Genomic DNA, 243,205 nt, shown 5'->3' on the forward strand with positions numbered 1-243,205 from the left:
GTAACCGATGACAAAACGAATAAATCGTAAAATATCTGAAAACTTATTTCTACTTATTTGTTTGTAAGCCTTTTAGTAATTTTTACCTGATAGCTTAATCTGCAGAAACTACAATTCACTAGTGAATAATATATTTTTGCGAGTAATTTATATATTTATTAAGTAATTCTCCTTTATATAATATTTTATCAAGTAATTCACCTTCATTGTCATAAAATGTATTGTTATTATTGTTGAGAGATTATAAAATAGATTGCATATAATATAGGGGCGATTTTTGCCTTCTTAGCGAAAATGGTAATAAATTGTAGTTTGGCGACAAATGGTGATGGGTGGCAATTAAAAAAAGATTAAGCCGCTGCAGTAGTATTTTATTGAAGATTTATTAGGTTTACAAGTTTTTGAAATAGTAATTTACGGTGCTGCAAGTCCGCCAAGATAATGTGCTGCCGTCAAGTTAGTATGGCCAGAGTGCCGGCAAGTTTTGCCTTTAATAAAACCTATATATTTATTTATATTTAATGTTAACCCTACGCATATTGCTCGTCAAATTTTAAATCTATTTGATCCATAAGGTTTTTATTAGTTTTACGAACAAAAATATTGGCAAGAAAGGCAAAATAATCGTTTTTTGTTGTTTTGCAATTCCGATGCGACTTTATATTTATTGAATTTCCACACCTGCGATAGTTTTTGGTCTTAATACATAGCCGAATATACCTCGCCTTCCACCGCGGAAGAACTCGCAGTCGTTCGTTATTGATCGTTTGGATCTGACGTATGGCAACCCCGGGAGCGCGTCATTACAGAGGTTCCGGTCGAAGAAATTTCTATTCCCCCAACATGTACGGAAGAAGTGAGTTTATTTGATCATATTTTTACTCTTTTCATTCACAATAGTATAGTAAAAGCGTAAAGCATATTCACAACGTATTTACCTGTTGTCGCAATTCGCCCATTGCTTCTGGACGTATGTACATAAATTCTATAAATAAACTGGATTCCGTTCATCTCTTGCATACTTGTTGGTGTTTTCCCATCATATTTAAGGTTAAACGGGAGAACCGGCGTCAAAAAAAAACGATGCGTCAAAAAAGCAATGCACATGCGCAAATAGTCGGCGTCTTCGTAAACACCTGAGTATCGAATAGTTAGGCTTTCCGAAGCTACGGCCCGCGGTCTTATTTCGTAATACAACCTGTGTCGATCTTAACATTTTTGGTTTAATTGAACCCAAACATATTAGGTCGTTATGTGTATGTTAATGGTCGGTGTGATATTAAAAAAACGTTTAATAAACCTTTTTGCACTTGGAAATAATAAAACTTGCGAGTACTGCTGGTTGACTACCACTGGCTGCGTTATTGAAAATACGCAAATAAAATAAGGTAACCACTTCTTATTATTTTTGTACTTTGAAACTAATTGTGAGCAATTCACTGGTTTTTGCTTTTGTAGTTAAAACAGGGGTTAGCAAACTACGGCCGACAAGCTAAGATTAGATTTAACATTTATATTTAAATATGCGCTGTAACGGAGCTCCCAAATATAAATATTATACGACATAAAAACTTTGTGGAACTCCTATTGCTTCACATTTCACTGTGTTATAATTCAATAGCAGTAACACTCTTCGCAATTGCATTCTCATTTTATTACCCGTGGATGCTCATGATTTTAAAGCAGAGTGGAGTGTAAATTATTTTGTTATTGAATTAGATGACAAAGCATTATTCTCATTGTTTGTATTAAATCATTACCAGACTGAGCACTCGACACAGTGCATATATTCATTAAAATGGATTTTTTCATTCAAACGCCAAAATAAAAAAATAAAATAAGGCTATGAGCAGTTACTGCAGGTATAGCTAGATAGTAAATTTATTGTTTTATTGTCCTAGCCGAAGAAATGTCTCCGAGAAAAATAGATTTATTTGTCTTTTAGCGAAAACAATTGCTAGAAGGTTTGAGCACATTGTGAGTAACATCAATAGCCAATTAAATAGCAAAGCAAATGATTTTAAGTATTTTTTCAAACAACTTAGACTCTCAATTTTTGTTAAATACAAGTTTTTCAAGACGTCTTATGTCATATAATAACAAGTGCACTGCGAATATGTCGTATAATTAAAGGGTTATGTAAAAATTGTGCCAGTAAATAAGTTAAGTGTGAATGAAACAGCTACATATGAAAATATCATAGATTAACTAAGTACATTCTGAAGTAAAATCTATTAAAATGTATTATATCCGATGCTTGTAAAAATATACGTAGAACAGGTTAAGACTTAGTTGTAAAAAATATAAGGTTTCCAAAAATGCAAGCCTCTTATAATTCATTGTATTGGTTCACCAGCAGGTATTTAATAGGAAAATCTCAATTTATCATGTTTATTATTGAACCAAATGTGTCAGCAGTGAATTAATCCGCTTAATCTGCTCTCCTGAACTTAACCGTCGTCAGTTCTGTGACTTTATCAGAAATGGAAGCCGGATATCCTGACATTCTCTACCACACAATGATCCTGTTTTGAATATGTTTATGTATGTAACTTAGTCAATTATTTATGTCTAATATAATATATGTTACATATTAAAGTTTTATTAACCGTTAACTTCGTTCTACCATTTTATCAGCCAACCTTTATCTAGCGACCCAAAAGGCCGGCGTCAATTTGTAAAAAATTCAAGATTAAATTATCAGTTTTGAGATTTCTTGTTTTTATTTCCATTTAATGAAAGTATTTTAATTAGTTTATCAAGATAAATTGTAAATTCCTCAATTTTGTTTACAAATTTAAAGAAATATTTTTTTACATCATTTTTGCAAATGCTGCTTCTTATTTTTTTTATCTATTTAACCGTTTGGCTGCAATAGTCGCCATATGGCGCAAACGCCCAAGCGCGCCAATTGGCGCATATATTTCCATATCAATTAAAAATATATATATAAAAGGATACTTTGACTTATTAATTTTTAAATAAGGTCTGACATCTGTTAGCAATAGTATTCTTCATTATAACCCGAGAAAAGAACTACCAGTTTAAATATAAAGGATTCTATACAAAATATGAAGGCCCGGGGCTACCAGCATGCAAAAAATCTCCCACACGTGTGGAACATGTGTATTATTTTTTGCGTTGGAAGTAAACATCTTGTATTCTTTCGTATTTAGTTCGTATTTTGTTGTTCTCGAGAGTGCTAGTGTTTATGTTATAATATTTTAATAATAAAAGTTGCATTTATAAAAAATATTGTAATTTCGTGACTTATATTTTTAATAATAATGGCTTCTGAAGATACAGAAGAGATTTATTATATCGTAACTGCCGAATCTGAAGACGAAAGCGATAACGACGATTTGGATTCGTTCGTCGAACCTGACAACTAATACAATTTGATACTCCTGATGATACTCCTTCTACCAGCCAAGTAAATGTGCAGCCAACTTTTGAATGGAAGCACGATATATTTGTCCCGCAAATGCATCTATTTGATCCTAGCCAATCTGGATCACAATATCATATAAATAACTGCAAAGAAGCTGATTATTTCAAAAAGTTAATGAATGATGAAGTTATGAATTTGATTGTTTCGAAACAAACAAACATTATAATTTGTAACAAAGAACGGGACAAATTTATCACATCGATTGTAAAGGTGGGCAAATATTACAATCGATGAAATGTATGTATTTTTTGCTATATGCATGCTCATGTCACGCAATTCCAGAAATAAAATAGCAGAACATTGGTCAACACACTGCGTTTTACATTCAGATGCATTCAGTAATACAATGCCACGAAATAGATTTGAAATTATCCTACGTATGCTTCATTTGTCTGAAAACGAACACATTTTGGATTTTAATAAAAAATGCTTACAGAGAAATCTTGGTGAGATTCATTAGAAGACAATAACTATCTTATTCGTTACCATTTTTTGTGGTTTATGTCCATAAACCACATAAAAAAAATATTTATTACTATAAACGCGCGATAAATAAATTTTAATTACCTGAGTCACTATCTGATGACATAATGGAAAATCAAATTCAGGTTTGCAAGTACAACAGAGGTAAAAACAACGATACAAGCACTGCGTCACAAAAGCTGACACGCAACAAACTGACTATCAGAATAAACATTAGTGGAATACCGTTGAGCGTTGTAACAATACACTGCATAAAACGCTTCAAATTCTTAATTTTTGCATAATATATTAATTTAAAACAGTGTGACACGAAATAATTAATATAATTTTTTCGATTTCTTGATTTAGATCACTTTCATAATTATGGGCTCAGATAAGTCTGCACATTCCATACAACAGTTGTTTGATTTTTAAAATAGTATATTTATTTTAGTCTACAGCTATATTTTTGTAACGGTTATGTTATAAATGTTAAAAAAACTGGGGGACATATATTAGAAGTTAAAATTTCTTCGATTAAATTATGTTTAATCAATTTTTTATTTATTAATTTACAGACACTCGCAGCCAAACAACAGGGCAAGTCAAACGATACAATACGCCAGGAACATTTGTTGCACCACAGGTATGTATGCGATGTTTAGGGAAAAGATTTATTTTTAGTATAATTTAAATTACTAGTATATTTTGAAACGATTGCTTATGATAGTTAGTATTGTCTGGAAATTAATCACATAACATGGCATAAATCGGTAAGAACATCGTACGAAAGATGCTGAAGAAACATACTAATAACATTTTTTATGCTTTCTTTTAAAGACCAGATTTTTTTTCTTAATTAATAACCTCAAAATGTTAATAAACTCTTGGGTTGTCTTATAAATTATTATTTTTATTAAATCTGTGATATTCAAAACAGTAAATAATGTGCAAATGTTATAAGACAACCCATACAAAATTCATTGAGAATAAATTCTGAAGTTTACGATTCATTTTATGGTTTTTATTGTTTTTTTCTCTGTAAAAATATTATAAGGGATATTTTCTCAATGAATTACAAAGATGAAAGTAAAGGCAATTTATGTGTAAAATTCAAATTTATGATAAACTTCAACGATGAAACTGAATGTTTGATCCCACACAAATAAATTGCCTCTAATTTTTGATTTACACATGTACATTATTTTTGGCGTTAGTGAAGGTTTCCGAGCGTGAACAAACATTTGATAATTTTACTACAATTACAGCTTTCGCCGGCCAGAGTCCGCAACAGAGCCGTGGATGTTCCTTTTCTTCCCACACCTGGTCATGTAGCGTGCTTCATGTCTGCGTTGTCACTGCACAGCATTGAAGCCGTCTCAAGTTGACACCCTAACTGAGTCGCTCGCTCTCTTTTAGCGTGCTCAACAGAGGACGGCGCACTACAGCATAATTTCTAATTAAAAAAATCGGAGTCGTTGTTTCTCTGTATGCAGTTTTGGCGTTCTGTGCTATGCCACGCAGAGTGAACCACCTATGGGAAGGACACTGTTTGTTATTATGGAATGACAGGATCCTTAATCGACATTCGGTGTCGTCTCTCTTGGACTCTGCATTGCCAATTATGTCCGGGTACACCGCGTTTTCTTCCTCAGTCGCAAATATAATGATGTTGTGTATTATTTGCGGCGTGGTCAAAGGAAACGTTGCGTAAGCGTGCATATATCGGTCGCGCGAGGCGTTCCCTTCAAGTCGAACTTTGTATGTCTGAAACGAGTAGTTTAAAACGAGTGATCGTATTCAATATCTTGTACTACATTGGGAATCAAAATAAAAAAAAAACAATTATACACGTTGCTGTTGGGAAAAGCTTATACTTTACTATTATGGACCTCGTTTATTTATATACTCCTCATGAAAGCTTCAGAATCATTTTACAACTGTTCGTCTTGAGGGTTGCGTCGTCGATTCCCTTCACCGTCCGATCGATTGAGGACGCGGCTGCATCGTCAATGCTCGCAGAAGGGATAGCGTGACATATCGTTCTATCAGGTAGGTTGACGTTGATAGAGTATGCGACGGTGACTTGAAATAAAAAATGTTTTCAAAATTTTAAGCTATGCAGGAGTTGTCTTGTATGATCTTCAATGTATTACATGTATTTTTACTCCATTTAAAAATTACTTGCTTTATTATTTCAATTTTTTTTAATTTATCTGAATAATAATGTAATAACTATCATTTAAAAATCATTTAATATGATTCACTATAGGTGCCGCAACCGTATCCGAACCAACAGCTATCCCCGCAAGTGTGGTCACAACCTCATTCTCCACCTCAACTGAACATGACATCTATTCCGCTTTTATCCGAGCCAGAGGAAAACATGAATTTGACATCTGGATCTGACGAAAATGGAAAGAGAGAGGGGAAGTGGCTCAAGAAAGGTAATTAAATGATTTTATGTTGCAATTCTTAACAATTCATTTAAAGTGTCAGTTGGTGCAGCACCCACTGCAGACACAATAAATGAAGCTATTGCATTCACTATTACTTTTACGATGACATCAATCTCATTGCAGTATGCCTAACCTGGTCGATAAGAGTGCTACATAATTTACGATGTTTTGAAACTTTCTAGTCCATTCGTACACTTGCTGTTCTGATAAAACACGCATCACCGTACCAAAATATTATTTAGTAATAAATTTCAATGCAAGTGTGGTGGCACCTCATGAGCTCCTAATTTGTTTCTTCAATTTCTACGTGTACATATGTTAGTCTGAGCAATTTCAATTAAAGACTTTGCTGCCAAAAAAGCACCCTCACTATTTTAAATTTTGTCTAGTTGCACTTTAGGACCCTGAATAGAATATAGACAAATTTGCCAAACAACTTTTTATTTATTTGTTATTTCGCAAACGCTCGAATTAATAAGTTATGAATTTAATTTATTTTAGGTTTTAAATTGAGCATGAAGGAAAAGCGCCGTCGTCAAAATAAAACCTTACGGAAACTAATCGCTCCCAAGAATGCACTAATGGTATTAAACGAACTGGCAGCTGGCTCCCAACAAGAATGCACAGTCGTCCCTGATGGAGAAGGCTTCGGTTGCGACACCGTCAACCGTCAATACGTTGCCATCCTAAACATGGGTGGAAAAGAGTACAGTGGAAAAGGTACATAATACACAACATTTAATTTTTTAAATTCCAGTCATCAAAAATGATTATCTAACGCTGCGCAAATCTGAACGCCCTTTATTAAATTGTCGATAATTATATAATTATCATTCAATAATAAAAAAGGGGCAAATGTTCTCTAGCTAATATGATTTAGATATCTGATTTAAGTATAATATAATGTAAATGTAAGTCGTTTATATATGATTCGATTTTAAAGGTTCGACAAAGCTGATGGCAAAAAATCAAGCGGCCGAGTGTGTCATCCGAGATATGATCCTCAAGCAGATGCAGGATTTGCCTACTGCAGATGGTACAAACGGTACCGAAGTTGGTATGATTGATTTTATTTATTTGTCATTATTTGCGTCATGATATAGTATTGATTCGATCGAATATTACAGAAGAAAAGGAGGACACTTCATTCCCGATGATACAATTGGCTTCATACGCTCTTCATAAACTGTTCACCGAGTGGACAACCGAAGGTTATAAAGTGCCGTTGTTTGGAAACAACACACAGCCAAAGACAGACTCTCCTACTGGAACTCCCGCAGGATCCATTACCGGTGGGCCAACTAAGCCAAAGAAAGCACCACAATTGCCGCCTAATCCGCAATCTTTGCATCCTTGCTCATTGTTAAGCCAAATGTTTGGAATGCTGGAGTACACCATGACCAACGCTGATTGCAATCCAGTCAAAATGGGACAAGTTTTCTCGATGAACGTCACCGTCAACGGAAAAACTTACACTGGCACAGGTTCGTTTTATTATTTTTCATGATTAGTAATTATAAATGCTAATTATAATGGATTTTTTTAGCCAATAGTAAGAAGGAAGCCCGCAAAGAAGCGGCCAAGAATGCGTGTATCGATCTATATGAGGTCAATTATAGTGACGAGGATGAAAAAATGGATACTGCAGTAGTACCTAAGGTTGAATAATTTAATAATTTAGAATGATAGCTTTGTTTTGATTTATGAAGCAGGAAGAAATTTTTAATAATTTTATGTGTAGTGTAATCGATCTTAATTGTTTTATAACAATTGTATTTATTTACAACTATGAATTGTATCTCAAATAGATTTATTTACAACTAAAAAATGTATCACAATTTTATATATAAAATTGTTTTGCCCTATCCCAGTGATTGTGTTTCATTAAAACTCCTGAGAATATCTCCAATAAAAATATATAAATTAGACCACAAGGTAAATGAATATTGTGAGAAAAAAATATAGACGAACTGCGCAAGATACTTACAGGAGTGATAAATTTCAGTAAACACATTGAATACCTTATTCACAAATTTGTGCGTTTCGTCATTTCAACTTCATATAGCAAAATCACACGTTAACAGATTTTTTTTCTATGAAAATATCCCAAATATACAGTAGACATTTGGGTGCCCGTTACTTTATATGTGAACGAGCCAAAGAGAGGATATCTCACCACAAGCGCCTGATCCGTAATAATGATATCAGTTCCATAACACTAAATGCAAAAAAATGCATCACTTCTCGAAATCGTAAAGAAATAAGATATTTTTGTTATCGCTTGTTGGAATTCTCGGATTTTTTTTTGTGTTCATTAATGGGTAAGTCTCCATTGTTTTCTACTAGTTACCTAGTCAGTTGACTGACAGCTTTCGCGAAGAAAATATTTTTAAAAGTTGTAATGCCGGATCGCTCGCAATTAAGTGAATATAAAAAAGCTAATGGAGTTATCGACAAGACAAATTTAGCAGTCTGTTAGTTGTCATCAATCAACAGTTCAAAGAATTAACAAAAAACACGGAAACAGGTTCAATAAATCGAGTGAAAGGTAGTGGGCGTATAAAATTTACCTCACCTGGTGAAGATCGGCTGATATGTAGAATCTGCTGAATACGCGTTGGTATAAAAAAATTTGCAATAAATTAATTGAATCCTTGATTAATTCTATGCCGTTGCATGTTTTAGCAGTGTTAAAGGCTAAAGGGGGTATAACAAAATGTTAATAAAGACATTAGTAATCATGCAAGTTGTCTTTCTAAGTTTCTTTCTTTAAAAATAGTTTTTGAATATAATAATGAATTTCAAAGTATTTTAATTATGGATTTAAATCAGGCGCATACGGTGAGATACATTCCCTTTCGTTCGCTCGCGTATTAAGTAACGAGAGTGAGTGAGAGATAAGGGCGTGCGCTACATGCGTTCCGCACACCCTTATCTCTCACTCACTCTTGTCACTTAACACTAGTCTCCAATTACTCGAACCATCAACTACTCGAGTATCGAATATTAAAATTTTAAAATACTCGAGTACTCGAGTACTTTCGAGTATTTACTAAATGTACCAAAATAGCTATTATTCAAACTCGTGCACATATAAATAAATAAATAAAATACTTAGTATGTTAATTTTTACAATTATTTTAACTTCACGAACATACTTTTTAAAAACAATAATGCAAAAAGTGTCTCGAATTTAATATTACTGCTAACCTTTGGTTTTATTATTCCCGTTATGGAAAAAACCCTTTCCGTTGCTGTTGATGTTGGTCTTATTGTCATTAACGCGTTGGATAAGGCTTCTAATTTATATCTGTTCGCTTTTTATAGATATAAAATTTTTTGAACTCTCTTTTTATGTTCTCTTCTTTCATTCCCTTCTCTGCTTTTCTCTTATTTCCTTCGACTATTGACAAAATAGTATTTTGTTATTCTTCTTGAATAGATTTTTTTTCTTAACAATATACAATATTCTACTCCTTCTGATTAATGCGAAGAATTTAAATCTATATCCTTCGAAGATGTATTTGGGTGAATCCCTTTCACTCTAGAGCTAAACGGTTCGCAAAGAACTGACTACTTTAAATGCCTTTAAAACACACAATTGTTTTGATTTATATTTTAAGCTGAGGGATCAGTATAAACAATTTACAACACTTTACGCTACAACTGCATAGTCATAAAACCTAAAATTTTTTTGTTGTTGATATTTCATATTGTTCATTGCCATAAATTAGATAAGTCGGGACTGTCGAACAGAAAACACAAAATAAATTTCTCCGTCGTACCCACTAACATAGCCGACGACCGGAACTATGCAACTATGGAACTATGAAAAAATTATACCTGATAGTAACCGCTCTAACTCGGGACTTCGGGCATAAACGCCAAATAAAAGCAAGACGTTAACCTTTACCGGACCGAGTTAAAGTTATTTTTGTTTCTGAAATATTTCAAAATTTTTTAATTTCGAGTATTAATCGAGTAATTTTCAAAATACTCGATTATCAAGTACTTGAAAAATAGACAAAAATACTCGAGTATCGAGTACTCGATTACTCAAATTGGAGACTCTACTTAACACGCGAGCGAGCGAAAAGAAATGTATCTCACAGTACGAACCTGAATATTTGGTGATTCTTAAAACAATTTTATTTCTTGTTACCTAATTTACAGTTTGACATTTACTGATTTTGGCATTGTGAATATATAAAAACAATCATTACGAAACTGTATTTTAAATTTAATATTAAATCGTTTATTAATTAAAAGTTTTGATAGTTTAAAAAAATTAAGTTTAGGTTCTAATTTTCACAAATAAGTCTCGCCATTTTTAGGAATAATGACTGGTATGCAATGTGTTAAGAATTACAGGCTGCTGATACACATATGCTTCGTTAGTAAAACTATCGCTTGAAGTTGTTAACTCACTTATGCGTTTCTGTAATTGTATTGTAAAAACAAGGATAGAGATATAATAAAAATAACCTAAAACAATATATATTAACAACTGTTTTAATGCATATCTTGATTTATTTACATCAGGGGATACAATTTTAAAATCTATTCGTTTCTATTTAAAATATGGCAAACATTATCATCAGCATTAATAATAAAAGTAAAATTATTGTATCGTTTCTTTAAACTAGCATCTATGTGTGACGTGAATTTTCGATTTAATTTTTATGTATTTTAAATATTTATTATTGCAATTATATTTATAGTATTAAATTAATTTTTGGCTATAAAACAAATACGCTAAAAACGTCCTTAATTCACAAATTAACAATATTATAGTATATAGGAAAATAATCAATTTACATAAATACATCAATTCAATTTATCTAAATAACAAGATTGAAATTATATTGATTTTTTTTATACAAATATTATATACAGAAATATTGAAATGTAAATTCTTGTGATAATGGAATGCTTCAAGAAATCGTATTTCAATCCTCTCAAGGCAATTTGAGATGTTATTTTATAATAAGTTATGTACGTTAATTGTATAAAATGAAACTTGTATTCTTTTTTATTAACTATTGACCAAAATTCACCCTAACGAGTTATCGTCGATTATGGAAAAGCTTCGAATGCTCATATTATATATAAAAATTGGTTATAAATTTTGTACGGTGAACTAATCTGGCGTGTGCGGCACCTCTGTGCTGAAGTAAGGCGCCGTATCGCGGACGAGGATCGTGTAGCAGACGTCGCACACGTGAGACGGACGTGCACGCGGCCCCGAGTTGACCGTGTGCGAAAGGCACCCATTGCAGAATATCTGGCCGCAGTGACGGCAGTGTTGCTGTGAAAATAAAACCAGATGTATTTTTATAATATAAGGAATGTGCACTTGTTAAGCCGAGCCAAAATTCCATTTATAAAAAATAAAGTTTGAATATCGACTATATACTATTGGAACATATATTTATTAAAATAAATAAAAATTTTTTTTTACATAATGGAGCATGTCATTAAGCTCATTATTACGTTAGCGCCCGAGAACGGATATATACGTCATTCGTTGTTCGAACCATATCTTCTTAAAAATGTAACTAGCTAGCACTAATTAAGTGGTGATGAAATTAATGGCTAATTACACGATTTAAGATGTTTAACTTTTTTCATTTCTACCATTATTGTTTGTTTTTAATATAATTAATAGGTTTTTATTATTATCTTAAAATAAAGTTTGATAATTTATATTTAGTTTGTATTATTTATTCATTGTAAGCTTATGCATTTTAAAAAGATAACTAAAAAACTGTTGCGTTTGACTCCCCTGGCACTCGCAAAATCAAGGACATTCTTCGCGCGCGTTTCACAATAAGAACATAGGGCACATGCTCTTATTTACAAACTAAATACAAGGTCATTTAATACATAAAAACAGTTGAAAGAACCTAACCTCAAATTTTGTATGGGTGCCTAGTCCCCTATAACGAAGTCCCAATCTCTACGTGAAGAGAAATAACAGGCGACTCACTAAAAAGTCACTGGCGTTAAAGGCTTAAATAAATTATTTGTTTGATAGTCTGACTGATCTTTAGTGACTGCTTAGCTCTAAATTGGATCAGATCTGAGGCTATTTATATCTAAAAATCTCTACCGGAAGAGGAACCTCTCTGATTCATTAATATCTCCAACCAAATGAATCTGATGGAGGCTTTTGAAAATCTACCTAAAGAAGATATTTTAGTTTCCTCAACATATTGGCTGAAGAGAGTAACTAGTTATGATTAGAGACATCAATACTAGTTTTTTCTAAATAATTTATTAACACACTACCTTTTTCTTAGCATTTGTAAAGTTGGAGCGGCACGACGAACACTCGTCAACGTCCTCGTCATGCTGCCATCGGACTTCATTATCTGACGCTCTAATTCGCTCCAATTGCACCTGAAGCGTCTGAGACAATTTAACAAAATCCTTCTGCACTGTTTCACTAGTGTTCAAATCTCGTTGTAACGAAAGCACTTTTCCGTGCATCTCCATCACTTTTTTATCCAGCAGCTCCTAAAATCCCATTTCGATATTATTTATAAAGCATTTTAATCTAAAATCACAAACGTTAGACACTGACCTTCTTCTCTAAAGTTTCATTGAGCTGAATGTAAGTATTTCTAGCTTGCTCTTTAATAACATTTATCTTCTCTCTTTCTTCATCAAAGTTTTCAATCTCTTTCCTAAAACAAGCATTACGTTGATCTGCCTTCTTAAAGTAAAATAAATTAAATAAATCAATACCTCAATTGATCGTTAGCCATCATGAGATCTTTATTGTGTGCTTCTAATTCTTCCGCGTCTCTCTGTAACAAAGCCAAAGTTTGCTCGGTCTCTTGCGCTCTTTCTCTCTCCATAACCGCAATTATAAGTTCTTCGCGTTGCCTCAATGCATATTCTTGTAAATCCTAAAAATAACAATACAAATCTATAAACAATGCACTATAACATAAATCAAACAATCATAATACCGGCAAGTTATTCGGTAAGTTAATATCCTCGGTTTGAAGCATTTTAGCGCACGCCGAATATTTACCCATGAGCTTTTCATTTTCAGTTTGTAAGCTAAAAATATTTATCGTCATTTTTTATACACACACAACATTTTCAATTTGATACGTACCTATTGAGCCTCTCTTGAAGAGTCTCTCTGTCTACTGTGAGTTTAGTTATTTTATCCAAAAGTTCCATATGCGCTCTCTTCATCTCTCCTTTGACGGTTCCGAATTGAGTTTCTGAAGTAGTAATTCTAGATATAACACTCTCCATCTGCTTTTGGACTTCCTCGCGCGCAGTTTGCCACTCTGCTAAAGTATCTCTTCTCAAACTGGTCTCTCGGTCTAATTCTTCAAAAGCCTGAATATACAATGTAAAATTCACTTTTTCTACTTTAAAAATTCAAAAATCACTTAACGCACCCTTTTCAAAGACACTTCCAGCTTCATTGCCTTGTCGAGGTTCTCTTTCGACTTTGCTTGCTCGGAAACTAATTGAGCTTCATAATTTGTACACATATCACAAGTAGCTTCTATTACATTTTCTAAAAAAATAATAAATAAATACATTCATAGATAAATTTAAAATCTACAATATTTAAATATCACTTACCTCTACTAGTACTCATCGAATCTGAAGTTCTAGATTTATCGTTACTCTATAAAATGCAAGATTAAATTAACAATATATATATTTTCCTCATACAAAATTTAAGAATATGAAATAGCAGTATATGATTTTTAATTACATACATACCTGAGTTGCTTGTTGCAATTGAAAATCAGTGTCTCTTAATTTATCTTTTAAAGCTGATATTTCTTCTTCTAGCGGAACGACTAAAGATCTTAAAACTTCCGCATCTTCTTGAGCCTATAAAAATCATTACAATTTATTTTATTTTATTTATATATCTAATAAGTTCATTATTGTTAATGTTTAACACACACATACACAAATATTATTAAAAATATTTAAATAATATTACCGTTCATTCACAATTATTATCAAACCTAATAAACGTTTGGTAAAAACAGACACCACATTAACATAAATACAAAGAATAGAAAAAAAAATAGCTACTGACATATTTAGTTACCTTCTTCATCGAGTCCTCTAGAGATTCTTGACTTTGATTAGGATCGGCACCCAATTTTCTAGCGATACGTTTTGTGACCGATTGTACGATTGCCGACGGCGCCAGAGGAATGTCCTGAAAGCGTGATATCTTAAATAAATAAAAATAAAACAATTTAACTAGAAGCGATAATAACAAACCGGCGACGAAGTCGATTGCCTATTTAACATATTAATTTGTTGTTCGTATTCTGTACATTTAACTTGTAACCTTTTAATTTCAACGTTCGAACTATTGCTGGACTCTTCGACAGTCTCTAAAAAATAAATTATTAGTATTAAATAAAAAAACATACATTAATTATAGCTCTGTAATAAAATAAATTTTATATTTGCTTATACATATCGCCAGTTTGAAATGAAATGGTCAAAAATTTTAAGTTGTAGAGAGTAACAACTTATAGATTGATAGTTATTGTCAGCTATTTCACGCAGTTGTTGATAATATATATTAGTAAATTATAGTGGAGATGAAAACATTCGTTAGCAGAAAAAATAAAATGGCTTTCAGAAGCCTCAAATTATCACAAAAACTCATTAAACTCTTTTATTCAATTTTGCTACATAAATACGTTTTAAAATTTAACGAACAAGCGGCAGCGACTGAGCGTTGGTCAGAACAGTGAGCACCCAATGAATAACTCTGCAATGAAACTACTTAAAAAAATCGCATTTATAGTTGTATATAAATAAATAAAATATATAAACAAATTTTAGAATAAATTCGACCCCCGATAACAGGAAAGTACCTTTATTTTAATAACTGATCACCTTTTTATTTTTTAACTGATCATTTATGGAATCATTTACTTATCAAATGATTAGTTGTCAATATAAAATTTATTATAAATCTATATTATATTTTTTTCTAATTCGATATGTTATAAATATAATATTTTTTTAGAATATGAAAATTACTGATTTGTTTTTATATTTAAAACAAGTGTTTATTGTTGGCATTATTTGTAATAAAACGTTATTTATTCCAATCAGTGAGCTCTTATTTTTCTTTATATTTTTAATTCCCTAAATTCAATTTGATAATGAAATTACTCACATATCTGATGTTATAACTACACTTTACACCATTAGTACCGCATGTGACAGGTGCAGGTGTCTCAAACATTAAAATTTGTAGGAAATCAACTTGATTGTTCTTGATGAAAAATTAATCCCAAAATTTTCGGGTTTATTTTTTTGTCGAGAACAATAGGGAGCTGGTATTAGAAATTTAAAAAAATGCACCATTATCATTTGATATTGTAGACTTTCAAAGCATTAGAATGTTCGCTTCGAATTTTTTACATCAACTAAACATATTGAGAATTGTGAAAAATATGTCATATATGAAGAAAGATTACATGTTTTTTTTTACTTTTTTAACACTGTTATAAAAATTGTCCATATAAAGATGGTACCACTTGTATTCATTGTCTGATGTAATATTGATTCTTGTAACGAAATTCCGGGTCTTGAATATATTTTAAATTTCGATATACACTACCAGTAAAAAATTTAAGACTAAAACCTGCAACAACCTTCATAGTCACAAATCCACCTTTATTTATTATATATTAAAAATATTGTTACCCAATTATAGAATAGACTATTTTCTATATTATCCATAATAATAATATTATGGCATATATTTTAGTCTCGCCCTTCTTATTCTACGCAAAGGGTCGTAAAAGGGAGAAGCGTAATTAATCCGGTCCAGCTGTTAAATATACAATGGCGAGAGCTTAACTACTCTTTTATTTTTTTTATCTATATGTATTCTAGACTAAAGAAATCACAATCTGAAAAAAAAATGTTTCTAAAACACTTAACATCTATTTTGAATTTGAGAGAAAACATCATATTCATAAGACGCAGATTGGCGTCGACGGTCTTTAACGTTTGGCAAGCTCAGGATGCCAATTAATAATGTGTTATGTAATCTCAAAAGGCTTGGCAATCCAAGGGTTAACTGTCAATGACTATTAACATTAAAAATACAATACCTCCAGAAACATGTCCGGTGCTTATTCTGAAATTCAGGCTCGAATTTAACAACGTAATCAGCAAGCGAATCATATTTTTCTTACAGCATATGCTGTAAATTTTGATCAAGATGCAGCATAATTTTTAAATTTGTTGCAAGAATTAGATAACTTTTATGTTGGTCTGTGTCATCATGTTTCTATTAAAAAACGTCAAACTACCTACAAAATATCCTCGAGTATGCCTTTTAAAAAAATCTAAAAATTTCAGTATAAATTGCTTCTAATCTCGGGACTTTTAAGACAAAAAACCACTGGAATATCATATTCCAGGATTGTAATACCTTATTGTGACAGTTTCCTTTCAATCTGATGATATGTACATTGAGTATGTATAAATAATGTAACAGATAAAATTCACCTTGCACTAATAATTGTAACGATTCTATTTCGCCTTTTTGCGCGTTGTTATCTAATTCTAGACGTTGCAAATGCTTTCTCAATACATCTAATTCTTCCTGTAGCGAGTATTTCTCTTGCATCGCGTGCTTCACTTCGTCTGAAATAGACATGTATATATTATTAAATAGAACAAGGGACCACACAACGTAAAGAGAAGCAATTCACCTTCTTTTTGTAAATATAGCTCCTTCATCTTGGCTCTTTGGCTGTTGAATTCGTCCCTGAGCTGTTGGTTCTCAGACTCCCTAATCGCCAGACGCTGCTCCGCGGTCTGACCTGGGCTCGGATCAAACGATAACAAATCGAAGATAAATTATCGAAACATATTTTCGAATCACAGAGACACTCACTCGCGTCTGGCGTGTCTGTAGAGTTTGACTGGTCCATTTCGTAGCCGGTTCAAGAGTTACGCCCGTTTTGAAGGGAAAGGGCGAGATCCAAAGCCCTTAGGGACATTCCGCCGTGCGACACCCGTACAAACGTCACCCACTCGGAGCAGGCGACTGCTTTACCGACGCGCGTCATTCGGTGATGCCATTGTGCAATAATTAATCGAATAAGTTAATGGCCGAAAAACAAACTTTTCGTAAAAATATATATTCAAATTTTCCTGTACAACCATGTAATCAACAATAGTAGGTTTTAACAAAAATAATTAGGACATAATAATAAGTTGTTTTAAATATAAACAACTAATTAAATAAAGAAGCAAAATTTTAATCTGAATGCATCCAGGGCGCACTACAAAGGCAAACAAATATTAGTATGCCATTTTTGTACTCTCTCACATGATTGATTCTATATAATTAATGCGGTTTTCTTTAATTATATAGTATCTAATGTATTTTGCAGTTTCTAGATTACCTGTCTATCTATTTTTGCTGGATAATTGTACTTTTGCCGCTGGGCTTGCTGCTCATGCCCGCTTCCTCGGGTCGTGTGTAAGGTCTTACCTATTGACTCATTAGCGACCATTCCCCACGTAAAAATCACATTTAAATGTTTCCCTCCCCCCCCCCTTTTTCCCTTTTTTATTTACACATACATACACACAGGGCCAATCAAATGGGGGGGGGGGGACAGGAGGGGCAGCTGCCCGGAGTTCGCAATATTAGGGGCCTCAACTTGGTAACTCAATTGACTAAATCCGTTCAAAAGAATCTTTATAAAATGTAATTCGTGTCTGGAATAATCCTCTCTGGAAAAATATGAGCACCACAGGACAGGATAACTATCATTTTTTGGATCAGATGCACGCATTGGAAGTCCACATAATAGTAATTTTCCTGGATTAGTTGAACCGTGGAGTAAATATTATCCAATATTAGCGGAGCATGTTTTAAAAGTTCGAGCTGCACAAGAAGACAAAGAAAGAAAGCAGGTTTATTATCGTTCAACGAGAATACAAAACGAGTTTATTAATATTTGCGGCTCGTTTATTCAAAACGCGATAATTGAGGAAATTAAGAATACTTAATATTTTGATGTTGCAACTAACGACGTTAATTATTCGTTACGTCAAGTTTAGCAAAATGGAATTTTCAATTGAAGAACGTTTATTATGCTTTGATCATTTTTCTGATAAAACGGGTCAGGAAATTACTAGCCGACTTTTAAATTTGCTACAGGAATTAAAATAAAACTTTAAAAACTGTGTGGGACAAAGCTAAAATAATGGTGACAATGGCAGGAAAGTATAATGGTGTGCAAGCAATTCTTTTGCGTGAAAATAACAATTGTACATACTCTGGATGTGGAAACCATACTTTTAATCTTGGAGTGGATTCAACAGAATCTTGCAAAAAAGCAAAAAAAATTTTTTGGTACTGTCAAATTTTTAATTTCTGTAGTGGAAGTACAAAAAGATGAGAGGATATTATTACCATTTTTCAATCTAAAATCTAGCAAGTTGACAAAATTTAAACGGTGGTGATTTTTCTTTGCTGTCTTCAAATGTTAGTTTGATATTCAACGTTAAAATCATCTTTATTGGTTAAAAATCTGGCAGAATATATATTTTCTCTAATAATTTTATCACACTTTGTCAGGATTGTGTAAAAATATAAAAAAAAATACATTTTTTAATTTAATATATTTTAAAACTTTTATATAATATAAATATGTTTGAGATAATTTAAATTAAAATCTTTAAAATTAAAAATAATTTCAATTATCCTTTCAAAAATATTATATAATAATTTGTTTGCCGTTGCTGTCATTTTCTCAGTTTTTAATATCGGTGAGGAATCAGGTTTATAACTAAATAAACTTTTATTACCTCCAACAGCAAAACAAATTTTTAAAAATCAAAATTATGCTATTAAAAAAATACTAGTTTCAGTAGTTATTTGTATATAAGAAATAATTAGCAATTAATAACAAAAATAAAAACAGATTTCTACAATATTGATATACTCTATATATTTATCTGAGATATTGTTAAATGTTAGAACTCCCGTTACGTTTGCAGGTTGCAAGCAGGTTGTCTTTTTTGTAATAATTGTTGAAGCAATATTTTTATATTAATACATTTATTATGACACATAATAACATTACCAGTGACAATTTTCAATAAATACATAAATATAAAATACTCTTTACAAGTTTTTACAAACTAATTTAGTTTTTACATTTAAAGTCGGCAGAATCACGATGAGTATTCATGTGGTATACAAGATAATTTTTAGTTTTGAATACTTTTTTACAATAGTTACACTTAAAATTATAGGATTTGAGATGAAAATAATTCATATGTGTTGAGAGATTAGTCTTGAATGCGTTATCACATTTGTTACATTTAAAGTCGCGGGATTCACAATGGATATTCATATGGCTCATGTAATTTTGAACTTTTTATCGCATACACTACATTTAAAACTATATGAAGAACTATGAATTTTCTTATGCTGTGTAAGGTATCTCTTGGTTTTAAATGCTTTTCCACATTTGACTCATTTGAAATTGCAAGAATCGTTATGAATTTGCATATGAAGAAAAAGGCTTCTTTCAGTTTTCATCGCCTTTCCACATTTGTAACATTAAAAATCATAAGATTCTCTATGAATCTTCATATGCAATGCAAGGTAATGTTTACTTTTGAATGCTTCTCACATTTTCCACAAACAAAATCAAAGGATTCACGATGAACATTCATATGGTGTGAAAGGTTATTCTTTGATTTTAATGCTTTATGACATTTATCACAGTTAAAACTATAGGAATTGTTATGGGAAAAATTGATATGTATTGAAAGATTACCTTTAGTCTTGTACCACATAAGTCACATTCAAAGTTGCGAGTATCATTATGCCTATTCATATGACTCATAAGACCAGTTTAAGTTTTGAACACTTTTTCACAATTTGTAAATTTATAATTGTAGCTTCATCATGATTTTTTAAATGCTGTGAAAGATATAAGTTTTAGTGTTTCAAAATAAAACTAATTTATTTGTTACATAAGTACATACATATATAACATCATAATTATTTATTAATTAACTACCGGTTTTTAATAAATGGAAGATATGACATGGCGTCAATTTGTGTTGACAGCTTGGTAGCTGTCAAAAATGACAACAAACACCATAGACAGTTTTGGTTTAAAAACTATAAATTATCGTCCATGGCTAATCAATAATATTGTAAATAAAATTGTGATTAAGGGATGTATTTCTTATGAATCAAATAGTAGTGTAATTAAAAAAATATATGCGATTTTATTAATCACAACAAAAAATAGATAAAGGATTCAATGGTTTATTAAACATTAATAAGCCAAACAAGCATTTTAGTTTTTGATGACTTTTTATGTCAGGGTTGTTAAGTTTTTATATTTCAGGAGATTTAAAATAGTTTATTTGAGAGAGAAAATATTATTAATAATTCTTAATTGTGCGAAGGGGTCAACTGTATCAACAATAATTTACATTGCTAATAAATTATATATTAATTTATAGGCATTCAATACACTTAAGATGATTTAGTTCAAAAATTATATTAATTAAAATTAACCTTGAACTATTTTTTATTCATATAAATAAAATATTCAGTAAACAATAAAAGAAATACATAGTATGTTTAAGGAATTCTAAAAGAATGGAGTGCCTATACGGCGTATTAAACTCACACACATCAGGAACTTCATCAAAAACTACCACTTCGCTTGCGACTTGGAACAGATGGGAGCTCAATCGTACTCACACCAAGTGGAGCTACCCCAAGTATCAATCAGGACGACTTGTAGAATACCGAAAAAGCAGCCAGACAAGGTCTATCAAATAAGTTGCCGTAATTCAAAGGTTGCAGAAATCTATAAAAAAAACGTGCAAGCCGTAAGGTACGCACAATAAAAATTGAGTTTTGCAAAGTTTAGAATGAATGCCATTTTTTATTTTATTTACTGTTCGTGAGAACAAAAATCAACATTAAAATATAGATTTTATTTGTTTATTTTCGAATACACTGTGCCAAATCGCACAATAGTGAAGTCATGGTACCTCACATAATAACACCTGAGGTTGCCAGGGCAAAAAATTATCAAAAATATTCTCACTACGCGATTAATTTTTTTTAAAACAAAATAACTAATTAAAGTTTTCAAAAAAATTAAACGTGGCTCTGCACTTACAATATGTATAAAATACATTAAAAATCTGTGCGTTCAACAAATTATTGCTAATTTTTACAAATAAAAACAAAAGTAAATATGTATAACATATTTTATTTTGCGCTGCCTAGCTAATTTCCGTTTAAAGTTTATTATAAGGAAAAAAGAGATTTATAAATAAAATATCCTGAACTTTCAAGGTAAGCGAATAATTATATAAAATTTTCGGTATTCCCCTAAAAAAATCTCACTACATACAATATTATTTATAATACTTTTTTAATTCAATTAAAATCTCAATATTTTGAAATATATATATGTTAATTTTTTTGAGTTTTTTTAAACTTTATCCTCTTAGAAAATGTAAAGTAGTAACAGTTGTTATTAACAATTTTCTTTACGATTCAGATATAATTATGTATGGTTGCAGTCGTCGATCATGACAGATTAGGTCGAGAACAGAGGTGGAGCACTTCGTTGGCGCTAGGCATTCTGGTTTTTCGATGTTTTAACTTCTTGATAAATAAGAATTTGCATTTTTACTTCTCGAAATTTTTTTCGAATTCGACAATGCCCATCAAGCGAACGTCGCTTTCTAAGGGCGTATACCTATTTTGCCGTTCTAAGAAGCAACTGCAGTGATTGGCGGGATGATCGCTGCAGAAGTGCGACTGGTCAGCAAACTTTGCAGCCCTGGATACTTAAGCCTGGACTCCGATGAGAAGAAGGCAGTTACCAGCAGCCACTCGAAGACTCAAACAGACGCCCGCCGCCCACGGACAACTTACGATCATGGACTCACACATCTCGCCGCCAGCTTCTCTACCACCGCTCGGAGAATATACAGTCTTTGCCAATTTATTGCAAGTCTTTCGTTCAACACCATACTTTGTAAATTAATTACATCATTATTACAGGTGACAATTAATTGATGTCACTTTTCAAAAGCTAGCTCGATTTTATTTTAATTATTCATTACGATATTCATCCCCTGAGATAAGGAAAGTGTAAAAAAATCTTATCTTTAATTATCGATCGGTTTTATAATTATATAATAATCACCAATTGCAAATCTCCCAGACACGATATAAATCGAGACAAAAATATCTATATATGGGATTCGAACCAAGGTCTTTCGGGTAATAGTTACTGTCTTATTTACTGGTTGGACAATTAGGTATTTTAATCGTATGACTCAAGCAGAATATAAACAATATGAAATAATTTTAGAAGACATGTAAGTCGAATGTAAATACGATTTGTGCTTCAATACAAAAATTAACTCTTTTCGATCTGCTGCATTGCTTTTTTATTACTCTTATCAAGATTAAAACAAAATTATTTTTAAGCACCCATCTATAAAATCATATCCAATTTGATCAAAGCTTCTCTATACGCTCGCTATTAGCAATTCACGACAGCAGACGGCTCATAAATCCAAATTATCACAGATTAGATTAGCTTTCGCGCACGAAAGGTCAAAATCTTGATTTGAGAACAACCCCCTCGGGAACGTAGCTTAATATACGTTGCCCAAATATCATACATAGTAATGAAAGTTAATTTTGTAAAAAATATTTTATTATAAATATTAACAATTAAAACGCATACATCAGCGATTAAAAATAAACGGCATGGTGTATTTGTTTGTATGTTGCATTTCATAAATGAATTAGCACATTAGCTGCTCATATTATAGACTCCGTTTATTATCTAATAAAAAGAAGAATCACAGAAAAATTGGTGCAAATATGCCCGAGTGTAAAACGTTCGTTTACATTTTATGTATTTACAAATAATTTTATTTATCATTTTGCGTATTAGTTTAAACGTGCAATGTTTTTTTTAAAGCGTGTGAAGACTCAGATTCGTTCAATAATTACCTAAAAACTATGCTTTATTTTTCTTATCTTATTTTAATAATCTTACCGTGTATCGCTTTGACATAAGAACGGAACAATACAGTCGCATACGAAAAATATATATAATTATATAATACATAGGCACGTAATATACACTTTAAAAAGAAAACGCACACACAATAATGTAAATGAATCATACGTATAAAAATAAATAATTAAAAATAAAAACATTTTTTGTATAATATCTACAATTTATCTCATAAAACTAGCATTAAATAACGTTTTTTTATTATTGTTTATTAAAATTTACAATAATCAATAACAAAGTATTAGAACAACGCTCTTGATATACGCACCGATATGTGCATATAAAAAGTATTTATAATACATATAATATTCAATAACAATTTTATCAATTTGTATAGCTTAAATTCTTTATTGTCGTAATAACAATAATACGCGAATAATACTTTTCATCAATAAAGTTGAACATCTCTGGAATGTGATAGTGATTCATCGTTTGACGATATGTTACATGTAATTATTTTTATTCATTATTTATAATCACATCGTTAAGGCGACATAATAAATAATCTGAATGCATATTTTACAATTATTTATTTTTCGCTTCTTGCGCCAATGTTAAAAAACATAAATTAAATTTTTAGCGCTTCATAATTTTAATAAATTTATTTAATATTATTTTTCTTCCCTATTATCCTTTAAATTTATACACAACACAAACCACTACGACGCAGTTTGGACCCGTCAACTTAAATTAAAAAAAAACGACGCTTCACATTCAAATACATCCAGTGACTATGTTTTTAATTGATTGCTTTTCGAACACTGGCAACACTGACGCGCTATTGAAGCGCTTTGTAAAGTTTCGTTTCAAAATGACGTCACAAAAATGGCGTCACACTTCAATGTATGCTGGAATTCAATAATCAATAGGTACTTAATATTAAACTGGACACTAATCTGTTGTGTGTTGACTGTTTGATAAATATTAAACTTATTTAAAGTTGTTTATGTATTAGTTTGTATAGTATGTCTGGTCACAGTTATTTTTTAAAATTATTTAAAGCGTCTGGTTCTGACCCATATTTTTTATGCAGCGATATAAAAAACCCGCAGTCATTGTAAGATATTTCAAAATATTCGAACAATTTATTTTTTAACAAAAAAATCTGCTGATTATTTAGATGAGAATTCACAAAATACAAATTTTTGAGTCAACTCGGGCATGACCAATAAGGGGTTAAAAGTTTTTACATATTTTAACGTGAGTTTCTACAAAATAATTATTACTCCATTTTTATTTAAATATCAATGATAATGGTTCTGAAATAAAAAAAGATTTAAAATAGTTATGCAAACGGAAAGGTGAAAAAGCTGTATATTTGGGTACCGCATGGTTATAAGCTAAGACGCTCAAAGATTTATTGATATTCTTAATGATTAATTTCAGAATGATAACAAAAATGTTCTGGGGAATCAATTGAATCTAATTATTGTGAATGATAAATTAGAAAAAAAACAGTCAATATTTAATATAAACAGTTCACTTTTACTTTTTACATATTTTGCAAAAAATAAGCTCAATTAGCGTTAAGCTGTTTAATTAATTTAGTAATAAGATACCAATTGTGAACTAAAAATAAAACAACATAAAAACGTGGGCGGATTGAGCCCAGACATTTTTATGAAAACCAGTCAAATTATCGATTTTCAAATTTTCTTTGATGTAAATATTAATGTACAAGTAACCTCGCTCTTCGTAATTAAAAAAATGTTTCATTTAGATAATTAAAATTAAACTAATATTTTTAGATATTTCATAAAGGCATTTTACAAACGAACCCTAATCAATGACCATCACAGACTTTTAACTGAACTTTTTAAACTAAAGTTAGACTCACGTTAAAATATTTTTTTAGCATTTTTTTATTCAGCGAAAGTTGTGTTTATAGAAGCCACCCGGGAGGCATACTAATGCTTTATTAGAGCAGTGAAGTATTCATGTTAAAATAAGCCTTTTCTAAATTTGTCCAAGCTTCTTTGAGAAATTTGCTCACTTGTTCAGCTTTACTCCAATGGACCTGGGTACTTTTGCATTCGACATCGCCGCCCGATACTGACATCCGAATCAAAATAAGATTAAGCAGAACATCCAATATGTGACGGACTGATGAAGTCACATAAATTAACTAATAATCGGTTTTTCACAATTCATTTTAATATCAAGTTTCATTAAAATGTGCAGCAAAATATATATTATTACACATCGCACAAATATGAAAAAAACTGTCCTATAGAACAATTCAGAGTATGGCGTAATGAATGCATTTTGGACCATACGATCTGTGGTTGTTGGTTGGTTGATTCATTAAACAGCAATCACACAACAGATAAATGCTTCAAACAGTCCTAAAGCGTCAGTTTTTATTTACAGCGGCTCGCAACATTGCTCATAATTCGCGTACGATTTTAATTTACTAGGTCCTCTTTGCTGTGCACACAAGAAGAGGTCAGTTTCGTAGTCGCACTTAAACCTAACAAGAAACAATGGACAGCGACCGGTCGCGTTATTGCTACTATTTACATCAGAAATCGCTCGTCATGTGCTCCTGGCGTTAACCCTCGGCAGGAACCACTCGGAAATGTCTCAGGTGACTTGTATGATGAGATTGTTCCAAGCGAACTGTACCAGCTCGCGCCACTTATCGGCGAATATCGCCATCAGGTCCATGGATCAGAAGCCCTGCTTGGCGTCCCTGAAGTACCTGCCTTCGGAGTCGTCCTCTAGGCAGGGCACTCTGACCAAGTTAAAGTAGATGTTGCCCATGAGCTGCGACGCTGAAGTATTGGTAGCCTTCAGGCAGGAGAAAAGCTCGTCGTCGCAGCGACAGTGCGACTTGCTGTAGATGGAGTTGTTGGTGAGATTGTACCTCTGGGAGAAGGCCCTGACCTTAACCGGACAGAGATCGTGAGTTCTGCAGCACCTGTCCATCGGCCTCTCTGGTCCTAAGTCGTGGTACGTTTCGGCAATGTCTCCAGTGCCGCACCATCTGGTACCTGCAATTTAAAAAAGAGTTATTTTCAAACATGTTTTCAGCTTCCTAGCAACCGCTCGGTCTTACTATCTTGAATCTTTACAATGGCGTGCGCGAAAATCCCGTTCAACATTTACATACATGCAAGCAATCTTATTTGTTATACTGTGAGTGGTTTAAGAGTTCGACGACTTTTAAACATATACAATCGTAATCATTGTCTTACTAAAACTGTTGTTATGCATCTAAAGTTAGATGATAGAATAGTGATTATTATTCCGAAAAAGGCGCTGTATTATGCAAATACAGATGCATTGTGCGTCACCCATATCGATTCGCAGTATGCAGTTGACTAGGGTTCACAGTTGCATAACTGAATTACATTAGATTCAACACAAACTTGTTAATTGGATTAAACTAGTTCACGTAACAAACGTGGTCTATCGTGTAATCATAACTTCACAATCATTTTTATTTGCCATTAAGGAGATTATGAATATCAAATCGCTGTTTGGGTTTAAAGTTATAATGAATACATAACTAAATAGTATATAGATAGAAATTAGATAAAGCATCTAGTAATTAATTTTAACGCTCGAATTCCGTGTATTCCAAAACACATAATAAAAGTAAATTTTAGTTTGAAAAAATATTTTTAGAAACATATCATACATTTACATTAATATCGTAGCATTTTAAAAGACAGTGTAACACAAAAGTAATATAGATTAACTTAAGATAAAAGAGAGAGTAGAAAAAAATACAGTGCTACTGTTTAAGTGTCGTTAGTTATCTTTTTTGCGCGTGCGACCTTAATCTACGTGGGAAACCCGTCTTAATGTGGATCGAAGGACCAGTAAAATACTTCTATATATAACAAATTTAATGCTATCTTCGATTTTTTTCGACGTCAGACGTCCCTGGTAATGGTCTCTCGTGAATTACATGAGGACTATCCTTGTCCTATATGCGGCAATTTTACTTATGTGCCTCATCAGAGAAGAAGATTTTCTATGAAAAATTAGCATCAACTTTTTGTTGCTCTCACACTTAAATTGTGTAAATTTTTCTCTGTCAAAATGCGCCAAAGGGAGCCATAAGAAAAGTACAAAAGCTGCGAACGCTGGCGAATCAACAATTCTGGGTTTTCGGCCACACTTTCACTTATACCAGCAATATTCTCGGTTGAACGGGCGCCATAGACCTTACGCTAACTCTTCCAATCTCTTCAATTTGTTTTACTACGTTACGAATTGTTCGCTCAGTAGGACGATGAAATTACCGATAATCTTTCCGTAAATTTGTAGAGCAATTGAACAATTTTAATGTTGAGTAGTGGTTAAGCGATCCTTTTTGTAAAAGTTCCACTTTGAACTTTGATTATCAGCAGCTGTCTGATTTACAGCGCTGAAAAAATAAAAAAAACTCGAACTGGATCACTATATACAAGCCCTCGCGTTCACAGATATTTATATTACTAATTCAATATAAATATTCTGGTATGCGCGATCGGTTTCTAATCAAATCAATAAAGAGTTGTATTTACTTTATATTTATATATTGTTTTTCTTTGCTTTAGAGGTGCCTTTAATATTAAATATATATTTTCATAATGGGTTTTTCAATTTGGTAATAAATTTTCAAGGTCGCTTAGGGAAACGGAAAAAAGGGAGACACGAAGAGAATTTATTAGCCGCAACGTGGTAAGGGTGGTTACCTAGAGAGGGGGTGAAATACTACTACTCGCCTGGTATGATGCCACTGAGGAGAGTGAAGGGGCTGTTGTCCAGGAGCCCCTTGTTGGTCCTGGCCGTCTGCCACGATCGATTCTTCCTGCCGACCCTGCGACCTTCCAGCTCCAAGCCTCCCATGCCGTCGACCTGTAACGAGCGATGAGTTAAACTTTCGGTATAAAATATGTTGCGCTGACCGCAAAGTTTCAAAACCGAACATTGTTCCGAATTGAACCGAAAGTTCGAACGTGTCGGAAAATCAAGAAAACCGGTTCGAACTATTTAATTAAAAAAATATTGCTTATTTTCGCCTTTCTGCATAACACCCATTAAATTAATTAAACTATTATAGATTAACCGCCCTTTTGTTTTTCGCAGCATCCGCAGTGGCGCTTCGATCGCTTTGTTTCGGCCAAAATTTGCGCATAGTCTGCAAACACGTTTTATATAATAATCGTTATAACAGCGTCGTGCGTTTACATTTTATGTTATTGTATAAGTATATACATTCAAGTCAATTAAATTTATTATTATAATGATCACCTTGAGTCAATACTTATTTTTTTTAAATAAACACACATTAAAAATCTTCCTTCGTACATGTTTGCAATCCTTGCGCAACTCTAGTCTATGTGTTTGAATCCTAAATGAAATCGAACGTCATTATTGTTACTGATGCAACGATAAATAATATAATGTGTTTAATTTAATACTAACTAAATGGAATTGAGAAACGATTATAATGTTGGTTATTCTGCCGAATCTGTTTTTTTATATGGCAACAATTTTTAAAGCTTGCCTATTTGATTAAACTTGTATATCATGAAGACAAATTATTGTTTTTTACAGTACGAATAATTTAGGAAGAAGCGTGAGTTTTAGAGCTAAAATCTCCCTTTGTGTTTTGTGTGTTCCTTATAAATACTACAAAAAAAATACCATATAATCAACATTTTTTTGCATTTTTTCTCGGCCTTTTATTATACTTTATTATCGACAGTGTTGCAAGTTTAAGAAAGTTGACCTCCTGTGCAGAAGGTAAAGACAAATATAGACTATTGATCCATAATCAATTTGAATGCCATATAAATAATTTTCTTATTCAAACTTGAGAGCTAAATAATGTCATCTAAATATAGACATTTCTATATAAATCGATTTATATAAATTTGGTAGCAGATATTTTTTTGATATTTTATTATAACTTACATTTTCATTATTTATAATTTGAATAAGAAAGTATGTTGGTATATTTAGCCGCACCAGGGCCGGCTTTAAAATATTCAGCGCCCCGGGTTTTAAAAAAGGTCATCTCGGATTTTTTTCATGTGGGAGTTAAAACAAAAAATCATCTTAGACATTTTTAACTAAACAAAAATTTTCGAGATGACCTTCTTTCAGTGCACGGGGGCGCTCAATATTTTCGGGCCGGCCCTAATTTTATTTGAAATTTAATAAAAATTAGGTACTTAAGTCTTTTTACAGTTAAAAAATCAGATTGGCGCAAAAGTTATGACCGTGGCAAAAGCAAATTGCGCAAAAGTTATGAAAATCTTATGAACATGGATATATCACATTTCATAAGTAGCGTCTTTTAATGTGCGAGTTAAACGAGTTAAGATTAAAACGTGTAATACCTATACTAAATTACATATATATACTTAATCTGTATCTACAAGTATTCTTCACATGTTATTTAATTTTTTTATAATTATTAATAATGTATTTTTGAAATCAATAATCATAGTTTATATCCGTTTCGAAATCATAAATTATTGATATATTAAGATTCACTATGAGAGGACAATTGATGAGATACCTATATTCTGCAAATTAATAACTTTCCTAATTTTTAAAATGTCTGTCAAGTAAGTAAGTTATGTAAGCGTATCGTTAATCTCATACCAGCTTTGATGGCAGCCCAAATATCTTCACTAACAATCACTAAGGACTACCCCCATTATGTGGATATTTAATATTAAAATTCACGGAATGCAATTTTTAAAAACACATTTGACACTTATCTGTTATGCCCTCCCATAGCATTACATATATATTAAAGACTAGCCGCCATTACGTGGATATTTAATGTCAAAATTCCCGGAACGAAATTCATAGAAATTTTATAAGTTGGTTTAACAATTATTTAAAAAATAAAATGCAAAACGGTAAAATAAATTATGCGCTTTTCAAAAAAATAATAATAATTCATAGTGTACTACAGGGGTCAAATTAGGCCCATTGCTGTTTATACTATCTATTAATGATATAATTAATAATATAAGACAAATTAAAATACATCTGATAATAATGTTAAAGAAGTTGTAGATTAATTATAAAATAATATGTTACCAGAGTATTTTATTTAATAATAAATATTTATTAAAAAATAAAGATGTACATAGATTTAATACTAGAAAGAGAGACAATTTAAGGATAGTTAGGTAAAAGAAAACGAGTACGGCCAGGGGAATAATGTACGAGGGTGTGAATAAATTAAAATATTAAGTATTTTTTGTTTATATTTATATATTATCTTAAATATTTATGTTTTGATTAAATTTGTTTAGTGTATAAAAAATTGTCTATATATATATTAATAAAATATATAACCAATCTCTACTGCCATTGTTGATTTAGGGTTGAAAACAACGACACAAAAAATATCTCGTTACCTAAAAGGATCATTGATATGACTACTTTTAACAAACACCGAAAGAATAGTTAATTTATCGTTAATTCATAAAAAGACTGAGGGGACAATCTGATATTTTATTTAAATTAAATATTAAGATGTGCCTACCTGTTTTTAATATATTTTGCTGCGAATTTAAATACGCAGAAAAATATATTAAAAACGGATGGTGGTGAATGTAAAACAATATGCTGCATTCAGTCTATAGGCAGCGTTTTTGCCAACTAAGCATTAAATATAGTAAAAAAATATTTCTCTATGTCGCAATGCAGAATTTGATGTAAAGCGCAAACACGTAGGAGATTATAGTTTTATTAATTGCCGTTCATACGTTCAACTATAGCTAAACATTTCGCCTCTAGTTATATTTTAAAATGATAAAACAATCGCTTTGTGGGTAATCAATCAAAGCGCACGTTTTTTAGTTGGCCAGCCTGCGCGTCCCGCATATTTAGGCCAAAAGCGACCCACTCATTTTAATTGCCCTTTTTTGAAGTTACAACATAAACTGAGCTTGTTTGTGTTACGTGATTAAATCGCAAAACAGGGATATTTTATTTTCCGAACGAGAAACGCGTGTGGGCGTTGCTGCTGGCTGACAAACAAACTGTTTTGGTCGTAACGACTAAATTTGTCGCCATGAACCGTTTGACATTTGAATATTGTGATTGTACAACAAATCCCCAAATACATTTAGTTAAATATCATACATATAATTAGCGATGTATGATTCACTAACTAACTCAATCCCCCTATTATTTAAAAAAATGTATTTTTTAATAATATAATATATTTACCTGCTGACACTGCGACATCAACTTCATCATCTTGTGGAACGATATCTGCAAAGGTCTATTCATCCGCGAGAGCTCGTTAAGCAGATTTGTACGATCTTCGTCATCACTGCAAATTATGAAAAAACACACACATTAACAAAAGGATGAAGTTTTAATATAATAATAACTACATACAGCAAAACTTTTTTAATAGCATTAAAATGTATACAATTTAGAAGCCTTCAGGTAAAACCATAATGACATAGGTAACACAAATAGCCATTCAAAGAATCGTCGACAATTTGTTTTTAATTTACAATACTCAAAAGATGTAATAATAAAAAATAAGGACAATGTATTTTAAAAGGAGAACATTTAAAAAAAAAAATTTTAATTGGAGTTTTTGTTATGAAATAAAATCATATGGCATAGTTGGCATCTTTTTGAGAACTTCACGTCCTTGGTTTCTAAAATAATATTAAAATTATATTGTATTAGAGCTGTTCTTTATTTAAAACATAGCTAGTAAAATTGTTGTTATGGCCAAGATGATTGTATTAATTCGAACATGTGTTTGGCGTATGCAGCTGTGCAAGCTGAATAGGGGCAAGAGCCTACTTATTTTAAAATTTGTAGAGGAACAAATAAATCAGACAAGAGTTTTGCTGGTCTTTCTATGTTCCGCTAAAAGAATTTTCACAAGGTCGCAGATGAAATATTGCAACTTCTATTTGTAAGGAGAAGTTAAATCATTAGGTTTTTTGCACCATCAAATATTAATAACATTAATTATATTGCACTCTGATCCACTGATCATTTTCCCAAAATAAAATTGACATATTTTATTTTGATTAATTAATATTGTGGCAAGATTAAAAATATATAATATGTTTTTGTTACCAGTATCACCATTACTTATGCTATTATCCTCTAAAACTAAATATAAACTCCCATATTATCGTAAATGATGAGTAAAACTATGTTGCAAAATTCAAGTCAAAATATGGAAACAAATCCTCATATTTGTAATATTCATATTAATTAAGAATCATATATTTAAAACACTAATAGTTAATATGGCTGCAAAAGCTACATTCATATTTTGACAAAATTTAAAAAATAATTGGGAATTGTTACATTACAATTTATTATTAAATGTGATAGAAAGAGTATTCCAAAGGTGGATGATTCAAAATTTTGTAGTTGAAAAGTAGGCGATAAATCAATTAAGTTTGAGAATCTATGATTTAGACTGACGATTTGAAAATAGTTTATTATTTTCCTTGTATTTCATGATGCAACATTTTATAGAAAGTACAATCTCGCAGGTATTTTTCTCAAAAGAGGAAACTCTATAAAAGATTTTGTTAAATGATAACTTGAATTTAAATTCTCACGTGGTGTAATATTTTTACCAAAGCATCTTACTTTGGATTGTAAATAAAACGTAAGTGCTTAGCTTATTAGAAATAATTTATTATATCGATACAAATAAAATTCCCATTATAGTTGTATCAAAATAAATATTAATCTAAGGAGCAATTGGAAATGATTTAACGAGTTTTACAAATTTGCATGTTTTGATGACAAATGGCGTGACTTGATCAGCTAGTGAGATTTAGGTGTCAGTATTGGGAAAGAGTCTAGGTTAACGAAAAGAGATTAAAGCTGATGTTCGTGCCTCTAAACTATTTTAATTTAGTTGCTTTGATGCAATATATAAGGGTTAATCAAAGTAAATTCAAACCGAATTTTGATCAATAGGAGAGTGCAAAAACAATTATCACTTCTCAGAAGTCAAAAATTCACGTCAAAAGCAATAAAATCGTGTCGGCGCCGTCGCAGTGGGAATGCTCGGTAACGAGCGTTCCCACTGCGACGGCGACGGCACGATTTTATTGCTTTTGACGTGGATTTTTTACTTCTGAGAAGGGATAATTGATTTTTGCGCTCTCCTATTGGGCATAATTCGGTTTAGATGTGCTTTACTCGATTCTCATTCGTAATATTGATATAAAATGTCTTAATATAAACGCTTAATAATCGAGCGTTTTTACCGCGATTGCACGATTTTATTACTTTTGAGCTGGACTGGAAATTCACTATATGTCAACACCAAGCAGCAATGAAAATACGACTAATTATCAAGTTAATATTATGAGTAAATATTTTTAATATTTTTTAATGCTTATTAAAATATTTCGCATAAAATATGATTTTAAAAAATATGTCGCAAGGGTGGCTAATTTTTATATTTATTTGTAGCATAGAAAGGGTTAACTCATACCTATTATTATTTAAAAAAAGAAATAATATTACTATGTAAAAAATATATAAAATGCAATTTTTGTCATGAGGCCCGGAATCGTTGTTTTTCCAGGGTCTGGAATACTACAAAGCATTGATATGATAAAAGTCTAAGACTGAACGCGTTAAATGTTTTATTACCCATCGAAATCACATTTATTGATTTTCACGTATATTTTGTACTAAATATAAAACTATTAAATTATATATAGACCATAGTCTAGGTATAGACATTATGAGAATTCGTTTCGGTTCAGCATCGGCTCAATTAAAGATGCTCGTGATGATCGTAATCATCATCAGACGTTAGAGAAAGTTGCCAGACGCGAAGAAAGTGCACGAGGGCAGCGTCTAGAAGAGGAACTCGGCTTTCGGGTCAAGGAAGCCAGCTGGAAGCGCTGTTCCGGCACCGTCGGATTTATGATCAGAAAATAAGAAAAGAAACTAGTTTTCACGCGAATCGAAACGTGCGAATTCAATTCTGTGCGTTGCGGTACTTTTTATCAATGAAGCACATCGTGAGAGTGTTAATGGACGAAAATACAGTTTTAAACAACGGATACATCAAATCCGAATTTTATATTAGTGATACTAGAATATTTGACACGTGTCGTCGAAAACCTTGACTCGGAGCCCTTTCCAACGAACATATTATGGAATATTTTAAAGCATCAAGCCAATTCTCTTACATCGAACAGGTTTCTTATAATGCAAGTCAGGTTTTGAAATTAACGTAAGCTTGTCGTTAACTTCATATTACATCATTTGCAATAGAAAAATTATAATATAAGAATAATTATAGCTATATATGTACTGGGAGACATATTTAATAAATATATTTTTATATTAATTCTAAATTTTTACTTCATCTTGTATTAAATTTGCGACGTAGAAACAGCATATTATGTTTCAATATATGATAATACTTACTGATCCTGTTGAGATACTTTTTACAGAGAAGTAAAGAAATACATTTTTGATTTTGACCAAAATGTAATCATTGCAATATCAATCGTCTATAAAAATGAAATAAAAGTAAATAGATTTCATACAGATTTTATATTTTCATATAAAAAGAAAAGCATTTTTTAGATTTATTTAAAAACATTTGATCTATTTCTTTAATTCCCTAAATATATATCACTCATTAATAATTGGTTATTGCATAAAAATCTCTAAAAAGGTAAAGACAAAACTGTTTCAAAATGTGGATTACTTTCCGGGATGAATAACTCAAATCTGGGACAGTCAAAGACAACTGATCATTTTAAGGGTAAAATAAATATGTTTTTCTTGTTTGAAGTTAAAATGATCAAACGCATCAATTTGTGCGCACGGTAGTCAATGTGTTAAACATTTTATCACACTATCTTAAAAATTTGCTTTCTGTTTATCAGAATAAAGCATCACATGTTTGATACTATTTAATGAAGTGTCAAAAAGAATGCTCAAAATATTATAAATAAAGCTTTCCTTTTACGAATATATAATTAATTTAATCTAAAGTTAAAAAAAACATTGCCTCAAGAATAATGTGGAAGTTGGTAAAAAAACTATTATTATTAAAAATATTTTACTGTGAATTTCAAATAATAATATCTCTCTCTTTTGATTAATATATTCAGAAGTAATATAACCCAAATACCTAGAAATTACCTTTGAAATTATACAAAGACGCATTTGTACAGACAACAGAACTGGTATAATAATATAATAAATATTATTAAGATTTAACATAAAGCAGTAAGATAAATAAAATTGATCAATTCTCAGAAAATATTTTGTTATCTTTAATATTGTAGAATAACAACGTAAAAAGTCCTTTGTAATGCAAATTAGTCCGCACGAGGGATTCAGATTCTTGGCACTGATACATCCTAAGCTTTTTTATATGATAGTCGCAAAAAAACTTTTTTTATGTTATTTCAATCATACTTGTTTGATATGCTATGTAAAAAAATGAAAACAATGTAATACACACAATCTGAAAATGAACATTCGTATAAATAAAATAATTATTGCAACAATCACTTCCTAAATCAAACATAACCATCGACAATTAACAAATAGAAAGTGTCACATAGCATAAATACTTGGGTACATGGGTGAGTGAGAAATGGGACTTATCTCAAGAAGTAAGAGCTTGAACAAAAATGGCAAGTAGTGCATATCTGAAAATTGGAACTCTATTCTCTAATCGTAACCTAAGCTATGAATGCACATGGTTCGTTGTTTTCGTATTATTTTCACCATTCTCCTATACGAAGTGGAGGTGTCGACCCTAAATGTGTTTTTTTAAGTGTTATTTCAGGAATAATGTGTAATACAATATTTTATTGTATTACATACAATTTATCATTCTTCAAAATTTTAGAGAAATTTGAGAAGTGAATTTTCATCTAGAGCATTACGGAAACACATCACGACAGATCCCAACTGCTCCACCGAAATCACAGCCGACAATAATACAACTCGACACGCCAGCGAAAATTTATCGACTTCCTATACCTGCCACTTCAACTCCACCGCATTTAAATTTATCAACGTTAATATGGCTGCAAATTCAAAACTCTTATTCCTCAAAACCAAAAAGAGTAATATTAAAAATGTACATACACACAATTATTTTATTTATCCCGAATTAAAATATAAATGAACATTGTCCTATAAACGCTATCAAATTTTCAACCACAATAAATCAAAATATATTTTTAATTATCACACATCGTTTTGAGGCCAAATCACTTGTCATTTCGTTACACCGAGTCATCTATGGCGCACACAGCAAACCGGATGTCCTTGATAACGAGAAAAATCAAATTTAATTGCAGGTTCGCATATAGAATTTTCCCTCCCAGAATGCGCATGTGCAATTCCATTTTCACTCGCAATTGGGTCGAACGCTATTAAGCACGCTATCTTTATTCTTAATTTTCTCTCTAATAGTCGTGTGTGTGCATTCGAAGAAGAAGTAAATGATGGACGAAATCGAAAGTGCGAGGTGGAAAAAATCTCATCTTGATAAGTGATGGCGTGACAGGTGCGACGATTGCGTGGATCGTTGTTTTTTTTATCGAACATTTATATTGACAAAGTGAAAAGAGATTGAAAATGGATAGACGTCTTACTGTTTATATTAATTAAGTGTTTAGTTTGAAAAGCGAAATTATTTACGGGGCAAAAACCTCAATCTAGAATGTCTTCTCTTTTATTTAGACCGCAGAAAGAAATATAAAAAGAAGTCAATACAATTAATATGTATAATAATCAAAAATATATGACCCCCTTATGGTTTTGTCTATACGACTAACTAGGTACATGTCCAGATTTTACTGGACATGTACCCTATTTTAGAGCGTCCAGAAACTTCAATAAATGGCTGTTATATCAGCGAAATGCATTTATGATTTTTTAATTTGCGTTTATGTGACAATTTGACTAACCGTTTAATGTTATTTCCTCGTTGGTCGCTCGTCGTTTACTTTGTTATAAATAATAAAAATCGAGTTAAAAAATAATATTAAATCTTCCTTCATTTGTCTCTTTTTTTGTTTAGTAATTTTAATATTTCTAACTGTAATACAAACGAACAAATAAATATTTAAAAAAATGATGCAATGAATGTTTAATAAGATCTGTTTTAAAAATTAAATATATATTCAATCAATTAAAATCTTTTAAGAATGGTGTCTCACTATTTAGCATATATTAATTGTGTTTATTCCATTTTAACGCCTTTCATGTTGCAATTGAAGATGGTTATAAATATATTATATCTGACTTGTGTGTTGAAATCTTAATATAACTCCCTAATCTGCAAAATGGCATACTCGCTATTGTTACAGATTAACCAAATATTAAATATTGGTAAAAGTTAAGAAGCTTTTAGACGCTCTTAAACTTTTCTTTGCACATGATATCCATTTAGCTGTTTGTTATATGCTTAATAATAAGAAAGCAGCAAATTGAATCGAATGATATCGCTGACGATAATTTAGAGAGTTTTGGTTATTTAGATTCAGGTTTTACTTTGATTTTGCATATTCATCTAACTGACATATCACAAGAAGTTTTTGATCTTTCTGACGCTTTTTTAAAAATAAACTAATCTATAGAACAATTAATTAAATAGCCTCTTTACTTACAATGTTAGAGCGTTTCATAATTTTAAGAATCAGCATTCATAAATACTTCTTATAAATCAATTAGATGAGAAAAAAAATCAATATTTGCCAATTAAATGATATTTTTATGACATCAAAGCAAAGGCGAATTTTAGAATTATCTTGTGTTTAAAATGATATCTAAACTCTTTTATATTGTATCAGGTTGTTCCATAAGTCTTTGCGTTTTTAAGGTATGGGTTAAATGAGATAATTTTACTGAACCTTTATATGGATATGGAAGATTTACTAAAAGAATTGTAAAGTGATATTGTGAAATATTGTATCTATTATAAGGAGTGTTTTTTCCATTACTCAAAATATATATTACTGAATTATTAGGTAAGAATTAATTTTTAAGCTTATAAGTATTGTAACCACAAAAGCAGTTATAAGATAATTAAATTTGACCGCACAAGTAAATCTCTATATATCAAAAAACATTTTTATTTCCAATAATAATTGGATTTTATTTTTATGTTAAAATTAACTTTTGACTTTTAAAGTATTACCGATTTGTATTAACTTATTCGCTACCATATAAGTTAGGTATGCCTTGCTATTTATAAAACCTATTTATTATGCTGCGCTGAATTTCCATATATAACATTATGCGCAACTTTTGACAGATTCTAGTCCATACAACCACGACCAGAATAAATTCGATCACTTAAAAGCTCTCTAAAATATTCAGCATTTCTGTATGTGCACTATTTCACATGAACAGATTTATTATTGCATTATACACTAATCGTGCAATTTAAACTCTGTCAACCAATATATTTTTAACAAAAGCGTTTAAATGAACTCTTTGAATTGAACGGAAATTTGTTCGGAAGCATTGAACCGAACACGTTATCTATTTCGGTTTAATAACAATGCCTGTTTTTATAACCATTGTGAAAAAAATATTTAAATTAAAATAATTGAAAGTCACGTTGAGGAATCCCACCCCAGCAATAAATTTAATATTCGGTGTTGGTAGCAATCTCGCAATAGGTGTGAAAAGACAGTTATTATTATTCTGGCGAAACAACAATTATAATTTTAATGGCCCTCGAGCTCAACGCCACTCGAATTATTATGCGATGCGGCAAAGCTTTTCATCTAAAACATGTGTATCAATTACATACGGAAATTATATATCGATTGAGAGAAGCGTGTATGCGCGCTCATAAATCGCTCGCAAAGTGATGCCAATAAATATTCAAAACGGATGGCATCCCTCTGAAAATGTTGCTATAAAATAATCGCATGCGAAGGGTTATAATGGCAAACGACGGCTTATGAATTATTAATGTCTTAAACGGATTGATACGGTAAAATTGCTAAAATTCTACATAAATGGATGTATGGAAACTGGGTGAACTAGTCTTGTTCTGTTAGCGATGGATTAATTTGAACTAAGTGAATTCGTTATGACCTAAACGATATATCTGTGTGGCAATTACACAATTAAAAGTTTATTTTTTTCTGTGCTGTGCGATATATAAATCCGTGGAAACCATAGGGTGACACCACTACATGTAACGATGAATTGTTTTTGCTATGGCTCTGCGTCATAAATATATAAGTTGCCTCAAGTATCAAGTTTTCAGGATTTTAGCATCCGGAAGTTGTTATTTAATTTAATATGTTGTGCTACAATTTAAAAGTGTTGTCCGTGTGTGCTTCCGTAGGCTGCAGGTGTGTCCAAAGTGGGTTTGCTCTGGATTCCGGACGTCGAGCTGAACCAGTGGATAGCGGTTTTGCGATTTTCGCTGGTCTGAATTTAAGTAGGCCTACTCTTGGTACTAGTCCAATATGAAGAGCTCTTGAAGTTCGGGTGCCTTGAACTCGAAAGCGCAAGTTCAAGTGTGAACGTCGGTAGAAGTCTCCCAGACGAAGTGTTGGAGAGAAAGTCTTTGTACGAAATGTTTGAGGGGGCAATTACAGAAAAGTGGCGAGTTTTTTTATAAATTGCCGGCTAATGGTTAAGGCAGATTAGAAATGGCTGCGCACGTTATCTTTTTTTCAGGGCGACGTATAAAAATTATGGGGTATACCTTGTGACTTTAGCTGTAAAAATGTCCCCCACGGTTATGTCGTATTTTAAAAACAACAAAAAAACATTTTAACAGCATGAGTTAATCCCTTAATTTTAAATAAAATAGTGATGCAATTAATGTACCCGACAGGATTAACTCTCGACGATTCAATATACTTGGCTTAACCAGATCTGACGATCGTAGTGGAAATGGCGAATTTTCTTATGAAGATATTTAAGTGGGAATAGAAATTAATTTTTAACGACAGAGATTATATACAATAAGAGAAATGGGAGGAGATCAACGATCTCTGATAGGTGATATGAGACAGAACTAAAATATATGTTTTTAATGTATGTCTCTGAGTTAAATATATGGTAATACTAATAGTTATTGGCAGGTGCATTGTGTCTATCTATCAAAATAAATATCTGTTAAATAGCACCATTTCTTGTCATAAAATCTAATTAAATAAGTTTGACGAATCTTAATTAAGAAAAAAATCTCAAGAATCTTTCACAAAAACATACAGAATTCACGTCAATGAAATAATAATAAAAATATTTAAATTAATAAAACAGTAATAATTAAGGAAATAAATAAAATTTAAAAAATACGGGTATAGTAGGTCAAGGATTTTAATAAATAATACATATATAAATATAACAATATTCCAACAACCGTGCCACACGAATCAAAAAGCAATACTGTCTTATGTACATACACATACCGGTACTGCTCCTCAAAGCGACCGACGAATCGCAGAGCAGAGATTTAAAAGCACGTGATAATGGCGCGATAAATAATGTTATTGTGCATGACTTAAAAACAAATAGACTGATTTATTATCTTCTGTAATTTATTGAGAAAACAGTTTTTCATGCTTAAATGTATTTGTAATAATATATTTTTTATTTTAGTTATGTGTCGATTATTTCATCACATTATTAAATGCTGTAAATAAATAAAAAAAATAAAAATGCCCATTTAAATTTAAAATTGAAGCAATGGCTATAAATATAATGTCTAAAAAATAGTTTTTAATATTATTCTATTTTATAAAATATTGAAACATATTTATAAATTATTAAATTGTGGTGTAAATACAGTGCTTATATAATTTAAAAAAAATGATTTTAGAAAAAGATTTGTAAAATTTATATACTATATGTTACGCCAAATTTGTAAAATTGCATATTACATGAAATCGGCAAAAAATTGCCTAATACACGAATTATGCTAATGCTTTTTACTATACTTCTTGTTAATAAAATTGTTAAGCTGTGTATATTTCTTGGCGTGCAAATTTAATTTATTCCCTACTGATTTAGAGTAACGTCGTGTATGTATATCCACATAGATTACTAGTGCTTGTTTTTCAAAGCTTTTTTTTAATTTATAATAACATGCGTATTAGAGAACCTCTACAAAGCAAAGTTCTGACTTTAAAACTGTCGGTTATTATTGATTTGTTCTCATTTATGTGCTCAAAGTAGGCGCACGCAATATGGTGCAGCCATCTCATTCATGTTTATACGTATTTTTTATTTTATAATATGACTTTCGAATTCAAATACACTTTTCTTAAGTAATAATTAACTGTATTAATCAAAATAAATACCATTATAATTGACACATTATTAGCAACTAATTTGATAAGATCTCGATATGGCGCCACTTTCGACAGTACTTTGGTTGTTGAAGACATTCATTCCAACATAAACAGCATCAAAATAACACATAACAACAGATTCCAACCCAAAATCACAGCCGCAATAATACAACTCGACTCGCCAGCGAAAACTCTCCGACTACCAAGATCTACTAATTTAACTCCACCGCCTGATATGGTATTTTATATGTTTATAAAATTAACTTTTACTAGCTTTTCCGGCGTGTATTTGACTGTAATACTCTACACCAGAATTGTTGGATTATTAACGCTCAACTTTATTTTGAGCGAATTTTGATTTAACATCAGCAACTGAAGAAAGATGCCCATAACCTCCCTTATCTTCATGACTCTCGTCACCAACACTATTTTTTTAGTACTGCCATTTACACAGCTCAATTAAAAGCAAAAGCAATAATAAAAATATTTTTATATTGTAAATACAGATCGGAGATGTATTTAGATATGACATAATATTAACTTAAAAATGATGAAATATTGACGTAATTTTTTATTATATACAAATTAAATAAATAAAAAACTCGAAATTCAATTTAATTATATAAAAAGAATAAATAGCTTATAGTAGACATACGTTCTTTCATTTAATGGATCTATATGTATTTTTGTAGTAAACTCTGAAAATAATAATTGATCATCTCTTGACAGCACAAACATTGTCCGTTGTCGTTCGCTTCTGCAAACATACGTGTATATGTAAGTACGAAAGCAACGATATTTCAAATGTCCCACGTACATATGTATATGACAAAGCATTGTATTATGTATATAAGTAGTTGAAAATAAATATTTGATTATAAATAAAAATGTATATTATACATAGGCAATGATATTAAAGCAGATATATAATAATAGAAAAATTCGTAAATGTAATTGGTCAGATTTTATATTCTGTTTTATAAATAGGATGTAGGTTTATATTGTAACTGTATGAATTATATACTGCTAGCATTAATGGGAAACGTTTCCTAGAAATGTTATTTCATTGCATGGTTACCTCTCATATACGCTTAGTCTGATTATTCCATTAGATAATAGAGCAACTCAAAAGCAAATATAAACAACAATGTATACTAAGCCTGAATTGAATTTTTCGATGTAAGCTAGATACATATATATATCGATTTGATTTTTTTTAATATAGTACAGTTTTTAATTTTTTAATTTGCTCTGAAAAAAAATTAAAATCTTTATTTAAATAAAAAATAAGAACAAGACTAATACTGTTATGTGCGAATATCTATCGTTGTTTTCTCATTTACAGTCTTATCGTTTAAACTCACTAAATAATGCAACCAACAGGAAGCAATTTCTTTCTCTCCTCTTTTTTTGTCCTTCGTACCAAACATAATCAACTTCTCTACACGAAAACATTAAATTTTGATACATAAATATTATAGTGAGTGGATTCATTTCGCGCTGGATAAATTGTGTTAAAGCTATTTTTCTTAGCTATATCTTTTTTTATCTTCAGATGCATTTTACAAATCGCATATGTATATACATAATATGGATTTATAGAGGTTCGCGAGTATTAATCAAGTATGTTGCATGCACTACACTCTCTGAAAGTTGTCAGAACCGAAGTTACAACTGAAGTCGGTCGAGACCTACGACTTCGAGTAAGCGACCACACTGCCCCAAATTTCATATGCCGTCCGGAGGGCGGCCGTGAATGACATCCGGACGGCGGCTTTTCATGTACAGCTGGCATATTTACGCGCGATCGAAAAATGTGCCAAATAATCACAATTTTTAAATTGTCATATTATTAAAATTACGCAACTGATAATTATAAAAGTTTGTGTGGGCACTCACCAATACAATATCAGTGAAAACTTTTCGGTCGTAAATATTCAATTTATGCAAAATCTTTGTCGGCCTTTGCAAAATGCCATAAGGCATAAAAATGATACTTCAGAATACGAACACCACATCTGTGACTATCCTAGAATTTGTCGCTATCGATTCTAAATAAGAATTCGTTATGGTGTGACATTTATATAAACCGATCTAGGAAATACATAAGAATTCGAAACGATTTTTTTTAACAAAATCAAATACCACTAATTATTTTTTAATTATTTAATTTTATATGAAAAAAAATATAATAACGATATCTGTTGGAAGAATATACTATCAAAAATATAATTAGTCCCTTTTGGTGCCCTAAAATACTCAAAGATGTCAGTAAGAGTCTGTTGAAGTCCCCGATAAGCATGTGGTATTATAACTTGACCACGTAACCACGATGCAGCGCTCGACATGCGTGTTGACCATAGGACGCCTACGCGCATACTGAAAAAACCATATCATTATCTTTCTCACTGTCGTCACTTAACACGCGAGAGAGCGAAAGGGGAAGTATCTCACCGCTCGCGCTTGAAAGAGCAGCTCCGACTTCGGTTCCTTTGACTTCGGTCCGTTTGCCGACAATGTTCGGAAGCGCTCGAAGCTGGCCAAGTCGACTGAAGTACCCCCACTTTACCTCCCGTTCTCGGTAACCTCGGACAACTTCCGAGAGATTTTAGAGCGGGCATAACTGAACTCGACCGAATTAACCCCGAAGTAACCCACTATATTCTCCGTCCTTGGCCAGAGAGTGTAGTGCAGGCATGTGAAATCAAGAGAGACAAGTGATCTGGGGGGTGCTTCTCATAATATTGAATGGAAGGTATGCACATCGACGGAACAGTAAAGGCGGTGGATACATATTTTCATACACCCTGTCATATTTTATCATTTTTATTAAGATTTAGTAAATAAAATAAAATTGATACTTTATTAAAATATTTTAGAATATAAGGAAAAGTGTGGAGTATCTCTGGAATAGTCAAAGTCAGAAGAATACAGTTTATTTTTTAAGATGTGATAGTCTTCTTCCAAACCGACGAAGAATTCATAGTTCTAACTTGTACGCTTTCAATGAAAACTTTATCATAACAAAGCTGATAGAATGCCCGAAAAACACAAAAGCATTGATTTTCTCTATAAAACCGTGACGTATGTGGGTCGCTTTATTGCGGCATACCCAAAAAAATATTTTTCTTCTTCGTCTCAACTCACTCCCATATACAAACCATGGTTTCTGAGAATATAATTGCGGAATAGAACCGAACTAAAAAGTATTACGATGGACTGAAACGTACTCCTCTACATATATATGTATATGGATGTGTAATATATAACATACTTGCACAAAAAGAACTATCACGCCATTTTAACGCTTGGAGTGACTCTAGGGTGAGCTAGAAACTGTTTCTATATATGAAAAGCGTCACATAGAATAGAAACACAAGAGTGCTCTCCGTCCTAATGTACGTGTATAATTATATATAATTACGTAGAGCATATTGTATGTAAATCTTGTGTATGTTATAAAAACGAGACGTAGAGATCTTATGGAAAATAGAGATCACGCAATGTTTTTAAGAGTAACTCATCATAATTAACAGGAAAAATCCAATGTTGTTATGATTACGTAAATATCGAATATTTGCATACTAACGAAAATATTAATAATATATTATATTATTACATTAATTTTACAATTACAATAATACCTTTTACGTGTATGTAATATGTATTATAAATATGTTTATTATTCATGTTTATAATAATAAAATATATACATATAGATTAACATGATACAAACATAAATAACATGAGCATTGCGTTATTTAAAATATTAATTTTTAAGGAAATCTACAGTATTTTTTTTTTCCATCTCGATTACAAAGACATATTTGTGAAATTTTTCATTGGATATGAAATATATTTTGCATTTTTTAATCATATTATTTATGATCATCAAATGGCAAGGATGCATTATGTATCAACTTTCCATCATGAATATTCATAATGGGACATTTAAAATAAAAAAAGTTATGTGAAATATTGTGAATCTGATATGTGAAATCTATTGCATTTTATGGAGCGCTAGACAATCGTGAATTTCATATAACCTTTCATTAAAATCAATGGAAGAAAACTTCTAGCAAATGAAGACGAAGAAAAAACTCTTACACCGAAAGCAATCCGATCAGAAGGTATGGTATATAAGCCTTGGATAATGATGTAATCAATTCACAAGGTTTAGCGACATAATGATCGATTGTCCTTTAAGATAGCTGATAAAACTAATGAGTATTTTTGCTCTCATTATGTAGTATATCATTTTATTTTATGGATACGAAATTAATTATTTTTATTAAAAGACAACAATATATATCTAGATTTACTAACGTGTTTTTTACGTATATATTTAAAACGAATAGCTTAAAAACAATTAATATTTTATTCAAGGGATGATGCCTTTTACAGCATATTTATTTTTCTCAATCAGTAATGTTATTAGATTACTACAACACAAACTACTATGCTATTAATAAATGCAGATACACTAAAACTGTATATTAAAATGCAAAAAAATCCGTGTATTCCGGTGATGTACACTCAGTGTACGTGGCAAAAACGAGTAGAAAAATATTTATCTATTCAGTTCAAAATCAATACTACTAAACCAAAAAATGCCAAAAAATAGTTTAATATTTTTTTGTAAAACCTTTGGAAAAAATTGCCCTAGTAACAAAACATAAACTATAAAATAATATTCAGTGAATTTATAATCGTAAAGCTCACTCATTTAATTTATTTTTAATCAAACCTTAAGCATTCTTGCACTGATTGCCATCTAAATACTTTTTCAATATCTCAACTTGTTTATTTCTTCATTATATTCTTCCAACTTGGAAGCAAGCAGAGTTTAGCCTAGTTTTTTGTAAACTAGGTACGGACTAAAAATTACGTAAAGTAATGAAATAAAAAAACTCGAACTTTGCATTCTTATCCCACCACTGAAAAAGTACATTTTCGTCATTTTTCAGGGTATATTTCTTTGTTCATTCTAACACATAAAAATAAATACCATCATTCTTAGATCATTCTAACAGATAAAAATAAATACCATCTCTTTTCTAAAGTACGGATAGAGAGATGCCTTACAACAATTGAAAGAGAGAGGGGTAAAGTAAATAGTAAACAATTGCGTTAATAATTGTGGACCATTGATATGCACATTCATCCTGAGACATACTCACTCATTTTCACCTATAGGTATCAATAAAAACTACCTATTTGTGTGAAAAGTATGCGCGATAAATAATGCCCATCACAAATGTAACTATTGTTACTTTTACCAGTTTTTTAATATTTAATAAGCAGCAAGAACCGGTATATCGGATTTCGTCAAACAAAGGGTTAAGGATATAAATAGGATCAATTTAAATTGCGGACGATACTTAAATATAATGTATGGTGATAAAATGAATGATATAGTTAACTTGAGTAACACTTTATAGTGGTTTAAACTTGATACATTAAAGTTAAACGCGCAAAAAACAAAAGTAATCAAGATAAACTATAAATCTGTAAGTGATGTGAAAACAAACATGGAAGATTGCAATTTAGATTATTTATTTATTTTAGTTAAAAAAATATGTATAATAGTTTTTTATGTTAATTGTATGTATTTTTAATTAATACTGATATTTTAAATGTTATAAGAATAGAAGTTAGAAAATATGTTATTACTTTATTATTTCAGTAAATATTATATTGAATGTATAGATATATTAGAAGTAAAGAGGAGTAACAATCGAAAACTTACGAAAGTAATTTTATATAGGGGTATTATACTTTATGAAATAATAAATTATTTGAAAGCAAATTAAGCAGTACCTATGTATGTACCAAATAATTAAATTTAAGTGGAAAAGCATTACTTTGTAGCTACAGTAATAAATAATATATTTATATACGTCTTTCCACGGTCTTATTCCATTCCATCGCGAAAACTTTGAAGCAGGAGATTTAATATAATTTATCACTGCCCTTCAGCAAACGAAATGTACACCGAGTGTACTTAAATTCCAACATTGGCTACCCACGCTCGATGCCATCACTGTTTTAATTAGTCGAAACGTCAAAGCATAAGCGACGATAGAACTTTGCTACCGTACACTACACCTTTATCACTGTCGTGATTTATTAATAATTTCAACCGCGGCCTTCCGAGCTTTCATACCCTACGCCATCGCATTTATAAAAGGAAGTTTCCATATGTATTAACTGTAGACAGCTTGAGGCTTTCTATCTCATGTGGATGTGTGTTCTGAAGATGTTCTAGCGACGAGGGATCTTGTCGCTTACGTAACGAATATGTATTCTAATGTTGTATAGTTCATTCGAGGTTTATGAGCTTTTTAAAAATATCTGGGATGTTGTAGTTTTGCAACTCTTTAAACTAGTCGCACCTCTGCTAATGTTTAACAAATAATAGTAATTTTTGTATATAATTAGCAAACACAGGTTTAACAATACAAACGTAAATGTTTAAGTACGAGCATTTAGATATAAAGTCTAGAATGCAATATGATTGCTTAAGAATATTTCTTAAATATATATTTTTTACAACGCAAAGCTTTCTACAATATTTACAAATCTTACAGTAAACGTTTAATCAATTAAAACCACTTCTTTATTCATCATGAACGTTTTAAAATTTTATCATTGCCATATACATAACAATATTACTGCTTATTGAATATCATAGACTGGAAAATTTCCATTCAAGTTTTTTAATATGTATTATATACATACATTATTGATTAAATATACACATACAGGTATCATTAATCAGAACACAGTCAGATTATGTGTAATTTGTTGAACATATCCGCAACACATTATTCAGTAGATAATAGCTGCATCACAAATTCTGATTCACAATAATAAATGTAACGTTGAATATACAATTACTTGTATATATAAAAACACGACTATAACAATTTAATCTGTACGTATTTATATAATACTCACATTGTTACACATAATATAATAAGTAATATTAAGATTCCGAACGCTGCTCGAGCGTATATATTTTATGTACAATAGTTATATTATAAAGAACGAAGCACACGCTTCGAATATTAAAGTCAGATCCTCGAATCAATACAAGAACATGGAAATAATAATGATATAACCATTTACATAAATGTATGATATAACAATATTTAACAATTTAACTCTCAAAGAGTTTACATTTATATTATTAGTGCTTTTTTATTATTCCTTCATTTTTGTTAGGAGCAATCGATTAAATTTGTGTTATGCTTTGTGACTTACGTTAAAGTGAAAGCAATATATCATAATGCAAAATTTAAGAAATCAAATAAGAAATAATTTACAAAACTTTTTTTTCATTAATTTATATATCTAAAACAAATTTGGCTATGAGGTATGTTATCCCGAGCCTAATTTTTAAACAAGGCTATAATTAAGAATATTTTATATTTTTCTAACGAAAAACAATATACTAGCGCTATGACGCTAAAAATCATTTTCGGCGCAATTAACACCTTTAACTGCTTAAGGACAAGTTTCGCACATATGCAAGATGAAATTATGAATTATGAGTCATTATTTATATTATTATGTTATTTATAACATAATAATTATAAAACCGTGGTTTCGTTCGGTCTCTTTCGTTATTTCCACTGTGAAAATATTTTTCAAAAGTTGCTTATAAAAAAACGATATTAATTTATTGTTAGCACGTTTTTAAAAATACGTGTTTTTTCGAGTAAATGTTCTAAAAAAATATTTTTTGTTGAATATTTATTATTTACACAAAAAAGAGAGAAGAAAATAATATCGGTTTTTATTATTAACAACTTTTGAAAAATATTTCCACGGTAGACCGAAAAACCACATAATAAAAATTGAACAATAGAAATTATAGCTCATAATTCATAATTGTATCTTTGAAAATGTGCGGGACCTGTAGAGCACATATAAGAGCTAAAATAAGATAAAACAGAGATAATATTACCGCTAAAATCCCACATAATTAGATAAGTTAGACGGTTGTTGATCTCCTTCCATTTCTCCGATAGTATATATATATATATATATACCAATTCGCTGCTGTATAAAATCATTTCCCACTATATTTTTAACCTATTTAATCACTACAATTGCTCATCATTTTCGACTTAAAAGTACTCGAGAGTCAGATTTGTACAAATCGTTTTCAATAATAATGTATATAACAAGAACTGTAGACCAGTTAAATACGTGTGTGTCTAAGCCCTGAAAGACCTGGGCTTAAATCCCAAATGAACACTAGTGTATTTAAATTTGTACTGCGTCGGTGAGAACGGAATTAGTAATTATTATATAAATATCTGATCGATTATTACAGATTCGGTTTTCCTAGATATTCATAATTTCACGGATGAATAATTAAATAAAATCTGATTTTAAGCTTTAATGCTAGTTTATTATTAATTATATATCATTGATTTACAGACTGATTTCAGTCCAATGTCTCAACACTCACTTAGTATTTAATGATTGTGATTACCCCGTAGTAGTGCATTGGGTTAATGCTAAAGATTTAAAACAAAAAAAATATTTTAGAAAATATATTTAACACAAAATCAGAGTAATTAAATTACTCGCTTAATGTTCGTTTAGCATACGTTTCCACCATTTCAAAATTTAGTTAAGCACAGTAAGAGAAGTAATAAATCTCAATAGGGGTTGACTGGCGATTTTCCGCCGGCTAAGCTTTACGTAACTTGTCGCCGTCCTGACCCTGACTCCAAGACCTGTGTTAATCCTGAACCCAATAGAGGGTCAGTCATTCTGTCTTATTTGCAACCTCTTGGGCAGACGACCGTCCGAATATTGGTCAATCGATATTTGGAGTTTTGTCGCAATGCCGACCGCTCATCGTAAATTACACTGTGGTAAAAAGGTTATCTACCGCTTTATCGTTTCGGCACCGACTGTGAGACTGCGTTTCTTTTCATTATTAAGTTTCAATGTTTGTATTGGGTATGAAATAATCAACAGCTCAAGGCTTTTCGTTTGGTGATTACGATCCTAATCAATAAAAATGTACTACCGGTTGCTCAAGCAAAACCATTTTCATTAAATAACTGCCGATATGACATAACAGAAATAACTTTAAATCCTGTTTAGTACATCGATTCTTTAAATATATTTTAATTTGCATTATTTTCCTCGCTGCTTTAATGGTAATGTATTCCATAAATTATCTCATTACATGAACTTTGCTCAATATAAGGTTTTATAAATAAGAAAAACAAGACACGAAAACTATAGCTCAAGTTCTTAAATTTAAATAAGATAAAACAAGCTTTGCGTACTCAGCGAAACAGATGCATATGTATGAGTATTGATCAAAGAAAAGCATACTAGATATAATATTGTATGAATATTTTTGTATGTATGTAATTTGTAATAATATGTAATGACCATGAATAACCAGAAACTCAAAACTTAGATTATTATTACAACCTTGTCATCGATTCAATTCAATGAATATTTAAAAATATAATAATTATATATATTGAAATTGTAAATATTTTTTTCATGTCAAAATTGTTTGCACACCTTTCATGCTTAACAAGAAATTCGCGTGTTACGTACATTTCGAGCTAATTTCCTCATTGCTATAAACTTGTTTTTGGGATATTTCAGAATGTTTGGTGATTTATGTACCCGTATGTTCAATTAAAGCGACCATTTATTTTTTATATAACGTGTAAAGTAAATTTCTTAAATTTTTTAGTGTCAGTCAATAAACATTATTAACACTAGTTTCAAAATATTTGTTGTTTGTAACCACTCAAAAATACTTTAAATAATATACGGAATAAGAAAATCAAGACTATTTATTTTAAATATAAAAATATTAAATGGTTAAGTATTTAAAATTTTTAATCAGAACTAATTTTCATTATAAAAATTCCTGCTTTTAAAAATATGAATATAATAAATAATTTTATTCACAGACAGATTACTCATATTGATTTAAAAAATCAATACTAAGCATTGAGAAAGTTCACACATACATATTATCAACTCGGAAATATGAGTAATATCTGGAATTTCGGCAATTAAAGTGTTTTTTTACGGTTATTAATTGTTATTTTATGAAGATAAATAACACAAAATAAAAAAGGCATAATTCAGAAACAAAAAATAGCTTAAAAATAATAGAAACTTGTATTTCTAGAATTATTTTTGAATATTCCTGTAAAAATATAAACAAATGTTTTACGAAAAGTGAAAAAAAAATATTTAAATTGAAGTCTCTATATAATATTGACGCAATCATCAAATTTGAATTAGGCTTCAAGACAAAAAATCAATGACGTTAACTGAATTTTATGTCGAACATGACTATGCTATCTACTATTTTTTAAATAAATATAACATATAGTTCAATACTCAAAATATATATTTTCGTTTCATCAATTAAATATTTATTTGGTTCCATAAAAGCTTAGAATCTTAAGTGAGACTTTTTTGCCTTTCACATTACTTGTAACTAATTTTTCGGAAAAAATATTACTGTTATTGTTTATTTATTGTTGCTTTACAACGAGGTAAACACAATCAACAACTACTCAATAGTGAGACACCAGTCAGTGCTATCTATTTTATTTTTTAAAAACTATTATTACACCTTACAATCAATGTCACTATTATGCGTGAGTTTTATTTATTTTATTCATCCATGAGATAATGAAAATCTATGAAAACCGGATCTTCGTTGTTCGATCAGAATTATATTTATATAATAATCAATAAATCTGATTTCCCAAATACGATAAAAATTAAAAGGCACTAAGATTCGAATCCAGCTCTTTTAAGTATTAGTATATTGTGCTGTTATATTGATCATATCTCTTATCAGCATTATTTTATTTTATTCATATAAATATATTGTACAGTAAAAATGAAAATAAAATTACGCGTCAAACGTATTTTTTACTAACGCGAACATTAATTTTATCACAGCGATCTACAGTTCTAATTTGACAAATAATGTAAATATATTTTATGCTATGGCTCCTTTATTACGTCAATATCTATTATGATGTAATATTTTTATTTGTATCAAAAGTTTCGATTGAAACCTGTACTGCAAATTTTTGTAATAAAAATAGTTACTCTCACATTATTTACAAATGTGTTTACTGCATTGTATTGTTAAAAAAATAAATTCATTTACGGAGAAATATGTTAAAACACGTTTGGTTTTTTAAAGTGCTACATTTTATGCTGTAAATGCTATATGAAATACACATTAAATAACACAGCTGTTGAATAATAAATTCCGAGGCACAGCTGCAACACTGAAAAATAAATCTCGTCCTAAATTGAGACAAATCACAGGTACATTCCACATTTCGTCGCTTTTTGAGTCAGGATAGATAAAAGCACACGTTTTTATAGTTAGAAAGCGCCTTTTTATGACTACAATTGGTACTGACCATCTTAGATGAGAAGCGAATATATTTTCTCGTCATACAATGAATCATGACATAATCAGGCAGATAATCAGTAACAGTACCACGAAAATGTTTGTGTTAGTGCAGGAATTAGATCTTCAGACAGATATCGACAGCCAGTTGAGTTACTACTAGTGTTTTGCCACTTGGTCTGTACCGGTACACACAGAGACTGCGCTAACACTGAGCAACCCCCAGATACTGCGTAAATCAGAAAAACGGTTACACTAACAAATTACTATATGCATTCATAATTTAGTAATAAACAAGTTGTGCAATATTAAAACATAATCCATAAGATACGAATTGCGTTAGCGCAAATCTCTATTTTATAAACTTTAAGGAGGTAAAAGCCTACCGGTACAGTTTCATGTTTCTGCGTAATAATTAGCTATGATAGGAATTAATTTACTTCGAATCTCATTTCACTGAGAAAGATTTAATACATATATTTACTTATATGTATATAACACACGTACATCATAAAACTATCATTACCTATTTATACTTGTATATGTTTTTTTATCAGAAATTGCTTAAAAGCTTGAATTTGCCATAAACAGAAATTGATTACAAAACGATTTAACTGTAATTTTGAAATTAAAAATCATAAGCATAGTACATAGCTATTACACAAAGATGAAACTTTGTATTTTTATGATAATTGAAGTTTACATATATATTATATTTAAGTCTGTTATTAAAAATACATTTGCATTGAATCGTGTAAATATCAAAAATACCGGTTATTCCAAAGTTCAATGTCCATGAACACTAAAATTAAACTGCATCAATATTTGTATTGCCCCTGAACTTACAATGCTGTCAAACCTTTGATTAATTTCAGTATAAGTAAAAGAACCTTGCTTAATAATTTCACTTGATTATTTATTGTAAGGTCTTGGCATTGTATAACATTTTAGTTATATTTTATTTCTCATAGAAATATACCTTAAATTATAGAAAATTGGTAAACGATACTTTTCCTGTTGTAATTTTCAGCAAAAAATTAATAAAGCATAATAATGATAGCTTTCACTTCCGAGTGTATAAATATTATATATTTAAAGGTGCATGATGAATGATTATTTCAGTACTTGTCGTTTATGTTACATAACGTTTAGAAGAAAGCGGTTTTCTGCATTAATCATCTAAAGCTTAATCACTCGTGTCATTATATAATATTAATTTAAAATAAATTAACTTGTTCAGGTTTATTCGTAATTTTAAGCTTTCATCATATCTGTAAGAATATTATAATGATGTAACGTAACCAACATAATGTAATTATTTGCCTGTTGATATTATTTAAGTTGAAATATAGTATTGAATTATATAATTGTATACGTTGTATAGGGTAAAGGTGAACCTTTTCAACCATTTTCTAGATTGTTTGGTAGCAATAATCACAATTAATCCTCATTGATCACTGAGAGTCACGTAAAGAAAATATTTGGTTTGTTTCGTGGTAAATTTTGGTTCATTGTCCGAAATTGAAGTATTATGAAATCTAGAATGTAATAAAATTATATGTATATATGATTATTATTACAATTAAAATTATATTCGTTTAACCCTGGATTTTTTTTAATACTTTAAAAAAGACAGTGCTCTGTGTTTTAGGTTGTTAAAAATAATGACCATAAAAATAAAAAATGGCTATTGTTTTTCAATAGATTCATTGTTATTGCTAAAGGTTAAACGAAATATACTTAAAGTGCTATAATTATTTGGCAGTCAAATATAATTTAGAATAACATTATAGATCCAATAAATTATTATATAAGAAAGTATCAAGTATTTATAATTATTGTTTTGAATAGTCAACTATAAAATTTTTTTATAATATCATTAAAAACCAAATTTATAACAAATCATTACTGACTATTGACAAGCCACGAATTATTGTTGTGTGTTATAAAATACGTTACCGTTCGCATATACTATATTTTTAAACAAATCAAACAGGGCAAAAACAATTAACATTTATAAGTAGTGAGACACATTTAAATCAGTCTGTATATCAATGACATATATTTTAATAATTATAAACTATAAGTACAGCTTATACTATATAGATGTCACTATGCTTGACCTAGCTCGATTTTATTTTAATTATTCATCATAATATTTAACAGTGAGATTAGGAAAATCTAATCTGTTAAGTACATCGCAATTAAGATCATATAATATTTATCTCCCAGAGACGATAGCAATTAAAAAACAGGATCAGGACTCTCAGTCTCTTAAATATCAACATACATCACTAATATATTAGTTTTTTTAATACAACACCTATAACTGTTCATTATAATTCATTAAAAATTATGCAGCTTATTAATTTAAAAATATGTTTTAGGTAAATTTATGTAATAAATTCTCAAGTGATTATTGTAATATGAATCGTTAAATTTAAATAATTAATAAATCGTTAAAACAATGTTCTGTTTTAAATATTGCCGAAGAAATGGGAAGAGATCAACAACCGTCTGGCCCTTCTGAGTGTGATTTGGGCGATATTAATTTTTGTTTCCATTGCATTCGAATAAATGCGTGATATACGCAACTGTGATTTTCTTGTCAATTATTTTTTAAAAACGCATACCTTCGATATTTCAACCGTATTAGGAAACAATAAATACCAGTTTTAAAAGCGTTAATTAATAACATACAAAGGAATTATTTTTTATTTAACATACATTAATATCAGAGATAAATAGAGGAACGGATCATAATGTTTTGAGCAAGGTCCTAGAGAGTAACTATGCAAGATTAAATCAATATTACTTATAAAATCTAATGATTATTAAAAATATGCTCTATGTAGTAGAAAATTTTACATCTGACGTTTTATACCAGCACGATAGACCAGTGGTATAAAGTCGAAGACTAATACCTGTTTCTCATAAATCGAAAGGCGATTCTTCAGAATTAGTATTTTGAATCAGAAAAATTGGTTACAGACAGAAAAGTGATATTTGTATAATTAACATACCAAGTGTTTTTACATTTTATCGTATCTGGGAGATCAGAATTAGCGATTATTATGTAATTATAATTCTGATCGATCATCACGAAATTATGTTTTCCTATATTTTCATAATCTTACGTACATATACATATATAATTAAAATTGTGTATAGTGACATATATTAATTATGAGCTGAAATTTGGAGAAGCTCATTTAATTAATAGTTCAGATCATCAGACTAGTAATACAATTCAAAGAATAAATATTTCAAGCAATTATGTGTAATTATTAAAACGTGTAGACAATTAGTTTTTAAACAAATATACAACTTTCCTCTATTTTAAACTTCCTAACTCGACAACTACAAATTAATAGAAAATTACAGTAAACGCCCGTGACACGTAACAACCCTGAGAAGTATTTATTTATTAATCGATGGCCTTGTCCAGTGACCGTTCTGTGAAAAAATCGATTACTAACCGTGTCCAATATTTTTTCTATGTCTGTTTTTTATGCTACAATGACAGAATTATTCGCAAAATTGTGAAAAATACAAAGGATGGAATTATTTACGTAATAAGATCGTGTAAAGTTCTTTGGTGTAATTATGTAAAATGTTAAAGTAATAAATTAGGGCGACGTTAAAATAGACTTTCATGCGTGATTTTTATTACAGTTCAGTTTATGGTGGAAGAGAGTATTGGGAAAGAAAAAGGCCAAATTGCTACCTTACACGCTCAGCAACGAAATTCGACGAACGTGACGGTCTTGTTAAATTTCCGAAATTAACTGATCACACTAATACGTATCCGTGATGCGTTACATAAAGTCGAATAGCCCCATTTATCTATACTTGATTTGTTATATCAGCATATGTAGGAAGGTTATTTAATTTATAAATAGTTTAGTATGACATAATGGCAAGAAGTCAATCGTAAATTAATTTTATGTAGGTAGCTCACGTGAGTAACACTCGAATAGTCATATTCTTGTTTCATCTCCTATCAGAGATTAGCGATTTTGATTTTGATGTTTCAGTAGAATTGAACATAAACCATCTCAAATTGCGTAACCATGGGTACGGCGCCTGTCTATATTTATTCTTCCGCTTATTTTCCCCTCATCTCATAATATGGCAAGGATATTAAAGCTGTTCCGCGGCAGTTCTTGATCTTGTGCCGTGTGTCAAAAGACTTAAATATTCGTAAATCTATCCACCTAATAATTTTTTAGTATACATCTATTGATCCACATCTCAATGGTCTCTACTTTTCGAATTAATTATTGATTTAAGGTATATACCTCCATTACGATAATATACAAACGCACTATACGCATTCTTAGCTGAAGGTTTAAAGTCACGGTTAGAGAATATAGTTCGCAATCTGAGAAATGCACTCCATGCCATTTATATTCAAGCTCTTACTTCTTGAGATGAATTTCTTATTCACACATGTACTAAAGTATTTTAGTGTTACGAATGTCGCCTCATTCACTATTTTTATCAGTGTTTGAAATTCGCTAGTATTATCTCCAAATCTTATATTAAATATTATTTCTTGGTTAACCATTCATCAGTATCTTCAGATCAATCTCATCTAGAGCTTCTTGAAATAATGATTCTGAGTACATCTTAAATAACAAAGGTAATTAGATGCATCCTTGTCGTACACAGCGTTTAATTTGTCATCTTCGCTGAATTTATTTACAACTTTCTCTGTTTAATTTCAGTACATGTGTATGTCATTTTCCTCAATCAAGTTATACTTTATTATTTGTATAAATTTCGGATATTAAACTTTATCAAAATCTACAAAGCACACATATGTATTAACATCTTTGAACAATAACATTTACATTAATTGAACTTATTATGTGTTCAAATCGTTTCTGAATGCAAACTGAGTATTGCTCGTGCCTTTCTACACTAATTGCATATTATTATATATTGTAAATGATTTTGATAAATAGTTTAATCATGTAACTGATTTATTATCAGTAGTCTTTTTTATTCATTTCGCTTTTTAGGCAAAGTAATGAAGGTAGATTTAGGCAAGACAATTTTACTAGTTAGGCGTATACATTATCTGGATTAACCGTATTTTTCTTCTTTCATGATCACTGGTCCTTTCTACATATATTCTCTATCATAATCGAAGAGCTCTTCAATGTATTTATGTTAACATATCAATTTATCTTTTATATACAGAATAATTATACGGTTTGAAAAATGTATTTGAAAATCTTCGCGACTAGTTTAATAATTTAACTTATTTTATAACCTAATAGGATGAACTGTTATGAGTATATACATATTATCAACAGGCCTGCCGAAAGAGGGGGGAGAGGGGACAAATTCCCCTCAACTTCCTGACTGTGGAAAAAATCGTAGCAAGAATATATGTATGTATAAAAAAAGTAAAAACCGACCTCAAATATGATGAATATGAACTAAACTACATTTGTTTGAGATGTATGTATGTACTGATGTATGTATTTCAGGTAAAAGTTCCTTCAGAAATAAAAGGAGCGGAACATTGCCTTCAAAAGGGGACAGATTGTAGTTTTTTTAACGCGGCTCCGTTTGTGTTAAAATTTTTTTGCAAATTATTGTTGACTTTATTGCTTTATAAACGTAGACATGAGAAAAAATATTCAACGAATGTAAATTAGTTCAGTTAATTTAGGTATTCGATCTGAATTTTCAGATTAGGTCCTTCTTTTTTTTTTATTAAAAATCAACAACAGCACCAGCTGAATTATATAAATTTAATGTCTTTATAGATTGTATTATCGGTAATTTGACAACTAGATTTAATGCAGAAAAATAAATAAATAATATGTGATTATTCCTAAAGGAAAATCTAAAAAAACAGTCTCGAATCTATCCACAAAATATTTTTTAAGACATGTCATTTCAGTAAAATCATATTGGAATACATTTTCACCAGTAGATATATATTTTTACCAGTGAAAATATGAATTTTCTGGCAGGTGAACTTTTCTATATATACTAATACATATATTTAAATACTTATTATTATTTATTTACATCCGATGAACAAATGTTACAGTGAATGTGTATTTTTTGGTAAAGTCCAAATATATTTTCACCAGTAGATATATATTTCTATTAGCGAAAATATAATTTACCTAATAGGCACTAATATGTTGCTCTAAAATGTCTATGAAACTCAATTTGCCAGTTGCGAAACGTCCATTTGCTGTTCAAACCCAAACCTAACCTAATGAAAGTTCTAAAACTAAGATCAAGTCCAAAGTACAAACTAAGCCAACTCATCTCTCAGAAGAAAATAAGCGGAAGAATAAGTCCAGACAGACATCGCATCTCCCATATTGCTCCATAGTTTGTCTGCATTTCGATATTGCACTATGTTTTAAAAATATGATGGCTATCCTTACCGACATTACTATGGACTTCTAATATAAGAGGACTGATCAAAGTATATTCAAACCGAAATTTGGTTAATGGGAGAGCGCAAAAAACAATTATCCCTTCTCAGAAGGCAAAAATTCACGTCAAAAGCAATAAAATCGTGTCGGCGCCGCCGCAGTGGGAACGCTCGGTAACGAGCGTTCCCACTGCGGCGACGACGGCACGATTTTATTGCTTTTGACGTGGATTTTTGACTTCTGAGAAGGGATAATTGTTTTTTGCGTTCTTCTATTGATCAAAATTCGGTTTAGATATGATTAATTTGATTCTCACTTATTGTAATTATATATTTTAACTATCCTTTCAGTTCTTTATGTTAATAGTATAACAGTATTTTAATGTTAACACACTAACTGTACTGGTTTCAAGCAGCGTAACATACCAAAACTTATTTTAGAACTATTCGTAATATATAAAATGATTTATTTAATATTCATCCATAAATTAATAAATAAATCAGTGTATTATTTTAATTTATACATAACTGTTATGCTACCGTTTCGTTACAATTACGTTTGAAATTTTAGGTAAAAATATTCATAAAAAAATCACCGTTTTATTTATGCACATTTACACTGAATAAAATCTGTGCAAATTAATTATAAATGTGTATTGGAATAAATGTTCGAAATATATGCGTTACTCATTCTTAAGAAGGCAACTTTAAATAACCACTTGAGATGTGTTTTGTAACCTCAAGCGCATTCTGCACATTATCGCATGTTTTGGAGAAAACCCAACAATAAATACCATCCAAGACATATTGCGCAATGCCTCTTAGCAAATAATCGCTTGACATATTTGCACAATTAAAGAAGCAAATATTGTATCGACAGTTTTCACTCCGACACTAAATGTGAAACAGTTGCTAAACCTGTCGTATTCCACAACTGCACTAAACCTGTGCATGTCTGGATCGTAATGCAGTTTGCGTGACATATTTTATGTCCACAACTGATATACATCTACTTTGTCCAACATTAAATTGTAAACTTTCACTGTAAAGCCATATTTGTCAAAACTTTTAAATCCTCCTCTTTTCGCATCACGTGTGTATAAAATTTGCGAAACAAGGATTGCAAGCGTTATTAAGTGCATTAAAATGCTCTCACGTAACATAATCTCAACTAACCATAGCGTACGTGACAAAATGGTTAGATTCCACTTACTCAATAATATGACATAAAACATGAACATATCTAACAATGTATGTATAATAGGCTCGTTTTTTTCAGATCAGAATTTTAATATGGTTGTGATCAGAATTTATATTACATTAGTCAGAATTTATATTAAAAGGTCAGAATAAAAGCAGCCAGAATAAATATTAGATAATCAAAATTTATATTAAATGATTAAAATTTATTGGAATTGGACTGGTCAGAACTTATATTAAATGGTAAGTTATTTTGACAGATAGTCAGATGATCATTTTTTTCTGTTCAATGGACAATAATTATTTTATTTTGTTTTTTATTTATCTTTTCGTTGTAACCTAACAGGCGTAAGCCCAATGCGTTACAATGGGGTAAACCTGTACCAACTGAGTAAGTCAATCAGATATTCATATCGAAAATACTTCGTCGCATGATTTCGCCTACTGATTATGTCATTACAGTAAACCAATCACAAGTCACGGTTGATTATGGATGAGATAAGAAAAGAGTAATCCATTCTTAAAATAACCAGATTATATACTTGGTAATGGGATTTATTATTTTGGATTCGATAAAACAAGTAGTATGGAGTTTGCGAATATTCGTTGCTTTCAACTATTGAAATATCAAAATATACGAATATATTCCTAAATGTTTATATACACATAGTCTAATGTTATTAAAAAACAGTTTAGAATATAAAAAAAATATATTAATTCAAACAAATAGAGCATTAAGGGTTTCTTTAATACATTTACAATTTACATATATTTCCTGTCGAATAGACTACAACTTGGTATGCCCAAAAATATATTACCATTTTAATAAATTACTTAAGACAGACCTTAATGAATTAAACTTTATTCGCACTAATTTAAAAGAGATAAAAAATCAAATACCGCTGAGAAAGTTCACAGCTGCACAACATTGACATGGAAATATGAGTAATTTCTGGAATTTTATCAATTACAAAGTGTTTTTTTTAATACATTTTGTCGGCTATTAGTTCTTATGAGCATCCATGGCTGTTATAAATAACATGTAAATCGTAAGATAAATTTAATGAAACACAAAATTGGGCTGTGTATAATGCAGTGATACATTACTTGAATGATTCAACTCATTTGGATACTGCTAACATATAAATATAAACTATTGTCCATTTGATAACATGAAAAACAGCTTTTGTTTAGTTAAATTATTGTTAAGGTCTCTATTTGTGTTCATGTATATTTTTAAAAAAAGCAATTATAATGCTAGTTAAAACTCGTTTTCCCATCGCTCACTAAACAATCATTAATCTGGCAACAACAATGCCTAATCACCATTTGTTAACAACTAAACGCCACTGACATTGACATTGAATTTTTACACAAAGACAATGAACTTGTAATTATTCCCTTTTTTATAAGTAGACTCACACGCAATGCGCGTTTGTTTTGGTTCAGTGCCCTACATTTATGTTGCAGAACCGGTTTTGCGAAACAATCTCTCTTATGGTCAGTAGCTCATTTTTTAACTAGGATTTGCATACCATATTTTGATAAAAAAGATAATTCTTAACAAGTATCAAATAGCTTTTGAATCTCACGAGCACACTAACAATTGAGATTGATTCCACGGCTATTAAGTTTAACATTTTAGTTAATCAAGAAAAATGGATGTAACGGTTGAAAAAAATGGTGTCATTCATTAACATATGTATGTGACGTCTAGAATCAATATAAAATATTTTTTTAGATATTTTACATACATGTAGAAATGTAGAGCTGTTTTTATCCATAAGAAATTTAGATATACAAATTTTATCTCGTTTTAGGTATCAAGAATAAAAAAGAGTTTTTGAAGATCTAAGATATTAAATGCTTATTTTATTTAAGCAATTTAAGTGCTTATTCGTAAGAAAATAACACTTTATGTTTCTAGACTATACATATGTATGTATATGCAGAAAAGCTCATTTATTTCATTTCATTCCATTCATAAGATTAGTATATTAATTATGTTATTAAAACTATGATAAAACATTAGAGACCTGAGTTTTATCACATGCGTATTTATGGCATCAATGGTTTTTAATAAAGCATAGCATATAAATAAAATATACACGCTCTCCGAACAGGGGGATGTCTGGACCCCAGTCTTATTTTAAAGTAACATCGTTTTTGGTATACAATTGTTTAGCCGTTAATAATAAAATAGTCGTTTACAATGTATTATGTTTTCATTTAAATAAAAACATATTTTCTATTGATTATAGGTGTATACCTTACATATGTATATTAAAAAATGAATGATATTATAAGCTCTCTAGTTACTGCATTGGTTATTAGTGAAATAAACTATTTTTGGCCGTGACTAAAAGAAAATTACATTATTGTGAAATAATTGCACGTTCCAATAATAATGCACAAATCGATTATTACAAAACCGCGACGACTGCAATTGTTATTGCTTATTTAACATTTATTACACAATTTGATTCTATATGAATTATATTTGCCCTCGATTTAATCATAAGCTATACTCCTTGTCGATAAATATAATATTAACCTGTTTCTAATTTTGTAACTATTACACAACACTGTAAATATTAAATGTTTCAGCGTATACTTTTAAGTCTATGTTTTATTCTGAACTAGTCTAATAAACAGTAATATAGTAAATATACAAAATTGCAACATTTAATATCATATTATAATGATTTAATAATTGACATGTTAACTAGCATTTTAATATATTTAGACATTTGTCAATTAGCTAATATTATTTTAAGCATTTTTTAGTCTCGGTACATTGATATTTAAAATATTAATATAACATGGAAATCTTTTCTGAAGATTTTTGGCATGAAAACTATAGTTAAATATCAAATTGCAGCTTAATCATTATATAATATATTTTATTCAATAGTTCATAGACTGTAAATTTAAATAGAAAAGTCATAAATATTAACTCAAGTCAATCCAATATTTGCTTGTAAAAAAGAAGCACACTATTACGTATAAAAGTAAGTATATTATAACTTTATTTTTTACAATTAAAATTATATTTGTAATTAGATGAACGTACTAATTAAAGGTATTAATTTACCTTCATAACAAACACTATAAATAATTGGAACTTTATTTCATTATACGTTATACGTAGCAATATCACCTAGCATGTAATTTGATAGCCCGACATATACGTTTCATATATGATATACGAATACACTAAAACTAATAATATTTATAAAATTATCTAATTTATCTACCATTAAATTGTAAAATTAAGTTATTGTGTAAAAACATAAGCGAATTATATGTAATTTCCCTTTACTTATTTAAATATGTAAATATTATATACTAAATAAACGGTTATTGATTTCCTATTATAAAGTTAATTTGTCAAGTGTTTTTGTTTATTTTCGGCTCAGTTATTTTTGCGTAAACGTCGTTATTCCAAGTTAAACTCTTGTGTAGATAGTATCAATGTACAATCAATACCTTTTTAACGTCGACCCTTATTTCGGTATTCAACAATTTTGACCCTAAAATGTACTATAGTTCTACAACCAAAAGATAAACAAATAAGCTGTTGATCCCTAATATGTACTGTCGTTTTATATCCGAATTATATATTTTGTACCGAATGAACGTAAATTGATATTATTAATAATGTTATATTTTTCTTCGAATTTAATCAAAATAATAACGAGCTTTTCTTTTCAATATTAAACTACTATTAATGTACATTATTACTACATGGCTTACCGACCGTAAAAACGTCGATACTTATCCCCCGAAATAATTTATTGCCACCCAATCGAACAGATTCAATATGTCTAAAGCGGCTATAAGGTTAAAGGCGTGGAATATTTTATTATGTTGTTAAATAATATGTACTTTAATAATAATAATAAGAAATAAATATATATTTTTAAAATAAATATATGAAAAATATAGCAGCTGTCATGGTTTTGACACTATTTAAAGCAACAAAATAGATTTTGAAAAATGTGACATATATCGTAACCTTTAGAAAGTAAACTATGTAAACAGTAATTTTTTCTTTGTTCCCGCTTTATAAAAAATAGTTAAGCGCTTATTCTAACTAGAAATGAGTTTTTTTATCTAATACAATAAGATTACTGTACAAAATCGCAATGCTAAGTAATAAAAAAATCATTTCAAATTCGTAATTCAATGGATCTTTCGTTAAACTCTACAATTGGTCGGTCGGCGAGTGAATTATTATTTGCCGGCCGACCCAGAAACACGCTGAGCACGACGGTTAATATATTAATATTAATTATGACTAGACTTTTAATTGTTAATCACTATACTGTATTCAATAAATAGTAAAAAAATATATAGTAGATTGAATAAAGACATGTTTCACGTGCCTGAGAAAAGTCAAAATAAATAATGCTGTAAAGTATTTTAATCATACAATTTTAGTATCACATGTAATTTTTCGTAAATATCGAGAAGCAAATCAAATGGTTTCGTTTATAAAGAGTCACCCGGAAGATATACATGAGGCTAAATTCAACAATACAACCTGACTGAATTAAATAAGCATTAATTTTTCTTAATAGTATTGACATTTGGTTACTTAAGCAGAGAGAGGAGAGAGAGAGAGAGAGAGAGAGTTCAAGGACTATGTCTACTGATAATTAGCGCTACCCTTATACTATTACATACCACAAAGTACTTTTTACCACATACTGTTTTGTCATTCATAACACAAAAAACACCAAAAAGATCATAATATATTAAGTTTTTTAGATTTTTCTTATATCATGGATGAATATCGTGAATAATAATAATTATAGTAAAGTCGAGCTAGGTCGTGCAAAGTGACATGCGTTGATTTTAAACTGTACTACACTATATTTGCGTTAACACAGTCAGTTCGAGAGCTATCCATTTCATCATTATTCCTAGTTTAGAAAAAAATGCCATGTTGGGGTTTACGCCACTACTATTAGCTCTAAAGCTAAAGCATACGATACTGATATACGTTCGATATACTTATCATTACTCCTGTTTATATGTATTTTGAACAAATTTATAGAAATTAAAATCATTACTATATTTTTCAATCGAAGTATATTCGTATCGTGTGCTTTAAATCTAATAGTAGGGGCACAAACCCAAACTTGTCATCTCTTTCTAAATTATAAATAATGATGAAATGGATAGCTCTCAAACTGACCTCGTCAACACAAATAGTGTATAGATAATGGTTATTATCATATATATTTTTAATCTTTCATCGTAACCTGCTACGCGTAAGACCAATGCGTTTTAATTAAAAGCAAACCAACTAGTGACTGTGCGTAAGACTAATGCGTTATAATTAAAAGCAATACCAACTAGTGGTATTTTAATTTACAATTAATAAATGCCAATTTGCAGTTGAGGTCGGATTTTAATAATAGTGCATTTTTATAAATTAAAATTTGACCTCCTTTTTTATGAATTTTAGTATGGTGTCTCACTATTTTAATATTCATTTTTATTGTGTTTATTATAATGCATTATAATGCATTGGGATAACGCTAGTCATTTCGCAAATAGAGATTTACAAAATATAGCAAATATTTTTTTAACATTTCTAATGTCAATCGATTATTAAACGCATTTTGCACGATTTTTTTAACCAGTTCATCCCTAACAACGAATGGCTTTTCACTTTTATGGTAATTTTTAACGGTGTACTTTATCTTTGCGACAACATATTTCTACTTTTATAGCGTAATTAGCATGAATATAAACAGTTTTACAGCATAAACAAAAAAATAGCACATGGCCATTTGAAACACACACTCCAAACAGAACACACAACATTATTGCTAGCTTTGTATCCTTACTTTCCATACATTTTTAATTAACATTTCTTGTAAAAGTTATAAACCTGCTATTTCCCCTAATATATACATATATACGCACATGCTTAAAATAATACCACATAAGATAAACCATCATATTAAATTACATTTTCCGACTGTTTTCCACGTTTCCCCACCCCGCCAATTATACAACACGTGCAAGTCGTTACGAACATTGCGCCATAAGCCTTATTATTCTTCAATCTCTATCTCCCTCTGCTTGTGTATGTGTGTGTATTGAATTTTTCCCCTGTTTCTCGTTTCTTCCGCCGCTGTGGAATTTACAGCTCGCGAAAATCCGCACACGTTCACAGCGTTGTCGAAAATGTTTATGTGTGCTCGCCGCGTCTCCGAAGGGCGACTAGTCGGCGCTTATCGATCAGGCGTGTCCTTGAAACGTGGGGCCTCGCCCGAGAACTTCCTTGTGAACCCTCCCAGTCAGGATCGCACTCTATCCACATCATGGGATCCGCAATCGTAAAATTGAAATGGAATGTGGAACCTTTTCGCCGATCGACATTTTTATGACGATTTATGCATCTCTATTAACTTTTTATGACAGTAAGTTCCTGTACTATCACTTATTATAAAGCAATTTAATTAATATATTATGGTGAGATTGATGAGTTTGAAAATTATTCAAATAGTCAAGGAGATAAAAAAGGATAATATAATACAATAAACCCACTGAAGAGTATCATTGATATATAAGATTGTCCCATTATTATTTGTGTTTTTTCTTACATTTGGAAAAATGTATAACCTTTATAAATTAATGAAAATTTTATGAGTTTCAACCCGGTTATACAATAGTAGTTAAAAACATTTGTAATGCAAGTGTCAAATGTGGTTCTTAAGATTTCGTTCCGGGAATTTTGACATTAAATATCTACGTAAAGGCGGGGGTAGCCTTAGGTGTTGTTAGTGAGGATATTAAGCCAGCCATCAAGCAGGTCCGGGATGCATCATAAGATTCCCTATCGAGCTCGACGGTTTACCGTTACATTCTAATTAGAATCCACTACTATTTGCCTCTCAGCCATACACCGTGGGGGTACACCCTGCGCTTCTAAAGAAATATTCACCATTTTATTTTTATTATATAATAATGCTCTTTTCTTATAATAAATACAAATATTTTATTTTTTTTGTAAACAACAATAGTAGAAATACAGTTAATAATGACTGTAATAATTATATTTATTTAAAATATCGTTAAAATTCTGTGCAAAATTAAAAAAATCAGATACATAAGTAGCAAAATTATAGAATGAAGTTAGTGGTATTGTAGGTTAATCAAATTTAATCATTTAACACTCCAGGACTGACGCCGAACCCTTAGAAATAAAAGTGGGAGCGGTGTCGCATGCAACGAAGAAAGAGATAAAGCATGCTATTTCGTGTAACGGTACTTCGTCCAGATGACATGGGAATCTTATGAAGCGTCCGGGATTAACGATACAGAAGCTCAACGTGTCGCATGTAATAAATTCAAATGTCGCCGCAAGCAGATGCATTTTAAATTTATTTATATTATTAATATATATTATAAACAGCAATGGTTCTAATGTGGACCCCTGTGGTACATAAGGTTATTATTTATTTTAACTTTTTTTTCTCTTTCTAAAATAATTAATAAACCATCTTAAAACCATAAAAAAAATCTAAAATTACGTTCTGGGAATTTTGTCATTGATAGTCCTTATGGGTTGTCAGTGAGGATATTAGTGCTGCTATCTAAGCAGGTCTGAGATTAACGATACAAAATCTCAACGTGTCGCATACATCAGTTCACAAACATATAAAAAATAAGAAAATGTGTTAATTTTCAGAATATGAGTACCGCATAAATTGTATGCGAAAAATTTCGCGCAGCGAATCTCAGTATGCTAATAATTCATAATTCTAGAACAGAAAGATTTAATTTTGAGCCGAATTATTACTGAAGATAAGAAGTAGATCCTTTACAATGATTACACACCAATAATATAATGTTATGCATTTGGTGGAATATGAAAGGCATAATTCATTATGAGTTATTGGATTATAGGCATACAATTCCGACAGACACATAGTGTGCTCAGATAATTCGTTTAAACGTGATTCAGAGCATAAAAAGACCCTTCCTTATAAATTAAAAAGGGTAATTTTACACCAAGACAGCGATCGCCCTCATGTACCCAAAAAAAAAACGATAAAAAAATCATTAAATATTCTTTGGAACTCCTTTATCCTCCAACCTTATTCTTCAAACTTCAGACATAGTCTTATATACTATATATAAGTTCCGAAAGTTCTAACATTTATGTTTCCAAGCCAAGTTTAATTTTTGTATGTTTAACAATTCATTTTTTGCGCAAAAATCGTTTTTTTTTTATCTAATGACCAGCAATCGACCAATCATTTCAAGTTCGGTCTTGCTCCTCAAGATCAGCTTGAAATGATTCAGAATCATGAGCTCACTAATATTTCCATGTTTTTTGTCGACGTTTCTGTGATTGTTTTAGACTTTTTTTAATGTGACCGGCAGTTGAGAAGTAACGGGGATTTTCTTTTATTTAACTTGGGGTTAAACTTTTACATTTAAAAATAAGGAATATGAAAATCATGACGTAATATATACGTAAAAATAAATAAATAAAATGTTCCGCACGTGTATACAGTAACAATTGCTTCTGAAACATTAAAAATACCGTATAAAAACAACAGAACGCCGTTCCACCACGTTACATGACAAAAAAGCCCAGTCTATTTATATCTCTGCAGCAGTTTTTAGGTAGAAAAAATATTTTACAAAATCGAATATAAAAAACGACATAAAATAATTTATTGCTTCCAAAAATACATTATTTTTCGAATCAGATTAATTAACATGTGCAGAATAATTGCAGGAAAAGATAGAGAATATATCATTCAGTGAAAGTATTATACGTTTTAATTTTTAACTTATTTAACCCGCACCTTAAAAACGCAGACTTATGGAACAACCTGATACAAATATAAGAGCTTAAAGATCACTTCAAACACAAGATAAGTCAAAGAATCTACTTTGCATTGATGTCATAATAGATATTATTTAATTACTAAATATAGAATTTTTCTCATCTAATATGATTTATAAGAACTATTTATTAATGCATATTCAATAAGCGCTTTATGAATGCTGATTCCTAAAAGTATGAAACTTTCTAGCAAAGTAAGAGACTATTCCACGTTGTTCTTTTTATAAATGCTTTAGAAAGATTGAAAACTTCTTGTGATATGTCAGTTAGGTGAATATGCAAAATCAAAGTAAAACCTGAATCCAAACAAACAAAACTCTCTAAATTTTCGATAGCAATATCATTCGATTCAATGGGGCTGCTTTCTTATTATTAAGCACATAACAAACAGTTAAATGGTTATCATTTGTAAAGAAAAGTTTAAGAGGCGTTTAAGAGCGTCTAATGGCCTCTTAACTTTTACGAATACATAAAATTTGATTCATCTGTAACAATAGCGAGTTTGTCATTTTGCAGATTCGCATAAAGAGTTCGATTTTGCATAAAGAGTTCGATTAAGATTTCAATACACAACTTAGCTATAATATATTTATGACTTTAATATTCATATTTATTGTACATTTTTTAATTAACGTAGGCATTAATCATTTATTAATATAAAATAAACAACTATGTTATTTGTCAATTAAATCATATAACTACTTAAAAGCAATCAATCAAAAATAATTAGTAAGGACTCAAGATTTGAACTATGGGTATTCAATAGTACCTAACAAGCAAAATATATTTAAAAATCATAGCAGTATATTAGGAATAATCATCATAAGTCAGTGATTACACATTTTTTATAAATAAAAATTAGAGTCTGCTGCCGTGGCTTAAGCCCGCGGCCTCTTGGTTACTAGTCTAGACCTTGCGGTGCAAACACCGAACTATTTTTTTGAAAAATAGTTCGGTGTCAAGTATCTAAGTACTTTCTATTCGGAAATAAACACAATAGTTTCGTTTATAGAGGGTCACCCGGAAGTCATACTTATATTTAAATAACAATACGACCTAATTTATCATAGCATATAAAAGGGTATAAAATTTGCTCTCTTAACCCCAGAGAGAGAGAGAGAGAGAGAGAGAGAGAGAGAGAGAGAGAGAGAGAGAGAGAGAGAGAGAGAGAGAGTAGGATAATATTCAAGGATTATTTATACTATTACTATACATTGGACTCTTTCGATTTTGACATCATCACTCAATATTAACCCATGTATTGTTTTAAACAATCCATTGAGCGTCTCACTATCTAATAAAGTCACACCACTCGAAAGTTAAATAAAGTAACAATTATTAACTCATACACAATTAATAATGTATAAAACTTGGCTTAATACAATGCTGACTTACGGTTTAGAAAATTGTGCCCTTACCAGGGCTGACGAGTACTCATTATAAAAAATATGAGCCAATAAAAATATCTAGTTAATACGGTTTGCCTTTAATGCTTTAGTTTTGAAAAATAAGCAATATATTTAAAAAATGAATGGACTACCAATTCCTAAGTAAATATCTTGCTACATGGCTTGTTATTATTTTAATATTGTATAACGACATAATTAATAGTATGTATATTTTTTTTAATGTCACCATTAAAAAAATATTATCATTAATAATTCATTTTTGTTTATAATTTGTTTGTAATCATTTCCGTGACAGTGTTTCGTGACCGATTAGATTTTCTTTAAATTCTTGAAGTGACATCATGCATGGTTATTGGCATGAGCTTGCATCACTCATCAATGTAATAGATTTTTTTGTTAAAATTCATATACTCCCATGCGTGACGATTTTCACCTTTCGTACACAGGTTGCCCACCTCTGACATAACGTATTCAGATCACGCGTACGCACTGTCACACTTTCGCCTCAAGAAGTTGGTCTTTCGTCTATCTGTTGAACGCGAACCGGTGACCGACAAAAATGTGTAATGTGTGCTCTCTCATAGAAATCGAAGAGCACGTAGAGTACTTCCGTTCTCTATGTATAAACAGGTAGGTCCAAAAGTTTCCGGACCGACAAGAAATATTATTTTCTCAATAGTCATATCGAGTTTGAATATTGATAGTACAACTCTTCTCATTCATATTCAGCAATGAAAGAAATTTCTAAATAGTTTCCATTGAATATATAATCCAATCTAAAAAATATGTTAATTTCGGATACAATCGCTTTTGTAGATAGACGATTAAATGTTGTATCATTGACTAAATTAATGCTAAATGTTAAATGAACTGCAAAGATAGCATCGAATAACTAGTTTTTTTTATATACAATTGACCCCCCAATAACACGGTAAACTGGGGATGCGCTATTTAGGTGAACGTTACTTTATGAGTGAACGAGTCAAAAGGAGGATATCTCACCACACGCGGCTTATTTGTACGTACGTATTACAAAAAATGTACGAGTATTTTCTAGTCCCCCAAATAGCACGTCGCAAATTTACCGTGTTATTGGGGGGTCTAGTGTATTACAGTCAACACCTGACAAAAAAGAATTATTAAAAACAATAATTTGAAACATTTGAGATGCTTACTACTTCATATATTATCAATAACTGTCAATAAATATAAATGTTACGGTAAATATGTATTACCACTAAAGTTATATTTTCACTATCGTTTCAGTGAAATCATATCCGAATACATTTTAACCGATAGATACATATTTCTACTGATACTAATTGCTTGATACATTTTAATTAGTTGAGATAGCGAAATTATATGTATACTAGTAAAAATATAAATTCACTGTAACATATACACAAAATGATTTTTATTTATTGTGTAATATAACATATACTTATGCCAGATACTTTTGGACCTACTGGCAGTAAGTGGAATATTCGCAGCGCTTGCCAAAAGTACCACCACTTGACGAGATAGCAAAGGGTTTACTGTATTGTTTCAAAAAATCTTGTCCATGTACACTCATGAATACGAACACTCCTTCGGGAATATTGGGACGTGTCGGAAGTGTTCCTGAGGAAAAATTAGGACACCGCATTGCGCTAACGTGGAGGATACTATGCTGCATACTCATTGTGGCAACGAACTCACAGGATCGGGTGGATTTAGAGTTTCAAGTATCGATTTATTGCAGACTGCAATTAAATGGTACATGAACTAACAGAATTGTTTTTTATGTGAGACTATTTTTAGTTTTAAAGGCTGTTTTAACCGGTCTTTAAAACCTTGACTTGAAAAATGCAGTTAAAGTCCTTGTTATAGCATTTTTGAATAGCGCTTTTTTTATGATGATTTTTGTTTTAGAAGATCATTTACTGTCATATGTTATTAATGCAATAATTAATAATACGCCATCATAAAATAAATGCTTATATTTACACATCCATAGCATAATTAAAATGCCATTAGTAAATACTGTTTTTTTTCAAATTGTACAATGTATGAGAATTTCATCATTTTGTTAATAATTATTGATATTTAATGTAGTTTATATTTTTCCGGAAATAACGCTGTAAAAAATGTTACGTTTATGGTTCGAGAATCTCAGGTGTAATACTGGATTTCCTAGTGAAATCTAAGTTAAATAAATAACTAACTTAAACCTAAGAATTCCCGGCTTATATGTAAATTAAAAAAATATATTTAAAAATTCCTGATTTTTTACTGAAAAATTTTGAAATTAACTTCACTAAAAATTTTAAAAAAAACAAGTAGATAATTGGTTTAATATATTTTTTTTACAAAATCTAAATTATTATGGCAATGAAAACTATTTTTTCAGTTACTCCCAAAAATATATTTAAATAATGGGGAAGATTGATTAGAACGACTATTTTCTTATTTAGATGTTATAGTTTGTAATAGGATACTGAAACAATTAATGAATATTTCATTAATATGACGTTGGCAATTGAAAAAGAATTAAACAGACAACTAATAAACCACCAGAATATTTATTCGGTAAAAAATATTAAAATCAGTCGACGAATTAAAAAGATTTTAAAGCAACCTCAGAAAGAAGTATTTTATATGAATCTTTGCTCACAATTAAGTCAACATCAACGGAAAGCGAGTGAGTATTCTCGACGGCAGGAACATTTACTACGAAAATTAGATTTGTTCTAAATACCTTATTCTTTCTAAAAAATTTATATTAAAATTTTACAATTACTGTTTTCTATATATTTATATATTGTGTTTTTATTATTCAATGTATGTATATGTATATTTTTTAACATATCTGCATAGATATTTATCATAAATATATTTTTTTACTATGATTTTACCGATATACAAACAAAAATCTATTTTCCAGAAACACCTAAGATCTTCCCGGGATTTGATTATTATGCCTCGCTCTACCTAAAAAGTCGAGATTTGAGAAGTACTACTTAGTACTCGTTGAAAAGTCGACAGACAGCTGTAATTTGACGCGTGTTGATTAAAGAACGCGATGACTCAGTGCCAGTATGTACACGACTTAGTTATAATATTTAAATAATTCCGGTGTGAAAAAGTACGGAACATCACTACCCAAAAAATGCTTATTATTAGCACCCAAGAAAAAACAATTATACTAAACAAAACAATAACAAGCTAGATGATGTATGGTTTCGTTTTTCGTAACGATGACGTCATCGCGTTTTCAAACGGTTTGCAGGTATTTTCAAGTAAACAAATTCGTGTATTATTCACGTTATCGTGAATGTAATTAAATCCAAATTTAAATATTTATTTGATGTAATAAAAACATATAACAAAATATAAATAGCTTTCTATTTTTGTGCTTACAATATTTTTATTATAATGCCTTCAACATTCGAGTGATTCGATATCATATTATTTATCGATAAATATTTGCCTAATAAATAAAAATTTCTACTGTGAAATTTTGTGAAGGTAAAAACCATACTATCCAGTGATAACATATAAGTCAAAAACCTACATCACAAATTTATTCTGGAATGCTGTTTTTTGGGGGGGGGGGGGTTCATATAAATGCTAAGATCCGCTTTGCATTATATGCTGCCCTAAAATCCCTATGAAACCCAATTTGACAGTTGCGAAACGTCCATTTGCTGTTGTTCAAAACCAAACCTAAGCTAATGAAAGTTCAAAGCCGAATTATAGCTTTAAAACTCTGATTAGGTCAAGTTAAAAATACAAACTAAGCCAATTAAACTCTCAGGGGGAAATAACTGGAAGAAGAAGGACAGACAGACGTCACATTTTTCATATTGCTTCATAGTTGTCTGCACTCCGACATTGAACTATGTTTTAAAAATATGATAGCTATCCTTACCGATATTACTACGAACTTTTGATATGAAAGTATTGGTCAAAGTGTATTCAAACCGAATTTTGGTCAATAGAAGGGCGGCTTCTTAGAAGTCGTTGAACGCTCGTTGAGCGTTCCCATTGGAACGGCAACAACACAATTGTATTGCTTTTGACGTGGATTTTTGACTTCTGAGAAGAGATACTTGTTTTTTACCCTCTCCTATTAGTCAAATTTCTGTTTAGATATGCTTCATTCGATTTTTACGTATTTTAAATCGTAATATGGTTATGAAAAGTCTGAATATGAACACTATAGTCTATTTATTTTCAAGAGTCAGTGCGCAAGAACATTGTTTAACGCGTAATCATAACATGCTTTTAAATTTCTGCCCTGTGATTGGTCGTTCGCCGTAAGATCAATCGTTTCATTGTGAACGACCAAGCACAAGGCAGAAATTTAAGAGCACATTTTGATTACGCGTTAAACAATGTTCTTGCGCACTGACTCTTGAAAATAAATAGACTATAGATAACCGATCGTTTCCACGGCGACGGCACGATTTTATTGCTTTTGACTTGGATTCTAAACAGGGTCATTTGTTCTCCCAAAAAAATGCACTACATATAATGAAATACTATGGATTCTAATAAAATCTAAATTACAACAAAACGACTATTGACAGGCTAACTTTTATCCCCATTGGAAAAATCTGAAATGACGCCCCTGATTTTGCTAGTGTTTCTTAAGCTTTGTTTATGTAACATGTTACATTTATTATTATATTTTAGGCTTTTATCAAATGTTATGGTATATTTTTATTGCTAATTAAGATAATATATTTGCTATATTTACATACAAGCTATATTCTTGATACTTTTTTGATAAAAATAAAATAACCAAAATACAAATTTTATATTTGTAAACCTATGTGAAGAAAATTAGAATGAAAAAATATATAATTGTCTATAAGCATGTTTTTTTATAGCTTTTTATACTAACATCATAAAATTTAACGCATAAAATCAGCGCTAATTTGACCTTCGAGAAGGGAGAGAAAATATATAGAACCAAAGCCAATAAAACTGCAATGGAAAACCGAAGTAAATTTCGTCGATAACTGATCGTGTGCCAATTTTTCGCACAAATAAATTTCAGAAAAGCATTGTACGCCATTTTCCATCTCGTCAAATATAATATATGTCTTATTTTTATTGGAGTGTGATAAAAATAAATGATCCAGCTTCGTACTAATTAATTTTTACGTTAACTGAGATAGAGACCTTCTGCTGTACCTTAATATAATTTGATTAATAAATGGATTTACGCGAATATCTCTATAAAGCTGGAGGAACAAAATATTATTTTTTTTCGTTCTTATTGTATCTACTTTTGATATCAAGAATATTATTTACATATAAATCGAGCTGTGGCAAAAATCATAATATTAATTATGTATTACCGAAAAAATATAGCATTTAAATTTATAAACACAAATATGGTATAAGCCATAAACATCATTAGTAATAAATTACGAACAGTTTTCTTCATGCAACTAATCAAAAATCAAACAATGTAAACTAACATAGGTAATTTTCGGAGATAACTTCCTTAATACGAACTCCGATAAATTTATTTTTATATATTTCAAGGTGAATAAATATTTAATTTAATAGGCTTACAAAAAAAATTTTACTCACTAGACCTCGATGAGTTCACAGCTGAGCAGTAGCTTCTTGGGCCCCAGTTCGGCGATGGCTACAGTCTGATCATACCAGTAGATCATGATCAGAGAGTTGTTGACCATTCTCATGCCGGTATAGGGTTTCACTTCTGGAGTTTTCTGAATGCCAACTTCGTTTCCGGCTCCGACGAACCTGGCCAGAGAAAACCCTCCTGGGATACCGAAGGAGAAGGTCGGCTTGGCTGTGGCCTGAGGCGGGGGAGCTAGCATGGACAGCAGGATGACCAGTACGACGGAGAGGACCGATTTCCTCATCCCGAAGTGGAAAAATCTTAAAAGGGACGACCAAGGCCTTCGCGCGTGCATCTTGTTTTGTTTTATTGTAGATTGGTATGTTTAGTTATCTTCTCAGAATCCGATCATTTTGTTTATTTAATCATTTTGTGTTGTAAAATCTAAAAATCAAAATAAATATCTGCACTTAACTGAAATGTTATTTTCTACAAAGATACTATAATCTGATTTATATGTAATATATCGCGCTGATTTTTCTTAGCACGTAAAAGTTACATCAGCAATTTGAGAAATAAAATATTAATAATCTTTGCCACCAGTTTATATTCAAAATTTTGTTTAAAAATTAGTAAAACTTTTTAATATTTTTTTTGTGTTTAATTTTATTATTACAACATCGTAAAATTTTGCATTGTGCTGTTTACAGCACAATGCAAACCATTTGATCGTTATTAAACCATTTTCTTAAAAAAAAGTAAGATTAAAAAATTTTAAATTCTCATTTTTTTTTGTTAATTTATGTAGATATTTGAGGACACGATTGATACTGGCGTATTTTAAATCATATCGACATGAAACTCGTTTTAAAAAATGGACCTTGTAAATATCTCAGCTAATTTTGTTAGCCAGTCTGAACCGCCATTTTATTTCAAAATATCGACTTAAATTTGTTTTTAAGTAAAAATACCAAAGAAAAAAAGAGCAAAAATGTTATTTAATAGAAATTTTAATTAAATAAAAACATTTTTTCAAAAATTACGAAAATCGTATCTCTGGTATAAAAGGTAAAGAGGTAAAACCGTTGAAAAGCAGAAGAAATAATATAATTTTATTTTTTTACATTTAAGTGGGTTTTCAGGTGCACGAAAATCGCGATAGATTTACTGAAAGCATTATGAAACCTTTTATAAAAATAAATCTTGTAAATATCTCGGCTAGGTTTGTTTGTTTGACAGCCAGATCCGCCACTATGTTTCAAAATGGCGACTAAATTAAAAAAATTAAAAAGTATAAAGGGCAAAAATATTTAATAAAAAGAAGTATTTATATTTTTTAATAAGAAATATGTCATAGAAAAGAGGTCAAAAATGTTTTATAATATAATAAAATAATAAAACAAACTAATTTTTATTAATTTACAATATTATAATGTATTTTATATTGTCGCTTATATTCCAAAATTTTGTATGATGTACACATATTATTATATGATTAATATTACAAAAATAATTAATGAGTAGTCCTAATGACAAATAACCAATAAATAAATCAGCGCAATACTTTGTATATAAATCAGGTTATTGTTGTTTATAGAAAGACATATTATAAAGTGGTAATTATATAAATGAATCGAATGATTCCTTTGCATAATAATTAATACAGAACATTTAAATTGGCTAACATAGCTTCTCGGTGAAAATTACTTATTAATAATTATTTTCTTTTACCATTCTATAATAATTCATATTCTACGAAAATCTAACAGTTATTAAATTCAGCCAAAAAATCAGTAACGCGAGCTAATCACTTATTAGCAAAAAAAAATGTTTGTGGATCTAATTATTAGTATTTTAAACCACGTAGTTTTTTTTATTCATGTTGTAATGTTTGAAACTGAGAATGTATAATACAATTGATCTATGAAATATCCGCCATTTGTATCAAAGTAGCGACTATTATAAAAATACGTAACTCCGTTCTTTAATAGATAAACTAAAATTGCAAAAGCTTTTTTGTCACGCTACAGTTATAAGTTCCGCAGTTTTATCAGAATTCCATTAAATTTAAAAATTGGCATTAAAAAAATAATGCCCAAGTACGTTACAGATTAGAGGGCAAACATATACTGAATTAGAAATTTAAATAAAATTTAATTTATATCATATAGTTTTGACCACATTTTAAATGAACTCTTATTTATAATTTATATTACAAATATCTTGGCTAATTTCGTTAGCTAGTCTGATCCGCCATTTTGTTTCAAAATAGCGACTTCAGCAAAAATTTAAAAAAATGATAATTTTGAGAAAAAAATAGTAAGCAATATATTTTAAAATTTTAATTTTAAAGTTTAAATCAGATTTCTTTATCGTAAATACCTCTTATAATCTCGAAAATTAGTATATTAAAATGGTGGTTATGATATATAAAAAATGTGTAACTTCGTTAAAAACTATCCTAGTGAAAATTAAGTGAGTATATAAAATATATAACGTAATATAAATAAAAATATATAATTAAAAAGTGAAACACTTTTTTATACACATAAATTAACTTAAATTTTGCAGCCTTTTTCTGGGAAATTTTTAGTTAACACATATTTAAAACCATAGAGAACTAGCGGAAAAATTAAGATATTTATACGTTTTATTAACATAGTACAATAATAAATGTATTATTACCGTAGAACAATTCAAGTGTTTTCTGGTCCCTGATCTAATAATAAACAAGTAAAAAATAACAATAATAATAATAACTAATTCAAATTCAAATTTTCCATGGCCAAGGATGGATACATATGTCAAAGCCAAAACTAGTTTTAAAAATCGCGACCAGTGTGAATAATTAAAAAATCGGAAATGTATAATTTAAATTTTTCATGGCCGTCGTTTTTCGCGTTAAGTTCAATATTTAACAATACAACTAAGATATGCATCTTGTGGAGTTTTTAGACGCCATTTTTTCATATGCTTTCAATGCCCAATATCAAGTATCGATATAATTATTTTTTAAAAACAATTAAAAAAAAGCGGAAGCGTATAATTTTCATTTCTAATGGCCCTCATTTTCCGCGATAGGTCCAAAATTATTGTGAAAAAATCAATGGTCCGAAGCCGGCGAAAATTACGGCCATTAAAACGCCGGCTTCAGTTATTATATTATAGTACTCGACGTACATTATTTACACAGATCTTCTAAATTGATTGCAACTGCAATCATAAATTGGCGTTGAATGCGCGTAGGGTTTGTCGAATATCGCGGTTTTTAATTCACAAAATTGGCATTTCGATTGATTGAGTTCGGGCGAAATCAACGACGTACCAAAGACACATGCTCACCCCGCGGCGGCCGGCGGCTGACTGGTCTCAGCGGGGAAATCGCGAAACTTTTTAGCTTTTATTATATGTTCGTGCCTTTTCGACGTTATTATGTATCAGTGTTCTTCTTACTGATCTCTGCGACCTCAACAGGCCTTTGCTTAACTTACAATTATTTTCCATCTTTCAGTTTTTATCTTCAATTTGTACAAATCATTATTCCATATTTTTTTAATCGTCCCCTAGTCCTGAATGCTTGCATTCTTTCCACTTGCACTGTCCATATTAATTCATGACTCGAAATAATTTTCTTTAGAATGGATGTCTTCTTTTTAGGCCAGACTCCAGACTAGAGCTTCCAACCCGGGTACCCGGTTACCTCCGCGTTTTAAATAGTACCCTGTTATTTTTACGGGTATCTGGTTATTTTAATTTCAATATAATACTTCTTTCTCCATATGAAAAATATATCTCACACAATTTTTAAGATGACAAAATTCTTCTGTTATTCTTCTATTTTCCAAAACCCATTTAGAGATTAAGTGGGTAGTAAGAGCGGTGTATCGAAAAGGGATAGGAAATATTTAGCAATCCGATAGTGCTATTTCACAATATAAGTTTCGTTTCAGCATCCTCAAACATTTGCCGTTTAACAAAAAAAAAAACCGGGAGTATATGCTTAAAAAACACACGGTATAATCGGGGGACGATCGTACACAGAAAACGGCATTTAAAAAAAATAACAGCATAATAATAAGTAATGAAAATATATCCGAGATCCGGGTTATGAATTTGGCCGGGTATTTTATGCCCTACTCCAGACCTCACATCCGTATGTAACTACTAGCCTTATGATGATTTTATATATACTAAGCATTTTAAGCACCTGTTTATTAATCAGGATCAGATGTATTATACACATATATGTATGGAATGCCCTGTATCCAGCTAATTTGCATCTTTCAATTTCTTTTGCCATTTTATTTTAAGAATTTAGATATTTAACGTTGAAATTAATTCCAATAAATATTTATAAATACAATATATTTATCATTGCTCGATTTGTAGCAAAATACATATCTCAAAACACTACGCAAAATTATTATAATCACATTTCTGACAAACTAATTTTCCGATATTTTGTGGTTGAAAAATCTGCAAGACGACGACTCAAGATGAGGATTTGGTTGCGCCAAATCTGACGACCCAACTGAAAAGGTCGTTTTCTCTCCAATCTGTTTCACCATACAATTACCAAAAGTAAGGGAGGGGGCAAACATAGACAAGTCAATAGTGACTTTTTCAATATTTCGATTTCATTGAACGACATGCATTTTTATGGCCAAATTCAAGGAAGGGGGGTAAATTCCCTCACCTGCCCCCCAAAATTATCGAGTGCAATCGATACCCACATATCGACGTGTATTTATCCGGCTTGGTATTATTATAAAATTAACTTAACAGCCAGAAGTGAATCATTCATTAAATGACATGCATTTTTCTGAACATTCATTAAATGACATGCTTTTCCCTCTACTTCCCCTAAACGCCGTCCCTGTTTAGAATCAACGTCAAAAGCAATAAAATCATGCCATCGCTGTCGTAGTGGAAACGCTCGGTTATCTAACTTTCATCTTAAAACTTTTTATAACAATATTACGACTTACAGTAAGTCAAAATGGAATGAAGCATATCTAAGCCGAATTTTGACCAATAGGAAAGAACAAAAAAAAATTATCCCTTTTCAGAAGTCAAAAATCCATATCAAAAGCAATAAAATCGTGTCGGCACAACAATTCTGAAACTCACATAATGGGATGTTTTTTAACCCCTCCAGCGATTTTTGTTTTACCTCTTCCACAGTGCCAAAACATTTTCCTTTCATGTGCCCTTTGCGTCTAGTGAACAAAAAATGTCACAAGAAGCCAGGTCAGGTGAGTAGGCCGAGTGAATAATTGGTGTCATTCCATTTTTGCTCAAAAACTGCCTCACATACAACTCGGTGTGAGCCGATGCGTTGTCATGATGGAAGAACCAATCTCGAAGTTATATTTTCACTAGTGAAATCTGTAAGGTACTGGAAAGTACCGGAATTTTACCATTGGTTAATATGTTATAGTATATATAAATGTAATCAAATTTCAATACAAACTACTTTATATTTAAAAAAATACTCTATTAATCAAATAAAACAACAATTTGCAAAAAAAGTTTTATGTATTTTTCCTTGAATTTTACTATACTTACTGATAATTTTTTTTAATATTGTATAACTTTACCAATTGTAAACAATGGAAATGGTTATGAACCAGTATTGTGATATTAATGTGTCTGTATGCTATTTACATTTTTGAAATAAATTTATATAAAAAAATAACGCAATTGAATTAAAAAATTAAAGATCTCTTTTTAAAAAAAAATTATCTACCCAGTTATAGACGTAAAATTCCATGAATTCACTATATGGCAAAATATTGTTCAAATTAAAATATAATAATAATAATACCAAAAAAAATATTTTATTAAAACTTATTTTTAATTACTATAGTTCATATTATAGCAAGTTTTAAAACATTTTTTTAAGTCATTGTAGATCATTTGACATGTATAAGTATATAACTAAATAAAATTACATCTATACATATATTTAAATTATATATTTTTAAAATTGTTTATATACTCAAGTTAAGTTTAAATCAACATCAAACATATGTTTATAATTTTTTTCTTTTTATAAAACAAGTGGATAAAATCATATAATCACATAAAAATAAATATAATATGTATATATGAACAAACGGAATAATAATCGCAATTATAAATATATACAACCTACGATTCATATTATATTTAATTAATTCACATTTTATCTACGAAGAAAATACATTTAGTTAGTACATATTATAAACTATCTTTTAGATATAATTAGCACTTTTTTTAAACATGATTCCAAAACATTGGCATAATTTTTTTTAGTCGATTCTTGTATAAATTATAACAAAAAAAAACACTTATGTTTCATAAAATGTAAATAAAAACATTAACGCACCAAGTATTCCTCAGTCAATGGTATTTTTATATATATATATATATATATTTTTTATTGTGCTTTCTCTATGAAAACTTAAAATGATAAATTTAATACATACTAAACAGATATATTTTAATGTGCGAATTTCATATTTTTACCCTATTAAAACAGCACAGTCGAGAATAATATTTATTTACATTAACGGCGTTGCATTCATTGAAGCTTTGGAAGTGCCGCTCACATGAAATTATTTAATTTACTTTTACTAGTAAAATAATATAGCTGGGAAATATTAGCAACCAACGGTAGGCACACCGACTATGATTTACACATATATGTCTAAATTGTATAATATTCAGCTACATGTATAGGTTCTAAATTAAAAAATAATGTAAATGCAGGGAACACTGACTAAATAAATATTTGATTAAACAAACCTTAGTTACAAAGCTTGGATTATAATACTAAAAATAGTCTATAAAACATATCGTTACTCTGAATGACGATGATGAGATTCAAAATATGAGACTCAACTTCATTACAAACAATAATTATAAATCATTGGAACACTCGCTGCAGGAATGATGATTCATATAATTAGATATACCCACATGAAATACCAACATTGCAATACACTCCAAGTATAAAATAGTCTAATAATAAAATCCAAGTCAGTCACGTTAATGGCTTTTGCGAATTTTTTTAATGAGTATCTTCTTCGTCTCCTAATATATCGTTTTTGATCTCGTAGATTGGCATCTCGACCTCTTGGCCAAAATCAAGATGCTGTTCAGACGCCGAATACTCTCTGGCTCCTGTATGCAATAAAAAAGAAAATCATTGAAATGGATCATATATTATACAGTTATATTTTCACTGGTATAAATATAATTTTACTAACTAAGCTAAAGATGTATCAGACAATTGATTAATAATTTCACCGGTCAATATTAGTGAAACTGTATTTTTTTGCTCCGTGAATGTTTTGATTAATTAAATTATAGATTGCTCTTAACTGTCATTGAGACTTGCAGTATGCAGCTTGACACAATTAAGCTGGGTTTGGTTTGAACACCAAATGAACATTTCGCAACTGATAAATTGAGCTACAATGATAGTTTAGCACAGCATATAATTTCACTAGCGCCTTTAAGTTAATTATATTTTTGCTAGTAAAAATATACTCAGATATATTTTCACTGAAACGCCAGTGAAAATATTACTTCACTGGTAATACACATTTACTGTAACATATGTCTACTAAAAATCTATGAAAAAAAGTAGTATAAAGCAACCGTATTTTATATAAACAGACAATTCAGATTTGAATTTAAATTAAAAGCTATTTTACTTTCAGATAGTTATCAATACTTTAAGCTTTTACAAAAACAAGATCACATTTATTCTTTTTCAGGTTAAAAATAATTAAAATAAAACACTTTTAGTTAAAACAAAAAAAAAGTATAAACGAGTTATAACTTGCAGTTCTCCTTAATAATTAATTCATATAAGAAACTCAATCGATTAAGTATTAAATTAAGATATAAAACTCACGTTTCCAGTTCTCCAACAAACGTGTATAAATTTCTACCCTGTCAGGCCTCTTCAGTTCATTATTGACGTGTATTAATCCTATATAGTCGTACTCGAGTCCAGAATATTCGTCTCCGAATGATTTCAAACTAATTGATATAGAACGAAAGTAAAGTTCTTCGGCCGATGTGAACTTCTTCATGTGATAATTGTAAAGTGACGCCAGGTGACCCAGAGACAGTCCAACTTCATAGTCGTCGTCTCCCAAGATCTTCTTCTTGATGTTGATAGCGCGGAGCTGCATCGATTCCGCTTCCTGTAATTTTAAGTTATATTTTTAACGAACGTTCTTTATGTATTAATATAAAGATAAAATGAGCATACCTGAAATCGTTTCATGCTTTGATAAAGCCTCCCCAAGTTGCCGTAATGCTTAGCAGTCTGGACGTTCATTTCACCAAACGCATGCAATGACAAAGATAAGGCACTCTTGTGCAGCAGTTCAGATTCTTTCAGTAAATCTGTTCATGAAATAAGATTTATATAAGAAACGCTTAGCAAATATAAAAAAATGTATATAACGGTGAATTCTATCAATCAAACTGAATGACAAGTTGATAGAAAAAACTCATATCATGACACATATTTTTAATTTTTCGATTGACTGTGTCTCAATTATTGACATATTTTTATTTACTCTTTTTTTAGATGTATTGACATTTTGAACTGACATTATATAAATTATTTACAAAGACGATTTATTGACATTTTGTAAATATAAACAATTTAAATATGCATTTTTCGCTCTATAGATTGTTTAAATATACGTACGTACTTTCATTGTCAATTGTGTAAATAAAGTCAAATGTACATACATAGATATGCAAATGCTGATAGAATTATTTAAAACCTCGTAAAGGTTAACAACACAGTTCTGTGATACACTTTCTCGTTAAGGTCAATTTTGTGTTCTTTCAATTATAATCAATTATTAAGAATGCATTACCTCCGAAGGTTTGGCCGGGCGGACTATCCAATGCTATTTCTTCGAGAATCAAGGCTTTCACTCTCCTGGTCGTTGCTAACATTAAGTGGTCTGAAGGTAATAGGGCCTGTAACAACATAGAACTTAATTACAAAATGCTATAGTAATTTACTGAAAAATGAAGTTGAATAATAATGAAAAATCTCAAGCCGTTTACAATCTAATCACATATGAATTTTGTATCTCTTTTTCAACCTATTCTAGACCATGTATTAGAACTGGTCTGATCAATGTTGTATTCATGTATAATTTTATGTTACAGTGAATGTGTATTATATACAGTAAACCCCCCCTATAGCGAAGTTTCCTACAACGTATGCGGCAGTCCCTCCTATAGCGTTCCCCAATATAGTTTCAGTGAAATCATATCCGAATACATTTCCACCGGTAGATACATATTTCTACTAGCGAAAATATATTTTAACTGATAAGCGCTAGTGAGATTATAAGCTGCTCTAAAATATTTATGAATTCAATTTATCAGTTGCGAAACTTCCACTGTTCAAAGTTCTAAAACTAATTGTAGTTTTTAGACTTTCATTGGCTTAGCTCGTTTTGGTTAGGTTTGGTTTAAATTAGTGATGGGACGATTTATCGGAATCGGAAATATTAGAACTTTTTTGGGTATCACAATTGGAGAATTTTTGACCTAATTTCCGATTCTAAAAACAATTCTTTGGATTTTTTCGGTTGAAAGGCGAAACTAGAGATAATGTTTTTACATTAAAATTTAGGAATTTTAGGACTGAAATATGAATTGCTAAGTAGTACCTTTTGGGGTATTAAAATGGGAGATGGCACAAAATAGGTTGAGAAACTCTGGTTTAAACTTTTACACCAGTTTTTTTTAATAAACATTATATCCTACTATATTTTATAAGCTTTTGTTTGGATTATTCTACTAAATGTTAATGCACATTTTTCTTATTAAGTTTAGATGAAAAAAAAATATTTTTTGTCTTGCATATATTCATCTAAATTCATTATTTTTAATTAAAATTGCAAAAATAATAAATTTTATATTGTAATTTTATATGTAATTTTGGAATCGTCCTATCAATATTGTAGTATTTTGTCGAACAATGTGACGATACAATTCTGTGCATTTCTGATCATCTGTTTGTGATCAAATACAGTTTTACCGATACTGAGCAGTGAAATTATATTAATTATCATTTTTTTGATACATTTTAAATGACTGAATTAGTGAAATTATATTTTTACTAGTGAAAATATGAATTCACTGGAAATACATCATCACTGTATTAAATTCACTGGTAGTAATATAAATGTACTGGTAATTTTGTAATCGTCCCATCACTATTTTGAATATTGTAGTATTTTGTTGAATAATGAGATGTTACGATTCTGTGAATTATAAATCAATTGAGTAAATTATAAATCAATTGTTCGATACATTTTAAATGGCCGAATTATTGAAATTATACTTTTACTAGTGAAAATATTAATTCACTGGTAATACATCATCACTGTATAAATTCACTGGTAATAATATAAATTCAATTCAAATAATATAATTAATAATTTTAATATATATTATAATTAATAATTAATAATTTTTGAATCGTCCCATCACTATTTTAAGTATTGTAGTATTTTGTCGAACAATGTGACATTACAATTCTGCGAATTTCTGATCATGTGTTTGTGAAAAAAATACAGTTTTACCGATACTGAGCAGTGAAATTATAAATCAATCGTTTGATACATTTTAAATGACTGAATTAGTGAAATTATATTTTACTAGTGAAAATATAAATTCACTGTAACATACACGAAACTATTGACGCTCTCAAAAATATTATTGTTTATTTTTAGGTTTGCAGGGTCTAACCAAAAAATATCATTATACAAGAGTGTCCTTTTTCTACTTATTTACCGGAGGAGCTCTTCTTGTACACTCAATTTGTTAAAAATTAAATTACTGACATTTACAAGGTTAAGTCAAATGAAAACCTTAAGTGTAATAAAAATTATTTGGCAAAAGAATGACTGAAGATAGCAGTATAAATTAGGATTGCAACACTGGTTGCTATATTTGCAATAATGCACCAAAGTGAAGTAGTACATTTTGAGTACCCGTTGAAATTAATCAACGAATGAAAGTTAAGTATGGTGAATCAAAGTTAGAAAATGGTGCGAGTTCTACAACGTATTTTTCATTTTTTTTAGCCAAGAACACTGTTACTATTAAGGCATATATGCAGACTTTTTCAAGAATCATCATTGATTTGTAATCCTATTTTTGTCGCTGTTGACAATGATGTCAATATCATCTGCATATGCCAATAATGCATCTACTTCATTATTTTGTTAATCTCGGATAACCTTGAAGAGTTCAGAACTCCAAACAACGAAAAAAGTAGATTGCCACATCTGTATACAAAGATAACTTTCAGATGATTTCTATACCTCAACGGACTACTGCTTTTCAATAAAGCCAAAAAAATATTCTATTAAAATTAAACAATATTCCACGTGTTTTGCTTTTAAATCCTTCAAATTAATTAGTCTAGTCACAACAGATAACTAATATATTTACGATCAAGTTTAAATCATATCACAAGTTAAATGTCAACAAAGTCACACTATCACACAAGGCTAACAATAAACGTATTGTTTACGACTTGTAAACATGCTCACCTCCATGATTCTTATGGCGCAATTGATGTGTTCGCGGGCTTTGTAGAAGCGTCCCGACGAATACTCGTGCACGTACAGTGCATACGACAGATCCTCGTGAGCGATCGCCAGTTGGATGTTTTTTCTGCAGTAGACATGATTGAAAATTCCTAAAGCCTCCTGCCGTTGGGACGATCATTAGACAATATTCGATTAAAGCGTACCTCATGTATATATTTATCTAACTCACCTCATACACGGTAACACTATTCAATATACTATCTACGTTTAAGAAGTAAAAGCCGTAGTCTAACAGTGTAAACGCATATTTCGGATGAAAGTGTCCATAGCAAGAACGAGCCCGCACAACGGCTTGCTGTATTAATATCTCCGCCCAAGAGAACTTCCTCATCATGATGCAGGCTTTCCCGCATAAGCGAAGGACGTCAATGGCGATCCTGAATGAGACAAATTAAAACTGAGCTCTGACAAGATGAAAAAGATATTTAAACGTACGTGTTCGGCGTCTCCGGCTGAAGCAGCTCCAGGGCTTTCATGCTCCACCTGTACGTATCGCTATAATTGCTCCTCAGGAAATACAATAGAGCAAACTCTTTAAACAACCTTAGCACTAAATTATTTAACTCAAATCTTAAAATATCATGAGCCTTCCCGTTGCACAACACAAAGTTTGACTTGTTATCTTCGGGTGGAGGGATTTCAATGAGGACTTCGGGCTTTGCGAGTCCAAGCGCATTTAATTCGCTATCGGTCAGTGTCTCTTTGAGCAACTTCAAAGACAACTTGTAAGTTTCGGCCGCTTCATTGAAATACCTATACGAAGATTGAGCATGAAGTAATCTGCAACGATCATATAATATCTGTATTATATAACATCCTACGGTGAATAAATTTGCAAATATATTTAGGTATACCTGTGGCAACATTCTAAAGTGAGTCTAATGTAATATACATTTTTTGTCGCTTTTTCGCAAAGCCTCTTACATGCGCTCACCGTTGTTATGGCATTGGTGTACCACCCGGCATCGTTAAAAAAACCACCTCAAAAAAATGATATAGATACAATGTTTTTAAAATAAAGCTAAAAAATATTTAAATTTTTACCTAATCGCAATCCATGATTGATTAAATCATCCGGATCTAACATCTTGTCTTCGACCAGCTGGCATCTTTTAATGTACTGAGTTGATAACATTCCCGAAATATTGATATTCTGGTCTGCGATCGCCTAAAAAGTAACAATGTCGGCGTTATAATACAATATTTAAAAATAAATCAATCCACTCAGTCAAATCATACTTGAAAATATCGGATTACGTTGAAAAGATTGTGGTTAGCTTTCAGGATCCTAAGAAATACGTCCAAGTCGCATAGATCTGAGAGTAAAGTTTTGTTTTCATTGTACATCTGAAATAAACATATTTATATAATTAATTTACAATCAATTATCATCAAATATGATTGACTCCAATCATAACAAAGATGTCGATAAGCATAGTGATATTATTCAATCTTTGGACCATTGCAAATCATAACATCACTATGCAAACTACTTATCGTTGCTGATTTAGTAATATATGTATGTATGTATATACCATTGTAATATTAATGCATTATTTAGAAATACGAAAATAGATTTTAAGTCATATCATTTTCGATATTATGTTTAATACTTTGGTTGTCGAAATACTTTGATACATTTTTAATCGGGTGTATGAGTATTTGCTTTAGGGGCAATTATAATTATTTGAATTATGCAACATTTACGCTTAGCAACAAAGGTTTAAAGCACCTTACAGATGCTCGGAAAAGACATTAACATTTTATGGACAATTACTTATACCTCAAATAATAGGCAACCTAATGAAGTCAACTCAGTTGAATAGAAACTTGTCATAGAAGTCATAATATTTTGTTGTAACTAACAACAATAGCTGACAAAAGATTAAGACAACTTAATATGTTTATGGCATTAACGACACATTGATTCTTTTTCAGGCTAAAAATTTCAATATTGATTGACAATATAGAATAGACGCGATGCTTTCACGACAACAGTCGAGGAACAAATAACAAGTGACGTTCTTACTCGAAATAACGCTAAATAGCAATCTAAATATATTTGAGTTCTAACTTCAACAATAAAATATTGTTTAAAATAAAAATAAGTTGTAATGGTTTTATTCTAAGCTGACAATTAAATATAAATATTATATTATATTAAATTTTTACTTATCGTCCGTATGTACACAATAAAGCAATTATTGAATATAAAAAGTTATATACGAATACTGCTACAAAAAAAAAAACGTATATTTCCATTGTTGTTTTTTTATATTTTTTTATTTTTAATCACGAATTATATAATATACATGTATTTATAAAATTAACAAGTAATCTTGAGAGCCAATGATGCAGTGTTCAAAAGAATTTAAAAATTAGTAATCTTCTGTAAACAAGTGGTTTGTAAGTTGAATATTTTAGAAACACAGCTTTTAATACTCGTGCAAAAATGTTCAGACTTTTACAATTAATTCAAGCCTGTCAATATTTCATACTGGTTCTTCGGTATAGCTTGGACAATGAATCTAATTATTAACCCGAAAGAGCTTCGTTCAAGACCAATATAGTTTCGGCAGTTTTGTTCATCAATACCGTCAGACCACTTTTGCCACTTTTCGATCCTTCAAAATACGTTCATCTGTGGTTTCTCAGATTTCATTCGGCCATAGACAGCAACACTAAAAAAAATGAATCGAGGAGTTTTGTCAGACGAGAATTAGACAAAGCTTTGAGAAATCACTATAAAATTTAATTCAAATATATGATGTTTTACAATTTTATTTTACATTTAATCTTTAGTTGTATATTTGTATTTGTTACGTAATAGTTAAAATATACAACCATTAAAAATAATTTAAATGTTTATTGCTTGTACATATTTATATTTGTTTATTGCTTGTACACGACATATGAGGCAAACTACATCAAATTTAAAGGGGAATTAAAAACGAAAAAACTGGAAAAACAAACCCAACATATTAAACGCCAACAACATTATGAATATTTTTCAAACTAAAAATTTAACTGCGGTTCGAGCAACTCTTTGTGTTAAGGTCATATGGTTCCACAAGAACGCCGTGTTATATAAATCCGTGTTATACGAGGTTTGCAGTTCATACAGAATTAGGGTTTGCGTTTCAAGAAAAAATCTAAATTAGTTAATACCCTTTATTTCTTAAATAAACAATCAAAAAAATATACATTTTCATATTTATCGAAAATATTTTCATATTTTCATAGGATCATTTTCTATAAAAAAAATGTTCTAATTTATTAGCGAATCCCGAGCCGTTATTTATTGTTTTTAATGTGAAACATTTAGCTACTTCGCTGCAACTGTTTTCTAAGTCATTAATTATGGTAGTTTCATCTAACATTTATTCTTCTAATTTTTTTTGTTAAACGTACGATCTTCCAATATTTCTCCGATATCTTGAATATCCATATCATGAAATCCTTTTCCACTAATACCATCCACGACTAATGTTAATTATTGTTTGGTATTCATATTCTATTTGTGGTACAACATTTTCTCCAGGGACTACTTTTGGCCACAGCTTTTTCCAGCAAGAATTTAAAGTCGATTGATATATTTTTTTAATGGATGCAGAGACCATATCGATACAATTTCGAATAGAATTTTTTTTCAAGCTTGTGTAACTGTTAAATTCTCATCTTGTCGTAGCGCGATCCATATGCGTATAAGTCAAACATGTTAATTAATTTTTAATTGTTTTTTTTTTTTGAAACTGTGTTATATGTAATTGACATGTTTCTGATTTGATTTCTATTAGACAGTATTTTATCTGGGTTTTTTTACAACTTTTTATATTTGAACAATGCAAATATATTAGCACTATTTTTATTTTCGGAAACTTCTTATTTTTAAAAATCTGGTCACTATATATGTACATACCTATTTTTAACAATTCAAATTGACAGGTTTATACTCGTAAATCTAGTTTTAAATTTGCGAACAGACGTTTTCTAGAATAATGCTAATCAAATCAAAAAATCGAACGCGCATAACCGATTCACACTTGAATTTTTTTTACAAATTGTAGCAACAAATTTAAACTTAAATGTTAAAAAAAAATAGTTCTGTGAGAGAAGTGCACTCTTCACATTAATGTTTTTTTTATATAATATTTAAAATATATTGAAAATTAATTCTAATAATTTTTTTATTGCAATCCATATTTCTATTTTTGATTATGTTCATAGTTATCACATATGTAAATTTGTACGTTTTTTTAGGTACCAACTTGGTTTGGATATGGAATTTTTCTATACCGAACCGCCAATCATTTCAAAGTTTTGATCTGGCCCGGTTCTCTAAAAATTTAGGGACCTCTGGTACAGAGCGTCTGCCAAAGAGTTAGTTTTGAGCTAAATTATAAATCAAATGTAGGGTATGTTGACACAGGTGTAATAATTGTTGACGTATAATTTTTTTATTAAAAAAATTGTTTTAATGTTTTTTAGTTTAGTTTGTACATTTGTATTTTTTTTTCTGAAATGAATCAACTGTCAACTTCTAAAAAACAAGAATAGAGGATGATAATTGTGAGAGTGACAACAAATTTAAAGACAATAGTAATTTGATTACAGATTAGATAAGTGTATTTGAAATCGAAAGTGAAGACGAAGAAGCACAAGATCCATAGACTTTACAAATGCCATAGCCATAATGATAAATTTTATAGCAAATGAATCAAATGATCTCTTTTTCTACATGAGAAAAAATAAACCTAATAAGCCTGTAGAAAAGGATTTTCACAATGTATGACAAATTAATGATGATTCTGCTAAAAATACATTTCAATAGAAACACAAATAAAACTACATGTTAGCAATTAAACATATAGGGAAAAGTGAACAGCTTGACGTTTGGTTATTGTCACCGAAACACTGAGAAATAATAGAAAATTAAATGCAGTAGATGTAATAAACAAATATATTAAGATTGTTATACAGAGATGGAAGTGGAAGCATCGCAAAGATGTACACTATTTCATCAAAATTTTATGATGGCAAAATGGCTAATATAAGAAATTAGGAATTCATATAAAGACGTAAAAATATAATTTTACTATCACTGCATATTTTTGCAATAACACAAAAATACACCTTTCAAAATGAAACTAATAATAATAAAAATATTATCTTTTTCTGTAGCAGCAACATTAAATAAAGTCACAATATAATGTGTATGAATTTTTTGCGCAAATACGCGTGTACATATATGAATAAATTGTTCACACAAAAGGCACCGTAAAAACGGGTGGCCTACGAGCGTGAAAAAATGGTAATTTATCGTAGACATGTCGACGACCTCGGTCAATGACAACTTGGCGGCGGCAGTGAAACTGAAAAGACGAGCTCACCGTAGTGTAAATGTCGAGGAGCACCGTATCGGGCAGCGCTTGCAGCAGCTTGTGCATAGGACGAAAGCGCACCACTGCCGAGAGACACATCTCGTAGAGGGTGTCGCGCCCCCCAGCAGCCTGCGGCTGCTCCGCTATACACACGACCATCTCAACCGATCGACGCTAACATCACACTGACAACTACTGTCATCCGACACGATCGCCACCCTATCTACCTAACCTAACGACGACCGATTTCGGCCATTAACTTTTATTTTATTATTCATCGATCGCAGTCAAATGTTAATTTATTCGTGCTAATATTATTTCCCTTTTGGTGGGTAAAATTATAAACTAAATCAGAAAAATCTAGCAACGCTACCGTTATTGATTAAAATTACTAATAAAATATTTCAAAATTAAATTCAATATACAATTAATAATAAAAAAAATCTTCACATAACATTATAATAATTATCAGTACAACCATCTTCCGATTGTCTTTGCCTTTGGGCCTTTTCACCTTTTAAAACAAAATTGCTGAATTTCTTAATGCTTAAATTTCAGTGTGTTGTCATTTATTTTCATCTATTTTGCAGCCTTTTTCAATAACTTACCGTTGAAACCTGACTAATGACCTCAATATTGTCTGCATACTATAACAACTGATACAAACTCATTTCATATTCACGCACTAATTTTGCATACATTTATCCAACTCTAGGTTAAAAAAAAAACACAAAAAGAGCAACCAATGTTATTTAAGGATATTATTAGAAGCTAAAAAAAAGATCCAGGATCTCTTTGGATCGGATCTGATATTAGCTTTTGTTTTACATGTCATTAAATAGTTATCCCAATCAATGTTTGCTCTTATGTATGTTTTAATGTCACGCTCCTGTCATACCAGTGTGGGAAAAAAATATAAACTCATTTCAAGGGACAGGGACTCTCGGAGGTGGTTAGCAGAAGTAGTGTTGACATCCCTCGCGAAGTTGCCTAAGTCATTTGAAAGATAATGCAAGCTAACGAGAGTCCAATCACACACTCGGAGAATATACTAAATAAACACTTAAAAATAAACAGTGCTACGGGGGGTACGGCTCGATCTTTTGGACGTAAAAAACCCAGGAGCTCACCCGATGGGATGGACTCATAGGGCTCCAATATCAAAGAACTTGTGAGAGTGTTTTATTCCTTCTAGGACAGGCATGGCGTTGGAATTTAAACTGAAGTATTATTGCACTAGGGGTTGTGTAAGTACATGCAATGGTTTTGAACGGATGAAAAGTAATCTTAGCTCTGTGGGGTTTAACTTTGAAGAGGTTGTATGTGTATATGTCACTTAATATATATTCATGTACTTGGACAGTGTGCTACCTATAACTAAATTACTCTTTCCTATATTGTTACAATTGCCATACAAACTGTACTTACCTATAATCAGTTTGTATAATATTGCAGTCTAAAGCAGTTTTTAGCTGTAATTATAATTTATAGTTTTTAAAATAATGGTAACATTTTAACTGATTTCCAGAGTTTGATTTTGTTCTGTTGTCTTACTATTTACCTAATATCAGTTAATTGTGCTCACACGATTGTAACGCATTGGACTATCATCTTATCATGTTGCAAGTTGCAACAAAAGATTTACAATAAATATATTTAAAGAGCTCCAAAGGCATAAATCCCGAGCCTATAGTCGTTTCTGCTTTTATATTTTTCGTTGATTTAACATAGAGAAAATACAAAATAGTATTAAGATATGAAATTGTTTTACTAATTTATATTTTTAATTTCAGAGTAATTTATTGTAAAAATATGGCTGCTTATTATTACTTATTAGGTTAATATAAATTTTAAAAAAATATGCTATTACTGCAAATTACTTGATTTTTCTTACCTTGTTATTTTTATACGTTTATGTTTTAAAAATAATTTTAATTTGTTATAAAATATCCATTATTATTAACCAACGATCGAACTAATTATCTATTTTTTCTGCCATGCTCGATAATTCATTAGAATTAGACCAAACATTTGTTTGTGGCATTTTAACGTCTGCTGTCAATTTGACGCCGATTTACAATGGCATTTATTAAAACCGGTATTATATTTTTTTCTGACCTTAATTTACAATTTCAATGAATATTTTTAATGTTCAGTTAATATCACATCTCCATAAAATTAATTTATGTTAAAAACACGAACGAAACCTATTTTATTTTAATTATTGACATAAATTTTGGGTAAAAATTTAAAGGTCCTTTCGAAATTTTTGTTCATTTTGTAATCTTGGACAAAGAAGGACATTAGGAACTTACTTGAAATCTTAAACTTTATCTTTGCAGAAACTGATGACAGTAAAACATTTGCTTCCATTGACACAGTTCTATGTAAAGCCGAGGTAATTAAACGTAATATATAGCGCTTATTTACGCATTTGATTTTAAATGGTGTTTTCTTTTTAAGTTCTTTGAATATAATAGCAACGAAGACACATACGAAGATATTGTAAATGATACGCTTGAAATAGGTAAGATATTTATACAGCATATTGTTACCCTTAACATATTTAAAATATTGCTTATTGTATGATTTCAGAAACGCATGATGTTAAAGATATACTTAAGGCAAATACTATCGGCGTGGATGTTTTATCTCAACAAATTTACGACCTCCCTAAAGTAATCGTCGAGTAGATTTTAATTTATATATATATTTCAATATTTAATAATCATCTAATGAATAAAATTTAAATTTCAGAAAGCAGAGAGAGAAAAATGTTCTAGTGTTCATCGTATGTATGATGATTCTTACAAAGATGGAAACGCATTAAAAATTGCAAGGGATGGTCGTGATTTTAAGTGTGAGATCTGTGGAAAAGGATTTAGAAAACAATTCCTTCTCACACAACATATGCAGATCCATAGCGACGTTCGTGACTTTAAGTGTGAAAAATGTAGAAAAGATTTCAGGAAAAAATCCCATCTCTCACAACATATGCAAACTCATAGCGATGCACGTGACTTTGAATGTGAAAAATGTGGAAAAACATTAAAATATAAATTCTCACTTACATTGCATATGAAAACTCATAGTGATGTACGTGACTTTGAATGTGAAAAATGTGGAAAAACATTCATAACTAACGATGTTTTTTCAAAACATTTAAAAACTCATAGTGATGTCCGTGATTTTGAATGCGAAACATGTGGAAGAGCATTCAAATTAAAATCCCATCTTTCAAAACATAAGCTAATTCATAGCAAAGCACTTAAATCTATTAGCCAACTTTTATACCATACGAATTCTTATAGTACTTTTGAGTGTGATATATGTGGAAAAACATTCAAATATAAAACCTCACTTGCACGGCATTTAAAAACGCATAGCGATGTTTGTGATTTTAAATGTGATAAATGTGAAAAAGCATTCAAATGTAAAATAAATCTTTCAAAACATATGCGATCTCATAGCAATGTTCGTGACTTTGAGTGTGAAAAATGTGGAAAAACGTTCAAATATAAATTCTCACTTACATTGCATATGAAAACTCATAGTGATGTACGTGACTTTGAATGTGAAAAATGTGGAAAAAAATTCATAACTAACTATGTTTTTACAAAACATTTAAAAACTCATAGTGATGTCCGTGATTTTGAATGCGAAACATGTGGAAGAACATTCAAATATAAAACCTCACTTGCACGGCATTTAAAAACTGATAGTGATGTTCGTGACTTTAAATGCTCAAAATGTGGAAAGGCATTCAAATCTGAAAGCAATCTTTCACATCATATGCTTTCTCATAGTGAATCTTATGATTTTAATTGTGGAAAATGCGGAAAGGCATTCAAATATAAAAACTCACTTACGCGGCATATAAAAACGCATAGCGATATTTGTGATTTTAAATGTGATAAATGTGAAAAAGCATTCAAATATAAAACAATTCTTTCAAAACATATGCAATCTCATACCAATGCTCGTGACTTTGAGTGTGAAAAATGTGGAAAAGCGTTCAAATATAAATACTCACTCACAGGACATATGAAAACCCATAGTGATATTCGTGACTTTAAATGTGAAAAATGTGGAAAAACATTCATAACTAAAGGTGTTCTTTCGAAACATATGAAAATTCATAGCAATGCACTTGAATCTAAAGGCGAATTTTCAGACCATATTAATTCTCATAGTATTTTTAAATGTGATATATGTGGTAAAATATTCAAATATAAAGACAGACTTTCTAGGCATATGAAAACTCATAGCAATGTGATTTTTAATGTGAATTTTTTTTAATCACCTTAATTTTCGTTTTCACAATTAAAATCGAGGTGGTTTATTGTATTAAAAAACTCCAATAACGAGAAAAATGTACCTCATATTGTTATATATAAACAAAAATAATAAATATTAGAAAAAAATAAAAAATACCTTTCATTTGCGAAGATAGAAGTACTGTGATACCTCGATTTACGCGGTATATATTTTTATATTTTTAAACTTCAATTTTATTTTATTTTTATTATAAAAGTTTTCACCTCTTTACTTATTGGCGTTATTTTTTTTTTAACAAAGCAGTGATTTATTATTTTTTTAATGTTTACAGGATCTATGTTTAGAACAAGTTAAGAGGGGTTTCGTGTTATAAAAAACTGCTAAAATAAATTTTTAGTTTTAATTATGAAATATTATGATCTCATTATGTTTTTACTGTAAGATTTTTAACGGAGAATCGATATTTTAATTTTTAAATAGCTGCCATTTTGAAACAAGATGGTGAATGAAGACGAGATTTTACAAGATCATTTTTAGAACAAGTTTTATGTTGATGTGGTAGTTATCCTCCAATAGTGACAGTTCTAAATCTATTTACTAGACAAAAAGTAATAAAACATAGTTATTACAAATTAATTTATTTCACTTTGGTCGTTCACACGAGCTACGCTGTTATGTAGCAATAATAAAAAATATAACAAAAATCTAATAACATACTTACAATAATAATCTCAGCTCATACATACATGTTTCTACTTTTTAGATATCTGCAAAACATTTTAAATACTTTGTGCAGTTAAATTATAACGATACAAAAATACATGAGTTATGCAAATATATCTACAAAGGCACTGAACAGTTTGATAGTTGTGATAAAAAAATACAAAAACATTTCTCAAAAGTGAGCACGTTAAAAAATAAGCACATATAGCTATTTTTATATCTTATGTCATTAGAGAATAAAATATTTTTGAACTTTAAAACGTTACATATTTGATAATATTATGTTAAAAATACTTGCAAAAAATACTTATGCATAGTAAATGCAACAATTTATATTTAAAATGTACATATGTATATTTATATAAAATATGAGAATTTATTAGCATTGAAAAGCTTAGATATTAATAATAAATGTTTCTGGTTCTTGTGATTTTTAAAGTGGCACAAAATATTGGGTTTATAAAAAATAAAAATTAATAATCCAAAAGATTTCAGAATCACTTTTTAAAAGATATTTGAAGAAATTGTTTAAAACGATCACATTGATATAATATTATACAATCTCACTTCAGGAATACAGTTAAAAAATTTAATCGCCTCGTTTTAAATATCCTAAAAAGTGAAAGTCATCGAGATTATTATATCAAATTCCACATTGAGAGTAAATTTCAAATTTTGTAAGGAAATAATTCCGAAAACTTTTAGCTCTTTTTATATATAGTAAAACAATGCAGCATATTATATGTATTTACCAAAAGAAGTCTCTCCTATCAACTATTATAATAAATTCCTGTTAAATGGGATAAGTATTATTTAATCATAAGCAATACACTTAAATAATAAAACGTGATTGTCGATATATCTATTTAGAATACAAATACTAATTTCCGTAACATAAGTGTTTTAAAGAATAAAAACATCACATTTAATTCAAGTGACCATTTTAATATTACATATATGGAAAGGTCCCTAAAAATTTGTAAAGAATGGCCACTTTAATTAGGTATAATTTAAAAAATAAAATTGTTATAAGAGTGGTACCGTTCAAGTCGAAATTAAAAATTTTCATCTCTTTTACTTGTACTCGATTATAAGTAATGATTATATTTTTTTACATATTATATAAATACGCACTATTTGTTTTTAGCGCAAGAATATTTTCCGAGTTATGCATTTAGTTAAAATATACAAAATCAAATATACGTACATGTTTGTAAATATATATAATATAGTATATTAGAACAATTATATATAAGATTATCATTGAAATAATACTTGTTTGGCTAAAATATTGGGAGATTACAGTCTATACAAATTATCACTTATACCAAATAAATGCAGACAATAAATGGAAGATATATTTTTATTCTTATCGCCAAGGTTTACGACTGACGAGCTCACCCGCCACCGCCGTACTTCTTCTGGGTCTATCACTTAATCCGGTCTTGATATGATCGGTATGATCTGAAATATAAAAATAAAATAATATAATAAAAGTGAATTTAAAAACACTTAAGTACCTAATAAAAATTTACTTTTTAAATTATATACCATAGTGCGATCTTGTCATATGGAGAGGAAAAGGATGCTGGATGAATTTTGTCGGGCGGCCACTGAATACTCCCGTGTGACTCCTTGACATTCGGTCCCTAAAATCACACAAGATAATACAACATAAAGTATAATGTTCGATAACAACGTTCTTGTCATGCTCACATTTTTCTCTTTAACACTTTTTGAGTGGTAGACGAAAGCTGCCGCATTGATGGACCTGAAGAAGAACTTCTGTGTGTCAGTATTATCCTACGTTCTCTATCTTGCGCTATGATACTCATGCGCTCGGCTGGAGAATATGTTATGAAGGTGTCGTGCAAAGTGTAACATGCAGCAGTTATCTGAAAATTTATATTATTAAATAAATTTATGATAGTGATCATTCGCTAGAACTTCGCTTTGTTTTGATTATGAAAAGGATAGCACAGATTTAAAAATTTGATTATATAATTCTGATGGATGGGAGCTTGAGATACAGAGTAGAATCAATGACAAAAATTTGGAAATGTGCAGACTACATAATATCTTCTAGGAAAAAGAGAAAGGGATGACTCATCAATGGAAATTTCAATGAGTACTATAACATTGTAATCATTGTTTCATTGTTACCGCACAAAAATATTTTTCACAAGATGTTTGCATTTGACATAAAAGGGCTCGTATTTTTCGCGTCAAAATTTTAATACGGTTGTGGTCAGAATTTATATTACATGAGTCAGAATTTATATTAAAAGGTCAGAATTATATTGAATGGTTAGAATTTAAATCGGACTGGTCAGAATTTATATTAAATAATAACAATTATTTTGACAGATGGTCAAAATCAATTTTTTTAGTCAGTATTTATTAGTTTATTGGTCAGTATTCTTAAAGAATAGCCCGTATTTATATTATATGATCTGTATTTTAACCTCAAAGTCAGATTGTCAGCATAATAATACAGGGTCATTATCAAGGTGTTGGTTGGGCTCGCAACATAGACAGTTATCAACACAAGTTAAGCGTGCTCTATGCCGCCGCTCTGTCGTTATTACGTTTCTCATTTTAAATACTTTTGCGTCTTACATACAATTAAATAGATTCGTTGAGTTATTCATGGGGTGTTCACTGTTTTGATAAACGCTCGCTCGCACTTAAACAATTTAAGTGCGAGTGAGATATTTATTATAAATGTTATATTCTTTTTTAATTCACATGATCGTCCTATGTTTTAATTCTGATCATTCTATATTTTTATTCTGACCGTATGCTATTTTTATTCTAATAATTTAATATTTATTCTGACCCTGAATAAAATAATTATGACCATTTATTATTTCAATTCTGATCATCCTATAGTTTTATTCTGACCGAATGCTATTTTTATTCTAACTATTTGATATTTATTCTGACCCTGAATAATTTAATTGTGACGAGGCTGTTAATAAAACTCTAAAACCTGTTGAATCAATCGTCTGTGAAGATCGACATCAGCACCTTGTATTCCACCTTCGTCTCGATGAAGTTGCAAAGCGCACAACAGAGTATCTCGTATAGTTTGTACTACACTTTCAACCTTATCTGTGTGCATTAATCTCCTAGTGAGATATCCTTTAGCATAAGCGACAATAATCGTAGCGGCATCAATCTGAAACAGGAGCAAATTAAAAATAATACATACACAAATAATTCTTAACAATTCCACATACTTCTTTTTGAGTGATTTTTCTAAAAATGTTCGTTTGTTGAATACGCCTATCCACAGGTCTGTGAATGTCCATCAGATTCAAAGATAGAGCGTTTCTATCAAAATACGGTACAGGCTCAGCCTCTCTGATGTTGATAGACGATAACGATATGGATTGATTCGGCGACTTTGTCATCTTCGAGCTGTCATCTAAAGAGGCCGAGAAGTCTCTGAACGGCTGCGAAGCAAAGTTCTTCTGTATTCTTGTAATTTTATCGAACGCGCTCTTCAGCTTAGAAACACTATCCATTTCATTCATGTTGTATTCGGATACAAACGAGTCTGTGATGGAAGTGTCCCTGACTGACGACGTGTCGGATGTAAAATTAGTTTTTATGTCGTCTAGAGTGTTACTTGTCCTTCCTGTCATGACGTCTTCAATTTCATCTTCGTACTGGTTAGTTATCAATCTATTACCATTATTATTTACATTGTATTTTTTCGATGTTTCTTTCAAGTTGCAATTACTATCAACATTTAAGGGTTCACCGATCCTCTTAGGAGTTGAACGTACATTTTGATTATTTAGCAAAGAGCGCGATTTATGTAATACTTTTGCACTCATCGATAAATACTTTTCAGTATCGAAATCAATTTCATTACCATTATCTATAGCTTTGGGAGTACGTACTTCTGAAATCGAATTACTTTTATTATTCACATTTGAAAGCCCTTCTTTAATAGATTTATTTTCGGTACACATTGCCTCGAACTGAGCCAACAATAATTTCTGTTGATTCTCAAATGTATTTTTTAATGAGAGTTGCTCTTCTTCTTGCTTTTTTTTTAATTCGTTCAATTGCTTTTCGTGCTCTTCTTGTATTCTCTTTAAAATTTGATTGAAGTAATCGCTAGCTTCCGTTTTATCTGATCGAGGCTCAGCTTTCAATGATTTATCACTTCTCTCTATAATGTGCAAACTGTTATCGACAGTTTTATCAGTTTCAGCTTTATTTATAATGGAAGACTTATTTTCAAGATGAGCCAACGTCTCGTTGCTGCTGTTTTTGATGTTTTCTTTAGTTGAAAGAGTAGCTTCAGAGTTTTCATTCATGGATATTGAATTTATATCGGATCCGATGGATGACCACGTTTCTTTGGGGGTTGCCTCCCAACTCTTTTGCTTGGAAGAATTACACAAATAGCTGGTGCTCGTCGATTCCGACATAGAAATTGAATGAAGATCGACGCCCGAAGCTAAAGATTGCTCTTCGAGATGAGCTAGAAGCAACGGACTAGGATACTCGAGCGTGTACGAATTTTGTCTGAAGATCTTAGGAGGCGAAGCTAATCCGGAAGATATATTATTAAGCGAACCGGTAATATTCTTAGAAGGAGATAATGTAATTTTATTTTTAGTCGATAAAATGTTTCTTTGTACTTTTTTCTGTTCCGAATTAGACTTCTTTAATAAAGACGTGCCTTTTATACAAAGCATATTATCTTTCTTACTAGAAATGCTCTTCTTCTTTACAGATTTAACTGGCATAGACATTTTAGCATTATGTTTAGACTTTGATAAATCTACTTTCGATACATCTTTCCGAACACTTTTCGGCTTATCGATTATGCTACACTTAGACATATTAAAAGTCTTGACAATTTGTACATCATAATTTTCAGTTTCTTTCTTAGGTGTGCTTTTAAGCATCGGTTTTTGAAATTTATCCTCTGTTTTATTGCTGTTAGTTATTTTTTCGGGCGATATAACCTCGATTTTTTTATTTGTACTCTGCGAATTTGAAGATTTATCATTATCTATAACCGTTACTTGCGAATTCATACTTTCAAACTCATTATTCTCGAAATGATCAAACTTTGGTTGTGCGTCGTAATAAGGCCTATCAAACTGTTGTGATGATAGATCGTGTTTTTGGTCACTTTTATAAGAAATGTTTGATATGTTAGTTCCGTCGCCCCATTCTTCAGAATCGCTTGGTATAATATTCGAGTTTATAGTAGTCTCGTCCATAGAGAATTTGTAATCAAACATCTTACGTTCGACTGCCATTGCCATTTGCTTGTAATGCAGCATCTCTTGGCGATATTCTTCAGTCATCTGATTAATATAAAACATATTAAATAAATATAATAAAATGTTATATATATCGTAATAATAAATAGAAATGTATTACTAATGGCGGTAAGATTGGAACGCCATTTATTTTAATGCAAGATATATATGGAGCATATTTTGAAATGGTATATTCATCGTAAGAGTCCCCCATTGTTAGTAGCTGGTGCGATAACTGACTGGAACCATGTAAATCTGAAAGCAAGGATACAGAGATTTATAGAAGTTAATTAAGCTCAAATCATCCATGAAATTCATAGCATTGTTCACTGAAACCACACCTTCATGTCATAAATACTATAACACAGAAACTAGACTTCATTCTAATAGTTTTCTGAATATATAATACTTGATAATTATTTTATATTTTTAGATAAGTCACACAATACGTTTCGGTAAATAAATATTAATACTAACATATATAGCAGCAACAAGTATTATTTTAAACATTATCTGCTGATTAATGATAACATATCAATTGTTTTAGATTGATAAAACCAGGGCTATGGAGTCATTTAAAAATTTTCGACAATCGTGACGCATTGGGATAACCTGTTTGGTTACGATGGTCTTAATTTATTTACATTAAATAAAACGATACATTAATATAAACAAAAATAACAAATTTAATAATTATACTCGCAAGGGAAAAGACTTATTTCATTGGTTTTATTGCTTTTGATGTGAATTTTTGACTTCTGGGAAGTGATAATTGTTTTTACGCCTTCCTATTGACCAAAAATCGGTTTGAATATACTTTGACCAACACTCTTATAGCAAAAGTTCGTAGTAATATCAGTAAAATAGCCATCATATTTTTAAAATATAGTTTAATATCAAAGTGCAAACAAACTATGAAGCAATATGCGAGAAGCGACATCTATCTGTACTTCTTCTTAAGCTTATTTTCCCCTGAGAGAAATATTTTGGACTTTAATAAAAATTCTAAAACTATAATTACTGTTAGAACTTTCATTAGGTTAGGTTTGGGTTTGAACAGAAAATAAACGTTTCGCAACTGTCAAATAGTTTCATAGACATTTAAGAGCGACATATAATTTTACTAGCGCCTATCAGTTAAATTATATTTTTGCTAGTAGAAACTGGTGAAAATGATTTAGCCTTAACTAGTGAAAATATAACTTCACTGAAAAATACACATTCACTATAACATATATCGCATGGGAATAAATAATGATAAGAACGTAAATGTATATATTACTTCGTATAACACTTGCCAGATAAATCATATATTAACTGATAAAAATATATATCTCCAGTGAAAATGTATTCCAATATAATTTTACTGAAATGACATATATTAAAAAATATTTTCGATTTTTTTTAAAAATGTAGCGAAAGATTGTATTTTTAATATATCGATGGCTAAGAAAAACATAAAAACCATTTATATGGGAAATAACCATAATAATTAGCTTACTTTTTTAATATTTTAATCGATAGAAAAGCTATCAGATGCCGCCGCTATGGTGGCATGTTCGTTTTTCCGTTGCACTCGGAAGTTTACTTCATATGCAATACTTCAGTGGCATAATTAACATTATTTATTGTTTTAAATCATTCTTTTGTATTTTATAGAAACATATATTATTCGTATTAATCAATAACAAAAATGAATAATTACTGTAGTAATGAAAGTGTTCATATTTCAAAGAATAGTGTTTATTTTATCGAAGACATTCATGATGATGATGTTCATTCATTTCGGTTTGCTTATTTTTATTTTGAATTGGAACACAGCACCTGCTACTGTAGCTGTAATAAACATGTGAATTAATGTGATCTCGCTTTCGAGAACATTTTTCGTGCCAGTTTGAAATATTGATTGATCAAGTTTACAAGTCTCTGTGTTCTAAGCCGTTTTTAAGAAAATCTTTTTAACCCAAAAGATGTCGAATAAACATTACAAAAATAATAGCTTTGAAAATAATGAATTTACTTTTGCCATGTACAATAATAGTCCATATTTATTTTCAACTTTTTAGGAATTTACGAATGAGCGAAGAAAAAAATATTTATTTTTTACACTAAAATATCAAGTTTTAAGGCCTAGGGAAATTTATATGTAATTTTTGTATAACATATTACAAAAAGAATGATTAAAATAACATCAAAAATACGAAGAATTTTTTTTTTAAATTACATTTAAATTTCGCAAAATTACTTTTAAATGGTTTGCAGACTGTATGGCGAAGTTTTCCGATCGCAAAAGGTTCAGTAATAAAATATTCATCAAGTCGATCATTTTTAATATAGATTTACCAATATATTATAAGAGAAAACTATAAGAATCACAATACAATATTAATATAAAATTAATTATTTTCTATGAATTTCTGTTGATTCTTCGCACACAATTATCTCAAGATCGAGTGTCTTGCGATTATATACATATTACATTCGCTTCAAAAATCAACATATGACACATGGTATTTAACTTGTATCGTTGACAATAATAATGAAATTAGTACATCAAAAATTACTCACCAAAGTCGATGGACACCTCACGAACTGCTAAAATACACTAAATCATGGCCTCTTAAGCTTATTAGCGAAAACATCGTCGTGGGTGTCGGTTAATTCGCTGTCAGTTTGACAACTCGAACGTAACCATGACAGTTGCGGGCGTCTCCCCTCGATTTACGATCGTCGTTCACAAGTCAAATTTAAAAATCACATTTTATCTAAACAAATCACTAAAAATATTATCTAAGGTTTATAAACAAAATTAAAGACGAAAACGATAAATTAAAAGTTGACTCTTGCCGCCGGAAAAGTTTCATTGTATGTAAAACGATTAAGTACCACGCAACCATAGTAACCATGTTTACTAAATGATAGAGTGATAGTAAACGGGTGGTTTGAAAGTTTTAATCAAGTATGGGTAACTAATAGCGACGCAAACAAACAACAATGTTTACCATCGTATGGGGTAATATCGAACAGACTGGAAAATATTACCTTACATGTATATTTGAAATCTTTGACGTTATACTGTATTTTAGACGTTAAATATATAATACCCAGCCAACTTATTTTATGCTAATTAAAGGCAAGGACATCATTTCAGCTTTTTCCAGAGGGGAGGGGCAAAAGTTGGCCAGCCAGCAATCGTTGTTTTAATATTTCGATTTTAATTAAATATATAATATTTCATTAAATGACATGCACTTTTCTGGACAAATTCAAGATGGCGTCCCTGTTTAGAAGCAACATCAAAAGCAATAAAATCCTGCCGCGGCCGTCGCAGTGGAAACTCTCAGTTATCTAGTGTTCATATTCAGACTTTTATAGCAATATCACGACTTAAAAATAGTGGTAATCGAATGAAGCATATCTAAACCGAATTTTGACCAAGGAAAGCACAAAAAACAATCATTCCTTCTCAGAAATCAAAAATTCACGTCAAAAACAATAACATCGTGCCGTCACTGTCTCAGTGTAAACGCTCGTTATTGCTTTAACCGTGAATTTTTGACTTCTGAGACTGTTGACACTTTCATCAAAACTTCATACTAATATCGGTTTTTCGTCATCTCCAGTCACCGATCGATGCAAAAAGCTTGTGCTCTTGTCTTGAACTTAAAGCAACTCATGCTAAAACATGGTACCTATGTATGTTAGATTGGCCGCTGACAATTAATGAAGAGTCCAAACAACGTACCATGAAACAATTTTCATTGGATGCAAATGCCACGCCATACTTAATTGGTTTACTCCCGTCTTTATTGCAAACTTTCTGGTATTTTGACGTGGACCAATATCTATTACGACGTTCAACGTGTCAACGTCAGGCTTCGAAGTCACATGATATTTTTTTGTCAACCAATGAAAAATATTTGAATCAGAATTTTGTAAACCACTTGTGTCAGTCGAATTTCAGTGGCATCTTTCTTGTATACGAAGCAAATGTTTTTAATTGCCTCTGTTGCAGTATTACCTTCAGTAAATTTACAAAGTAAACAGTGTCTGTCGTAAATAAACTTGATTGGCAGCTATTAAAAAAAAATTGTTTACTATAAGCTGATTAGACTTGACGGATGGATGACAACGGGTAATAATTACACACATATTGAGCCGCTGCAGTAGTATTTTATTGATAGTATATAGTTTACATGTTTGTTATTGAAATATATGCGAGTGAACAATGGACGAGGCACCACCAGATGTTCTCTTCCTGTCGAGGTTCACCAAAAATATGTGTTGCCCTCTACGGCCATTACATTAGTGTTACAAAACTGCTAAGTTTTAGCCATGATGAATAAATAAATACATAAAAAGGCCCCCATTAAACCAAAACTGAACAAGTGTCTTTTATATAATGGAATAGTGTGAAAATTAAGGTTATTTACCAGTTCAGAGAAAAGACATGCCAAAAGTTTTTCACATTCACGAAAAGCACGACCATCTCTTAATTTCCGTGAGCCTTAAAGATAAACATCGCAATGAGATTGCATATGCCTTGTAAGCTTGTATTTTAATTTGTAGGTTTTTCCACATCTTTCACATTCAAAGTCACGAATATTAGTATGAGTGTCTAAATGTCTTAAAAGTATAGATTTAAATTTAAATGTTTTTCCACATTCATCACATTCAAAGTCACGAACATTACTATGAGTTTTCATATGGCCTAAAAGTCTATTTTTAAATTTAAAAGCTTTTCCACACTTTTCACATTCAAAGTCAAAAACATTATTATGAGTTTGCATATGTTTTGTAAGATAGTTTTGACACTTGAATGCTTTTCCACATTTTTTACATTCAAAATCAAAAGCATTGTGATGAGTTTTATTATGCAATGAAAGTGAGGTTTTATATTTGAATGTTTTCTCACATTTGTCGCACTCAAAAGCACGAGCATCACTATGGGATTGTATATGTATTGAAAGCCTGTATTTAGTTACAAATGCTTTACCACATTTTTTACATTCAAAGTTAAAATCATGGCTGTGAGATTTAATATGTATTGAAAGAGCAGTTTTAGAGAAGTATGTTTTTCCACATTTTTCACATTCAAAGTTACGAACATCGCTGTGAGTTTTCATATGGATTAAAAGACTATTTTTAGACATGCAAGCTCTTCCACATTTATAACATTTAAAATCCCAATCAAGGCTGTGAGTTTGCATATGTCGTGAGATATGAGATTTTGTTTTATATGTTTTTCCACATATTTGACATTTAAAGTCACGATTATTGCTATGTATTTGCATATGTCTATATAAACATGATTTATTATTATATACTTTTCCACAGTTTTTACATTTAAAGTCAGGAATATCGCAATAACTTTGAATATGTTGTGAGAGATAAAATTTTCTTTTATATGATCTTCCACATTTTTCACATTCATAGTCCTGAATATCGCCATGAAGTTTCATGTGTCTTGTAAGATATCTTTGAGAATTAAATATTTTTCCACATTTAGCACATTTGTATTCATAAGAATCATCGTGTACACGTTGAACACTAGTACATTTTTCTCTTCCAGGTTTCTAAAATGTGAATTTCAATCATTAAATGAGTTGCAAATGTCAATATACATAGAAATTTATTCAACTATTACTTTAGTGACTTCGTAAATTTGATGAGATAAAATGTCTACACTGATAGTATTTGCTGTAAGTATATCTTTAACATCGTGAATTTCTGAAATCATATAATATATAATAATAAATAATTTAAGTATATGCAAATATATAAGTGTTATTAAGTAGTTATGTTTAACCTGTTTCGAACATGTCGTCTACGTTGCTTATGGGCGTATCTTCGCTGTAATCGTACTCGCATTTTATAAATTTCGACTTAAAAAATTAAGCACTATTTAATATCATATACAACCGTTATAGATAATGTGTTATTACCTCGATTTTACATTGAATCTCATCAACGGAAGCAAATGTTCTTTCATCTTTTTCTATGTCAGCTTCTACAAAGACATAGTTTATTACTAAAAACTAATTAACTAGTAAACAATTGATGATAATACAATAAATTCTAATTGATGATATTTTTATCGTTAATAAAATTCACATAAAAGCTATATTAGTTAATAAAATGAAAAATACCAGTTTTAATAAACGCCATTCTACCGTCAAGTTGATAGACGTCAAAATCGATTACAACAATGTTTGGTCCAAATACGACAAATTATCAAGCATGGCGGAAAATAAAGGGACAACGAGAAACGCTGTAAATTAAAAACATACCTACGTTATTTAAATCAAATTATTTATTTTATTTAGATTTTTATTGCGTGCGCTTGTTTATTCTCCAAAGATACGGTGAAAATCGCAAGCAATTATATTTCGGTGTAGTCGATAACACCGAATAACACACATCGACACTGATGAGCGCTTAATTGCTATTTTTATTCGATATTTTGAGAATAAACATGGACACGGTATATTGTATGAAATGTTCAAACCTAAACCCATCTTAAGTAAATTAACCATTATATTTGTTTAGGTTAGATTTTGGTTTGAACAGCAAATGGACGTTTCGTCATTAAACACAGAGTGAACCGCTACAGTAGTATTTATTGAAGTTTATAGAGTTTAGTTACATGTTAAATTATAAATGCTTAGAGATCGGCAGACGAGGCCCCGCCAGTCGTCGTCCTCACATCGATATACACTAAAAAGTGTGTTGCCATTTGCCTAGCATCACCTAGTTTAGGCCATAATAATTAGGCCACCCATATCGCATTCCTTAAACAGCAGTATGTGCATGAGATTGTTGCTATTATGCAGAATTTTTGCCTTAATTCACTTTAAATATTCTAGTATTTTTTCAAACGATGTAACGTCACAATTCTGCAAATCTCTAATCACTTGATTTACGCGCACTGAATCATCCATTTTTGAACAAATACAGTTTTAAAGATACTGAGTAGTGAAATTTATACTGGAAAAAATATTAATTTACTTCAGCCCTTGAGCGGTATTACCATACATATATGGCGGTAGATCTTTCACTGATTTGAGGTACCACATATAGTTAAATATTTAACTGGAGAAATAATAAATAAAAAGCAGTATATGTATATATGTTTTAAATTTTATTTAATGTAAATGATTTCTTTAGAAAATAATATCTATAAATTAACGAGTACGAAATAAATAAACATAAGAAAAAACCTTTATATTGTTTTTATAAAATTAATTGAGTTTCTGAAATGATATAAAAAAAATCCATAAAAGCCAAATATTAAAGTAAAATATATATATATATATATATATATTTTTAGAATCGATAACTTTTTCTATTATTTACTATAAATGGAATATAAAATAATAATACATAAATAACAACAGAAATAATAATGGAAAAATACGTACATGTTTGTTATTGAAATATATGCGGGTGAGCGGTGAACGGTGAACGAGGCCCCACAGACCGTCATCTTCCCGTCAAGGTATACCAAAATAATGTGTTAAAAACTGTTAAGTTTTACTATAATGAATGAATAAAATATATAACCAAGCCCCCCAAAACCAAAACGAAGCAGAAAGTGTCTTTTATACAATGGAATATTGTTAAAATAGCGGCTATTTACCATTTCAGAGGAAAACGTTAGCGTCATAAAATTGTCAAAAACTTTTATCAACCTAATAGCTAACAGAAAATTTTAATAATCATGAATAACTGTAAAAATTTTGATCAATTTTCAAATATATTGTAAAAATAATTAAAAATGAACTCTTAACAATACTAAAATATTAGACCTTAGTATGAAACAAGATAAATTAATTATATTTTATTTTTTACATACATAATTAATACGTGATTTTATATTTCAAAAGCAAAATTCACAATATGTTTTCAGTTTCAGATTCCAGAAGTATTGTATTTTCCAGAAATCCACGTAATGAAATATGGCAATGTTTGTAACAAAATGTATACTTCTTTTTACGAAGGACACGACAACTGCTTAACCAGCATGTTCCGCAATATTGTTCAAATGGTGGCTATTCAAAAAAGTAAAATATCATAACTATAATCTTTAAAAAGTTAATGTAAGACGTTAAAAATAGAAATTAAAATATAATAAAGATTAAAAAACATATTCCTTAAAATGGTATACAATCTTAGAGAAAAAATGTTCTACAATAGATTTTAGTTAGTAAAGGCGCACTGTTTGATACAAATTTTTGAAAGGGCACCAAATGTCATTGTATGGAAAGGTTTGCCTTATCTTTTAATAGGACTGAAGAGATTATTTTTATTTTAAACATAGTATGCGAAAACAGATGATCTGATCAAACGTTATAAAAAACTATTGAAAAAGAAAATACAAGACTCCCATTATAAATGTTCCAGTTTTCATTTTTTCGGCCGTTACCCAGTTTAAACCCCCCTAACTCTATGTATAGCTGATACAGAGTAAGCTATCTTGTTTATTATATTAAATTCCAGCAAAGTCATAAAACTGCTATAATTCTTCAGTTTTTAATGAACAAAAAAAATTAAGTTTTAATTTAATATCAAAAGAAATAACATGAGTTCCATTTACTCTTATTCAATATATTGTACAACCAAAAGCAAGTAAGAAAAATTTAACCTTCTATTTGACCCAGATTGCAATACACAGAACATGAAATATGTAGACGTTAGGTTTGCAGTGCTCTTTTTTTTAAAGCTTTTCCTCATTTTTCACATTTAAAGTCAAAATCATCGCTATGAATTTTCATATGCACGACCATCTTTGTGAGTTTCCATATGCCTTAAAAATAAGGTTTGAAATTTAAATGCTTTTCCACATATTTTACATTCAATGTTACAAAGATAACTATGAGTTTTCATATGTTCTGTAAGCCTTTTTTTTAATTTGAAAGCTTTTCCACATTTCTCACATTCAAAGTCATAAACATCGCAATGAGTTTTCATATGTTCTGCAAGCCTTTTTTTTAATTTGAAAGCTTTTCCACATATATCACATTCAAAGTCATAAACATCGCAATGAGTTTTCATATGCCATGTAAGCAAGTATTTTAATTTAAAAGTCTGTCCACATCTTTCACATTCAAAGTCACGAACATTAGTATGAGTTTCCAAATGCCTTACAAGCACAGATTTAAATTTAAATGATTTTCCACATTCATCACATTCAAAGTCACGAACATTGCTATGAGTTTTCATATGCCCTAAAAGGCTATTTTTAAATTTAAAAGCTTTTCCACACTTTTCACATTCAAACTCAAAAACATTACTATGAGTTTGCATATGTCTTGTAAGATAGTTTTGACGCTTGAATAGTTTTCCACATTTATTACATTTAAAATCATAAGCATCGTTATGAATTTTAATATGCAATGAAAGTGAGGTTTTGTATTTGAATGTTTTCTCACATTTGTCACACTCAAACTCATAAGCCTTACTATGGGTTCGCATATGTAATAAAACCTTCTTTTTAGTTATAAATGCTTTACCACATTTTTTACATTCAAAGTTAAAACCGTGGCTGTGAGATTGAATATGTATTGAAAGACCGTTTTTAGAGAAGAATGTTTTTCCACATTTTTCACATTCAAAGTTACAAATATCGCTATGAGTTCGCATATGCATTAAAAGACTGTTTTTAGACATGCAAACTCTTCCACACTTATCACATTTAAAATCACAAACAATGCTGTGAGTTTGCATATGTCGTAAAACATGGGATTTTGTTTTATATGTTTTTCCACATATTTTACATTTAAAGTCACGATTATCGCTATGTGTTTGCATATGCCGAAAGAGATATAATTTTTTTTTGTATACTTTTCCACAGTTTTCACATTCAAAGTCACGAACATCGCTATGAGTTTGAATATGTTGTGAGAGATAGACTTTTCTTTTAAACATTCTTCCACATTTTTCACATTCATAGTCAAAAGAATTGCTATGAACTTTCATGTGTCTTCTAAGATATCCTTGAGAATTAAATGTTTTTCCACATTTAACACATTTGTATTCATAAGAATCATCGTGTATTCGTTGAACTGTAGTACATCTTTCTCTTCCCGGTTTCTAAAATTTTAATTTTAATTATTAGATATGTTTCAAACGTCAACATACATAGAAATTTATTCAGCAATTACTTTGGTGACATTGTTGATTTGATGGGATAAAACGTCTACACTGACAGTATTCGCCTTTAGTATATCTTTAACATCATGAATTTCTGAAACCAAATAATGGTTAATATTTTAAATATATATAACAGTTTTATTAACTAATTATGTTTAACCTGTTTCGAACATGTCGTTTACGTTGTTTATGGTCGTATCTTCGCTGCAATCGTAGTCGCATTTTAGAAATTCCGACTTAAAAAATTAAGCACTATTTAATATCATATACAACCGTTATAGATCACGTGTTATTACCTCGATTTTACATTGAATCTCATCAACGGAAGTAAATGTTTCTTCATCTTTTTCTATGTCAGCTTCTGCAAGGACATAGTTTATTACTAAAAACTAATTAACTAGTAAACAATTTAGAGGCGTGTGAAATGTATGTCATTGATGATAATACAATAGATTCTAACTATGATACTTTTAACGTAAATTAATTTAATGTAAAAGCGATATCAGTTAAAAAGCAAAAAAATGAATAATAAAAGTAATAATACCGGATTTTATAAACGCCATTCTAACGTCAAGTTAATATACGTCAAAATCGAATACTATATTGCTTGGTCCAAATATGTCGAATTGTCGAGCATGCCGAAAAACAAAGTGAGATTAGCTAAGCACACACGTACGGATTTGCCCGTCGGACATCTGACGGATTTGTCCGGGCTTGGCCACAGACGCAATTTGTACGAGCTCGGACAAATTCTTATCGGACACCAGATTTACGTGTTTTTATGTGAAATTTTGTTTACAATATATGATGTTTTACTGTCTTTGATAAAAAAATGGAAAAAAATACATTTTCAACGGTAACAATATTAAGTGACCGATGGGTCATAAAGTAATAAAACCTTATTTAGATATTTTAGACAATATACCTACCGATGGCGGCAACTTTGGCACAAATTAATAAAGGCGAGCGGAAATGGCCCAGGTCATAAAATCACTTAAGGGACAAATTTTAACAAAAAATACTGTAAACCATCGGGTGCGAATAACACAATTGCGATACATTTTAATTACCTTTTAATTGACAAAAGCGGAGAGCCGAAGGCTGCCTAAAAATATGCACAATTCCTTCGATACTGTAAACCATATTAAACTTGGATGATTGTCGAAGATAAAAGCAAGAAAAGCTAAATTTATATAGTGTTTAAAGTACCGTTTTTTTTGCTATGGGTCATAAAGTAATAAAACATCGCCAAAATCTTATTTTAGACGTTGGCGGCAACTTTGGCGCAAATTAGCAAGGACCCGAGTCATAAAATCACTTAAGGGACAAACAAAAAGCACCGTAAACCATCGGGTGAGGATAAAACCATTGCGATACATTTTAATTACCTTTCAATTGACAAGAGCAAGAGTCGAGTGCTGCCTAAAAAACATGCATATTTCCATCGATATTGTAAACCATATTTCACATCGATACTGTTAACCATATTTAACTCTCTATCGAAGAATGTCAGAAAAAAAAACAATTTTATCTGATTGGCTTTCAATTTTATTGAAGCTGAGATGCCATTTGAGTTCTACTTGGAGTATTGTAGAAGAAAAGTTAAATTTATATAGTGCTTGAAGTAAATTCTAAATTTAAATGACATTTATTAATAATAAGAATATATACATACATATATGTATATATCTTGATCTTTTCATACATTTTCAATAATGATAATAACTTTAATTTTAGTATAATTAAAATTTTATTTTTTATTATGTATTTATATATGTAATATTTACGTATCCAGAGTCTAAGTGCATCTTAAATTTATATTCTTTTTTTCTATTGTATAGTCATAAAGTAATAAAACTTTAAAAAAATTTAGACGTTGGCGCAAATTATTAAAGGCCCGGGTCATAAAACTATTTAAGGGACAAATTTTAACAAAAAACACTGTAAACGGTCGTTTACGCGAGCGCGATCTCTGCTCAGATCTGCTTGTCCGTGTCCGATCCGTTCGTTTTGAGCACGGACAACGGACAGACAACAGACGGATCTGTCCGAGAGTTTTAACCCCACACACTGGCGGATTTGTCCGTCGGACATCCATTTCGGACAAATCCGACGGGCAGATCCGCCCGTATGTGGCCAGCTAATGAGAGACGCTGTAAATTTAGAACCATTCGTTTCTTATACCAAATCATTAATTTCATTTAATTTAGTTTTTATTTCCCAAACTTACGTTAATAAACGAAATTAGGGTCAAAAGCAAAACAAATGTTTATAACCATCGGTTTTTGAGCATGGCGTTGACATAATTAGCAAGTACCTAAATTATTTAGCTATTTGGTAATAAGCACAGCGCGACGCTCAAACTACACCAATAGGGTAACACTTTAATGTGATTTGCGTACTTGCAAAAATATAAACTTGTTGCTAAGTAATCTATCTATAATTTACGATACTTAATCAATCAATCATAGTATATTTTCATTTAGAAACCAAAACAAAGCTAAGTTAAGTGCCACTCTACATTTTTATTAGTGAAATGATGATATTCTTTTTTGTTAAAGACTAGAAAGTTTTGTAAGAAAAAATATAGTAAATCATTGTAAGTTATTTTTTTATATTGAATGATTAAAAAAATATTGGGTAAGATAGAAAAATATTTTTAATTATTATTTTTTCTTTGCGGGCCTGCGCCCCGTTATTTTGTAAGCATCATGTAAACTGTAATACCATTTGTTGGGGCCTATTTATATATAAATTTAGATTTCATTATGGCCAAAATGAAATCTAAATTTATATATAAATAGTAATACTGTCCTGATAGATTCTCCCGACTGACAACCCTCGGTGCGTTCGCACGCTTCGCGCCCCGTAATTGTATAAAAAAACATGTAAACATTAGTTCTCAATAAAACACTACTGCAGCGGCTCAATCTGTGTCTAATGGCCACTCGTCACCAAAAATCAAATAAAACATCGATTGTAATAATATACATATTGTAAGAGACATATTCATTTTATTGTATTATTTACATAACAAATAAATGATTTTTTATTTCAAAAGGCAAAAATCGCAATATATGTGCTTAAAGTGTAAGATTTTAGAAGTTTTGTTATTACCACAAAATCACTTAATGAGCTATGGCAGCATTTGCAACATAATTTATACTTCTTTTCACAGAGAACAAGATAACTGCCAGCTAGCTTGTTTCAAAATAAATAAAAGTAGAGGTCAAAAATGCTCCACAATATACATTTTAGTTGGTAAAGGTGCACATTTCAATACAATTTTTTAGAATAGCACCGAATGTCATTGTCTGGAAGGGTTCGTTATAATCTCTTAATATATACGAAGAGATAAAAATTAACTTTAACATTGTAACACTATGCATGTCTGGGACAGAGTAAGCTCTCTTGTTTTACTATGGTAAAAAAGTTGTCAATATTAAATTTCAGCTGTCACTGCTAAAGATCTTCAGTTCTTACTGAGTAAAAAGAAAAAAAATTGAATATCAAAAGCAATATCAAAAAATTGAATAGCACAAGTTCCATTATAAAAGATTTTATTCAATGTATCATACAACCAACACTAAGTAAGAAAACCTTCTATTTCAACCAGAATTGCAATATGCAGAGCATGAAATATGATGATTTCATATTCGAAAACTGATTCTACATTTTTACATTATAAGTCAAAAACATTGCTATGAATTTTCATAAGTACTGAGTCACGATTTTCACTATGAGTTTCCATATGCCAAGAAAGTAGTGTTATAATGATCCCTTTTCCACATTTTTGACATTCAAAGTCACAACCAATGCTTAGTTTGCATATGTTTTGAATGTGAGATTTTATATTTAAATGCTTTTCCACATTCTTCACATTCAATGTTATGAACACCACTAGTTTTCATATGTTCCTGACTGTACTTGAATTTGAAAGTTTTTCCACATCTTTCACGTTCCAAGCTTGTACTTGAATTTTGAAATTTTTCCACATCTTTCACGTTTATCACGCTTAACAGTATGAGTTACCGAATGCCTTAAAAGTAAGCATTTAAATTTAAATGCTTTTCCACATCTATCACATTCAAAGGCACGCACATCGCCATGTGTTTTCATATGCCCTAAGAGCCTATTTTTAAATTTAAAAGCTTTTCCACACTTTTCACATTCAAATCTATAAACATCACTATGAGTTTGCATGTGTTTCGAAAGATAGTTTTGACACTTGAATGCTTTTCCACATTTTTTGCATTCAAAGTCAAAACTATGTCTGTGAGTTTGAATATGTATTGAAAGGCCATTTTTTGATAAGTATGTTTTTCCACATTTTTCACATTCAAAGTTACGAATATCGCTATGAGATTTCATATGCAATAAAAGACTATTTTCAGATATGCAAGCCCTCCCACATTTATCACATTTAAAATCACAAGCAAAGCTATGAGTTTCCATGTGTCTAAAGATATGGGATTTTGTTTTATATGTTTTTCCACATATTTTACATTCAAAGTCACGATTACCACTATGTGTTTGCAAATGTTTAATAAGATATGATTTCTTTTTATATACTTTTCCACAGCTTTCACATTCATAGTCATGAATATTGCAGAGAGTTTGAATATGTTGTGAGAAAAAGAGTCTTGTTTTATATGATTTTCCACATTTTTCACATTCAAAATTACTAACATCGTCATGAACATGCATATGAATCTTGAGATATCTTTTAGAATTAAATGTTTTTCCGCATTTAACACATTTGTATTCATATGAATCATCTTGTATATGCTGGACTCTGATACATTTTTTTCTTTCTGATTTCTAAAATTTTAATTTTAATAATTAGATAAGTTGCAAATGTCAACATACATAAAAATTTATTCAACTATTACTTCAGTGATATCGTCAGATTGATGAGATAAAACGCCTAGATTGATAGTTTTTGTCTTTAGTATATCTTTAACATCGTGAATTTCTGAAATTATATAATAGTCAATAATTTAAATATATGCAAATATATGTGTTATTAAGTAGTTATGTTCAACCTGTTTCGAACATATCGTTTACGTTGTTTATGGGTGTATCTTCGCTGCGATCGTAGTCGCATTTTACAAATTCCGACTTAAAAAAATTACTCTATTTAAAATCACATACAAGCGTTTTATATCACGTTTTATTACCTCGATTCTACATTGAATCTGATCAATGGAAGCAATTGTTTCTTCATCGTTTTCTATATCAGTTTCTGCAAAGGCATAGTTTAATATTTAAAACTAATTAACTAGTAAACAATTTAGTGGCGTGTGAAATGTATGCCATTGAAAATAATACAATATATTCTAACTAATGATATTTTAACGTAAATGAATTTCATATAAAAGGTATATTAATTAGTAAAATGAATAAAACCTGTTTTAATAAACGCCATTCTAACGTCAGGTTGATAGACGTCAAATTCGATTACAACAATGTTTGGTCCAAATATGACGAACTGTGAAGCATGGCGGAAAACAAACATAGTAAATTTAAAACATACGTTATTTACACCAAAATATTTATTTTTATTTTAATCGCAACGCACGTGTTTATTCCTCAAACGTACATTATTTATTTATTTATTTAAATCAAATTAAAACCATTACCTAAATGAGCCACGATGATCGAAAATAATACATTGTAATCTTTTAATACACAAAATAAATATAAATATAATAAAATACCAAAAATAATACATAGGAAGAAGGAAACAAAAAATATCAGCAATTTTTAAAATTATATTATACGAAACGGACCAGCTTCTCGTAGCTGACATTAAACAAGGCAATGCTAAAGACCAGCGTATTAAGAATCCGGATGGCGACAGCCAAGGCGAGTCGGAAAGTGCGAATGTCCTAGCCCCAACGGCCATCAATAAGGATGGTTCTCAAAGAAGTTCTGAAACCCAAAACTGGAATTCCTCGAGAATAGCTGGATCGTTGACAGCACCCTTTAGTAATTTGAAGAAATCCTTAGCGACATACAACTTTTTGCGAGAACTTAGCGAATCGTAACCTAACGCTCCTAAAAGAAAGGCGCTGGGATATAAAAACGGATAATAACCATATATTCCTTTATAAAGGTATCTTAAAAGCATTTTGATTAAATCGGAGTATTTGGTTATTTTAAGATTCCAAATTATAGATCCCGACCTAAGAATGCTACGAACTAAAGTATCATACAGGACGCGAATAACTAAAAGAGTCAATGGTGAGCGCTATAGGCGCATGATTATTTTGGCACGAGATGAAAATATTCTAACAAGACGGCGCCCATCGGGTGTTACATTAAATGTTTTGCATAAAGATCCTAGGTCGTAATAATTTCACGTTTTGGTGTCGTCAGTTGGCCGCCAAGATTGTGCGATTTTCCACCGTTGGATTTTATTGTTAGGTTAAGCTAAGAGTAATGTCTACAGCCGCAAAACCGAAACGATTGAGCAATAAAAACCAATATTCGCTGCTATAATCGAGATACCGACCGAAATGTATGAAAAAGTATTGATATTATGTTTGAAAATGAATGAAATACACTCTTTACTACCATTTTAAAATACATACATTTTTAAATCTCCTTATCGGTACACATAATATGTAATGTGATAAGTTTAAAACAGAGTAGTGATAAATATGGGTCTTTTGATTATCGACAAAACAAAAGTTTGTGAAGGGAAAGCGGATTAATGAAATGATTTTTGAACAAAGTATAGAAGCAAATAGGAGTTTATTTGAATCCATTTAATGATAATGAGTTTAATGAGCTTAAATGATTTTTGGTGTGATGTGAAAGAAAAATCTTATATATAATTGTTCTAATCCGCTTCCGCCGTCGCTTCCGGACGCGCATAACTTTAAACGAAACATTCTCCGTTCAATTATCTACTCTGTAAATCGTATCGCTTTGTATTAACGGTGTGTAACAATACACGTAAACAAAGGAAATATATTTAATTATATTAATAAATAATAATAAAAATTAAAATTGAATTTGTTCCGATTGATTTTCGAGCCGCCGGTAATGCGTTCTGTTGTTTCGACCAATCAAAAATAAGCATTCAAATATTCAAATAGCGTCGACCAATGAAAAATAAGCATTCAAATTCAAATAGATAGTACCGTGACAACACTTTTAAATAATTATTATTTAATAATAAAATTTTGCTACGCGACAATAATTTTCATTAATTCGTCATTTGACTGAATAAAAATTAAATATATACATAATGTGTTGAGGATTAGAAGAATACATTGATTAAACTAGATAAACAATCATAAAATAATCTTCGTAATGAAATTTTCAAATTTTGAATTCCCGGCGACGGGCTCCGAGGCCTAAAAGTGAGTTTTTGCTTTTATAAATAATCGGATTGCAAATTAACTAGGTGTGTTATAACTATGAAAATTAAATATATACATAATGTGTTTAGGATAAGAAGAATACATTGATTAAATTAGATAAACAATCATAAAACAATCTTTGTAATGAAATCTTCAAATTTTGAAATCCCGTCGCCGGGCTCCGAGGCCGGAAAGTGAGTTTTTCTTTTATATTACATAAACATTATCATTGCTTTCCGATTTAATACACATATACGTTAGATTTTAAGAATTTTAAATTAACCAGTTATGTTTTAAACATGAACGTGTAATATATCCTTAGTATGTGAGGATTGAAAGTTAATGTCGATCAAATCGGCGCTGTCGGACAGCTTATAAATGTGTAGTTTCTTGGATGTTATCTAATAAACGACATTTTACAATGATTATAAATATGTGATTGCATACCTGGAATAATCGATAGCCAAAATATCTAAGAGTGGGTTATTTTTAATTCCGATGTGGCAAAATAGGTACAATTTTTGTTCTGTGCCATCATTCCTCTTTCTGAATAGCCAAATTTAAGATATTCAGTTACATCAAACTTATGTAGTATGTTCTTTATAAAAAGATAATACTTGCTGACAGTGACTTGAACATGAGAAGATTAACTCTTTGTTTATATATACCAATTCTACGTTGTAGCCATATAGGTCATCAAATTGTTCCATCATTGCTTCTGAAAAATAATTAAAAAACAATAAGACTCCTATCAAGAGTAAACATTGAACACATTATTACTACTAATATAATCCATAAATTAAATTTAAACGACAACCAAAGAACACAATTGATGGATGTACTGTAGAGGATTAAACACGTAGATTGGCATCTTTTCATCTTCTACAAAATTGTCACAATATGTCATATATTTTTGATTATTACTAGCATTGTAATATGTTAAATTAACTTCGGTATGTATACCTTTAATTGCCAAATCACCGCTGTTTGTCTTTTAATATTAGATCCTGGAAAGTCAATAGTAATTTTGTTAGAATAACCGTGTTATATTATTCATTTATAACTAAACACTTATTGGCACACCCGCAATTTATAGTTTTGTCTATAATTTCAAATGCTGCATCACTTGAATCATCTTCAATTGTCACTTTGTAACAAAAATGCCACGATTATAACATATTTCTTGCCAGATGTGACAGAACTGTCAAAGCAAATTTGGGAAGTCCCGCGCTTGAGAACGAACTAAATTGATTTTAACGAGCGAAATTGATTTTAACGAGCGAAATTTATTTTAACGATTTAAATTGTATAAAATTTATTAAAATATGTATAAAAATCATCAAATACAAAAAAAAATGTTTTTTAAAATATTTTTTTAGTTTACAGATTTAAAATATAATATAAATAATGTGGATATGTATTAACTTCTCTATACAGAAAAAATATGTACCTAAATTTTGGCGAACGTTGGCAATTTAAAGTTTTAGTTTTTAGAGAATTTTTAAAACTTTGCTTTAAAAAATATTTTAAACAAAAAGGGGCAAAGTTTCAAAATAAGTACTATTCATTACCAACCAACTACTAAGCGCACAGTATTGCAAAAATCCATCTTACTGACGCCTTTGAAACTAAACTACACAAAAATGTATAACACTCATTTAAATATTTTTTAAATTAAAAGTTTCAGAATAAAATTTCAAGATTTATTCAAAATATTTTTTTCAACATTAAAAATATTTTTTATTTTATTATGGATTTTAAATATTAATCATTTATTATACATTTTAAATATCATTAGTTCATTATTAATTTTAAATATAGTGAAAACTTTTTACACTCATTAATTATTAAAATATATAATGCTGCGCAGAAAAACATTTACTTTAAAAAATATGTAAATCAAAATATTTTTTAATCAAAAAAGACAAAGGTTTCAAAATTATTAATATTTTTAAAACGCACTTTTGGTCTAAAGTAACAGATTAGGTGCTTGATATCTTTAGTTTATTGTTTCTTTCTCATTAGTAAATGTAATTAAAAACTGACTTTTATATTTACACATAAAACATAGAAATATTTTTTTTAAATTATAAAGTAACTTATGATGTCACCAAAAAACTTTTTTATTACGAAAATTTAAATTTATGCTATAATTGTGTTATGCAGCGTTAAAACTGGCACTCAAACACATAAAATACCCTAAAACACAATCAATGACTTATAATCACTCACATTGCACTAACTATATATGATCGATTGTGTTGTAGCGTTAGTAAGGTGTAACAAAATATTTTTTCATATCAGTAATATTTTTGAGCGGATGTGTAACCGATGCTATTTATTATTATTATTATTTATTAAACTGTAAACCTACTTTTAAATGATACAAAATGTTACGTTTTAATATTATTTTTTATGTTGAAAACATTTTGATATTTTTTGTTTTAATAATATTTAGTAAAGTTACAAACCTATTTTAAAAAATATTACAACGAAATCTCTTTGTAACGAATACCGAAATAACAAAATTCCCAGTATAACGAATCTTTAATTTGTCCCCGAAAAACTTGCATACAAAATGTTTTCATTATAACGAAGACTGATCTCAGTATAACGAAATATTTTGATCCGAATTTAAGAATGACGTTGCAACTTTACACAATATTTCTCCAAATTCAGTTCGTTCTTGACGTGGTGTGTGACAGATGTGTTCAAAAGCGACATTACAGGTGTTTCGCTGACCCTCAAACTTTTTTTATAAAACATTTTTTTCACAAATTTTATTGTTTCATACAGTATCCTTAAAAATGGGCAAAAAACTATCTGTCAACCTTATAAGAGGTTATTTCGATGTTGTAGTAATGTGATAATTAAAAATAAAATATATCATCTTCCTTACGTTCAATATAACGAATTTTCAGTATACCAAAATTTATTCATTGGTTCCGTGAGCTTCGCTGTATTGAAATTTAATAGTACAATTTTTAATTTATTATTATCTAGCCAAGTTTTAAACCTATTAATAAATGATATACAATATTTAGATTAATCATTAAATATCTAAGTTTCAATATAACGATAAAATCTAACGTTGTAAATCTAATAAATAATATAAAATGTTTTCTTCTGGAAATATTTAGTCAAGTTGTAAACCTATTTTCAAATGAATTGAAAATGTTAAGTAGTTTTGTATAGATTGAACTATTTTGTCTATCATTGAAAATCCTAAATAGTAATGTCCAATTTGAACCATTAAATTTAAAAAAATATTTTAAAAAATCAGAACGAAGCAAAAATTATATTTAAAACCCAAAAAGTTGAGGGTCCGGTATTCGCACACTCGCTAGCTATCGGTACCTCACGATAGTGAGGTACCGACAGCTAGTATTTTTATGATGCGGTAAACTTGTTTATTTTATTATAAAATGTATAGCCGGCATAGATAGTCGAAAAATAATTTTATCAGCAAGTTTAAATAGTATGCGCTTATGTGCAATTTACGAGTATTTTTACAATCGTACATAGAGTGAACTTTGCATTCACAGATAATGGTTAATGCTCGCCATAACCTCAATAAAAAAGCTCGTTTATTTCACGGAACGCACTCCCCGTTATGCAATGTGAATTTAAGAAATACAGTTAAATAAAAGTTGAAATCAATTTTATTTACATATTGATTTAAATATCCGCTTGAAACGTTCGAAAAATGTCGTAATGGCTCCTAAATACGTTAGGACGGGGCGTGTGTGCTGTGCGCGAATAGTAGCTGCGAGCAAACGCCGAATAGTAACCGCGTGCTCGCTCAGTGAGTGCCCGGCTCTCGTCGTTACCAGTCGCTTCTCGAGAAGACGTTCGATTCAAGGTATTTGTCCCTTCATCATATCGTCGAATAACCCTACATATCCCAATCGAAGCGATATTATAAGCAGACTTGGTAATTTCGAGCGCGACTACCGACTACCGACTACCGACTACCGACTACCGGCGTTTTCCAGAACAATCTGACGAAATGTACGCGAACATTGCTCAATTCGCGCAAAAGCTTCCAGAACGACTCGAATCTTATTAGACTCTAGTGGGATCTCATGCTTAACGATTTTATTTCATAATTCATTTGTTGAAACGTGCATTTTTGTAACTCTCCATCGTAGAACATGAACATCCCTATTCGACATAAATTAACGTTTATTTTATTATTAACAATTATATATAAGATTACTTTTCAGTTTAATAACGTGAAACGGTTTTCATTGATAAAAGTGAGGTTATTACGTAGGAACACGTGAACGTGTGAACGTGTTTCGAGTATGTCAAGTAACATAACCTATAAAATTATACTATAGAAAAGTTTTATATTAACTGCCGATACTATTTTTAGTGTTATTATGTTCCCTATGTTTTTATCGACTAATATATTTATAGAATAAAACTTATTATCTTATTATTTTTTTACATTCATTAATTAATGTCAATTTTAATATCAGTTTTTTCCAGCGGGGCAAAGTTGGCCAGTCATTGTTTATTTTTTCAATATTTCAATTTAATTAAGTAACGTGCATTTTTCTGGTCAAATTCAATAGGACAATCTTGTTTTTAAATATCTCAATAAAATCGTGCTATTGCCGTCACAGTGGAAACTGTTTGGTTATCTAGACTTTGTAACGAAGTGAGAAATGGATGAAGCATATCTAAATCGAATTTTTGCATATAGGAGAGCGCAAAAAACAATTATCCCTTCTCAGAAGTCAAGAATCCATGTCAAAAACAATAAAATCGTGCCATCACCATTGCAGCTGACTACCAAGCGTTCATGGTCTAGGGTCCATGTTAGAATGCACGTCAAAAGCAAAAAAATAGTGCTATCGCAGTGGAAACACTCGGTTATCTAGCATTCATATTTATTCCTACTTACAATAAGCGAGAATCAAATGAACCTAATTCTGGCCAATAGGAAAGCGCAAAAAACCATTATCTTTTGATTTGAATAACCAACACTCATATTGAAAGTTCGTAGTAATATCAGTAAGGATAGTCATATTTTATTTTTATAATATTCAGAATGCAACACCTGTCTATTTCTTCTTCCGCTTATTTTCTCTTGGTTTGTATTATCAACTTGACCCAATGAAAGTTCTAAAGCTATAATTAGCTTAGGTTTGGGTTAGATCGACAAATGGACGTTTTACAACTCAAATTGATTTGCCACATAATTCACTTGCGCTTTTCAGTTAAATTATATCTTCGCTAGTAGAAATAAAAATTACTGGAGAAAATGTATTTGGACTTCACTGAAAAATACACATTCACTGTAACATTTATATATCACATGTAAACAAATAATGATAGGTATGTAAATATATACATATATTACTACGTATGGAAAAGTTGAAATCATATAATTTTACTAGCATGTATTCCAATATAATTTCACTGAAATGACATTTAAAAAAAATTTTTTTAGGGATAAACCGAGAATTTCTTGTTTAGAATCAAGGACGTCATTTCAGCTTTTCCAAGGGGGGGGGGGCAAAAGTTGTCCAGTCAGTGGTCATTTTTTAATGTGATTTTATTAAGATTTATAATATTTCATTAAATGACATGCATTTTTCTGACTTAATTCAAGGGGTGTGGAGCAAATGCCTCCACACCACCCCTCCCCGCCTTCAAATGACGTCTCTGTTTTAAAACAGATAAACGTTTTGACGTCATTTCTCATTTTTTTTCAAGGAAAGGCAAATGTTTCAAGTCAGTGATTGTTTAAGATTCATAGTATTTCTTTAAATGCCATCTATTTTTCTAGTCAATTTCAAGGAGAGGGTGGCAAATGCTGCCCCTGATCCTGTATTGAATGCTGAATGTATTACATAGTTGACAATCAATGAACACGTTATTGACGATACCAAAATAAAGTAGGGTTATTTCAATATTGTTGAGTTAAATAATGGGTTAAAACCGAGGGAAATGCCTTTTCGCCTCGTAGGCGTGTGGTATTTCGCTAGAAAATAAGCGAAATACTACATTTATGTTATTAACGATATACTGTTAACAAAAGTCAAATTTAGTGCATTTTGCTACCTGCTTTTGTTCACCCGAGTCTAATAAATCATTCATTATGGCCTACATTTTTTCTTTTCTTGCTAGTTTTACGAAAAATGAACATATTTATAAGTAGGATCAATCAAAAGTAATCGTATGAATTGATAAATCATTGACGCAAACTTATTTTTATACAATTTCTCAAAAGGTCTCGTATCAAACATATTGTCATATTTTCAGCCCCTTTCGATGTAAAATTTGGTTCCATATTTATATTTTTTTTATTTACTGGTTATTTATTTATCATCACTTTGGTTGCCGAGCCTTTCGGGGCTACTATTTAAATATTGATGTATTACATAATGTTCAGAATAATGTTATTTACCCCTGAAGCAAATTAAAATTTTAGCATAGTTTCGTCAATACAAATTGCCTTGATGCAGGTATATGATGCCACTTAGGTGTCGAATTTTTATGAGACAATCATCACTGTCATTTTGAAAATGTAGAAAACTCCTGATTAGTTGATACTGGTCTCTAGAGTAATAGTCAGCTGATTGAGTTTTGATAATAATTCGTTTGCGCAGGTTTGTGGACTACTTCCATTCCAATTTCTGATGCGACGAAGCTTTTATCTCATCACAACACTTCCTAAATCGAGACCTTGATGATAACGTTTTTCCTGACAGCTTTTTTTAGCATCAACGAGTGGATAAAACTTGATAAAGCACTAGTATCCAGATCGTTCAATTATGTATTCTCAACATTCCCTATGATTGTCCAATCAGAGCGAAGTGTGCATATTACTCGGCGGTTGTGGCAATGCATCTTCATCTTCGTCAAAGTAATCTTCACTCACTTTCCTTTCCATTTAAAAACTCATCTGAACTATCGTAGGATGAACTTATATCTTCGAGTGGGGAAAAAAAATGAATTACTTATTGCAATAAAAAATGTATACAGTAAAAGAGTTCAAAATTTCACAAACCTTATAATTATAATATAATGAAATCTGTCATAAATTTCTTGTCAAACAAGAGAGCAATGACACACAACACCATTAATATCCGAAATGCAAATTATATTATTTCGTAAATATTTTTTGCAAATATAATCCCATTTCACAATTTCATCGACTGATTTATTGCTTTTTTATGAATGACTAAAAAATGTCACTCATATATATAAAAATAAAAAATACCGAAATAAAGTACATTTTTTATAAAAATGTATTATATAATTTATTTTGAATACATTCGATCATAAGTGCATGTCTAAAATATTATCAACGAAGACCATAGATAATATTTTCCATCATGTCATGAAAAATATTTATGTTTGCAATAGTTTCGCAAAGTTAAAAAAAATAATTTTAAAAATAATAACATATGTATTTCTCTAAACTGTTCCTGAAATTCTGGGAAATCAGGAAATTATGTCTCACCAATTTCGAGGTCCGGGAGAAAAATCCTAGTGTTATCAGTAAATTCCAACTTTGATTTCAGATGCATAGATTACCCAGCCTCTTGCGATGCGGAAACGCATCTCGTCACGTCTATTTGGCGTCCCGTTGCTATGCAAAGGACGTCAGATTCGGCGCAGAAGTCAGAGCCACCATGCTACAAGGTGTCGACATTTTAGCAGACGCTGTAGCCGTAACGATGGGACCTAAGGTTCGTATTAAATTGCAATCCGCTAAAATCACCGTGTTAAAATCGATTATGTTAGGGTCGCAACGTTATCATCGAACAATCGTGGGGCTCACCCAAGATCACCAAAGACGGCGTGACGGTAGCGAAAGCTATCGAATTGAAGGACAAGTTCCAGAACATCGGCGCGAAGCTCGTTCAAGACGTCGCTAACAACACGAACGAAGAAGCCGGAGACGGAACCACTACCGCCACCGTCTTAGCTCGCGCCATCGCTAAAGACGGCTTCGAGAAGATATCGAAAGGAGCCAACCCGATTGAAATCAGACGAGGAGTAATGCTAGCTGTGGATCGCGTCAAGGAAGAATTAAAAGCCATGTCTAAACCTGTGACGACTCCCGAAGAAATCGCACAAGTGGCGACGATTTCAGCCAACGGCGACAAGTCGATAGGTCAGTTAATTTCGGACGCTATGAAGAAGGTCGGAAGAGACGGCATCATCACCGTTAAGGACGGAAAGACGCTCATCGACGAACTGGAGGTGATCGAGGGCATGAGCTTCGATCGCGGTTACATTTCGCCTTATTTCATCAACACTGCCAAAGGTGCCAAAGTAGAGTACAATGACGCTTTAGTATTATTCTCCGAAAAAAAAATCAGCACAATCCAGAGCATCATTCCGGCTTTGGAATTAGCCAACACTCAAAGAAAGCCGTTACTGATCGTTGCCGAGGATGTTGACGGAGAAGCTCTTTCTACTTTAGTAGTCAATAGACTTAAAATTGGACTTCAAGTCGTCGCTGTTAAAGCGCCGGGTTTCGGAGATAACAGGAAAGCCGCATTGAACGATATGGCTATTGCTACCGGAGGCGTCGTTTTCGGCGATGACAGCAACTTGTTAAAATTGGAAGATCTTCAAGTGACAGATTTGGGAGAGGTCGGAGAAGTCAGCGTAACTAAGAATGACTGCTTAATGTTGAAAGGTGAATAATTAAATAAAGCGCCTCTTTTATATATGAATAAATAATTTTAAATGCATTTTTTTAATAGGAAAGGGAAAGAAATCTGATATTGCCAAACGTGTCGAGCAAATCAGGGAACAAATCAGTGAAACAACTTCGGACTACGAAAAAGAAAAGTTGCAAGAGAGACTGGCTCGTTTAGCTTCCGGAGTCGGAGTTTTGAAAGTCGGCGGATCTAGTGAGGCATGTATAAGCTTATGTTACATAATTGTGATTATTTAACTAACACGTTAATCTGATAATTTAACACGCGGTTACAGGTGGAAGTGAATGAAAAGAAAGACCGCGTCAACGATGCGTTGAACGCCACACGGGCTGCCGTCGAAGAAGGCATCGTTCCCGGAGGCGGTACCGCTTTGATCAGATGCTCTAGTGCTCTAGACTCTATCAAACCTAGTAATGCAGATCAAGCTACTGGCATTTCAATTGTGAAAAACGCTCTCCGTATGCCATGCATGACTATCGCCCGCAACGCCGGTATGGATGGAGCCTCCGTCGTCGCTAAAGTAGAGCAGATGGAAGGTGAATTCGGATACGACGCCATGAACAACGAATACGTTAACATGATCGAAAAGGGCATCATCGATCCGACAAAGGTAATATCACATGCAACATTTTATTTGTAAATTTATATTATAACGGCAGAAGCAAAGAGCTATGAATTTAATGATTTATAAAAATGTGCTTAAGAGTTCATATTATATTTTCAAATCTTTCTAGGTCGTCCGAACGGCGTTGACCGATGCCAGCGGAGTAGCATCCCTTTTGACCACCGCCGAAGCGGTCGTATGCGAGATTCCCAAAGAAGAACCAGCTAATCCTATGGGCGGTATGGGAGGCATGGGCGGAATGGGTGGTATGGGAGGAATGATGTAAACGAAGACAATTTCCAAACCGTCAATTGAATTCCAGAGACATTTTTAATACTTTGTGCGCTGGCAGCGATTCCAAAGATACTGTACAGACGACGGAGTGAGCTAATAGTGACGAAATCATTATTCTTTATTTCACAGTGCTAATTACGTGCATTTATATTTGTATTACGTACAAATGCAGTTTTCGTTTTTTACTTTTATATAGATAGGAACAAAGTCGTATATATTTTTTTGATCTAGTAGTCTTTTTTTATATACATTTTTTTAGATATGTAGTTGTGTGTTGGATTCTAAAGGTTTTTTAAACGCAGATTATAGTTTTTTTATGGATGTATGTGTAATTTAGTTTAAAACGCATTTAGTTGAAATCGACGTTGCAGTAGAAGCAGTCGCTTATCATATAAAAAATGAAGTTACTCATTTTGGATCATGTTGAAAGTCGTTTTTGCGATGGTGCTATTCGACAAAGAATCTGGTGATGTGCTTCACGCGCAAGTGCACGATTATAGTTTCCGTTCTTGTTAACTAATCGTAAGTCTAGGATACATGTATCATATAGTTATGTATACATAAGGATTATATATGCTTTTCAATAATATTTCCCGAAATTTGAGAAATACATTGTAAAAGAAAAATATTGAAGTCTTTCATTTATATTACGGTTCCTGTTTGAGTTCATTTTTATGTATATCTCATGCTCATTTATGAACCTTTTCTGCTCGTTTTCCTCATCCTTTGTTTCGAATTTAAAGCCTCACAATGTACTAATCTCGATTTGATCAGTTGGAAAAAATGCTTAATTAGTATGCAATATAATAATTTCACTTTGTAAGTAAGTTATATATTTAAACAGATTCCTGTATTTTAAAAATATTTATATAGTTTTGTTAAAAATGCCGGAATAGTTACATCAGACGAATATAGATAAAATTATCGATGATGGATTTCTTAAGTGTATTACCCGATATAAATATTGTGCCTTGCATTTTTAACGCTAGATTTATGGCTATAAATCTGTCAATTTTGGATGCCCGTTACTTTATGTGTGAGCGAGCCAAAGGGAGGATATCACCACACGCACATGATTCGTACGTACGTATTGCATAAAATTGTGAGTGTCCCCCAACTATAAGCACCCAAATAGCATGTCCCTAATTTACCGTGTTATTGGGGACTAAATGTAAACTACACCTATGTTTTCATACAGGGACGTCATTTCAGCTTTTTTCAGAAGGGGGCAAAAGTTGCCCACTCAGTGGTCGTTTATTAATATTTCCATTTCATTAAATGACTAATTCTGACTCTTTAGAATTCACGTCAAAAGCAATAAAATTGTGCCATCACAGTGGAAATGCTAGGTTATCTAGTGTTCATATTTTTAACAATATTACGACTTATAATAAGTGAGAACCAAATAATGCATATCAAAACCAAATTTTGATCAATAGGAGAGCGCAAAAAACAATTATCCCTTCTCAGAAGTCAAAAATCCACGTCAAAAGCAATAAAATCGTGCCGTCGCTATCGCAGTGGAAAACTAGCGTTCATATTATAACCATTTTTTGGCAATTTTACAGTTTATGATAAGTGAGAATCGACTAAAGCACATCTAAACCAAATTTTGGCTAATAGGAGAGTTCAAAATACAATTATCTCTTCTCAGAAGTTAAAAATCCACGTCAAAAGCAATAAAATAGTGCTGACGCCGTCACAATGGGAACAACCGTTACCGAGCGTTGAATTTACTTTAACTAATACTCCCACATCAGAAGTCTGTAGTAATATCAGTAAAGATTGCTATTATATTTTTAAAACATAGTGTAATATCCAAATGCAGACAAACTATGGAGCAATATGCAAGACGCAACGTCTGTCTGTACTTCATCTATTTATTTTCCCCTGAGATGAAGTATCAAAAATCACATTCTCCACAAAGTAAATTTGTGGTAAATTGAAACATTTTTGACGTCAATAGATAAATTTCAAACAAAAAAAATATTCCTAATAATAAAATATATATTTTATGTTAAAAACTGTTATAACACAAATGAATTTTGTAGCTATGTTATGGAGTTTGTGAGATTTAAAAAATAATAACAATTATCTTGAGTTTTGAAAAAAATTTTTATCAATGACATTATTTTATAACAGGGTGGCCAAACATACTTTGTTATTAAAAAACATAAACATTACAAGTAACTAAATAAAATAAATCATAGGAACTCAAACACGTGAACTCATAATGTCGTCTGACTCTTCATTGCTGGGCGATTGGATATGATCTAAGATGCGCTTACAATATTTTAAATTATGCCATTCTTATCCATTTGTTTCCATAGTGCTTTATCAATAAAAGTTTTTAATTTTTTCACTCTTGATATACATATATACATATTATGAATTTTCAAAATGTATACAAAAAAATGCAGATTTCGAATTAATGATTCTTGCAAGTCCATCGAGTAGTCGTCGATCCAAGAGCCTTTGTCAAACGAGTGGCGATCAATTAAAGTGTTAAGATAAGAGCTAATCGTCTTAGTTATTAACTCCACCTTCAAATCATCACCTTAAGTAAAAGCTTGATTTAAGGGGGCCCTTGATCAGAAAAATTTTCATTTTTAGAGTATGCGAAGTCATCGAGACTAAAAAAGATATGACTAATTATTGAATTATGTATTTGAATATTTATATATAATATGTAACATAAAACACGAAGAAATGAAATAAAATTATTACACTTTTCTACCTTATAATTGAAAGTTTTCATATACAACATATTAATTATTATTATATAAAACACAAATAGAACATATCACAAAAATACAATGAATACGTTATCATTTAAGTAAATAAACTGATTACATTTTCCATGCATTCGTTATCACTCACTGATTGAAGTAGTTTGAATGACATCCTCTCTTAAGTTAAACCCTCCCTAAATTCACCAACCAATTGATTCACAATTAATCTGCAGGTTTTTGTTTTTTCCTTAGCAATTTCTTCTCCACCACTTGAACGTTCTTTGTTGTTATTATTATTATTTCATCATAGTCCAGCTGGAATTGTTTCATTGGTCTGTCAATTACTCACAATATTGGGCGATGATGCGAATTGAAAGTATTATTGAAAAGATTTGTAATATATTGTAATATTTTATTGTTTATATTCATACATCATCGATTAGCAACACAAAGTGCAAAACGTAAAGATTGCACAACATCGCGCAATAAGTAAATAACATTCGAGTCTTTGAAACATGGGTACTTAATAATTATCACTTAATTTATGAGAGGCTCTCGATCATAGAGGCTCGGGCCGCGAGCGCATTGGAGCTGGGCGCTGATTCGTTCAATTTGAAAACGTTTTCTATGACGGATATCTCAGTGGAAGTAGTGTCAGAGCCGCAGAAAGCGCACCAATCGTTGACTACCATCCCGGCCGCCAAGACGTCGCTGCCTCTGTTGACCGTTCCGGCGACGACCGGAACCTGCAGCAACGAAGACAGCTCGTCTTGGTCGCGCGCCGTCGTGCGCGGATGCACGATGCCGCCTCTGCTGCTGAGAACGGCGTAAGATCCGACCAGAACGTTGCCGGCCACGGTTTGACGGAACACTTCCACGTTGAGCGTGTCGGCCAACAGCTCCTCCGTGTCGGCGTCCAGATCGGGATGCACCAGGGCGACGTAGTCGTTGCAGGCCACCACGTTACCCAGCGCGGACAGCCTCTCCTCCACTCTGCGTACTTTGACGGCGTCGGGCAGCGAGTTCCTGAGGTGCTGCAGCTCGGAATCCGTGGTGGAGGACGGCACTATGAGCCCGTGCCTGTTTCCGGCGCTGAGGCGCCCCAAGATGCGACATCCAGCTACGCTGGCGTGGATCACCGGTATGTTATCGGCCAGCTCGGCCTCGAACGCGCTGTAGAAGTTCTCGGAGCCGCCGATGGCCACCAGACAGTACGTATTGGTCAGTTTGGCGAACACACCCACCTCGTTGTTGTTTTCGAACTGCACGCGGAGAGCCATCGTCGAGTTTGACACAACACGTGCGTCGCGAGGATAGACTTCGTTAATGAATTGCCAGTGCGAAAAACTCAAATGTCAAAACGATTGCACACTTGTGCATTAACTATTTTTATTTAACGTTTCATTGAAAACATATATTATAGATGATGATTAATTATAGACTAGTTGTAATTTTATTATTAGTACACTTCAGACTATAACTATCGAGGAACCGTAACATTTTTAATCGAGATTAAAACAATGCTATATATCATGCTATGCCTTTTTGTCATTGTTTATGCACGCACACAAACGCATTTTCTACTCAGATCCGATAACGTCAAGTACGCGCGGTTTCTCAAACGTTCGCAATGTATATATATTTTATTTAGATATATTATTTTATTTAGATATATTATTTTATTTAGATATATTATTTTATTTAGATATATTATTTTACAAATGATAAAAAACATATTTACAAAAATTAAAGCTAAATTACTTCAAATAAAGCATATATCATGCAAAAATAATAAATTAAACAAATTCTAAATGCCTAGCAATCAGTACATTTTATTACTTTATGCATTTGACACATAGCCCTGTGACAAACAAAACACGATACACGCGTAATTTTATTACCAGAATAAAAGTTACACGTTCGTCTTCATCCAATATTACGAGTACTACTGGGCGTTGGCGAAGACGGTGTAGGAAGATCTCTTCGGGGGCAAGTCTTCACAAATAATTCTATTGATGACTTTTGCAGTTTATGCAAGTAAACGCTCTCTTTTCGTTAAATTACACTTTTTACTAAAAGACGGTATCGATCGTTGATTCGCCGTTCAAAATATTTATGAATTAATATCGTATAGGCAATAACAGCTATAATAGCAATAAGCTCCATAAATATTCTGAATGGCCACCGCCTTGTCGTCCGTACGCAAGAATATTCACGAGTTATTTTGTCTCCTAGATGAATTCTGCCTTTTGTTCTTTGGTACCGTTATATAAAAATTAGTACCGTTATATTTTGTTATCATGACTTAGACGATTCTCATCCCTTGATTGACTTATCTTTTATTATTAATCATTTTTAAGTTTTTGGGACCCCTATTGTAGTACACGTGTGTCAAAGAGTTGGAGAATAACATCTAGCTGATTTCTTAGTACCCAAAGTCAAATATAATGGCGGAAGCGTTATGGTCTGGAGTGTCATGGCAGCAACAGGGGCAGGATACACGCACACTTGGGAGGGTAGTATGAATAGTGACAGGAAATGTTACCAAATACAATAGCGAATCCAAAATTGCGCTGCGAGAAAAAATGCAGATGGAACGGAGAAAAAGAAGACATTAGTTGACAGTTTGCCAAAAAAAGTCGCAGCTGTAATTAAAGCTTATTAAATATTAAAAATTAACTTAAAACCAACACTAACCTTTTTTATTTATATTTTTAAGATATAACAAATTTATTGGGGTGCACCCTTATTATAGCCAAGGCTGTATATATCTCCATAAATAATCTATAAGCCATCTCCTTGTCGATCTTACGCCTGAATACTCATTCTTCATTTTATCGCCTGTGTTGACTCTACCTTTTGCTTGGTTTGCTTCTTAGCATTTTTTTTCATCTATGATAAATTTAAAATGATCCTTCCTAGAAAGAATAGTGTAAATGTTTGCAATTCAAAAGTAACGCTAGTCGTTCACTTAAATTTAATCCAAGTTTTTAAATAGATACAATATTGAAGCATTACGGAAGGACCAGGCTGGCTACCGAACGTAGCCAATATATTTGAGATATTCAAAATGTTTTATTGAATTTTATTAAAACTACGGCAGTAATCATGATAACAAAAACCGTTATATGCCATACATATACATATATTTTTTAACATCATATTAATTATGTAGTACAGTTTAAATTAAAATTGAATAAATTAATACTACAAGTTATTTTATTATTAAGATGAGAAAAGTATATTTATTTCTTTCCTAAATTATTATTGTTCTCCAAGCCAATGTTCTTGAGAATGTAGATTCAAACATTAATTGGAATTAGCATTATCAATCTATTCTAGTAATTGACAATCAATAAAATAATTGGTGTGTATCGAAAAAACTATTATACATAGAATTTTTTTAAGTCCCGCCATGAGACTTTTATGTATTACATAGTATTTCTATTGTAATATACCTAGAACATCGGTATGACTTCGCATATGTTTAAAGAGATAGTCTTGGCGTTTGAATGCTTTTCCACATATCTCACATGCAAAGTCACGAGCATCGCTATGAGTTACCATATGCTCTGAAAGTTTGGATTTACTTTTGAATGCTTTTCCACATCTTTCACATTCAAAATCACGAACATCGCTATGAATTCTTATATGTTTTAAAAGATACTCTTGACAATTGAACGTTTTTTCACATTTTTCACATTTAAAGTCATAAATACTGCTATGAGTTCGAATATGCCGTGAAAAAGAGATTTTACACTTAAACGCTTTTCCACATTTTTCACACTCAAAGCCACGAACATTGCTATGGGTTTTAATGTGTCCTGTAAGTGAGGCTTTATTTTTAAATGCTTTTCCGCATATTTCACATTCAAAGTCACAAACTTCGTTATGAGTTTGCATATGTATGGAGAGACTGTTTTGAGTTACATATGCTTTTCCACATTTTTCACATTTAAAGTCACGAATATCGCTATGGCTTTGCATATGTCTTGAAAGATGGTCTTGACGTTTGAATGCTTTTTTACATATTTCACATTCAAAGTCACGAATATCGCTATGACTTTGCATATGTCTAGAAAGATGTTCTTGAGATTTGAATGCTTTACTACATTTTTCACATTCAAAGTCAAAAACTTCACTATGACTTCGCATATGTCTTGAAAGATAGTCTTGACGTTTGAATGCTTTTCCACATTTTTTACATTTAAAGTCACAAACATCGCCATGAGTTATTATATGAACGGAAAGTTTGCTTTTACATTTGAATGCTCTTCCACATATTTCACATTCAAAATTACGATCGTCGTTATGAATTCGCATATGTTTTGAAAGATACTCTTGACTTTTGAATGCTTTTCCACATTGTTTACATTCCAAGTCACTAGTATCGCTGTGAGTAAGCATATGTTTTAAAGAGGAAATATAATATTTAAATGCTTTTCCACATTTTTCACATTGAAAATCAGGAACATTTCTATGAGTTTGCATATGTATTGAAAGATCATGTTTAGTTATGGATATTTTTCCACATTTTTTACATTCAAAGTCACGAACGTCGCTGTGAGTTTGAATATGCCGTGAAAGAACTGCTTTAGTTGCGAATGTTTTTCCACATTTTTCGCATTCAAAGACGCGATCATTGCTATGAATTTGCATATGTTTTGAAAGATTCTTTTGACCTTTGAATGCTTCCCCGCATTTTTTACATTCAAAATCACGAGTATCGTTATGAGTTAGCATGTGTTTTAAAAATGAGATATAATATCTAAATGCTTTTCCACATTTCTCACATTTAAAGTCATGAACATTTCTGTGAGTTTGCATATGTTTTGAAAAATCATGTTTGGTTATAAATATTTTTCCACATTTTTTACAATCAAAGTCACGAACGTCGCTATGGGTTTGAATATGTCGTGAAATAATAGCTTTAGTTAAAAATGTTTTTCCACATTTTTCACATTCAAATTTACGAACATCTCTATGAGACCGCATATGTTGCGAAAGTAAGTTTTTATATTTGAATGCTTTTCCACATTTAACACATTCAAAGTCACGAAAATCTCTATGAGTTTGCATATGTTTCGAAAGATCACCTTTAGTTACGAATGTTTTACCGCACTTTTCGCATTCAAAGTCGCGAATATCACTATGAGTTTTCATATGTCGTGAAAGAACAGGTTTAGTTATAAAAGTTTTACCACATATTTCACATTCAAAGGCACGATTATCGCTATGAATTCGCATATGTTTTGAAAGATACTCTTGACATTTAAATGCTTGTCCACATTTTTCACATTCAAAGTCACGCGCATCGCTATGGGTTAGTTTATGTTGTAAAAGATATATTTGAGATTTGAATGCTTTTCCACATTCTTCACATTCGAAATTACGAACATTACTATGAGTTTTTATATGCCCTAAAAGTGAAGTTTTATATTTGAACGCTTTTCCGCATATTTTACATTCAAAGTCACGAACTTCACTATGAGTTTGCATATGTATTGAAAGACTGTTTTTAGTAATATATGCTTTTCCACACTTTTCGCATTCAAAGTCACGAACATCGCTATGCGTTAGCATATGTTGTGTAAGATTTTTCTTAGAATTCAATACTTTTCCACATTTGTCACACTCATTTTTACAAGAATCGCCATGCATACGCTGTTCCCTAGTAAATTTTGCTCTTCCTGGTATCTAAAATATAATTGTTTTTCGTTAGATAAGTTATAAATATCAAATTACATAGAAAACAAAAAAAAATTATCAAATATATTTACTATTAATTTGGTGGCTTTGTAAATTTCGTGAGATAAAACGTCTACACTGATAGTATTCGCCTTTAGTATATCTTTAACATCATGTGTTTCTGAAATCATTTAATATTTAATAATTTAAATATATGTAAATGTAAGTATGTTTTATTATTAAGTATATGAAACCTATTTCGAAATTGTCGTCTATTTCTTTTATGGGCGTATCTTCGCTGCAATCGTATTCGCATTTTACATGTTCCGACTTAAAAAAAAACACTATTTAAAATCACATATGTTAACAAACATGATATATTTCGTATCATTACCTCGACTTTACATTTAATCGTGTTAATGGGAGCAAATGTTTCACCGTCGTTTCCTATATCAGCTTCTGCAAAGATGAATATGTTTAAAACTAATGAAACACTTTATAAAAAAGTAAACAAATGGCGTGTGAAATATATGTCATTGATAATGCAATGTGTTTCGTTTTAAACTTAAATGGATAAGTAAAAGCTGTCAGGTAAAAAATAAAAAATAAAATATTAATTCTAAAGTGCGATTATAAAATAATAAAATGAATATAACCTATTTTCATAAACGCCATTGTAACTCAGCGTCAAGCTGGAGAATACATTAAAATCGTTAAGTCAACGTTTGATCTAAATACGACGAAATGCCGACCATTCACATGGTTCATTCATACCTACGGAATATATATTTTATAACGAATTTTGAATAATTCATATTCAAATAAACTATCTATATGCTTTTGGCCCTTACATATGCGAAAGTGGCCAACAACGTTTTGCTGCAAATATACTGTGGGGGACCCATTTATACGTATTTATTTAAGTTTTCACTCTTTATTTACATATGATGTATAAATGTTACAGTGAATGTGTATTTTTCAGTGAAGGTATATTTTTACTAGGGAAAATATAATTTAACTGATAGGCGCTAGTTAAATTATATGCTTGTCTAAAATGTATATGAAACTTAATTTGACAGTTGTGAAACATCCATTTGCTATTCAAACCCAAACCTTATCTAATTAAAGTTTTAAAATGAATTATAGTTTTAGAATTTTTATTAGGTCAAGTCCAAAATACATACTAAGCCAACTCAACTTTCAGAGAAAAAGTAAACGAAAGAAGAAGTACAGACAGACGTCGTAATCTGCATATTACTCCATAGTTTGTCTGCACTTTGATATTACATTATGTTTTAAAAATATGATAACTATCCTTACCGATATAACTATGAAGTTTTGATGTAAGAGTATCAACGTGTATTCAAACCGAATTTTGCTCAACAGGAGGGTGCAAAAACAATTACCACTTCTCAGAAGTCAAAAAGTCACGTCAAAAGCAATAAATAAAAAAGTAAGCAGAGCAAAGTAACCTTTTTCAGCTCGACCAGTGTATATTATAAAATAATAAAAATTAGGACGGAATAGCAAAGTCCAGTAACGTTTTAGACTTTTTATTTATAAAATTGTGTTACAAATTTATCATTTTGTAACGCATTGGGCTTACGCATGTCAGGTTACAACGAAAGATATAAAAATAAACAAATGCATACATAACGTATATCATAATTCCACTCGGAATACACTTTCAGCAGGAACTTTCATCAATAACTACTACCAGATACTCTCGACTCAGAGTAGCTGGCAGTAAACAGAGCTATGTCAAGTTTTAAAATATTAGAAAAGCAAGTGCACTGCACAGCAATGTTGAATTCTATGAGATGCATTACGTACAAATCTACAAGTAATTACAAAACTCTATATTATAAAAATAAATGCTTGACTATATTGATCAGAATAGAAATATGTTTTAAAAATACTCTCAATAACTAGATGTTAAATAAAAATACTAGAAGTTAATTAAACTATTTAAATAATATATAATTCAGATATCGGGGAATTCATTTTTACATTAGCGTCTTCATATTCGTTCATACTTATCCGCGCGGAGTGTCAGTCCGCGCGGCTGCCGCCACTCGACCGTCGGAAGATAGTACGCGCGGTCGCCGCGCGGATCTATTTCTATGGCGTGTCACCATGGATCGCTTTGACACTGAACTGTTGATTGACGAAGTAGAGAAAAGACCAGCGATATGGGATATTCAGTGTCCGGATTATTCCAATAAAAATGCTAAGAACCGAGCTTGGCAGGAATTAGTGGAGCTATTTGGAGATGAAGAAGATGCATTAGAAAAAAAGTCTTTGTTAGGTAATTATAATCATTGTATTCAGCAAAAATGTAGTATATTATAATTACAACTAACATAATTGTGCCTTTTGTTATATGAAAAAGATATTTAGTTTATATTATTTTATATTTATTAAAACGTAACAAGCATGTCCCAAAATGGTTACAATATTATTAAATGTTACACCTTTATTATTCGTTCGTTGCATTTACAGCTGATCACTAAAAATGCAGGTGTTTAATTGCGATGCCTGTATTTTATATTAGGGTCGTCACGTATTTATAAATATATTATATTTTTGTATTTTGTAATTTGCAAAGTAATGAGTAAATTTATCTATAATATTTAAAGATGACAGTGCACTCCTACCTGTATATAATGTGTTGAGATTAATCATTGGTGCAGTACATAAAGTAACGCAACAAGCCTTTATTATGTCTTCGGTAAAGTCTATGTTTACATTTAAAGGTGTATGAAAAATTGTTCACCAGAATCCCAAAAATGCGCTCAATGTTACATCGGGCTTTGGATAACCTATTGTTAAAATCAAATCACTACCATATTGTTTTACTTATATTGACCCAGTGTCAATATAAGTAAAACAATAGCTTGGGTCATAAAGTGGTTAAAGCACTATATAGAAAGGACATGTTTGTAATTTGATACAAAGATCCAGAATCATGAGGCATGTTTTCCGTCTATAGCGCCAATACAATTCGTAAAATTCGCATATCTTTCAAAGTCTTCAGCTATTTTCTTCCACATATCTTTACTCGGTTTGGGCATGACTTTCTTTGCCAATATTTTCCACAATGCTTCACATACTTGGTGGACAATTCCAGTTACAGTAAATTTGCCGAGGCGATAGTTGTAGTAAAGTTCCCCAAATGAACAACCCGTACTCAGATATCTGAAATAGTGAAATTATTTTTCAGGTACAACTCTGCAAAAAAAATGGAAGAACATACGTGATGCCTACAATAAGAATTACAAGAAATGCAGAACAGTTCCTTCTGGTTCAGGTGCTCGTAAAAGATCACAGTATTTGTATTTTGCAAGACTTTCTTTTCTTCAGAAGTGTATAGAATACAAGGAAACAACCAGTTATATAGAAGAACAGGAAAATGAAGATAGTCAAGAGATAAATACTGATGAAAGTGATAGTTTTGTAAATGCTACTGAAATACACCCACTCCCTAATAAAAGAAAGAAAACCATGGCTACGTTAGAAGAACGATTAAGTTATTTAATAGAAAAGAGCATTCAGTCGCGAGAAAAACGTCAAAAAGAACTTCTAGAAGGTATTTGAAACCAACTTTTTTGTTGTGTAAGAAATGAAACACCTATATAAATCTTTACAAGAAAATATCATTGTTATTCTCTTTTCCAATTGTTTTTATAATGTTATTTTATTTGTTTTAGTCGATAAGGATAATAAAATAAAAGGCAATATAGAAGCAACCAGTACTGCGGCAATTTCTTCGTCAAAGTTTAACGAGATTGACATAGTAGAACCTATTATCAAATCTGAAAATACCGATGTAGATAATTTGAGTTTTGTAGATGTAGGTGCTAACAACGATGAAGAAAACGAAGAACAATTTGAAGACGAAGATCGCAATTTCTTTTCTAGTATGCTCCCTCACGTCAAGAAACTTTCTCCGAAGAAGAAACTATACTTCAGGATGAAAGTCCAAGTTTTGCTGTATGAAACTACGTATGATGAGAATTTAGAATAATTAATTATCTTTGTTGTGATTTATTATGTAACATATCTTTATTTAAGTATAATTATTATCTAATCAATAATTTTATTTTTGCCATTGAACTTAATAAATAAATAAATTCCTAAATTTTGTTAGTAATTATTTATTTAATATGTTACATCTAAATAAATTATAAAGAAAAATATGTGGGAGATATTTGTATTAGTAGATATAATCTCTAGGTGTATAACTTTAGAATAAGCAAAACTTTTACACCATGTTATTTTTTTCATAAATTTTATACCTAAACCTAAACGCTAGTTTTAAAGCAGACGCAGTTTGAGGGAATGTAAGATTATTTGGAACAAGGATTATGGGTAAGATGAAAGATTTTAAGACAAATATTTAAAACTATCCTGACAATGTTTTTTTAGGTCAATTTTTTTTCAAATAATATATTATGTAATAAAATTTTAAAATATTTTAATTAGGTCAGATAAAAATGAATGAAAGCTCAAACATGACTCAATTTAATTGTACGTCAAAGTTAGTATATACATAGAGGTATATATCAGTGATCTATCTTTCTTTGCAAAATCCTACGGTTTGTCTGACCAATGTAAATTTTGTCACAATCGTTTCAAGAAATTTGGTATCCTCCTGATTCGTTATTAATTTTGTCTTTTACATTCGGTAGATTGGTTGCTATTTTAGTTTTAGATTTAAAAAAGATTTAGAAAAACAAAATTAATAACGAATCAAAAGGAGTATACCAAATTTCTTGTAACAATTGTGACAAAATTTACGTTGATCAGACAACCCGCAGGATTTCACAAAAAAGGATAAAAAATAGAAACATAATTATACTATAAGAGAAATAAATAAAAAAATAGTTTGATTCTAATTTTTATTAAATTAATTATAGCTTAAACATATATTGTACAACCTAGAAAATACAAAATTACTATTAAAAAATATATAAAACACAACTAAAACTAATATCGAGTATGTCCACCTTTTGCATGTAATACACTCTTAATTCTTTCAGATACACTTTCAAATAGTGTTTTGCTTGTGATTTTTGACCATTTTTTTAGAACGTTAAATAATTCATTTGGAGTGTTATAGTGCCTTTTTTGACAGGCTCTATCTAAACAATAAATGCTCAATTTTCAACAATTCATTATTCAAATATTTGTTAATATTTTTAGTGAAATATTTTTAAAATAAAAATTTATTAAGACCCTGAAAAATTAACTTAACAATAAAAAACAATCATGCATTATTGTGGCCTTTTTGTTTTGAATATTTTTCTTATCTTTATTATTTATAACAGTAATGGTCATAATAACTAATAACCAACAAAGAGCGTTAATAAGTGGAGTTATGAACTTTTTCAATGGTTGGTATTGTTTTAATTTAATTAAAATAATATTAAATTTTAGGTCTGTCTGAAGTTTTCTAAAGAACTTTTCGATCGCTATCTACAGCCTAATTGGACCCTATTTTTCTTTACATTAATATTTATCTTTAGCCATAACAACTATTAACAAAAAAAAACGTAAGATGAACACTTAGTAATTTAAGAAATTCCTCATATTTCCGAATTAATATTGTCCAGCTATTCATCTTCTTAATGGTTTGTAAACTATTTTAAAAAAATAATTCTTAGACGTTAATAAAAATAAAAAAATATAAAATTACAGTTAAATATTGTATTGCGATTCAATATGAATCAATTTTTATTAGCTAGATTTCTTTTGAAATATATTAGGTAAGATTTCTTTTGATATATATTAGATAGATTATTTAAGAAATCTATTATATAGATTTCATAAGCAATATACCTATTGCAGAGGGACTTTTGACGCAGCTTAAAAAAAATGATATAACGAAATTTGAGGAAACAATAACTGAGGTAGTTTTTATCTTATCAACATGAAACTTATTCTAAAAATAAACCTTGTAAAAATTCCTGCCAAGTTCGTTAGCTAGTTCGATCTGCCATCTTGTTTTAAATTACAGGCTAACAAGAAAGTAAAAAAAATTAATTAAATCTTTTTTTAAATAAAGACACAATAACTGCTGTAGTTTTAAAGATATTGTCACGAAACTTATTCTAACACTAGATGATGTGAATATTTTGGATTGATCCGCTATATTTTTTGCAAAATCATATCAGAAATAAAAAAAATCGTTATTAGCAAATAAAAACAAAAAAAATTAAAAAATATTAAAATAAAATTTAATTTTTTATTTATGTGGATTAATCGAGTACACTATAACTGGCGTAGTTTTAATTTATTTATTAAAATTAAATTAAGAATATTGTGACCAATTAGGTTATCCGATATATCACGATGGTCAAAAATAGACAACACACACAAAAATAATGCACAGTAAAATTAGAAAAAAATATAAAACATTTAAATTTAGTGATACGAACCGGACCAGCTTCTCGTAGCTGACATTAAATAAATCAACGGGCAGTCCCAATGAATTAACGTATCTGAACGGTGACAGCCATAGGCGAGTCGGGTACTGTGGATGTCCTGGCTCTGTCATAAGAAGAGTAGTGAAAGATGGTAATTTAGTTCGAATGCATATCCACAATTTAGTCACAAATATAGCCATGAATATGCAAATGTTTTATGATTGCCCTTCTATTTTTAAATGCTTTTCCAGATTTTTCACATTCAGTTGCGAACATTGCTATGTCCTGAAAGTGAGGAGATATATTTAAATGCTTTTCCACATTTTTAACATTCAAAGTTAAACACATTGCCATGAGATTTCATATGTATTAAAAGATTTTATTTAACACTAGATTTACCAGCTATTTAAATACACCTATTTCTTCCAAAACCAATCAAAATGACTGGTGTATAAGAAAAAATGCTTATTGTAGCTTCCAGTCTTTATTCACTATTAAAAAATGAGAAAAAAGTTGAACAATATTAATTGTAATAAATAAATTGATTTCTTGACATTGTCAAATAACAAAACACTTAATTGTTTACAGTTTGCAATCACAATTTCTACATATGTAGATTTTTCTGTATGTACACTTTCCGCATACACTTTTTTTGCATGTATTGCAAATATTTGTAGTCTTATTGTTATTGCAATATCCTACTTGACACCACTTGCGTACAGAAACAGTGCCACTTGAAGTTGGTATATCAGCTTCGTGTGGTTTTAGCCTTGAAGTCTGATATTCTGAAGCAAGTTCTTCTGCTAATCGAAACAGAAAGTCTTTTCGTGAGATATTTTCTCCTGTTATGTTTTTGTATAATATCCAGCTATTTATTCCGGCTAAATCTAAAATATTGAAAAACACTTGTAATGGCCACCTTCTGGAACCTGATTTCACCGTATATTTTCGTGCCATTTGATCTGTGATATCGACACCAAATTTAGTTCTATTATAAAACGATACAGTTTCAGGTAATTTCTTAGCAGCTTTATCAATTTTTATGTGTTTATGTTTTGTACTTAGTATAAGCACTTTTTTATTTGGTTTGCTCTTATAAACGGTAAGTGTGCATCCATTGGATTTGTATAACAACGTTGAGAAACGTGCCATGCTATCTTTTTTCAGTTTGCAAGATATCGGCAGATCCCTCTTGTTTGCGCGTATTGTTCCAAGCAACGAAGTATTTTTAGATCTTAATTTTAACGCCAAAGGAATACTTGTAAAAAAATTGTCTGTTGTTACAGTTCTACCCTTCATGGTATATGGTTCAAGAAGTTTCATTACGACAAATTCGCTTAGGGGGGTTGATACACTTCGGGCCTCGTCTTTTCCTAAATACGGAAAACCATTTATCACATATTTTGTCTCTAAATCAGACGCCAGCCAAAATTTTATGCCAAATTTATGGGGTTTGTTTAGCATATACTGGGTAAATCTGCATCTGGCCTTCGTTGGAAAAAGTTGCTCATCCACGGTAATATAAGCTCCCGGTTTGAAGCAATTTTGACTATTTTCAATAAATTTGTCCCAAACTGCTGAGACTAAAGCGAATTTGTCTGTTTGCAAACGTTGACTCCTCTGATTTCTTTTGTCGAAACGAATGTATCGCAGAATCTCAGTAAAATCACGTCTACTAATAGCGCTGGAGAAAAATGATGGTCCCCACTTGTTGTTCCACAAATATTGAAGCCTCAAAGTATTTCCTTCGTATGCCCCACGTGCGTACAATATTGCAAGAAATCCCTTCAATTTTGCTTGCGTAATTGTCATTTTTCCCCAAAACTCGAGAGGCTTCTAACTCTGTACAAATTCGTATATGTTCCAAAATATGGTTATCAATCAGTAATAGGAACGCACTACTTAGATTCCCACTTATGTTTCTTTTAGCATGTGCTGTTGGTCCGTGTACATCTTTGAAAGCACACTGAATTGGTAATCTACCAGCAACACCTCCTTCTTCAATTCTTGTCCAAATAGTTCCGTCTGAAGCAATTTCAGTTTGCTGATTTGGTACGTTACTTTCACCTTCAGATTCAGAACTGGAAGGGAATCGCATGCATCGCCTCGTACGTTTGTTCGGAATATTTTCGCAACCACTGTCACTTGACTGATCTATATTGTCTTCATCAGGAATTTCCTCATCACTACTCTCGATAATAGCACTGTTATCACCATTACCTTGTGGACCAATTTGTCTATCTGAAAATTCACCGTCGCTATCATATAATTCACTTTCTACATCTGAACATTCCAGAGGTATGCTGGTTGCATTTTCTAAATATGTAGAAACTTTTATTCGTTTTGACATTTTCAGGGGCTGACGATCGCTATAAAAATAAGAAGAAACTAAGACACTTTCTTCCTATTTAGGCTTCATACTGAAGAATATATTTTTGAATATTGTATGTTTCTTACCTGTGTAACTGTGCGGGTAAAGATAAATGATTACGATTGGAGATCGCTTGGAACTAAGATTTTATGGTGTGTTTTGAATGAAGCTCGAAACAAGACTGTTTGTGCCTCATGCATTTATGAAGTAAGTGCTCGTAAAATCTTGTAAAAATGACGTAATTGCCCTAATTGGGTCAACGCCGATAAAGGAATGAACGAATGACACATGGGCGCTATATGTACTGCATGGGCTCCATGATTCTTTCGAAACCATACATTTTTTCATAGAAAGACGCACCAGTAATTTTGACTGGTACTGGTATAAATGTCAATAACAAAAAATATATTTGTTACTAATATATATAAAGTAACATTAAGTTCATAAAATGTATTCTCTACTACAAAAGTCATAACATCATTTCGGAAAGCAATTGCTATATGTGGTAGAAATTTTGAATTGAAATTGCACGACCAGTCAAAATGACTGGTCTGGTAAATCTAGTGTTTTATGAATCCTTTTCCACATTTTTCACATTCAAAATTACTAACATCATTATGAGTTTACATACGATGAGGCAAATATTTTTTACATTTGAGGACTGTGTTTAGATGATAATGCTTTTCCACATTTTTTACATTCAAACTCACGATCCTTTTAATTTTATGTATGAGTTTGTTTATGATTTGAAAGATGGCATTGAAATTAGAATGCTTTTCCTCATTTATCACATATAAAATTACAAACAGCGCTGTGTTTCCATATGTCTTACTAGACCGCGTTTAGCAATGAATATTTTTCCACATATGTCACATATATATCGAAATGCTTTTTCACATTTATCACCTTTTTTTTATAAGGTACACTGTACATACATTTAACTCTGGTACTCTTTTCCTTTCGGTTCCTAAAATTTAAATTTCATTTGTTAGGTAAATATCAAAATACATAGTAAATGAAATCTATTTGACTATTACTTTGAAGGTGTTGTAATTTTGTTGATGTAATGAAGCAACACTGACAGTATTCGCCTTATTTATGAATGTTTAACATTGTGCATTTCTAAAATCATACAATAATTAATAATGTAAATATATTAACAGTATGCTGAATGTATGTCGTCTACGTCATTTCTTACTGTATTTTCATTGCTATCATATTCTCGTTTTACATGTTCCGACTTCTGAAGAAAAAAAACAGTACAAACGGCAAAATAATGAAATGTGGCGCTGTCGACCATCTATTTATAAGAAATATTTTCAGTTACGTATTACGAATCATTACCTTGATTTTACACTGAATCTTGTTGATTGAAGGAAATATTTCTTCATTATTTTCTGTCAGCTTCTGCATAAATGAAAAATAAAGTTAACATTTTGAAAAAATTATGTAATTAAAGAAAATACAATATGTTTCGTTTCTAACTATTCATATGTTTAACATAAATGAGTTTCACAAAGAAGTGATGCCAGCTGAAATTTAAAAACTTTTTTGAAATCGAAAAAATAAAATGATGTAATAAATGATGCCAGATTTAATAAACCCTATCGTATTTCTGCATCAAGTTGACTGATATAAATATAAGCAAGCATTAAAAATGTGTCCATTTCGCAACAGAGAGATGGGTGAGTATATCCTTTTTTTCTCTCACATGGATTCGTTTGTACATGTGCAAGCGAGATGCACTAGTGTGTTTGACACAAGCATCGGACGGCGTTTCAATCGTACATCAGTATTTGTTTGCCTGTCGTCGGGAGATTTACGTCAGAATATTCCTGCGCTTCTCAATTATTTTTCGACTAAACAAGTATATTTAATATTCTTACTTAGTTAAATAATCTTAATATAAACTAATTTTAGTTTAAATAATATTTATAGCAATTGCCGAAAGATATAATGATTCCGATGAATCAGATCTCGAATTTGAAGGTTTAGTATTTCTCTCGGATAATGAAGACGTGATTGAAAAGTTTGAATTGGAATCAGACGAAGATTATTGCAATAACGAAGTAAGTACTTATAACATTTACATTTGAAAGTATTATTTATTATAAAAGTAGGAATAACAAATTTTCATTATTTATAGTTCATATCAAATATGTCAGATTCATCGGAGTGTAATGAAAACACGGAACATTATTAGTATAGCTTTAGATATCGTCCATGAACCAGAAAACGAAAATAAATCGGAAGAAAATGAAATTACAATCACTCTTACTGCAATTGTAATTTGAGAAGGTCTTCAAATTGTTCACTGTGCATAATATTAGCTTTGGTACCTTTTTCTCTTTTTGGTTACTAAAATTTTAATTTCATTCGTTAGTAAATATCGAAACACATAGTAATTGAATTCTATTTAACTATTACTTTTGGGGCGTTGTAATTTTGTTGAGATAGCACGTCAACACCGATGGTATTCACCTTAAGTATATTTTTAACATCGTGCTTTTCTAAAAACAAATAATAAGCAATAATTTAATTATATGATATTAAAATGTAACAGAAGGCTGAATTTATGTCTAACCTATTTCGAACATGTCGTCTACGTCATTCCTGTGTGTATCTTCACTGCTATCATATTCCAGTTTTACATGTTCAGTCTTGAAAATAAAACAGATTAACTTTTGTAAGCATGTAAATATAAACTGGCAAAATAATGAAATTTGGCATGCCTAGTTTTATTACCAAATAAAGTTATTTTCAAGTAAATTCTATTTAAAGTTAAATGCTTTAATTTACACATGGAACATAAAGAATTTTAATTGCCCAACCAACCTTATTAACACTGATAGTATTCGCTTTAAGTATATCCTTAACATCGTGGTTTTCTGAAATCATATAATAATTAAATATATTAAAATGTAATACTATGCTAAAATATTAGGTGTATCTAACCAATTTCGAACATTTCGTCTACGTCATTTCTGGATGTATCTTCGCTACTATCGTATTCGCATTTTATAGGTTCTGCCTTAAAAAAGAAGCAGATTAATTTTTATAGACATGTACAAACTGTGTTTAAATCGCATGCATTAGCAAGTTTTACATATTACGTTTCAATACCTCGACTTTAAAATGAATCATGTTGATGGAAGGAAGTGTTTCTTCGTTATTTTCTATGTCAGTTTCTGCAAAAACGAGTAATCAATTTAGGGTACTCTTCCGTTTTATGTCAGTCACTATTGTGCGCATGTATTCACTAGTGCGTGCATGCATAATTATACCAATACAATCGGCAAGATAATTTTACTTAAATAATATTATTAAAAATAATCAAACTATTCTTACGTGGTATTTGAGTCGACCAAAATGAGGGTATATCATCAAGTATGGCTTGAAAAGGATCACGATTGTTTAATGTCGTTCTCCACATGAACTCAGCCAAGTATGAGTTCATGAAATTTCTATCTGTTCCACGTCTTTTCTTATTGCCTTCTTCTTCTCTTATTTTCACCGAGCCCCACATACCCTTCACTTGTTGGGTATTTGCGAGTTTTGCGGGGTCAACAAAATGAAGCCGATGGTCGACCGTTTGGTGTTCAAGCTTAATTGATATAATATTATTGTATGCTCGCCATAAATCGGTAACAATGATCGAGCCCGGTCTGATTTTTTGCCTTATAATCGGCAAAAGAGTTTCAGCGGAACAGTCAGGAACTTGAATGGCAAAACAATCCTTCGTCTCTCGACAAAGTCCTCCAAATATACACTGTTGAGGTAAAATCTTCCCTTGATTATATTTTCGTCTAACAAAAAGACTCTCGTCGATTTCCACCGTCATTCCCTCCCCACCGATCATTGAATCCAATTGTTCCAATCGCCACAAACATACCTCTCGTAAGAAATTGTTCCAGTCAATAACCGTACACCTATCTATATCCAACTCATGTTTACACCATTTTAAAGTTGTCGTTTCACGAGACCAAAAGTAAATAAACAACACTACATTTCGAAATGAAATTCTTGAATTGTCAAGCCAGGTCCCTTTACGTATTCCTATAGATATTCTACAGGTTCGTTTATAACATTGCCATGAGGGCCGTTTTGAACAACGAAATGAAATTTTCATTTCGTGTCCATTCGTACACATTTTCACTCTTGGAATAATGTTACAATTCTGCAAAAACTCTATGGCCGTTTTATCATTATGCACTGTCTGAAATAAAGTTGTGAGATTGGCAGCCATCGTTGGGAGGAAAGCAATAAAATTGTTAACAAAATCTAATTTTCACGTCAATTAAACGTCAAGGCACGAACTTGAAAAAACGGTTGGCCCTAACGGCTATGAAACCGGCCAACGTGTTGCTATATAAATCTACATAATGCTCCTCCTTTTAAATCAGTGTCTGCTAAATTCTTTTCCCTTACAACACTCTGGATGAGGAGAATTTATTTTGTGGCACATCAAACAAAAATCCCAACAAAATTTAATATACAGGAACGCCATTTCAATTTTTTCCAGAATGGGGCAAAAATTGCCCAGTCAGACATAGTCGTTTTTGGAATATTTCCATTTCATTAAAATTCATAGTGCGTGGGGCCCACGAACTTTAAATCTTTGTATTTATATATATGTATATGTTTTATTAAAGCCAAAACTTAGCGGCACTCTGGTAACACTGACAGGACGGGCACAGATTCTGTTGGTGACTTTAGATGGGCTCGCATAGCCGGTGCGTGCCTCGTGCACCGAATATCATATATTCTAACCTGTAACTTAAAATATATTCAATAAAATACTAGTGCAGCGGCTCAACCGTGTATAATTGGCTTCTTCCGTCGCCAAAATATTATTTCATTAAATGACAAATTCATGGGAGTATCTAATTAGAACCCATGTCAGCAATAAAATTGTGCCGTCACTGTAGTAGTGGAAATGCTCAGCTATCTAGCGTTCATATTAAAACTTGTTATAGCAATAATACGACTTATAATAAGTAAGAATCGAATGAAACATATTTAAAACCGAATTTTGCTAAATAGGAGAGGGCAAAAATTTATCCCTTCTCATAAAGAAAAAATCCACGACAAAAGCAATAAAATCGTGCAGTCGCTGGTGTAGCGGGAACACTCGATAAGTAAATAAATAATGATAAGTATGTAAATGTATATATTACTACTTATGGAATAGTTGAAATCACATAATTTTACTAGCACCTGCCACATCAATTATATTTTCACTAGTAAAAATATATATCTATCAATGAAAATTAATTCCGACATGATTTCACTGAAATCACCTATTTTCATGATACCATTTTTTAAATATTTTCATTGAGGGATAATCTGAAAATTTCTGATTGTAAATCCGGGACCTTGTTTCAGCTTTTTCAAAGAGGGGGCAAAAGTTGGTCAGTCAGAGATTGTCTTCTTAATATTTCGGTTTTATTAAATGAAATGCATTTTTCTAACCCAATTGAAGGGGGCAAATACCCTCCCCCTCAATTGAGGTCGCTCTATGTATATATACAAAAAAAGGAAATTAATTCACCTATTTAAACACAATACATAGTTAAATGTCTGTTTTGTTTTGATTTATTGCATGTAATTCACTCAATGACTAAAAGCTTTGGAAGACTAGTGTAGGACATTAAATAAAAATAAGATTTAGGACAAGATATTTTATTACAAAATAAAAAAATGCTACTTATGTTTTAACAAAGTATTGGATATTGTAAATATGTATGTATGTATTATTAGCAGTCAGCGCTCAGCTAAACAATTTGTTACTAATATTTCTAAAGATTATGTGGCATATTACCTAGAAAAAAAATCTCTTTCTCGATTATGTTCAAGGTGACAAGGTAAAAAAATTATAAATGACACTATTTTATAAAATTCTTTATTAACATTTATGATTCTGCATATGATGTGAAAGATGGTATTTTAGTTGGAATTCTATTCCACATTTTTTACATTTATAGTCACGAATATAGCCATGAATTCGCAGATGTTTTATGATTGCACTTCTATTTTTAAACGCTTTACCACATTTTTCACATTCAAAGTCACGAACATTGCTATGAATTTTCATATGTCCTGAAAGTGAGGAGATATATTTAAATGCTTTTCCACATTTTTCACATTCAAAGTTAAATACATCACTATGAGATTTCATATGTATTAAAAGATTTTGTTTAATTGTGAATGCTTTTCCACATTTCTCACATTCAAAATTACGAACATCGTTATGAGTTTGCATATGACGTGACATATATTTTTTACATTTGAATGTTTTTCCACATTTTATACACTCAAATTCACGAACGTCGCTATGAGTTTGCATATGCCCTGAAAGAGAGGAAATATATTTGAATGCTTTTCCACATTTTTCACATTCATAGTTACGTAAATTGCTATGAGTTTGCATATGAATTAGAAGCGAAATTTTATATTTGAACTCTTTTCCACATTCTTCGCATTTAAAGTCACAAATATCGCTATGAGATTTTATATGCACTGAAAGTCTACATTTATATTTAAATGCTTTTCCACACTTATCACATCCAAAAGTACGACGAGATTTCATATTGTGTGTTTTCATATGTCCTGAAAGAGTGTGTTTATATAAAAACGTTTTCCCACATTTGTTACATTTAAAATCACGATCATCATTATGATTTTGTAGATGAGTTTGCTTATGATTTGAAAGATGGCATTGAGATTTGAATGCTTTTCCACATAAATCGCATATAAATTTACGCACAGCACTGTGTGTTAGCATATGTCTTACAAGACCTTGTTTAGCAAAGAAGGTTTTTCCACATTTGTCACATTCAAAGATCCGAACGTTATGAGTTTGCGAATGTTGTGAAAGATGGTGATGAGTTTTAAATGCTTTTTCACATATTTTACATTCAAAGTCATAAACATTACTATGAATCTTATTATGTTTTAGAAGTGCGCTTTTATACCGAAATGATTTTTCACATTTGTCACACTTATTTTTATAAGGTTCACTGTGCATACGTTTAACTCTGGTACCTTTTCGTCTTTTCGATTTCTAAAATTTAGATTTCATTCATTAGGTTAATATCGAAATAAATAGTAATCGAAATCTATTTGATTATTACTTTGGGAGCATTGTAATTTTGTTGAGATAATACATCAACACCGATAGTATTCACCTCAAGTATATCTTTAACATCGTGCATTTCTAAAATCAAACAATAAGCAATAATTTTAATATATCATATTAAAATGTAACAGTATGCTGAATTTTATTCTAACCTATTTCGAACATGTCGTCTATGTCATTTTTTGGTGTATCTTCACTGCTATCATATTCGTGTTTTACATGTTCCGACTTGAAAAAAAAACCAGAGCAACTTTTGTAGGCAGGTAAAAACTGACAAAACAATGAAATGTAGTATGCCTAGTTTTATTATCAAATACATAGTTATTTTTATTGAACGTACATCGCAGTCTGACAAAAATCAAGTGAGTTTAAGGCAAGCAAAGATCGAGTAACTTTATTATTTTGTAGTAATGTTTTAGGAGATAAAATATTAAAACCCCTCCTAATAAACTGATCTTTATGATCACGTGCATACCATTGTCTAAAAATAAGTAATTTCCCATTTTAAAGAAAAAATAAATGGTCACGTTAGACATACCCCCCCTAAATGAATAATAACATGTTCCATCAATAAATCCAACCATGGATTATATATACATATGTATATCCTAAAATTTTATGGTTTTAAAAAGTGATACGTATATTTCAATACTGGTGACATTTCTACATTATTTATGGATAGAAAAATTTGAAATATTAACTTTGAAGGTCAGTCAAAGGCGCTCTGTACTATCTATTTATAAGAAATATTTTTCGCACAAGCATTAATTATTGTTATTTATAATGTCTCATTACCTTGATATTACAAGGAATCGTGTTGATGGAAGGAAATATTTCTTCATTATTTTCTGTGTCAGCTTCTGCATAAATGAAAAAAAACAATTTAGCATCTTGTGAAAAGTATATAATTAAAGAATAAACAAGATGTTCCGTTTCTATGTTTTATGATGAAGTGATATTAGCTGAAATATAAAAACTTTATTTGAGATCGAAAAAGAACATGATATAATAGATACCGGTTTTAATAAACGCCATCGTATTTCGGCGTCTAATTGACAGCAGACGTCAAAATAACATTTTTGGTCCAAATACAACTAATAGTCAAGCATGGAAAAAAATGGTGAACTAGAAATACGTCAAATTTCAATCGTTCTATTGGAATATCCAGCATTTTATTCTACGTAACGCATTGAAATAAATTATTCGTTTTTTCAATGTTTCAATAATAATTTTTGATATAATAACTTATTTTAGCGCTAGCTCAAACTTAAAAACTATTTAATTTCCTGCTTCAGATTTAATTTCTATCATTCGTTTGAAATATATAATTGTAAAACAAATAGTAATATTAAAAACTTGATTTTCAATCTCTTGTACCATAAACATAACGTATTTTATAAAATAGCAAGCGTTAAGATGTAATGTAAATAATGCTAGTCCCATGAAAGTGTTTAATAATCCGTCGATTCCAGTGGTTTTTTATTTTTTCAAATGCCTAATGACACCTACAATTCCCCACTTTAACGATAACTTTACGAATTTAATCGTTCGTTACATGTTAGAATATTATTACAGTTACAATGAACAATGCGCGGACTTTTCTTTGACTTTTTTTGTCGGTATTAGCTACACAAATTCTAGTTTTTAACGGTGAAATTTGTGTATATATTTTTAAACGGTTGGGTTATTTCACATAATAAATTATCCTCAACACTAAAATGCAAAACACAAAAATCAGTATTTGTTTGCATGTCGTCGGGAGAGTTATGTCGAAACGCAGAATATTCATGCGCTTCTTAATTATTTTTCGACTTAAAAAGTACATATATTTAATATTTTTACATCGTTAAATAATTTGAATATGATTAACATTACATAGTTAAAATAATATTTATAGCGATAACCGAAAAATATGATTCCAAAGGATCTTGAATTTGAAGGTATAGAATTTCTCAAACTTATAAAATTCCGAGTTGGTTTTTGAACAAAAATTTCCGCAATGCCCCTATGTTTTGGGTATCTTCGGAATTTATCTTCAAATAAATATTACCGAGATAGCCTTTTAACCAGGGCTGTGGAGTCGTTAAAAAAAAAACACGACTCCGACTCCGACTCCGATTCCGATATTTACTAACAGCACGACTCCACTCCGACTCCGACTCCGATTTCAACTCCGACTCAAAAAAGTTTAATTTTATCAGGTATTTTTGGTGTTCTTCTACACGTTTAATATTCATACGCTATACACATTCATTATTACGAAATTAAAAATTCATAAATTTCATAATTTAAAAAAATGGTCGGAGTCGCTCATTTTTCACGACTCCGACTCCGACTCCAACTCTGGTCAAAACACCACGACTCCACGACTCCAACTCCGACTCCGACTCCGACTCCACAGCCCTGCTTTTAACAAAAATTTCCGAAGTGAACTTTTTTTAGTTCCCGCAGCAATATTTTTATTTTTAGTGTCTACCTTTGATATTTTCAAAATCTGAACCTTACATTATACAAAAGGGTTAATCTTTCGATTTGTTGGCAATAGATGTCCAAAGTAATGCCTTCGTTATTTTGTAGCCGTTCAAAAACACCCTTTCAAAACAAAATTTTAAATGGATTAATCCTTCCACTGAATATATAAAATCACATTTTTCGATACAATTCGCCCCAGGCTAGGGACGTCATTTGGGAAAGCAGATGTATTTGGCCCTCCATAATTTTTTCTAGGAAAATGCATGTTATTTAATTAAATATTATGAATTCTAATGAAATCGAATTATGTGTAATATGTATTTTTCAGTAAAGTTACATGTTTCACTCGTCAATTTCAAATACATCTAACCAGAAAATATATATTTCTACTAACGAAAATATAATTCAACTGAGAGATGCTAGTAAAATTATATGCTGCTCTAAAATGTGTATGAAACTCAAAGTTGCGAAACGCCCATTTTCTGTTGAAACCCAAATTTAACCTACACGAATTTACCAAGCCCAGCTTAAACGAAAGTTCTCAAATTAAAAATAGTTTTAGAACTTTCATTAGGTCAAGTTCAAAATACAAATTAAACCAACTTATTTTAAAGTTGATAGCTATCCTTACTGATATTACTACGGACTTCTGATATGAGAGTACCGGTCAATGTATATTCAAACTGAACTTTGGTCATTAGGAGGGTGAAAAGAAATCACTTCTCAGAAGTCAAAATTTCACGTCAAAAGCAATAAAACCTTTTATTGCTTCTGACTTCTCAGAATGGATAATTGGTTATTGCGCTCTCCCATTGATCAAAATTTGGTTTAGATATGCTTCTTTCGATTCTCACTTATTGTAAGCTGTAATATTTTTTGTAAGAAGTCTTAATATGAACGTTAAATAAGCGAGCGTTCCTATTGCAATGAAGACTGCACGATTTTATTGCTTTTGACATACTCTAATTAGGGATGAACATGAATTTGGGCTGAAAAATTAATGTTTAATGAAATCAAAATATTAAAAAGACACTGACTGGCCAGCTTTTGAGCTCCTCTGAAAAAAACTTGAACGACGTCACTGCCCTAAGCTTGCCTTTTTAGTGGATTACCTTTTTCTACAAATTGCCTTCACTGATTATCAGTGCTATACATGCTTTATTTCCAATCTTCAATACTAATGCGCTCCAAAACGTTTGTTTTTTGTTTTATTAAACATTTACATACATCATATATAAATATTAAAAAATTTACATTACTATAAACATTATTAAAAATTTACATAAAATGTTGTAAATAAAACTATAAATTAAAAAATAAGAAATAATTTTCACACCAGAAATATTCGAGTAAAATCCAACATGTCATAGATCAGATAATAATAATATTTTTGAAAATGGTACTATACTCGTATCTGTTTGAAGAAGGCGTCTATGGTTGTCCTATGTTGTATAAAGAAAAGTATGAAATGCAGACAGCGATGCACAGATCCAAAAGTGCTCTTCAAAAGTGTAAAGGTGGTCCAGGAGGCGCACGGAGCGAATCTTTTCGGTTCTGATAGCCAACCTCGCTCTCTTCCTCTGCCATTGCTCTCTTCAGAATGTTACGTAGCAATGATCGACAGATTCGCTGAGCCATGTCTCCAAATCCAAAATCCAAAAACACTATGTAGTTTCATATGGTATTAAATTTGGCTTTTGGTTTTAAAATGCAATTATTTTCCATATGTCTTAAAAGTGAGATTTTGTATTTAAATGAAATTCTACATACTTCACATTCAAAGTCACGAACATGGCTATGAGTTCGCATATGTTGTGAAAGATACTCTTGACATTTGAATGCTTTTCCACATTTTTCACATTTAAAGTCATAAACATTGCTATGTGTTACCATATGTTGTGACAGATAGTTTTGACATTTAAATGCTTTATCACATTTTTTACATTCAAATTCACGAACATCGCTGTGTGTTCGCATATGTTGTGAAAGATACTCTTGACATTTGAATGCTTTTCCACATTTTTCACATTTAAAATCGCAAATATCGCTATGCGACCGCATATGTTGTGAAAGATAATTTTGACATTTGAATGCTTTCTCACATTTTTGACATTTAAAATCACGTACATCACTATGAATTTGCATATGTTTTGAAAGTGACGTTTTATATTTGAACGCTTTTCCACATTTATCACATTCAAAGTGACAAAGATCGCTATGAATTTTCATATGTATAGAAAGAGTATATTTAGTAATAAATGTTTTACCACATTTATCACATTCAAAGTTACGATCATCGCTATGAGTATGCATATGTTTCGTGAGTGAAGTTTTATATTTAAATTCTTTTCCACATTTATCACATTTAAAATTACAAACATCGATATGAGATTGCATATGACCCAAAAGTTTGTTTTTAAATTTAAATGCTTTTCCACACTTGTCGCATTCAAAAGCACAATAAGAATTCATAAGGTATGAAAGTTTGCAATTATTTTTAATTAAATTGCTATGATTTTCGATATGCCGTAAGAGTGATATTTTATATTTAAATGCCTTTTCACATTCATTACATTTAAAATAACCAACATCGCTATGAGTTCGCTTATGTTGTGAGAGATACACTTGACATTTAAATGATTTTCCACATTGTTCACATTTAAAGTTACAAACATCGCTATGAGTTCGCATATGTTGAGAGAGATAGCTTTGAAGTTTAAAAGCTTTTCCACATTTTGCACATTCAAAATCACGAACATTCTTATGAGTAGGCATATGTTTTGAAAGATACTCTTGAGATTTGAATGTTTTTCCACATTTTTTACATTCAAAGTCACGAACGTCGCTATGAATTCGCATATGTTTGGAAAGTGAGATTTGATATTTGAATGCCTTCCCACATTTTTCGCATTCAAAGTCATGAATATTGCTATGCGTTTTTATATGCTTTAAAAGTCTACTTTTATATTTAAATGATTTTTCACATTTATCACACTTATTTTTATAAGATTCACGGTGTGTACATCTAACTCTGCTACCCTTTTCCCTTTCTGATATCTGAAATTTAAATTTCATTAATTAGTTTAATATTGAAATACATAGTAATCGAAATCAATTCGACTATTACTTTGGGGGAGTTGGAAGTTTGTTGGGATAACACGTCATCACTGATAGTATTCGCCTTAAGTATATCTTTAACATCGTGCACTTCTAAAATCATATAATAATCAATAATTAAAATATTTCAAAATGTAAATGTATGCCAAAGTATTAAGTACGTCTAACCTATTTCAATCATGTCGTTTACGTCATTTTTTGATGTATCTTCGCTGCTATCATATTCGCATTTTATAGGTTCACCCTTGAAAATAAAAATAAATTAACTTTTGTAACCATTTATAAACATTATAATGAAATGCAACACACCTAGTTTTATTACCGAATATATAAGGTAATTTTTAAAAAGATCAATTAAAATTTAAATGCTTTGTCTTAGAACATAAAAACCTTGTTTACAGTGTACTAAATAATTACATTAAATTGAAAGCCATCTGACTTCACTGTTAATCATAAAGCAGTTTTTTTAAATATTTTAGTTTACACCGGAACGAATTATTCGCCACAATCATGCAAGAAAATTCACCACAAGTAAGGTGACCATTCATAATGGATTTACCAGTATAGTACTGGTTTTTTGAGTGTTCTGGTAAGACATGAGATGTAAGCAGTAAACTTTATTAAATTCATCAAACAAAAACTCGTTTGAGTTTTATTTTACTAGGGTGGCCAATCGTTCTCATTTGAGGATATACTTTCTCAAAAGTTTTGTTCTCCTCAAAAAAAATTTATGAAATTACTCTTTTTAGTGTCCTGCATTGATATTTTCAAAATCTGTTCTCCTTTAACTAAATATATGTAGCATGAATTAACAAGTGTTACATATAATGTTTCAATACCTTGATTTTATAATAAATCATGTTGATGGCAGGAATTTTTTCTTTATTATCTTCTATGTCAGCTTCTGCAGAATTGAGAAAACAATTTAGTAACATGTGAAAGTTATAAATTTAAAGAAAATAAAATACGTTTATTATCTAACTATTCATATTTTTAACGTAAATGAGTTTTATGGAGAAGTAATATTGTAAAAGAAAATGTTATAACAGATTATACCAGTTTTAATAAACGCCATTGTAACTCTGTATCTAGTACAACAGTAGACGTCAAAATAACACAGACCAATGTTTGGTCTAAATACAATTTACAGTCGAGCATGTAAGAAAAATTGGGGAGCTAGAAATGTGTCAGATTTCGTTTCAAATCGTTCGTTTTATTCGTCAGTTGTTTTTTTTTGCCTAGCGCACTAAAATTACATTCCCGCAAATATTTTACTCGGTTTTTAAATTTACTTTTTATTTCCTCTAACTTTAAAACGGTTCCACGACAAAAGCTTTCGTCGTGGTTCTAAGAACTGCTACTTTCAACTGTGTTTTTCGCTCATCCACAATTTATTCATTAGAGAAAAGATCCCTTCTACGGGTGCATAAGTGCCTGGCAGACATAAAATAGGTATATTCAATAATTATACGGATGTCCGAATGATTCTAATTATTGAAGTGGAGTGTTTGAACAATTCCCAGTGTTCCATTCTGTCACTTTTTGCGGTGTCATGTAATTATAAATAAGCGAATAATCATCAAGTATTTCTGTATCTTTCTTACAATTAATAAATTTCCTTTTAATCAAAACATCCCTTAATTTGAATTTCTTCCCAAATAGGTATTTTGGTTAAATTAATCCATTTAAATATTTCTAATTCTTTACAGAAGAAAGTCTACCGCTCCAAATATTATTTGATAGGACTCGGCGGCTTTGGTTTTTATATATTCTTCATTAACACCACTGCAGCCATTTTCTTGCAATTTTGACATTAAATTACAAACAGGGGGGGGGGAGAAACGGAGTACTTTGTTTCATAGCCAAATTGTCTTTGAGTTGATTTATTTTCTTCGCCCCCCATTTTTAACACAGTTTGAGAGAACATTGCTGACTGCATGCATAAAAAAGCCATAATTCAGAGTCAGGGTTTTAAAAATGGTCCTCAATATGTTTGAACATTTATCGATGTTCAAAAAGTAGTTTTTTAATGACTTATACAGTTTCAAAGCTCTTTCAATAGCAGACATAAGCACGAGCCACCTAGTTTTACTATAGCCTAACAATTTTTAATACTCTGTGTCAACTTCATTACAAATTTCTTTTAGAATTTCCACGCGAACACTATAGATATAAAAATATTTTCATAATAACGCATTCAAATTTTCACAATAACTGCTACAGTTTTAATCGCGTTGTGAATTATGTCAGCTTCAAATCCGATTCCTATCAATGTTCATCCGAGGGATAAATTTAGTTTTGCATAAACATTGTTGCCTTTTCAATTCGTCAAAATTGCAGCTAGTTTTATCTTTACATAAAGCCACAATTTTTTAATTAAATTTAGCTTGACGTTATTTTGAGAGAGAGGCAGGTGGGGACATTTACTACGGATTTCTGATATAATAGTGTTGGACGTAATTTAAGGGGAGGGGGGTAAATGCCCCACCCACCCCTCCCCCAAATGACTCAAAAATAAAAACACAAATTCCTAGGCTAAAAACTAAAAAAATCACAGTTAATACTCACCAAGGAAGGGTTAAGATGCTGGCTAGCGCCAAAGTGATTTATTTATTTAAATTAAATTAAATGGAGGCATACTTATTTGTTTATTTATTCATTCATTACAGGAAATTTTATCGGTACGCTGGTAACGCTGACATGACGGCGGCGGATGGTAGCACATTCTTCGACATACCTCGACAGGAAGACAACGGCTTTGGCGCCTCGTTGGCATTTCAGTCGTATATACTTAAATAACAAACATTTAATTCGCTTTGGGAACGCTCCTTACAAATCAGTTTAATTATATCTTGATTGAAAAATACACATTCACTTTAACATTTATACATCGCATATAAATAAATAATGATAAGTATGTAAATGTATATATTACTACTTATGGAAAAGTAGGAATTATATAGTTTTACTAGCGCCTGCTAAATAAATTATATTTTCAGAGGTAAAAACATACATCTACTGGTGGAAATGTATTTCGACATGATTTCACAAAAATGACATATTCTGGATAGATTAAAAACTGATATTTTTAGATTTTCTTTTTAATTACTTACGGTCTTCAAACGTATTCATTACTCCTAATATGAGGTTTGCCGCTAATATTTGAATCTACATACCACCAGTTGAAAGTTCTTGGTTTTAAAATTAACTAAGAATATTTCATTATTATTTTATCATAATCTGTATCGTTTTTTAAATAAGTGTATTTGGTGATTCACAACATAAATTTATTTATTTTATTAGTACCCGTTTGACGTTTATTGATTTTACCATTGTGAATATAAAAAGCTAACGAAACTATATTTTAAATTTTACCTTAAAACAATATCTAATTAAAATTTTATGATGGTTTAAAAAGTAAATTTAGGTTCTAATTGCATTTTTAAGAATAATCCTCGGTATGCAATGTGTTTATTATTACAGGTAGCGTTGTTAGGTGTAAAAACAAGAAAGATAAAATTTAGAAAAAAACTTTATTCATATTACATTTTCTTAAACAATTAAAAATTGAAAAATAAAATAAAATATATTTTCACTTCATCCTCATTTCGATCATTTTTATGTACACTTATAGATTTCACATTTTGTTTTATTTCTTTATACTTTCTAAATTTATTTCTTTATTCTTTATAAATTCTCTCGAATTTTTTGACATTTTAATGCTTTTCCACATTTTTCACATTTAAAATCGCAAACATTGCTATGAGTTTGCATATGTTTTGAAAGTAAATTTTTATATTTGAATGCTTTTCTGCAGTTTTAACGTTCAAAATCATAATCATCTCTTTGAGATTTCATATGACGTGAAAGTCTGTTTTTATATTTAAATCCTTTTCCGCAATAATCACATATAAAAGCACGACAACATTTTGTATTATATGAAGGATGTATTTTGGTTTGATGTATATTGCTATGAGTATGCTTATGTCGTGAAAGAATGTATATTGTTTTGTACTTTTCCACATATGTCACATTCAAAAGTATTACTAGATTTCATATTAAATGAATGTTGGCTCTTAGTTTCAAATGCATTGCTTTTCTATGTCTTAGAAGTGAGAATTTGTTTTTGAATGAATTTCCACAAATTTCACATTCAAAGTCACGAACATCCTTATGAATTCGTATATGTTTTAAAAGATACTCTTGACATTTGAATGCTTTTCCACATTTTTCACATTTAAAGTTACAAATGTTGTTATGAATTCGAATATGCTGTGACAGATAGTCTTGACATTTAAATGCTTTATCACATATTTTACATGCAAAGTCACTACCACCGTTATGAGTTCGCATATGACGTGAAAGACTATGTTGACATTTAAATGCTTTTCCACATTTATCACATTCAAAGTTACAATCATTGTTATGAACACGCATATGTTTCGTAAGTGAGGTTTCATATTTGAACTTTTTACCACATTTTTCACATTTAAAATCACAAACATTGCTATGAGATTTCAAATGCTCTAAGAGTTGGTTTTTAAATTTAAATGCTTTTCCACATTTATCACATCTAAACGCACAATATGAATCTTCGCCTTTAGATTGAATTAAATCGCTATGATTTTTTATATGTCTCAAGAGTGAGATTTTGTATTTGAATGCTTTTTCACATTTATTACATTGAAAATCACCAATATCGCTATGAGTTCGCATATGTTGTGAAAGATATTCTTCACATTTAAACGCTTTTCCACATTGTTCACATTTAAAGTTACAAACATCGCTATGAGTTCGCATATGTTGAGAAAGGTAGTTTTGACGTTTAAATGTTTTTCCACATTTTTCACATTTAAAAGCACGAATATCGCTATGAGTGTACATATGTTTTGAAAGATACTCTTGAGACTTAAATGTTTTTTCACATGTTGTACATCCAAAGTCACGAGCATCACTATGAGCTAGCATATGTTTTGAGAGTGAGATTGGATATTTGAATGCTTTTCCGCATTTTTCACATTTGAACTCATGAATATCGCTATGAATTTTTATATGCTTTAAAAGTCTACTTTTATAATTAAATGATTTTTCACATTTAAAACACTTATTTTTATAAGGACCTTTCTCTGGTTTCTGAAATTAAAAATGAATTCATTAGGTAAACATCGAATTGAATACAAATCAAAATCTATTTGACTATTACTTTTGGTGCATCGTAAATTTGTTGAGATAACATGTCAACACTGGTTGTATTCGCCTTAAGTATATCTTTAACATCGTGTATTTCTAAAATTAGACAATAATCAATAATTAAAATATATTAAAATGTAACAGTATACTAGATATTAAGTATGTCTAACCCATTTCGAACATGTCGTCTGCGTCATTTTTTAATGTATCTTCGCTGCTTTCATATTCAAGTTTTATAGGTTCCGCCTCGAAAAAAATTTTAACTTTTGTAGCTATGTATAAACTGGCATAATAATAAAATGGGGCATGCTAAATTTTATTACCAAATATATAGTCCTTTTTAAATAAATTTTATTCAAATTTAAATGCTTTATCTTAGATAATTGCGAAGATCGTAGTGACCCATATAAAATTATGTCACAAAATCCTCATTTCATACGTGACATACTCTTCAATGCATATAAAAAGTTTCAACAAATCCAAACACGCATTACGGCTATAACTCAAAACTTATGTTTCAGGGAAGTGATGCGTTTTTTGCAAACTATTTTATCCTATTTTAGTTCCGTTAACATATATATTTTAGTGATGAAAAAATACGTTTAAATACTTGCGTCCTTTGATTAACGGTTGAAGGCACTCTGAATTATCTATTTGTAAGAAATATTCACGGGTACGGGTATGGGTGTTTAAATTGCATGCATTAACCAGTATTACATATTATGTCTTATTACCTCGACTTTACAATGATCCATGTTGATAGAAGGAAATATTTCTTTATTATTTTCTATGTCAGCTTCTGCAAAAGTAAAAAAACAATTTAGCATTGTGTGAAAGTTATGTTTATAATTAAATGAGATACAATACGTAAATAAGTTTCATGAATAAGTAATATTAAATGAAAAGTAAAAAGTTAATTATATGACAGATTGTACCAGTTTTAATAAACGCCATTGTAGCTTTGGTCAAGCTGATAGTAGACTCCACAATGACTGACAAACGTTTGATCCAAGTACAATGAATTGTCGAGCATGACACAACAATAGGGGTAAATATAACGCTTTAAATTTCAATCATTCGTATCAAATAGCTAAAGGTTTTTTGGGTTACGTATTAAAATAGTGTTACGGTTCCTATTTATCAGTTTCTATTATAATAAATTTATTTTTGTAAAATTTAAAAACATACGAAAATTACAATCTGCTCAATTTAGTTTGAATTTATATTTTGTTACCTATCGAGAGACCGAAATATTTTTAATTGAGCGTATAACGAGACCATGCTATGTCTTTTTGTCATTGCACGCACCCCTATGCATTTCCTATGTCAAGCACAAACTCAAACGTTCGCAATAAAACATAATAACTTAAAATAAAACACACATTTATAAACATATAAAATACAAAAATAATGAATTAAAAAAATTCTAAATGCCTAGCAATCGGAACATTTTATTACTTTAGACATTTGACGCACAGCTCTGTGACAAGCAAAATACGAAACATGATTCGAACATTTCAATCACAACTTCGTTATTCGAGAGAAATTTTATACATTCAAATTTGAAATCCGATTCTTTGGAATCATTATATCTTTCGGGCATAGCTATTTTGGCGATGGGTGGCAATTAGCCACAGATTGAGCCACTGTAGTAATTTTTTATTGAATTTTTGAGTTGGTTACGTGGTTATAAAAAGCGGGAGCGAGTCAGCGCGTGAGACGCCTTGCTCTAGCTTTCCCGCTTTGTCACATGCACTTATACATCTTGCTTGCAAACGTACAAGCGTATATATGCGAGAGAAAGGGGATATACTCACTGTCCGATATACTCACCCATCTCTCTCTTGCAAAATTCTTCGACAAAACGCTACATCATAGGCGCGTTAAAGTTGCTAGCTTATTCATTCTCAAATATCATTTATGAGTTTTATCTACAAAGTAAAGGTGTTCCAACTTTATTTTCCAAGCTTAAAAAAAACCTCACCATTGATTGTTACAGCCCGACTTTCATTGTTTTGAAAAAAGTAAGACGCAATGACGCCGTCTGACCACAATGCGCACCAAACAATTACTTTTTGGTCATGTAATGGTCAGGGTCGATGACGAAAGTTTTAGCTTTTTCTATGATAGAGAGGGGGGTTTAATTTGGCCAGTCAGTTAATGTTTTTTTAGTATTTCGATTTTATTAAGATTCATAGTATTTCATTAAATGATATGCATTTTCTGGTCCAATTCAAGGAAGGGCAATGTCCTCACCTGCGCCCCGCTTAATGTCGTCTCTGGCAATGGTCTTTCGTAAATCGCACGAGAACTTTTCTTGCCCCATATGCGGAAATTTTCTTATTAACATATCCAGAGTGGTGAAGTGCCTCATCAAAGATAAATATTTTTTGAAAAAACATATGTTCCTGCTGCTCTAACACTCAATCTGCGTAAATTATTCACTGTCCGTGGTCTCCGGGATTTATTTATTGTGTTATCTGAATTTCATACGGGTGTAGGTGCGAGTCAAGATGCAAAATGCGCCAAAGGGATCCATAAGAAAAGCCCAAAAGCTGCGAACGATTCGATTGACAATACCGGGTCTTCCGCCACACTTTCACTTTCAGCAGCAATATTCTCGTTTGAAGGGCGACACGATGATGCCATAGGCTTTACCTTATCTCCAACGTTTCCAGTCTCTTTAATTTGTTTCACTACTTAGCAAATTATTCTTTCAACAGAACGATGGAATTGATTATAATTTTCCCATAAATTTCGATGCACAGAGTTGTTATTTATGTTGTTGCTGTAAATATGTTGTTGCACTTTGAACACACGTGATTATTGACAGCTGTCTAATTTACAGTGGTGCCAATATGGGAAACTCGAATTTGATCAACCTATATATTGCAGTGCCGAAGGTGTGCACCACAAAAAAATGTTTGTAAGAAATTGTATATGTGCAAGTTCTGTGGTGTGGCATTTCACCAGAGGAGGCTCGAGAAATTAAATCAAAACACGTTTACGTGTTTAGAGTTTTTTTTTGAGAATAAAGTATGGAAAAATAAAAACAATCTAGTAATTTAAATATTTCTTTAGTAAATGGGTATTAAAAATTGGAAAAATTTTATAGTTAACCAAATTTTAGTAGAAGTTTAACAATTTATACAGACAGTGTTGTAAGGTTTAAAAAACAAACAGAAAGAACAGTTATAAAATAATTTATTTATATTATTTTTTTCAGCAATTGTAAATTTATAAACATTAGAGTATAAAACATTTTAAAATATTTACACTTCATCTTAATTTTCATAAAAGTTTTTCGCTTTTTGGTGAAAAGATTTCATTTTATAGCCCTGTGTATGGCCATAGATGCAGCAGTGATTGTTTTCAAGGCGTCTCGGTCTCTTGCCAGTCCTCATACCCAGTGTCCTTAGATCAATGAGGATCTCAGTTTTAGTCTTCCTTTATTATCCGGCTTCTTCAATGTCGGCCGTTTAATTGAGACTGCGTCATTCATGCGAGAAAGATGTTCAGCGTATCTGAGATATTGGACTTTAATGAACTTGATGACTTCGTATCCTTCATATAGTTCATGATTATATGCTATTCTCATAGATTAAGCCATATATTTTCCGCTTAATCGCCTGCAGCCTTTGACAGTCTGCAATGTTCTGAGTTTATGTTTCCAATTCATACGTCAGCACAGATAAGATGAAAGTTGATTTTGAGTTAAAGGACATCGCTATGATTTTCCATATGCCTTGAATTTGATTATGTATATAAAATATTTTCACATTCAAAGTCGCGAACAACACTATAAGTTAATTAATATATGTTGTGTAATATACTATTGACGTTTTAATGTTTTACTCTATTATTCACATTCATAATTATGATCATCTCTATGAGATTTCATATGTTTTGAAAGTGAGGTTCTATATTTGTACGCTTTTTCACATTTTTCACATTCAAAACCACAAACATCGCTATGAGATTTCATATGATCTAAAATTCTGTTTTTATATTTAAATGCTTTTCCACAATAATCACATACAAAAGCACAACGAGATTTTAAATTGTTTAAAGGTTGTTTTTTAGTATGAAGAATATTGCTATGAGTATGTATATGTCGTGAAAGAATGTATATTGTTTTGAATACTTTTCCACATGTATCACATTCAAAAGCACTATGCGATTTCATATTGAATGAATGTTGGCTCTTAGTTTCAAATGCACTGCTATGAATTTCCATGTGTTTTAATAGCGAGATTTTATATTTGAATGTCTTTCCACATTCTTCACATTCAAAGTCACAAACATCGCCATGAGTTCGCGTATGTTGTGAAAGATACTCTTGACATTTGAATGCTTTTCCACATTCTTCACATTTAAAGTCACAAACGTCGATATGAGTTCGCATATGTTGTAACAGATAGTTTTGACTTTTGAATGCTTTCCCACATTTTTCACATTCAAAATCACGAATATCGTTATGAGTTTGCATATGTTGTGAAAGATTGTAATGTCGTTTAAACGCTTTTTCACATTTTTTGCAATCAAAATCACGAACATCACTATGAGTTCGCATATGACGTGAAAGATAATATTGACATTTGAATGATTTTCCACATTTTTCACATTTAAAGTGGCAAACATCTCTATGAATTTGCATATGTATTGTAAGACTGTATTTAGTCAGAAATGCTTTTCCACATTTATCACATTCAAAATCACGAACACTGCTATGTGATCGCATATGACGTGAAAGATAGAATGGACACTTGAATACTTTTCCACATTTTTCACATTCAAAGTGAGAAACTTCGCTATGAATTTGCATATGTATTGAAAGACTGTATTTAGTTACAAATGTTTTTTCACATTTATCACACTCAAAGTTACGATCATTGCTATGAGTTAGCCTATGATATGAGAGTGAAGTTTTATATTTAAAAGCTTTTCCACATTTTTCACATTTGAAGTCAAAAATATCGCTATGACATTTCATATGAACTGATAGTCTGTTTTTGTATTTAAATTCTTTTCCACATTTATCACATCCAAAAGTACGATGGGATTTCATACGGTATGAAAGTTTGCTTTTAGTTTTAATTACATTGCAATGATTTGTCATATGTCTTATAACTGAGATTTTGTATTTGAATGCCTTTTCACATTTTTCACATTTATAGTCACGAACATTGCTATGAGTTCGCATATGTTTTGAAAGATACTGTTGAGTTTTGAATGTTTTTTCACATTTTGTACATTTAAAGTCACGAACATCGCTATGAGTACGCATATGTTTTGAAAGATACTGTGGAGATTTAAAAGCTTTTCCGCATCTACCACACTCATTTGAGTAGGTATCTTCATGCACATATTGAGCACTGGTATTTTTCTCTCTCTCAAGTTTCTAAAATTTTAATTTTATTCGTTAGATAAATATCAGATAAAACGGAATAAAAAATAAATCGACTTTTACCTTAGGACTGTTGTAAATCTGTTGAGATAATATGTTTACACCTATAGTATTTGACTTAAGTATATCTTTAACATCGTGCATTTCTGAAATCATATAATAATCAATAATAAATGGTAAAAGTATGCTGTATTATTTAGCGTATCTAACCTATTTCAAACATGTCATCTACATTGTGTATGGATATATCTTCACTGCTATCGTATTCGCATTTCACATGTTCCGACTTTAAAATAAAATAACTATTTAATATTACATGTATTAGCAAGGTTAATAACACTTACCAAGTGGTATTAACCTTGTTAATACGAATGTTAATAACCAAAGAAAAATAAATATTTTAGATCAACTATAACATGGAGATAAATTATTTATAATTTCAAGAGAATTTAATCTAACACCGCACCTGTTTCATTGACCGCGACATATATATTATATAATAAAAATCATAAATTTGAACGTTGCAATACTTTTCAAAATATATTTTATTTATATAATAAAAAGCACATTTTGCATTAGGAAAATTCAATAATACACTTTGAAGTGTTTAAAAAACCTTATATTGTCTAATACACACAAATTTTTATTCTCAAAACAACATTTAAAAAAATTAATACGTTTTGAAGTATAAATATTGGCTAATTTAAGAAATTACTCGAAAAAAATTAAGGGGGGATGCATGTTCAGGGCTCCGGCACTTCTTTTTAAGCACTACACGTTTTATTACCTTGGCTTTATACTGAATCGCATTGACGGAAGCAACTGTTTCTTCGTCATTTTCTATATCAGCTTCTATAAATATGAAATTGAATACTTAAATGCAACATCTATTTATATGGTAAACTATTTAGTACTGTGGAAATTTAAGGCATAGAAGAAAATACAATGTTTTTCGTTTTTATCTGATGATGTACATATATTGATAATAAAGTAAAGCAAACACTTTCATTGCAATTGTTAACAATCGCAAAAAGAAAAATATAATAAATTGTATTATACCAGTTTTAATAAACGCCATTTGAACTGTGTCAACTTGTCATTAAACGTCAAAATTGTTTATAGCCAATGTTTAGCCTAAATAATAATATATGTCGAGCATGGACAAAAATAAAGAGATTTAAATACACAGTGTTTATTTTTATTTAAAATATTAAAAAGCACAAAAATGAACTTATTATTTTTATTATCATTATATTTCATATAAAGTATATTGTATAGTTGTTATAAAAGTTATTTTTAAATATTGTTTTACCTTCGATTCCAATCGACCTCATATAAGCCATATCGACCATTTTATGGACCCCTGATTTAAATGTGCCTCCAAGTTTTGGCCATAACAAATCTAGGCTCCCACACGGCTCCCGCCCTAGCGATTTACAATTGCGATATTCAACTAGGGAGAGAGAATGGGAGCCTTGGCACTGCTGATAATTAAATGTTGGCGGCACAAAAGTAACAAAATCGTGTCTTATGTGGTACGTGGTCCGCCAGCTCGAGTCCAGATCCAGGGAAGCTCCGGCGGGGTGGCAGCAAGCGGCTCTGCAGCGGCGTCTGTGTCGGCCGTGCTGTGTGCTATAATAAAACCAAACCAAAACCATATATAAAACGGCTGGTGCTCCCTTCGCTAAATGACACTGCTGAGGAAATTATTTCCGCTATAACGAAACATATAATTTTATTGAAAGAAAAGATTGAATGTTACTTTTCTCCCCTAGCAGTAAAAGGGTTAATTATTATTTCCGCACACCTCATATCTAGAATCAATTCATTTTCTGATATTGATATATTAAACGAATAAAACGGTATTAAACGAAAAAAATTAGTTAGCGCATGCTTGCGTAAAATACCAGTATTTGGCGTCTAACTAGTAAATCTGCCGGTCACTAGTGTTAAAATAAATATTATTGTATATTCTTGCCCAGTTTTCGGTCGATTTTAATTTTTTTGTTAACAACAGTTTATTATATATGACTTACAATTTCTAGTATATAAATTATTATTTTAATAAATAGGTGTTGTATGTGCATAAAAATGTATTTTGTATTTCTGAGATATATTTTGGGTGCCCCTTTAGCGCGCTGTCTACTTTTACATAAGCGGTCTAGTAATTTGTCTTAATCTTTAATTTTTTGAAGAAGCACCTACCGACACAACGGAAGATATATTACCGAATCGAATACTTACGACCTTTACGCTGCTATAACATGTATATGAAACTCAATTTAACAATCGCGAAACGTCCATTTGCTGTTCAAACCCAAACCTAATCTAAACGAATTTACCACACCTAACTTGATCTAACGAAGATTTAAAAACAATAGTTTTCATTAGGTTAAGTTGGGTTTGATTCTATGGATTTAAAGCGTTCAGCATATTACAAAGTAGACCGCACGCTAAAGTGGCACCATCTTTTGTATGTTTCAATGGATACTAAAACTTTAATAAATGTGTTTTCTTTGTTGATTTTATCTGGAAATTATTCAAAAATCGTCGGGTCTATATAGTTATTATAAATTTTAACTTCATGTTTTTCGTTGATTTTTTCTGTGTGTTAAATATTCCTATTTAATAAATATAATAAATTTTTCACTTATATAGAATAATAGTAAATAAAACTTTTTTGCGATAATAATATTTATAGATGTTTACTTATGTTTCCACAGAAATGTCAAGTCTCTAAAAACTTTCGAAATGATAATGCAGACGTCCTTTTTTGAGGATTGTTCTGTTTTGTTCCTCTTGAACAAATAGTTCCAAGATGCACGTAGGAATTTCTCCTCAAAAAAATTACAGAGGTGGCTTTTGAACAATTTTTTTTCAAACTAAATTTGTTTTAGCTCTTTTTTCAATTTGTCCGCAAACAAAAAATATCCGAGATCACCTTTAAACAAAATTTTAAAATTTCTGAAATGATTTTTTAGCTCCCGCTGCAATTTATACTCCTCAATATTTTTTTTTTTAATGTGGCTTTTTTATTTTTAATGTCTTCCTTTGATAGTACCTACAGCAAAGATTCAAAAAGACCACTACTTCCTTACTTCTGACATTGGTAAAATAAGATATATGTAGCAAGAATGATTTCCAACATCCAATTACAAATATTTCGATTATCATTGTGTACCAGGAAAATAAATTATACTTTTCTTAATAAATTGTTTATTCAATTACATAAGAAATGGCATTAGCTCATATGTATACGCTTTTATATAACAGTTCATTATATACATGAGTTTTAATGTCATGAAATATGATGATGTTTAGTTTTGAGTGTTTTTCAACATTTATCTCATTTATATTAACAAACGTCGCTATGTGTTTGCATATGTTTTGAAAGTGAGTTTTTATATTTGAATACTTTTCTACATTTTTTACATTTAAAGTCAAGAACATTGCTATGAGATTGCATATGCTCTAAAAGTTTGTTTTTATACTTAAATGCTTTTCCACATTTGGCACAATCAAAGTCACAAACATCACTGTGAGTTTGCATATGTTTTAAAAAATTGTGATGACGTTTAAATTCTTTTCCACATTTGTCGCATTCAAAGTCACAAACGTCGCTATGAGTCTTCATATGACCTGTAAGTGAGATCTCATATTTGAATGATTTATTACATACATCACATTTAAAGTCACTAGTATTGCTATGAGTTTGGATATGTCCTATAAGTGAGATTTTATATTTGAATTCTTTTCCACATATATCGCATTTAAAGTCGCAGACATCACTGTGAGTAATCATATGCCTTGAAAGCTGGTTATTGAATTTGAAATCTGTCCCACATATATTGCATTTAAAGTCACAAACATCACTATGAGCTTTCACATGTCGTGAAAGTCTATTTTTAAATTTAAAAGCTTTTCCACATATATCGCATTTAAAGTTGCAAACATTACTGTGAGTTTTCATATGCCATGAAAGCCTGTTTTTAAATTTGAAAGATTTTCCACACACGTCACATTCAAACAGACAAACTTCACTATGAGTTTGCATATGTCGTGAAAGATAGTGTTGACATTTGAATACTTTCTCACATTTTTTACATTCAATGTCACAAACATCGCTATGAATTCGCATATGCCTTAATAATATGTATTTAAATTTAAATGTTTTTCCACATTGAACGCACTCATTTTTATAAGAATCGCAGTGCAATCGTTGATCTCTGGCATGTTTTTCTCTTTCTGGTATCTAAAATTAAAATTGTATTCATTAGATAAGTGGTAAATATCAATAAAAAATCATAGAAATTTATTCAACTATTACTTTGGTAAAGTAATTATGGTGAGATAAAACATCCACACTGATAGTATCCGTGTCAAGTACATCTTTGACATCGTGAATTTCTAAAATCATATAGTAGTTTAAAAATTAAAATATGTAAAAGAAACAGTATACAATAATATTAACATTTAATCGACAGGTTGATTTTTCGTAGTTTATTGCCTGACATCTGCGTTTTGCGAAGATTTAACGTAACGCAATATTTAAAAAACTTATAATACAAGAAAAGTAATTTGTATTGCTACATTTGTTAAAATTAAATCACTTATTTTCTTTGTGTAGGTTTTGTCATGTTAAATCTAAGATAAAATTTTACGATTTGTATCATATTGTTCAGTAGCCTTACATTTACAAAAATGTGTAACTTTTTGTAAATTAACTACAATTTTAAAATTATTTCGGTGTTTAATAACAGTAGTCGTATCAATGATGCTCTTTAGTAATGGGATATTTTTTGTTTCAACAATTGCGGTGGAAATAAAATAATCTCAGTGAAGTTATATTATGCTTTATGAGTTTCAAGTCGATCATAATGTGACAATAGCATTTAAAAACATCTATAAGCAATGGGCAGGGATTTAGAAGGGAATTTTGATATTTAATATCTACATTAGGGCGGGTAGCCCTAAGGGATTGTTAGTGAGGATATTAGGGCTGCCATCAAAGCAGGTTCGAGATTAACGGTACAGAAGCTAGCACAAAAGCTCAACGTGTCGCCCACATCGGTTCAGACATTAAAAAAATTAGGAAAGTTGTCAATTAGCAGAATATGGATATTTCATAAATTATCTGAGGAAAATCGCATAGCGTATCTCAATATGCCAATCATTAATGATTCTAGAACATAAGGATTTATTTTTGAGTGGTATTGTTACTGGAGATAAAAAATGGATCCTTAACATGGATTGTTAACATAAGGAGAATAATTGTAAGAAAGATAGAGAATATATAATTTAATGAAAATATTAAACGTTTTATTTATTGACTCATTTAACCCGCACCTTAAAAATTGCAAAGACTTATGGAAAAACCTGATCTATATGGATACAAACAAAACACTTTGATGCTCATTCTAGGAAAAATAAATAGCGTCTGATATTTTTTAAGCCTAATAGAACCATTAATTAATACTAGGTGGCAGCATAATACACTCATATTTTCTGAATAAGATTACCGTCGTGAAAAAGATAAATGTTAAGTATGTCGAACCTATTTCGAACATGTCGTCCTCGTTGGATATGAAAGTATCTTCACTGCTCACGAATTCGCATTTTACATTTTTTGACTTGAAAAAAAAACACTACAATTTTAAAATCACATACGTTTATAAGATTACTTAATATTACGTTTCCTTACCTCGTCTTTACATTGAACCGTGTCAATGGAAGCAAATGTTTTTTCATTGTTTCCTATATCAGCTTCTACAAAAAATAGTAAACAAGTTACCAGTGTGCAATCTTTGTCATTGAAGAAAATACAATAGGTTTCGTTTATGATATATTTAACGTAAATTAAATGATTGCAATTGTTAATACGATAAAAAAATTGATTGTTTTATACCAGTTTTAATAAATGCCATAGTAAATCAGCAAGTTGACAGCATGTGTCAAAATGTCTCTTCACCGATGTTTGGTCTGAATACGTAGATGGTCGCGCATGGCCGAAAATAGGAGAATTCCAAGGAAAAAAATTATATGCGTTATATATAAATAATTTATTGGTATATTTATATTTATATTTTATGATCTGTATTTTAAATTCAGGGTCATTTTTATATTAACAGATGGCCAGCATAATATACATGGGCATTATCAAGGTATTTTTAGGGCAAATTGATTTGTTGGGCTCGTAACATTGTCAAATGTCAAAACACAACAAGCCAGGCGTGCTCTCCGCCGCCGATCTGTCGTTATTCCCGCTGCTTTCATACTTCTGAATACCTTCGCGTCCTACATACAATTAAATAGATTCGTTGAGAATTATTAATGCGGTGTTAAATTTCTGCCTAACAGTTTTTATGCAAACGAGATATGTTATAAGATATTTATAAAGTAAATAAGTTATTGCCCATTTATATTTTTTAATGCTAAAATATTTTTTTTTATTCATATGATCGTCCTTTATTTTAATTCTGATTGTCCTGGATTTCTAGTCTGACTGTATACTATTTTTATTCTAATCATTTGATATTTATTCTGACTTTGAATAATATAATTATGACCTTTAATTATTTTAATTCTGATCATCCTATATTTTTATTTTTATTGTATGCTATTTTTATTTTAACTGATTTGGTTTTTGTTCTGACCCAAAGTTGATATATATTCTGACCATATAATTTGTGGCCTTTTTAAAATGTTTACTTTTATTTTCCTTTTCAGCTGTCTCGCAAGTTAAGGGTTCTCTATCGCATCCCTAGCAGGTTGGCCAATACGAACAAACGTCAAATTTGACAGATCGAACGTAAACATGTGAATAGATGTACGCCGTGTCAAAATTATTTGTTTTCTGTTTTCGACGTGTTTCGAGTTCATTATGAACTCGAGAGATATTCGCGTCATCATTTATTACGAATACAAACTGGGCCATAAAGCCTCGGTAGCTATGCGAAATATCAACCAAGCGTTCGGAGAAGAAACAATCAACGAACGAACTACCCAGCGTTGGTATTCAAAATTCAAATCCGGCGTGCTAAGTTTCGAAAACGAACCGCGTGGTAAACCGGAGGCTATCGTCGATCGAGAAGAGTTGATGGCTTTGATCGAGTCCGACCCGCATCTTACGTTGAGAAAAATAAGTCAAAAACTCGGCGTTCATCATTCGACCGTTTCTAGGCATTTAAAAGCCATAGATAAAATTAAATCAATCGATAAAAAAACATCAAAAGTGGTGACTGTAGCGAAAGATGTTGATGTAAAAAACGAAGATTAAAGTATGGGGATATAATTTGGTTTCACTGAGTGAATGATCCATTTCAAAAGTTATTACCTTTCGGAATGTTAACCAATATAGTGAATTTACTTACACATGTATGAAACCATACGAAGAATATAATAATGCGCTGACGTTTGTTTTCTTGCCTCGAAAATTTCTCTGGAAATGTTGTTCAAAACAACAACATTAAAAAAACTATACCATGAGTGTTATTATCTGGTTTACTTTAATCTAGAAGGTAATTAATTCGACAAAGTATTTTAATGTATTATTAATTCCTTAAAAATGTTTATCTACTTTTATTAATAAATATTTTTAGAGTTTTATTGTTTCATTTTTAATTGAAAAAACCCATTAAAAGTATGATCTCTTTTTGCAAAATATTTCAGTCAAAGAAGTATTTATTTATAAAAAATTGAAAATAAAATTGTATCTAAATTTAGATTCGTGCTAAAATACTCACAATTTATTTCTTTAATAATCTACTAACTAAAATTAAGTTTAATGTGCTCTTTTAAATGATACACAAAACCAGCAAGTTGAGAAAATGTTGACTGCGTTTTTTTGTAGATTTTTGAAGAAATATAGTTATAGCAGAGAAACAGAAATGAATATTACTGAAGACCCCTAAACCACCCTCAGTATAAATAAGTATCTTTATACAAATATATGTACATATATTAATGTATGTATTTATAAAATATTTTTTGCCAACATGTTTATAATTTTTGTCGCAAAAACTAAACAGCAATACAATTATTTGAAAATTGCATACTTTACATATATTTTTATTTCTGTCTTTAATTGGAATTAATTTATGGTTTATGTATATTTGTCATTTATTATTATTTTAAATTTTTGTTGCGAGAGTTCATGATTTAATTTTAACAATAAATAAAAAAACATATGCAAATTCATAGTAATGTTCGTAATTTTGAATGTGGAAAATGTGGAAAAGCATTAAAAAAGAAACATCATCTTTCACACCATTTGGAAACTCATACAGATGTTTATGACTTTAAATGTGAAAAATGAAGCAAAGTGTTTAAATTTAAAATTTTACTTTCACAACATATGTTAACTCATAGTGATGTTCGTGACTTTGAATGCGAAAAATGTGGAAAAGGATTCGAATCAAAATACATCCTTTCACATCATATGTTAATACATAGTGAGGCTCGTGACTTTGAATGTGAAAAATGTGGAAAAGCATTCAAATTAAAACACAATCTTTCACAACATATACAAACTCATAGCGATGCTCGCGATTTTGATTGTGAAAAATGTGGAAAAACATTCAAAAATAAAAAACATCTTTCAAAACATATGCATACTCATATTAATGTTCCTAACTTTCAATGTGAAAAATGTAGAAAAGCATACAGAACAAAAAAATATCTTTAACACATATGAGAACCCATAGTGACGCTCATGATTTTGAATGTGAAAAGTGTGGAAAAATATTCAAATATGAACGCTGTATTTCATAATACATGGTAGCTCATAGCGATAATCGTAACTTTGAATGTAAAAAATGTGGAAAAACATTTAAAAGTAAATACCATCTTTCGATACACATGCAAACTCATAGCAATATTTGTAAGTTTGGATGTGAAACATGTAGTAAAGCATTTAAAACTAAATCTATTCTTATGTACCATATGAAATCTCATAACGGTATTCGTAACTTTGAATGTCAAAAATGTGGAAAAACATTTAAAATAAAATCCATTCTTGTAAGACATATGCAAACTCATAGAGATGTTTCTGGCTTTAAATGTAACAAATGTGAAAAAGCTTTAATACCAAAAGTGAGACTTGCACAGCATATGCTAACTCATAATTATTTTTGTGTCTTTGAATGTGATAAGTGTGGAAAAGTATTTAAATATAAACCTACTAGAGATACCAGACTGAAATCAAAGCCTGCAAATCGGTGATATGTATTTAATTAATTTGTAACTATTATTACAATAGCTTACAATATATATATATATATATATATATATATATATATATATATATATATATATATATATATATATATATATATATATATATATATATGCCGTTATTCACGGTCTAGTTTGATTTGATTAAATTATTTATTAGAATATTTATCCGCGTGATCGGAATTATAATTTTATAACAATAAAAAATCACCTAAATACGATAGAAATTGAGAAATCTTAGGGTCCATATAGGATTCCAACTCAAGTGTTTTAGGCATTAGTTACTTATTTATACCACCGGTCTATCGTACTGCTTAAATACATTAGTTATATCGAATTTTATTTTGAAAACTTATAGTGGTGTTTTGTAGGTCTTTGAAGTCAGTCATAAATTATAGAACAACTTATTTATTAAATGTTGTTTTATTGTGTCACACATAAATAAGATAGATAGGATATTTAAAAATATAATATTATACATATTGTTATTTGTATATTTTTTGCCTTTCTTAATAATTTAAAAATCGTTGTTTTTATTGTTATTTTAATAAATTTTATGCAATAGCAAAAAGGTTTATTTTTATTAAAATTCTTATAATTGAAGTCCGTAAATTGTAAAACGACTTTACAGCCATCGTGTTTTGTTTAATAACTTTATTAAGCGTATTATTTTTGTGCTTCGCCATGTTTCATTAAAAATTCAATAATTTTAATTTACATATATTTATAATCTTTAAATAAAACTATAAAAATGAGAACAAATTTATACAATAACCTCATATCACTTTCATTTGCAACTATATATGTGTGTTAGCACAGTTTATAATAAAAAAGAGGAATAAAAATTTAATTTATTTTTATATATTTGTGGAAGTTTTTATATAAATATTGTCTTTATTATTGTTAATTGTTTTTATTTAGAATCTACATAAAATTCTAAATAAAAACAATGGACAATTTTTCTACTATTTAGACATGTTAGCTTAGACCGTGACGTTAACTGACAGCTGTCAAAATGTGTGCCGCTGCGAGTGTTGTTAAAGGAGAGGCTGTAGAATCAGATTTAAGCGATGAAGAAAATATATTCGTATACATTTTTTAATGAATTATTAATATATTTTTTAATAATTTTGTAGGTTAATTTTATTTATATACTTTATAGGAAAACGTCAAGTTACAAGAGAAAGTCAAGGCTGAGAGTTCGAATTCTCCTCACGGAGCGAGCATTAGTGGAGAAGCTCCAGAGTCCGATGAAGGTATGTATCATATTAGATAAGTAAGTTTGTTATTTATTAGTATTTGTAATTTGTTCATTGTTATTATTGCATTATACTGTTAAATAAATATTTATCAATTTATTTATATAGAACAAACGCCATCAGTGGCTTCCTCTGTAAACACCCACTTTGTGAAAGACATTCCCCAAACGCCTACAAAATCTTTTGATACTTTACTTCATAAAAAATTGAGTAGGTTTTTTCAATATCGTCATTTTATCTTGTATTATATGTTTATTTAATTATTTTTTTTATTTTACAGCTGAATGTAACTTGTCACTGTATTCAAACATACAAAGTTTCATAAAAAATACGGTTAATAGTACACAAATACAATTATCAATGATAGATCAACAGTTGCTGAAATCGCAGGTATTTTTTAATCAATGCAGTAGAATAATCCTCCCAAGTCACGTCAATATAAGTCAAAGCAAAAATGTTAAAACGATTCAATATCTAATTGGTTCTTGCAAGACTATTTTCTAGTCACATTGCAAGCTTAAATTTAGGGGAATTATTTATACCCTCTCAGCATACAAGCTGATTCATGGCATTTTAAATTGCGTCATCTACTTACGATTAGAATTGATATATATATACAAAGTCAGAGGAAATAATATTTATTTATGCTTTGTTTTAGTTGAGATTACAACAGGCTACGACATCACTGAAAAATTTGGAATCGACGAGTTGTCTACTTGCAAATCGACTATCGATTGCAGCTTGCAGTTCTTACATTCCTCAAATTAGAATTCCATTACCTGAATCTGATTCGGAATAAATCTTATTTATAGTTATATTTTTGTATTCATATATAATATATAAAATAGTTATTACTCGTTATATGTAAATTTTGTATAATATTCAAGAGATAATTTTATACTAATTAAAATATTCATTAAATTAATCATTAATTTATTTTAATTATCCAGTGCCAGACGGGCTCGCTTCAAAGTTAAAACGCTCTATGTTAAATTGGTATTCTATAAATCGTATGGCTCTGTATTAACGGTTTATAATAATATATGTAAAGAAAGGAAATAAAAAAAGTGCGTTTGCTTGATTGATTCTAGCTCGAGCTATTAAATTCAACATCTGCTAAAATTTAAAGATTCAATCCCATTTTCATTTTAATTATTTATAATAAGAAATAGTATGACTATGTATCATTATTTTTTATTTAAAAAGTAAATAAAATCAACATTTTTTTTTTTTATTTAAAATATTAAAATAATGTTTCTCTAATTAAAATGTTACCTTTGCTTGACTCAATTTTTTCATCAGTACCAACATAAAAAATATATTGTTAAATCATGTTCATGAGAAGTGATACAATTTAAAAGGCGATTTGTAATGCTTTTACTAATATGATATATAACCTGTTCAAAAATTAATCAAGTATATAAATTTATTTCAGTAGAATATTGCCGATACTGATCACCTTAATAAAAGTAACACACAAAAAAATCTTACTTTATTAGAGATTTAAAATATATTATGTATTTTAATTACAAAAACGGGTGTAATTTAAGTGTATATTAATTGTTTTTAATCCAACGTCCTATTTGATTATTTATGGTGTATTTTTACATGCATAATTGAACTCAATTTATTTTAGAAAATTATCAATATATACAGAAAGATCTAATTCGAATTTACTATATTGGCAGTACTGTAAAACAGACCGCTGTTAATAATCACGTGTTTTCAAAGTGTTAGTTTGCAACAATACATTTACAAAATAGATCGCTTAACCACAGCTAAGCGCGTTAAAATTGTTCAATTGTTCTACAGAATTAACAATTCTATACAAACTGTATTCCGAAATTTACGAGAAGAGTGTGGTCAATTTCATCGATCTACTGAGCGAAAAATTCGCAACGTCGTGCACAAATTCAAGAGAGTGGAAGCTTTGGAGATAGACTAAGGCCTGTTCACCGTCGTGACATCCGTTCAGCTGCTGTAAATGTAAGTGCGAAGACCCAGATTGTTGATTCGTCGGCGTTCACGGCTTTTGGTCTTTTCTTATGGTTCCCTTTGGCATATTTTGCATTTGAACTTGCACATACACCCGTATAAAATTCAGATAAAAGTACCAAAGCACAGAAACCAAGGATAACGAATAATTTACGCAGATTGGGTATTAGAGCAGCAAGAAATTGATGCTGATTTTTCAACACATGCACATTTCCATCTCTCTGAATATGTTAATAAGCAAAATTTCTGTATATGGAGCGAAGAAAATCCTCATATGATTTATGTGAGACCATTACATATCCAAAAAGTGACTGTTACGCATTGTGGTCAGGCTCAGGTGGCGTCATTGAGCCCTACTTTTTTGAAAACTACGAAGATCGGACACACAATCAATGGCGAGCTCTATAGGCGTATAATTATTTTTAGAACGAAATGAAGATATTTATGTAAAAAAACATGTGCAGCGTTGGATGTTTTGCATAAAAAGATCCTAGATCGTATTGTTTCAATTTTTGGTGAAATCAACCGGCAGCTAAGATCATGCGAATTAACGATGGTGAATTTTTGTGAGGTTTTACGGTTAAGCTCATGTCTACGCCAACAAACCCGAAACAATGAAGTACCTAAAAACCAACATCTGCCACGTTGTGGCTGAGGTACTACCCAAAACGTACAAAAAAGTATTCGAAAGGAGCAACTGCTATTATTTTTTATAATTAATGAAATACATTAAAAGTTTGTTTAATAAAAAAATTCGAAGATATCCTTAAATTTGTGGGTCTTTTTTAAAGTTCAGAAACTGCAGTTGGATCACCTTTAGTACATTATTAAATGACATGCATTTTTCTGGCTAAATTCAAGGGTGGGAAACGCCCCCATTTACACTAAATGACGCCCCTGCGTACCTTGCAAGCATTACACTTACATGCTATTATTACTTAAATAATACAAAACAATAAAGATAGGCTCGTGACAAATAAATATTTATACTAGTGTAAAATATTAGTTTTATTACAACATAAAGAGTTACAATACTTTTTTATTAATAAATATAATATTTACACGATTCAAATTATATTTTTCGGTCAATTAATAGAAAAATAAAAAATGTATCTTAAAAAATAATTTATAATATTCTATTATTATTATTCACTCAATACATTTTCTTAAGCGACTATATTGTCAACCCTCTCTCTATTAGACAGATAATTTTTACAAATTAGTTAATGGATGATAATTTTTTTAGGGCCAAGAATGAAACGTCAAAATGCGATAATGGTTCGCCTACAAATCGTTAAAATGTTATTATTTAACAAATAAAAACGTATTCTATGTAACATAAATATATTATTACACTTCCTTTATAGCGCACGTAAGATACTGTCTCCTTGTTACTCGTTAAATACTTGATTATTTATTTTTTCTTCAATTTTTAGATTTTCTAGACGTTAAAAATACTGTATATGAAATGTCGCGTTTCACCCCGGGAGTTTATTCTCTGGCGACGTTCGCTTCCTCCATCGTTTTCTTTACGTCTCTCTATGCGACAGAAGTGTACTTTGGAGCGAGAGTATGGAACTCGAACTTCTGCAGTCCGATCCTATATTTTTTCATGATAAACATATTCATGAGATTCTTTCTATCGGGATTTTTCTACGGGGTAATTATTATTATTTAATAAATATCATTTATTTGTCCATTGAAAAAATGATATCCATAATTTTAGGTTGTGGTCAGATCTACCTTTTTGGGGTTCGCATTCGCGACCGGTCTTTATCTAGCATTATTTTTAAACGACTGGAAAACTTACGGAATGTACGTCTGTTTGATGGCGTTCTTTCACTTTAGCGAGTTTTGCGCAACTGCCTTCACAAATCCGAGTAGTTTATCTCTCAGTTCTTTCATATTGAACCACAGTGCTCAATACGGCTTAGCAGCTTTCGCCAGTACGATCGAGTGGTTGTTAGAAAAATATTTTTTCCCCGGTTTGTTTATCTATTTATTAAATCAATAAACATTTTTCGATACGTATCAAAATCTGATTTTATCTTTTTTAGATATGAAGCAGTATATTATTGTTTCAATGTTCGGCTTGGTAATTTGCTTTGTCGGCGAACTGATGAGGAAAGGAGCTATGTTTACGGCGAAAACAAATTTCAATCATGAAGTATGAGTATGATTTTATTTCAAAATATTTTTCTTATTACATTATTTTTATAATTTAGGTGCAGACGAAAAAACAGAAAGATCACACATTAGTGACTCATGGTATATATTCTTGGTTCAGACATCCGAGTTACGTCGGTTGGTTCTATTGGGCTATTGGAACACAGGTGTGTTTAAAAACTCTTTCAAAATTGTTTTTAGACTGATCTATTTTTTGTATACATATTTAGAAACCGATCAAACTTTTTTTGTTTTATTCAAGTTTGTCTATTAATCACAAACAATTTTTAGCATCTTATTTCCCACTCTTGCTCCCATCTTTATCTTAAATAATGGAGTACATAGCTAACTGGAATGAACTCCGATTTCAATTCTAGATACATAAATAAACTTCCCATTTAAATAATTTTTATCCATCAAAACATCACAGTTTTTTATTGACATCATAACCATTTAAAATAAATAAGTCAATATTGGCTTCTGTCAATCAATCTACAGGATTATTTTGCATTTTCAATTACATACATTAGATTAGTTTACAATTCACTAAAATATTTTAAGGCTTTTTTAAATGATCTCTGAATCGAGTAAACATTAGTGAAATATATGTTTTTCTGAATTCGACTTAGTATGACTTATTCTTAAAATATATTTGATTCCGAGATGAAACATTTCTTTAAAACTCTACACATATTTACGTATATACACTATTTCATTCTAATGACTAATGATTTTTACAGATTGTTCTACTTAATCCAATTTGTGCAATTGGATTTTCATTCTCCATCTGGTCTTTTTTCAATGAGCGAATTTACATCGAAGAGTATGCGTTAATAAACTTTTTTGGACACAGTTATATCGAATATCAAAAAACTGTATCTACAGGCATTCCCTTCATTAAAGGATTCTGTTGCGAAATATAAACATTCTAACAACTGTTTTAAAACACATTTCATTTGACATTGTATATTAACAATAAGTAATCCCTACTAATTAAAAATATTTTTTTTAACACTTGAATGTATTACATTTATTTTAGAAGTGTGATGTAAACGTAAAAATTAGCCAACTAGACTTCCAACGCTATGTAAAATTTGTAAGAATATTTAACACTTTAACAGTATTGTTGGTGAATTAGGCGAAAGCTGTTAATAATAATCTTTATTGTTACCTTTTCGTATGAATGATATTGTTGGCAATTTTCGCCTTGCTAGGATTAAAAATGTATAAATATGATATATGTATTAAGTCGCTCAATAGATCTCTTATTTATTAATTTGTAGGAAGAATTTATAATTAATAATAAATTAATTATACGCAAAAGTCAATACATACGTATGTAAGTTGTTAAAAACTAGTTTTTAATGAAACATCGTGATAATTTATATACTATATTTAATGAGTTAAAAAATAATAATACCTCAAGACATAAATTAACAATTAGCACAAATATAAAATGATATAATTGACAGTATCTTTAAAAATATCTTCCTGCAAATCGTTTGTACATTTTTATAAAGCAGTATTTCAACATAATGTGTTAACAAATCAACGTAACAGTATTTTCTTATTTTTTTATGTAATATATATGACAAAATAAAATAAATCACAGAAATTAATAGTACGTATATATTTATATTATAGTTTAATAATAACAAATTTCAGATATTCAATTACATATTTGTCGAATCGGATTCTTCAACTTCGATCACGACACATTGATGATTTGTATCGTCAAATACGCATTTTATAATCATCCTTTCGATCATACAAGTGAACTGCTCATTTGGATGCCGATTGCGTACATATACCGATCGAGGATCTTCAGAAAGAACGGACGCAATAGAAGATTGAAAACGAGCCGCTGCATCCTATAATAATAAATAAATTATAATATCACTATGATTAATTTATTACTAGACATTTAAATCTTACAGAATTTCCTGCGATTCTAGCGATCGCGGTTACAGAGCTGTCGGAAAATCGAACATGTAGCCTGACGACCCTCGGATTGGATATCCAATTTGCAACTCTCACGTTTCCGGCGTTTTGAGCCGGTGACGGAGGAGAGCTTCCTTCGCTGCCTTCTGGTGCTTCCCGCTGTGACGTAGATCTTAACGGCGATCTTAGAGATCTATCAAAATAGCTGTCGTCTCTCGAATTGGATATAATATTCTGCGAATCGTTTACGAACACTTCGTCGGAATCGCGTCCGTCCAGTATGCGGATCGAAGGATCGGCTTCTGACGTTTCAGTAACCTCGATCACATCGTTTATTGATAACTGTGATGCTTCGCCAACGAGTAGTCTATCTGTAATATTAAAATACTGGTTATATAACATCCCATTAACTGCTTTCCGGGCGCTCGCACACATACAAGTATAACTCGTATTGAAAAAATAATATATTATAGTTAGGAGAAAAAATCTAATCCCGGGCGTGTATACACATGTGAGTGACATTTTTAACAAAATGATTTTACGTTAAGTTTATGAACTAAACTATCGTTTATTTTTTATCTTGACAGTAGTTCTCAATATTTTTTTATGAAAAAAATAATTTGATTATGTATTATAATTTAAAAAGAAAAAAATCGCCCGGGAAGCGGTTAAGTGAGATGCTTTTTAGTAACTTCATGTATCAAACTCATTCATTTTTATGCATAAAATATTGGATTTATGGCACGAGTTTTGTATACTGTACCTTGAAAATCAATATCCGTATCGGATTGATCTTGTAATATTGAATCTCCGTCTTCCGATCTTCCGTCTGATTCCCTCGGCAGCCTTTCCCATTGTAACGTTCGACTTGGGTTAAAAGAACCATCGTCCACGGTCACCGCTGAGCTAGTTTGCGAGCAATTAGATGGATATGGCATATCGTACTGCGGAATGTAAGGCTTGATGTCCAAAACCGGAGTCCCGTCTATCATATCCACTCCGGAAAAGAATATGCAGTTATCCTCGACGCCGTCTATCTTAACGAGAGATAAACCTATGGGGGTAGGTCTATGAGGCGATCTTGTCGCGAAAACGCCGGTTCTCACACCGTTCAATCGAGGGGGGGCCACTTTTGCTTTTACGTGAGTGTTTTGATTGGCATGAAAGTAAAACACCACCCTGCAATATGGATTGTTAGATGCAGAAATCAAATTATTAAAATTGTGTGGAATTTAACGAACCACATGTGAGAATACTGTTCGAGGCCTTCCAGTGCATGCTCAGGGTTAGTCAATATTGAATTGTCCAAGCGCAGGATGCCTTGAGATTGTGATAAGATGCCCGGTTGCCTCGGTACACCTCGTTTTGTCGAAAAACCTGTTTCGACATGGCCAATGTATCTCAGTACAGGATCGCCGTTGAGAAGTTCGCTTTCTAAATTGTCTACAACTGATGCAGTAGACGTGGAAGCGGACGATTGATCTGATTGTGATAGAAATTAAAATAAAGTAAACTGGTCATTCAATATAAAGCGTATACTATACTTTGACAGTTTCTGCAAGTCCACGCTTCCAACAGATGCCTGATTTCTTCGACATCTTTTCTATGAGCATGTTTGAGCGAAATAATCTGTTGTCTGAAATTCAAAAGATATGTTTCAATATATACAGTGACACTTTGAATAATGTAAAATAATATAACTGTGAAAAAATGCCTAACCTCAAATTCTTTATTTCATTTCTTGCCGCAGATAGTTTGCTAAGTGCCGAATCGTAATTTTCTGTCATGATCGATGACATATGTCACTGACAGCTGTATTAATAATGAAATTTTGCGAACATGTATCTGACGTTTAACATTCGCGAACGCGCATGACGTTCGTGGGCTAATATTCCCTTTTGTAAAGCAGTATTTATCAGGGCATCGAACCGTTATTTTTTTCGTTCCGGTTCAATAAAGAAAATATATCGGGTTTCAACATACCCCCCACCATGAAACATTAGTTTCATAATGACAGACACATCAGCGGGCCTTACAAGCAGTGGCGTACAGGGCCGGCCCAAGGGGTAGGCAGTACAGGCGATCGCCTGGGGCGCTAGATCTTGTGGGGCGCCGTGATACCAAATAAAGGCGCAATATTCACTTAAAATTATCAAACAATATTGTTAAAGAATATAATCTGATATTTTTTTGTAAACACTACTGTGTACTCTTTAGTTTATTTCACGCGTAAAAAATCGCGACAAAAATAAAACTACAAATTCTTAAATACTCACAATCGCAAAGAAGAGTATGGTGTAAAATATATGTAATATTAAATTATTTTACTTTGAATTATATTTTTGCGCTCATGTAATGAGTTATTATAAGTATTATTAGGGTGGGGGGGAGGGCGCAAATTTAGTTTTTGCCTGGGGTGCTAAATAACCTAGGGCCGGCCCTGGTGGCGTAGCTATGTGAGGCGGGGGAGGGGGTCGGGCGGCACTTGCTTGGGGGCGGCATATTTGCTATGGAATCGTCTAATGTGGTTCTTAACCCTGAATAAACTAAACTATATCCCGATACACAACAAAGATCGTCTTTTCTTAAATCGCTGTCATCCATTGAATTTAAGATATATGGAAATAGATCCAGTATCTGTCTCTGAGTTTTGGTAACATTTCCAGTAAAAAAATATCCAGGTATAATTGTATTTTTTTTATCAATTACATAATAATTAGAAATCACGTATGAAATGCTAATAATTATAATATTTAATATCTTATTCAAAATTTGCGAGAAAAATTCCTACGTTTGTGTTATCAATTTATTCTATTCGTGCTAGTCACTGACTGATTAAGTGTGTATTTGTTTCGCGGCAAATTGGTAGGTATCGTTCGTAATCGAACGTTCGTACACGTGCTCGTATCAAGAAGTTTATTGATATACTGCCAATATCGGAGAAGGAGGGGATAGCCTAACCGGGTTCAAACAAAAAATGACATCGAAAATGCTAATATTTTTTATATACCACAAAATAAATTTATGTAGTTAGAAACTTCTCTCGCACCCCCGAAATACCTTCCCGCACTCCAGATTAAGAACCACTGCTCTAAATGATTTGAATACTTTCATATCAATAAGACTAGTAAACATAAAGCGGTGTAGTTTATAATTATGTGAAATCTATAATTTTTAAAATATATTTATAATTTATTATTATTACTTTAAGATGAAGCAAAATATATATATTTTTCATTTTTATTAATAATTTTATTGGCATCAATGTAATACATATACATAACACAATTACAATAAATTTTAACATAAATTCTATTTTTAAATGAGTTTAGTCTAATCTTTCATCGATAATTGAGCTTCCGCCATCAAAATCTAAAAAATATATTTAAAAATTTTACATATTTTTTGCTTAAAACTATAAAAACAAATCATTCCTTAATTCTAAGTAACAAAAAAAGTTTAAAAAAATCATTTTAAGTATATATCAAGTTGTCCCATTATTCCTTGCGTTTTTTCTTATATTTGTAAAATGTATAAGTTTTTATAAATTAACGATATATTTCACTGTTCTTTTAGTTTTTGTTAACAGTATTCTTAACAATGATGCTCTTTGGTAACAGGATATTTTTTTATTTTCCTATCCTAACCCTAAATCTAAGCTATAAGTGCTAGTGGAGCTATATTATGCCTTATGAGTTTCAATTCGGTTATAATGTGAAAATAGCAGTAATGCTATTGCATATCCCTGTTCATTGGCAGGGATGCCATTAAATTTAGAAAAATCCAAATGTGGTTCTAAGAATTTAGATATTAAGTATCTATGTAACGGCGGGTAATCCTCATGGGTTTTTAGTGAGGATACTAGGGCTGCCATCAAAGCAGGTCTGATACAGAATAACATAGCGTGCTGAGCTAATTCGTATTAAAGCGACTCAGACCATAAAAAATACCTTCCCTTATAAATTAAAGAAGGGAAATTTTAAACCAAAACAACGCTCACCCTCATGTATTCAAGAAGACGATAGAAGAAATCAATGGATTTTCTTGGGAACTCCTTTCTTACCCACAGTATTCTTTAGATATTGCTCCAAACGATTATCATCTATTTATATCCCTGTGACAATTTTTAGGTGAAAAAATATATTTTACAAAAATGGATGTATAAAACGACATTAAAGTATATATTATTTTTCGAATCACATTAGCATTGATAAAATAAATTGATTAGCGTATAGAGAATAATTATAGAAAAATATGGAGAATATATCATTTAATAGAAGAATTAAACGTTTTAATTTTTAACTCACTTAACCCGCACCTTAAAAAACGCAAAGACTTGTGGAACAACCTGATACACAATAATAATATAAATATAATTTACCATTGTCTTCACACTCCCAACCAGGTGGAGCAAATGAATTCTTATAAATAGTATCTTTTGCGAATGGTATCGTTGGCTTTACATAATTCTTAATGTGCCATTTCGGAATCCATCTAGGCAAAGTTATGTTGGGGAGATAGCTAAGTTTTTGAACAGTAGCACATTCCATTTTACCGATCGGTGGCTTATATTTGAAAATAGGAGCATAAGATTTGGGAACGGGTTGAATTCCAGGCGGTATATAAGACAGAGCATTGATTGTTTTATCTAAAATAAAATAAAAAATCAGTAAATGAAAATTATCTGATATTCCTTTTGTACAATCATCGGTGTTTAATATATAAATCCGTTGATACGCTGATAGATAGTCAACAAACAGTTATTCATTGAATACCTAAATTTTTAGATCCATCTGAAATGCTGCGATACAATTTAGTTTTTAAAGCTGTCACTTTAATTATACAATTAATGTAATATAAATAAGTTGTGCGTCAAAATATTGAAAATAATAACGATCGACTTGCTCTTTAACTTTAAAATATTGCAATTTACATTTTGCTATAATCGTGCGTCGTTGCGATTGTAAATTTAAACTTACAAATTAGTTTACAAAAGGATCTTTAAATATAAACTATAAACACCTTGGAATCCTCTTTTAGATAAGCACAAATTGATGAATGGTTTAAAAGGCGCTCTGAAGGTGAATGGTTTTGGGGTGAAGTCGTGTTTGTGGGTAGTCAAGTCCTGCATGGGTCCTTTTCCGTAAAAATCACTGTCGGAAGGTACATATGGTATTCTTTTTCTTAATGGATTTGGTAGATATGAAAGCTGAAAATGGAATAGTTATCTTTTCAAAATATATATAATATCTAATTTGCACGCCGTACCTTATGAATGGTGTCTCCAAGCATTTTGGCTGTCGATTTACATATGTTGTTACTTATTGGTTTTATTGGCTTGCTACGAACGTCCACTTTTATTGGTTTGTATGATAAGCCATATGTGGATTTATCTTCCATACTTTCTTGGGGTTTTTGATACAATGGCTTAGGTGCGTACGATTGAGGAATAGGAGGTTGGCAGTATCGCTATAATTGTATAATATATTTATTAATTGAACTATGTATTTATTAAATCATTGAAAATAATGCTCGCCATTTTGTTCGAAGAACATATCTTAAAACACCTTCTTTGGGGTTTTGTCTTCTTTTCAGGAATGCGAAACATCGGCTCAGCTGTGTTTACTTCGTTTCTATTTTTTTATATATCATAAATATATATTCTTTCTGTAAATGAAATTAATATAAATAATTACCTTGTGAGTTGATCGGCGTTAAAATTTCTATGTAAAAATGAATCTTGTCGTTTGTTAGGACAACATATTGTTATGCATTTCACTGGAGAATTTATTTTTTCTCTACGTAATCTACACATTGTTGCGCTATCAAATAATATAAATTAATTTAAAGTGATGTGTTTCATATAAAATTTATCTGCAATAACAATACCATGACATTTTAAGCAAATATTTTAATTAACAAGAATAATAAAATTTAATATCAAATAAAACGTGTTAACTATGCTACATATAAATATAATATAAAAAAAACAAAAGTATATTTTTATTTGTTCTCTTTAAATAATACATATTTATTTTTAAATTATATAAGATATGTAAAACTACTATTAAGAATTTTTTATTTGTATTTATAGTTCATTAAAAAATATACACAAATATTTAAAAAAATCATCCAATACTAATAATTAGGCAAGTTTCCGTATATAAAAGTGTAATAAAATGTTATTATTTTAATATACATATATTATAGAACACTTTTCAACTCCTTACTTTTTTCTCTAGAATTTTTGTTTAAGCAAGATGCCAGATCAGACTGTTAGATATATTATTAGATATATTTTTAGAACAAGTCTGGGCGATCTGCTCATCTGGCTCGACTCTGTTACTGTGACTCCGTGGCGTCTCTTACCATGTCTCCCTTTCTGTGACAAAGTGTCACATTTTTTATAATACCGGTTCAAGACAACTTCGGCGAATCGCAGATGAGGATGTTCACCAATCAATTGCATCGCATCTTGAACACATCCTACCGAAATATGTTTCCAGCTAAATATAAACGGTCCAGCGACCACTCAAGCGAGGTTAACCAAAGAGTTAAAGAACAACAGTAATGTGCGCAGGGTAGAATGTTTGTTTTTTGTGGTACTCATGGGTAATTAATGTATAGGTACGGATGTGCTATTAAGTAAGGTGACTAGACGTCCTCCTTCGTTGAGGATTTTCCTCATCAAAAATTGAGCCCTTACAAAATTACCACAAAAAATATAATAACTTTCAGTTTAGCTATAGTTATTATTTTATACTGATAAAATTAGAACCATTAAAATAATTGTGTAATTTGATTTACCTTTAATGATATAATCACCAATATAATATAAACCATTTCCTAAATTTATATTTCTGAATATTTAATGTGATAATAAGTAGCACTAATGTACTGAGCACGTATTATCCTATTTATGCTACAATTAAGTTATACTACAATTTTTTCATCAAAATGTTTAGTATATAAATTTGCTCGCAAAAAATATTTCTTTAGTCGTACTAAAAGCAATATAGTACTATTTACAATTATATTAAAATATGAAAATAATTAATCAATATCATATCGTTACAATATTTAATTTCATACTTGCAATCGCTATTACTGAGTGTACTGATGTTAATCTTAAAAATTACGTAATACATATAATCATTTTATTTTGTATACAATATTTATTTACTTAATATATATATACATATATTTTTAATAGGGACCTTATAAAGCTAACGTTACGGCTAATATGTGTAAGGGTCGAATGAAAAATAATGTTACTAATATTGATGCCATCTTTTACAATGACGATATGGGAAGATCGATGTTTGTCGCCAACATTACTTCAAATATGACAGCATCTCCAGTTCTGGTAAATAAATAAATTATTTTTCTTCTGAAAACTAATAACTAGTTTTACTATATTTTTACATAGATGAGAAGACGAGCAAAAAAGTGGATCAACGATCGTTTTGTTCAAATGCTGCCTTCAACGATATATAAAAATTGTAACGATGGAAGTTATAAATATCCATTGAATTTTGTTCAATTGATTAATAATACGTGTACAGTTTTAAAGGTATTATTTACGTAATCATTATTTTAATAATACTTTAGTAAAATTGAATATAATTTTAGGGACGGTATCATTTAAGCATAGATTTGAATCAAACTATTCGATATTATACGTTGGAGAAATTCTTTTATGGAGTTTATAATATACTACTAGAAGCTTTTGTAAAAGAAGGTAATGTATTGTGCATTTTATTCAACGTTGTAATAACCCCGGCTTAAATTATATAATTATTAAAAATATATAAATGTATTATTTGATTACGTTAATACAATTTCGTAATGTAAAACATGTTTCTCCCTTTCTTCTGATTAGTTTACAAGCTTAAACATGTTGTGCAAAACATTACTGTTATCTGATTTTACCTTATAATTTAAATCTGTTTTAAGAATCGATTTATAATTAAATTGATTTGTATATATTTCAAATAATATATTAATTTTTTTAACTATTAAAAATATGATAATATTACTGTATTTTTATTTATAACACACTCAATAGTAACTAATTAAATTTACAAATATAAATATTTTATTTATTATATTAAAAATATCATGGTGATTATTATTGGTAAAATTAATATTGATAATATAAAAATATTATTATTTTACTTTTTTTTTCGGTAAAACAAAAAAACATTCGCCAATAGTTTGGTGTCATTTTGATAAAAAATTATCTGTAAAATTATTTATTAGGCAGCATAATAAAGCACCGTTGTCATTCGTTAGTTTATAATCACTTGAGAAAATGTACAAGTAAACTAAAAGTTCTGAAACGTAGCTCTTTAAATCGTACAAAAAAAAGTTCTTAAACAAGATCTTAAATTCACATAAATATATGAATAGAGAATACTTTATAAAGCAGTTTTCTTTTTATGTTGTTGTTTTTATTTCTAGTGCAACATTTAAAATATCTACTCATTTTAAATACTTTTTTAAAATGTGTATTATAATTAATCCGGAACATGGCAAACTTAATTGTTATCATGTGAAATAGCAGCGTCTCCTGATCCAGGAGACGTCGTATGATAGCTGCGATCTTGCTCGATGATAATTGTTATAAGCCATCTGGCGGTCATTTTATAAATAAACGCGTATAAAAGTAAGCTCACCATTATATAATTTTCTCAAACTAAGACAATTTTAAAAGTTTGTAAGCAAAAAGTGAGTGAGAGAGTTTTAAGGAAAGATATATCTAAGTATTTATTAGTCAAAGTGTTTAGTAGTATTCTGGTGAAATATTTTTCAAAAACTCAATTTTGTATATTTTTTTATAAAAATATTAGTTATTTTTAATTATGTCGAAAAATTCACAACAACTTATTTCACCTGAATATGCCTGAAATGCTAAAAAAGGTATTTTAAAATTTGGACAAGATAAGGAAATTAATGATAAGCGGCAAAGTTCGGAATTTTAGTATTTGATATAAACAATAATAATAAGCTATTACAAAATCATTTGTATTTAAAACAGAAAAAATGTGTTGTTTTAAATCTCAGCTAAATTCCCTCAGCAATTTCAGCTTTTTAACTTTCGAATACGGCAGTATACGGCTTATAGTCCAGTCAAATAAGGGTTTAACCTCGGAATGAAAGATAACAAGCTGAAATTTTGCACAGACCTTTGTTTTGGCGTTCTAAATATATGGTGAAAAGTCTCAAAAGATATCGTGTCTGCTAATCAAGATATTAAAGGTCAAAGGTCATTAAAATCGTTTTTTTTGCAAATATCTCGCCTCTTTTGCGTCGCATGTCATTAAATGTTTAACAAAACTTATAGAAAATAAAATTTTCTACAAGTTTGTTATAATTTATTTCTTCGTATGGTTAATGGTTTTCGAGATATAGCGCGGGGAGTGGGAAGCGCGCATCCGTTTATAGGATAACGCTATGTAAACTACGGAGCCAGAGTTACCTGTACATTATTCCACAGTTTCGTAGAAAACATCGCAAATTGTTATCTGCTGAATGAACATTTTTTCTGTTTCAAATGAAACAAAAAATGTGTTGTTTTAAATCTCAGCTAAATTCCCTCAGCAATTTCAGCTTTTTAACTTTCAAATACGGCAGTATACGGCTTATTATTTACAGATACTATTAAAATTAACCAAAGCGAGCGAAGCAAGCGCCATGGGCCCCGCACGATTTTTCTACTATTTCAAATTCTTTAATTGTATTTGGAAAATAAAATGCGTCAAATGACTTTCTTGACAAACAAAACTTGTAACGACCCTCTAAGTGCATCCCACCTGGATACAAAAGAGTGTCTATTATATACCCAATCTATTTATATTTCTTGGGATTTTACAAAAGCAAGGTCGTCTTGCACTAAAATACGTGCCGTTATTACTGTTGTTTTGCAATGAAAAATATTTGTATATCAACCACAAAATGTCAGAAAATTTGTGTGTAAGAAACGTAATTTAATGTTTTAATGCAAATCGAACAATTTAAGACTTCTCCTTTATGTTTTAGGCAGATATGATTATAATATATAATAAAAAGAAAAATTAATGATAAATTCAAGGATGCTATTTACTTTAACTAAAATGCCACTTTTGTAGATTATTGTTACTAAATAATACATGATTTTTATTAATTTATTTTATTTAATATACTTAGAAAAGCTTAATCACTAACACATATTTTTGAATTAAAGTTTTTCCCAAACTATTTTTGAAAAGATAAATCTTGCTGCTTTATAATATTATGAAATAATAAATAAATTAGTATTATTTTTTTCTTTTATCTCGAGTTCCGGGTTGCGCAAATTATACAATATTGAAAAAAAACGTTATTTTATTATACAATTAAATAAAAAAAAAACACATTTATAAATCATATTGTACTCATTTTCACAATTTTTGTGGGGATGGGGGCGCACCTGATTCTTGCCTCGGGTCCCACGTGTTTTAGCGCCGGCTTTGGTGTATGATATTACTTATTTTTAAAAGTTATGTTTCCTCATTAATCATAATTTATTAGTGTAAAAAGTGTGTTTTAAAATATTCAATAAAATTATTTTGCAATTTTTTTCGAGGCTGATACATGTATTGTTTTGGCCTAAGTGACACAAGCAATGTTTAGGCCAAAACATTTATAGACGTCAAAGTCAAACGTCAAATTGTAGTAATTTTAAAAAGTAGGTAAGAATTATAAATTTAATTCGCTATAATCTGTAACAGTATCCATGAAAATGTGTATTTTTTCCAATAATTTATTTTTCACAATATCTTCAATAGTATTACAGACGTTCAAAATAGAAACGAAAACATTTTAGTTGTGTATGTATGAATGTATTATTAGACTAACCATAATATTTTTTTCTTAAACCGGGACAATTTTGGGAGCTTGCTCTCAACAGAAAGTAACATCTAGTTCAAGTACTTATGATTGAAAACTAATTAAAAAATAATTTTTAATTACTCTTAACTATGAAAATAATAATGTAAAAATACGTGAAACAGCTCAACCATCCCAAAATATTGTTGACAACAAAAATGTGTTTTTATGAGTCAAAAACTTAATAGAAACTATATAAAGTGCAGACCATTATCAACTATTGCGGTTTATAAAATCTTAAAGCATCATACAATTTTGAATGGATATTTTATTACCTTATATTTATGAATCACTTAATTGTACATGTAGAATTTGCTTTTTTTATACTTGCAAAAGTTAAGAATAAATATTCTTTATTACTTCTAAAATGATAATAAATATTAATTACCTAAGGATGAAATAGCTTAGTCCGTAACGATTCAGACTAGTAACTTTGAGGTAGCAGATTCGACCCCGGCAGCAGCACTTGAATTTTTATTTATAAAAAATACGCTAATATTAAATATATGCGTGTCAGGTTACAACGGAAGATTTAATAAAAATTAAATAAATAATCAAATCAAATCCTAGGTTACAAGCAAAAGCTAGCAGAATTGTACGCTGTTGTTTAACCCTAACCCCATTGTTAAATTAATCCAGCAAACAATTATTCGCATTTTATTTTTTTCGTTAATAACAAATACTCGAGGATGCCGAAACGAAATGTGTTTGCTTATTGAAATTGGCTTATCTTATCGTCATAAAACTTACATTGTGAAACAATACTTAAGTAGATATTGCCTCTCCCACTCTCACTATCTGGTCTAAATGCAGCTGTGAATTCAGCGGTATTTTTGGAAGCAATCATTGAAAGAAATATCTGGAGAATTTTGCAACTTGAAAAATTGTGTGAGATATATATTTCATACGGAGAAATCAAATATTATATTTAATTTCAAATGACCAGGTACCTAGTTCCGGCTCTACCCGAGTCGAAAGCCATATAGTTATCCTTACCGATATTACTAATGCTCGGTAATGAGCGTTCCCACTGCTATGGCGCCGACACGATTTCATTGCTTTTGACGAGATTTTTGACTTCTGAGAAGGGATAATTATTTTTTTTTTGCGCTCTCCTATTTGTCAAAATTCGGTTTGGATGTGCTTCATTCGATTCTTATTTATTGTAAGTCGTAATGTTGTTATAAAAAATAATAATGTTCTTTGGGGGGGGGGGGGGCATCCACCCTTATTTGACCAGAAAAATTAATGTCATTTAATAAAATACTATGAAACTTAATGAAATCAAAATATTAAAAAAACGAATTTTGACTAACCAATTTTTGCCCCCTCCCTCCCCTCCCTGGAAATATTTGAAATTACGTCCCTGTCAATCCGGGACCTATAGTATGCCTAAGTATAATCAACATACTTTTATGTTCTAGAATCGATATTTGTTTGAAAAGTTGATATGTATTAATATAGTTATTTGTATCAAATATAATTATTGTACCTTACAGAAATTCATGGTGTAAAATATTTATTAGCTGATATACATATGGACAATAACAATGAGAATTTATCTAATGGAAATATGGAAACGCAGGTGAATACAAAAAGGATTTTATTTTACGCAACATAGTTTCAACAAATTGAATATACAATAATGATTTATATTATTTTTTTACATTGTAGCTGCACCATAAACATTTAAAAAGGGGAAAAAAATTTATTCCTGACGAAGAGCTTCTTACAATTTTTCAAGACTTCAATGAGAGCGATATTGACGATGATTTTGAGATTGAAGAGTATTGTGACATATCTGATGAGGAAGACTTAGAATGTGATAATAACACTGACATAGACGAAGAAGATGAAGGCGAAGAAGAAAAAGAAATTGAAGATGAATTCTCATATCGATCAAAATCTGGATTCTCTTGGGAATCTATTCCTCCTAAGCAGTCACAAACTCTGTTGACAAATAATATCCGAACCAGTTTTAATGAAAATTTTACTACAATGAAAGATGCATTTCATTTATTTTTCACAGAAGAAATAATGGACCATATTTGTAAAGAAACAAATAAACAACGCGAATGTGATAATATTAATAAAATTAGAAAAAGGAATATTTCTCTGATAGATTGTGATGAAATTGCCGCATTTATAGGCATATTACTTTGTTCTGGACGACAGAATAACCGCAAATTAAACTTTAATGATTTATGGACGTCAAATCAATTATTTAAACATTTCTTTTATTCAGCAGCAATGTCAAGAGACAGATTTTATGATATTTTTAGCGTGGTCAGATTCGATGATCTTTCCACGCAAAAAGAAAGATTTAATCGAAGCGGAGATAAAATGGAAGCCTTTAAGTTGGTTTTTGAAAAATTTGTGTGTGCGTGCAATGGAAATTGTATCCCCGGCACGAATATAACAATCGAAGAAAGGATACTAGTATATAATGGGAAGTGTAAATTTAGAGTGTTAATAAATAATAAACCGGGTAATTTTGGAATTAAATTAAGGACAGCAGTTGATTCAAAAACATCGTACTGTTTGAATTTACAGGTATATACTGGTCGAAATAATAAAAGAAGAGAGAAGAATCAGAAAGATTGCGTAGTAATGGAATTATTACGGCCTTATTATGGAACAGGAAGAGGCGTGATAACAGATAGTTGTTTTACGTCAATACCAATGGCAGAAAAATTATTAGAAAAAAAATTAACGATTACTGGAACACTCAAATCTAATAACAAGGAAATTCCTCGAGAATTCTTGCCATCAAAAGATAGGGAACAATATTCCAGTCTCTTTGGATTCACTAAGGATATGACCTTAGTATCGTATGTTCCTAAAGCTGGACAAGCTGTAGCTCTTTTAAGCACTGAATTCCACGAAAAAAAATGTGCAGAAAATATTAAAAAGAGACCTGAGATCATTACGCATTATAATCGTATAAAATATGCTGTTGATATCACCAATAAAATGACGAAACAAAATTCATGCATAAGGACAACTACAAGATGGGCACTTAAGTTATTCATGGAATTGATTGATATAGCGGCCTTAAATACATACATATTATGGACTGAAAAATTTCCGGATTGGAAAAAATCTGATTCAAACCGTCGCAGAATTTTTATCGAGGAGCTTTCGATCCAGTTAATATCAAATAATGTCAATTCTAGAAGGAAATATAAAAAAACCCTAAAAAGAATGGGACAAACTAGTTTAGATATATTCACTAAATATAGTGAAAATATTGAAAATAAGGACGAAGAAATATTATCGAAACCAAACCTTCGAAAGCGTGCAAGATGTTTTTATTGTCCACGCAATGAAGATAAGAAAACCAATATACAATGTGTAAAATGTAATAGATCAATATGTTTAATCCATAGAATAGAGAATAAAACAATACTTTGTATAAATTGTAATGATTAATTTTGTTTTGTGTTCTAAAATTTTTTTTATACATAAATATATATTTTATATTTAACAGTCAATTCTTATATTTACAAAAATAAATTATGACCGATTGTTACATTATTTCCAGATGTATTTTATTGCTATGTAATGCTATTAAAAAAAGGTTAAAGTGCAATAAACGAAATTTATTATAGTTTACATGAAACTGAAAATTACTATAGATTTTTAAACATTTTAAGCTGGATATACGAGTTCTAAAAATGTGCATTTGAGAAAACTAGAATAATATTTATTTATCGCATGGCTTATAATATTATATATACGTATATTACAATTTAAATGAGCAATATAATATATAAAATAATTGTTCCATAAAACGTATTGTTTGTGCATTACTGCTGGACAGATTAGGTGCGAGCCAGCATTGGTCAGAACAGTGAATACCTTATGAATTACATCTGCAACGAATCTTTTTCCGAAGAAAAAATCCAAAGATTTCCTTACTTAAATGCACAAACTATTCGTTTTATGGAACAATGTATTTATTTAAATGCACATATCTCTTAAAATAATTTCCTGTCAAATAGCATCCATATCTATTTAGAGTTTATAATACATAAAAATATTTCACTTATTTATATTCTTTTACAACGATAAGAATAAAAGCTTTACAGATAATATAATCATTAACTTTTTTATAAATAACGAATAGATTTTAACAATATGATTTTTGTAGCAAATGTGTTGACTTGTACTAATAGATATGTTAAAATTGTTTTATCGGTAGTTCTTAATCTGTGAGTCGTATAAGATCAAAATTAAAATCATAAAATTTGTTTCCAGTTTAAATAAATATTTACAAAGAGAATTAATATTTTGAAATGCAATATAAATAATAAAAAATGCTGGTTTTGAGGATTAGTTGACGAAATGCATTGATTTTGCTCGGTACTTGTCTATCAAATCTAAGGACTGATTTACACGCTGCCAGTTGCTGGTATGTCAGATGGAAGTCACTGGTCACTGGCACTCCAGTGACCTGCCAGTCAACGGCAACTGGCAATCCAATCCACTGGTGCCTTAACGTTTACACAGTGCCAGCAACTGAAAGAATTATTTTTGCGAAAAAGCGCCACTCACCTAGCGCTAGTACGTTAAGGCTGATTTACACGATGCCAGCGAATAGCACCGTCTAAACTCTTAACGCCAGTCACTGGAGAAGCCAGTGCACCACTGGCATGCCAGCAGCTGGCAGCGCCAGCAGAACAAATATTTTTGTTTTGATGGCACGCCAGCTCCCCTTTCCACCACACTACCGTACTGATGCAAGGTGAGTAGTGCTTTTTTGCAACAATAGTTCTATCACTTGCTGGCACTGTGTAAACGGTAAGGCGCCAGTGGACTGGAATGCCAGTCGTCTCGTGCCAGTGACCCGCCAGTCAATTTCCAGCTGGCATGCCAGCAACTGGTAGCGTGTAAATCAGCCCGTGGTGTGGTGGAAGTGGGGGCTGGCGTGCCAGTAAAACAAAAATATTTGTTCTGCTAGTCGCTGGCATCCAGTGACTGGCAACCTCGACTGGCACCATGTAAATCAGCCTTAACAGTTTAATTTAAGTATTCATGTTTTCCATTCAGAACCCACCGCGCAAAGCATCATTTTTCGTGGAGAGAAAATCAATGTATTTCGTCAAGTAACCCTCAAAACCAGCATTTTTGCTGGTACTTGTTAAGAATGTTGGCGCCACCCTCTAAAACCAATGATTATGAACTCTCTGCTGCGTTTAGCCCAACGGCTACAAAAGCAGCTAACAAAGTTTTGCTAAATAAATACCTTTTAAATTATAAATTGGCTAGGTATGAGCGAGCGAGCGTTGTTCAGAACATTTAAAATATAGATGTTTCGACAATTTTACATATATTTATGCATGGCCGAATAAAAGTGTGTTATGGCCGTGCGTGGTTTTGTGTGTATAAATAACCTGAAGGCGCCTCGGCTGTCACGGCGTATGGTCGTGCGTCAGCAAGGATTTTGAGGATGTAAACTCTGATAATAAAGCATTTCTATGGTTAGAGGTGTTTAATTCCGTCGAGAGACGGTGGTCCTTCGAGAAGAAAAGACGGCCATCTCCAAAGGGGAGAGGTCGCAAAGAGGTTTAAGCAAATATTTTAATTAACAAGAATAATAAAATTTAATATCAAATAAAACGTGTTAACTATGCTACATATAAATAGAATATAAAAAAAACAAAAGTATATTTTTATTTGTTCTCTTTAAATAATACATATTTATTTTTAAATTATATAAGATATGTAAAACTACTATTAAGAATTTTTGATTTGTATTTATAGTTCATTAAAAAATATACACAAATATTTAAAAAAATCATCCAATACTAATAATTAGGCAAGTTTCCGTATATAAAAGTGTAATAAAATGTTATTATTTTAATATACATATATTATAGAACACTTTTCAACTCCTTACTTTTTTCTCTAGAATTTTTGTTTAAGCAAGATGCCAGATCAGACTGTTAGATATATTATTAGATATATTTTTAGAACAAGTCTAGGCGATCTGCTCATCTGGCTCGTCTCTGTTACTGTGACTCCGTGGCGTCTCTTACCATGTCTCCCTTTCTGTGACAAAGTGTCACATTTTTTATAATACCGGTTCAAGACAACTTCGGCGAATCGCAGATGAGGATGTTCACCAATCAATTGCATCGCATCTTGAACACATCCTCCCGAAATATGTTTCCAGCTAAATATAAACGGTCCGGCGACCACTCAAGCGAGGTTAAAGAACAACAGTAATGTGCGCAGGGTAGAATATCCGTTTTTGTGGTACTTATGGTAATTAATGTATATGTACGGATGTGCTATTAAGTAAGGTGACCAGACGTCCTCCTTCGTTGAGGATTTTCCTCATCAAAAATTGACCCCTTACAAAATTACCACAAAAAATATAATAACTTTCAGTTTAGCTATAGTTATTATTTTATACTGATAAAATTAGAACCATTCAAATAATTATGTAATTTGATTTACCTTTAATGATATAATCACCAATATAATATAAACCATTTCCTAAATTTATATTTCTGAATATTTAATGTGATAATAAGTAGCACTAATGTACTGAACACGTATTATCCTATTTATGCTACAATTTTTTCATCAAAATGCTTAGTATATAAATTTGCTCGCAAAAAATATTTCTTTAGTCGTACTAAAAGCAATATAGTACTATTTACAATTATATTAAAATATGAAAATAATTAATCAATATCATATCGTTACAATATTTAATTTCATACTTGCAATCGCTACTACTGAGTGTACTGATGTTAATCTTAAAAATTACGTAATACATATAATCATTTTATTTTGTATATAATATTTAATATATATTCATATATTTTTAATAGGGACCTTATAAAGCTAAAGTTACGGCTAATATGTGTAAGGGTCGAATGAAAAATAATGTTACTAATATTGATGCTATCTTTTACAATGACGATATGGGAAGATCGATGTTTGTCGCCAACATTACTTCAAATATGACAGCATCTCCAGTTCTGGTAAATAAATAAATTATTTTTCTTCTGAAAACTAATAACTAGTTTTACTATATTTTTACATAGATGAGAAGACGAGCAAAAAAGTGGATCAACGATCGTTTTGTTCAAATGCTGCCTTCAACGATATATAAAAATTGTAACGATGGAAGTTATAAATATCCATTGAATTTTGTTCAATTGATTAATAATACGTGTACAGTTTTAAAGGTATTATTTACGTAATCATTATTTTAATAATACTTTAGTAAAATTGAATATAATTTTAGGGACGGTATCATTTAAGCATAGATTTGAATCAAACTATTCGATATTATACGTTGGAGAAATTCTTTTATGGAGTTTATAATATACTACTAGAAGCTTTTGTAAAAGAAGGTAATGTATTGTGCATTTTATTCAACGTTGTAATAACCCCGGCTTAAATTATATAATTATTAAAAATATATAAATGTATTATTTGATTACGTTAATACAATTTCGTAATGTAAAACATGTTTCTCCCTTTCTTCTGATTAGTTTACAAGCTTAAACATGTTGTGCAAAACATTACTGTTATCTGATTTTACCTTATAATTTAAATCTGTTTTAAGAATCGATTTATAATTAAATTGATTTGTATATATTTCAAATAATATATTAATTTTTTTAACTATTAAAAATATGATAATATTACTGTATTTTTATTTATAACACACTCAATAGTAACTAATTAAATTTACAAATATAAATATTTTATTTATTATATTAAAAATATCATGGTGATTATTATTGGTAAAATTAATATTGATAATATAAAAATATTATTATTTTACTTTTTTTTTCGGTAAAACAAAAAAACATTCGCCAATAGTTTGGTGTCATTTTGATAAAAAATTATCTGTAAAATTATTTATTAGGCAGCATAATAAAGCACCGTTGTCATTCGTTAGTTTATAATCACTTGAGAAAATGTACAAGTAAACTAAAAGTTCTGAAACGTAGCTCTTTAAATCGTACAAAAAAAAGTTCTTAAACAAGATCTTAAATTCACATAAATATATGAATAGAGAATACTTTATAAAGCAGTTTTCTTTTTATGTTGTTGTTTTTATTTCTAGTGCAACATTTAAAATATCTACTCATTTTAAATACTTTTTTAAAATGTGTATTATAATTAATCCGGAACATGGCAAACTTAATTGTTATCATGTGAAATAGCAGCGTCTCCTGATCCAGGAGACGTCGTATGATAGCTGCGATCTTGCTCGATGATAATTGTTATATCCCATCTGGCGGTCATTTTATAAATAAACGCGTATAAAAGTAAGCTCACCATTATATAATTATCTCAAACTAAGACAATTTTGAAAGTTTGTAAGCAAAAAGTGAGTGAGAGAGTTTTAAGGAAAGATATATCTAAGTATTTATTAGCCAAAGTGTTTAGTAGTATTCTGGTGAAATATTTTTCAAAAACTCAATTTTGTATATTTTTTTATAAAAATATTAGTTATTTTTAATTATGTCGAAAAATTCACAACAACTTATTTCACCTGAATATGCCTGAAATGCTAAAAAAGGTATTTTAAAATTTGGACAAGATAAGGAAATTAATGATAAGCGGCAAAGTTCGGAATTTTAGTATTTGATATAAACAATAATAATAAGCTATTACAAAATCATTTGTATTTAAAACAGAAAAAATGTGTTGTTTTAAATCTCAGCTAAATTTCCTCAGCAATTTCAGCTTTTTAACTTTCGAATACGGCAGTATACGGCTTATTATTTACAGATACTATTAAAATTAAGCAAAGCGAGCGAAGCAAGCGCCATGGGCCCCGCACGATTTTTCTACTATTTCAAATTCTTTAATTGTATTTGGAAAATAAAATGCGTCAAATGACTTTCTTGACAAACAAAACTTGTAACGACCCTCTAAGTGCATCCCGCCTGGATACAAAAGAGTGTCTATTATATTCCCAATCCATTTATATTTCTTGGGATTTTACAAAAGCAAGGTCGTCTTGCACTAAAAAACGTGCCGCTATTACTGTTGTTTTGCAATGAAAAATATTTGTATATCAACCACAAAATGTCAGAAAATTTGTGTGTAAGAAACGTAATTAAATGTTTTAATGCAAATCGAACAATTTAAGACTTCCCCTTTATGTTTTAGGCAGATATGATTATAATATATAATAAAAAGAAAAATTAATGATAAATTCAAGGATGTTATTTACTTAAACTAAAATGCCACTTTTGTAGATTATTGTTACTAAATAATACATGATTTTTATTAATTTATTTTATTTAATATACTTAGAAAAGCCTAATCACTAACACATATTTTTGAATTAAAGTTTTTCCCAAAATATTATGAAATAATAAATAAATTAGTATTATTTTTTTCTTTTATCTCGAGTTCCGGGTTGCGCAAATTATACAATATTGAAAAAAAACGTTATTTTATTATACAAAATAACCCACATTTATAAATCATATTGTACTAATTTTCACAATTTTTGTGGGGATGGGGGCGCACCTGATTCTTGCCTCGGGTCCCACGTGTTTTAGCGCCGACTTTGGTGTATGATATTACTTATTTTTAAAAGTTATGTTTCCTCATTAATCATAATTTATTAGTGTAAAAAGTGTGTTTTAAAATATTTAATAAAATTATATTGCAATTTTTTTCGAGGCTGATACATGTATTGTTTTGGCCTAAATGACACAAGCAATGTTTAGGCCAAAACATTAATAGACGTCAAAGTCAAACGTCAAATTGTAGTAATTTTAAAAAATAGGTAAGAATTATAAATTTAATTCGCTATAATCTGTAACAGTATCCATGAAAATGTGTATTTTTTCCAATAATTTATTTTTCACAATATCTTCAATAGTATTACAGACGTTCAAAATAGAAACGAAAACATTTTAGTTGTGTATGTATGAATGTATTATTAGACCATGGTTTCCCAAACTATGTTCCGCGGAACACTGGTGTTCCGCGGATCCAAAATAGGTGTTCCGCGGAGCCTAAATAGATATTTCACAAAAATTTAGAGTAGATTAAAAAAATTGTTAGTCTTGCTAATACATAAAAATTGTTCATAAATCTGATAAAAATTTAACAACTGTGTTAAATATTTAACATTGATGTGTATAAAATCTGGAGGGAAAGGTTTCATAAGTCGGTGTTGTTTTTTTAACTTTAAAATTTGATCGTATTTAAACAATATTTTTTTTGTTAATTAATCACACGATATTAGTGCTTGTTATACGAATTTTATTTATGTGACTACATATTCTACTAGCAGTCACTGTATTTTGCATAGGCATGCACTGTTGACTAGAAAAAAATTCACAAATTTAAAAAATGTTATGAAGTAGCCGTGAAAATGATAAACTATGTAAAATCTAGACCACTTCAATCCAGATTATTTAAAATTTTGTGCGATGAAATGGATAGTGAACACGAAGCACTTTTATTACATACTGAAGTGAGATGGCTATCCAGAGGAAAAGTACTATTAAGAGTTTATGAATTTCGAAATGAAATATTAGTCTTCTTGAAAGCACAAAATAATTTGCAGCATCATTTTATAAAATTTTTAACAAATCCTTCCTGGTTGATACATCTGCATATCTGGCGGATATTTTTACAAAATGAAATGATGTTAACTTATAATTACAAAAAAAAAGTATTACAATTTTTAATATGAGAGATAAAATTGAATCTTTTGATAAAAAATTACAATTTCAGATTTTATCGGTTGAATCTAATAATTCTGATTGTTTTCCTGTCTTGGATATGAATGTTTAAATGAATTGAATTTTCAAGTAGATAAAAAAGTTTCACAAGTATTTTTAGAACACCTATATCACTTGAAAATAACTCTTTCAGAATATTTTCCGAAAACTAGTAAGGACGATTCCTGGGTTCGGAATCCATTTTCCGTGACAGTAAAACCAGTGGGCTTAAGGGATTATGAGAATTTAGTTAATGACTCTGATTTGAAACAAAAATATCAGCCATTAAATAATTTCTGGGCGAGTCTGACTGAAGAGTTCCCCAAGGTGTCAAAATAAGCTCTGGTTGGTTTACTTCCGTTTTCCACGACGTATTTATGCGAAGTGGAATTTTTTAAGTATATTGCAACAAAAACAAAATACAGAAATAGACACCACGCCACGGCAGATATGAAAATACAACTAACCAAAATTGTGCCTGATATAAAAAAATTGTTATTTAAGAACCCAAAATCATCAATCATTAAGAGTTTTATTTATTTTTATTTTTATGTTTATTAAATAAATTTAATAACATTTCTTTCATAACATGTTTTATTTTATTATGAATTATCTAGCCTAAAAAATAAGCTAAGTGTTCCGCCATAATTTTCGGATTTGCCAAGTGTTCCGTCGCAGAAAAAGTTTGGGAAACCCTGTATTAGACTAACCATAATATTTTTTTCTTAAACCGGGACAATTTTGGGAGCTTGCTCTCAACAGAAAGTAACATCTAGTTCAAGTACTTATGATTGAAAACTAATTAAAAAATAATTTTTAATTACTCTTAACTATGCAAATAATAATGTAAAAATACGTGAAACAGCTCAACCATCCCAAAATATTGTTGACAACAAAAATGTGTTTTTATGAGTCAAAAACTTAATAGAAACTATATAAAGTGCAGACCATTGTCAACTATTGCGGTTTATAAAATCTTAAAGCATCATACAATTTTGAATGGATATTTTATTACCTTATATTTATGAATCACTTAATTGTACATGTAGAATTTGCTTTTTTTTATACTTGCAAAAGTTAAGAATAAATATTCTTTATTACTTCTAAAATGATAATAAATATTAATTACCTAAAGATGAAATAGCTTAGTCCGTAACGATTCAGACTAGTAACTTTGAGGTAGCAGATTCGACCCCGGCAGCAGCACTTGAATTTTTATTTATAAGAAATACGCTAATATTAAATATATGCGTGTCAGGTTACAACGGAAGATTTAATAAAAATTAAATAAATAATCAAATCAAATCCTAGGTTACAAGCAAAAGCTAGCAGAATTGTACGCTGTTGTTGAACCCTAACCCCATTGTTAAATTAATCCAGCAAACAATTATTCGCATTTTATTTTTTTTCGTTTATAACAAATACTCGAGGATGCCGAAACGAAATGTGTTTGCTTATTGAAATTGGCTTATCTTATCGTCATAAAACTTACATTGTGAAACAATACTTAAGTAGATATTGCCTCTCCCACTCTCACTATCTGGTCTAAATGCAGCTGTGAATTCAGCGGTATTTTTGGAAGCAATCATTGCAAGGAATATCTGGAGAATTTTGCAACTTGAAAAATTGTGTGAGATATATATTACATACGGAGAAATCAAATATTATATTTAATTTCAAATGACCAGGTACCTAGTTCCGGCTCTACCCGAGTCGAAAGCCATATAGTTATCCTTACCGATATTACTAATGCTCGGTAATGAGCGTTCCCACTGCTATGGCGCCGACACGATTTCATTGCTTTTGACGAGATTTTTGACTTCTGAGAAGGGATAATTATTTTTTTTTTGCGCTCTCCTATTTGTCAAAATTCGGTTTGGATGTGCTTCATTCGATTCTTATTTATTGTAAGTCGTAATGTTGTTATAAAAAATAATAATGTTCTTTGGGGGGGGGGGGGGCATCCACCCTTATTTGACCAGAAAAATTAATGTCATTTAATAAAATACTATGAAACTTAATGAAATCAAAATATTAAAAAAACGAATTTTGACTAACCAATTTTTGCCCCCTCCCTCCCCTCTCTGGAAATATTTGAAATTACGTCCCTGTCAATCCGGGACGTATAGTATGCCTAAGTATAATCAACATACTTTTATGTTCTAGAATCGATATTTGTTTGAAAAGTTGATATGTATTAATATAGTTATTTGTATCAAATATAATTATTGTACCTTACAGAAATTCATGGTGTAAAATATTTATTAGCTGATATACATATGGACAATAACAATGAGAATTTATCTAATGGAAATATGGAAACGCAGGTGAATACAAAAAGGATTTTATTTTACGCAACATAGTTTCAACAAATTGAATATACAATAATGATTTATATTATTTTTTTACATTGTAGCTGCACCATAAACATTTAAAAAGGGGAAAAAAATTTATTCCTGACGAAGAGCTACTTACAATTTTTCAAGACTTCAATGAGAGCGATATTGACAATGATTTTGAGATTGAAGAGTATTGTGACATATCTGATGAGGAAGACTTAGAATGTGATAATAACACTGACATAGACGAAGAAGATGAAGGCGAAGAAGAAAAAGAAATTGAAGATGAATTCACATATCGATCAAAATCTGGATTCTCTTGGGAATCTATTCCTCCTAAGCAGTCACAAACTCTGTTGACAAATAATATCCGAACCAGTTTTAATGAAAATTTTACTACAATGAAAGATGCATTTCATTTATTTTTCACAAAAGAAATAATGGACCATATTTGTAAAGAAACAAATAAACAACGCGAATGTGATAATATTAATAAAATTAGAAAAAGGAATATTTCTCTGATAGATTGTGATGAAATTGCCGCATTTATAGGCATATTACTTTGTTCTGGACGACAGAATAACCGCAAAATAAACTTTAATGATTTATGGACGTCAAATCAATTATTTAAACATTTCTTTTATTCAGCAGCAATGTCAAGAAACAGATTTTATGAAATTTTTAGCGTGGTCAGATTTGATGATCTTTCCACGCGAAAAGAAAGATTTAATCGAAGCGGAGATAAAATGGAAGCCTTTAAGTTGGTTTTTGAAAAATTTGTGTGTGCGTGCAATGGAAATTGTATCCCCGGCACGAATATAACAATCGAAGAAAGGATACTAGTATATAATGGGAAGTGTAAATTTACAGTGTTAATAAATAATAAACCGGGTAATTATGGAATTAAATTAAGGACAGCAGTTGATTCAAAAACATCGTACTGTTTGAATTTACAGGTATATACTGGTCGAAATAATAAAAGAAGAGAGAAGAATCAGAAAGATTGCGTAGTAATGGAATTATTACGGCCTTATTATGGAACAGGAAGAGGCGTGATAACAGATAGTTGTTTTACGTCAATACCACTGGCAGAAAAATTATTAGAAAAAAAATTAACGATTACTGGAACACTCAAATCTAATAACAAGGAAATTCCTCGAGAATTCTTGCCATCAAAAGATAGGGAACAATATTCCAGTCTCTTTGGATTCACTAAGGATATGACCTTAGTATCGTATGTTCCTAAAGCTGGACAAGCTGTAGCTCTTTTAAGCACTGAATTCCACGATAAAAAATGTGCAGAAAATATTAAAAAGAGACCTGAGATCATTACGCATTATAATCGTATAAAATATGATGTTGATATCACCAATAAAATGACGAAACAAAATTCATGCATAAGGACAACTACAAGATGGGCACTTAAGTTATTCATGGAATTGATTGATATAGCGGCCTTAAATACATACATATTATGGACTGAAAAATTTCCGGATTGGAAAAAATCTGATTCAAACCGTCTCAAAATTTTTATCGAGGAGCTTTCGATCCAGTTAATATCAAATAATGTCAATTCTAGAAGGAAATATAAAAAAACCCTAAAAAGAATCGGACAAACTAGTTTAGATATATTCACTAAATATAGTGAAAATATTGAAAATAAGGACGAAGAAATATTATCGAAACCAAACCTTCGAAAGCGTGCAAGATGTTTTTATTGTCCACGCAATGAAGATAAGAAAACCAATATACAATGTGTAAAATGTAATAGATCAATATGTTTAATCCATAGAATAGAGAATAAAACAATACTTTGTATAAATTGTAATGATTAATTTTGTTTTGTGTTCTAAAATTTTTTTTATACATAAAAATATATTTTATATTTAAGTCAATTCTTATATTTACAAAAATAAATTATGACCGATTGTTACATTATTTCCAGATGTATTTTATTGCTATGTAATGCTATTAAAAAAGGGTTAAAGTGCAATAAACGAAATTTATTATAGTTTACATGAAACTGAAAATTACTATAGATTTTTAAAACATTTTAAGCTGGATATACGAGTTCTAAAAATGTGCATTTGAGAAAACTAGAATAATATTTATTTATCGCATGGCTTATTATATTATATATACGTATATTACAATTTAAATGAGCAATATAATATATAAAATAATTGTTCCATAAAACGTATTGTTTGTGCATTACTGCTGGACAGATTAGGCGCGAGCCAGCATTGGTCAGAACAGTGAATACCTTATGAATTACATCTGCAACGAATCTTTTTCCGAAGAAAAAATCCAAAGATTTCCTTACTTAAATGCACAAACAATTCGTTTTATGGAACAATGTATTTATTTAAATGCACATATCTCTTAAAATAATTTCCTGTCAAATAGCATCCATATCTATTTAGAGTTTATAATACATAAAAATATTTCACTTATTTATATTCTTTTACAACGATAAGAATAAAAGCTTTACAGATAATATTATCATTAACTTTTTTATAAATAACGAATAGATTTTAACAATATGATTTTTGTAGCAAATGTGTTGACTTGTACTAATAGATATGTTAAAATTGTTTTATCGGTAGTTCTTAATCTGTGAGTCGTATAAGATCAAAATTAAAATCATAAAATTTGTTTCCAGTTTAAATAAATATTTACAAAGAAAATTAATATTTTGAAATGCAATATAAAAAATGTTGGTTTTGAGGATTAGTTGACGAAATGCATTGATTTTGTTCGGTACTTGTCTATCAAATCTAAGGGCTGATTTACACGCTGCCAGTTGCTGTTATGTCAGATGGAAGTCACTGGTCACTGGCACTTCAGTGACCTGCCAGTCAACTGCAACTGGCAGTCAACGGCAACTGGCAATCCAATCCACTGGCGCCTTAACGTTTACACAGTGCCAGCAACTGAAAGAATTATTTTTGCGAAAAAGCGCCACTCACCTCGCGCTAGTACGTTAAGGCTGATTTACACGATGCCAGCGAATAACACCGTCTAAACGCTTAACGCCAGTTACTAGAGAAGCCAGTGCACCACTGGCGCGCCAGCAGAACAAATATTTTTGGTTTGATGGCACGCCAGCTCCCCCTTCCACCCCACTACCGTACTGATGCAAGGTGAGTAGTGCTTTTTTGCAACAATAGTTCTATCACTTGCTGGCACTGTGTAAACGGTAAGGCGCCAGTGGACTGGAATGCCAGTCGTCTCGTGCCCGTGACCCGCCAGTCAATTTTCAGCTGGCATGCCAGCAACTGGCAGGGTGTAAATCAGCCCGTGGTGTGGTGGAAGTGGGAGCTGGCGTGCCAGTAAAACAAAAATATTTGTTCTGCTAGTCGCTGGCAACCTCGACTGGCACCATGTAAATCAGCCTTAACAGTTTAATTTAAGTATTCATGTTTCCCATTCAGAACCCACCGCGCAAAGCATCATTTTTCGTGGAAAGAAAATCAATGTATTTCGTCAAGTAACCCTCAAAACCAGCATTTTTGCTGGTACTTGTTAAGAATGTCGGCGCCACCCTCTAAAACCAATGATTATGAACTCTCTGCTGCGTTTGGCCCAACGGCTACAAAAGCAGCTAACAAAGTTTTGCTAAATAAATACCTTTTAAATTATAAATTGGCTAGGTATGAGCGAGCGAGCGTTGTTCAGAACATTTAAACTATAGATATAAGATAAATCTTGTTGTCAATTTATATAATTCTCCTTTAAAATAGATTCGTTGCAAAGAGCTATTCATGGGATGTTCACATTCTGGCGAAACACAGGGACATCATATCATATTTTTTTATTGGAAAGCAAAACTTTGTCAATCAGTGGTAGTTCTTTAATATTTCAATAAGATTTATAGTTAAATACTTAGGTCTCACATTCGATTCAAAACTTTCATGAAAGACCCATATAGACAAATTAATACTCAAAATTAAAGCCACTAGAGCTAAATTATATCCTCTTTTATGCCTTAATAGTAAACTAAATATTAAAAATAAAATCTTAATATACAAATCAATAATAAGACCTGCCATTTCATTTGCATCTCCGGTATGGAGATACATAGCCAACACTCGTAAATACCCAAAAAAACTTCAAGCCCAGCAAAATATTTCTTTGAGAATCGTGTCGAATGCTCCTTAGTACGTTCGCAACTCGATATTACATAGGGACCTTAAAATAGATACTATCACTAAGCATTTTGAGAAATTAAATAATAAGCATCTCGAACAAATTAAATCTCACAGCAACAAATTAATAGCAAGTCTAGTTAATTAAACAATTGATTGATTGTTTTAATATTTGTTAGTTTAATGCACTAACATACTAATCTAAAAAAAAAAGGTGATGCATGGATGAAATTCAACCATGTATCCACCAATGCTATGTTAAGCAGGCAAGAGACAGAAAAGTCTAGGAACTGCTAAATATTAATAGATATTATAAGATTTATAGTATTTCATTAAATTACATGCATTTTTTGGCCAAATTCAGAGGGATCCTGTTTAGAATCCACGTTAAATACAATAAAATCGTGCGATCGTAGCGGAAACGCTCGGTTATTTGGCGTTCATAATAAGACTTTTTATACCAATATTACGACTTACAATTAGTGAGAATCGAATGAAGTATATATAAACTGAATTTTAACCAACAGGAGAACGCAAAAACAATCATCACTTCTCAGAAATCAAAAGTCCACGTCAAAAGCAGTAAAATCGTGCTGTCACAATGGGAACGCTCGTTACCGAGCGTTCATACTGCAATAGCGCCGACACGATTTTGTTGCTTTTGACATGACTTTTTGAATAAAATTGTTTTTGCCCCCTCCTGTTGCCTAAAATTCGATTTACATACACTTTAACCAATACTCTTGTATTAGAAGTCCGTATTAATATCAGTAAAGAAAGTTATATTATTTAAAAATTTAGTGTAATATTTAAGTGAAGATAAATATTTAAAAATATAGTTATAAAAATAATTGAATGTATATAACTATCGCTTTCTGAGCATGGTGCCGATTTAATTAACAAGTACTACGTATGCTCTTAACGCACTTGTATTTGTAAAAATATTGTATTAAATTTGCAAAAGTATTTTTGAGGTCGATATATGTATTGTTTCGACCTAAGCCGATATATACCGTATTTAGGCCAAGGCTCGAGCATTGTTGGTATACGAGCTTCCGGACGCCGGTCGGGAATCAAAATGTCTACTCCTTTTGCTATAAAAACGGGTAAGATTCGGAATCATCAATTTTATTTGGCATATTAGATGTAGAGCGTCATTGTAAAGGTCTTTTTTCAATAAGACTGCTTCCAAAAGGATTTCACAGATTTTGGGGTGAGGGGGAGGGACGGGGAGGGGATCGGCGGAATTGGGTAATATAGGGATTTAGCGTCCTTTAATGACTTAAGTTAGCGTCACTGTATTAAGGCGGGGACACACCATTGTGGCATGGCGTGACGTGACGCGTAAGAATGGTATGGCGACACCGAGCGATCGGCGTCAGCACGTGGCGTCAACACGTGGCGTCACGACACGCGGCGTCACGTTCAACCCATACAAAATGTATGAAACCGATACTATTCTGACGCGTCACGTCCCGTCACCGCATTATGTAGTGTTTCTACGATCAGCGTCACGACACGCGGCTTCACATGGCGCCGATATGTTCTGCTACCCTATTTGTATGAAACCGTTACCATTCTGACGCGTCACGTGTCGTAGTTTCATGTTTTAACCCGTTTCGTTTATTTTTAAGTCATTTAAATACGAAAGCCAACAAATTATGCCTAAGGCCGGTTTCACACGTGCCGGATGGATTTGCCCGGCACTGGGCCGGCGTCGTGTAGTGGGGGTGGTGTAGTATGGGCAGCGTTGGGTCGGCGCCGGATGGATTCGTCCGGCACGTCTGAAATGGTCAGTACTAGCCCATACAATACCACCCACACTACACGGCGCCGGCCTGGTGCCGGGCAAATCCATCCAGCACGTGTGAAACCAGCCTTAGTGTAGTTTCACACGTGCCTAATGGATTCGCCCAGCACGGGGCCGGCGCCGTGTAGTGTGGGTGGTATTGTATGGGCTAGTACTGACCATTTCAGACGTGCCGGACGAATCCATCCGGCGCTGGCTGCCGGGTTGTCGCCGGCCGCGCTCACTACAACTGTCCGGTACCGGGTCGAGTGTGGTGTATGGAGTTTTGCTGAACACGAACCAAGCCGGCAGTCAGCCGTTGACAGTGATTATGGTATTTTGTAATAAAAATATGAAATATATTCCTCGTGTTTAGGCAATAGCGAAAGAAATAGACCTCGAAATTTTAATTATATTAGTAGAATCTCTTAATTATCTTATTAGAATATATACAAAAATAAAATCCTAACGCGAAATGCGTGGAAGGACTTATGTGAAGCTGTTAATCCTAAATGACTGGCGTCAGTTGATGGGGTATAGGTCGGGTTAGAAAGAAACCAGCTAGAGACTGGCCACGTGTAAACGATGCCGGGCGAATCCATCCGGCACGTGTGAACTTATTTTCGAATAATTTAACTTTTCAAAATAATATAGCTTCCTATATTACTATTTTTTTGGAAAATATGTGGATGAAAGAGATAGTTGAAGAGGCAGCTGTGGACTTTTCACGTTGTACAGAAATAATTATAATAAAAATTTAATTTATAAATCTTTATTTTATTTACTTTATCATTAATTCTTTATTCATATGTTCGATTTAAAAGCTATAATAAAAAAGTTAAAAAAAATAATGAATGTGTGTGAGTGAGGTAGTGATGCCAATTAAACCAAAATACCTTAATAATAAAGGACACTAAAACCCTATATTATCTGGAATTTGAATTTATTCATAAGGAAGCCTAATGTATTTAAACAATATAGCTTATGGATATTGAGTACATATTCTATTATTATTATATAAAACTTATGAATATTGCTTCCACACGAATACATTTATTATATTTACCTACGATATTGCTGCCATTGGGGAATTTGGCAATTTCTCGAAAACCCTGTGGCATCGTTTATGGAAGCCGCCTAATTGATATGTTACAATATATTCAGCAGTTTTATAGACGCTCAAGATATATAAGAAATGATTATTATTATTAACATATTTATGTATTGTTTAGAACCAGATGCTGAAAATGCAAATGCTGACATTTTTAGTTACACCAGCCCAAGCTTAGTTGAGGTAACTATAATAATAATTAATAATTATAAAGTTATAACATATATTAATTTAATAAAAAAATATTTCTAGTGTGATATAAAAATCGAGAGAGACAACGTGGAAGAACAAAATGACATGTTTGAATCGGGTAAGATTTTTTTTTATATTAATATAATTATTTATATTGATGTAATTACTGATTGTATTGTATCGTATCTTTACAGAAACCCACGATGTCAAAGATTTTGTTGTTACATTTAATGTAGAAAATAATGGAACGAATGTAGATGAAGAAATGCAGGTAAATAAGTACATTCAATAGAATGTTCTTTTTCGATCTTTATTGTTTATTAATTGTCTGCCGATGAAAGATGTTGATCCCCCAATTTTTGCTCGAATAATTCATTTATGAAAGAAACCCAACGAATCAGCTTCAAATACAAGATAACAAAATAGCATGCACTTGTGTTACTTAACAAATTTAACCTCTATACGCCCGTGAATTGTAATAAGGAGTAGTTCATTGCCCAAGTATATTATTTGTATATGTCATAAAAATATATTAAGTATCTTAAAAAGGTACGCCAGTCACCCCAGAAAATTAAATAGTTCTGAAATGGTGCGAGTTCTGTGACAGACTCCCTTTGAACACAAGAACTATCATTATCAAATTATTATTTGTATAATAGTTAAAATTAAAAATAGTAACTTCACTATTTTTACTTGATTTTTATTGCGCGGTATTTTAAAGAGAAAACCGTTTGCTTTATCATCCTATCTTTAAACCACTCGCACTCATTCAATCCAAAACAGTCCAGCTAATCAAATGAACCAATAGACAAAAATGTCGATTGGCTCATTTCATTTGTATTAGAAACATTTCTTTGGACAATTGCGGTTTTTTGGCAGGTATAACACTGTTCCAACACTCGAAAGAGCAAAAATTATCATCAAAACACCGAGAAAAAAACAATTGAATTTATTAAAAATTTAGAACTACTAAATTATCAACCACAGTAAAACAGTGTTCGAAAGAAAGTTTTTTGTTACATTTTGGGTAGACATCAGAGAGCTTTCTTTTCTTACATCTTTATTAAAAATAATGAGCTGAATGCAGTTCTGGATTAAGATTATGTATTACATCAGTTGAACCTGATTTCTATGAATAACTATGTACCTTAAAACAAGCACAAAGGTTGCGCTGAATTTAAAGTTTACATGATCTTGTAGAATTTTAAATCTTTATTGCTTTACTACAATTCTGGATTTTTGTAAACTCTTTTAAATGTCTTCAAAGTACTCAAAACACAAGACGGTGTTTTTATATGAAAATGAAGACGTGATAATAAAAAACCTATAATTTAGTTCATCACATAAATATTTCTTCTAATGAAGAAATGTTTGTATTAGCTACTTGTGTAATGCAATTTAAGGACGGAATAGCGTAGTCCAAAAGGTCTCAGACTAGTAACTCTAAGGTTGCGGATTCGAGCCCTGGCAGTGGCACTCGAATTTTTATTTATAAAAAATGCGCTATTATAAAATACTGGCCACAGCTGCAGTGACATTTATTGCTTGTAAATTAAATTACACAATAATTTATAATTATTAATGTTGTCACCGATTCTTAGACTTGCAGTCTGGTGGTTAATACTTACTTGAAGGTTGAAGGGCCTTGGGCCCATGGTCGCATCAGGCGCAAGAGTTTCGGCTCATGAGTGACCGGATATTAATTAGCCTGGCTTTCGCACCTGCATACAAGCGCTAGGCCAGGCCTCCTTCCTAGGTCGTCATGAGAGACGGCCTGGACGGGTAGACCGTTGCGATTTAACTACGATGGTCTCCGGTATCACTATCCTTTTTGGAGATGGAACTTACTCGTAGGTGTTCATTATATCTGATTGACTTACTCAGTTGATACAGATTTAACCCGTTGTAACGCATTGGGCTTACGCCTGTCAGGTTACAGTGGCAGATTTAATAAAAAATTATATTTATCTATAATTACGTGACAGTGTTTAATAGTTTAAAAGTCATAAGTAGTTCACGGATATTATCAATATTTTATGGTATAAATTAATAAACATGTAAGCTACACAAATGTGTTTTTAGCAACTATTTTGTTAACCGGTTTAGTCATTTTTTATTACTTGAAACATTTCATTTTGCTTATAATTATATTAAAAGCACCGATATATAAAAATATATATCTGACCTATCAAAACTATGAGTATACAGTAGACTCCCGGATAACACGCTCACTCCCCGAGAGCATAAACTACGTCACAATTGCTCGCTAGAATGATTTGGTACAGTTTGGTAATGGATCGGTACATTGATCTCACTCGCATTCTGTATCCTTTGCCCATATGCTCGTCTCTAACTGCCGTCAGGTATAGCTTATTATGACTTCTAGTCTAGTCAAATAAGGATTTAACCTCGGAATGAAAGATAGAAAACTGAAATTTTGCACAGACCTTTGTTCAGACGTTCTTAAGACGGGCTGAAAAGTCTCATATGATCGAGTGTCTGCTGGTCAAAGGTCACAAAAATCGTGTTTTTTTTGCTAATATCTCGCTTTCTATGCTTTGCATGTCATTAGATGTTTCACAAAACTTGTAGAGAATAAAATTTTCTATAAACTTGGTAAACTGAATTTCTTTATACGATTAACCGTTTTTTAAATATACCTCGGATAGCGGGAAGCACGCACCAGCTTACACTTAAATTTTTTTTTGTGTGGTAGATGCGTAAAAAAATAGTTATGACTTACATAGAAAAAGTGAAGATGCGTTCCATGGATTATAAAAATCGTATAACTTTGAAACAGCTATATAAAATATACCCAAAATCGCACAAAAAAAGTTAATAAAAAAATAAAAAAACTAAGGCATTCAACAAATAATTTAAAATCTTTATTTTACTAAACAATAACATTTTTGGTGACATTTAAAAATAATAATAATTTTAATTACAAACTATCATCGCTGTTTGATAATTTTCGTTGCGATTTGCAATATGGGCCAAAATTGCTCTCTTCTTCGGAAGAAATAGTATGCACAGAAGTAGTATCAGCGTCAATCTCATCATTGTTCCCTGTAGATTTTCTCTTTCTAACAATATATTGAGTGATCAAAGTTTGTTCGAATTTTCTTGTTTCGATGAATAATTATTTATGCAGTTTCTCATACCCAGAAATACAATTTTTGAGCCCGCGTTGAAACTTGAAAGCTCATTCAGAATTCATATCATGAAGAATAAAATGATCTTCCAATTTACGGCAAAGTTGTAGACCTTCCCGAATTATATTTGCTGTGACTGTACTGATATTTTTTCCATTGTTTTCATGTTCTTTGTCAGTATTTAGAGTTCAATCGATAATATCATTGTCACTTATAGCATTATCCATAAGTAATTCGTCCATATAATTTTTATTGAAGGTATCAAATCCCTCTCCGCCAAATCTATGCACTAAATTAACGATTTCAGCTGATAATGACACTTTCAATGATTGCATTGATACGTCCAGGCCGTGCTGCTTTTCAGCATGCATTTAAAGTGTCTGGTCGTAATTCAACGATAGCAGACAACATGATTTAAACAATCCAAATTTCGGTTAATGTTGATGATTCATTTTGTATTTTATCTAAAATATCTCGATACGTGCGCTTGGCGTAATCTTTTTTGAAAGTAGAAATTATCCCTTGATCCAATGGCTGAATGATGCTTGTAGTATTTGGTGGAAGAAACGATATCTTCACATTGTTATGTTCTAAATGCAGATGACCTGGTGCATTGTTGAGAATTAAGAGAACTTTAAAATCAAGATATTTCTGCTTCATATATATTTCTACTTCTGGTAGGAAACAATTTTTGAACCATTCAGTAAATAAAGCCATAGTCATCCACGCCTTTGTATTATTAGCCATCCAATGTACCGGCAGTTGCTTTAGATCTTTGCCTTTTAAAACACGTGGTCTATAAAATTTACTTACTAGGAATTTTAACATTCGATCTCCCAATGCATTACTACAAAGTAACAATTCGATGTAAATTCGATCAGGTATTTTCTTCCAAAACAATCCTGTTTCATCTGCATTGAACACTTAGTCGGGACTATATCCACAATCTTCAATAATTTGTCTCTGGAAACTTTTTGGCTGCTTCTTGATCTGCCGACGCAGCATCCCCTCGAATCTTCAAATTATGAAATGCATTCCTTTTTAAAAATCGCTCAGCCATCCGTTACTAGCAATGATTTTTTTTATTTCGCCCGGAACATGAATTAGTAGATGGCTCCAATTTTTCAATTTATTTATAAAATTTACGTGCTTTTTCTTAAAGTAAATACCCACTTATTGGGATTCTTTTCTGGGCTAAATCTTCAATAAAAGTTTTTTCTAATAATGTATCTCTTGCAAACGATGATAATTTGGAACTTAGTTTAGTCCCATCAATGATAGATTTTCCATTCTTCTTCATTGCTCTTATAGTAGATACCCCTAAATTGAAATGTTTACCAGTCACACTAATTCTTTCTCCTTCTGCAAGCGATCTAAAATTTCAATTTTTCTTTCCAAAGAAATCACTTTGCGGGTGTATTTTTTATTCTGCATTAGGGCATGTTGAATTTAAGGTTAAAGTGAAAGTTAGTTAACCACGCTACCCATACGAACGTACATGATACGGCTGTTATTTTATCGCCCGAAGGCAACAAGCCGTATTCCGTACGTTCATATCCAAAAAAAGTACCCAAAACCCACAAAACGTTCGTGATATGTTCATTTGTTCCTGCGTCATCTCGTTTAGAATTTTGATAACATCAAATATTCATCTATGGTTACATTTCTCTCGGGGATATACCCTTGTTGAAATTTGTTTTGCAAGTACTGAAACGGGCCATATTTTGTTCAGATTGGGGTGGGTCGATTCATTGTATTCAGCATTATTGCTATAATGCAAAAAATCTTTAACAATAAAAACCGCCTGTATGAAAGGGTGCGTGCAAAAAATGGAGTCTCAAATATCGAACTTTTGGACCAGTAGTTTTTCTCTTCTGGTTTCTTTACCACACTGCACTAAAATTATTGCAAAAAATATTCTCATTGTTGTTGAATGCTACGAACTTACAAGGCTTGTCGAAGAATGTGGAGTAGAACTGATAAAATGCTCAGCAAATATGTTTGTTTGGTCCACTATCAGTTGCATCAGTTCTTCGTCCAAAAAGTAGTTGAAGAATTCATATTCATCTTTACAATTATTTACTGCTTCAGGAAAGCCAGATGTCAATGTAAATTCAAATGGTGGTTGCAAAATATCTCCTTCAGAATTTATATCCACCCACTCCTGAGCACTTGTAGGAACGTCTTCTACTTCGCTTTCATGTTCATCTTGTGAAGTAGAAAAATCCTCACTTATTGTGGTCTCGATTCCGGAGGTGCTAATATTTTCTTATTCACTCTCACTTGACATATTGGAACACTAAAAAAAAATCAGTTTTTGATAAAACACACGATATAAAAGTCACTAATAAATAGTCATACACTCACATAAAGTTCATTAAAAAACCGCGTCACTTGCATAGAGTACCACTAACTAGTGACAACTTGTATGGGAGAGAAGAAAATACCCGAACACGCATTTTTTTCACCGCATTAGTTAACATAGCGTTATCCTATGAACGGATGCGCATTTCTTGCTCTCTGCGCTATATCTCAAAGGCCGTTAATCGTACTAAGAGGTGAATTTTACCAAACTCGTATAAAATGCTGTACAAGCTTTGTGAAACATCTAATGACGTGCGACGTATAGGAAGCGAGATATTTGCAAAAAAATAGATTTTTTTGACCTTTGATATCTTGACTACCGGACACTCGATCTTATGAGACTTTTCAACCCGTCTTAAAATCGTCAAAACACAGGTCTGTGGAAAATTTCAGCTTTCTATGTTTCACTCCGAGATTTAGCCTTTATTTCGCCTTATTTGACTGGACTACTATTGAATTATCAACTTTCTGATAAACTTCGGATCTATATTATATTAGGTTTCTGTGTAAATATTATCAACACCCAAGTTCTTACCTGCTATTATTATTTATTTTAATTTCTACTTGTAGGCCATGTTAAACAACGAGAATAAAAACAAATTTAAAAGGAAAGTTATCTCCTTGGAAGAAAAAATAAATATTTTAGATCGACTAGAACGTGGAGATAAAATTTTTATAATTTCAAGAGAATTTAATCTACATGAAGCGACGATTCGTACAATTCAACGAAACAGACAAAAAATTAGAGATATAGCTATCGTCGGATCCTCTGAATCCATGAAACGAGTTGCACACGTAACTAGTAAAATAGTAGCTAGAATGGAAAATTGCTTAGTTAAATGGATTATAGATTGCAACGGAAAAAGCTTACCGTTGAAGTATCAAGTTATAAAGAAAAAAGCCTTAAAAATATACGCGCATTTAAAAAAATTGGAAGGAATCGATGAAAGCGATGATAAATTTGTCGCTAGTTGCGGGTGGTTTGACAGATTTAGAAAAAGATTTCCTTTACACAATATGAAATTGCAGGGAAGGCGTGCATCAACTGACAAAAGTCTTAATCCTGAAAAAATCGACGATAAAAATTATGATTTAGAAATTCTGAATAAAAATCTACAATTAGCAGAAGAGCTGGAAACTTCTATTATTAATTCTGATCCTTTAACCGAACGCTCTGCAAAATTTAAAAAACAATTTCAAATATCTCTAGCTCCATATTACAAGTTAAGAAAAGAACTTCAGACTACAAATGAACAATCTCAGAAAATAAATGAAGATAATAATAGAACAGATAGTGATGAAGATCTTACAGCAGCCTCAAAAAAATCGTGTCGTTGGAACTTGATTTTGGAAGACAGCGAGAGTGATTGTTGATTGCTTCATACTTGTCGTTTTTTTCTTGAATTATTTGCTCTTTCAAATGATGTTATAAATTTTGTACAATTAATAAATTTGGAATTAAACCTCTCTGTTTAAAAGTAGAATAAAAATAATTTATTGACTAAAATCCTTTTTATTTCTCGCACTAAAAGGTAATATAAGTACAGTCCGTTCGAAAATATTTCAGCTAAAAATACATATGTATGGAAATATAACAGTTTTGCTCCCCCTATCTAAGCTGAGAAATGCGAGTGTAAAAAACACTTCCAATACATACATATGCATTCGTATTTATGCACCACAAAAATTTATAATCCCTGAGTACACGTTCCTTAGCATGCCCACTATCTACTTTGTTATCTGGGAGTCTGCTGTACATTTCCTCTAAACTCTATTGTTTTTAGATAAAAAATTCTATGCTTTGACATTGTAAAAACAATGATGCATAATTATTTAGTAAAAAGACACTGGCTGTTTATCGATAATTAGTACACTGTTTCTCAACTTTTTGATTACACTTACAAAAATAAACATATGCTTACAATACAATTTTGACAAATCAAAAATAGAAACACAGATAAAGAGCTAATTGGCAATACAATGGGTAGATTTAACTGAAGTACGTATGATTACCAACATACACGAGTCATCAAATTATGCAAACTATCGAAGCCATTGATTTATAAAATATTTGGAAAAGCACAATTATTTTTGCTAATAAACATATTTGCAATTAATGACTATAATCTTAACGTAAAATAATCATGCAAATCATTGAATGATATCATAAGGCTAGACCATCATCTTCTGGAGGCAGGAAAACAAGGGATAGTTCAGTACGACTCACTGCAAGACATTTTATTCATCCGGTACCCGAAACGTTGGCTCAAGGGTCAAAAACACAGAGGAAATGCTATGTTTGCTGCCATTCCCGAATTCGCCCAAAAAGAAGGAAGGACACGCGTTTTATGTGTGCTGAATGTGATATTGCACTGTGTGTTTATCCTTGTTTTGAAGAATTCCACACAAAAGAAATATTCTAGATCTGTAATTTTGAATTCAGAATCACAATTCCACACACCGGACTGATGTAAGTTTTGCATAAACTTTTTATATATTTTTTTACTTCTTATTATCTTCAATTATTTTTTTTAAATGCAGGCTATTTCTGTTATCACCTCATTTGATTAACTCATAGAGATAAAATACTTGAAAGCTATTGTCAATGAAAATATTCATTTCGATTTTTTTTTTTAATATAAAACAAAAATAATTATTTTATTTTACTATTTATATGAAAATTAAACTTGAAAAATCATAAATAAATAAAAACTTATCAAGCTCAGTAAATGGTATGTAGAAAATCAATATAAGTTTTTCATGTATAAAAGCACAGACTTTCAGAACATAAACAATTATATACAAATAGCATTTTCAAGACATTCAAAAGTAAACACATCTGCTAGCTAACCGTTTCATTGATGATTTGCAGTCTGGGCGTAAACATAATAATGTACGGTTAAGTCTCACAATGCCATTGTCCGTGTAAACAATACATGGACGGACAACACAATTATTTTTGCTCACTGGTCATTATGGCTGTCCACCCCAAAGCATGCTCGTTCCTTAAGTAAAAGTTGTAATAAAAGTGCGAATCTCTCCATCGCTCTGATTGGTCAAAATTAGCCATTGAACATAAAAATGAACATGGTTAATAGAAAAACTATACGAATGTATGCCATTTTTGTTGAAAAATATTTGATGTTTTCATTAAACTTTATCATAGTTAGGAAACTAAAAAACAGGCATTCCTTATTACAATAAGCGTGAAAACTCAAATACTAATTTCGTTTTCTCAATTTTCTAAGGGTTGTTTTGGATAATGTTAATAAGTCTTGAGCAGGTGTGGGAAACCTTGCTTTTACTAAAGACCGCATTTATTTATCTGATTCAAGAAAATGTTGACTCTCCCCAAATAAATATTTTTATTTAAAATATCTATTAATAAAAAATCACAAAATTATTAATTGATATTTATTGTTAAAAACCAGAATACTGAAAATCACAGGAATGTTATATACATATTTAAAGGAATCATATTATATTATATATTAATTTTATGTTTGGAATATTTTTGATCCATTCCAATTTATTCTTATTTTTATCTCAATTTTTTAAACTCCCTCTCAGTCATCCAGTCATGTATTTATAAGAAACATACATAAAGTACACGCTTAATTAAAAATATTTTTTAATATTACAATTTACCAACCTTTAATGGCTGATTTGTGTCTGTTTTCTGTTGGAAAGCATTTGAATATTTGTTTCAAGCATAGACGTTCGCAGTTTCAGTTGCTCTTCTAAATGTGTGTTATTTGCGTTAAGTATGAAACTGAAGATTGTTAAGAAGCAAGATAGCATACATGAGTATATTTTGACTGTCGAACATATGGTTTGATTATGCTCTTTTTCCAAAAGCTTGCGTATAATTCTTTGATCAAAGAAAATGTATTGAATTATGAAATTGTGTATTCTTATATTTATAATAAAAAAAAACATAAATAAATACTGTTATCAGTCAAAAGGCTGCAGGCTCCCCACTCCTGGTCTTAAGTGTAGCTCTACATGGTGCGAATTCAACTGAAGTCTAAGAATTTAATTTAGCTAGAGGAAGTTCTCTGACCTTCATATTCTCAATCGTCTGACCAATGCAATGATTCGGGACATTAATACTAGAAATCTAGTTGGAATATTTTTCATAACACCGATGATTCATACATCGTTAGATTTGTTAATGGTGTGCTAAAGGGTCCATGTACCTGTATTTCTATTCCAGTTGCATTATATACTGATTTGGCACCGACAGTATCATTTGTTCAGGCCATTTTGGCAAAGTGTTTTCTGATCCATTCGAATATGCTCTTGAACTTAAATTTTTTGATAATTGTATTTTATTTATCCAACGATTCACTTTATAACCTAGCATGTATATAATTTATTTTTAAACCTATAATAAAATTTTAATTTGGTAACTTAGTTATTACTTTTGCAATCTAAAATAATATAAAGTAACGACAAGTAGGCAGTGAACTACTAGAGAACTAACCGCTGGGCGTTTAAAGATTGACATGCGATAATAATCATATTTTTTTTTACGTTGTAGTTGCAACATAAACATTTGAAAATGAGCGAAAAATTTATTCCTGACGACGAATTACTTAAAATTTTGCAAGATTCTAGTGAGAGTGACGTTGACAGTGATATTGAGTTTGAAGAGTATTGTAACGTATCTGACGAAGAAGATTTGGTAGAATGTGATAATAATACCGATACAGAAGACGAGGAGGAAGAAGAAAATGAAGCAAAATTTGAAGATAAATTCACTTACCGTTCAAAATCTGGTTTCTCTTGGGAATCTATTCCTCCTAAAAAGTCAAGAACTTGGTTAAGAAATATTATCTCGGGTCTAACTACATTTAGTGAAAATTTTACTTCAATAAAAGATGCATTTCATTTATTTATCACTGAAGAAATAGTGGAATATATTTGTGACGAAACAAATAAACAACTAGAACGTGATAATACGAATAAAATAAATAAAAAAAATATTTTATCGATAGATAGTAATGAAATTGACGCATTCTTAGGTATATTACTAAGTTCTGGACGACAGAATGGCCAGAGAATACCGTTAAAAGAATTGTGGGCTACAAATGAACTGTTTAAATGTTTTTTTTATTCATCAGCAATGTCAAGAGATAGGTTCTCAGAAATTTTCAGTATACTCAGATTCGACGATCGATCGACCCGAGAAGAAAGGATAAATAAAAGTGGAGATAAAATGGAAGCGTTTAAATTCGTCTTTGATAAATTTGTATGTGCATGTAAAGGCAATTGTATTCCCGGCACGCATATTTCAATCGAAGAACGGTTAGCAGTATATCATGGAAAGTGTAACTTTAGAGTGTTCATGAAGAATAAACTGGGAAATTATGGAATTAAAATAAGAACGGCCGTTGATTCAGAAACATCGTATTGTTTAAATTTACAGGTATATACTGGCCAAATTAATGACAATATAGAGAGGAATCAGGAAGAATGCGTAGTAATGGAATTATTACAACCTTATTATGGAACAGGACGAGGTGTGATAACAGATAGTTGCTTTACGTCAATACCGATGGCAGAAAATTTATTAAAAAAAAATTTAATGATCACTGGAACACTCAAAGCTAATATCAAGGAAATTCCTCGAGAATTCTTGCCATCTAAAGATAGGGAAGAATATTCCAGTCTCTTTGGATTCACGGAGGATATGACCTTAGTATCTTATATTCCTAAGGCCGGAAAAGCTGTAGCTCTTTTAAGCACCGAATTCCATCATAATAAATGTGTGGAAAATATTTTAAGAAAACCAGAGATCGTTACGCATTATAATCGTATAAAATATGTTGTCGATACTACCGATAAAATGATAAGAAAACATTCATGTGTAAGGGCAACCAAAAGATGGCCATTTAGGTTATTTATGGAAATTATTGATATAGCGGCTTTCAATGCTTACGTATTATGGATAAAAAAGTTTCCAGATTGGAAAAAATCTGATCATAACCGCCGAAGGGTTTTTATCAATGAGCTTGCTATCCAATTGGCGTCAAATAATGTCACTATAAATAATAGTCGACAAGGAAAGTTTTATAGCATAGAAAGAACTTGTTATGATATATTCACAAAATATAGTGAAAATAGAAGTGAAGAAATGTTACAAGATGATATATTTGTAGAAACGTGCAATTTGAAAAAGCGTAAAAGATGTTATATTTGTCCACGCAGAGAAGATAAAAAAAGCCATGTATCGTGTGAAAAATGCGATAAACCAATGTGTAAAAATCATAGAATTAAAATGAAAACAATAGTTTGTGTAGATTGTAATACACATTTAATTTAGTCTTCTTGTAAATATCTTGATACAATTTTATTTGAATATATTTATAAGATTATACCTAAAAAAATGAATATAATGTATTGAATTTTGTAAAATAAATTATGTAAAGTTTTACGCTTTTTTCTATTTGAAAAATCCCTAATTAAATGTTTATACTTTTAGGTTACACCGTCTATATCGTAGTTCAATGGCTGTATTATTTATTATTACTATGTACATAGCTCGTTTCAAAAAACAATGATGGTTGGATTAACATGTTTTATTATATTTTATTATAGAAACGAGAAGATATGCCCATTGAGCGTCGTGATGAAGATTTAGAGTGTAACAAATGTGAAAAAGTATTCAATACTAAAGGTAATCTTACTGAGCACGAGGAAATTCATAGTGACGTTTTCGGTTACACTTGTGGAGAATGTGGAAAATTGTTCAAAACTAAACGCAATCTTTCACAGCACATGAAACATCATAGTAATTCTAAAAAATTTGGATGTAAAAAATGTGGCAAAATGTTCATATATAATTACTCACTATCGAGACATATGGTTATTCATATGCCCATTGAGCGTCATGATGAAGATTTAGAATGTAACAAATGTGATAAAGTATTCAAAACTAAAGGTAATCTTACTGAGCACAAGAAAATTCATAGTGACGTTTTCGGTTACACCTGTGGAAAATGTGGAAAATTGTTCAAAACTAAACGCTATCTTTCGCAGCACATGAAACATCATAGTAATTCTAAAAAATTTGGATGTAAAAAATGTGGCAAAATGTTTAGATATAATTACTCATTATCGAGACATATGGTTGTTCATGACGAATCATATATATTTGAATGTGAAGAATGTGGGAAAGTATTCAAATCTAAAAGATACCTTTCAAATCATATAGATATTCATAGTAAATCTTATAACTTTGTATGTGGCAAATGTGGAAAAGCGTTCAAAAGTAATATGTATCTTTTAAGACACAATAATATTCATAAAAATATGGACGAATTTAAATGTGATGTTTGTGGCAAATCATTCAAAAGTAGACGTTATATCTTAAAGCATTTGAAAATCACTCATAATGAAGCTAAGATTAAATGCGAAAAGTGTGGAGTAGTTTTCCTATTCAAAAATATGTCTCGACACATGAAAGAACATGGAAAAGGCAAGATCTTATAATAAATATATAATATAAGAAAAACATCACTATATATTTTTGTATACACACACATATAGTTTGTATTTAGCTTTATTTTTATAAATAAAATATATTAATAATAGCTAAAAAATGATTTGCTATTGAATACCTACTTTGTTTAAACTCCTTTTATCTTTAATTTAGTAATTTAAATTTTATTTAAAAATCAGTTTGAGTAGAACCTTTATTAATTGGTAGATAATATATATGCAGTGGTGAGCTATGCAAATTATAATGTTGATTATTAAATTTTAAAATGGTTAACTGCCACTAATAAGCAGTAATTACATATAATATTATTATTTTGTTGCACCCCTTTAGTATTGTATACTGTTAAAATGTGAAAAAGTAATATATAATATATGTATATTCTATAAATTATGGCGCAAAGATATTCTATTCATTAACACATTAAGGTCCGCCATTTTTGCGAAATTTTAAACATATATTTCTATGTTTTGCCAAGAGATGAAATTACAAATGTATACATTGATGATAAGCTCGAGTTACATTGTTTTAAACCCTAGAGAATTCAAGAGCGGACCCCATAATGTGTTTAGTTAAAGACTATTCCTTGGCCAGTCCTTTTCTTTATATTCTGAAATATTTATTTTTTTACTTATTGGTTGGTTATAACTAACAAGATTTTGTCTTATCGATAACCTAATTGAGAAATACACAATAATATCGATTTTTACCCAAATTAAACTGGACAATTCGGCATTACACTGTTTTAAATATATTTTCACCACAAAAACTTATGATTACTAACATAGATGAAATTATTATGATTTCAAAAAGTGATGCATTTTTTGCTACTGTATGGTTCATTTATAATAAAAGGATAGTCGAAAAACTATTCCCATTCCTTCAAAATATTTTAATTTGCGATAATTTTTTTTAAATAACGTCAAAGTGCTAGCGAATAAATCTATAGCTCACCACTTAATATATATTCTAAAATAAATTATTACCAGTGATTGATTATATTTTTAATATTTTAGAAAAACATCGTCAAAGTAAACGGAAACAATTAAAGCTCAAGGATCCATCAAAGTTGCTCTCCAAGGAAGTTCCTTCCATTGTACAATTTAAATCTTCAACGAGATTAATAAACGAATATAATAGGGAACTCTTAAATATAGAAAAAAGAAAAGTTAAATTGTTGAAAAGAGAAATTAATCAACGTAGAGCGGATAATGTTTTAAAAAATAACAGTGATTATTTTTTTCTCATGTCACTACTTCCGTATTTAGAAAAATTTACAACCATCCAAAAAATGAATTGTAGAACTCGAATAAACGAAATAATCTATCAGGAACTTGAAAAAAGTTCGAAATGAATAATTATGATGTTTTATATATATTTATATATGTATGTACTTATCTAATTATACATTTTTGTCTAATCCTACATATAATTTTTTTTAATATATCATAATAAATATAATTAAAAATAAATAAAGATTTTTCTTATTTTATTAAATTGATATATTCTTAGAAATACGTTGATTTATGTGCTAATTGGTTAATAATTCCAACTATCATTGTTACTGTGCATCAGAGGCGGGCAGTTAAATACTTTCCCACTTGATCGCTCGTATGTTAGTTACTGAGAATGAGAGATAAAGGCATGCACTGCATGCCTTTATCTCTCATTCACTCTAATTACTTAACACGCGAGCGATCGAGAGGGAAAGTATTTCATCACCCGCCTCTGCTGTGCATGCATATAGAATTCAAAACAGCTAAAAAATTAACCATCGAAATTATCCAAAGATTAAATTCAAAAACATTGAGATCACGCCTTCCACTTTTTATCCAAAACACATACGCGCTGAACACAATCACATTGTAGGAGCTGGCAACCAGTTACTGTGATATTACATATATTTTATTTTGTGCGAAATGGACCGAAATATTTATTTTTATAACCGGATGTGACAGATACGTAAAACCTAGAAATGAGCATTGCCGCTTCAACAAGAACGAGCAAGACAACGAATATTCTTACGCGCATGTATCGCTTCTTTCTCGCATTCATCTGTATACGTAGACAATACGCTCACAAAATTATTGCAGTACGAATTTTTGATACATATCAGTTAACAGCAAACTGTCTTTGGATTCAGTACTCTCACAATTTTTCATTGTGACTTTAAAAATTTAAAATGAACCACCAATCTTCTCACACGTCATAAAAAAGTTAATCTTGTTGGAACGAAACCAAAGAAAACTGCCTAAAGCTTTTTATTACATTTTTAAATAATATATCATGCATGTAAAATTGTTATCGACTTCTGCATACACTCGTCAAAATATGGTGATACGCGGCAGTTTCCTGATAATAACCATTATTGCATTGCAAGTAGAAGCAAAAACATCACACAATCGTATTTTCGTGCGACGTATATGACTTTATTCTTGTGACTCGGCTTTAGCACGCACGAATGTATGTGTGTAAAAATTTGAAACCATAGTGTTCACTGCTTACAGATTATCTAACGAGATGCTTCATCAAGATTTAAAGATAATTTAAATATCTAGCAAACACTTAACGATGACAATAAAAATGTAGTGAAATAAGTTGTGTTTAACTTTTCCTCTTAAGGAGAAGTTGGCGTTCTTCTTATTCATAGTCTTACCAGGGTTCGAAGGACCAGCGAATCACTTAAGTTAGTGTCTAAGCCGGGCATAATAAGGAGGCTCATGTCCGCATTCGAACTTCACGTATGTCAACAGTATAAGAACAAACCGCAAACTCGCGCATGTTTTACTTCAAGCATCTTGGCCGTAACAAAAAATAATTAACTATAAGTCACAAAAAAAGTTTCAAATGAGAAGCGTGAAACCAGGTAACTATACATTGGGGTGTCCCTTATGCAGGCCAAAAATATTTTTTTATGAAATCCGATATGCATACTATCTAAATTTATTATATTGGCATATATAAATATCAGCTCTCTAGAGGTCTAGAGGAACGCTAACCCGTACCAAATCGACAACAACAAAAAAAATCGACACTTCATACCTCTTCGTGAGTTTCCGCCTCCCTGAAATTTATTTACTTATGTATGAAACTGAGGAACATGATCATGCTTTTGCAAATTTCCAATTGATAAATTATGTATTTGTAATGAATTAGATACTAATTCCATATGTCGTGACGAATTTTAGTGTCGTTTTTAAGATTGAATCTTATATAACATCTGTACTTTTCGAAACTTGGGTGTATTTTAGCTTCAAACACTTTTTAATACAAGCTAGGGATGTCATTTAAGGGGGTGGAACAGGTGGGGGGATTTGCCTCCCCTTTAATTTGTCCAGAAAAATGCATGTATATTTAATAAAGTAATATTAAATGAAATCGTTATATTAAAAAAAGGACCACTGACTGCCCCGCTTGGAAAAAGCTGAAATAACGTCCCTGAATATGCTTAAAAAATATAAGTTCTCTAAATTCTGATTTAAACCGGAAATTCTCGGGTTATCCTTCAAAGAAAATCTAAAAAAAATAGTATTGAATCTATCCCAAAAATATGTCATTTTTATAAAATTCATATTAAAATATATTTTTACTAGTGAAAATATAATTGATCTGACAGGTGTAAAATTATATGATCTCAGATTTTCCATTCGTAGTAATACATACGTTTACATTCTTATCATTATTTATTTCATGCGATGTATAAATGTTGCAGTGAATATGTATTTTTCGGCGAAGTTATATTTTCACTGGTGAAATCCAAATACATTTTCACTAATAGATATATGTATATATATATATATATCACTAATAGATATATGTATATATATATATATATATCACTACTAGCGAAAATAATATTTAACTGATGAGCGCTAGTGAAATTAAATGCTGCACTAAAATGTCTATGAAACTCATTTGCTATTCAAACCCAAACCTAACCTACTGAAAGTTTTGAAACTAATCAGTCTTTGAACTTTCATTAGATCAACTCCAAAATATAAACTAAGCCAACTCAACACTCATGGGAAAATAAGCAGAAGAAGAAGTATAAACAGACGTCATATCTCCATTGTTTCTTCTACAATTCCATTTTACACTATGTTTTAAAAATATTAGTGAATCGTCTATATTATATTCAAGAGCCTTGATTGTTGCCTGCAGAATAAAAATTGCGTCTCTTATACTCATCTGATACCTATCCAAGGCTATGATCACACAGGTAGGTACCTCGCTTGGTGCTTAGAGCTATGCTATGGCTAGGTGACATATCCTAGCGAACTGACGCACACTAAATTTAAATGTTTCCTGCTTCATCCTCAAATAACTAAAAAACCTTCATTGTAATTCCTAAATTCTCTGTAGAGAAATTGAAACTCTCCAAAAGTATTTCTAGGTGAATTGAAATTATGCACCCAACTTTCGAAATTTTAAACTTAAATTCTCTGTGAGAAGTAGCTTTCTGGTTAATTTTGAGAGTGACATTGTTGTTACATGACTTGACCGTTCCTAAATTTTTATTTTTTATATATATCTAATAATTTATGTTTTTAACACTACGTTACTCATTGGCATCCAAAAGTTTTCTGTTTTACACTTAACAATCACTAATAGTTTCATTAAATGATAACTAGACCAGTTCGAAGAGCTTAGTTCTCTTCAGCTGTCTTTTCAAGTTGTCTACATTAAGGAGCTTGCTGCCTCGTTAGTGATGTGCTGTTGGAGCCCCACTGCATGATTGTTTAGCAGCAAAATGTTTTATAGCACTGGCGACGTATGTCTCTATCGCGAGCATACCACGGGGTCATTCACAACGTTTCGTAGCACTTTATTTTTAATAATTTTAACATGGCACTATTTAGTGCAAACTGGTTTTAAGATTTGGTTGTATATATTGATTTTATTGTATATTGATAGTTTAGAGTTTCTTCCCATAAGCCAATATAGCTTTCTATATTTTATTTCAAGTGACTGCTCTCTAATGTCAACTGAATTTGTACCTAAGCATGTAGCGTGCAATATGGCAATATGTGTTTCTAGTAAATAAGCTTAGCACTTCGGTGTAGCCTTGGCCATTGTTTAGAAAATTCCATTTATTTGCAAATTTTTCAGAAATCTTGATTCAGCCCTCTGCTGATGAAAGTACCTGTAATAATAGTAACACTTATAATCAAATGACAAATGTGATCTTGTAAGTATAATATAGTTCATATATTTTTTGTTTTAGGAGGTGCCTAATGTCGTGAACAATAATTCCGAGTCACAAGTAGCAACGGGTATCATCTCGAACTTGCAATCGTCTAAACAAGGCTTGAAACGTAAAATAGAAGAGGAACTTTTAGATCGAGCAATAACAGTATTAGAGAAAACTCAAGATGACGCTGCCATCTTCGGTAATTTCGTGACAGGTGCTATACGAAATTTGAGGACAGATCTGCGGAAGAGGCAGCTTAGGTATCATATCCAACGTCTTATTCTTAAAATTAACGAGCTGGATGAATCTGATCAGAAATCGCATCCTTCTACTCTTGGTACTGCAAACAAGAAATAAAGAAAATCAGATGTCTTACAGAGCTATGTAACTCAATTTTTCATTTTAATAAATACTTTGAATACAAAATTTTGTCAGTTATTTATGTATGTATTAGTACTCGACCTACTCACCTCCATGTAATCCTTTTTCAGTATCTGTATAGTTTCACAACTCTGGTTTTATTTTTGAAATTGTTTGAGCTGGTATTCGAAACAGGAACGATACGAATCTCCTGAAACAAAAATAGTATGTTAATTATTATTATTTATATATTATAGTTATATTGCAGTTTCTAACTTTTACATAATAGTACTAGTCATTTGCGTAGAATTGAGTACAAAATAAAAAAATGTTCTACTTGAATGTACGTTTTACCAAAAATTGCTTGTCATATAGACGTCATCGACATGAGTGTCAAGTGTCAGTGCCGTCGTGTATACTAACCTCAAAACTGATGTAATAAAATCTTACCTACCTTGTTTCGCAACAGATCAGACCGGAGCAAACGGTGGCTCGCGGGCCGGATCCAGCCCTCGACGAAATTCTATTCGGCCCACGAAGCATTTTGGAAATTACTTTAATTTTAAAAAATATGTAAGTATGTATAATAATAAAAAAAACATTTGAGATGATTTTGTGACCGTGTCATGCCAAAATGTTACTTACGTCATAAAATAGCGCCAACGAGAAAGCATTTACAAATTAAATGAATATTCGGAGAAGTTCTGCTAATTTTACGACCCATATTAAAGGTAGGTACTGGCGAAACAATACAATGTTTTCGCCGACAAACCTGTGTTTGTCGGATTTTTACAAATGAAAAAGAGGACACGACTTAATTAAGAAAAAAAGAAATCGTAAATAAAAAAATAACATTTTATTCATTTCAGCAATAATACACTACAATAGGGTAAATGCACAATAAAAACATTTGTAAATTTTTATCGTATTGTATCCTATTCTTGAAATTCGTGTTAAGATCTGTAACCAAAAATGATCATTCATCAATAAGGATAAACGACAATCTTGTGATCTCATAAAGGCTCTTTTTACTACTAAAAAAAGAGGGTTTTCCATAAATAACACGCAAAAATTCTTCGGTGCATTGAATGAATATTTCTTTGTTACGAAACCGTCAAAGAAAGCAATATATCACCGGAAGACAAAAAGCACCGTAAAGCTACAACATTCCCGTTGCATAATTCTACCTCAGAGATATCAAGCAAATGACAGTTTCTAAAGGCGTATACATAGTTTGTTCTAAGAAGCGAGTACAACGATTGGCTGGATGATTGTGATTGGTCAGCGAGCTTTGCAGCCCTGAATACATAGGGCTGGTCTCCAATGAGGACCAGGCAGACACTCGAAGGAGCAGATTCGGCCCGCCCGCGGACAACATACGATCATGGACGCTCACATACTGAGAAGGATTCCACCATACGAACACCAATACAGAAAGTGATTAACCTCCGCTATACTGTCTCTGCCAAACCAATCAGAATTCTAAGGATCTTTCGCTGACTTTATCCCTCCGCCAGTTTCTCCACCACCGCTCGGAGAATAACGATCTCGCCAATCATAGTTTGTCGCAATATGTAAATCTAACTAATAAAATTCTCACTAGTTTTCATCTGCGTCTTACTGGCTGCGAGGTCACACCCCAAGGGGTTAAAAATAATTGTAGAACACGCTCTATCTATAGCTAGGGTTATCAGGCATCCTGGTATTTCGGAATTGTCCCGAACTATGATCCCGGCGTCCCGAAGGGACCTTTCGGGACAGCCAACAGAAGAAAAAAATCATAGATTAGCTTAATAAGTATGCCACTTTTCCAATGGAAAGAGATAGAATAAGTTACGTTTTATTAGCGTATATGTGGTTTGATCCACATTGACTTTCAATCCTCGTACATAATACTAAATATGTATAGCATGCTTAATGTAAACACGTACCTGGTTTATTTGCAATTCGGTTAATTATATTAAATCGGTAAATCAATGGAAAATACTTTTGTAGCGCATGTGGTTTTTTAGGGCTACGTAATTAAAACGACATTTTTGGAGAGGTGGCGGGGATGCGGGGTGTTAGACCGTAGTCAAGGTGAGAGAGGGGAAGAATGTATATATTACCAGTTGGTAAAAAACCACCCGCTTCACAAGTTGAGCGGTGTTGTGGCAACACTGGGAACTGTCAGAACGCCGCCACATTTTTATCATTTCGACCATATTTTTTATTTTATATGAATTATTTCAATTATATTTTATGATTAATCATTGTAAGCTCTTAAACTTCAAAAAATAACATTATACACGCATTCGATAGTGATCCTTGTGTATTTTGTTTATTTATGTACATAGTAACCATTGTCTAAGATCATGCGTCTCCAAGGAAATTCAAAATAATTAAATTCTTTTTTCTGATTGGTCGGAACAAAAGAGAACTACGGTTATGCAATAATAGGCTTTATGTATATGTAAATAGATACTATTATTCCATAGCAGATAGCTATTAACATTTTTTTATAAATAATAATTAAATTATTAGCTCCACTACCTCCTCACCTATTCTATACTCCTGGTAGATTATGACAAAAAACCCGTACAAAAACTAATTTGAAGCGGTTTTTCTTTCTGAATATGCTTTGACGACTCTTGAGGTGCATAATTTGCAGAAATTGAAAAAAAAATAGTTTACCTAATAATTAAAATAATAAATTAATTATCAGCTACCTTCTCACTCATATGCACTCCTGGTAGATTTTGATAAAAAAAACCCGTACAAAACCGTCTCGTGTGTCACAAAATCGTAGTTTGACGCGATAATTTTTTAGCATATGCTTCGACGCTACTTTTGTGATTGCAGGAATTAAGAAAAAACTTTTTTTGCAATAATTAAAACAATAAATTAATTGTCTGCTTCACGGACCGACTAATGAGAGATCCGCTAAGGAACGTGTTGCCATTCGCCGCCGTCTCGTCAGTGTTACCAGAGTGCCACTTAATTTTTTGCATAATGAATAAATAGTTTCACAATATTTAATTTATCATAAAATCAATTTACCTTAAAAGTAATATTTTAAGTTGAAAGTTTAGTTACACAGCAACGTGCTACTGCAATAAGTGAAGATAAGAGACATAATAAAAAAACATTTGTAATAACGGGATGAGTAAGAGCAATTATAATGAATACATAATGATTCACAAGCAGTGTTTTAGTGGTCTAAAACATTGTTTATGTCTATTATATTTAATTTACATTATTGCATAAATAAAGTAGTGAGTTTAGTAGTGAGCGTTTCTCAGAAAAATCTCATAGTATTTTTTTATTATTATTATTTTTTACTTTAACTGTATTTTGTATTTATTTCCGGATTTATACATAATTTATTCTCTTAGTCTTGTCTGTATCTCTGTTTTTTCAGTATCTGTCCTTATTAAAAACTTATTATGATTTGTCATTATATGTATAATTCTTATTATAGCATTACCGGTATTGACTGGGTTTTTTCTCGGTAATACCGTTATTTGAAATCCCGGTTTTATTGCAATCCCAGGAGTTTCGTCCCATTAGCAACTATAACCCTTACCTAATCGAGCTTCGCTTCGGTATACTGCGTCGACTGATGCTAGACCCGATCTCCTACCTAGGTTGTCGCGAGTGCCGGTCACATACATTTTTTACTATACGATTGGATATTTAAAATATAATAATTTATTTAGCCACCATTAAATTAAATGAGTACATCGAGAAAGGGATACAATGTAGAAATAAAACAAACTAGTTCACATTTGGCAACTGTAAAATTATTTTATTCAATGGCGTACATGTAGATTCATGAAAAATGTTACAAATTGGCATTATATGTATGTATATATCATTATTTAAATATTCATATATATCATTCGTAATACTGCAAATTACGTTCGTGCCCATATTGTCATACGAAACGTCGTCGTCTCATACATACACATTTTTATTATTACGTTACATAGATACGGTATTATATTTTTAAAATCCCATCCATTTTTAGGTGTATATATATATATATATATATATATACATATTCCTAATCCATCAAACTCGAAAATAACAAACAGTCTGAATAACGCTATATTTCAACAGTTTATGTGTTTAAACGTACAATATTATCTTAAAAATGTGTAAAAAGTGTAATGCCCTCTTAAAAACGTCCATCACAATTTTAAAATGTGTTATTTGTTTAATTCATAGATACATATAAATATTATATTATTTTAACATCTACGCGCTTTATGAAACTGTTAAAATATATTAAACAATAAATTGATACTCAATGTTTTGATTTTAACAGGAAATTACGATAAAATCAGGACCGCATTATCATACATTTTTAAAGAATAAACCGACTAATGAGCCCGAAATCAGGGCTCATTAGTGGATTCATTCTTAAAAAATGTATGACAAATGCGGCCCTGATTTTAGCCTAATATCCCATTAAAATACAGACATTGAATTTGAATTTATTGTTTAATATATTTTAACTAATGAGCCTTGATGATAAACCAACTAATGAGCCCTGATCCTGAACAGCTTATTAAATACTCTATTTAACGCTATTTTATCGTGTCTTTTTATTATATTATGCAGCCTAGCATACTGACACTAACTAGCAAAAATTTAAAAGATCATCACTATTGCCTTCAAGTATTTTTATCTTTAATTACAGTAACGAAAAATAACTGCGTTACATTGTTGAAAACATGAAACGATCAGTAGTAGCGGGTTCATACTAAAGTTAAACGCTACTGTTTATTAATATTAAATTTTAACAACCAGATTTTTAACAGTAATTTGAGCGTAATTGCTTTTAAGTTGTAGATAAGTTTTTTTATAGTTTAACAATATAGCACACGTTTAAAACCAGGGCCTTATCTACGTAGTAAATATTTTAAGGCATTTTTTTATACAGTGACCAAAACGAGGCCCTGGTGTAATTTAATAAATATATGAACGACGTTTCTCAAAGTTAATAAATTCAAATATATAATTTTGAGTCATAAATAATGGAGATCTACTATAGTTTTTAACTACAACATTTAAACACGTGAGATGTAATGATAAAAGTAAAATATTGTCGATTAGTTTGGCTTAGATAATAATACAA

At 30.7% G+C, this 243,205-nt stretch overlaps 23 protein-coding genes, 6 long non-coding RNA genes and 1 pseudogene across 52 annotated transcripts; 13 read left to right on the forward strand and 17 right to left on the reverse strand.

Moving 5' to 3' along the window:
• The first annotated feature begins 748 nt into the window (after window positions 1-748).
• LOC148238476 (uncharacterized) lies at window positions 749-8,242 on the forward strand. 3 transcript variants are annotated; one of them, XM_088202318.1, is made up of 8 exons: window positions 749-856; window positions 4,492-4,559; window positions 5,182-5,965; window positions 6,186-6,360; window positions 6,874-7,092; window positions 7,316-7,429; window positions 7,500-7,856; window positions 7,919-8,242. In XM_088202318.1, the coding sequence occupies exons 4-8, from the start codon at window positions 6,261-6,263 to the stop codon at window positions 8,038-8,040; spliced, it is 912 nt and encodes a 303-aa protein (XP_088058444.1). In that variant the 5' UTR covers window positions 749-856; window positions 4,492-4,559; window positions 5,182-5,965; window positions 6,186-6,260; the 3' UTR covers window positions 8,041-8,242. The 3 variants fall into 3 exon arrangements, with proteins under 3 accessions (XP_088058444.1, XP_088058377.1, XP_088058294.1); XM_088202251.1 differs by having other exon boundaries at window positions 4,492-5,965; XM_088202168.1 differs by lacking the exon at window positions 5,182-5,965.
• A 2,626-nt stretch (window positions 8,243-10,868) lies between these two features.
• On the reverse strand, window positions 10,869-17,465 carry Rbpn-5 (Rab GTPase-binding effector protein rabaptin-5). 4 transcript variants are annotated; one of them, XM_088202035.1, is made up of 14 exons: window positions 17,303-17,465; window positions 17,118-17,228; window positions 16,912-17,049; window positions 14,650-14,765; window positions 14,471-14,584; window positions 14,131-14,244; window positions 13,987-14,032; window positions 13,797-13,918; window positions 13,502-13,734; window positions 13,350-13,443; window positions 13,123-13,286; window positions 12,959-13,061; window positions 12,664-12,891; window positions 10,869-11,680 (listed from the first exon to the last, which is right to left on the reverse strand). In XM_088202035.1, the coding sequence occupies exons 1-14, from the start codon at window positions 17,337-17,339 to the stop codon at window positions 11,513-11,515; spliced, it is 1,788 nt and encodes a 595-aa protein (XP_088058161.1). In that variant the 5' UTR covers window positions 17,340-17,465; the 3' UTR covers window positions 10,869-11,512. The 4 variants fall into 4 exon arrangements, with proteins under 4 accessions (XP_088058161.1, XP_088058089.1, XP_088058016.1 ...); XM_088201963.1 differs by having other exon boundaries at window positions 14,459-14,584; XM_088201890.1 differs by having other exon boundaries at window positions 14,471-14,599.
• Window positions 17,466-19,466: 2,001 nt separating this feature from the next.
• Window positions 19,467-20,542, reverse strand: LOC148238478 (uncharacterized). The gene is made up of 2 exons (XR_015809971.1): window positions 20,422-20,542; window positions 19,467-20,356 (listed from the first exon to the last, which is right to left on the reverse strand). It is a non-coding gene; the product is annotated as an uncharacterized LOC148238478 (long non-coding RNA).
• A 3,582-nt stretch (window positions 20,543-24,124) lies between these two features.
• LOC148238479 (phospholipase A2 LaPLA2-1) lies at window positions 24,125-80,085 on the reverse strand. 2 transcript variants are annotated; one of them, XM_088191392.1, is made up of 5 exons: window positions 80,046-80,085; window positions 76,726-77,164; window positions 31,707-31,812; window positions 28,229-28,361; window positions 24,125-26,503 (listed from the first exon to the last, which is right to left on the reverse strand). In XM_088191392.1, the coding sequence occupies exons 2-5, from the start codon at window positions 77,073-77,075 to the stop codon at window positions 26,181-26,183; spliced, it is 912 nt and encodes a 303-aa protein (XP_088047518.1). In that variant the 5' UTR covers window positions 77,076-77,164; window positions 80,046-80,085; the 3' UTR covers window positions 24,125-26,180. The 2 variants fall into 2 exon arrangements, with proteins under 2 accessions (XP_088047518.1, XP_088047508.1); XM_088191382.1 differs by having other exon boundaries at window positions 79,901-80,085.
• Window positions 80,086-82,874: 2,789 nt separating this feature from the next.
• Pat1 (Protein interacting with APP tail-1) lies at window positions 82,875-93,942 on the reverse strand. Its single transcript, XM_088187740.1, has 11 exons — window positions 93,765-93,942; window positions 89,614-89,721; window positions 89,419-89,542; window positions 89,229-89,355; window positions 88,810-89,154; window positions 88,544-88,751; window positions 88,315-88,473; window positions 85,612-85,717; window positions 84,990-85,126; window positions 84,627-84,921; window positions 82,875-83,887 (listed from the first exon to the last, which is right to left on the reverse strand). The coding sequence occupies exons 1-11, from the start codon at window positions 93,912-93,914 to the stop codon at window positions 83,775-83,777; spliced, it is 1,872 nt and encodes a 623-aa protein (XP_088043866.1). The 5' UTR covers window positions 93,915-93,942; the 3' UTR covers window positions 82,875-83,774.
• Window positions 93,943-95,762: 1,820 nt separating this feature from the next.
• Window positions 95,763-98,186, forward strand: LOC148238481 (uncharacterized). Its single transcript, XM_088183772.1, has 5 exons — window positions 95,763-95,853; window positions 96,098-96,153; window positions 96,219-96,282; window positions 96,351-96,433; window positions 96,513-98,186. The coding sequence occupies exons 1-5, from the start codon at window positions 95,835-95,837 to the stop codon at window positions 98,052-98,054; spliced, it is 1,764 nt and encodes a 587-aa protein (XP_088039898.1). The 5' UTR covers window positions 95,763-95,834; the 3' UTR covers window positions 98,055-98,186.
• Window positions 98,187-98,655: 469 nt separating this feature from the next.
• On the reverse strand, window positions 98,656-106,733 carry Cp110 (Centriolar coiled coil protein 110kDa). Of its 2 annotated transcripts, none has more exons than XM_088183752.1 (7): window positions 106,619-106,733; window positions 104,172-104,305; window positions 101,999-104,095; window positions 101,749-101,937; window positions 100,473-100,651; window positions 100,308-100,405; window positions 98,656-100,220 (listed from the first exon to the last, which is right to left on the reverse strand). In XM_088183752.1, the coding sequence occupies exons 2-7, from the start codon at window positions 104,262-104,264 to the stop codon at window positions 100,126-100,128; spliced, it is 2,751 nt and encodes a 916-aa protein (XP_088039878.1). In that variant the 5' UTR covers window positions 104,265-104,305; window positions 106,619-106,733; the 3' UTR covers window positions 98,656-100,125. The 2 variants fall into 2 exon arrangements, with proteins under 2 accessions (XP_088039878.1, XP_088039886.1); XM_088183760.1 differs by having other exon boundaries at window positions 100,292-100,405.
• Window positions 106,734-108,203: 1,470 nt separating this feature from the next.
• On the reverse strand, window positions 108,204-110,260 carry LOC148238483 (uncharacterized). 3 transcript variants are annotated; one of them, XM_088183789.1, is made up of 5 exons: window positions 110,200-110,260; window positions 109,996-110,060; window positions 109,860-109,903; window positions 109,698-109,780; window positions 108,204-109,626 (listed from the first exon to the last, which is right to left on the reverse strand). In XM_088183789.1, the coding sequence occupies exons 2-5, from the start codon at window positions 110,040-110,042 to the stop codon at window positions 108,559-108,561; spliced, it is 1,242 nt and encodes a 413-aa protein (XP_088039915.1). In that variant the 5' UTR covers window positions 110,043-110,060; window positions 110,200-110,260; the 3' UTR covers window positions 108,204-108,558. The 3 variants fall into 3 exon arrangements, with proteins under 3 accessions (XP_088039915.1, XP_088039912.1, XP_088039916.1); XM_088183786.1 differs by having other exon boundaries at window positions 109,860-109,935; XM_088183790.1 differs by having other exon boundaries at window positions 109,860-109,951.
• Window positions 110,261-112,782: 2,522 nt separating this feature from the next.
• On the reverse strand, window positions 112,783-119,678 carry LOC148238484 (uncharacterized). 4 transcript variants are annotated; one of them, XM_088190245.1, is made up of 5 exons: window positions 119,612-119,664; window positions 114,499-114,563; window positions 114,363-114,438; window positions 114,214-114,296; window positions 112,783-114,142 (listed from the first exon to the last, which is right to left on the reverse strand). In XM_088190245.1, exons 1-5 carry the CDS (start codon window positions 119,628-119,630, stop codon window positions 112,811-112,813), a joined length of 1,575 nt encoding a protein of 524 aa, XP_088046371.1. In that variant the 5' UTR covers window positions 119,631-119,664; the 3' UTR covers window positions 112,783-112,810. The 4 variants fall into 4 exon arrangements, 3 of the variants coding, with proteins under 3 accessions (XP_088046371.1, XP_088046363.1, XP_088046381.1); XM_088190237.1 differs by lacking the exon at window positions 119,612-119,664 and adding an exon at window positions 114,747-114,897; XM_088190255.1 differs by lacking the exon at window positions 119,612-119,664 and adding an exon at window positions 114,747-114,811 and having other exon boundaries at window positions 114,363-114,454.
• A 5,701-nt stretch (window positions 119,679-125,379) lies between these two features.
• Window positions 125,380-131,792, forward strand: Hsp60A (Heat shock protein 60A). Its single transcript, XM_088202439.1, has 6 exons — window positions 125,380-125,437; window positions 129,117-129,284; window positions 129,340-130,243; window positions 130,311-130,465; window positions 130,543-130,878; window positions 131,003-131,792. The coding sequence occupies exons 2-6, from the start codon at window positions 129,117-129,119 to the stop codon at window positions 131,156-131,158; spliced, it is 1,719 nt and encodes a 572-aa protein (XP_088058565.1). The 5' UTR covers window positions 125,380-125,437; the 3' UTR covers window positions 131,159-131,792.
• Window positions 131,793-134,296: 2,504 nt separating this feature from the next.
• Window positions 134,297-135,277, reverse strand: eIF6 (eukaryotic translation initiation factor 6). The gene has a single exon (XM_088202563.1). The coding sequence runs from the start codon at window positions 135,176-135,178 to the stop codon at window positions 134,441-134,443; it is 738 nt and encodes a 245-aa protein (XP_088058689.1). The 5' UTR covers window positions 135,179-135,277; the 3' UTR covers window positions 134,297-134,440.
• Window positions 135,278-136,652: 1,375 nt separating this feature from the next.
• LOC148238487 (uncharacterized) lies at window positions 136,653-146,191 on the reverse strand. 3 transcript variants are annotated; one of them, XM_088202663.1, is made up of 6 exons: window positions 146,027-146,191; window positions 139,981-140,045; window positions 139,841-139,916; window positions 139,679-139,767; window positions 137,357-139,595; window positions 136,653-136,816 (listed from the first exon to the last, which is right to left on the reverse strand). In XM_088202663.1, the coding sequence occupies exons 1-6, from the start codon at window positions 146,049-146,051 to the stop codon at window positions 136,791-136,793; spliced, it is 2,520 nt and encodes an 839-aa protein (XP_088058789.1). In that variant the 5' UTR covers window positions 146,052-146,191; the 3' UTR covers window positions 136,653-136,790. The 3 variants fall into 3 exon arrangements, with proteins under 3 accessions (XP_088058789.1, XP_088058872.1, XP_088058951.1); XM_088202746.1 differs by lacking the exon at window positions 146,027-146,191 and adding an exon at window positions 140,243-140,331; XM_088202825.1 differs by lacking the exon at window positions 136,653-136,816 and having other exon boundaries at window positions 136,969-139,595.
• LOC148238488 (uncharacterized) lies at window positions 141,624-143,727 on the forward strand. The gene is made up of 3 exons (XM_088203619.1): window positions 141,624-141,894; window positions 142,810-143,175; window positions 143,297-143,727. Exons 1-3 carry the CDS (start codon window positions 141,723-141,725, stop codon window positions 143,611-143,613), a joined length of 855 nt encoding a protein of 284 aa, XP_088059745.1. The 5' UTR covers window positions 141,624-141,722; the 3' UTR covers window positions 143,614-143,727.
• A 291-nt stretch (window positions 146,192-146,482) lies between the features above and the next one.
• On the reverse strand, window positions 146,483-152,745 carry LOC148238489 (uncharacterized). Its single transcript, XM_088203289.1, has 10 exons — window positions 151,734-152,745; window positions 151,509-151,573; window positions 151,341-151,416; window positions 151,221-151,273; window positions 150,970-151,045; window positions 150,813-150,895; window positions 149,730-149,792; window positions 149,584-149,628; window positions 149,423-149,507; window positions 146,483-149,352 (listed from the first exon to the last, which is right to left on the reverse strand). Exons 1-9 carry the CDS (start codon window positions 152,629-152,631, stop codon window positions 149,478-149,480), a joined length of 1,389 nt encoding a protein of 462 aa, XP_088059415.1. The 5' UTR covers window positions 152,632-152,745; the 3' UTR covers window positions 146,483-149,352; window positions 149,423-149,477.
• A 1,306-nt stretch (window positions 152,746-154,051) lies between these two features.
• LOC148238490 (uncharacterized) lies at window positions 154,052-156,598 on the reverse strand. 3 transcript variants are annotated; one of them, XM_088203103.1, is made up of 5 exons: window positions 156,540-156,598; window positions 156,319-156,383; window positions 155,676-155,751; window positions 155,519-155,601; window positions 154,052-155,448 (listed from the first exon to the last, which is right to left on the reverse strand). In XM_088203103.1, exons 1-5 carry the CDS (start codon window positions 156,556-156,558, stop codon window positions 154,291-154,293), a joined length of 1,401 nt encoding a protein of 466 aa, XP_088059229.1. In that variant the 5' UTR covers window positions 156,559-156,598; the 3' UTR covers window positions 154,052-154,290. The 3 variants fall into 3 exon arrangements, with proteins under 3 accessions (XP_088059229.1, XP_088059182.1, XP_088059308.1); XM_088203056.1 differs by having other exon boundaries at window positions 155,676-155,793; XM_088203182.1 differs by lacking the exon at window positions 156,540-156,598 and having other exon boundaries at window positions 155,676-155,793; window positions 156,319-156,450.
• A 2,709-nt stretch (window positions 156,599-159,307) lies between these two features.
• Window positions 159,308-162,239, reverse strand: LOC148238491 (uncharacterized). The gene is made up of 5 exons (XM_088202939.1): window positions 162,169-162,239; window positions 161,952-162,016; window positions 161,281-161,356; window positions 161,123-161,205; window positions 159,308-161,052 (listed from the first exon to the last, which is right to left on the reverse strand). The coding sequence occupies exons 1-5, from the start codon at window positions 162,185-162,187 to the stop codon at window positions 159,670-159,672; spliced, it is 1,626 nt and encodes a 541-aa protein (XP_088059065.1). The 5' UTR covers window positions 162,188-162,239; the 3' UTR covers window positions 159,308-159,669.
• Window positions 162,240-164,626: 2,387 nt separating this feature from the next.
• On the reverse strand, window positions 164,627-167,296 carry LOC148238492 (uncharacterized). Of its 2 annotated transcripts, XM_088203487.1 has the most exons (6): window positions 167,238-167,296; window positions 167,037-167,101; window positions 166,917-166,952; window positions 166,473-166,548; window positions 166,316-166,398; window positions 164,627-166,245 (listed from the first exon to the last, which is right to left on the reverse strand). In XM_088203487.1, exons 4-6 carry the CDS (start codon window positions 166,483-166,485, stop codon window positions 165,166-165,168), a joined length of 1,176 nt encoding a protein of 391 aa, XP_088059613.1. In that variant the 5' UTR covers window positions 166,486-166,548; window positions 166,917-166,952; window positions 167,037-167,101; window positions 167,238-167,296; the 3' UTR covers window positions 164,627-165,165. The 2 variants fall into 2 exon arrangements, with proteins under 2 accessions (XP_088059613.1, XP_088059531.1); XM_088203405.1 differs by lacking the exon at window positions 166,917-166,952.
• A 2,193-nt stretch (window positions 167,297-169,489) lies between these two features.
• LOC148238493 (uncharacterized) lies at window positions 169,490-172,855 on the reverse strand. 2 transcript variants are annotated; one of them, XM_088203746.1, is made up of 5 exons: window positions 172,769-172,855; window positions 172,497-172,561; window positions 171,920-171,995; window positions 171,773-171,855; window positions 169,490-171,703 (listed from the first exon to the last, which is right to left on the reverse strand). In XM_088203746.1, exons 1-5 carry the CDS (start codon window positions 172,785-172,787, stop codon window positions 170,162-170,164), a joined length of 1,785 nt encoding a protein of 594 aa, XP_088059872.1. In that variant the 5' UTR covers window positions 172,788-172,855; the 3' UTR covers window positions 169,490-170,161. The 2 variants fall into 2 exon arrangements, with proteins under 2 accessions (XP_088059872.1, XP_088059947.1); XM_088203821.1 differs by lacking the exon at window positions 171,920-171,995 and having other exon boundaries at window positions 172,769-172,806.
• A 2,053-nt stretch (window positions 172,856-174,908) lies between these two features.
• LOC148238494 (uncharacterized) lies at window positions 174,909-177,771 on the reverse strand. Of its 2 annotated transcripts, XM_088203929.1 has the most exons (5): window positions 177,615-177,771; window positions 177,411-177,475; window positions 177,264-177,339; window positions 176,037-176,116; window positions 174,909-175,961 (listed from the first exon to the last, which is right to left on the reverse strand). In XM_088203929.1, the coding sequence occupies exons 1-5, from the start codon at window positions 177,631-177,633 to the stop codon at window positions 175,065-175,067; spliced, it is 1,137 nt and encodes a 378-aa protein (XP_088060055.1). In that variant the 5' UTR covers window positions 177,634-177,771; the 3' UTR covers window positions 174,909-175,064. The 2 variants fall into 2 exon arrangements, with proteins under 2 accessions (XP_088060055.1, XP_088060133.1); XM_088204007.1 differs by lacking the exon at window positions 177,264-177,339.
• Window positions 177,772-178,589: 818 nt separating this feature from the next.
• Window positions 178,590-178,985, forward strand: LOC148238495 (histone-lysine N-methyltransferase SETMAR pseudogene; annotated as a pseudogene).
• Window positions 178,986-181,907: 2,922 nt separating this feature from the next.
• On the forward strand, window positions 181,908-183,124 carry Blos3 (Biogenesis of lysosome-related organelles complex 1, subunit 3). Its single transcript, XM_088204121.1, has 5 exons — window positions 181,908-182,027; window positions 182,103-182,196; window positions 182,308-182,409; window positions 182,480-182,589; window positions 182,858-183,124. Exons 1-5 carry the CDS (start codon window positions 181,956-181,958, stop codon window positions 182,996-182,998), a joined length of 519 nt encoding a protein of 172 aa, XP_088060247.1. The 5' UTR covers window positions 181,908-181,955; the 3' UTR covers window positions 182,999-183,124.
• Window positions 183,125-185,419: 2,295 nt separating this feature from the next.
• Window positions 185,420-187,979, forward strand: Icmt (isoprenylcysteine carboxylmethyltransferase ste14). Of its 2 annotated transcripts, none has more exons than XM_088204372.1 (6): window positions 185,420-185,566; window positions 185,631-185,854; window positions 185,921-186,179; window positions 186,252-186,361; window positions 186,420-186,527; window positions 187,101-187,979. In XM_088204372.1, exons 2-6 carry the CDS (start codon window positions 185,663-185,665, stop codon window positions 187,281-187,283), a joined length of 852 nt encoding a protein of 283 aa, XP_088060498.1. In that variant the 5' UTR covers window positions 185,420-185,566; window positions 185,631-185,662; the 3' UTR covers window positions 187,284-187,979. The 2 variants fall into 2 exon arrangements, with proteins under 2 accessions (XP_088060498.1, XP_088060584.1); XM_088204458.1 differs by having other exon boundaries at window positions 185,640-185,854.
• On the reverse strand, window positions 187,741-190,169 carry LOC148238498 (tRNA (adenine(37)-N6)-methyltransferase). Its single transcript, XM_088204254.1, has 6 exons — window positions 190,021-190,169; window positions 189,846-189,937; window positions 189,543-189,783; window positions 189,065-189,480; window positions 188,296-188,672; window positions 187,741-188,231 (listed from the first exon to the last, which is right to left on the reverse strand). Exons 1-6 carry the CDS (start codon window positions 190,098-190,100, stop codon window positions 188,034-188,036), a joined length of 1,404 nt encoding a protein of 467 aa, XP_088060380.1. The 5' UTR covers window positions 190,101-190,169; the 3' UTR covers window positions 187,741-188,033.
• A 1,460-nt stretch (window positions 190,170-191,629) lies between these two features.
• Window positions 191,630-195,144, reverse strand: LOC148238499 (uncharacterized). The gene is made up of 5 exons (XM_088205067.1): window positions 195,109-195,144; window positions 193,570-193,770; window positions 193,324-193,510; window positions 192,683-192,949; window positions 191,630-191,673 (listed from the first exon to the last, which is right to left on the reverse strand). The coding sequence occupies exons 1-5, from the start codon at window positions 195,142-195,144 to the stop codon at window positions 191,630-191,632; spliced, it is 735 nt and encodes a 244-aa protein (XP_088061193.1).
• A 161-nt stretch (window positions 195,145-195,305) lies between these two features.
• On the forward strand, window positions 195,306-196,174 carry LOC148238500 (uncharacterized). 2 transcript variants are annotated; one of them, XR_015810649.1, is made up of 4 exons: window positions 195,312-195,440; window positions 195,515-195,667; window positions 195,731-195,874; window positions 195,934-196,174. It is a non-coding gene; the product is annotated as an uncharacterized LOC148238500 (long non-coding RNA). The 2 variants fall into 2 exon arrangements; XR_015810647.1 differs by having other exon boundaries at window positions 195,306-195,667.
• A 2,789-nt stretch (window positions 196,175-198,963) lies between these two features.
• On the forward strand, window positions 198,964-201,054 carry LOC148238501 (uncharacterized). Of its 2 annotated transcripts, none has more exons than XR_015812361.1 (3): window positions 198,964-199,009; window positions 200,709-200,794; window positions 200,884-201,054. It is a non-coding gene; the product is annotated as an uncharacterized LOC148238501 (long non-coding RNA). The 2 variants fall into 2 exon arrangements; XR_015812351.1 differs by having other exon boundaries at window positions 198,967-199,013.
• A 180-nt stretch (window positions 201,055-201,234) lies between these two features.
• Window positions 201,235-201,903, forward strand: LOC148238502 (uncharacterized). Its single transcript, XR_015812376.1, has 2 exons — window positions 201,235-201,697; window positions 201,763-201,903. It is a non-coding gene; the product is annotated as an uncharacterized LOC148238502 (long non-coding RNA).
• A 4,126-nt stretch (window positions 201,904-206,029) lies between these two features.
• LOC148238503 (uncharacterized) lies at window positions 206,030-206,714 on the forward strand. Its single transcript, XR_015810531.1, has 3 exons — window positions 206,030-206,207; window positions 206,271-206,414; window positions 206,474-206,714. It is a non-coding gene; the product is annotated as an uncharacterized LOC148238503 (long non-coding RNA).
• Window positions 206,715-208,922: 2,208 nt separating this feature from the next.
• Window positions 208,923-213,369, forward strand: LOC148238504 (uncharacterized). Of its 2 annotated transcripts, none has more exons than XR_015812388.1 (3): window positions 208,923-208,987; window positions 212,175-212,260; window positions 212,350-213,369. It is a non-coding gene; the product is annotated as an uncharacterized LOC148238504 (long non-coding RNA). The 2 variants fall into 2 exon arrangements; XR_015812392.1 differs by lacking the exon at window positions 208,923-208,987 and adding an exon at window positions 208,990-209,125.
• Window positions 213,370-217,437: 4,068 nt separating this feature from the next.
• LOC148238505 (uncharacterized) lies at window positions 217,438-238,149 on the forward strand. The gene is made up of 5 exons (XM_088204885.1): window positions 217,438-217,526; window positions 219,442-219,503; window positions 219,573-219,630; window positions 219,707-219,783; window positions 237,757-238,149. The coding sequence occupies exons 1-5, from the start codon at window positions 217,499-217,501 to the stop codon at window positions 238,078-238,080; spliced, it is 549 nt and encodes a 182-aa protein (XP_088061011.1). The 5' UTR covers window positions 217,438-217,498; the 3' UTR covers window positions 238,081-238,149.
• The last annotated feature ends 5,056 nt before the right edge of the window (window positions 238,150-243,205 follow it).

The sequence above is a fragment of the Plectrocnemia conspersa genome, unplaced genomic scaffold (genome assembly GCF_051122295.1).
Source record: "Plectrocnemia conspersa isolate PC_06_02 unplaced genomic scaffold, ASM5112229v1 ptg000001l, whole genome shotgun sequence".
Lineage (NCBI taxonomy): Eukaryota > Metazoa > Arthropoda > Insecta > Trichoptera > Polycentropodidae > Plectrocnemia > Plectrocnemia conspersa.

Bases quoted from the DNA above. Each gene is read 5' to 3' on its own strand.
- Rbpn-5 (XM_088201831.1), bottom strand. From the start codon at position 17,339: ATGGACCAGTCAAACTCTACAGACACGCCAGACGCGA. The intron at 17,050-17,117 runs GTGAATTGCTTC...TGTCTATTTCAG, and splicing joins GCTATATTTACAAAAAGAAG to ACGAAGTGAAGCACGCGATG. The intron at 14,033-14,130 runs GTATGTATGTAA...TGCATTTTATAG, and splicing joins AATTGCAACAAGCAACTCAG to AGTAACGATAAATCTAGAAC.
- LOC148238479 (XM_088191392.1), bottom strand. From the start codon at position 77,075: ATGCACGCGCGAAGGCCTTGGTCGTCCCTTTTAAGATTTTTCCACTTC. The intron at 31,813-76,725 runs GTGAGTAAAATT...CATAATTTGCAG, and splicing joins TGTGAACTCATCGAGGTCTA to TGATGACGAAGATCGTACAA. The intron at 28,362-31,706 runs GTAAATATATTA...CGCTCGTTACAG, and splicing joins TGATGTCGCAGTGTCAGCAG to GTCGACGGCATGGGAGGCTT.
- LOC148238487 (XM_088202663.1), bottom strand. From the start codon at position 146,051: ATGTCAGCTACGAGAAGCTGGTCCG. The intron at 139,768-139,840 runs GTTTCATATACT...AAATGATTTCAG, and splicing joins AGACGACAATTTCGAAATAG to AAACACATGATGTTAAAGAT. The intron at 136,817-137,356 runs GTATATTACAAT...TATTCTTTCTAG, and splicing joins AAGTCATACCGATGTTCTAG to GAAGGATCATTTTAAATTTA.
- Hsp60A (XM_088202439.1), top strand. From the start codon at position 129,117: ATGCATAGATTACCCAGCCTCTTGCGATGCGGAAACGCATCTCGTCAC. The intron at 130,244-130,310 runs GTGAATAATTAA...TTTTTTTAATAG, and splicing joins TGACTGCTTAATGTTGAAAG to GAAAGGGAAAGAAATCTGAT. The intron at 130,466-130,542 runs GCATGTATAAGC...ACGCGGTTACAG, and splicing joins AAGTCGGCGGATCTAGTGAG to GTGGAAGTGAATGAAAAGAA.
- Blos3 (XM_088204121.1), top strand. From the start codon at position 181,956: ATGTGTGCCGCTGCGAGTGTTGTTAAAGGAGAGGCTGTAGAATCAGAT. The intron at 182,028-182,102 runs GTATACATTTTT...TATACTTTATAG, and splicing joins GCGATGAAGAAAATATATTC to GAAAACGTCAAGTTACAAGA. The intron at 182,590-182,857 runs GTATTTTTTAAT...GCTTTGTTTTAG, and splicing joins AACAGTTGCTGAAATCGCAG to TTGAGATTACAACAGGCTAC.
- LOC148238492 (XM_088203405.1), bottom strand. The intron at 166,399-166,472 runs GTTAGACATACT...GTCTAATTTTAG, and splicing joins AGACGACATGTTCGAAATGG to AAATACACGATGTTAAAGAT. The intron at 166,246-166,315 runs GTAATAGTCAAA...TTTTAATTTCAG, and splicing joins AAATTTACGATGCACCAAAA to AAACCAGAGAAAGGTCCTTA.
- LOC148238491 (XM_088202939.1), bottom strand. The intron at 161,206-161,280 runs GTTAGACGTACT...ATATGATTTTAG, and splicing joins AAACGACATGATTGAAATAG to AAGTGCACGATGTTAAAGAT. The intron at 161,053-161,122 runs GTAATAGTCGAA...TTTAAATTTCAG, and splicing joins AAACTTCCAACTCCCCCAAA to ATATCAGAAAGGGAAAAGGG.
- LOC148238481 (XM_088183772.1), top strand. The intron at 96,283-96,350 runs GTAAGATATTTA...GTATGATTTCAG, and splicing joins AAATGATACGCTTGAAATAG to AAACGCATGATGTTAAAGAT. The intron at 96,434-96,512 runs GTAATCGTCGAG...TTTAAATTTCAG, and splicing joins AAATTTACGACCTCCCTAAA to AAAGCAGAGAGAGAAAAATG.
- Cp110 (XM_088183752.1), bottom strand. From the start codon at position 104,264: ATGGGGGACTCTTACGATGAATATACCATTTCAAAATATGCTCCATAT. The intron at 101,938-101,998 runs GTATGTGGAATT...CTCCTGTTTCAG, and splicing joins GAAAAATCACTCAAAAAGAA to ATTGATGCCGCTACGATTAT. The intron at 100,221-100,307 runs GTATATAATTTA...TTTATATTTCAG, and splicing joins TATGACAAGATCGCACTATG to ATCATACCGATCATATCAAG.
- eIF6 (XM_088202563.1), bottom strand. From the start codon at position 135,178: ATGGCTCTCCGCGTGCAGTTCGAAAACAACAACGAGGTGGGTGTGTTC.
- LOC148238505 (XM_088204885.1), top strand. From the start codon at position 217,499: ATGTCTACTCCTTTTGCTATAAAAACGG. The intron at 217,527-219,441 runs GTAAGATTCGGA...TGTATTGTTTAG, and splicing joins TCCTTTTGCTATAAAAACGG to AACCAGATGCTGAAAATGCA. The intron at 219,631-219,706 runs GTAAGATTTTTT...GTATCTTTACAG, and splicing joins AAATGACATGTTTGAATCGG to AAACCCACGATGTCAAAGAT.
- LOC148238494 (XM_088203929.1), bottom strand. The intron at 176,117-177,263 runs GTTCGACATACT...ATATGATTTTAG, and splicing joins GGACGACATGTTCGAAATAG to AAATTCACGATGTCAAAGAT. The intron at 175,962-176,036 runs GTAATAGTTGAA...TTTTAATTTTAG, and splicing joins ACCATAATTACTTTACCAAA to ATACCAGAAAGAGAAAAACA.
- Pat1 (XM_088187740.1), bottom strand. From the start codon at position 93,914: ATGGTCGTGTGTATAGCGGAGCAGCCGCAGGCTGCTGGGGGGCGCGAC. The intron at 89,543-89,613 runs GTATGATTTGAC...GTTACTTTTTAG, and splicing joins ACGTAATCCGATATTTTCAA to GCGATCGCAGACCAGAATAT. The intron at 88,474-88,543 runs GTGAGTTAGATA...TCCCAACGGCAG, and splicing joins ATAGTGTTACCGTGTATGAG to GAGGCTTTAGGAATTTTCAA.
- LOC148238483 (XM_088183786.1), bottom strand. The intron at 109,936-109,995 runs GTAATAACACAT...TAATTTTTTAAG, and splicing joins AGATTCAATGTAAAATCGAG to TCGAAATTTATAAAATGCGA. The intron at 109,627-109,697 runs GTAATAGTTGAA...TTCACATTTTAG, and splicing joins AAATTTACGAAGTCACTAAA to AAACCTGGAAGAGAAAAATG.
- LOC148238493 (XM_088203746.1), bottom strand. The intron at 171,856-171,919 runs GTTAGATACGCT...ATATGATTTCAG, and splicing joins AGATGACATGTTTGAAATAG to AAATGCACGATGTTAAAGAT. The intron at 171,704-171,772 runs GTAAAAGTCGAT...TTAAAATTTTAG, and splicing joins AGATTTACAACAGTCCTAAG to AAACTTGAGAGAGAGAAAAA.
- LOC148238476 (XM_088202168.1), top strand. From the start codon at position 781: ATGGCAACCCCGGGAGCGCGTCATTACAGAGGTTCCGGTCGAAGAAAT. The intron at 857-4,491 runs GTGAGTTTATTT...ATTAATTTACAG, and splicing joins CCCCAACATGTACGGAAGAA to ACACTCGCAGCCAAACAACA. The intron at 6,361-6,873 runs GTAATTAAATGA...AATTTATTTTAG, and splicing joins GGGGAAGTGGCTCAAGAAAG to GTTTTAAATTGAGCATGAAG.
- LOC148238489 (XM_088203289.1), bottom strand. From the start codon at position 152,631: ATGGCTGCCAATCTCACAACTTTATTTCAGACAGTGCATAATGATAAA. The intron at 151,417-151,508 runs GTATTGAAACGT...TTCTTTTTTAAG, and splicing joins TGATTCATTTTAAAGTCGAG to GCAGAACCTATAAAATGCGA. The intron at 151,274-151,340 runs GTTAGATACACC...ATATGATTTCAG, and splicing joins AGACGAAATGTTCGAAATTG to AAAACCACGATGTTAAGGAT.
- Icmt (XM_088204372.1), top strand. From the start codon at position 185,663: ATGTCGCGTTTCACCCCGGGAGTTTATTCTCTGGCGACGTTCGCTTCC. The intron at 185,855-185,920 runs GTAATTATTATT...CCATAATTTTAG, and splicing joins TATCGGGATTTTTCTACGGG to GTTGTGGTCAGATCTACCTT. The intron at 186,180-186,251 runs GTTTGTTTATCT...TATCTTTTTTAG, and splicing joins AGAAAAATATTTTTTCCCCG to ATATGAAGCAGTATATTATT.
- LOC148238499 (XM_088205067.1), bottom strand. From the start codon at position 195,144: ATGGTTTATATTATATTGGTGATTATATCATTAAAG. The intron at 193,771-195,108 runs GTAAATCAAATT...ATACAATTATAG, and splicing joins TGGTGATTATATCATTAAAG to CGATACTGCCAACCTCCTAT. The intron at 192,950-193,323 runs GTGTTTATAGTT...ATTTTATTTTAG, and splicing joins ATCTAAAAGAGGATTCCAAG to ATAAAACAATCAATGCTCTG.
- LOC148238484 (XM_088190245.1), bottom strand. The intron at 114,439-114,498 runs GTAATAACACGT...TAATTTTTTAAG, and splicing joins AGATTCAATGTAAAATCGAG to TCGGAATTTCTAAAATGCGA. The intron at 114,297-114,362 runs GTTAAACATAAT...ATTTGGTTTCAG, and splicing joins AAACGACATGTTCGAAACAG to AAATTCATGATGTTAAAGAT.
- LOC148238488 (XM_088203619.1), top strand. From the start codon at position 141,723: ATGGATCGCTTTGACACTGAACTGTTGATTGACGAAGTAGAGAAAAGA. The intron at 141,895-142,809 runs GTAATTATAATC...ATTATTTTTCAG, and splicing joins AGAAAAAAAGTCTTTGTTAG to GTACAACTCTGCAAAAAAAA. The intron at 143,176-143,296 runs GTATTTGAAACC...TATTTGTTTTAG, and splicing joins TCAAAAAGAACTTCTAGAAG to TCGATAAGGATAATAAAATA.
- LOC148238490 (XM_088203056.1), bottom strand. The intron at 155,794-156,318 runs GTAATGAGACAT...TTGTTTTGTCAG, and splicing joins CGATTCCTTGTAATATCAAG to TTTTTACCTGCCTACAAAAG. The intron at 155,449-155,518 runs GTAATAATCAAA...TCTAAATTTTAG, and splicing joins AAAATTACAATGCTCCCAAA to AAATCGAAAAGACGAAAAGG.
- LOC148238498 (XM_088204254.1), bottom strand. From the start codon at position 190,100: ATGTCATCGATCATGACAGAAAATTACGATTCGGCACTTAGCAAACTA. The intron at 189,481-189,542 runs GTTCGTTAAATT...TCCATATTGCAG, and splicing joins GAACAGTATTCTCACATGTG to GGTGGTGTTTTACTTTCATG. The intron at 188,673-189,064 runs GTACAGTATACA...TTAATATTACAG, and splicing joins TACGGATATTGATTTTCAAG to ATAGACTACTCGTTGGCGAA.